Source organism: Thalassophryne amazonica, chromosome 2 (genome assembly GCF_902500255.1).
Source record: "Thalassophryne amazonica chromosome 2, fThaAma1.1, whole genome shotgun sequence".
Classification (NCBI taxonomy): Eukaryota; Metazoa; Chordata; class Actinopteri; order Batrachoidiformes; family Batrachoididae; genus Thalassophryne; species Thalassophryne amazonica.
Genome location: NC_047104.1, coordinates 85,334,090 through 85,605,499, shown reverse-complemented (window position 1 = coordinate 85,605,499; position 271,410 = coordinate 85,334,090). Strand labels below are relative to the sequence as shown.

The 271,410-nt window shown below is 40.9% G+C and overlaps 2 protein-coding genes across 4 annotated transcripts; one reads left to right on the top strand and one right to left on the bottom strand.

Moving 5' to 3' along the window:
• Positions 1-3,310: 3,310 nt before the first annotated feature.
• Positions 3,311-39,565, bottom strand: rnaset2 (ribonuclease T2). 3 transcript variants are annotated; one of them, XM_034188645.1, is made up of 10 exons: positions 39,488-39,565; positions 34,118-34,198; positions 33,935-33,989; positions 21,479-21,528; positions 17,367-17,424; positions 17,043-17,107; positions 13,635-13,748; positions 7,060-7,105; positions 3,900-3,974; positions 3,311-3,740 (listed from the first exon to the last, which is right to left on the bottom strand). In XM_034188645.1, the coding sequence occupies exons 2-10, from the start codon at positions 34,189-34,191 to the stop codon at positions 3,546-3,548; spliced, it is 732 nt and encodes a 243-aa protein (XP_034044536.1). In that variant the 5' UTR covers positions 34,192-34,198; positions 39,488-39,565; the 3' UTR covers positions 3,311-3,545. The 3 variants fall into 3 exon arrangements, with proteins under 3 accessions (XP_034044536.1, XP_034044541.1, XP_034044534.1); XM_034188650.1 differs by having other exon boundaries at positions 39,379-39,506; XM_034188643.1 differs by having other exon boundaries at positions 39,364-39,500.
• A 20,149-nt stretch (positions 39,566-59,714) lies between these two features.
• On the top strand, positions 59,715-179,007 carry myom2b (myomesin 2b). Its single transcript, XM_034188637.1, has 39 exons — positions 59,715-59,812; positions 79,043-79,147; positions 83,353-83,410; positions 83,559-83,713; positions 86,043-86,129; positions 91,753-91,841; positions 93,144-93,194; positions 93,808-93,972; positions 97,547-97,708; positions 97,940-98,081; positions 98,583-98,782; positions 99,084-99,137; positions 109,510-109,637; positions 109,816-109,999; positions 110,260-110,434; positions 111,821-111,942; positions 118,494-118,681; positions 118,774-118,900; positions 123,272-123,450; positions 125,583-125,697; positions 125,921-126,083; positions 126,181-126,287; positions 138,356-138,400; positions 138,788-138,924; positions 142,821-142,965; positions 143,260-143,322; positions 145,958-146,025; positions 151,094-151,207; positions 151,345-151,432; positions 154,981-155,019; positions 155,893-155,998; positions 158,588-158,654; positions 158,754-158,850; positions 163,284-163,320; positions 168,639-168,661; positions 168,796-168,851; positions 168,945-169,034; positions 178,179-178,304; positions 178,616-179,007. The coding sequence occupies exons 2-39, from the start codon at positions 79,065-79,067 to the stop codon at positions 178,823-178,825; spliced, it is 4,245 nt and encodes a 1,414-aa protein (XP_034044528.1). The 5' UTR covers positions 59,715-59,812; positions 79,043-79,064; the 3' UTR covers positions 178,826-179,007.
• The last annotated feature ends 92,403 nt before the right edge of the window (positions 179,008-271,410 follow it).

Here is a 271,410-nt window from a genome sequence, read left to right as displayed (position 1 = left end):
AATTGAAATCCACAGGAGTCACACTTGTGTGATCAGTATCGTGATGCATTAACCACTAGACCAGGGGTGGGCAATCATGTGCCATGAAGGGCCGAGACACTGCAGATTTTCCTTACAACCAATCACCTCAGCAGGTGATTTCATTAATGATCACTTGTCTCAGCAGGTGATTTCATTGACGATCAGGTGTTTATGTTCAGGGGAGAAGCTCATCAGCAATCCACCTGCTGAGGTGATTGGTTGCAAGGAAAACCTGTAGTGTCTCAGCCCTTGCTGCCCACCCCTGCACTAGACCATCACCTTCCAATGGCACTTTAATGGCACCTCACACTGACAGCTCTCTTATATCTCAGAGCTCACCACAGACATACATGTTGTGGGCAAGACGAACTTCGTCGTGGCCTGCCTCTCTCGAACTTTTGCAGCCACTGTCCACCTCGGGCTGGACTATATCCAGATGGCGGCTGATCAGACCACCATCCAGAAGTGCAGTCAGTCTGGTCTGCTGCCACTGGGACTGCAGTTGACAGAGGTCACTTGAAGTGAGAGCAGCACCCACGCTGCTCTGCGACATCTATACGGGACAGCAACAGCCCGTCATCCCCTGCCACATGGAAGCGATGTGTTTTTGAGGCAGCGCATGGCCTTTCTCAACCAGGTAAAAAAACCATCACAAAAGTTGTTGGCAGCCTGGCATGGGCTTTAGAGGGACTGTGGACTCTTGTGGAGAGTATCAACGCTCCAAGATCCACCGTCACTCCAAAGCTCCCCTAGCACAATTCCCCGTACCTGAGCAGAGATTCGACCACGTTAATGGACCTTGTGGGCCCCTACCCTCCTCCCTGGGTTTCACACACCTCCTTACAATGGTGGATCAGGCCATAAGGTAGGCTCTTCTGTTGACGGCTGCAACAACAGCTGAGATGGCCCAAGCATTCATCAGAACCCGGGTTACCCAATTTGGCACTCCATGTGACCTCTCTTCTGATAGGGGTTCGCAGTTTACGTCCGAGCTCTGGAATGCCATTCACACAGCCTGGTGTGAAGCTCCACTGGACCACTGCATATCACCCACAGGCTAATGGACTGTGTGAGCGCAATTTCCGCAATACATAAATATTACTAGCACATTGCTCATGGGGATCCACATGCACTAGCTGGGTATGTGTTTATAAAATAGTTAGTGACATTGTTCAACAGTGGTAATAATGGCATGTGAGTCCAGAATGTAATTATCAACATCCATTGTTCACTGTTATGTACTAGCTGTAGTTTCCTCAAAATATTAGTCCGATCAGCGCTCCCTTTTGTGGCGTTCATCCATTACCCAAAATAAGCATGCGAAACGGCAAATGTCAGCCTGTCCTATTTGTCTGTGATCAAAGCCTCCACACGCACTCATATATGTACACAGAGGCCAATCTAATATATAGATAAAATAAATCATGGATTTATTTGAGATTTATTTATTGACAAAAATGAATTAAAAAAATATTTAATTGATGTGACAATACAGGCATTTGTTCAGAGTTGTAATTCTCAAGGTCGGTATCCAGGCAGATTAACCTCGAAGGGCGGAGTTTCTCAGTGAAAACATCGGCAAATCAATACAAATACATGTAATCTGGTCACTTCTGAATGGGTCAGACTCGTCAATAAAGCCAATTTAATGTACAAACGGTTCATTTTAGGTCATCTTGGTGTATAAATCTCATTATTCCAGGCAATGATAGTTGTCAGGCCGTTAGAAGCAAGTTAGGCAAAAAAAAAAACCCGACTGATTTCAATAAAACAGCATACAGCTTGAGTCTGTTTTCACCGAGTGGCCAGTTACGGAAATGTGAATTCTCGCCTTAGTTCCGATTGTGACCTAGGCCCGACCTTGAGAGTTTTTTATTGAAATGTGTGGTTTGTAGATTTAAGTAATAATTTCCACAAAAACCCACAGCACTTCAATGCCAGCAACAAAAACTCAAATGTTTGCATCTCTGGTGAAAGGGGGGGGGGGGGGGTGTGAACATGACAAGGATGCTGAGGGGATTGTTGAGGTGGCTACAGCATCCCCTACTGGCAAGGGGTTGGAGTTCTAAGGCAGAAACTATATGAAACAAGCAAAAAACAACAAAACATTAATTTCCTACTATTTTGATTGTAGAACACAGAGGTAGTAGGCCTAACATTCACTCATTATTAATTTGCATTTGATTTCATTAGTGAACATTTCATGTATTTTCTGCAGTGCAAGTGACATGGACATGGGCACAAAATGAAAGGATCACAATCATCAGTGGTGTTTAGGTGGGAAAGATATGTCTCAGAAAAGACCATGAAATATTTTCAGTACGTTTCCTGTGGTCGTGCTGGGTCACAGTGGCCTTCACTACAATATTTATACTACGAACAAGTTTGCTGTACTATGCTGTTTTGCTATACAAGTTAGGTTCAAGTTTGCAGTCTTTTCTAGTGAGAAAAAAAAAAAGCAAACAAAAACAACCTGGTGTAAAATCTTGACCTATTCCAACAAATTACAAAAATCATTACTTTTGTGCTTCTGTGCGCATGTAATTACATTATTATAATCACAAGCTGCCACTTTCTGCCAGCCATGGCCCCCACCCCAAAAATTGTCTGACTTGCAGTGTCCCTCCATACTGATTTGGTACAGCTATTTGTTTGAATATATTTGGTGTGGGTCATGAAGCTGGCAAAACAAGCAATGACTGGACTCATAATTTATTCCATAAAGTACTGTGTGACGTAATCCCCTTTAAAATAAATGACGACAGTACATAAGGTACAGGTACATAACATCTGAAACAGATAAATTCACACCTTATCGCTGCATGGAGCATAATGTATACTCTTAAATGCCTTAATTACTTGGCAGACAAAGAAGGTAGTTAAAGTTGTACTCATATTACTCTGTAACTACAATGATTACTGCAATTGCTAAATAATTACTTTGCAGTCTGTTACCCTTTCAATTAAAAACAGCAGAGAAGGAAAAACTCCCCATAAAAAAAACTTCTAAAATTCCCAGAGCCAAGAACTCTTACTTTACCGACTAACTAATGCAAAACCCAAAGTATTTTAATTACGTTGATATAAATCAGACAAGCAGCAAATTGTCACTTTCATGGAGCTGTAACCCCAAGGGACCCCCTGAAACAGATAATATTTGACATGACTAATTAAAATTACTTAAGTTATCGGCAAAATTACTGTTGACTAACCTATTTACTAACTGCTACCTACATCTGTGATGTGTTGAAGGATGCAGACTATGTGTCATATGCTAAAGTAGTGTAATGGCTGTAAATATATTCCACAGGGACAAATACTGTCACCAAAATATGTCCAATATCCAAAATTTCTAGCAGTTATTTAAAAATGATAAACTTAAAATTTTGATTTTGTATTGCACAAAATAATTAGCACAAAGCAGCATTAGTTGCCATAAGTAGAACATTATAAATGTGTGTGCTCTTAATTCTAGTACCACTTGAATTTGTCCAAACAGAGCTGTGGTATGATTGAGAGTGCATTCATAACACAGGTGGATAGTAAACAGGCCTGTCCTCATCACACACGCTGAACCCAGACGGCACATCTGCAAACATGGAAAAATCCTGATCTCCCAGCAAAGCAGAGTTTTTGGATGAACGTTTCTCACAGTCAAGCATGGACAAGTCAATGTGGAAACAGATCTCGATCTGACCCAAAATCTGGACCTCAGCATTCTGTAAAAATACATCGCACAATGAAAATTCTTACAGACTATCACTCAACATATGACAAATATAAATGCAGCTCTGTGGCAGAAAACATGCAGCTACAACTTTCTGAAATACGCAGCCAAGAAAAGCATAATGGATTAACTATAGCACAGGATCTCATACCTTTGATGGATGGAAACACTGGATCTTAGGTTTGACATTATAGAAGTTCTCTATGACGGATTCAATGTCTGAGAACTACACACACACACACACACACACACACACACACACACACACACACACACGTAAATGATGAAATATAAAACGGCATCATTGTACAGGATTAACTGCTATGCAAAATTTGAAAAATGGTTTGGTGATTTTCAGAGTTATGCTAATAACTACAACCCCAACTCCAGTGAAGTTGGGACGTTGTGTAAAATATAAATAAAAACACAATACAATGATTTGCAAATCCTCTTCAACCTATATTCAATAGAATACATCACAAAGACAAGATATTAATGTTCAAACTGATAACTTTATTGTTTTTGTGCAAATATTTGCTCATTTTGAATGGATGCCTGCAGCATGTTTCAAAAAACTGGGACAGTGGGATGTTTACCATTGTGTTACATCACCTTTCCTTCTAACAACACTCAATAAGCTTTTGGGAACTGAGGACACTAATTGTTGACACTTTGTAGGTGGAATTCTTTCCCATCTTGCTTGATGTACGACTTCAGTTGTTCAACAGTCCGGGGTCTCCGTTGTCGTATTTTGCACTTCATAACGTGCCACACATTTTCAATGGGCAACAGGTTCTGGACTGCAGGCAGGCCAGTCTAGTACCCGCACTCTTTTACTACAAAGCCCACACTGTTGTAACACGTGCAGAATGTGGCTGGCATTGTCTTGCTGCAATAAGCAGGGACGTCCCTTAAAAAGACGTTGCTTGAATGGCAGCATGTGTTGCTCCAAAACCTGGATGTACCTTTCAGCATTGATGGTGCCATCACAGATGTGTAAGTTGCCCATGCCATGGGCACTAACACACCCCCCATACCCTCACAGATGTGTAAGCTGCCCATGCTAGCCTGCCCACTTTCACACCCCCGTACCATCACAGATGATGGCTTTTGAACTTTGCGCTGGTAACAATCTGGATGGTCTTTTTCCTCTTTTGTCCGGAGGACATGACGTCCATGATTTCCAAAAAACAGTTTGAAATGTGGACTCATCAGACCACAACACACTTTTCCCACTGTCATGTCGGGCGGCAGTCTGACCCCAGGAGCGGGTGACCCACAATACAAACTCCGAACCAGGCTTTGAGGTACAAGTCGTCATGTTTATTCGGGCAGAGGTTCGGTACACAGGTGTCAGAAAACGGAGCAGAGGCACAAGCAGGGTGAGGCAAAAGGCAGTCATCTCCAGGCAGGGTCTGATGCACGGGCAAACACTGGCATATAGGCTGAGGCAAAAAGGCAGCCAAAAACACAAAGCAAGGAACTGGTACACAGCAAGACTAATCAGGACAGAGAACAAAAGGCTGGAGAGTGTGCTGGAAGTGACAACAATCTGGCGAGGGACTGTGAGGGTTTATATGCATGTGGACAAATTAGGAACAGGTGGTGTTAACAAGATGCACATGAGAGGAGGGATCCAGAAATGGGGCATGGCTAATGAACAAAGATACTATGTTGTGCAAGACAGTGAGGGAAGAGAACACAAGGTGGAGAGAAGCAAAGACAAAGATGTGTGAACAGGTGTCAAGAATGTGACTAAATGAAAACACAAAGCAGACTGGGACAAAGTGTGAGAGGAGGGCACAGAACTAGTGGAGTGACATGACGTGACAACACAGACAGAGATGCCAGAGGGATGAAGACAAAAATCAGGTGCAGCTTGGAGTGAAACACAAAACTAAGAACAGAGCTACTATGGGATATAATATTACTATGAACAAAAGTAACAATGAAAACTTAGGGCCGAAAAACATAGCTAGGAACCAGGCATGACATAACTGATCAGGAGACATGAAACAGAATACTAAAGCAAAACTAAACAAGTGATAACATAATGAAAACACAACTGACTGAAGAATACCAAATGAAAACCAGATGACAAAATCAACAAGCCATGACACAAAAATACCAATACTAAAGATCAACAGAAATTAATAGCTGACAAATGAATGATAAACAATGAAACACAATCTGGCAGAACAAGAAAAGAACTAGACAATAGCTAAAGAATGCAAAGTAACAGAGAACCAAAGTAAAATAGAACAGGGAATAAATACATGATAAATAGCTAATAAACAGAACAGGAGCAGAAGTGGGTCAAAGAAAGGGGAAGCAAGTAGACCAAACCTGATCAGGGCCAAGCATGACATCCACTTTGCATCTGTCAATTTCAAATCAACTCGGGCCCAGAGAGGGCGGCGGCATTTCTGGATGTTGTTGATGTATGGTTTCTGCTTTACTTGGTAGAGTTTTAATTTGCACTTGTAGACGTAGCGACAAAGTATCCAACCTTTTTATTTTTTTCAAAAACCTGATGGATTTGAATCACGTGTGCTTGCATGAGCCAACCTTGAACCTTCGTGCGCATGCGTGAATTTTTTCACGCCTGTCGATTGCATCATTTCCTGGTAAGCAGCCTTTGTGTGAGGTGTGGGTCGTGCGCTCTGCGTTTTTTCATTCCAAGGAAAAAGACGGAACGACTGGAGCAGCGCGACTGCATCAGATTTTGCCAGAAACTGGGTGACAGCCAGGTGGAAACCATTTGGATTATTCAGACGGCTTTCGGTGACGATGCTATGGGCATCACACAGATTAAAGAGTGGTACAACCAGTTTAAAGACGGCCGCACAACGGTGGAGAGCAAGCATCGCTCCGGTCGGCCATCAACATGCTGAAATGACCAGATCATTTCCAAAGTGAACGCTGTGGTGATGTGGGACCGTCGTGTGACTATCCGAGAAATTGTGGAAGAGGTGGACATCAGCACTTTTTGTGTCACATTCCACTGTGACAGAAGATTTGGCCATGAAAAAGTTGCAGCAAAATTCATGCCGATGGCTTCGGCACGAAGCTGATGTATATATAGCTATATATAGCTAAATATCAACCCTGGCAATCATGTAATACAACAATACACCACCACCATTTCGTATTTCAATACCACTGCAGTAAAACAACACAAAAACTATTTTATATATATATATATATATATATATATATATATATATATATATATATATATATATATATATATATATATATATATATATATATAAATCTGTGTGTATGTATTTATAAAAAAATGGACCTACTGCATAGTATTTTTCTGATGGGATGATCCCAAACTTCTGCAGGATGCTACAGCAACAGAAACAGAATTACATTTGAGATACGGTGTCTTGGGTTGGATGTAAAGGAGATATGGTGATTCTATTATGTGATTTCTAGACCCTTGCACATGTGTGTTATTTTCAAAAGTACATTTGTGCATCACTGTTTTGCTGCATTCCTTAAAATTATCCTGGATCCTTCCACCCATGTATAGATGAGGAGTAACTACAATACATGATCAAACAGTACTAGTCCTGTACAATATACATGCATGAATGTATGGATACAGTTGTATGCAAATGTTTGGGCACCCCTGATAATTTTCATGATTGTCCTTTATAAATCATTGGTTGTCTGGATCAGAAATTTCAGTTAAATATATCATATAGCAGATGAACACACTGATATTGGAGAAGTGACATGAAGTTCTAGTATTTGCATAATAATAATTTTTAAACAAATTTGGGCAGGTGCATAATTTGGGCACCCTTATTTTATTAATTATTGGAAAACAAAATTTGTTTGGTAAGCTCAATGACCCTTGACCTCCTAATACAGGTGAATCCAATCATGAGAAAGGTTATTTAAGGTGGCCATTTGCAAATGTTCCCCCTCTTTGCATCTCTTCTAATGAGTGGCAACATGGGAGCCTCTAAACAACTCTCACATGACCTGAAAACAAAGACTGTTTAACAGTCAGCAGGCACAGTACGAGTTAAGGCCCGAAGTGGAAGGCCAAGATAAATCTCATAAGCTGAATCGAAGGATGGTGAGAACAGTCACAGTCAAGACCTGCTCCAAAGACCTACAACATGATCTTGCTGCAGATAGTGTCTCTGTGCATTGTTCAACTATACAGCGCACTTTGCACAAGGAGATGCTGTATGATGCTGTAATACAGAGGAAGCCTTTTCTGCGTACACGCCACAAACAGAGTCACCTGAGGTATGCTAAAGCACATTTGGACATGCCAGCTTCATTTTGGAATAACATGCTGTGGACTGATGAAACTAAAATTGAGTTATCTGGACCTAACAAAGGGTGGTATGCATGGCTGAAAAACAACACAGCATTCCAAGAAAAATGCTTGCTACCTGCAGTAAAATTTGGAGGTGGTTCCATGATGCTGTGTGGCCAGTGCAGGTACTGGGAATCTTGTTAAAGTTGAGGGTCACATGGATTCCAGTCAATATCAGCAAATTCTTGAGAACAATGTTCATGAATCAGTGACAAAGTTGATGTTGTGCCGGGGCTGGATCTTTCAACAAGACAACGACCCATTCAACTTGGCTTTCACTGAATTAAATATTTGTTCCACTGAAAGAATGTAAAAACATTCATTATTTGTTTTATATAATGGCTAAAATAGATCCTTGTCATTTGATATTTTATAAATGTATAAACAACAGAAAAGGGACTCATATTTTGGTGTTCCACTGCTGCTAAAGTCCAACTTGTGATGTGTTGTCCAGTAATGCTGTGCACTGACTTCGGACTTCCATTAAAAAAAAAAAATAAATACTTTGTGTAGTTCCTCAGTCCAGTCAAACATCACGTCAGCTTTTCAGCTGAACAGCTCTTGATGCATCCAGAAGACTTACAGCGGAGTAGAGTTTGTGTGTGCGTGTGTATGCTACAAGAATGAGCAGCGTCAGTTAGCTCGTTTTCCCTGGTGCATAACCGGGTTGGTGTTTGTGCGCGCATGTACTACAAAAAAAGACTGTGTACATCCTCAGTGCAGTGAAGAGAAAAAAAAAAAAAAAAAAAAAAAAAATCACATCAGAAATTAGTCCAGCTTTTCATTCTTTCTTCCTGCTAACAGCCTCCAGACAGCGAAGTGGATTTATTTTGTGTGCGTGTGGGTGCGTGTGTGTGCACGTGCATGTGTGCAGAGTGCAATGGTACCAAACGTATGGAACTAAATTTGCGCTCTAAATGGAACCAAACTGCACTCTAAATGCAATGCAACACAAATGGGACAAATTAATCCATGTCTGGTGACATACAAAGCACCAATCAAATGACAAGGATCCACTCAGCTGTTATATAATACAAAAGGCTTTAAACCAGAATCCACACTCTCATTTTAAGCTATAGGAATCATTCAGAGGCTGTTACTTCTGCAAAAGGAGGATCGACTAAAAACTGATGTATTTTTTTCTGTTGGGGTGCCCAAATTTATGCATCAGCCTAATTTTGTTTAAAGAATTATTGCACTTTCTGTAAACATTTTACTTCTGAAATATCACTGTGTTTGTCTGCTATATGATATATTTAACTGAAACTGCTGATCCAATCAACCAATGATTTATTTATTTATTATTATTATTTTTTATTAGAAGACAAAGACAACATGACAACATAAAACAAAACAGGCATTAACGAGCACTGGAAACAACGGTAATATAAAGAAATAAATGCATGAGGATAATAACCATATAACATAAAACAATACAGACATGATACACAAGGAGGTATATATACATATGCATACATACATACCCACACACACACATACATATATATACACATATGTACATGTATACATATACACATACATACATACATACCCACATGCACACAAGTCTACAAAACACATATCTGTGTATATTAATAGCAATAATCATAACATCAATCCATACCACAGCAACAACAATGATTAAACAACCTTTCAAAATAGTGTGACATTGATTAATGCGTTGTATCTGACCCATTCTTTTTTTTTTTTTTTGTCTGTGTGTGGGTCTCATCTTGTATGGTGCATTAAAAACATTGTGGAATGTAGTGCATTAAAAACACACAGACATAAATGTAGGGATAGAATGGACAGGATCCTTGAATGTGCAGTGTTTTATTTTTAATTATCTTTTATGTATATATATTAATTCAACCTGTCCTTGTGTTGTTGTCACTATTAGTATTTCATGCAGCCGTTAATCATATAAGAAATCATAAAATCTCATACATACAAATACACATACACACACATATGTCATATATCATATGAAAACAATTATTATAATAATATCAATCATTATTATATTACCATCAATAATGAATACATAAATAGCCAAAAAAAATTTATATATATATATATATATATATATATATATATATATATATATATACATCCAAACATATATACATATACACATACACACATATATCATGTCATATATCATATAAAAATTATTATAATAATATCAATAATAATTATATTATTATCAATAATGAATATATAAATAGCCTAAAAAAATTATATACATATGTATATACATACACACACACCGATACATATACACACACATACACATACAACTGGTGTGAGGTTATGAGAGAAAAGTTATTAATATTGACCAGATGCCAGCGGGCTCTGTGAGGGGGGTAGAGGCGAGTGTGCTGTCAAGAGTGACGTGGTTTTGATTTTTTTTTTTCCTCTCTCTCTCTCTTCCTTCCCCTCCCTTTTTTTTTTCCTTTTTCTTTTCCTTTCCCTTCCCCTCTCATTTCATTTCCTTCCCTTTCCCTTTCCTTTCTCCTTCTCCCTCGTTCCTTTTCTTTCTTCTTCCCTCCTCTCCGAAAGGAAACTAAAACAATACCAGGTCAGTTAATGTGAGCGGGAGGGTTGGGGTTCTGCTGAGTCATTGTAGGGAGGTGAAGAATATTGCATTGTGATGAAATCTGTGAGAAGATTTCTCCAATAATTGATGTTTATACGGTTTCGTGTTTTCCAGTTCATGAGGATAGTTTTCTTGGCGATGGTTAGAGCTATGAGAACCAGTTTGAAATCTATAGTTTTTTTGGTAATTACTGAAGTGTCCCCTAGCAAGCAGAGTGCGGGAGATAATGGGATGTGGCAGTTCAGCAAGGATGAAAGTGCCTGTGTAACCTGTTCCCAGAAGTGTCTGATGGGGGTGCAGTGCCTTGTCGCATGAATGTATGTGTCTGTGCAGTTCTCTGTGCAGTGCATGCAAATTTCTGATGTGAGTCCCATTTTTGATAACCTTTCCCCCGTGTAATGTGTTCTATGCAGTGTTTTGTATTGTATCAATTGTAAATTTGCATTATTAATCATAAAATAAATATTTTTACAGATTTGATTCCAAAAGTTGGCATCGTGAGAAATTGACAAGTCATTTTCCCATTTGGATGTCAGCAGAGATATTTCTTGAAGAGGTTTTAAAATAATTTTGTATATTTTGGAGAGTAATTTTTTGGATGAAGATAGATTAATTAATTGTGATATTACAGGTGATAGTTGTAGATTTGATGATCTGAAATGTATTTTTGTTTGTAGAATTGATTTTAATTGCAGGTATTTCAGGAACTGATTGCTCCCGATGCCAAACCTCTGGATCAGGAGTGGAAATTGTAAAAGTTCATTGGAATTGAAGATATGGTTAATGTGAGTGATACCCTTTTTAGCCCACGTGTTAAAGTTAAGTGATTTTTTTATTATTTACAATGTCCGGGTTATTCCACAGTGGAGTGAAGTTAGATGGGGCAAGAGTGGAATTAGTGATTTGGTGGAATTTCCACCAGGCTGTCATGGTGGAGGCTATTGTGAACGCGTTGAAACATGTATGGTGTTTAATGGACTTTGTAATAAAAGGAATGTCTGATATGTTTATGTCTTTGCACAGAGTTTGTTCCAAGTCTAGCCAGATGATATCAGATTGGGTAGGGTGTGTCCATTTATATATGTATTGTAGCTGGTTTGCCAGGGAGTATAATTGAAAGTTTGGTGCTTCTAGACCTCCTTGAAATTTATTTTTTTTGCAGAGTAGTTAGTTTTATTCTTGGTGGTCTGTTTTTCCAATAGAAATGGGAAATGATTGAATCTAATTTTTTGAACCAGGTGGGTTTGGGATGGATTGGAATCATTGAAAATAAATAGTTTAATTTAGGTAATATATTCATTTTTATGACTGCTATTCTGCCAATTATGGTAAGTGTTAAGTTATGCCAGCGGAGTAAGTCATCTTCTATTGTTGTCAGTAATGGTGTAAAGTTGAGAGCGCTCAGCTCTGACAGCCTGGAGGATATCCTCACTCCTAGATAAGTGATGTGATCTGTGCATAAGGGAATGGGTGACTGCTGGATTACCACATCCCGATAACTGTTAAGTGGGAGAATGGATGATTTATTCCAGTTTATTGCATAATCAGAGATTTGGGAAAATGACTTGCTATGGTGGAATGATTCTTGTCTCAGTCTATGAATAAGGAATAGATTTTGTTTGTTAATTATTTCATTTAGCAAAAGTTTATTTTTTCTGAGTTCTCGGTGTATAATTTCAGTTGGTTTTGTTGCATTAATTGTCTCCAATTCTTTAATTTTCATTTCTAGCTGTGTTTGTTTTTCCTTTTCTACTTTCTTTTTATAGGCAGAGAATGATATTATTTTACCTCACAGAACGGCTTTCCAAGTTTCCCAGAGTATTGTTGGTGAAGACTTTGGGGAGTCAATTATTTCAAGGAAGGATGTCCACTCTCTCATAAAGTAACTGTCAAACTTTGAGTCCTGTAAAAGAGATGTGTTAAAATGCCATCTGCTAGAGCATTTCTGAAAAGCAGGCAAGTTCCAAGTGAATGTTACAGGGGAATGGTCACTGATGGTGATTGGATATATTTGAGATTCGGAAATATTGGGTATGATTGAGTTGCTTGTTAAAAATAAATCAATACGAGAGTAAGATTGGTGAACTGATGAAAAAAATGTATATTCACGGGCATTTGGGTGTTGAAGCCTCCAACCATCACCAAGACCAAAATCACTCATGAACTGCTGTATGGTTATAGTAGACTGCTAAGGTTTATTTGAGGTTTTTGATCTGTCTATTGATGGGTTAATGACTGTATTGAAGTCACCTCCTACAATTACTGGGCAGTGAGAATAATTAGAAATAGATGAAAATAGATTATGAAAGAAGGAAGGATCATCGGAATTCGGACCATAAATGTTGACAATTGTGATTGGGTTATTGTTAATGGAAATGTTGATGATAATAAAACACCCTTCTGGATCTGTAATTGTTGTGTTAAGACTAAAATTATTTTTTTTTATTTAGTAAGATACATACTCCTCTTTGTTTTGAATTATATGGAGAAGAAAAGGAATTGGTAAATTGTGAGTTTTTTAAACTATGTTGATTTGAATGGGTGAGGTGTGTTTCTTGGAAGACACACACACACACACACACACATTGGTCTTGTAAGAGACACACACACACATTGGTCTCTTACAACCAATGATTTATAAAAGAAAATCATGGAAATCCTCAGGGGTCCCAAAATTTTTACATACAACTGTATGCCCACTTTATAACTGCCCCTAACCCTCCTAAGAAAAACAAAATATGTGGTCAGAATGCTCCTACTATGTACAATGACTTACTGTTCAGCCAATAACTGAATGACACCGAAGAATACAAATATGGGAGGTTACCAGTGAAATGAAAATGAAAAGAAAAAAAAAATGCCAAAAATGATGATAATAATTACAATAAATAATGATAATAATAAAAAGAAATGTTACTGGAGATGGTAATGATGTTTACCTGTCTAAATCTAATTTATGGTACAGTTCCAGTGTTTTGCTGAAGTACTTATGTTGACTGTTGAATTCATCAACTTCTGCTGCACAGGTGCCATGTTTATTCCACTCGTACTTCCTGTCAAAACAAATGGACAACGAACACATTTTCTATAATCATACTATACACACCATACACACCACAACAAGGACAGGTAATGTGTCATGAATTAATCGGTGGCACTCAGTTCTCCATACCTGCACTGTGCATACAAATTTTTGATGAATGTAAAAATGCTCTGCTTAAGTTGTAAACGTCACAGCAAGGTCAAACTCAGAGATTTTAATGTGGAAAATGCCCATGTGCTGTAGACCTTGTATATTTTGTGATAATCCAGCAGTGACAGAACATTAGATGGATGGTGCAAGCAATATCAAATCCCAAAGGGCTCAGGGTTTAAAAGAAAAAGAAGAAAAAAAAAAAAGAATAAAGTGTGTGTTCAATTCATTCTTACAAGGCTGGAATGGTTGTGTTTTTTTGGGGGGGGTGGGGGGGTAACGAAGCCAGAAAGCTCTGAACCATTTTTCATTTTGAAAAAGCCATTAAATAGTGCATATACACTGAACAAAAATATAAACGCAACACTTTTGTTTTTGCTCCTATTTTTCATGAGCGGAACTAAAAAAAAAAACAAACAAAAACAAAACATTTTGTATATACACAAAAGACCTATTTCTCTTAAATATTGTTCACAAATCTGTCTACATCTGTGTTAGTGAGCACTTCTCCTTTGCCAAGACAATCCATCACACCTCACAGGTGTTGCATATCAAGATGCTGATAAGACAGCATGATTATTGCACAGGTGTGCCTTAGACTGGCCACAATAAAGGCCACTCTAAAATGTTTGTTTTACCACACAATGCAATGCCACAGATAGCACAAGTTTTGAGTGAGCATGCAGTTGGCATACTGACTGCAGGAATGTCCACTAGAGCTGTTGCCCGTGAACTGAATGTTCATTTCTCTACCACAAGCCATCTCCAAAGGCATTTCATAGAATTTGGCAGTACATCCAACCGGCCTCACAATCGCAGAACACATGCAATCACACCAGCCCACGACCTCCAGATCCAGTATGCTCACCTCCAAAATCATCCGAGACCAGCCACCCGGACAGCTGCTGCAACAATCCATGTTCACAACCAAAGAATTTTTGCACAAACTGTCAGAAACCATCTCGGGGAAGCTCATCTGCATGCTTGTCATCCTCATCGGGGTCTCGACTGCAGTTTGCTGTCTTAACTGACTTGAGTGGGCAAATGCTCATGTTCTATGGCATCTGGCTGCTGGTCAACTTTATGCAAAGGAGATGTGTTGCACTGCATGAGGCAACTGGTGGTCACACCAGACAATGACTGCTTTTCTGACCCCCCCATAAAGCAAAACTGCACATTTCAGAGTGGCCTTGTATTGTGGCCAGCCTAAGGCACACCTGTGCAATAATCATGCTGTCTAATCAGCATCTTGATATGCCACTCCTGTGAGGTGGGATAGATGATCTCGGCAAAGGAGAAGTGCTCACTAACACAGATTTATACAGATTTGTGAACAATATTTGAGAGAAATAGGTTTTTTGCATATATAGAAAATGTTTTAGATCTTGACGTTCAACTCATAAAAATGGGAGCAAAAACAAAAGTGTTGCCTTTATATGTTTGTTCAGTGTCATACAGATTTTAGAAATTCAGCTTCTAATGAGCCACGACCGATCTGTTATTTGAGCCCCATCCAGCCTCAAATGACTCGTGTCACCGCATATGATCCATGTCAAGCTGCATATGATCCATGTAGCACCATGATAACATGACACTGGTGCATGTTTGGCATGGGTTTGGTCCAAACCTCCAGCCCACCCACACTTGGTCCCTTTAAGTGTGGTTTTCAATTCACAGCATCTATTCAAGATGTCACATTTTCACGCAGTCCAAAAATATACGCTCCAGTACAGTCCAGTGGGTGTACACTTCCATGAGCCAGGCTGCTGTTCACAAAGTCATTAAATGTACCAGACCGGCTAGAACCGAACCACGAGTTCCTGGACAGTCACCTCAGCGCTTCCTCTCGCTGCATTTATTTCTTCCATGACTTAACAGGCATTTTGACACCATGATCCAACTTTCAATGTCGCTCTTTTGCACACACATGCACGTTCTGCATTCTTGAGCGCTGTGAATACTTTCCAGATAAACGATGTGAGTGCGTATGTGGATATATACGAGGTCTGTTAGAAAAGTATCCGTCCTTTTTTTTGCAAAAACCTGATGGATTTGAACCTTCGTGTGCTTGCATGAGCCAATCTTGAACCTTCGTGTGCAAGCGTGAATTTTTTCACGCTTGTCGATTGCGCCATTTGCTGGCAAGCAGCATTTGTGTGAGGTCGTGTGTAGAACTCTCTGCAGTTTTTCATTGCAAGGAAAATGACGGAATGACTGGAGCAGCGCTACTGCATCAAATTTTGCCAGAAACTGGGCGACAGCCAGGTGGAAACCATTCGGAAGATTCAGACCGCTTTCGGTGACGATGCTATGGGCATCACACAGATTAAGGAGTGGTACAACTGGTTTAAAGACGTCCGCACAATGGTAGAGAGCGAGCCACGCTCCGGTCAGCCATCAACATGCTGAAATGACCAGGTCATGCCAAAGGAACGCTGTGGTGATGCGGGACCGTTGTGTGACTATCCGAAGAAATTGCGGAAGAGGTGGACATCAGCACTTTTTCTGCACAGTCCAGTGTGCAGAAGATTCGCCATGAAAAGAGTGGCGATGAACTATCGTGCCAAACTGCTGACGGTGGAGCCAAAGCAACTACCGTGTTGAAGGTCTCACGGACATGCTGGACCCCGAAAATGATGCCCACCTCTTCCACAATTTCTCGGATAGTCCACACACTGAAAAGCCACCGAAAGCCGTCTGAATCTTCCGAATGGTTTCACCTGGCTGTCGCCCAGTTTTTTTCCTGGCATATTGTGCAGTAGCGCTGCTCCAGTCGTTCCGTCATTTTCCTTGCAATGAAAATCCGCCAAACAGGAACACTAACCACTTGGCCATGACTCCTGTACTAATCCTTAAAAGTAGTTTCCTCCGGGTGCTCTGGTTCTTTTAAAGACATGCAGGTTAGGTGAACTGGAACCTTTATAATTGTCCAGGTCTTCCTTGCAAAAGAGGTGTCAATCTCAATGGGACTAACTTGGTTCAATAAAGGTTAAATTCAATAAAAAATAAATAGTTTAGCAATAAAAAAAATAAAGAAGAAAAAGAGCTTTAAAAAATGTGTTTAAACCTATGTTTGTGAGTTTAACTTTCATGACAACACCAACTAAATTACTGTTTCTGAAGAATTAGAGTGACATTTAAAAAAAAAAGATACCAGAATCCAACAGAGGAGTGGTTCATCAAATCAGGCCAGCTCTTCTCCAAGTCAGGAATCAGGTCCTGAAAAACACCCATTCACAAGCATTTATTTAATCTGGAATAACTTGAAAGTTCTATCTTTAAAGTGAAGTCTTTCACCTGACAGTTCTAAAAATGTTGTTTCTTCTTCAGTTGTTCTCTCATTAGTATGTTGTACTTTTTTTTTTAAAAGTTTAAGATGTATCTTAATAGTACTATTAGCTGAGAGAGGAAATGCTTCTTTTATGAATTCTAGACAAACATACAGTATACAGGTATGCACAGTTCTCAAGCATTATACCTCAATTAGAGAGGAGTTGAAATGCCAAGATGAATTACAGTCAATCCCTTTATCTGGCCTAAAAACAAAACAAAAAAAAAAAAAACACACACACACACACACACACACACAGACACGATTAATTTTTGTAAAATTAGCTCTCAATTACTTGGCAACTATTTTACTGATTCAATTCCTGTGAAAAAAAACCAAGCAGTTCAGGACAAATGGGCAAAAACATTAATTCATAGACCTGCATGTTCAACTCGAGGGTGCAGTAACTCTTTGTTGTACAACTGACAGCTGAGGGTGAAGGGCTTTATTATTATCACCAGAGGTGGAAAATCCCAGCCCTACCACATATTGGTTCACCCTTCCACTAAACCAGATGATTCTGATTAGTTCAATGCTTCAGGCAGGTTGATGAGCTAATCAGTGAAATCACCTGTTTTAGGCACACAATTTTTAGAACAATATTTAGTTGATCTTTAACTGACTGAAGCTGAGGTTTGCTTCTTCTGTTATCATTTTCACCTGGTTTGTCTGGTTATTTCATATGTTTAAATTTTGAGGAAATGCCATCCCTGTATAGCATCTAGCGGTGAATTCAGAATCAGGTCTTTTGTCTCATTATTTTTTTTTTTTGTTTTATCCTGACTTTAATGTATTTAACAATTTGACATGTTTGTACATCATTCCTCCCCCTTAAAGACAGAAAGATCAGATAGGGAATAAATTCAAAATTATACTGCTTTTATTTCTTAAGCCAGTTTCTCATTGCTGATTTTTGACTACCTGATGAAATTGTTTTTGTTACAAAACAAAAAAATGGATACCCAATTGGGGCATGAAAACATGTCATCTGTAGTAATAGTAGACTTGTAGAATGTTATGACCAATCCGAAAAGTTTTAAGTATGTGCAAAAAAACCCCAAACAAACAAAAACTGTGACTCCAGGGGCCTGTACTACGAAGCGGGGTTACTGGCTTATCAGGGTAACTTCGGGAGTAAGTTGATGACGTGTGGAGTAACTTCCCGGTTAACCTGTACTACGAAAGGTGGATAGGTTTTGATCGAGGTATGCTGCCATGGCAATTTACGCTGCGTGCCAAACCTGCTCCGAGCAGGTTATGTTCTAGTTTAGCTTGAGGTTTTCGCTTAACCACTCCCTTTATAAGTACCGCCCATCCACCTTCAATCACTCCGAAGACAATGCCGGCCTACCTGGATGATCCGTTTGATATTGGGGCACAAATTGTGAGGGGCTCTCTTCGCAGGGCCGCCAGAATCCGCTGACATACCCGGACAATATTCTCCATGAAAGATATAGATTCTCAGCCGAGGGAATTCGTTATCTTTGTCAACTGATCAGGCCAGACGTCTAACATCACCCATCGTAGCAATACCCTGACAATTGAGCAGATAATGTGCCTTGCGCTTAGATATTTTGCCAGTGGACAATTTATGTATTCCATCGGTGATGCTGAACATCTGAGCAAGAATACTGTATGTCGTATGATTCGCAAGGTAGTACTTGCTCTATCTAAACTGTTGGATGCATTTGTTGTTTCCCTGGCCATTTATCCACAATGCAAATCAAAGAAGGGTTTTATGCAATCGCGGGTAATTACTAATATCAAAATAGGTCTAATGCATGTCCACTAATTAGGCGAAGTGGGGCTTATCAATAACAATTTCTCCTAGGTTTCCCAAGAGTAATAGCAGCCATTGATTGCACGCAAATCCCAATCAGTGCACCCCTGGGAGAGCACGAGGGCGATTAAGTCAATCGCAAATCTTTTCACATTATCAACGTGCAGGTATAGCCGTTCTATTCGGCCTATTTCATATACCCATTATCGTGTAGTCCACTCTAAGCTCACCTTCTTTTCACTTATTTCAGCCACATAAGGGTTGCTTTGGTTTGGGTGATTTTTCTAAATATTCTAATATACAATTAATATAATTACATATTTCACATTCTTTTTCTCCCCACATGGGGCTGTCCTGTTGGATAACCTTCATGCCAAAGTGATATATATGTAATTATGTTAACAGAATGACCATTAATGGCTTTAAATCCTTAGATAGGTGGCGTATTTAGGAAACATTAAATTAACCTAACATCTATTAGTAGGCCTATGCCCACTTCTGAATCGTGTTGCATCTGGGCGTAATTAATGAAAGGTCATTATTTTACACATATCAGACATTCCACAGGTTAATCATCTGTAACAGATTTGGAGAACAACTGAATTGTACTTACGCATTTACCCGATCAGCAATACGTTGCCAACAAGCCTGTCTTGCTTTATTGGCAGACGATGTGTTCGATTTCCCCCTTAACGTTAATTTAAATTCTTCGTAGCTCCGCTTAATAATCGTGCATTCTTCTTCGGTAAAGTAAGGTGACCGCGCCATCATTGAAAAATGGTGACGTGCGCTGCAACCTGCCCCTTTTATATGAATGCACACAAACTCCAATTAGGTTAACACAGGTTCAACAAATCATCTTAATCAGCGTCGTAGTACCGATTAACATCACTTGAGAACACCAGGTTTTGTCAACCCCGGTTTAAGGAGGTAACCCTGGGTTACATCTGAGTAAGTTAACCCCGCTTCGTAGTACAGGCCCCAGGACACTGTGAGCTGCAAAACATGACTAATCAGATAATTTGTGCAGATGGGGGTAACTTTGTTTAATGTGCAAGACTCACAGGAAATAAAATATGCATCCATAATTACATGAAAAACACACTGCACTCTTCAGCAGAAGACATTTGTCGATGTTAACAAATACATTTTAGCTTTGTAGAAACATCTTGTTAGAACCACAGACGTTAGCATATAGACTGGAGACAGTTCCACTGTGAGCATGCCCAAAGGCTCCATTGTTACCTCCACCAAGGACATAATAAAGTCATTGCTGTTTATTTATTTGTTTGTCTGTCTGTCTGTTAGCAGGATTACATCAAAACTATTACACGGATTTTGACAAAATTTTCACCACAGATATATATTAGGCCATGGAAGAACCTATTAAATTTTCGAGGGGATCTGGCTCCAGATTCTAGATCAGGCTTCACTTTATATAGGCTTTGAAGGATTATGTCAAAAACTACTTCACGGATTCTCACCAAATTTGCACTAGAGATAGATATTAGGGCATGGAAGACTCCACTGGATTTTGTAGGTGATCTGGATCCAGATTTGGATTCTGGATCAAGATTTCCCTTTATGTAGCCTTTGAAGGATTTCTTCAAAACTATTTCACGGATTCTCACCAAATTTGCACCATAGACAAATATTAGGGCATGGAAGACTCCACTGAATTTTGGAGGTTAGGATTAGTCTGTCTGTCTGTCCACTGCAGATGTTTGGCTCCAGTTACCTTCCCAATTTCAAAAATGACCAGGCCACTGCTGATTAAAAATGATATTGGATGCACCATGTAACACGAGCAATCGGAGATTTCTGATGTCCACCAATGCACATCCGGATCACCTCCAAAATTCAGTGGAGTCTTCCATGCCCTATTATCTATTTATGGTGCAAATTTGGTTAGAATCTGTGAAGTCGTTTTGACATAATCCTTCAAAGCCTATATAAAGTGAAGTCTTGATCCAGAATCTGGATACGCATCACCTCCAAAATTTAATGAAGTCTTCCATGGCCTAATACCTATTTATGGTGAAACCTTCATCAAAATCTCTGCAGTAGTTTTGATGTAATTCCTAAAAGCCTACAAAGTGCAATCTTGAGCCAGGATCTGGATCCGGATCACCTCCAACATTCAGTGGAGTCTTCCATGCCCTAAAATATATCTCTGGAGCAATTTGTTGAGAATCAGTGAAGTAGTTTTGACATAATCCTTCAAGGCCTATATAAAGTGAAACTTAATCCAGGATCTGGATCATCTTCAAAATTGAATGGGTTCTTCCATGGCCTAATATGCATCTGTGATGAAAATCTCATCAAAATCCGTGCAGTAGTTTTGATGTAGTCCTTCAAAGCCTATATAAAGTGTAATCTTGATCCAGAATCTGGATCCGGATCATGTCCAAAAGTTTTTGGAGTCTTCCATGGCCTAATATCGATCTGTGGTGAAAATTTTGTCTTTATCCAGACTTACCACAGGCCATGTACTGTCCAGTAATTAATCCTGGAATGGCAGCCTTCCATCTGAAATTCATAAAATAAAATAAATAAACTTTCATTTGGACACACAAAATCAACCATTCATGCTGTTGCAAACAAATATATTTCTAATGTCCAAATATTACTATCTCATGTAAAACAAAAACAAAAATGTCACATTCTCAATGAATGTCACGTCAAGTCTGGGATCATCTAGCATACCAGATCCGCCTGTGGTTGTGGCAGACACGGCGCCAGACACAGATTTGTGGAGGGGCCTTGTATTACTGTTTGGGGGGGCACTTTTTTTGGCTAGAAATATAAAGTCCTAATCAATCGGGGGGTTTCTCCCAGGATATTTAAAAATTTGAACTGTTAAGCGGAGTGGTCCTTTATTAAAGAAATGCCGTATATCCATCTTTTAGTTCAGCATAGTTTCATTTCTCACTCTCTTTCACAGCTAAATCCAGCAGTCAACACTACACATATCATTTCCATTTCACATTTGTTTAACCCAGAACATTTCATGAACCAATCAAATCATTCACAATTACTTTAGTAAAAATAAGATAAGGCACAGTGGTTTATCAATATTATTATGACTCATTTATATTGGAAATTTGTACAAATTATAATCATCACAGTATGGTAAGCGCACTGCATTCACTGGATAAAATAAAACAATAAAAATTAGACACCTTTCTCTTAATTACGAGACATCACATCTCACTCCTCTTCACCGCTTATCCAAGATCGGGTCCAGGGGGCAACAGCTCTAGCAGGGGACCGCAGACTTCCCTTTCCCGGGCCACACTGACCACCTCTGACTGGGGGATCCCGAGGCATTCCCATGCCAGTGTGGAGATATAATCTCTCCACCTAGTCCTGGGTCTTCCCTGGGGTCTCCTCCCTGATGGATGTTGCCTGGCACACCTCCCTGGGAGGTGCCCAGGAGCAGCCTTACCAGATGCCCGAACCACCTCAGCTGGCTCCTTTCACTTGAAGGAGCAGCTGCTCCACTGCGAGCTCCCCACAGATTACTGAGTTTCTCACCCTAATTCCAAGGGAGACACCAGCCACCCTCCTAAGGAGCGTATTTCATGTCTCTTGTACCCATGATCTAGTTCTTTGGTCATGACCCAACCAACTAAGTTTTATATGTTTCTAAACTTTCAATACAATATTTTCTATGTAAAATGTGTACACTTCTTCTTACAGATTTGTTTACTGCTTTCCCGGCCTCTTTCCCCGAGCAGCCGGGAAAGCAGCCGACTGGGTGACTGTGAGGAGGAAGCGTAGTTCTAAACACGAAGCCCCGTGTACACCGCCAACCCGTTCACATCTCTAACCGTTTTTCCCACTCGGCGACACAACCCCCGAGGATCAAGACTCTGGTTATTGGCGACTCTGTTTGCGAAATGTGAAGTGAGCGACACCAGCACCATAGTCAATTGTCTTCCGGGGGCCAGAGCGGCGACATTGAAGGAAAATTTGAAACTGCTGGCTAAGGCTAGCGTAAATTTGTAAGATTGTATTCACGTCGGCAGTAATGACACCCGGTTACGCCAATCGGAGATCACTAAAAATTAACATTAAATCGGTGTGTAACTTTGCAAAAACAATGTCGGACTCTGTAGGTTTCCTCTGGGGCCCCTCCCCAATCAGACCGGGAGTGACATGTTAGCCGCATGTTCTCCTTGAATTGCTGGCTGTCTGAGTGGTGTCCAAAAAATGAGGTGGGCTTCATAGATAATTGGCAAAGCTTCTGGGGAAAAACCTGGTCTTGTTAGGAGAGACGGCATCCATCCCCACTTTGGATGGAGGCACTCTCATTTCTAGAAATCTGGCCAATTTCTTAAATCCTCCAAACCGTGACTATCCAGGGTTGGGAGCCAGGAAGCAGAGTTGTAGTCTTACACACCTCTCTGCAGCTTCTCATCCCCCTGCCATCCCCTCATTAACCCCATCCCCGTAAGACGGTGCCTGCTCCCCAGACTACCATAACCAGCAAAAACCATATTTAGCATAAAAAATTCAAAAAAGAAAAAATAATAGAGCACCTTCAACTGCCACCACAGACTAAAAACAGTTAAATGTGGTCTATTAACATTAGGTCCTCTCTCTTCTAAGTCCCTGTTGGTAAATGATATAATAATTGATCAACATATTGATTTATTCTGCCTTACAGAAACCTGGTTACAGCAGGATGAATATGTTAGTTTAAATGAGTCAACACCCCCGAGTCACACTAACTGTCAGAATGCTCGTAGCACAGGATAAGCAGCAATCTTCCATTCCAGCTTATTAATTAATCAAAACCCAGACAGAGCTTTAATTCATTTGAAAGCTTGACTCTTAGTCTTGTCCATCCAAATTGGAAGTCCCAAAAAACCAGTTTTATTTGTTAATTGTCTATCATCCACCTGGTCGTTACTGTGAGTTCTCTGTGAATTTCAGACCTGTTGTCTGACTTAGTGCTTAGCTCAGATAAGATAATTATAGTGGGGCGATTTTAACATCCACACAGATGCTGAGAATGACAGCCTCAACACTGCATTTAATCTATTATAGACTCTATTGGCTTTGCTCAAAAAGTAATGAGTCCCCCACCACTTTAATCATATCTTAGATCTTGTTCTGACTTATGGTATGGAAATAGAAGACCTTAACAGTATTCCCTGAAAACTCCCGTCTGTCTGATCATTTCTTAATACATTTACATTTACTCTGATGGACTACCCAGCAGTGGGGAATAAGTTTCATTACACTAGAAGTCTTTCAGACAGCGCTGTAACTAGGTTTAAGGATATGATTCCTTCTTTATGTTCTCTAATGCCATATACCAACACAGTGCAGAGTAGCTACCTAAACTCTGTAAGTGAGATAGAGTATCTCATCAATAGTTTTACATCCTCATTGAAGACAACTTTGGATGCGTAGCTCCTCTAAAAAAGGAGCTTTAAATCAGAAGTGCTGACTCCGTGTATAACTCACAAACTAGCGTAGCTTAAAGCAGATAACCCGTATGTTGAGAGGAAATGGCGTCTCACTAATTTAGAAGATCTTCACTTAGCCTGGAAAAAGAGTCTGTTGCTCTAAAAAAAGGCCCCCGTAAAGCTAGGACATCTTTCTACTCCATCACTAATTGAAGAAAATAAGAACAACCCCAGGTTTCTTTTCAGCACTGTAGCCAGGCTGACAAAGAGTCAGAGCTCTATTGAGCTCAGTATTCCATTAACTTTAACTAGTAATGACTTCATGACTTTCTTTGCTAATAAAATTTTAACTATTAGAGAAAAAATTACTCATAACCATCCCAAAGACGTATCGTTATCTTTGGCTGCTTTCAGTGATGCCGGTATTTGTTAGACTCTTTCTCTCCGATTGTTCTGTCTGAGTTATTTTCATTAGTTACTTCATCCAAACCATCAACATGTTTATTAGACCCCATTCCTACCAGGCTGCTCAAGGAAGCCCTACCATTATTTAATGCTTCGATCTTAAATATGATCAATCTATCTTTGTTAGCTGGCTATGTACCACAGCTTTAAGGTGGCAGTAATTAAACCATTACTTAAAAAGCCATCACTTGACCCAGCTATCTTAGCTAATTATAGGCCAATCTCCAACCTTCCTTTTCTCTCAAAAATTCTTGAAAGGGTAGTTTGTAAAAACAGCTAACTGATCATCTGCAGAGGAATGGTCCTAGTTGAAGAGTTTCAGTCAGGTTTTAGAATTCATCATAGTACAGAAACAGCATTAGTGAAGGTTACAAATGATCTTCTTATGGCCTCGGACAGTGGACTCATCTCTGTGCTTGTTCTGTTAGACCTCAGTGCTGCTGTTTGATACTGTTGACCATAAACATTTTATTACAGAGATTAGAGCATGCCATAGGTATTAAAGGCACTGCGCTGCGGTGGTTTGAATCATATTTGTCTAATAGATTACAATTTGTTCATGTAAATGGGGGAATCTTCTTCACAGACTAAAGTTAATTATGGAGTTCCACAAGGTTCTCTGCTAGGACCAATTTTATTCACTTTATACATGCTTCCCTTAGGCAGTATTATTAGACGGTTATTGCTTAAATTTTCATTGTTACGCAGATGATACCCAGCTTTATCTATCCATGAAGCCAGAGGACACACACCAATTAGCTAAACTGCAGGATTGTCTTACAGACATAAAGACATGGATGACCTCTAATTTCCTGCTTTTAAACTCAGATAAAACTGAAGTTATTGTACTTGGCCCCACAAATCTTAGAAACATGGTGTCTAACCAGATCCTTACTCTGGATGGCATTACCCTGACCTCTAGTAATACTGTGAGAAATCTTGGAGTCATTTTGATCAGGATATGTCATTCAAAGCGCATATTAAACAAATATGTAGGACTGCTTTTTTGCATTTACGCAATATCTCTAAAATCAGAAAGGTCTTGTCTCAGAGTGATGCTGAAAAACTAATTCATGCATTTATTTCCTCTAGGCTGGACTATTGTAATTCATTATTATCAGGTTGTCCTAAAAGTTCCCTAAAAAGCCTTCAGTTAATTCAAAATGCTGCAGCTAGAGTACTGACGGGGACTAGAAGGAGAGAGCATATCTCACCCATATTGGCCTCTCTTCATTGGCTTCCTGTTAATTCTAGAATAGAATTTAAAATTCTTCTTCTTACTTATAAGGTTTTGAATAATCAGGTCCCATCTTATCTTAGGGACCTCATAGTACCATATCACCCCAATAGAGCGCTTCGCTCTCAGACTGCAGGCTTACTTGTAGTTCCTAGGGTTTGTAAGAGTAGAATGGGAGGCAGAGCCTTCAGCTTTCAGGCTCCTCTCCTGTGGAACCAGCTCCCAATTCAGATCAGGGAGACAGACACCCTCTCTACTTTTAAGATTAGGCTTAAAACTTTCCTTTTTGCTAAAGCTTATAGTTAGGGCTGGATCAGGTGACCCTGAACCATCCCTTAGTTATGCTGCTATAGACGTAGACTGCTGGGGGGTTCCCATGATGCACTGTTTCTTTCTCTTTTTGCTCTGTATGCACCACTCGCATTTAATCATTAGTGATTGATCTCTGCTCCCCTCCACAGCATGTCTTTTTCCTGGTTCTCTCCCTCAGCCCCAACCAGTCCCAGCAGAAGACTGCCCCTCCCTGAGCCTGGTTCTGCTGGAGGTTTTCTTACTGTTAAAAGGGAGTTTTTCCTTCCCACTGTAGCCAAGTGCTTGCTCACAGGGGGATCGTTTGACCGTTGGGGTTTTACATAATTATTGTATGGCCTTGCCTTACAATATAAAGCGCCTTGGGGCAACTGTTTGTTGTGATTTGGCGCTATATAAAAAAATTGATTGATTGATTGATTACTTGTTATACAAGAAAGTAGGAATATTTTGATTTTCTACATAGTGTAGCAGTGGTAAATCTGCTGATGAGCATCTGACTGGCTGTGTTCATCAAAGCAGAGACTTTCAGCAGCTTTATGTCTGCGTGTCTGCAGAGAAAGTTCAGTTTGCCACTAAATAAACAGCTACAGCTCTTGATGAAAGAAAAGCATTTTTGGAGCTGTCACTGCTGTGAGATACTTAAAGAGGTCATATTTTATCATTTCAGCAAGTTAATATCCGTCAAATATCCAACTGTAACTCAAAGCTTTTTCAGGTTTTTTTCTTCATCACATTCCAACAAGAATGTGATCAAACTGCAATGTTTCAGCAGTCGGTGAAAACATATTGAAAAAGCTGTCACGTGATTAGAATGAATTTTTATGAGTGTGTACACACAACATTATTAAATAAGAAAATGAAATACTTAAGATATTTGTCAACTGTCGGTGTTAGATTCATTTGGATAAGACAGGGCAAATTCTCTATTGATTCGATTAGAGTCTCTCCCAAGGATTTCTCAGCTGTTTCTAGGGCATTTTTTTTCTCCGTAGAATTGATTAAAACCAGTGCCATTTTTGTATATTGCATATTTATTTGGCTAATTTGCATATTACACCTAATTGGCATACAATTAAAATACAGTTTTATGCAAAAGTTTGGGATCCCTGATATTTTTCATGATTTTCTTTAGAAATCATTGGTTGTCTGGATCAGAATTTCAGTTAAATATAACAGACAAACACAGTGGATACTTGAGAAGTGAAATGAAGTTTATAGGATGTACAGAAGTGTGCAATAATTCTTTAAACAAAATTAGGCAGGTGCATAAATTGGGCACCCCAACAGAAAAAAATACATCAATATTTAGTAGATCCTCCTTTTGCAGAAATAACAGCCTCTAAACACTTCCTATAGCTTCCAGTAAGAGTCTGGATTCTGGTTGAAGGTATTTTGGACAATTCTTCACAAAACATCTCAGGTTTGTTAGTTTCTGAGCATGGACAGCGCACTTAAAATCACACCACAGATTTTCAATAATATTCAGGTCTGGGGACTGAGATGGCCATTCCAGAATGTTGTACTTGTTCCTCTGCATGAATGTCTTAGTAGATTTTGAGCCTTGTTTACGGTCATTGTTTTGTTGAAAGATCCAGCCCTGGCGCAACATCAACTTTGTCACTGGTTCATGAACATTGTTCTCAAGAATCTGTTGATATTGACTGGAATCCATGTAACCCTCAACTTTAACAAGATTCCAGTACCTGCACTGGCCACACAGCATGATGGAACCTCCTCCAAATTTTACTGTAGTTAACAAGTGTGTTTCTTGGAAAGTTGTGTTCTTTTTCAGCCATGCATACTGCCCCTTGTTATGTCCAAATAACTCAATTTTAGTTTCATCAGGCCACAGCACCTTATTCCAAAATGAAGCTGGCTTGTCCAAATTTGCTTTAGCATATGTCAAGTGAAGTTTGTGGTGTGTATGCAGAAAAGGCTTCCTCTGCATTACAACATCATACAGCATCTCTTTGTGCCAAGTGTGCTGTATCGTTGAGCAATGGACAGAGACACTATCTGGAGCAAGATCATGTCTTTGGAGCAGGTCTGTGGGTTGACTATGACTGTTCTCACCATCCTTTGCTTCAACTTATCTGAGATTTTTCTTGGCCTGCCACTTCGGGCCTTAGCTAGTACTGTGGCTGCAGTCTTCCATTTTCTCACTATGTTCCTTACAGTGGAAACTGACAGTGAAATCTCTAAGATAGCTTTTTGTATCCTTCTCTTACACCATTATGTTGAACAATCTTTGTTTTCAGGTCATTTGAGAGGTGTTTAGAGGCTCCCATGTTGCCACTCATTAGAAGAGATGCAAAGAGGGGAAACATTTGCAAATGGCCACCTTAAATACCCCTTCTCATGATTGGACTCACCTGTGTAAGGAGGTCAAGGGTCAGTGAGCTTACCAAACCAATTCTGTGTTCCAATAATTAGTGCTACATGTATTCAAATCAATAAAATGACAAAGGGTGCCCAAATTTATGCTCCTGCCTAATTTTGTTTAAATAATTATTGCACACTTTCTATAAATTCTAGAAACTTCATTTCATTTATCAAATATCAGTGTGTTCATCTGCTATATGATATATTTAATTGAAATTTCTGATCCAGACAACCAATGATTTATAAAGGAAATTCATGAAAATTATTAGGGGCGCCCAAACTTTTGCATACAACTGTATCTTTGTTTCATCTGCCCAGACAGCAGATTTAACAAAAAACATGATCCACACTAAATTTAAATAATCTGAAATGTTACCACTGAGGTAATTTCCCAAATTGATGAATTGGCCGTCAATAGAACGGGGTTGACCTTGATCTCATTCTGACCCCAAACAATAAGATTTTACCTCAAAGTACTCAGAAAAGTCATTCTAGACACACTTCATGCCTGAAACGTTTTTGCAACTTACAGTAGACTCAGAATTTTCTCATTACTCTATTGGTGGCTGGTGGCCATCTTGAATATGCAAATTAGAGTATATTACATCATTCACAGAGCATTTAAAAGATATTTTTGACAACATAGTTAATTTACAATGAATATGTGGAATTGGGTCCAGCTCAAAAGAAAACATCAATATAAAAAGGTAAAATATCTTACAGTTTTGCTAATTAGGTGTAATATGCTGATTAGCTCATTAAATATAAAATATACAAAAATGGCTCTGGTTTTAATCAATTCTACAGAAAAAATTGCCCTAGAAACAGCAGAGAAATCCTTGGGAGAGTCTCTAATTGAATCGATAGAGAATTTGCCTTTGAGAATTTGTCTCAATTGGGCTGAGTGCAAAAAATGTCACTGGGAAATTAGGTTTTGCTTTGGATGCAGCATTTAATAAACACTGTTCTTGTTCTGCCACAGATCTGTTTTGTATTTAGCAAAACTTTCAACAGCGACATGGTGGACCCCCCCCCCCCCCCCCCCCCCCCCCCCAAAAAAAAAACAAAAACAAAACACAGTAACAAAAATGATTAAGCCTTTTTCCCCAATGGTGGCAAAACTAAAATGTCTTTGAGGTATCTATGTTTTCATGTGATATGTATCTCATTTTGGTGTTTAATTTCACATTTTTTTTATTGTTAGCTATCAGTAAACCGTAAAAAAAAATAAATGCACCTAACACCATCGGTTTGACATTACTGTCACAGCGGTGAAATAAAATACTGAACAAACATATCATACTTTCCAGAAATTAAGTTGAGGGTTGTTTATTTTTGTTCGTATTTTACTAGTTTGGTTAGGCGAGCAACTTAGGTAAAAAAAAAAAAAAAAAAATGGTGGCGTACTGGTTAACATATGACAACGAGTAATACTTTGATAAGTATTTTTAATTTTTACTTGAGTCTTTTTTTACTTGCATTTTTTGCAGCACTTGCAACCATCAACAGGAATTAAAGACCACAATGTCACTGAATCAAAACTGCACTCAAGACAAATCCAGATGAGGTGCAAAATCACATGACATGGAACAAAAAATAAAAACTGCACGGACAAAAAGCAACAAATGTGTGGTTTGTGTTCTAATCTGTGACTGGTTAGACTGCTAACTCTTGTGACTGAACAGAATGTTGCTTCATCAACCTTGGTTGCTGACACACACCCAGTCTCATGACTTGACCCACATGACATGAAGTTAAAGGTTAAATGCTTAGTCAGTAGTATGTACAAGACATTCTTAAGCAATTTAACAAGGTGAAATGTTCTTGAGATGTACTATTAAATAATGATATCTATTATAGAAGTGTCTGTCTATTAGGACTGGCTTGCATTCACTTCATCCCATCATAAAATGTACACATATACTTAAATCATGTAATTAAAAAATATTCAAAAATTCTACTTAGACACCACTGTTTATACAGATATTCAGCATTCGCTGCAATCAGTAATGCTTTAGGTAAAGCCCTATGTTGACCTTACTGGTAAATATATGGTCTTAACCAGGCAAAAAATACCCAAACATGCAGGAAAAACTGAACAATGCAGACTGATTTGACTCTGGATTTTTTAAATAATAAGCGGTAACTTACTTTGAAATAAATGAAACTCAGAACTGCAGCCTACTAATTTTGAAAAATAAAAATCAGCAGCTTGTATTTTTTATTCAGACCAGAGTTCATTTCCTCTTTTTTTTTCTACTCAGTCACGTTTTGTGCTTGAACATTAAACAACTACATTAAGCCCTCTAAAAAAAATATCGTTGTAAAATAACAGCCTGTTAAAGTTCAGAGTTCTTAGCTGTTTTATCTGATTTCTGCTTCTGAACATCACTGCAGAGTTTCTCAACATCAGCTTTTTTAAACACACGTGTGTGTGATTTTTATTCTGTTCATTCATATATTCTCATTTTAAGGAATTTTGACCAATTTATTTCATCTCATAATTTCAGTATAACTGTCACCAACACGTGCACACGGTGTGAGCAGGACGTACTGTCAGAACAGTCCAGACAGAAATAAAGGCAGCGCCACAGTTTAATTTGCGTTGTGTTTCACTCAGCGCTCAATGCACCTCCCTCCTCGCAGCCAGCCGATTCACGCGCGCGCACACACGCACACACACACACACCTGCAGCGATTGGACCCAGTCTTAATTATAGACGGCTTTTAAGTAAAGCCGCCCGCTATTTTTTCGGCGTCTTTTTCGAAAATTGACCGCTCAAATGACTGCAGGACGGCTCGCTGCCACTTGGCTCCCGCTCGCAGCCTCTACTATGAACGCACCCTCCATACAATGGTCTCGCGCACACATTGATATCATGTTTTCCGATTGTCCGCTGCGTGGAAAGTGGCGGGAATAAATAAGAAAACAAAAAGGCAGCGGTCAGGTATTTTGGTTCTGAGCGATGAAAATAAAGAATTTGAATGTTTTAAACCCAAAAAAAAATGCCACTTGTCCGGTCGGACAACGATTAGAGCATATTGCTTGTCCAATCACATTTTACACTTGTCCCAGACAATTGGACAAGCGTTAATGGCGATGCCTGTTAACTAAACATGGACAAATAGTTTGGCAAGTCCAAGGGACAGTACAGGGTTAAATGTTGACAAGACAATTAACTAAACCTAAATTGTTTACTGACTAAGAACTTTGACAAGCTGTGATTTTAACACTGTAAGAAGCCTCAGTTGTGCTCCAGGATATGACAACTTAACAGAATAGTCATAGCAGTTAAAGTGATGGTGACCTGTGCAGGCAAGCAGTGTGCGCACTATGAAGTGGCTTATGTCAGGCACATTTGAATGTTGCACTGTTTGGGCTGGGTGTAAGACATTTCACAGACACCCTCACTCTAATCCAATATAATTTAAGAGAAAGTGATGTGCAAGGCCGCTGGGGCAGTGATATATCCTCTTCTAATTACAGAAGCACCTTGCACGTTGACCAAACCCAACGTGCCGGCTTGGGGCAACTTGGTATTCAATTTTAGTGCTAAACAAAGAAGGAGTTACCCCAAGATACCAATGTCAAAAAGCTGAGTACAAGTTTACCCAGTTTTCACCAGGGTTAACCAGAGTAATGCTGAGCTGTACCAGGCCATCCCGAACCGAGTACTACCTGGGCAGAAGTGAGTGGGAGTCCAATTGAGTGTTGAAAAAGTACATCTTTTCCCAACTTTTGCCTAGTCGTGTGTCTGCTCAGGGGCTGTGTGCTGAACATGGCCACATAAAAGCTGTATGGGGAAACCAGCCAAGTGGTGCCAGAGTTTAACTCAGCCCATTAAGGTATGAAACGGCACTAAACTCAGCAAGGTGTGAGAGAAGCTTAACCCTCTGGGGTCTGAGGGCATTTTTTGGATAGTTCACTCGCCTGGCATAAATGTTTTATTATTGCTGTTAACAGCTCTCCCTGCATCCCACAATCAAGTTTTATGTCTCTCTTTTTTTCAGGACAACCTGTGCTTTCATAATATATATGCTTTTGTTGTATTTTACAAGTGTAATAAAGGTTTACAATCAAAAATAAGGAAGGAAAAAGTAAATCGGAAAATAATTTTCCACACGCATTTATTCAAAACACACAGCAAACAATAATAAACAACTGTTTGACACTTTACAAAGGTAATTTGATGTCTTGTGTGAAAGACTGTACAACAAAAAGGTTCAAACAATAAACACAAATGCACATTTTGAACAATATATACAAAATGGTCTATGCGTTTTTTTTGTCTTCATGGTAAAAGCAACAGAGTTGTCCAGTAACATTCACATGCAAACTAGTGGAGCAATCCTGATAGTTACACACTCTTTGTTTGAGCATGTGAGATTGTCATCAGAGGCTCTCTATCTGCTTTCAGTGATCGTTGTGCGTAATGGCGCAGGGCACATTTGGAGCCCAATAGTATGTACTCATTGGAGCACCCAGTGGGCTACTCAAACGGGCCAACTAGTAACATATCACTCCTGAAAACGATCTTTGGCTTTCCACGAGAGGTGAATCTGCCCTACGAATGGATTTTGGAAAACCATGTGACAGTGAACAAATTCCGATTGGACACTCACATTGTGCACGTCCTCACACAGCTTCTATGAGGAGTACAAAGATGGCCGATGGCTGGCTCGAAAGTCCGCGGAATGAACTTTTCAGCAAACAAAAGTAAGTTTCTATCTCATATCATTAAAAAGTTATTTATAATTTAGTAAACCTTGGTCTTAGCTGTCGTATACGACGGCGTCAGCCCCAGAGGGTTAACACAGATAATGCACGAGGCATAAACCTACTGAAAACTGATTTGTCGTAGTGTTTTGTGTTGAGCACCTCAGTGTGTTATTGGTTGCTAGAAATATCTAATCACAGGATGATGTGCGGGTGTCATTTTTAATGCAAAACAACTTAGAACTGAGATTTTGAACTGAGTCCTTGCTTTTCCTTGTGATTTGTAGAGATTAGCATTTTATGTATGTCTTTTTATAGCTTTGAGAAACTGGGAAACATAATTCCGAAAATGTGTGTGTCCAATTTGAGAAAAACTATAATAAAGACAGGGTAAAAACTTACGTGACAGAAAGTGGTGGGCCAGTGGTGAGTCAGGATAAGTTTTGTCCACATACCTCTGAAACACACACACACACAGTCTTATTTTAATATTTCAAGATGGGAAAGTGGAACTCATACTCAACTGTATGAAAACAACCTTTGAATGTAACTCATTCTATGTAAATATTATTTAACTGTACTTACGGAGATGACAACACAAATGCACATGGGGCCAGAGCTGCTGCCAGGCAGAACACAAATGGAGAGTAGAGCCTCATGTTTAACCTAGAAAAACATGCATATTTAACAGCTGGCTGCATGTAGTAAAATGTCAAATTTAACATTTTTAATAACATTCACATTACAGTGGCAAGCAAAATGCAATAAGCATAAATAATACTTTAGTGGTTCAAGCAAAACTCACTATAGTAACTGTAATCATGATAATTTATTTGTTCAGTGAATAATGGAACTGCTCAGTTGGCACAGTGGATCATCCACTAACCAAGACCATTAACAAAAGGGTCAAGGATCAAATGTATAGAAATTGCTCCTAGTGTGCAGATCGGCACTTTGCATGGAGGAGCCTGGCACTGGTGTCCAAATGTGATCATAATTGTAAGTCACTTTTGATAAAAGTGTATGCAAAATGCATGCATGTTAAATATATGAAAAATATTAAAACAAATGAATAAACAAGTCATTAGAATTTTTCCACAGATGATTCAAGCATCCCAGCTTGTCAAAAACTCACAAATACTAAATTTACAAAAATAAATATAACACAAGGTTAAAGTACCCTTGGTCATATGAGCATAACAACAGGAAACAGAATGTGACCCTTTGACCTCTTAAAATAGGTCAAGGTCAATCATCTTTGAACTTGTCCAAGGTCTGTGTCCCAAGAATGTTCCCTGTGAATTTGAAGACCGTGGCAGTAATAGGACTGGATTTATGCTGAGCACAGACAGACAGACAGACAGACAGACAGACAGACGAACGCAAGGCCTTCGCAATACCTGTACCCAATGGCCACATTTTGGCCTCAGATTAAAATAAAACAAACAGAAGACAATAAAATTCTCACAACTGAGATGCTGTAGCCAACTTAAATTTGCAACTTCCCTTGACAAATGAATTAAAATGATTTCATAGTTATCAATAAATTGTTTAATTTATGAGCTAACTGAGTGGTGCATAGTCAACTCGCCATTCTACCAACTCGCCCACTCCCAAATCGTCCTTTTTTTTTAATCTCGTCCGATGTAATTCTATGCTATATTTTTCAGTGCAATCGCCCACAAAGCTAGATCATTTGCCATAAATAAGTACAGTAGTGTTCAGAATAATAGTAGTGCTATGTGACTAAAAAGATTAATCCAGGTTTTGAGTATATTTCTTACTGTTACATGGGAAACAAGGTACCAGTAGATTCTCACAAATAATTAATGGTGACAGAAATTCATGTGAGTAATCAAATGCATTGTTTACGCTAGGATTGGATGAATTTGCTGGTTACTACAGCCGACCGCGAAGTCGCACACTCGCTTTGATTACTCACCAAAAAAATGACACATCATGAACTTATCATTGCATGAAGATCACTTTAATCATTCATTGACTGTCCTGGGTTATGAATATTGTGTTTGCATTTTTGAGCAGAAATCGGCAAAAGGTACGAGTGGGTATCGGACAAGATTAAAAAAAAGCCGATTTTGAGTGGGTGAGCTGGTAGAACGGTGAGATAACCCGGTGTCAGGGTCTCAGCACTCCCCTAGTCTGAGTGATACTCTACACTAGTCTGCTCATGCGCGAACCCAGTGTCACAGTCTGATTGGTTCCCCTGACGCACTGCGAATGTGTCATGTCAGAGCGTTAGCAGCGATGAACAGATTTTGGCCTTGTTTCTGCTTAAAACTGACTTGAGAATGATTTAAGAGGTTTTACTTTGTCATCTGATGGTTAATATGAGCAAAGCATCGCACAGTGGCGTGAAGCTGGCTCTATGGTAGACGAATGCACAAACTGGAAATGGCACAAAAATTCAGCCCCAGTGGAGAAAAAGCCACAAACTGATGGTAGATAAACATAGGCATTATAAAGAGGAGTAGACACCGCACTGGTTGCTGAGGCACAAGAAATGTGGCCGCCATTTTGGACCAGTAGCTGTAGTGATTCCATTACAAGGCACAGTGAAGGTTTGATTTTAAAATGTTATTATTATTATTTTTTTTATCTTTCTAACATAATACGAGTATGTGTGAAATGCCAAGTGTTCCAATATGGAAGGCACTGCATCCTAACCTTATAAAGAGTGCAAAATGAAGAGTGGTATTATTACTGTTTTGTTTCAGAATGTTTAATTGTCACTGTTGCTGCACTTTGTGTCAAATCATATTCATTGACAATATTGCCATATGATAATTTGGCCATATTGTAGACAAAAAAAAAAAGGGAAAAATGCTTAAAAAGGCAGGGGAAGCTGAAAGGTTTTAGCCATGCTCATGCTCCACTGAAGCATTTACTCAATAAAAAAAAAAAAAAAAAAGTCTTTTAGACTTAAATGACATGGTGAGACGCTGAAGAGCTTTGCTCGTCATAGGGAGATGGTGGCGTAATGGTCTGCACGTTGGACTGAGACGCCAGCAATCTGGGTTCGCTTCCCGATCGCAGCCATGCTCCCAACTGGCACTCTTAACAACAGTGCTGGGGAGGAGTGAGAGACAAGTGCCGTGGGCCCTTCTGGAAACAAGCTTCATGCTTTCGTTGGCTACCAACGTTAAATCTTCTTCTTCTTCTTCTCGTCATGTCCGCGACATATACAACCCCTGGCAAAAATTATGGAATCACCGGCCTCGGAGGATGTTCTTTCAGTTGTTTAATTTTGTGGAAAAAAAGCAGATCACAGACATGACACAAAACTAAAATCATTTCAAATGGCAACTTTCTGGCTTTAAGAAACACTATAAGAAATCAAGAAAAAAAGATTGTGACAGTCAGTAACGGTTACTTTTTTAGACCAAGCAGAGGAAAAAAATATGGAATCACTCAATTCTGAGGAATAAATTATGGAATCACCCTGTAAATTTCCATCCCCAAACTAAAACCTGCATCAAATCAGATCTGCTCGTTGACATTGACCCTATGCCATGACATTGATCCTATGTGTCTTTTTGCAAGGAACGTTTTCACAGTTTTTGCTCTATGGCAAGATGCATTATCATCTTGAAAAATGATTTCATCATCCCCAAACATCCTTTCAATTGTCCAAAATATCAACGTAAACTTGTGCATTTATTGATGATGTAATGACAGACATCTCCCCAGTGCCTTTACCTGACATGCAGCCCCATATCATCAATGACTGTGGAAATTTACATGTTCTCTTCAGGCAGTCATCTTTATAAATCTCATTGGAACGGCACCAAACAAAAGTTCCAGCATCATCACCTTGCCCAATGCAGATTTGAGATTCATCACTGAATATCACTTTCATCCAGTCATCCACAGTCCACGATTGCTTTTCCTTAGCCCATTGTAACCTTGTTTATTCTGTTTAGGTGTTAATGATGGCTTTCGTTTAGCTTTTCTGTATGTAAATCCCATTTCCTTTAGGCGGTTTCTTACAGTTCAGTCATAGACGTTGACTCCAGTTTCCTCCCATTCGTTCCTCATTTGTTTTGTTGTGCATTTTTGGATTTTTGAGACATATTGCTTTAAGTTTTCTGTCTTGACGCTTTGATGTCTTCCTTGGTCTACCAGTATGTTTGCCTTTAACAACCTTCCCATGTTTTTTGTATTTGGTCCTGAGTTTAGACACAGCTGACTGTGAACAACTAACATCTTTTGCAACATTGCATGATGATTTACTCTCTTTTAAGAGTTTGATAATCCTCTCCTTTGTTTCAACTGACATCTCTCGTGTTGGAGCCATGATTCATGTCAGTCCACTTGGTGCAACAGCTCTCCAAGGTGTGATCACTCCTTTTTAGATGCAGACTAATGAGCAGATCTGATATGATGCAGGTGTTAGTTTTGGGAATGAAAATTTACAGGGTGATTCCATAATTTTTTCCTCAGAATTGAGTGATTCCATATTTTTTTCCTCTGCTTGGTCTAAAAAAGTAACCGTTACTGACTGCCACCATCTTTTTTTCTGATTTCTTATAGTGTTTCTTAAAGCCAGAAAGTTGCCATTTGAAATGACTTTAGTTTTGTGTCATGTGTGTGATCTGCTTTTTTTCTACAAAATTAAACAACTGAATGAACATCCTCCGAGGCCGGTGATTCCATAATTTTTGCCAGGGGTTGTACATATGAATAACATTATTCCCTTGATCCGTAGAGAGTCAGACTCAGGGAGTCAGACTACGTGCTGGCGTTGTGCTCTGCGGTACCCTGTCTACGAGTATTTCGTATTATTATGAAATAATGCTGAATTTATGTGGAAATGATTGTTGTAAAAAAGCTTCAGACATCTGTTGCTGAGATAGATGATGACTGGAGTGCAATTTTAAGTAGAAGCTAGGCAATAATCAGTGAATCACCGCTGACGCTCTGAAATGACGCATGTGCAGTGAAGGCAGCGGACGGATCTGTAGTGGGGACTAGAGGTGGGCGGCTCAATCCTAATATCAATAATATCGACACCAACGCTGGTGTTGATACTGAACGATCCTCGTGTAAAAAGATCGATACTCAAGCTTTTTTTCCTCTCCCGCACACACTGACTGCTGCACGCGCAGATTCATCAAAGTGTACTCTGTAAGAGCAGCGCTGCGCTGTGTCACACAACACGGAACAGCGCACCCTTGTATTGTGGTTTGTCAGGCCTCTACCTCAGAAGATTTTGTTTTGTGTTGAGTGATATTTTTTTAAACAAAAATGTTGATTGTGATAATAAAGTATTTTGTTGTCATGTACAATGTTTGGCAAAATTCTATCCTAGCTCTTTTGGATCCTTTGGCTCTATGAAGCTTAAATATGAAAAAAGTATTGGTATCGGTATCGATATTGGCGATACTGGGCCTGTATTTACTTGGTATTGGACCAATACCAAAATTCCCGGTATCGCCCATCTCTAGTGGGGACCAGAACCAATTGATTCCAGCACGCTGACACAACTAACTGGAAAAGATGAGATGCAAAACATGTATCTAATACTTTAAGTATAGCAGTGCATGTGAAATGACACAAAATAAATTAAATAAATAACCCTACTTGTACACATGCATTACATCTAAATTTAGCCATAAAACAGTATCCCACACACTAATTATGTGTAAATCATGTAAAAACAATAAAGTATGTTAACGAAACGGTTATGAAAATGTTATTACAAATGCTAGATAACGCTCTATCACTTACTTAACTAGGCGTTGGTGTACAAACAAACAAACAGAGAAAACAAAGTGCTACAGGTATAAAAAAAAAACAAAAAACAACTTTACCGAGAGAGAAATTACCTACTGCGTTTACCGTGTTATTAAAGAGTTGGACAAATTAAACAAACCGCTACAGTGAAGAGAACGAGACAATAACAATGAAGTTGAGCTGAATTAGTTAAATATTTACCACACGTTGAAGAACAAACACACGGCGGAGCAGAATGATAATTGTTTCCTACAGAAGCTTATGTTCAACTGTCTGGCGGTTTAGCCAATCGGATTCGCTCTACAGGTCACGTGCTTGTACGTATTCACATATGGGTGGTTCGATTTGTGCTGCGTTCAGAACCTTCGGAAGTTCGGTAAGATCCGAAAAAAAAAATCCCTACTTCCGTAAAAAGTGCATTCGTGAGATTACCTCGCAGACAAATATGTATCAATTACTTAGTCTAACAACTAGTCTATCACAGTAGAACGAGGCTAACGTTATCTTTTGGACTAAATTAAATCGTGAAAGACGTTTTAGCTGATGTGTGGTGCACATAGAATGTGAATATATTACAATATAGCAGTAATGTCTTGTTAACATTTGATTTTAAGGAGGCATTTTAACTTTATTAACCAGTTGCAAACGCGCCTGCCTTGGCTGTGACGTCAGCTCGGATACCTCGGGTTGCTCAATTTTCAAGGCATTTTTTCCCAGAGGTAGAGACGGAATCACCGACCTTCCCATACTTTGGAACGCAACAGAGTACACCGCAGGGGACTTAACCACTAGAGTGGACATTCAGCTCGTTTCTGCGATAAATTTATCCGCCATCTTGGGAGAGGGATTTTCACGATTTTGTCACCTACTACTGTGCGTAAAACCGCATGTTCCATCAAGATGTTTGGCAGTGATTAAAGAACAAACTTAATGAGTTCAACATAATGGGAATTATTGATCTACTGTTGCGATCTCTAACAAGAGCATCAGGAAGAACAAAACTAAGAGCACCAGGAGAGGAAAAAAAACATTTCCACAAGAGAGATATGGTATTTAAGCGTAGATAGAAGAATGAAAGATTTTCGCTTTCAGGGCTGCAGTTTTCATTGAAGTAACGATAACATGGGTTTTTTTATACACTGTTCTTAATCCTCTCGACAGAAAGAATCACATGTGGTCATATTTTGAAATAAAATGAGTAACAATTATGTTACTAATAAACTTTGTAATTGGTCAAAATATCTGTATATTCCATATATCCTTACAATTGCAACTATCTATCTATCTATCTATCTATCTATCTATCTATCTATCTATCTATCTATCTATCTATCTATCTATCTATCTATCTATCTATCTGTCTGTCTGTCTGTCTGTCTGTCTGTCTGTCTGTCTGTCTGTCTATATTATATTCCTCATACAGTAAATGAGGCACAATGCATTTCCATGCAACATGTGTGATCAGGATAAATGAGCAGAGATCATAATCAAAAGCCAACAAAATGAAGTGATAATGGTCATCAGTCAGGATCATACATCAAATCAAAGTTTAGTGATCAAGATCAAAGGTTGAATACAAGATAAGAAAAAATGTATCACCAGGCCCGAAGACCAGGATCTCATTCATGTTGCAGCCTTATTCCAAAATGGAGTAAATGATGTGTGGGCTGCCGAAGAGGAGGTACTGCTGGCCCACCACCAGAGGGCGCCCTGCCTGTTGGTGGGTTTCAGGCACCAGAGGGCGCAGTGGCCTGGTTGGATCACCAGGTGCACCTGAGCTGTCTGCTGTTATCCATCACCTCATCATTCAATCCATAAAAGCCTGGGAGAGACACCATAACTCTGCCAAGTTATCAGCTTACCACGCAGGTAAACTCTCTCAGCCGTTTTGTGCCGTACGCACATGTTTTTGCTTCTGAACTCTTTGCAGTCGTAACCTTGTGTATACTTACAGCTTGGAGCTGGTTTTGTGGGAGTTTGGAGGAGCTGGCGTTTCCACTCCTCAATTTCCTAAGTATTACATTAGGCACTGCACGTACTCAGTTTTCCTGCTCTCTGGGAGTGGAGGATTTTCCCTCAGGAAGGAACTGTGTTTTTGCTGACTGTTTGCTGGGTGTACACACACCCACCTTAACCTGTGTTTGTTCCTGCCAGCAGTACCGGGTCTGACAGCTGGAGCGGTGGCCACCTGGGGATTCAGGACTTGGCGGCTCTGGTGTGTTGCAGGTCTCCGTTGGCGGTGGAACTTCGTGGGTCCCAGCTCTTCTCTGGATAGGCGTCTCCTACCCTCGGGCCTGCCCACGCGTCACCATTTTGGTTGTTAATTGGACTCAGCATTTTTGGTTTTGTGTTGCACTTTTGCATAATAAACTGTCATTTATTTGTAATCCTATTGACCGTTCATTTACGCCCCCTAGCGTGGGTCCGTGCATTTCACTTTCCCAACAGTAAATTCATGTTCTCTCAAAATTCCACTCATAATACTCCATAAGAACAACATGAAATCTTTCTTTGAATTTTTTTCAAATTTCTTAAAAAATAAAACAACTAAGAAATCATGTGTACTTAATGTATTCACAGCCTTTGCACAATACATTTTATAGCCTCAAGTCTTCTTGAATAACATATCATAACAAGCTTAGCACACTTATCTTTGGCCAGTTTTACCCATTCCTCACTGTAGCACCTTTCAAGCTCCATCAGGTTGGATGGAGAGCGGCGGTGCGCAGCCATTTTCAGATCTTTCCAGACATGTTGAATCGTATTCAGTTCTGGGCTCTGGCTGGACCACTCAGGGACCTTCACAGAGTTGTTTTGAAGTCACTCCTTTGATATCTTGGCTGTGTGCTTAGGGTCATTGTCCTTCTGAAAGATGAACCATCGCCCCAGTCTGAGGTCAGGAGCACTCCGGAGCAGGTTTTTATCCAGGTTGTCTCTGTACATTGCTGCATTCATCTTCCTCTCAATCCTCACTAGTCTCCAAGTTCCTTCCACTGAAGAACATCCCCACAGCATGATGCTGCCACCACCATGCTTCACTGTAGGGATGGTGCCTGATTTCTTCCAAACCTGAGACCTGCATCCAAGAGTTCAATTGTTGTCTCATCAGACCAGAAAATTTTCTTTCTCATGGTCTGAGAGTCCTTCAGGTGATTTTGGGCAAACTCCATGCAGGCTGCCATGTGCCTTTTAGTAAGGAGTGGCTTTCATCTGGCCACTCTACCCAACAGGCCTGATTAGTGGATTGCTGTAGAGATGGTTGTCCTTCTAAAAGGGTCTCCTCTCTTCAGAGAGGAGTGCTGGAGCTCTTACAAGGTGACCTTCGGGTTCTTGGTCACCTCCCTGACTAAGGCTCTTCTCTCTCGATCACTCAGTTTAGATGGGCGGCCAGCTCTAAGAAGAGTTCTAGTGGATCCCAACTCCTTCCATTTATGGATGATGGAGGCCACTGTGCTCATTGGGACCTTAAAAGCAGTAGAAATGTTCCTGTACCCTTTGACTTCATGCTTGGTTTGTGCTCTGACATGCACTGGCAACTGTGGGACCTTATATATAGACAGGTGTGTGTCTTTCCAAATCATGTCCAATCAACTGAATTTACCCGTTGTGGACTCCAATTAAGCTGTAGAAGCATCTCAAGGATGATCAGTGGAAACAGGATGCACCTGAGCTCAATTTTGAGCTTCATAGCAAAAGCTGTGAATACTTATATACGTGTGATTTCTTATTTATTTATTTTAAATAAATGTACCAAAATCTCAAAATAGCATTGTTCACATTGTCATTATGAGCTATTGTGTGTACAATTCTGAGGAAAAAAATTAATTTAATCAATTTTGGAATAAGGCTGTCGCAGAACAAAAAGTGCAGTGCTCTGAATACTTTCTGGATGCAGTCTACTACAGGTTTGCATGTGTCAAAACTGTTAAGAGACCAGACAGGTGAACTCTTTGCAGTGAACATACTCGGATCTTGAGAATAAAACAGTTTATTTGAGCAGAGCATAGCTAGGTAATGTGGAGCAACAGAGGACACTGCAAATATGAACAAATACACCTCTTGACAAAGCCACATTCAATGTAAGCAGCAGTGGGAACTGCAAAAGACCAACAAAAACTCTCCTACTGACAAAAGCAAGCTTGTTTAGAGGTAATGGAGGGCACTGTAAAAAGACAAAAATTCACTCCAGACAAAGACAGCATTTATTTTGGACAGCAATGGGCACTGCAGGGTAGAACCAAAAATCACCTCTGACAAGAAATCTGAAAGTACAGCACTCAACAAAATTGGGATATGAGTGAAGGGGTGGCACAATCCACACAAAAGCAGTTTAGCGCACGATGCATGATAAATAATAGACAAAAGACACAGCTACTGGTCTCACAAAGACTCCAATTCATGGGATTCAAAGCCAGAGGCAAAATAACAAAACAAAACAAAAAAAACATGGTTGGCAAGGCAGTCCAAAGTGGAACATGAAAGAGACTAAAACTCAGTAAGAAAACTCTCACAAGGAAGTGCTAGAAGATGTGTGGATCAGTGATGTTCAGACGAGGAACAAATGCAGAGAGTCATGTTATAAGAGATGCTGTAATTAGTGTGATGACGTACGACATGTTGACAGTGAGTTTGGATTGGGGCTGCATGACGAGGTTACCAAGTGTGTAAAACAAATCAGACAAGATGGAAAGGGAAACCATACCACTGCCTCCAGAAAGCACAATGGTAATGTGCACTTGCACACAAAAATGTGTGCATATACTACAGCACTACAAAGAAAACAAACAATCAAACAAATAAATATAAAATGTGCATTCTGATTTAGTAACAGAGGGCACTGAGGATTGCTTCTTTCAAATGTGCAAAACAGCATGTTAGTCATTTAGTTTGCCTTGGTGAATATTCAATTCGGCGTTTGTCCACCTGAGTGCACAAAATTGTGGGACAGAACATGTAGATGCAACATCATTTATTAAGGTCAAAGGAAATTCAGTGGGTGCTGACTGCTTCTGTATTTTGTTGCATTAACATTGTGCTTGACAGACTGCTGTTCCAGCAGCTGAGATGTGGCTGCTGTCTTGTACAGAGAATTAAAAAAAAAAAATTGTAAACATTGGGTATATGGAAACAGTTAACAGTTTACTTTGTACTTGTTCCTTAAATGTTTCCATGTGTAACAGGTGGACCAGAGCACTTTTTTGGTGCAACTCATGATCATTAATGCCATTGATGTCACACTGTTTGACACAAAGACACTGTGCTCTGTACACACAGTTGTCTGTGTGTGTGTGTGTGTGTGTGTGTGTTCCACCAGCAGAACACAGCATAATTATTCACTAGTTTGCTTAAATTCTGTGGATGGTACAATAATTAAATGTCTGAAACAGCAGATTTATTTATTTATTTAGGTTTGTGAATAACAAAGCACAAGGCCCATACCTGTGTATGCACATCGAGAACACAGGCTAACCAACGTATCTGTTGAAACAACCAAACCAATCTGTTGTTAGATTACAGTGTTAACAATCTGGATTGTTTGTTTTGAACAAGAACTTGATTGGACACATATCAAAACAGGGATTGGATATTTCAACCAATTTATTTGTAGAATGAATATTATTTGGGTGATCAATGTCAAAGTCTCAAAAAATACATGTCCCAAGAAACTTGACAGCAGATAGGAATAGAGATAAATTGGAAGAATTGTATCAACTGATAAATCATTTGTATTGTATTGTATTTGTATCATATTTTGTATTTTGTATTCAAATGTTGTGAGTGATGTCATGATAACATCACAGAGATATGATGAAATTATGTAATTACTACCCAAAAAACACATTTTTCTGGTAGACCTCCTCCACCAACAAGGATGAGGGAGGTTATTCTAAGCTTTTATCAATCAGCAAATTATTTGATTAATATTAAACACTAATATGAACTCATATGACCTCCTGTCTTTTTATCGCATGACCTTGGGTCTTTGAAAGATGCAACTCAAGGTCATAAGTTTGTAACTCACACAGTTTGTAGCCAATATGGATTAAATATGGTGGTGTACAAGTTGTGATGAATGAAGGAGACATTTTGGCAATGCAAGTGTGCGCCGTTTATTTCTCATGTTATTTCTACATGTTCATCGCTTTGTAGTAGTACTCGTGGTTGTATTTTACACAAGTCACAGATCTTATATACAGCTCGGCCGCACCCAGCAGGAAAACACCCACGGGGCTGAAACCCCTGTATGCATTCAGGAATACACAGGGAAACAGAGGCCTTTTTATGTGTTTTACACAAGTCAGTGTATTGCCCCATGTATCAAGCAATGCAGGTCATCCATGCAGGGGGAAAGATAGGAAACATCAATATGCTTCTTCTTTCCACTGTTCCCGTTAGGGGTCCCCACAGCAGATCAATCGTTTCCATCTCACCCTGTCCTCTGTATCTTCCTCTGTCACACCAACCACCTGCATGTCCTCTCTCACCACATCCATAAATCTCTTCTTTGCCCTCCCTCTTTTCCTCCTGCCTGGTGGCTCCATCCTCAGCATCCTTCTCCCTATATACCCTGGGTCCCTTCTCTGCACATGTTCAAACCAGTTTGTTGGTGACAGCTTTCCATTTGCATAGCTGGAAACAGAGACCTTTGTATGCATAGAACACACATTGCATGCCTCGGCATGTTCATACATACAGGCCATGGGACACATTGTTTGTGCTCTGCACATCTGGGCATGTACACAGATCAGAGAACAGATAAAGGAGCAGTCAGTATGGTGAATTCTGCCCGTCACATGTTGAGAGTCCCATCCATCCATCCATCCATCCATTTTCTTCCGCTTCATCCGAGGTCGGGTCGCGGGGGCAGCAGCTCAAGCAAAGCCGCCCACACCTCCCGATCCACACACACCTCCCCCAGCTCCTCTGGGGGAACCCCAAGGCGTTCCCAAGCCAGCTTCAAGACGTAGTCCCTCCAGAGTGTCCTGGGTCTTCACCAGGGCCTTCTCCAGATGGGATATGCCCGGAACACCTCTCTAGCGAGACGTCCAGGGGGCATCCGAAAAAGATCCCCAAGCCGCCTCAGCTGGCTCCTTTCGACGTGGAGGAGCAGCGGCTTGTCTCCGAGCTCCTCCTGAGTGACCGAGCTCCTCACCCTATCTCTAAGGGAGCGCCCAGCCACCCTGCGGAGGAAACTCATCTCGGCCGCTTGTACTTGCGATTTTGTTCTTTTGGTCATGAGCCAAATCTCATGACCATAGGTGAGGGTCAGAACGTAGATCAATCGGTAAATCGAGAGCTTTGCCCCCCTGCTCAGCTCTCTCTTCACCACGACGGTTCGATACAGCGACCGCATCACTGCAGATGTTGCACTGATCTGTCTGTCGATCTCACACTCCATCCGTCCCTCTCTCACGAACAAGACCCCGAGATACTTAAACTCCTCCACTTGAGGCAAGGACACTCCACCGACCTGAAGAGGGCAAGGCACCTTTTTCCAGTCGAGAACCATGGCCTCAGATTTGGAGGTGCTGATTTTCATCCCGGATGCTTCACACTCAGCTGCAAACCGCTCCAGTGCACGCTGAAGGTCCTGATTTGACGAAGCCAACAGAACCACATCTTCCGCAAGCAACAGAGACGAGATTCTGTGGTTCCCAAAATGGACCCCCTCTACACCCTGGCTGTGCCTAGAAATTCTGTCCATAAAGGTAATGAACAGAACCGGTGACAAAGGGCAGCCCTGGTGGAGATTCCCCTACAGTGAAAGGGTTTGGTGTTAGTCATAAATAAAGTGGATCAGTTTTGAACAGACATAATCAAATGTCAAGGCCATAGATTATGATAATGATTATGATTTATTTTTTTTTTAATCACAAAAAAATTAATTTGCTGAATTGGTCTCAATTTGGTATCTCTGAGTGCCCATTCTAGTAAAAAAAAATAAAAAAAAATAAAATAAATATATATATATATATATATATATATATATATATATATATATATATATATATATATATATATATATATATATATATACGAGGTCTGTTAGAAAAGTATCCGACCTTATTATTTTTTCAAAAACCATATGGATTTGAATCACGTGTGATTACATCAGACATGCTTGAACCCTCATGGGCATGCGAGAGTTTTTTCACGCCTGTCGGTTACGTCATTCGCCTGTGGGCAGTCTTTGAGTGAGGAGTCGCCCACCCTCTCGTTGATTGTTTCATTGTTTAGGAATGGCTCAGAGACTGCTGCTTTGTTTGATCAAAATTTTTTCAAAAACTGTAAGGCACAACTGAGTGGACACCATTCGATAAATTCAGCTGGTTTTCGGTAAAAAATTTTAACAGCTGATGAGAGATTTTGGTCTGTAAGTGTCGCTTTAAGGACGGCCCACAGCGCCTGACGCCGATCTGCGCTCTGAGGCGGCGGCGTCTCGCTGTTTCAAGCTGAAAACTTCCACATTTCAGGCTCTGTTCACCCAAGTCATCGTCAGAGAACAGAGAAGTTTCAGAAGAAGTCGGCATGAGGAGTTTATGCGGACATTCCACTGTTAAATGAGATTTTGTAATGAAAGAACGTGCGGGCAGATTTGCATGTCGGGCCGGACCCGACCGCTTGTCGTGACAGGAAAAACACCTCCATGTTGGAAACCTTAACGGACAAGTTGGAACATGCCCAAGCTGTTAAACAATTTCTCAGATACTCACTTGTTGAAAGCCATCAAAAGCCGCCTGAATTTTACAAATGGTTTTCAACACGGAGGTGTTTTTCCTGTCGCGGCGCAGACGGATTTGCGTCGTCGTCACGGAACCGACTCGGCGAATTTGCCCGCATGTTCTTTCATTACAAAATCTCCTTTAACAGTGGAATGTCCGCATAAACTCCTCATGCCGACTTCTTCTGAAACTTCTCTGTTCTCTGACGATGACTTGGGTGAACAGAGCCTGAAATGTGGACGTTTTCAGCTTGAAACAGCCAGACGGACGCCACCTCCGACCGCGCCACGCCGATCCGCTTTGTGAGCTGTCCTTAAAGCGAAAGAAACTCCACAATCTCTCATCAGCCGTTAAACTTTTCACCGAGAACCAGCTGAATTTCTCAAATAGTGTCCACTCGGATATCCCTCACAGGTCCTGAAAAAATTTTGATAAAGCAACGCGCGCCGTCTCCAGCAGCGTGTCAGACAAAGGATTTCAGCCGAGAGGGCTGGACCAGTGCTCACTCAAAGCCTGCCGACAGGCGACTGACGTCACCGACATGCGTGAAAAAACTCACGCATGCGCACGGGGGTTCAAGCATGTCTGGTGTAATTGCACGTGATTCAAATCCATATAGTTTTTTTTTATAAAACTGCCGGTTAGTTTTCTAATAGACCTTGTGTGTATATATACTCAACAAAAATATAAACGCAACACTTTTGGTTTTGCTCCCATTTTGTATGAGATGAACTCAAAGATCTAAAACCTTTTCCACATACACAATATCACCATTTCCCTTAAATATTGTTCACAAACCAGTCTAAATCTGTGATAGTGAGCACTTCTCCTTTGCTGAGATAATCCATCCCACCTCACAGGTGTGCCATATCAAGATGCTGATTAGACACCATGATTAGTGCACAGGTGTGCCTTAGACTGCCCACAATAAAAGGCCACTCTGAAAGGTGCAGTTTTATCACACAGCACAATGCCACAGATGTCGCAAGATTTGAGGGAGCCTGCAGTTGGCATGCTGACAGCAGGAATGTCAACCAGAGCTGTTGCTCGTGTATTGAATGTTTCTCTACCATAAGCCGTCTCCAAAGGCGTTTCAGAGAATTTGGCAGTACATCCAACCAGCCTCACAACCGCAGACCACGTGTAACCACACCAGCCCAGGACCTCCACATCCAGCATGTTCACCTCCAAGATCGTCTGAGACCAGCCACTCGGACAGCTGCTGAAACAATCAGTTTGCATAACCAAAGAATTTCCGCACAAACTGTCAGAAACCGTCTCAGGGAAGCTCATCTGCATGCTCGTCGTCCTCATCGGGGTCTCGACCTGACTCCAGTTCGTCGTCGCAACTTCGCACAGCCATTGAAGAGGAGTGGACCAACATTCCACAGGCCACAATTGACAACTTGATCAACTCTATGCGAAGGAGATGTGTTGCACTGCATGAGGCAAATGGTGGTCACACCAGATACTGACTGGTATCCCACCCAATAAAACAAAACTGCACCTTTCAGAGTGGCCTTTTATTGTGGACAGTCTAAGGCACACCTGTGCACTAATCATGGTGTCTAATCAGCATCTTGATATGGCACACCTGTGAGGTGGGATGGATTATCTCAGCAAAGGAGAAGTGCTCACTATCACAGATTTAGACTGGTTTGTGAACAATATTTGAGGGAAATGGTGATATTGTGTATGTGGAAAAAGTTTTAGATCTTTGAGTTCATCTCATACAAAATGGGAGCAAAACCAAAAGTGTTGCGTTTATATTTTTGTTGAGTGATAGACAAAACCCCTGGCAAAAATTATGGAATCACTGGCCTTGGAGGATGTTCATTCAGTTGTTTAATTATGTAGAAAAAAAGCAGATCACAGACATGACACAAAACTAAAGTCATTTCAAATGGCAACTTTCTGGCTTTAAGAAACACTATAAGAAATCAGGAAAAAAAATTGTGGCAGTCAGTAACGGTTACTTTTTTAGACCAAGCAGAGGGAAAAAAATATGGAATCACTCAGTTCTGAGGAAAAAATTATGGAATCATGAAAAACAAAAGAACGCTCCAACACATCACTAGTATTTTGTTGCACCACCTCTGGCTTTTATAACAGCTTGCAGTCTCTGAGGCATGGACTTAATGAGTGACAAACAGTACTCTTCATCAATCTGGCTCCAACTTTCTCTGATTGCTGTTGCCAGATCAGCTTTGCAGGTTGGAGCCTTGTCATGGACCATTTTCTTCGACCCTATGTGTCTTTTTGCAAGGAATGTTTTCACAGTTTTTGCTCTATGGCAAGATGCATTATCATCTTGAAAAATGATTTCATCATCCCCAAACATCCTTTTAATTGATGGGATAAGAAAAGTGTCCAAAATATCAACGTAAACTTGTGCATTTATTGATGATGTAATGACAGCCATCTCCCCAGTGCCTTTACCTGACATGCAGCCCCATATCATCAATGACTGTGGAAATTTACATGTTCTCTTCAGGCAGTCATCTTTATAAATCTCATTGGAACGGCACCAAACAAAAGTTCCAGCATCATCACCTTGCCCAATGCAGATTCGAGATTCATCTGTTATGTGTCGACGCGGGTTGAGGAGCGGACCTGCGTCTGACGGAACCCAGCGCTAAAATAACCAGAAAGCGGTTCCAATAACAAAACAATTTATTTCTTTCACCTCTGGTGCAAAAAAAAGTGTATAAACAAAAGATGCGTCAGTCTGGTGGAGTGAAGGCTGGCATGCTCTCCAGCGCCTAAAAGGATCGAAGCCCGGCGCTTGTGGACTCACTTTACCGCCAAACACCCCCCAGGTGGACACGACAGACCGACTCTCTGCGAAGGATAGAAGAGGTGAGGTAAGTCAGCAGTTACAAGCAATATCCTTCAAAAGGCACACACTATCAGCAACACATTCAGGTCTGTATTTAAGCTATATGTAAATGAGCAGCTTCTCACAACAGGTGGAGGATCAGTTGTCCGCACGCCACAGCAGTGAGAAGCGAGCTGCACAATTCTCATCACAATTCAAATCTACTGCGTAACAAAATACCAAGTTACTATCAACAAGTAGTCAAACAATTAATCACCTCTGATGTGTGCTGACAGCATGTGTCCCTCACCCTTCCTGCTTCACAGGCACGATGTGTCAAACCCAGGCGCGGTCCTCAGCGTCTCACAAACGAACATCACAAGGTCGAGTTCCCGGCAATTCTGCTTGAATCACACATGGCTTAAATGCAGAACGGCATCTAATTATCTGCTTCAGCTGAAATTCTTTAAGGTTGCATGTGAGCACCATCCACAGGTGCTGCACATAATGTTGATGAGGGTGAAGGACTCTTCAGCCAGCACCTTCTCCACAGACAAATCAGTTTTCATACCACGTGGAGAGCAAAGAAAAGAAAAGAACACCAAAATGTCCAGCCACACCCCCCAACACACAACAGTACCCCCCCTTTAACGGGAAGCCTCCCGGCGACCGAACAGACAAGGCCCGAGAACAGCACCTCCCTCCGGCGTCCTCGTCAGGAAGCAGACAGCACAACGCTCCCAAGGTCCACCACAGACAGCAGGACAGGGCACCGCAGCTGGAAGGCCGGCTGGCATCAACAAAAACCCCAAAACAGTCCCCAGTACAATCCAACACACAGGAAAAAACATAAAACCCACCCAAAACCTCCCCAGGGGACCGTCCCATCCAACCCCGGGAAGAAAAGAAAAACTCCCAAACGCAAAAACCCAACACAGCCCCACAAACACAATACAAACATAAATGCATAAAAGAAAAATAACAAACAACCCCCCCAGAACGACCTGCAGAGCCCAACCCCCCCCAGAAGGCCTTTACCGCCGGTTCCAGGAGGAATAGCCAGAACCGGAATCCCACAAAGGTCCCCAGGTATACATGGAGCAAACGGCGCCCCCCAGAGGACCGTACCATCAAACCCCAGGAGGCACCCTCCCCACAACCCCGGAACCCCAGACACGGCCACACCTGGCTAGTCGGCCCCACAAGCCAATTCCCCCCCAGAGGACCGTCCCATCAACCCTGGAGGTGGAACCCGGAAGGAAACAAAACAAACTCAAAGTCCAACCCCCGGAGGACTACCTTAAACAACCCCGGGGGCAAATAAAACAACCGTTAAACCCTGTTACCTTCCCACGGCACCCCGAAAGACCCCAGGTCCCTCCCAGAGCCCCTCGGCGGCTCAATTTTGGTGAACGGCTCAAAACATCAAGCCGGGGAAGGGAACAGGAAAAACTAACCCAGCCCCAACCCCAAGGCGCAGCGGAAAACCGGAAATACGTCCGGTGCCCCAACTCGACCATACCCCAGCCTCTCGGGAGGGGTGGAACTACCAAATGGCGAACGGCAACAGATCGGCCCACCCCTCCGACTGAGGTATGTTCCCGCTGCACCACACCCTAGCAACACCAATGACGAACGGTACAAAGGCTCACCGAGGCTGGAGTGGAACCGGGCCCTAACCAAACCAAGAAAAACGCCCCTAACAACCCCCCCCCTAGGTGCAGAGGTCTTCTGAGAATGCTCAGCGTGACCAACCTGCACCACCCCACAACCCACAAGACGAACGGTCTTGGGGCAAGTGAGGTTGGGGTTAGGGATATAGGGAAATAAAAAACAACAAAACAAAACGACCCCAAACCCCAAACAGAAAATACCTAAATACACATAAAAAATAACGATCAAGTGAGCCCAGACGGGCTTCTAACCGCCTAACGTTCACTCCACCAGACACGCCTCTGACTCCCCAAACAAATTATAACCCCTACAAGTTTTTTTTTTTTTTTTTTTTTTTGTGTGTGTTATTTCGCCTGGCCCAGAACACCTGGAGATACGTCACCATTATTTTTCTTGACGCTTATATGTCGGGGCAATACAGTGGTCTCTGCTCGTCCGAGCTGCATGGGCTCGTCTGCAAGAGGAGCCAGAGGTCCCGTCGGAGGAGCCTCAGTGGGGCGAAGAAGAGGCGGCCCAGATCTGTGTCGGGGAAAGCCCCGAGACGAAAAAACCCGCTCTGATGGCTGCCCTCTCTCGCGTCCACGCTCCTTCATCCGATCATCTAGACGAATCACCGATATTAGCTCATCTAAATCGTTTGGCTCGTCACGGACTGCCAGCTCGTCTTTTAATGACTCATTTAACCCATCTACAAACACTCCTCGTAAAGCTGCGGCGTTCCAACCTGACTGAGCAGAAAAAATCCGGAAGTCCATGGAATACTCCGCCGCACTCCGCCTCCCCTGTCTGAGATTCAGCAACCGTTGGGCAACGGTATTTATTTTCACCGGATGGTCAAAAACCAGTCGGAACTCGCGGGAGAAATCCTTAAAGGATCCTAACAATGGCGAGTTGTTACTCCACAACGCTGTGACCCAAGCTAAAGCGTCACCTCGGAGCAAATTTGTCACATATGAAACACGGCTCCCATCAGAAGAGAAGGAAGCCGGTCGCTGAGCAAAAACCAGAGAACATTGCATCAAAAACGAAGCACAGGCTTCAACGTCTCCCGCATAAGGCTCCGGATGACAAATAATCGGTTCGGACGCCGAATCTCTGGGTGACGGAGTTATCTGCACCGGTATCGATGGTGCTGCAGCTGGAGCAGCAGGAAGCGGAACGGCTTGCGCTGCAAGCTCCGTAACACGGGCGTCTGTTTGTTTAATTTGGTTTGCGAGATGCTGTAATTGCTCCCATATTTTCTCCAAGTGTTCTTGAACTTTTTCGGCGAAAGGAACCGCCTCTGCCGCTGGGTCCATTATGGAATGGCCGGGAACTACTGTTATGTGTCGACGCGGGTTGAGGAGTGGACCTGCGTCTGACGGAACCCAGCGCTAAAATAACCAGAAAGTGGTTCCAATAACAAAACAATTTATTTCTTTCACCTCTGGTGCAAAACAAAGTGTATAAACAAAAGATGCGTCAGTCTGGTGGAGTGAAGGCTGGCACGCTCTCCAGCGCCTAAAAGGATCGAAGCCCTGCGCTTCTGGACTCACTTTACCGCCAAACACCCCCCAGGTGGACACGACAAACCGACTCTCTGCGAAGGATAGAAGAGGTGAGGTAAGTCAGCAGTTACAAGCAATATCCTTCAAAAGGCACACACTATCAGCAACACATTCAGGTCTGTATTTAAGCTTTATGTAAATGAGCAGCTTCTCACAACAGGTGGAGGATCAGTTGTCCGCACGCCACAGCAGTGAGAAGCGAGCTGCACAATTCTCATCACAATTCAAATCTACTGCGTAACAAAATACCAAGTTACTATCAACAAGTAGTCAAACAATTAATCACCTCTGATGTGTGCTGACAGCATGTGTCCCTCACCCTTCCTGCTTCACAGGCACGATGTGTCAAACCCAGGCGCGGTCCTCAGCGTCTCACAAACGAACATCACAAGGTCGAGTTCCCGGCAATTCTGCTTGAATCACACATGGCTTAAATGCAGAACGGCATCTAATTATCTGCTTCAGCTGAAAGTCTTTAAGGTTGCATGTGAGCACCATCCACAGGTGCTGCACATAATGTTGATGAGGGTGAAGGACTCTTCAGCCAGCACCTTCTCCACAGACAAATCAGTTTTCATACCACCTGGAGAGCAAAGAAAAGAAAAGAACACCAAAATGTCCAGCCACACCCCCCCAACACACAACATCATCACTGAATATGACTTTCATCCAGTCATCCACAGTCCACGTTTGCTTTTCCTTAGCCCATTGTAACCTTGTTTTTTTCTGTTTAGGTGTTAATGATGGCTTTCGTTTAGCTTTTCTGTATGTAAATCCCATTTCCTTTAGGCGGTTTCTTACAGTTCAGTCACAGACATTGACTCCAGTTTCCTCCCATTCGTTCCTCATTTGTTTTGTTGTGCATTTTCGATTTTTGAGACATATTGCTTTAAGTTTTCTGTCTTGACGCTTTGATGTCTTCCTTGGTCTACCAGTATGTTTGCCTTTAACAATCTTCCCATGTTGTTTGTATTTGGTCCATAGTTTAGACACAGCTGTCTGTGAACAACCAACATCTTTTGCAACATTGCATGATGATTTACCCTCTTTTAAGAGTTTGATAATTCTCTCCTTTGTTTCAATTGACATGTCTCGTGTTGGAGCCATGATTCATGTCAGTCCACTTGGTGCAACAGCTCTCCAAGGTGTGATCATTCCTTTTTAGATGCAGACTAACGAGCAGATCTGATCTGATGCAGGTGTTAGTTTTGGGGATGAAAATTTACAGGGTGATTCCATAATTCTTTCCTCAGAATTGAGTGATTCCATATTTCTTTCCCTCTGCTTGGTCTAAAAAAGTAACCGTTACTGACTGCCACAATTTTTTTTCCCTGATTTCTTATAGTGTTTCTTAAAGCCAGAAAGTTGCCATTTGAAATGACTTTAGTTGTGTCATGTCTGTGATCTGCTTTTTTTCTACAAAATTAAACAACTGAATGAACATCCTCCAAGGCCGGTGATTCCATAATTTTTGCCAGGGGTTGTATATATGATTTTGACAGAGCCTCCAGATAAAATGTGGATTATTCTCACAGCATCTTGATGGAAACATTCATTTCTTTATCATATTTTTGGTGATATGTTTGTGTTAAATGTCCCAAATTAAGTGAACTAGACATAAGAAGAACTGGCTGAAAAGTCCAGTTTCAGAATCCAGATTAGGGTTCGATTTATTCTGCGTGCTGCATCCTTAATTTACCACAATACAAGTACACAATCAGTCAGCTCACTTTGCAGAAGAATCTGCAACCACACATCACAATTTAAATTCACTAGGACAGGCCTGACATATGAGTTTATAGTGTGCCCAGGGGTTTCTTTCAAGTAATGGCTCATAAAATAAATTATAAAATTAACCATGTCAAAAGAACAAAATGAAGGGAATTATCTTGCTTGTCCCCAGGCTTATAAATGGGCATGTCTCAAACAACTAAAATGTACAAAATGTGAATAAAAACAAAGAAGTATAGTTAAAACTATATAACAGCCATGCCTTTAAATTTAAGTAACGATTGAAGATGAGTGAATGTGAGTATTTTAGAAAGGTTCTATCTTGTTTCATTTTCTGCACATTGATCACTTGCAACTATATAGCCAGTAGAGGGCCTCATTTGATCACAAACAAAAGTGAAAGACAATTTCGGTAAATCCTACTGAAATTTTCTAAACAGGATTTTTAAAATCATTGGCAGTGTTGGAAAAAACTGCAAGAGGATGATGTCACACTGAAATGAATTTGTCATAAAGAAACTGGTCTGTTTTTATGTTTACTTTTGAAGTATTAGGATGCAACCATGTGCTTTATTTATTTCAAAGTGACCTCTTATTTTATTCATTTTCCAGAAATATAAGTAAGGATTCAAATAAGCTTGTGTTCTTCTGTTCTGTTTATTTCAATGCATGTCCGCAATTGCCAGTGTACTTTATCCTCTTTAGAAGTTTGATGTTTTCATTTGTTCTAACAACATAAAAAAAGTTCTGTAATGTCATAAATACAACATGTACAACCCCAAATACATAAAATGCAAATTTAAAAAGTTGCACCATTCCCAGTTTCTCCACTCACATCCACACAAGACTAATTCGTTCAGAGCTGTCTTGGGTGTCTTGGTGGCTTCCCTCACTCTCCTTCCAGCATGGTCACTCCATTTTTGAGAACTACCTACCTGACACAGATTTACCATTAGTTGTTTGAAATGAAGTCCAATCCATATCCAGTGACTTGGAAATGTTCATGTGTCCATCTACTGACTCCTCTCAAGAAAACTAGTTGTGAAAGTGATGATTTAATCCTGATAGAATTGTATTTTGAATAAACTGAGCCATCCCAGCTTTCTTTGGAATGTGTTGCAGGACTTAAAAGCAGGAATGAATGTATATTAACAAATGAAACAAAGTTTATTACACAAAATGTGAAATATCTTTGGTTCATACTGTCTACAGTGAAAGCGAAGTCAGGCAAAATGTATGGAAAACTGCATGGTTTTTCTACATCATATTGCATATCATCCCAACTTTTTCTGATTTGGGGTTGTAAACATACAAACAAACAAAAAAAAAACCTATAGTTTATATATGTAAAAACTTTCTAATCTGTGTTATCTTTATTTGTTTTAATACTTGTAGGTCAAATATGTTTTTCAGCTCCAGATGAGATTTATTTGGTGGGAGATGGGGCAAGAATGACAGTAAAGTTTGTGGCTTCCTATAAATATCTAGGAATCCTAAGTGACTTTAAATCCCATAGTAAAAACCTTTGTAAAGAAGCTGAAGCTAAAACTCTGTTTCTTCTTCAGGAACAAATTATGTTTTACGTTCAACACCAGTAAACGGCTTGTAGCTGCAACTTTCTCAGCAGTTCTTGATTATGGTGACATTGAATGCTTCTGCCGGCTCTCTACAGATGTTGGGCACTGTTTACCATGGAGCTTTAAGATGCAGCTGTAAACATCTCGCTCACCACTGTACTTTCTATTTTCTGGTCAATTGGTCATCACTATCCATATGTAGACTTTTGCATTGGTACAATTTCATTTACAAATCAATCCCTGGACTGTTGCCGTCGTATATCTCCTCCTACAGTGTCGTCTTAGCCTGCACTTCCAGGCCTTTATTGCTTTCAGTGTCCCGTCAGTATGTACAGAGCTTGCCAAAAAGGCTTTTTCTTACTCTGCCTGTTCACCCTGGAACACTTTACTACAGGATCTGAAGTTGTCCAGTTTGACTCCACTGGAGGATTTCAAACTTATTTTAAGGGCACTTGAAAAATACCTGGAAACTTGTTCCTGTTGTTAGTATTTTAATCTGTTCCATTTGGGGCTTTTATACCGACACTGCATATTATATCTCTGTCTGTAACTATTTGTTGTTTGTTTTATTATACATCTGACCGAACCAAGTCTCTCTTGAGAATGAGACTTCATATCTCAGTGAAACTATCTGTATAAATAATGGACAAATAAAAGGTTGCAGACCCCTTGTCTAGACCCAGCACATTAAATCTATAGTCCTGGTAAGAATTTTTGGCGCCCGTTAATTTTAAATTCAGAATTTAAAGTATGTTTAGAAATAAAGTGAAAATGGATTTTTTTTTTCTTTCATTTTTTTTGGTGAGGATAGGAAGCATGATTACTTAATATCTTAATATATTTATTTATCTTCATTATTAATTAATAATACTTTATTTATTCATTGTGAAGATGGGGGATGATTACTTAATATCAGAGCAGAAGAACTTGTACTAAATATGTAAATGCACAAAAATAAATTTAAATTTCCCATTACATATCTACCATCCACACTGATTCACACATACAGTCCACAACAGCTAAACCTAACTATCTGTTTAAAAATCATAAAACTGAAAATTAGTAAAATTTGAGGAAAACATACACCGTTAAGAACAAGTCAGCACAGAGGCTGGTCTCCTTTAGGTGGAGCTATTCTCCTTCACTCTCTGTGATTGCTGGACTGTTGTCCTCCTGTTTTTAATTTTACCAGGTTTTGATTTCTGGACAGAGTTTATTTGACAAGGACACTATCCATTTTTAATCACATTAATATAGTGACCAAAGTAGTGGGGCAGGGCAAAACACAAAACAAAAATGGTGCTAAATAGAACAAAAGTGGCTCTTTGGCTCGTAATCATTGGGGAACCACTTCTGATTTGGCACCAAAAGTAATCATAAGGGAACCACTTTTGATTTGGCACCAGAAGGGGTTCTTCTATGATTATGAGCCAAACAGCTACTCTTAGTGCAATGTAGCACCATTGTTGTTTTTGTGTGTACAGCCTTTTGAAACCCCAACAGAGCACCAACTACGTCATATATAAAGATTTATGTAGATGTCTTCCATCAAATACCATCTGTCACTTTTTGGACAATGTCCACAAGTTCACAGACTTTGGCTAAAAATAACCTCATCATATCCTTCTATTTTCTTCAGTCCTTTATTTTCTATTATTGCCAGTTTTTTCACCCTTCACAGTCTTCTATCATCGTCACACATCATATGATTCAATTTTTGTTCAGATGTAAAATGTGTTTCAGAGCTCCTCCAGTGCATCAGAAATAGTTGGAGCCGTAACTGTAGCTGGTTTTATAAATAGGCCCTGGCCAAAGATCAGCATGTAACACAGAGTCTCAAGACGTTCCAGAGTGCAGGAGAAACTGACTGTACTGTGTGATTTGAACATTTATTTGAGTACATGAATACATTTTAAAAGTTTGATGAACATACGCTGTGTAATACAATAGTGTTTTAGTTACAACTTAATATTACGGTATATATTAAGTAGCTATGCTATTGAAGCTAAAAAAATGAATAAGTCTACTAACCAGAGCCAATTATAAAGTGTGTTTTCAGGCACAAACTATTGCCTGCTATGCCCTCAGGCATAAATAATTATTTTGAATCCTGAGTTACACCCGTAGTGCCCTGTGACGTCACCACAGTCACAGTCTCAGCATTTTCAATGTTGACTTACAAATCATTTGCATAGGCTGCTAATGTATGCTAATATTCCAGCAACTAGCACTTAAACTGAAACTGGCAAACTTTGTTAATTGCTGGAGTGGCACTGAGTCTTGAAGGATCCTGGTTATATATAGGCAGTTCTCTGTCCTTTTAAGGCCTCAGGGAGAGGCAGGTGGGGGGGGTAGACTGAAGACGGGTGGTGGTTTTGCTAGCCTGGTCCTTGGTTTAAGCTGACTCCCTGTGGATTCAAGCTGACAACCAGACACGGCTAAGGAAATCTCAAGGGGTAAGAAAGAAACCCTTTTTTTAATTCAGTTGCTGATGGAGCTGTTTATATTTTAAATTGTATGTATATCTCCTATTAAAAATAACAAAACAACCCAACAGTTGGGATGGAGAACTAAAAAAAAGCTCACAGGATGCTGCATGACCCCTATAAAAAGAGCTGCAAATTCTAAAAATGAAGAATGATATGATAAATCAGTTTTGAATGATGTGTGGTAATTCAGGTAAAATATTTTGATGATATTGGCCACAATTACCACAGCTGAAGGCATGATATCTTAAGATCACCAACTCCAGTTTTGATCAAACCTGGCACGTCCATTGGCGCTATTGATAGGAAGAAATTATTTGATTTTGGTTGGATTAGTTGGTTTGGAGCACCCCCCCCCCCCCCCCCCCAAATTATCATATAGAACTGTAATTTGTTAAAATATCCCCCATTTCACCCATTATGCTGTTGTTGCACCAATGTCAAGGCTCTTTGGATTGTTGTTTTAGTTGACAAAATCAGCTCATTAGTACACAGATAAACTGTTATAATTATGTTTTATCACCGTTACCACACGGTGAGGACACAGCAGGTGTTTACTTCAAAAGTCAAATGTTAATGATCAAGGTGGTAGAATTTCAGAAGTTTGTACAGGTATAGTTGAGACTTTAAGGGGTTTACTGTTACCCGCTGAGAGGCTTGGGTATCATTTGGCAGGAATTTGCCCTGACGCAGGCACAGGATGTCTACAGGGACATAAGGCTGATGTAACTGTGGGTATATGTGCTGTCGAGTTCAGTTTTAGAGGAAAGTGGCTTTAGGTGTGTATGCAGTTAAACAAAACCACTGCACCAAGCCTCCAAAAGTAAGGCATGGTTCAGGAGAAAAACAAAACTTTTCAACTCATATAAAATGCTCCATTTGTGGAAATAATGAAAGTCTTGTTACTGAAATGTTGATACAAGGTTTGTAATATTTTGTTCATATTTTCCTTGCTGAAATTTTTTTTATTAATATACAACACATGGTTTTGCTCCAAACTTTCATGAGTTTTAGTAAAAGTTCCAAAACTTTTTCTATGTACTTCAGGTGTTCGTTTTCCTCAAATTTTGTTCACAAATTTGTTAAAATCCATTTTAGTGACTACTTTAGGATAGGTTAGATTAGGAAAGTGGGAGTGGACTATCAGCTCAGCAGAGCTTGGGCCACAAAAGGGCCCAAGGCTCCCCCCGAAATGAGCCTTCTTATTTAACCGTTTTGGTACCATTGATAAAGGATACCAGATTTCTTAACTTTAGTTTCCTAATCTGGTCAGGTCCCAAAATAAAGGAACCCCAAAACCTCTGCCTCAGTCTATCTAATGGTGGACACTGGCCCAAAAATTGGAGTGGTGTGTCAGGTTCCTCCCCACAAGCTGTACATGTACTAACCTGTTGGAGTCTTATTACCAGTCTATGTCTGTTCAAGAGGTTGTGACCTGTGAGAGTCCTAACTACTGTACTTATTATTCTAGGCAGGCCAATTAGCTCCCTCAAAAATCTTATGTTTGGTCCTTCCACGAGCTGTCTTGCCTGCCTGCAGTCACTCAAGTGTTGGCAATGTTTGTGGTGCTGCTTCATGATCCAGTTCTGGATGGCAATCTTCTGCACAGCAGTTGACACCCCTACAGTGGTCTCTGGACCCACAAATTTAGTTGAGCTCCCTGACTTTGTGAGCTAGTCCGCTCTCTCATTACCTGGAACGCCTGTTTGACCAGGTACCCACAATATAACTACATCATTAGTGTCTCCCAGTGTGTTAAATGCCTGGGCACATGTGTAGAGTGGCCCTTTAACGGCTCTTATACACACCTGACTATCTGAGTAAATAAAAACTCTTACCTCTAAAACTGAGGTTAATCAGCAGCTCCACACACTGAATGACAGCAAACACCTCAGCCTGAATCTGCCCAGTACAAAGGTGTTTTCCTGTGTCAGACTGTCATGTTGTATTAACACTCCAGTTCTGGCTTCCCCCTGATCAATGATCCGTCTCTAAAACAAGTGATTACAGGTGAGGTTGTGTTCAGAGCCGGGTCTGACCATGACTCTCCCCCTGTTATCATTGTACTAAGTTTATTCACAAAAGAATATATTTTTCCTACCCTATCTCATGGGAAAGTAATAAGCAGAAGATCCACTGATATTCTTTCCCTGACTAAGGTATGACTGGCATCTGCTCATCTTTGCCACTTGCCCAAGTGGTGCAGCCTTACTAACATAGAGATTGCCTCTTCAACAGTGTAGAGGTCCAGAGGGGCTAAGTTCAGAGGTACTTCTAAAGCTGCTGTTGGTGTTGTCCTGGGGGCACCTGTGATGCAAAGGCATGCCACTCTTTGAACATGAGTCAGCATAAACCTCACAGCTCCACTCTGATCCACCAAACGATCGCAACATAACTTAGTATGGGTCTTAACATTAAAGTGTAGATCCATCTCATTACATTGGGCCTAACACCCCATCTTCATCCAACAATACGACGGCACTGATGTAAATTGAGAATTGCCTTATGATATTTCTCAGTTACGTGTTTCTTACAGTTAAATTTGTTTTCTAAATAGACACCAAGGAACTTAACCGACTCAGACAGTCTTACCTCAGTACCAATCAATTTTGGTAGAACTAGACTGAATGGGGTTCTCTTAGTTGTGAAGAGGACATAACTGTTTTGTGTGGATTCACAGACAAACTGTTGGACACACACCACTTCTCTACTATCCTGAGGGATTCTGCATGAGTTCTGAAACGGTGCTCAAACAGTATCCCTCAAGAAAGCGAAATCATCTGCATACCCTTGGGTTTACAGATTATTTAAATCAGTGAAAAGGCTGTCCACAACAAGTAACCAGCAATGAGGAGAGATAACCCCTTCTTGAGGGCACCCACACGTCACTGCCATCATCACTGTACTGTCACCAAGGGAAGTCGTTGCCCTTCCACATTGAAGCATGGCAACAATCCATCTGGTTACAGTGCTGTTCATAGGTTAGGACTGCAGAGCTACCTTGATAGAATGAACCGATACATCATCAAATGCTCAGTGAATGTCGAGAAAACAACCTAATCTTGTTGGGAAAGTGTAGTGACACGGACCCACAACAGGGGGCGTAAATGAACGGACAATGGAAGGAGTCAAATTATAACACTTTACTGTTGTGAATGTCACAACCAAACACAGCAGATTCAGAATGTGCAACAGTCAATTAATAAAGGTGTCATGTGGGCAGGCTCGACGATAGGAGACGCCCGTCTGGAAACGAACCGGAACCACACGATTTCCACCGCCACCTGAACCTGAGCAATACTGGAGCCGCCAAGTCCCGGAGTCCCCAGGTGGCCACCTTCCCGGCGTGTCGGATCTGGTACTGCTGGCAGAAAGCAAAAGACAGTCAAAGGGTGGGTGTGTGAACACCCAGTAACAATGGTGGGAATGCCACCTCCACCTCTCACTCAACACGTTGCAGCGGTCTCAGATGAAAAGGAGCGCCGTCTTGCACAGCCTCCGCAAAAACGACCGGTTCTCCTGCAAACACTCACAATAACAGATTTATAAATCTCACAAAAAGGCTGAGAGTATTACCTCCAGATGAAGATGATATCTCGGCAGTTTGGTGGAGGTGTCTTCCTGCTTTTATACCAGATGTGATGATTAGTGACAGCTGTCACGGATGATGGGTGACAGCTGTCACCACGGCTTGTTCCTGAGGCGGCAGCGCCCTCTCGTGCCTGAAGCCCGCACTTCAGGCAGGGCGCCTTCTGGTGGTGGGCCAGCAGTACCTCCTCTTCAGCGGCCCACACAACAGGACCCCCCCCTCAACGGGCGCCTCCTGGCGCCCGACCAGGCTTGTCCGGGTGGCGACGATAGAAATCGGCCAGGAGGGCGGGGTCCAGGATGAAGCTCCTCTTCACCCAGGAGCGTTCTTCGGGTCCATACCCCTCCCAGTCCACCAAATACTGGAAACCCCGGCCCATTCGACGGACGTCCAAGAGCTGGCGAACTGTCCAAGCCGGCTCCCCGTCGATAATACGGGCAGGAGGCGGCGCTGGACCGGGTGCACAGAGGGGCGAGGTGTGATGCGGTTTTATCCTGGAGACATGAAAGACCGGATGGATCCGCAGTGAGGCCGGGAGTTGAAGCCTCACTGCGGTAGGACTGAGGACCTTGAGGATGGGGAAGGGTCCAATGAATCGGTCTTTCAACTTGGGGGACTCGACCTGGAGTGGAATGTCCTTGGTGGAAAGCCACACCTCCTGCCCGGGCTGGTAAGTGGGGGCCGGGGACCGTCGACGGTCTGCATGGGCTTTAGCCCTCGTCCGGGCCCTCAACAAGGCCGAACGGGCGGTGCGCCACACCCGACGGCATCTCCGCAGGTGGGCCTGGACCGAGGGCACACCGACCTCTCCCTCCACCAAAGGAAACAAAGGGGGCTGGTACCCAGACACACCTCGAACGGGGAGAGGCCAGTGGCAGAGGACACCTGGCTGTTATGAGCGTACTCGATCCAGGCCAGATGTTCACTCCAAGCCGTCGGGTGTGCGGAGGTCGTGCACCTGAGGGCCTGCTCCAACTCCTGGTTGGCCCGTTCGACCTGTCCGTTAGTCTGCGGGTGATACCCAGACGAGAGGCTTACAGTGGCCCCCAGTTCCCGGCAGAAACTTCTCCACACCTGCGAGGAGAACTGGGGACCGCGATCCGAAACGATGTCTGTTGGTATCCCATGCAGCCGGACAACATGGTGGACGAGGAGATCCGCCGTCTCCTGGGCCGATGGGAGCTTCGGGAGGGCCACGAAGTGGGCCGCCTTGGAGAAACGGTCCACTATCGTGAGTATGGTGGTGTGTCCCCGGGACGGCGGGAGGCCCGTGACAAAATCCAGACCGATGTGGGACCAGGGGCGGTGAGGCACAGGAAGTGGCTGTAGAAGTCCCTGTGCCTTCTGGTGGTCAGCCTTGCCCCTGGCGCAGGTGGTGCAGGCCTGGATGTAAGCCCGGACATCAGTCTCCAGGGACGCCCACCAGAAGCGCTGCCGGACTACTGCCACGGTCCTATGCACCCCTGGGTGGCAGGAGAGCTTGGACCCGTGACAGAAGTCCAGAACGGCAGCTCTGGCTTCTGGTGGGACGTATAGTCTGTTCTGCGGCCCTGTTCCGGGATCCGGGCTCCGTGCCAGGGCCTCCCGGACGGTCTTCTCCACGTCCCAGGTCAGAGCAGCCACGATAGTGGACTCCGGGAGAATGGGTTCCGGTGGATCCGACAGCTCGGTCTTGACTTTCTGTTCATGCACCCGGGACAGGGCATCCGATCTTTGGTTTTTGGTCCCCTTAATGAACCTCCTGTAGAAATTTGCGAAGCCAAGGAACTGTTGCAGCTTCCTACGGCTTGTAGGTTGGGGCCAGTCTCTCACCGCTGCGACCTTGGCCGGATCCGGGGCGACGGAGTTGGAGGAGATGATAAACCCCAGGAAGGACAAAGAAGTGTGGTGAAACTCACACTTCTTGCCTTTCACAAACAACCGGTTCTCCAACAACCGCTGCAGGACCTGACATACATGCCGTACATGGGTCTCAGGGTCCGGAGAAAAGATGAGTATATCATCCAGATATACGAAGACGAATCGGTGCAGGAAGTCCCGCAAGACGACATTAACCAAAGCTTGGAACGTCGCGGGGGCGTTAGTGAGGCCGAACGGCATGACCAGGTACTCAAAATGACCTAACGGGGTGTTAAATGCCGTCTTCCATTCGTCTCCCTTCCGGATCCGAACTAGGTGGTATGCGTTCCTAAGATCCAACTTTGTGAAGATTTTGGCTCCATGCAGGGGGGTGAACACTGAATCCAACAAAGGCAACGGGTATCGGTTGCGAACCGTGATCTCGTTCAGCCCCCGATAATCAATGCATGGACGAAGACCGCCATCTTTTTTTCCCACAAAAAAGAAACCTGCTCCCATCGGAGAGGTGGAGTTACGGATCAGCCTGGCAGCTAAGGAGTCCCGGATGTAGGTCTCCATCGATTTGCGCTCAGGTCGGGAGAGGTTGTACAGCCTGCTGGACGGGAACTCCACGCCTGGCAACAAATCGATGGCACAATCATATGGATGGTGCGGGGGAAGAGTGAGTGCCCGATCCTTGCTAAAAACCTCAGCAAGATCGTGGTACTCAACCGGCACCGCCGACAGATTGGGGGGAACTTGGACCTGCTCCTTAGCCTGGGAACCGGGAGGAACCAAGGATCCCAAACACATCCGATGGCAGGTTTCGCTCCACTGTACCACCACCCCGGACGGCCAATCAATCCGGGGATTGTGTTTCATCATCCAGGGGAACCCCAGAATCACACGGGAGGTAGAAGTAGTCACAAAAAACTCAATCTCCTCCCTATGATTCCCTGACACTACCAGAGTTACTGGTGGTGTCTTGTGTGTGATTAAAGGGAGTAGGGTGCCATCTAGTGCTCGCACCTGCAATGGTGTAGGTAGCGCCACCAGAGGGAGCCCTACCTCCCTGGCCCATCTGCTGTCTAACAGATTCCCTTCTGACCCTGTGTCTACCAGTGCTGGGGCCTGAAGGGTTAAATCCCCACTAAGGATTGTAACTGGGAGTCGTGCGGCAATATGTGTGTGTCCCACGTGAATTTTTTGGCCGACCCTAAGCCCAGTCTCTAGGGGCGGGCGTTGGTGTTTAACCGTTCGGGGCAATCGCTCAATTGATGCTCCACTGAGCCACAAACAAAACATGCCCCGCGTGGAAACCTCCTCTGTCTATTAGGTGGTCTAAATGTGGCCCTGCTCGTGTCCATAGCTTCGTCAGCAGGGGGAGCTGTCGCCCCACGGGACGTAGAGGCCAGGGAGCGTGGGAAGGGCGGACCTTTCTCGGACCCGGAAGGAAGAGGGACGGCGCGCGCCCGGCCACGTCCTTCGTCTCGTTCCCAACGGCGTTCCTCCAACCGATTGTCTAACCGTATAACGAGATCAATAAGCCCATCTAATTCCCGCGGTTCATCCTTGGCCACTAGGTGCTCCTTTAGGACTGACGACAGTCCGTTTACAAAGGCGGCGCGGAGCGCAGCGTTATTCCAGCCGGACCTCGCAGCCGCGATGCGGAAGTCGACTGCATAAGCGGCTGCGCTCCGGCGTCCCTGTCTCATCGACAGCAGCACGTCTCCACACAACCTCCGTACGGCTCAGGAGGGCTTATGTATGCTTCAGGGGATGGTGGGAGGGGTTGTTGAACCACCACTGGAACATTAATATCTAGCACAGGATCGACAGGAGGAGGAGCTGCAGCAGCGCCCTGAGCGCTCGCCGCCACTTGCGCGGAGAGAGCCTCCACCCTGCGGTTCAGGAGGATGTTTTACTCGGCTATTTGATCCATTCCAGCCGTAAAGGCGGTGAGAATATGCTGTAGCTCACCAATCACGCCTCCTGCAGATGCCTGCGCTTCCTGCTCTCCCATTGGTTGTTCAACAGCCTGGTGACGCCCCTCGGAGTCCATGACGCTGGCCGAGATATCCTGTTGGGAAAGTGTAGTGACACGGACCCACAACAGGGGGCGTAAATGAACGGACAATGGAAGGAGTCAAATTATAACACTTTACTGTTGTGAATGTCACAACCAAACACAGCAGATTCAGAATGTGCAACAGTCAATTAATAAAGGTGTCGTGTGGGCAGGCTCGACGATAGGAGACGCCCGTCTGGAAACGAACTGGAACCACACGATTTCCACCGCCACCTGAACCCGAGGAATACTGGAGCCGCCAAGTCCCGGAGTCCCCAGGTGGCCACCTTCCCAGCATGTCGGATCTGGTACTGCTGGCAGAAAGCAAAAGACAGTCAAAGGGTGGGTGTGTGAACACCCAGTAACAATGGTGGGAATGCCACCTCCACCTCTCACTCAACACGTTGCAGCGGTCTCAGATGAAAAGGAGCGCTGTCTTGCACAGCCTCCGCAAAAACGACTGGTTCTCCTGCAAACACTCACAATAACAGATTTATAAATCTCACAAAAAGGCTGAGAGTATTACCTCCAGATGAAGATGATATCTCGGCAGTTTGGTGGAGGTGTCTTCCTGCTTTTATACCAGATGTGATGATTAGTGACAGCTGTCACGGATGATGGGTGACAGCTGTCACCACGGCTTGTTCCTGAGGCGGCAGCGCCCTCTCGTGCCTGAAGCCCGCACTTCAGGCAGGGCGCATTCTGGTGGTGGGCCAGCAGTACCTCCTCTTCAGCGGCCCACACAACAAATCTGTACTGTCAATGGGCTAGGGTTCTCTCAATTCTCATAATAAGATTGTTAGATCATAATAAGAAGGTTTGCCTGGCTTGCGTAGAAAAATCACCCAGGCTAGTCTCTACGAATTGGGAACATAGCCATTAGCCAGACATGCCTGATACATCTTAGTTATAGTATCGATTAGCACATCCAATGCCTTCTGTAGAAGAGCAGGGACAATCCTATTAATGCCACTAATTGTGTATGAGCCAAATAAATTGATTGCCCATTCCACTCTAGTTTAATTTACTATCTTACCTGTTACAGTCCACCCTTCCACAGTGGGGACACAAGTTGGCTCATCCACTGGACACTCCTCAGCAGTGTACCTGGAGCAGATTCTTTAGGACATTCACCTGAGTGTTTGGAATGCCCTGTGGTGGACAAACAAACTGCAGGTGATTGACAGGATCCTTTCCCAAGATTCTGTACAGTTTGGAGGAGGCACTTTGTCCCTCCACCTCTCCACAGAAGGTTCTCCAGCAAAGTCCTTTGGCTTTCATAATGGCTGTGTTGTAACTGTTTCTAGTCCTAACATATTGCTTCCATCTTTTTCCAGATGTTTGAGCTCTATATCTGTGCCACTTGGCCCTGACTTCTTGCTGCAGTCCTGTTAGCTCTGGTGTTCACCATGATGGCTTCTTACCAGGCTCCTAGGTCTTCTGTGGACAAGCTGTCTCATAGGCCCTCAACAAAGTCCCCTGTAAACTGGAAACTTCAGTTTCTATATCTTGTACAGTCTTCCTTCTGACAATTCTACCCTGAGAAGGATGCCAGGGTCTTATGATAAAGATCCCAGTCTGTCCCCCTTGGGTTTCTGTAAGTTACTGGTTCTGTAATTCCTGTCTTCAATGTGAAGTGGAGTTGTTGATGGTCTGACATTGACTCCTCCTTGTAAACAGACCAGTTACTAACTCTGTCTATTAGGTCTATAGGACCTACTGTAATTTTAATGACCTCCTCTCTGTTAGAACCATAGAAAGTTGGTTCATTGCCTTGATTAAATACAAAGAGATCATTGGTTACCAGAAATTCTACTCAGGCTCTACCCAGCTGATGTGAGCTCCTCCAGCCTACGTGGTGAGCACTGGCATCACAAGCAAACAGGATAGGGAGATGTCTCTCTCTGCAATAGTTAACAATACTAACCATTTCCCTTTATGGTGGGGGATCTGATGAGTCAAATGGGAGGAAGACAGATGCAATGACCATAACGTTGTCCTCATCCTTCCAGTAGACATTTACTTGAACTGCAACTGTAACTAAAGATAACAGTTCTGCCAGTGCTATGACTCTTACTCCTTTTGTAAGTGCTATAGTGCTGTTGCTGCTCTGGGCTTCTCACTGCATGAATCATACAGGAGAGTACCCCCTGGGTAACCCAGACCTCTTATACGAACTCTGAAACCTAGGGTTCCTGGAGTAGGGCTATAGCTGTATGCATCCCACTGAAATGAGCACACGAAACAACACTCGCCTCCTTACAATGATGCAAATTAATCTGGATAACATTTATAACTGTCTCCGCCATTTTGGCAAGACCATCATATGAGTTATTTTATAATGTATTAACGGCTTTGCCGCTGACTTTGAAAGTCAGACAGCTCAGCTCAACGTAGGGTCTATTCTCCAGTCCCTCAAGACATGTCAGGGAATCGTCGTCCATCCTGAGCAAAACAACTGGCCCACCCTCTTGGGGTTGGGAGTGGAGGACTCGCCAGACCTCCGTGCGAAGGCCTGGATTCTGCCTCTGGAGTCTCCACAAAACAATCCCAGACTCCTGCAGGGCACAAGGAATGAATAAAGAAACTCTTCTGAGTGTTGAAATGTCTTGAACCCTCTTAGCTAGGAAAGGGTAGCTCTCCCACTCCAGAACTGGCGAAACAGGTCTCATGAGCCACACCAGTGAGGACTCATTAGTGCAGGTTACTTGAAACCCTGCATGAGTCCAGACTCACTAAACTGAGGTGCCTCCTCTTCAGGGGCACCCCATCCAGCAGGTTTACCAGCCCAGCCCTAATGTGTTGTGCCTCAATGAGAGGTCTTTGCTGGTCATCACTAGGATAGATAATAACCTGCAAGTCTCCTCCCACCACCAGAGACATGAGAGCTCTTGTTTGTTTCTTTGTGGGCTGCTGAGCACTCTCCAGCGTAGAGTCAACTTCCCACTTTCGCTTATGCTCAGTGGGTGTGACAGCTTTACCAGGGGCGCCATGTGTGGTACCAGGAGGTGGTGCAAGGTCAGCACCGACCTCCGAAGAGGCAGGTGCTGACATGCCATCCGTAGTCCCTTGACCTTTCTTTATCCTTCGCCTTTTGCATTTTTTTCTTTTTCTGCCACCCTAAGGAGGCGGCAAAACCTTTTGTCTGACTTAGTGCTTAGCTCAGATAAGATAATTATAGTGGGCGATTTTAACATCCACACAGATGCTGAGAATGACAGCCTCAACACTGCATTTAATCTATTATTAGACTCTATTGGCTTTGCTCAAAAAGTAAATGAGTCCACCCACCACTTTAATCATATCTTAGATCTTGTTCTGACTTATGGTATGGAAATAGAAGACTTAACAGTATTCCCTGAAAACTCCCTTCTGTCTGATCATTTCTTAATAACATTTACATTTACTCTGATGGACTACCCAGCAGTGGGGAATAAGTTCCATTACACTAGAAGTCTTTCAGAAAGCGCTGTAACTAGGTTTAAGGATATGATTCCTTCTTTATGTTCTCTAATGCCATATACCAACACAGTGCAGAGTAGCTACCTAAACTCTGTAAGGGAGATAGAGTATCTCGTCAATAGTTTTACATCCTCATTGAAGACAACTTTGGATGCTGTAGCTCCTCTGAAAAAGAGAGCTTTAAATCAGAAGTGTCTGACTCCGTGGTATAACTCACAAACTCGTAGCTTAAAGCAGATAACCCGTAAGTTGGAGAGGAAATGGCGTCTCACTAATTTAGAAGATCTTCACTTAGCCTGGAAAAAGAGTCTGTTGCTCTATAAAAAAGCCCTCCATAAAGCTAGGACATCTTTCTACTCATCACTAATTGAAGAAAATAAGAACAACCCCAGGTTTCTTTTCAGCACTGTAGCCAGGCTGACAAAGAGTCAGAGCTCTATTGAGCTGAGTATTCCATTAACTTTAACTAGTAATGACTTCATGACTTTCTTTGCTAACAAAATTTTAACTATTAGAGAAAAAATTACTCATAACCATCCCAAAGACGTATCGTTATCTTTGGCTGCTTTCAGTGATGCCGGTATTTGGTTAGACTCTTTCTCTCCGATTGTTCTGTCTGAGTTATTTTCATTAGTTACTTCATCCAAACCATCAACATGTTTATTAGACCCCATTCCTACCAGGCTGCTCAAGGAAGCCCTACCATTATTTAATGCTTCGATCTTAAATATGATCAATCTATCTTTGTTAGTTGGCTATGTACCACAGGCTTTTAAGGTGGCAGTAATTAAACCATTACTTAAAAAGCCATCACTTGACCCAGCTATCTTAGCTAATTATAGGCCAATCTCCAACCTTCCTTTTCTCTCAAAAATTCTTGAAAGGGTAGTTGTAAAACAGCTAACTGATCATCTGCAGAGGAATGGTCTATTTGAAGAGTTTCAGTCAGGTTTTAGAATTCATCATAGTACAGAAACAGCATTAGTGAAGGTTACAAATGATCTTCTTATGGCCTCGGACAGTGGACTCATCTCTGTGCTTGTTCTGTTAGACCTCAGTGCTGCTTTTGATACTGTTGACCATAAAATTTTATTACAGAGATTAGAGCATGCCATAGGTATTAAAGGCACTGCGCTGCGGTGGTTTGAATCATATTTGTCTAATAGATTACAATTTGTTCATGTAAATGGGGAATCTTCTTCACAGACTAAAGTTAATTATGGAGTTCCACAAGGTTCTCTGCTAGGACCAATTTTATTCACTTTATACATGCTTCCCTTAGGCAGTATTATTAGACGGTATTGCTTAAATTTTCATTGTTACGCAGATGATACCCAGCTTTATCTATCCATGAAGCCAGAGGACACACACCAATTAGCTAAACTGCAGGATTGTCTTACAGACATAAAGACATGGATGACCTCTAATTTCCTGCTTTTAAACTCAGATAAAACTGAAGTTATTGTACTTGGCCCCACAAATCTTAGAAACATGGTGTCTAACCAGATCCTTACTCTGGATGGCATTACCCTGACCTCTAGTAATACTGTGAGAAATCTTGGAGTCATTTTTGATCAGGATATGTCATTCAAGGCGAAAATTAAACAAATATGTAGGACTGCTTTTTTGCATTTACGCAATATCTCTAAAATCAGAAAGGTCTTGTCTCAGAGTGATGCTGAAAAACTAATTCATGCATTTATTTCCTCTAGGCTGGACTATTGTAATTCATTATTATCAGGTTGTCCTAAAAGTTCCCTAAAAAGCCTTCAGTTAATTCAAAATGCTGCAGCTAGAGTACTGACGGGGACTAGAAGGAGAGAGCATATCTCACCCATATTGGCCTCTCTTCATTGGCTTCCTGTTAATTCTAGAATAGAATTTAAAATTCTTCTTCTTACTTATAAGGTTTTGAATAATCAGGTCCCATCTTATCTTAGGGACCTCGTAGTACCATATCACCCCAATAGAGCGCTTCGCTCTCAGACTGCAGGCTTACTTGTAGTTCCTAGGGTTTGTAAGAGTAGAATGGGAGGCAGAGCCTTCAGCTTTCAGGCTCCTCTCCTGTGGAACCAGCTCCCAATTCAGATCAGGGAGACAGACACCCTCTCTACTTTTAAGATTAGGCTTAAAACTTTCCTTTTTGCTAAAGCTTATAGTTAGGGCTGGATCAGGTGACCCTGAACCATCCCTTAGTTATGCTGCTATAGACGTAGACTGCTGGGGGGTTCCCATGATGCACTGTTTCTTTCTCTTTTTGCTCTGTATGCACCACTCTGCATTTAATCATTAGTGATCGATCTCTGCTCCCCTCCACAGCATGTCTTTTTCCTGGTTCTCTCCCTCAGCCCCAACCAGTCCCAGCAGAAGACTGCCCCTCCCTGAGCCTGGTTCTGCTGGAGGTTTCTTCCTGTTAAAAGGGAGTTTTTCCTTCCCACTGTAGCCAAGTGCTTGCTCACAGGGGGTCGTTTTGACCGTTGGGGTTTTACATAATTATTGTATGGCCTTGCCTTACAATATAAAGCGCCTTGGAGCAACTGTTTGTTGTGATTTGGCGCTATATAAAAAAATTGATTGATTGATTGATTGAAGCCAAAGCCTCAGTCGCAGCACTCCCTTCCAGCTCTGAGTTCCCCACATGCGAGGCACGAGATGTTCCCATAGTATTACTGACAGACCCAGCTGGGTTCCCTAATGGACAAGTAAGGGGCTCAGATATGTGACCACACAGGGCGCCTTCTCCCTGCACACCCTGGGCTGGGTCTTCGGTGATTTTACAACCCTCATTGGCCTGGTACCGAGGACCGGTCTCTGAGTTACTGTCCATGGTTTCACTAGACAATTTGCTGCAGGCATTTTTAATGAATTTGCAAAAAATCTCAGAAACATTTTTCACATTGTCATTATGGGGTATTATGTGTAGAAGCTTCAGGAAAGAAATTCATTTTGTTCATTTTGTAATCAGGCTGTAACATAACAAAATGTGTAAATAGTGAAGCATTGTGAATACTTTCCAGATGCACGGTAAATTGAATGGGATGTAAATTGAATGGGATTTAACTTGAATGGGATGTAACTTGAATGGGATTTAACTTGCATTGGATGTAACTTGATTATTATTCTGATTTGATCAACAAAAACAAGCATAACTCAAAGTTCTTGTTTGACACAGTGGCAACACTTATTCATCCTTTTACAGCACAAGATTTCTCGGATTACTTCGAGAAGAAAATAGATGACATTAGGTTAAACATATCCCAGCCACTACACCCTGCTATTGAGTTGGGTGCCATCACTGAGGTTTTGCCTAGATTTACAGAATTTGATAGTATCTCACTAGGCGTGCTGACGAAACTCGCAACGTCTTACAAAAGCACAACCTGTCTATTTGATCCTATACCAACAAAACTGATTAAGGACCTGTGGCCCACTCTTGGGCCAACTCTGCTGGAAATTATTAATCTCTCATTAACTTTGGGATCTGTTCCTTAATGTTTCAAATCTGCAGTGATTAAACTGTTACTTAAGAAATCTAATCTTGACCCTAGTGTATTGAAAAACTATTAGTCCATGGGCCAAGCAGGTTTTCGGTACCACTTAAGGTGACTAAACAATACTTAGAATCCAGCCTCAGTGTATCATGGCCCTCACAAAAATGTATGATAGCATTCTCAGGGTGGTAGCTGTAGCCAGGTAGGGGTCAGTGAAGAATTACACAGAGATCAAACTTTAAAAATGCTCCAATCATGTTGAAAACTATATCACAGTACTTGTCTGGTCATAATGATTCCAAAAAGGTATAGTTTGGACTATCTGTGATGGAATGTTTTAGAGTTTTAGGGGGCAAAAACAGCAAAAATTGTGACAAAGGTCACTTTCAGTTTGTACAGGGGTCAAACGTTAAAGTTGCTCCAATTTCAGTACAGAATGATGGAAATTATTGGTTGAAATAAAAGGATTAAGAAATGGAATAGTTGTGACTGTGCTGAATGTTTGGTCTCCAAGGTAAAGGTCAAACAAGGTTAACATCTATTGGATTCTATGACATGTGACATATATTACCCTGTAACATGATAACTAAGCATGACGGATGGTGCAAACTATTCCTTATTAGAACCACATTAACCCAAACAAAAATGTGCATTTTTTTTTTACTGAATTTAAGCAACTTTAACTTTTGACCCCTGCACAAACTGAAATTGACCTTTGTCACCATTTTTGCTGTTTTTCCCCATAACCCCAGAACATTCCATCATAGATAGTACAAACTATACTTTTTTGGAATTGTTATGATCAGACAAATAATATGATATAATTTTCAATATGATTGGAGCATTTTAAAATTTTGACCTCTATGTAATTTTTCATTGACCCCAACCTGGCTACAGCTACCACCCTGGGATGGCTATCATACATTTTTGTGTAGGCCATGGTACATTGAGGCTGGATTCTGTGTCGTTTAGTCACCTTCAGTGGTACCAATTAGGTCAAAATTGATGACTGGCTCATGGACTATATAGGCGATATCAAATCTACCATTTTGTTCTAAAATTCTGGAAAAAAGTGGTTTCACAGCAGCTCATGGTCTACATTACCCAGAATAATCTTTCTGAGCCACTGCCGTCTGCTTTTAGAAAATATCATTCCACAGAGACAGCTCTCACTAAAGTGGTGAATGATCTTCTGCTTGCAATGGATTCGGACACCACTATGGTTCTGGTGCTGTGACATAAAATTTGGGGTTCCACAGGTGTCCGTCTTAGGCACCCTGCTTTTCTCCCTTTATATAGCACCCCTTGGGCACATATTGTGGCGTTTTGGGATTACCTTTCATTGCTTTGCTGATGATACCCAGTTATACATGCCGATAACTGTTGGTAATCGCATCCACATAAAATCCTTAGAAGATTGCCTTGCATCAGTGAAAAGCTGGATGTCTAGCAATTTCTTACTTTTGAATTCTGATAAGACAAAACTGATGGTTCTTGGTCCAGTGAGACATCGGCATCAATTTCACCAGCTAATGCTTAGCCTATGTTTGTGTGTCATACATCACACTGATAAAGTGAGGAACCTTGGGGTAATTTTTGATCCTACATTATCCTTTGACCTCCACATTAGAGATATTATGAGGACTGCTTTCTTCCACCTGCGAAATATAACGAAGATTTGTCCCATGCTGTCGATGCTGAGACCCTGATTCATGCATTTGTCTCTTCTAGATTGGACTACTGCAATGTTCTATTATCTGGTTTAACATAGTCCAGCATTAGGGGTCTCCAATTGGTTCAAAATGCTGCAGCCAGACTTTTGACAGGAAGCAGAAAGTTTGACCACATTACACCCATTTTGGCATCTCTTCACGGGCTTCCTGCCCCTATGAGATCAGATTTTAAGGTTCTGCCACTAACCTGTAAAACTGTTCACGGACTGGCACCTCCCTACTTAGCTGACTGAATTAAACCCTACGTACCAGCCCGTCTCTGCGTTCTCAAGGTGCAGGACTACTTTGTGTCCTTAGGCTGAATAAAAAGTCTGCGTGTCACAGAGCTTTCTCTTATCGTGTCCCTGTTCTGTGGAATGATCTTCCTGCATCGATAAAACAGTCAGATTCTGCAGAGACATTAAAGTCCACACACTTATTTTCCCTCTCATATATCTAGCATACTGACATAGTGTGTTACTATGCTTTTTATTCTATTAAATCCATTCTATTAGGAAACGGAGCAGGTCACGGCTTCAACTTTATTTAAAGTCTGGGTCTTTTAGTGAAGCTTAGGGATAGTGACCAGCAATCACCTTATGATTTCTTCTGTTTTTCTTATTGCTTAATGCTGACAAATTATACTATATTTGTTGTCTTTCTGCCACGTAATTCTGTTTTTTGCTCTCTATTTGAGGTGCGGCTCCATCCAGAGATGGGAGTGGGTGTTTTCTTCTGCAGGCCTCCCGTCTTGTGCACCAGCATGGACTCCCAAAATCTTACAAAATTTTGTGTATAATTTCCTGTATTGTCAATTGTGTCGGTAGCATGGCCCAAGCAGAGGGTCACCCCTTTGAGTCTGGTCTGCTTGAAGTTTCTTCCTCAAATCATCAGAGGGAGTTTTTCCTTACCACTGTCGCTTGTGTGTTTGTTCTAGAGGTTAGTAAGGTTAGACCTTACTTGTGTGAGGCGCCTTGAGGCAACTTTCTTGTGATTTGGCACTATATAAATGAAAATAAATAAATACAAAAAATAAAAAAATTTGACAAATTTGTATTTTTTTTTTTTTTGTACTTTCAGTTAGTAGTGAAGGTCTAGTGCTTTTGTTCAGCTCCATGATACTGATGCTGAACAGCTTTGCCATTTGAGAGTCAGAAAATTCCCCCCTGCCATTTGCAATGTCACTACAGAAATTGTGCTCTGGTGTTTTGCCATTGTACTTTTACCCATATGGGCCAAAATCCCAATTCATTCTTTCCAGACAAGGTGAATTTAGTTCATATTGCTGATCTAAGATTGTGAAACCTTTATTTGAGTAGTAAGGACTTAGAATGGTGCTGAAGAAAATCCTTTTCATGGTTTCAATAGTTAAAATAAAACAAAACAAAACAACAAAATGGACCACACCTTTAAGTAGGGGCACCTGAACAGTCTTTGGATTTTTGCACAGTATGTGTATGGTTCCCAGTCATGGAAAGATTTTCACAACTCAGTTTATCTACCTCATATGTGTCTGCGTTTCATTCCATTGCACATTGCTTTTGAATAGCTTTTCATTTTTGTCATATGTTTTTGGAATTGTATTACTAGTCTCATTTCTATTTTTCCTGTTGTCTTTAAAGTTGAAAATACAGTAACTGACAGTTCATTTGTGCCGATTTTATGGAATTTACAATTTAGAGCTTTGAAAAACCTTTTTAGTGGGTGTGATTTTGCTTTATTGGTACAAATCAGTTTAATAATCAAGCTGCCAGTAATAGATGAGGTCGACATTCTTTTCTGCTCATGCGCAAAATCCTTGCAAATAGCTTGACGGCAGGTTTTTGTGATAAATAGACGCCTTTACACATTGAGTAACTACTGTGGACTTATGGTTCAAGCATGTTTTATCTTGTATTACTTTGAGTGAAGCGATACTTTGCATTCACCTTCTTTGAGGACCACAATGTAAATAAGTCTTCTGACTTATGTTATCCTCTGTATTTATTTCATGTGTCAGTATTTTTGAATGCCAAATAAATCAAATCAAGTTGTGCACAAGTGCCTGGTTATCTGTTCCTGGCTAAATTCTGCAGCCAGCATCAACAACAAAGATAACTTGACGTAACATGCATGTGGAAAAACTAGCTTATGTCTGCGTGGGCTCCGTATTTTTCAATTCAATTTCAATTTATTTTCATTTATGTAGCACCAAATCACAACAGAGTTGCCTCAAAGCGCTTCACACAGGTAAGGTCTAACCTTACCAACCCCCAGAGCAACAAAACTCCCTCTGAGGAAGAAACCTCAAGCAGACCAGACTCAAAGGGGTGACCCTCTGCTTGGGCTATGCTACAAACATAAAGAACAATTCACAGAACAATTCACGGACGAATATACAAGAAATGCTATTGGCGCACAGGACAGGAGGATCGCCAACACGAATACAACTCCCATCTCTGGATGGAGCTGCACCTTAAACAGAGAGAAAAAAAACAAAACGGAATCAGGCATCAGAAAGACAAAAAAATACAGTATAATCCATATTGTGTGACACATTAGTGATTTCTCCCCGCTGACTGAAATCTGACTTATTAAAATAAATAAATAAATACATAAGTAAATAAAAATCTGCCTGTTAAAGGCCACTTAAAAATTCTTTGTGCTGTACCCAAACTGTGAATCAGGAAAGACACTTATTTCAGACTTAATTCCATTTTCACGTGCAGTGTATACACACAGGGAAAAGAAGCCAAACGTGTCATTATAACAGCTGTTTTCCATACAAATAAATGTGGGGAATCTGCGGATGTTTCGGTTTATCCCAATTTTACACACTGCTTTTTTGACAGCTAATGTCAATGTCCTCTATATTGTGTGTGTGTGTTTGACAGATGTGTCAGAATTTAAATGGTTGCCAGCAGTGGCCTGTTGTTTGTAGCCTCACTGTATGTGTATTGTTGTGTTGCTGTCACTGTGTCACTGGTCTGTCTTGTTGGTGATGATGTTTTTTGTTTTTTACAATGTCTGTCTGTGTGTCTGTTGGTGATCCAACTACAGGTCAGTATCTACACTTATCACAATGTCGATGTGGATCAGAAGGGGAAATTACAATCACGAATACCACCACAAAAAAAGCCAATATGTTGTTAAGGAGTACAGCAGGTACAGTCATGTATGCTAACACTAAGTTGAATAAAGTACACTTCGCTAACTGCTTACTAATAGTAGTATCTGTGACATTGGTATGCTTTCATTTCTTACGACTGAACCTGTAAATTCTGTCTGAGCAGGTACGTTTGGCTAACACAGCTAAGCTAATACTGACGTAGTCAAGGTAAAGTAGAAAAAATTTTAGAGTGATCACACATCACAGCTTTCTGGACACAGTCCCAGTTTTTGCTGGCCTGTCCCTGGCTGAAAGTGTCTTTTTAAACCTGCTCACTTTAAAACATTTGTGCTAGCTTATCCCTTTATGCAGTTCAGGGTTGTTTCATTGACATTTAAAGGTCAATCTACTCCAGTTGTCTGATGCAGTATGCGGTTCTCCACATATATGACTTTCCGGAAACACTCACAAACTATTACAATAACTTTTGAATTGGAACTGATCTTTGTAAGTTAGTGATCTGTTTAGGTAACAGTTTTAATGCATTTATGTTCAACCATTCAACAATAGTAGCACATGTAGAAAACTGTAAACTGAATGCACATGGCACATGGCAAAACTGTAATTCTTTAAAAAAATTACATTGATCATACATTGTACAAAGGGATATATTGTACACTTCCATCCAACCATTTCATATAGCTGCTTAGTCCAGTTAAGGTTTTTTGGGGGTAGGGGGTTATGACCTATCCCAGCGATCATTGGTGGGGTACAGCCTGGGGAGACTATTATGGCAATTAAATAAATTACAACAGTTTGAAGTAATGCTTTCCATTTGTTTTAATAGATTTGATAAAGTATAGGTGAGGGTTATATCTATGCATTATTTTAGTAACATTCACAAAGATTTCCAAGTATTTCCAAAGGTGGACATGGAAAATCCTAACAGAAAGTACAGTACCTTCTACATCCATTACTGGCAAAATGTAAAATTTGTCAGTATGCTGTATGCAGTATGATGTTATTTATGCTGACAGTTCATGTCAGTGAGCACAGCCATTCTGAGTTCACATTTTATGAACATGATTTTCATATTTTTAAAAATTCAACACAATTCAAGACAGTACACTGTTCAGTAAGGCAATTGTTATTCAGGCTACCTTCCATTGTTAAGGAGAGCAAAAATATTTGCAACAGGCAGTGTAATATCAGATTCATTTATTATTTGTGAATCTATGTAATGTAGGAATAATGGGATCCAAGCATGAGCAGTTTACTTAGTCATTTAGAGTGTGCTATACCATGGCAAATGTGTCTATTCTTCAATATATTTAAAAAAAAAAGTAAATTTTAATGCTCAAAGTTCTCAGTCACCCAAGCAAATATTCATACCAACTCAGTGATATATATATATATATATATATTTTAATGGATTTTTGCATTTCTGACAGAACAGAGGACAGAATGAGGAGTGGTACTGCCAACATGTCTCGCCAAAATGTGTTTTTGTAATGAATACTTGACAGTGACAAATCCTGGAGTGCTGTGTGCTAAAATGTTTGTGATTAAATTATGACTTCCTCCATCAGGAATGTGCTCTCACTTCATCTTTCACTAATGATAAGCTGTCATAATAGCAATCTTTTAATGCCTATGTGATTGGTAACTGTAGTTCATGTTTGCGTGTGTGTGTGAGAGAGATAATGTGCTTTTGTCAGTACATTTGTTGACATAGCAAGTCTGCTATGCAGACATAGAAAGTCTGCCCCGTGCAGTATACATTGGCCTATACTACTACTACTACTACTACTACTACTACTAATAATAATAATAATAACATTCTGTCAGGTTTACTTATGTAAGATGCAGTTAATAAGCAAGTTAGAGGGCCCTGTAATGACCCATTGTATAATAATGAACCATTTTGTAACATGTGCCCAAAATGTAATAATAAAGGGCACATTTTGTAATATTTGCATGGCCCAAAATGTTAGCTGGGCCCAAATTCAAATGACTGGAGGGCCATTTTGGAATAAAACATAGCAAAGACCATGGATATATCTGGAAATTGTGCATAATCCAGTTGTCGGGCGGGGCTACTGATTGAAAAATAACATTCTGATTAATTGTGGGTGGCTGTATGCACACTACAAAAACAATAAAAACAAACATTAAAAAAGGATCTATTTCAAACATTTAATTTGAACATGTAGAGACAACTGTGTGCTTAGTTCTTTGTGTGTTCCACCGGCAGAGCGCAAAATAATTATTCAGATCTTTTCTTACAGAAATTTAATTAATGTTCCATCCAATGTATGTTAGTATTTTTTTTTTCGTGTTTGTGTTTTTGTTGTAAAGCTTGCACACAAGAACATATTTAAATGCTGTGCATCTTGTGACACAGCCATGATGTCCTACACATGCTGCTCTAACAGTCTGCAAGGGGACGGTGGTAACCTAGGTTAAGGGCTGCAGAGAGAATGCACATCGCTGTGCACATCTGCATAGCACATACAGCCACCTGCAATTAATCAGAATGTTATTTTAATCTCTTGGCCCACCTGACACATGGATCGTCCTCAGTGTCTGAATATATCCATGTTTCGCACATCTCTGGTATGCATTATTACAAAATGGGCCTCATGTAATTTCAGTTTGGGCACATCTGACTCTATTACACAATGGCCATCTTGTTATTACATTTTGGGTACATGCATTTTTTTTTTCAAAATGGGTCTTTAATTTTGACATTCTGGGCACATATTACAAAACGGTCCCATTATTACAAAATGGGTTGTTACAGGGCCCGGTCCTACACCAGGCACAAAGTGCACAGCATAATGCAAGTGTCATTCCTAGTGTACAACTCATACTGTTGACATTTCACACCCAGCTCCCATGTCAACTAAATAGCAAATAGAATTACGCTCATCTGTGCACCCATGGGAGTGTTTGTCTTAAAATGAGGTGTGGTTAGACGGAGTGCTGGAATGCTATCGTGAGAAGGTAGAAAGCGATTATGCCATCAACACTTGGGACTAAATTGGAGTGTAGAGTTGTCCTGGTATTTGTATGACCTTTCATAATGTACTGTACTGTACACTTTACCTGTGTATACACCAAAACTGTATCAAATCAACCATTAAACAAAATAAAAGTCAACATGAATGGAACATACAAAGCATTAGCTTCAGGAATCTTTGGTGGCTGCTGCCCTGTGGCACACTGTGATGTGCTGGCACAGATTCATTTACACTACCAGTCAACAATTTGAATTGATTGGGAAAGTGTGTCCAAACTTTTGATTGACAGTGTACTTGCCAGAAAACCACTCACTTGAGTGCACTTTTTAACTAGTCGTACAGCAGCATAATGTTTATAGTACTGGTACACTCATTTAATGTTATGGTCAAAAGAAAGCCATGACTAATTCTCTGACTAAATGCAACCCCTTTGTGCACTGTGTTCTATTATGGGGTCAGATTTCCAGCTGCTTTTTAGTGCTTTTTAGAGCACAAATGAGTTGAACAAATGACAAATAATTTGAGTGCAACATTTGATGCTGAGGGCATGTGTTGGATTTATCCTTTTCAATAGATATGGTCATGATGAAACGGTTAAAAATACAAAAATACAAAACTGAGGTTTGCATTTTTTCTCATGGGGATTTACTTTTATTTTGCATAATGGTTGTTTTCAATTGAGTTTTGTTTGTGCATACAAACAGAGTATAAGTCTGACCTGAACACATTTACTGTATGTAGCACACGTTTGAGTGCTGTCTCTTTTCAATACTAGAAATGCGCTGCATTAGACTTTAGATGGGGTTTTTGCTGATCATATGGCATTCTGCCACCAGATGATTACATTCATCTGTATTACACCTGACCACATCTCATCATGACGCATCCATGGTTGCACAAATTAATGCAATTTTGCTAAATATTCAAAAGACGTGGAGCATGAACACCACAATACGGTCAGGTGGAAACTCCCAAAAAGGCTTGCAATGTGTTGCACACTCTTCTTGCCAGGTGGAACAAGGGGCCCATAGCGAAGCTCATTTAGATCTTTGTATTTTCATCAGGTAAATTTCACCTCATCATCAAGAGATTGGATTATTTGGAAATCAGAGATATTTAAATTATTTTAAGATTTTCATTCTAAATAATCAGCTATGGGCCTATGATTTCGTGAAAACAGGTTTGTATGAATCTCATTATTTAATTAATGACACTGTGAATTATTTTCTGATGTTTAGCTCTGAGGTGATGGAGGACAGATATGAGCACAAAACAAAAACTCGTATCCAGGAAGTGGTAAGAATATACTTTTCCCCTTCTCAACACTTCTTGTGATTTAATATTAGCAAAACACTGTGTCACTATATGTAGTTACTATATGTGCATGAACGTCTGACACAGTAATCATTTTAAGAATATGAAATTAGCATTTTTGTTTCTACAGGTAAAAACAAAGATGGCGGACAAATATGTCCATGAGGAGCCGATGATCAGGGGACCAAGTTTCGTGGTCCGACTCAGATCACACACTGTGTTTGAAAACACTCCAGTCAAACTATTCTGCACTGTTGAGGGCTTTCCTCTGCCGGTTGTAAAATGGTGAGTATACCATTTTAGTTTAATTTAGTAATTCCCTTTGGCTAGAACCATTTTAGTAAATGGGTAAATTACATGATCGCGGCTTATGGCCGGGGTTCCGGGGGCCCCCAGCAGGGGTCAAGGGGGCAAAGCCCCCTGAAGCTATAGGGTTTTATACCTCTAAAATGTTATTGGAAAGCCCTATTTGAACCAATTTGGAATGGTTTTAGATGCGTTGAAAGAAAGAATAATAGACAAAAAAAAAAAAAAATTACGTTGTAATATTTGCAATACCAAAGTTCTTTTTTAAATGTTTCTGTCAAAGTCTCAGTTAATAAAATAAACAATGTTGAAAAGGTTAAAAACACATTAATATTTGATGAGCATATAGCATTTGGTCTCTTCTTCAAAAATGGCACACTGTACCTTTTAACCTAGTGAAGCAAGCAGAGTTTTTCTGTTTTTTTCCCCAGCATTTTTGAGTGGGATAGCATTAGTTTTTTTTTTTTTTTTTTTTTTTTTGACTGATCCAAACTCAGAACAGTTTTGGAAAGACACCAGATTGTTTTGTTTGAACAAGAGCTGAATCTGGTCTCATTTGATTATCAGTTTTTCACTTTACTGATTCGCTGAGCTCCCCCCCCACTCTCGCTCCTCTCTCCCATCAATGCAAACCATCAATGCAGTTTCAAGCTTTTTGAAAATGTGAGCCTTTAAACTGTAAAATAAACTGTACATTTCTGAGTGTATCAGCATCTACGGACACAGAAGCAACTCTGGGTTATTTAATGAAACTTTTAAATGGAGTTTTTTTCCTTTAAGTCAGAGCAGAAAGAGAGGCACAGTGTCTCTGCTTTGATCTGCTTTCAGCATTCTGTGGCTTCACAGAACGCTGAAAGCAGCTGACTGCTGATCTCTGCTATTTGTGGCAGAGATATGAAGAAAATGAGAAATATATTTCTTATTTATTTAATTATTTAGTTGAAATGCCAAAATAAAACAAAAGTATGACACTATAAGCTTGAGATACGATCAAATTGTACATTTCTTTCAGGACCATTTCAGTTCATTTTTTGGAAAATCTGTGCTGGGCGGGACAGCCAATTTGAACTGAGAGCCGGGTGGAAATTTACAGTACTGGGTGGTACTGCCCGGCGCCACCCACTGTAGCTAGAACCCTGATACATTTTATATATATATATATATATATATATATACACACACACTGTATATAAAATGTAAAATGTTGGGTTTACTTGAAACAATTCAGGATACTACTTCACTTTGGATGAAAAATTGACATTAATTGAATATACTTCATTGTAGATGAATTCATTTGGGAAGGAAAAGTGAGAGAATCTTCCCAGCTTTTCTGAGGTAGCTTCTGAGGTAGCTTGTTAACATAAGGTTCCGCATCACAATAGCAATCGTTGTATGGCAGCAAATCCAAGCTTCACAATCTTAAACCTTGACAATATGATGTCACATTGATAGGTTTATCAGCACATACAGTGCTGATAATTTGTATTATTCAAAATAAGTCCTTAAGAGGATGCACTGACTGAACATCAATAACGCTATGAAGAAGCAAGACCACCAAAATGGAATCTAATGAAAAGGACATGGGGTAATGATGTCATGAGCAATTTCTTTATAATACTAGAGTTACATATATCATGCTATCTGGTGCTCCCACCTGGTGGTCCTTTGGTGGTGAAATGACCTGTAAATGACCTTGTGATGTGTCAAGTCCAGTATGAGTTTTAGGAAAAACCAAGACTCAACTGGCCCATGAACACCTTTAGGTACCCACAAAACTCCCCTAAAATCTGCATCATGTGCTGCAAAAATTCCAGACATTCCAAACATCCATCCATCCATCCATTTTGTTCCGCTTTATCCAGAGTTGGGTCGCGGGGGCAGCAGCTCAAGCAAAGCCGCCCAGACCTCCCGATCCACACACACCTCCCCCAGCTCCTCTGGGGGAACCCCAAGGCATTCCCAAGCCAGCCGAGAGATGTAGTCCCTCCAGCGTGTCCTGGGTCTTCCCCGGGGCCTCCTCCCAGTGGGACGTGCCCGGAACACCTCTCCAGCGAGGCGTCCAGGGGGCATCCAGAAACATTCCACTGCAAAATATATTTCTGTTGTACGCTTGCTGTTGTCTTTACAAAACTGTTCTGCTGAGTTTGGATCGCATTAACTCTCCATCATCAAATCTCGAATTCTAAATAAATGTCGTAATATAGTTTATGTATCTTCCAGATCGTTCCACTTTGATTCTGTAATATGAAACCGACCGTTGTTGCTTCCTTTCTTGTTGTGGTGATTTCATGTGTTTTTACTCCTTTAGGTATAAAGATGGTGTGATCCTAAACATGTCCTCCGGAAGATACTTGGTTGAATCCATAGCAGGAATCCATTCATTGGAGATCCCCAGGTACAGTAAGTCCAAACACACCTTCTAAATTACTTAAGCATTAGTGGTTGGCTGATAGGGGTTTTTCAATGACTGGTGCTGATGCTGTTTTTTCTCGAACAAGGTGGCTGATGGCCAAAATATAATGCACACAGTGGTATTGTGATACAAAACAACCATTACCTCTACTTAAATGAACATTTAGTGATACTGTTTGCATAGTCTGTGTTCAAGTCTTACTGTTTTCTCTCAGGTAATGTTACATCCAGCTTTAGCTTGTTTCTTTTTTTGTAATTAGCCTCATGAGCACAGACATCAGCTAAGGCCAATTATCTCAATCTGGATTTGATTGGCCAAATTAATTACCTGATTAATCAGTGTACCACTGTTAAGGAATGCATTGTGCGTGCCAAATGAGTTCTCCTTGTTTGTACTTCACTTTCTAATGACATGATGTTGTACACATCATGTCATGCGAGCTGGTGGTACTTGGTGGCAGAAATGTACTAAAATCAGAAGCCACACACTGTCAATGAACAATGGTGATTTCATAACACTGCAAAGAAATGTTGAATTGTGGCAGGACTCACAAAGGACATTTGTTCAAAATGTTATGTTTCCAATGAAGGCAGCCAAAAGCCACAGAGCCATTGGAAAACTGAAACCTATCATTGCTAATTATCTTTATTATCATAACAAAACAATTCATCCTTTTACATTAAAAAATATAATGCAATGCTGTATGGGCATTTACCTTTTAAGGGTGTCTGCAGGGGGGCCTGTGTGTGTGCATACATGAGCTTTTGAAAAGACCGGAAGTTACCTTTAACCGTGTGTGATACACTTGCACGCTGATGTCCACGAGATGTCTTGTAAATCACTCCGGAGATGTTATTAGGTTACGTTTTCAGTTTTCGAAGTGTTTATTTCTCGCAGCGGTTTCTGCCATGTTGAATTAGCAGCCAAGGAGAGACTAGCCAGTGATGTCACGATGCCTCTGTACTCTGACTGGCTGTCACCCCCCCCCCCCCAAAAAAAGCAGATTTGCATGATTCATAGCATTAAAAAGCAAAGAGAATGTGACTTTTTGACCTCTTACAATAGGTCAAGGTTAGCCATCTTTGAACTTGTCCAAGGTCCATGTTCCAAGAATGTTCCCTGTGAATTTGAAGACCCTAGACTGGACTTATGCTGAGTACAGACAGACAGACAGATGGACGGGCAGGCGGAAAGCCGTAGCAAGACCCAATGACCTCGGGTAAAAAATGATAAAAGTTGCTAAGGTTTGAGATTGTTGTGCTAGCCACCATGACTGAGTCTTTGTTGATGACAACTGTATTTATAGTATGTCCTTTGGGTACTTACTATGGTCTTGTGAGGTTCTGAGGAAATAACGTAATATTCTGTGGAAACGTCCTTCTTTAATCCCCTAGAAGGGCATTGGTATGACATGTTTTTTTGTTGTTTTTTTTTGTTTTTGTTTTGTTTTTCAGTCTTGGAGATACACACAGCTACGGACACAAGTTTGCATACACCATGACTAAATACTTTGAAACTCAATTTTACATTTCATAGTTTTTAATGAAGGTGCATATAAACCTAAGTCTGCTAATAAAAAAAATAGTTCATTTTGCTGAGTAACACTGAATACGAGGGCTGTCCATAAAGTATAGGGCCTTTTTATTTTTTTCAAAAACTATATGGATTTCATTCATATGTTTTTACGTCAGACATGCTTGAACCCTCGTGCGCATGCGTGAGTTTTTCCACGCCTGTCGGTTACGTCATTCGCCTGTGAGCACTTCTTGTGGGAGGAGTCGTCCAGCCCCTCGTCGGAATTCCTTTGTCTGAGAAGTTGCTGAGAGACTGGCGCTTTGTTTGATCAAAATTTTTTCTAAACCTGTGAGACACATCGAAGTGGACACGGTTTGAAAAATTAAGCTGGTTTTCGGTGAAAATTTTAACGGCTGATGAGAGATTTTGAGGTGATACTGTTGCTTTAAGGACTTCCCACAGAGCGAGACGTCGTGCAGCACTCCCAGGCGCCGTCGTCAGCCTGTTTCAAGCTGAAAACCTCCACATTTCAGGCTCTATTGATCCAAGACGTCGTGAGAGAACAGAGAAGTTTCAGAAGAAGTCGGTTTCAGCATTTTATCCGGATATTCCACTGTTAAAGGAGATTTTTTTAATGAAAGACATGCGGACGGGTCCGCGCGTCTGGACGCAGCCGGCGCGGTGCGGCGGCGCAGGAAAAACACCTCCGTGTTGATAACCATTTGTAAAATCCAGGCGGCTTTTGATGGCTTTCAGTGGAGTGAGTATATGAGAAATTGTTTAACAGCTGGACATGTTCCAACTTGTCCTTAAGGCTTCCAAAGTGCAGTCAACGAGTGAGCAAACTCTTACCCTGTTGGGAAGGTGTAGTGACACAGACCCACAACAGGGGGCATTAATGAACGGACAATGGATAAGCCAAAAAGTAACAATTTAATGTTGTGAATTGCACAACGGAATACAGACAATAACAATAGAGGAGTACAGTCAATCATATACAAGGTGACGTGTGGGCAGGCTCGAGGATAGAAGACGTCTGTCCAGAGAAGAGCCGGATCCCACACGGCTTCCACCGTCAGCGGATCTGAAGAACACCGGAGCCGCCACGTCCCGAGTCCCAGGTGGCCACCATCTCCAGCTGTCAGACCAGGTACTGCTGGCAGAAACAGAAACAGTTAATGGTGGGTGTGTGAAGACACACCCAGTAATCTTCCCTTGATCAGTTCCTCTGGGAGGGAGAACCTCCACCTCCAGAAACAGAGTCACCCATGCAGCTCCTGTCAGTCACTTCCCTGGAAGGAGTGAGACGCGAACACGTCGCGCTCACACTTTCCGCCAATCCAGCTTCCGACTGTAGCCACAGGAAAACTCTGCACACAGAACAACGTTTAGTCACAGATAATTACCGCAGAAGAAGTTACCTCGAGTGGTAGCTGATTTCTCGGCAAGGAGGTGGAGTTGCAGTCCGGCCTTTATGGTGATGAGTTGGATGAGTGACAGCTGGTGCTGATAAGTGACAGCTGTCACTCCCAGTGGCTCCGATGCCCTCTCGTGCTTGAAGCCCGCACTCCAAGCAGGGCGCCATCTGGTGGTGGTGGGCCAGCAGTACCTCCTCTTCAGCGGCCCACACAACATACCCGTTAGTAAAGCTGGTAAGCTGACAATAATGTAACACTCCATGTCGGTTTTTAAACCCTTCTTAAAAAGCCCAAGAGAAGAAACATCAAGAACAAGTGTTTCTAAAACCTGAGCTCAGAGGAAACAAATCATGGTTCCTACAGAGTTAAACATTCTTAACTGATGCTGCCAACTGTTATGTAACTTACTCATTTGATTAGCAAATTGTGTCTTTAAAAATAAGTGACTTTGTTCCACTGTTTTTGGAATATATTGACAAATATCCATCGTTAGAATAATTATTTATTACTCCTTATTTATTAAACATTATGGACCTAAACAAAATGTTAAATGGTATTCTGCATGACTAAAGTACTTGTTACAACATACATCATCAGTGGAGTCCTAATAGGTCATTCCAATAATGCAAGTCAAATGTGCATAGTATATTTTTTTGTCATTGTTTTGTAAATTGTTTTGTCAGTTGTAACATGGCCCAAGCAGAGGGTCGCCCCTTTGAGTCTGGTCTGCTTGAGGTTTCTTCCTCAATATCATCTGAGGGAGTTTTTCCTCACCACTGTCGCCTGTGTGCTTGCTCTAGGGGTTGGTAAGGTTAGACATAGTTCATGAGCCAAGCAGGTTTTCGGTACCACTTAAGGGGAATAAACAACACTTTGAATCCAGCCTCAGTGTATCATGGCCTAAACAAAAATGTGTGATAGCCATCCCATGGTGGTAGCTGTAGCCAGGTAGGGGTCAGTGAAGAATTACACAGAGGTCAAACTTTAAAAATGCTCCAATCATGTTGAAAACTATATCACATTATGTGTCTGGTAATAACAATTCCAAAAAGGTATAGTTTGGACTATCTGTGATGGAATGTTTTGGAGCTATGGGGTAAAAACAGCAAAAATGGTAACAAAGATTAGTTTCAGTTTGTACAAGGTCAAAAGTTAAAGTAGTTACAATTTCATTACAAAATGTTGCAAATTATTGGTTGAAATAAAAGGATTAATAAATGGAATAGTTTTGACTGTACTGAATGTTTTGTCTCCAAGGTAAAGGTCAAACAAGTTTAACATCTATTGGATTCTATGACATGTGACATATATTGCCCTGTAACATGATAAATAAGCATGACAGATGGTGCAAACTATTCCTTATTACAACCCTATTAACCCAAACAATAATTTGCATTTTTTTTTTTTACTGAATTTTAGCAACTTTAACTTTTGACCCCTATACAAACTGAAATTTACCTTTGTCACCATTTTTGCTGTTTTTACCCCATAACTCCAGACCATTCCATCACAGATAGTCCAAACTACACCTTTTTGGAATTGTTATGATCAGACAAATAATGTGATATAGTGTTCAGCATGATTGGAGCATTTTTAAAGTTTGACCTCTGTGTAATTCTTCATTGATCCCTACCTGGCTACAGCTACCACCCTGGGATGGCTATCATGCATTTTTGTGTAGGCCATGATACACTGAGGCTGGATTCAAAGTGTTGTTTATTCCCCTTAAATGGTACCGATTTGGTCAAAATTGATGAGTGGCTCATGGACTATTACTTGTGTGAAGCACCTTGATGCAACTTTAAATGAAAATAAATTGAAATTGAAATAAACTGTAGGATTACAGACACGGGACAACCATACTCGTATGTGCGGTTGCTCATTCCATCCAGGAAGTGCAGCTGTTCAAGTGCTGACCTCAGTGTTACATGATCCACCAGGATTCTTTCAGTCATCACTCTGTGCTTGGAACCACTGTAGTGCCTTCATTCTGTCTCTCAAAGTTCAGCCAACAGATAAATTCTCTCCATTACCGCTTGTACAAAAATACTCTGTGTCTTAAGACTCAGCCTGAAAGACTATTCTTTCAGCCACAAACTGGTGTAAAGTTGCTTTGGACACACAGAGTACCCTGAGAGATTACTATGTTGTTTTCAAGTCAGATGATACTCATGTAATAAGAAGTTGCAGAAAAGTTGGACACAGTGTCAAGGCAAGAGAGATGCTGATAGTAACAGAGTAAAAGACAGAGGATAAAGAAAGAAGGCTTTGAGATGTACAGTAGACTGCTAATAAACATGTACACCGTACCCCTTTCAACTACACTGTACATATGTAAAACAAATGAATATGGTCACTGGCATCTTGCTCTATCAGCATAAATAGAAACCTATGCAAGAGCTATGTGTGTATTTTCATCAGATCATACCATCCCTGGTTCTCAAGACCAGGTACCTAAGTGGCTCTACTCTACTCTTTTCTATTCTCCTATTTTACTCTTCCTTTTTAGATGTTTAGATATACCTTTGTATACTGGCATAGTTCCACCTTAGAATTGGAATATAATATATAAGATATACCTTACTGAATTTTCATGTGGTTTCACTGTAATCTGTAGCCATCTTGTTGATGAATGCCATATTTTCCATATTAATCAGTACATTTTTTTTAAGGTGTTCAATTGATGATACAGCTCAGTACACTGTTGTGGCAGGAAACTTACATGGGCAGGTCTCCAGTCAGGCTTCCATTATTGTTAAGAGTAAGTACTTTACCAAGATTTTTTTTTACATCACATTTTACATGATTTTAAAAATAATTCAGTCCAGTGTTGTAGTGACTTGATGTTCGGCCTTGGCTAACACCCCTTGGCCTTGCTGTTAGATGGCTTGGCCTTCGCTTTCAGGGTTCAAAGTATTGGGCATCTCATCAAAATTTAAGGCATTCTCAAAGCATAAGGAATTTTGCCCATTTAAAACACAGTTTTGGTACCTAACAAACTGTACAATACAGATTACTACTTTTAGTAGACACAACTGCTGTTCTTTAAGTTACTTTCATAATATATGCAGTTTTAATATAAACGCCCACATTCTTCAGCTGTTGCTGTGTGAACCTCTGTCTTTGTATGATCCATTTTTATTTATTCATGTATTTTAAATATGACCTCTGCCTTGAGGTTGCAAGCCTTTGCTTTGACCTTGAGGAACCAATGCCTTGGCTTTGAGAGTTTGAGTCTTCATTCTAATACTGATTCAGTCCCACCAGGACGTGACGATTTTCCATGGTTTAATACTTCAGATATGTATAAACTGCAAATAGTTATGTGTTGTTCTAATGACTTGAAATATCAAAATTTGCATAACTCATTGATCTTCTCTCAATGTCATATATCTATCATCCATCCATTTTCTATACCGCTTACTCCAAAAAAGAGTCATAGGGGTGCTGGAGCCTATCCCAGCAGCCATAGGGCGTGAGGTGGGGTACACCTTGGGTAGGACACCAGTCTGTCTTCTAGGACAGTTTAAAGTGTCCAATCTATCTAACCTCCCACATCCAAAGACCTGCAGGTTAGGTAAATTAGAAACTTTATAATTATGCAGGTCTCCCTTGTAAAAGATATTGCCATCTCAATTGGACTAACCTGGTTAAATAAAGGTAAAAAAAACAAACCTTCTTGCTGTGACGCAACAGTGCAAACCACTAAGCCACTGTGCTGCATCACATAGCTAATATTTTTTTATTTAACTGACAATTCTTAATACAGAACAAAAATGCAAGAAAAATACAGAAAAAAATGTTTTGTAAAATGCATTCCAACTGTTTTACTAAGGCCAAGGCAATAGCATTACAATAGCATTTTTGCATTAAACAAATCTGACATTTTACTAGTAAATAACACACACAAATAGCCATAAAAAATAAATATAATAAAAATAAAAATGAATAAAAAGAAAAAGCACATTCAGTCTGTAACTGTGCATTGTAAATGCTAAATTGAACGTTACTTCTCTATTACTATTTGTATGATTTGACTTTTGTTTTGCTTTTCATTACATAGGGTACAGACAGGAGGATGAGTCTTGTCCTTATGCATGGTTACCTTTCACAGGTAAGCATCAGATTTAAATGAAAATTGTAATGAAACTTGAAAATTCAAATGTTTTATGAAATTATAAACCAAATTTGCCAAATGAAAGTATTGAGGCTGAATGACCATTTCGGGCAGCTCAGTGACAATAGTCCTTTCTGTTTTTTAAACACAGATTTTATCTAAACCCCAAATTCATTCAGTCATTCATTTTCTATACTCACTTACTTCAATCAAAGGTCACAGGGGGCTGGAGCATATCCCAGCAGTCATAGGGTGAGGGGTGGTGTACAACCTGGAGAGGATGTCAATCTATCTCAAGGCCACTAAACACCAAATGATGCAACACTTCAGTAAAGCCTCAGAGAATAGAGTATATTAAACACACCAAAGAAATTATTGTGGTGGTGGGGCACACCTGAATATTTGAATGCATATTTTATTTTCCCCTTTAATTTGTCATGTCTTCATGAAAGAAGAAAGAAAAGAAAGAAATTATGAAATCATGATAAATAATAGTTACAATTTATAGAAAATCTGAATACAGTGCCCAAAACCCAGGACATAAAATGCCTTTTTAAAAGTATTCAGTCTTTTCCCCTCCCTTTTTCTCTTTCCTCCCTGTGTCTCTCAGCTGCCATGCTTCCTGAAATCCATTACACAAAAATCCACATCAGTTTTGTGGAGACATTTGGCCCAGTGTTTGCTACTGAGGGAGACTCTGCCACACTGAGGGCTACCATGACCATTCATCCCAACTTGGCCAACCTGCAGCCTGAGGCACAGTGGTACAGAGATGGTAATTATTTGAAAATAGCATTATATGACAAGGTTATTGCATTTCATTTTTCTCTTTTTTTGTAAAATACAACAATACAGTCATAGCCATAGCTATTAAAAAGTATTTAAATTATAGATCTATAGGATGTTTTTCCAGTGTAAGGTGCTATCAATAATTTATAAATTATAAACATTGCATATTGTATGTTTCTACAACCCCAACTCCAATGAAGTTGGGAGGTTGTGTGAAATGTAAATAAAAACAAAATACAATGATTTGCAAATCCTCTTCAACCTATATTCAATTGAATACAGCACAAAGACAAGAAATTTAATGTTCAAACTGATAGACTTTTTTGTTTTTGTGCAAATATTTGCTCATTTTGAAATGAATGCCTGCAACACATTTCTAAAAAGTTGGGACAGTGGCAACAAAAGACTGGGAAAGTTGAGGAATGCTCAAAGAACACCTAACTGGAAACAAGTGAGTGTCATGATTAGGTATAAAAGGAGCATCCCCAAAAGGCTCCTTTTATAGCCAAAAGGTGGTGATCCTCACCCTAAGCAAAGATGGGGTGAGGATCACCACTCTGTGAACAACTGCGTGAAGAAATACTCCAACAGTTTAAGAACAATGTTTCTCAACGTTCAATTGCAAGGAATTTAGGGATTCCATCATCTCCAGTCCATAATATAATCAGAAGATTCAGAGAATCTGGAGAACTTCCTACACGTAAGCAGCAAGGCCGCAAACCAACACTGAATGCCCGTGACCTTTGTTCCCTCAGGCGGCACTGTATTAAAAACTGACATCAATGTGTAAAGGATCTTACCGCGTGGGCTCAGGAACACTTCCAAAAACCATTGTCAGTTAACACAGTTCGCCGCTACAGCTACAAGTGCAAGATAAAGCTCTACCATGCAAAGCGAAAGCCATACATCAACAACATCCAGAAACGTCGCCGCCTTCTCTGGGCCCGAGTTGATTTGAAATGGACAGACGCAAAGTGGAAAAGTGTGCTGTTGTCTGATGAGTCCACATTTCAAACTGTTTTTGGAAATCATGGATGTCGTGTCCTCCGGACAAAAGAGGAAAAATACCACCCAGATTGTTACCAGCGCAAAGTTCAAAAGCCATCATCTGTGATGGTATGGGGGGTGTGTTTGTGCCCATGGCATGGGCATCTTACACATCTGTGATGGCACCATCAATGCTGAAAGGGACATCCAGGTTTTGGAGCAACACATGCTGCCATTCAAGCAATGTCTTTTTCAGGGACATTCCTGCTTATTTCAGCAAGACAATGCCAAGCCACATTCTGCATGTGTTAGAACAGCGTGGCTTCATAGTAAAAGAGTGCGGGCACTAGACTGGCCTGCCTGCTGTCCAGACCTGTCGCCCATTGAAAATGTGTGGCACATTGTGAAGCGCAAAATGCAACAATGGAGACCTGAAGTCAACTGAAGTCGTGCATCAAGCAAGAATGGGAAAGAGTTCCACCTACAAAGCTTCAACAATTAGTGTGCTCAGTTCCCAACCACTTACTGAGTGTTGTTGGAAGGAAAGGTGATGTAAAACAGTGGTAAACATACCACTGTTACAGCTTTTTTGAAACATGTTGCAGGCTTCCATTTCAAAATGAGCAAATATTTGCACAAAAACAATAAAGTTTATCAGTTTGAACATTAAATATCTTGTCTTTGTGGTGTATTCAATTGAATATACAGTGGGGCAAAAAAGTATTTTGTCAGTCCCTAATTGTTCAAGTTCTCCTACTGAGAAAGATGAGAGATTTTCATCATAGGTACACTTCAACTATGAGAGACAAAATGACAAAAAAAAAAAATCCAGGAATATTGTAGGATTTTTAAAGAATGTATTTGTAAATTATGGTGGAAAATAAGTATTTGGTCAACAACAAAAGTTCAACTCAATGCTTTGTAACATATCTTTGTTGGCAATGACAGAGGTCAATCATTTCCTGTAAGTCTTCACCAGGTTTGCACACACTGTAGCTGGTATTTTGGCCCATTCCTCCATGCAGATCTCTTCTAGAGCATGATGTTTTGGGGCTGTCGTTGGGCAACATGGACTTTCAACTTCCTCCCCAAATTTTCTATGGGGTTGAGGTCTGGAGACTGGAGAGGTCTGGAGACTGGCCACTCCAGGACCTTGAAATGCTTTTTATGGAGCCACTCCTTTGTTGCCCGAGCGGTGTGTTTGGGATCATTGTCATGCTGGAAGACCCAGCCACATTGCATCTTCAATGCTCTCACTGATGGCAGGAGGTTTTGGCTTAAAATCTCACGATACATGGCCCCGTTCATTCTTCCCTTAACACGGATCAGTTGTCCTGTCCCCTTTGCAGAAAAATAGCCCCAAAGCATGATGATTCTGCCCCTATGCTTCACAGTAGGTATGGTGTTCTTGGAATGCAACTTCTTCCTCCAAACACGACGAGTTCTATTTTGGTTTCATCTGACCACATGATATTCTCCCAATCCTCTTTTGGATCATCCATATGCTCTCTGGCAAACTTCAGACAGGCCTGGACATGTACTGGCTTAAGCAGGGGAAAACGCCTGGCACTGCAGGATTTGAGTCCCTCTCTGTGTAGTGTGTAGCCTGTTACTTTGGTCCCAGCTCTCTGCAGGTCATTCATCGGGTACCTCTGTGTGGTTCTGGGATTTTTGCTCACCGTTCTCATGATCATTTTGACCCCACGGGATGACATCTTGCATGGAGCCCCAGATCGAGGGAGATTATCAATGGTTTTGTATGTCTTCCATTTTCTTACAATTGCTCCCACAGTTGATTTATTCACACCAACCAGCTTGACTATTGTAGATTCACTCTTCCCAGCCTGGTGCACATTTACAGTTTTATTTCCTGGTGTCCTTTGACAGCTTTTTGGTCTTGGCCATGGTTGAGTTTGGAGTCTGACTGTTTGAGGCTATGGATAGGTGTCTTTTATACAGATAATGAGTTCCAACAGGTGCCATTAATACAGGTAACAGGTGGAGGTCAGAAGAGCTTCTTAAAGAAGAAGTTACAGGTCTGTGAGAGCCAGAAATCTTTCTTGTTTGTGGGTGACCAAATACTTATTTTCCACCATAATTTACAAATAAATTCTTTAAAAATCCTATAATGTGATTTCCTGGATTTTCTTTTCACATTTTGTCTCTCATAGCTGAAGTGTACCTATGATGAAAATTACAGACCTCTCTCATCTTTCTAAGTAGGAGAACTTGTACAATCAGGGGCTGACTAAATACTTTTTTACCCCACTGTAGGTTGAAGAGGATTTGCAATTCATTGTATTCTGTTTTTATTTACATTTTACACAGCTCCTCAACTTCTTTGGAATTGGGGTTGTAGCTCTAACAGTTCAGCTAAAAAAGAAAAAAAAATATTCCTGACTTACAGTATAAACTTAAGCACTAATTGTCATTGTTAAAACTGAAGCCTGATGTTGACTCTCACCACAGTTGGATGGATATATGATACAGACACACCCCAAAGATCAGATGAAGATGTTTAAAGAATAATGTGATATTAATTTCACCATGTTGTTACAATTTCTCCCTTCCAGACATTCGGCTGTTTGATTCAAAATGGGTGAAGATTGAGACTGGCAGAGGAGTCACCACCTTGACACTTCCTCAACTCTATAAAGATGATGAGGGCCTGTACACATTACGCATGGTGACAAGAGGAGGCACTGCAGAACACAGTGCATTTGTCTCTGTTGCAGGTAAAATGTGACAAATAGGTGGAGGATGGAGTACCAGTGGCCCATGACCTCCAGTTTAACAAATCACTGTTACTGGGACAATGAATATACAGAGATGCAAGATATATGTTTGTTTGTGTTGCATTCTTCATTGACTTAACTTATTTCTTTTGTGAAATCATTAAAATATGCATGGAATGCTTTTGTAATTACAGCATGATAATACAATCTTACCATAACACTTCTTGTTAGATGGTCCTCCACCAGTCCCTTCTGCCCCTGGTGCTCCAATGGACATCAATATCCATGATGCCAACAGAGATTATGTAATTGTGTCATGGAAACCACCTAATACCACCACTGAGGGTCCAATCCTGGGATACTTTGTGGACAAGTATGACAAAACCATAAACAAACATACATTTAAAATATGTATCTTATGTCTGCATCCTTTAATGTTGCCATAGTTTGCTTGTTAAACCAACCATGGTAGAGTTGATTCTAAGCTGTTTTAAGAATTTCTAACGTTAGGTAACTTTCTCATTTCACTTTCCTAACATTTGGAGGGCATTTTCCTACAAAGAAATATGTTGTTTTTCCTACAACAAAATTACTTTTCAATATTAAACTGTATAAAAAACGTGATGAATAGATCAATATTTATTACGACAATCATCTAATTGAGTTGACTTTTTCAGGTGTTGGCTGGTGAATTTTGGTAATTGTAACTAGAATATCTTGGATGGTATAGTCTTTCCCCCCAATCTTTTCAAATAAAACTTGAAATACCTCAAGTTATTTAAAATTAGATTTAAAATAAACTAACCTAACATCAATTTCCCTGCTTTATTTTCCTTATATTCTCTTTTTTTTGTCTTTTGATTTTTATTTTTAGATGTGAGGTTGGCACAGAAAACTGGAGCCAATGCAATGACCACCCAATAAAGATTTGTAAATACCCAGTATCTGGACTGTTTGAAGGACACTCCTATTACTTCAGAGTCAGAGCTGTCAACTCCCACGGAATCAGTAAACCATCACGTATGTCAGAGCCAATTGCTGCACTGGACCCGACTGAGTTTGAGAGGCTTCATGGTAGGTTAGAAACTTTTTACAAGAGAAATATGTCCTATTGTTGAAGATTTTTTAAGAGAATTATATAATATAGGACTTTATATGGACTTTTAAGATGTATTCATGGCACTGTCATTGATTATAAAGCCGCAAACTATGTTCTAGTACCATTTATAAGCGCACTTGTATATTGTTATTGCATTGATTTGAAGCACTGTTAACTACATTTATCTATGTCTGTCGTTGGAATGTCTTTAAGAAAGTAGTTTAATTTAGTTAACTTTTATTATCTACTACAAAATGATATTTCATTTTTCTGTAGCCAAAAAACTTGGAGGAAAACTGGATGTTGTGTCATACTATGATGAAGTTGAAGGTAAGTGTTTAATGATATATATGAATTGCATTTATGTTTTAGTATATACACAAGAAATGTGAGCAATGACCACATAAGGCATTTTTATTGATTTAAGATTTCTTTACATAAACTGAATTTGTGTTCATATAAATATACACACACTTAAAAAAATGACTCAATGGATGAACTCAATTCAGTTATGAGCAGGATTTCCATCTAATAAATATATGTATGATCGGTTGGGTGGTGGGTCAGTGATTGTCCGGGGAGGCATCTTCCTGCAAGGACACACAGACCTCTACAGGCTAGACAACGGTACACTACCTGCCATTTGGCATTGGGATGAAATTCTTGGACCCATTGTCAGACCATATGCTGGTGAAGTGTGTCCTGGGTTCCTCCTGGTGCACAAGAATGCCTGGCCTAATGTGGCCAAATACAGGCAATTCCTGGAGAATGAAGGAATTGATAACATTAACTGCCCCCCCCCCCCACGCTCGCCTGACCTAAATTGAATAGAGCACCTCTAGGGCATTATGTTTTAGTCCATCTGATGCCGCAGGTTGCATCTCAGACTGTCCAGGAGCTAAGTGATGCCCTGGTCCAGATGTGTACCAGAGTACCATTTTGAGTTGCTGCAATGAAATGTTTGGCAAAATGGGCAAGCCTGTTGCCTTATTGTTTTGCTTTGATTTTCAGGGTGTCTTTGAATTCAGCCGTCTGTAGGTTGACAGTTTTCATTTCCATCAAATGATGTGGTATCCTTTCATTCCTAACACATTACCCAGTCCATATCAGGAAAGATAACCAGCATGACTTCTCCCCCATTCCCAGGGGCATTCCCAGGTGACTACAGGCTGCAGATCTGGCTCGTTTTGCCAGCAAGACCAAACAATGGTTCTGTCTGTCCATAGAAGTTGGTTCAGACTGATCCAAGGATGAAGGTTTAGGTGTTTGTTCTCAAAAATGTTCTGGTGGCTTCAAAACATTTGGAAGACCAGTTTGAAGATCAATTTGAAGTTTAAGGCTTGGTAAAGAAAGTTGTGAAGGAAAATTAAGGTTAACAAAAACAGTTTTGGCATTGAGTGAAAAAAAAAAAATTAAGAATTTAGAGCAGGGGTCTCCAACCCTGTTCCTGGAGGGCACCTATCCTGCATGTTTTCTAACTCTATCTTTTCCACTCCCAGACAATTAACACTATCAGGTGTGCTCAGCCAATCAAGAGTTGGAAAACACCACTTTTAAAAAATCAGGTGTGACTTGTTTCGGTAGATGTGGAAAACATACATGACAGGTGCCCTCCAGGAACACGGTTGGTGACCCCTGACTTAGAGACTCACAAATTCACTCTTAATTTGAAAAAACTCTGCAAGGAAGTTGTTTGCAGAGAACTTGAGTCATGCCTTAAAAGTTATTAAAAAACTGGTGCGTCAAGCAACAAAAGTTATGGAACAAAAAGAAATAATGAAACAATGAACAAAAGCCACAAGGTTAGGGTGGACCAGAGTCCAAAAAAGAGAGAAGAGAGCACATGAAGTGCATAAGAGGTTGTCGGAAGAGGAGGAAAAAGAGGAAGAGAGAGCACATGGTCATAAGCTCCATCCACTTGGCGTTAGGTTTCTTTCCAAAAGAACATTATTTGGATGCATGCATGGATGGATTGACGAGATTTATTGTCATTGTCTTACAAGTGCAACAACAATGAGATTACGTCCACACTCACATTTCCACAGACAAACAGCAATTAATACACAATTACTTGTTTACCGTAATAATGGCACACATCAGCATTAAGACAACACATATACAGTGCATTTGACATTGTTTATGTGCACTAAACTTGAAACAGTCCGTTTTCCAAATTGAGGCGATGTGAGTGTGTGGTAGCCGCTGCAACTGGAGTCGTGCCGCTGCTAGCTTGGGGGGAACGGGGACCAGCTGCAGGTAAACTGCGCCACCCCTGCTGAAGGGAAGGGATGACGTGAGCAGAAGCTGGAATAGGGGGTGTGTGATGGGGGTAGGAGGGGGGTGGGGAGAGGGAGTGGAGCATGCTTCAGTCAGTTCAGTTTATTGTCTTTGTGAGTTAAGAAAACAGCCGAATGTTCACCAAGGCCAAAGACATTCCTCTGGAGGAAAACAGCAGGGCAATTTGTCCTTCAGGCTGAATAAGCCTGCTGTGTTGTGGTTTGAGCAGTGAAAAACACTTTTTACAGCTTCACTTGAACAACCAAATCCCAATTATGAATTTAGAATATTCCCAATTTAAATTAAGAATATTCCCCGGCCTCCGAAATCATTCATCTTCATCTATCAATCTTGGAGTCATTTTTGATCAGGATATGTCATTCAAAGCGCATATTAAACAAATATGTAGGACTGCTTTTTTGCATTTACGCAATATCTCTAAAATTAGAAAGGTCTTGTCTCAGAGTGATGCTGAAAAACTAATTCATGCATTTATTTCCTCTAGGCTGGACTCAGCCCCAACCAGTCCCAGCAGGCGACTGCCCCTCCCTGAGCCTGGTTCTGCTGGAGGTTTCTTCCTGTTAAAAGGGAGTTTTTCCTTCCCACTGTAGCCAAGTGCTTGCTCACAGGGGGTCGTTTTGACCGTTGGGGTTTTACATAATTATTGTATGGCCTTGCCTTACAATATAAAGCGCCTTGGGGCAACTGTTTGTTGTGAGTTGGCGCTATATAAAAAAAATTGATTGATTGATTGATTGATTATTATCAGGTTGTCCTAAAAGTTCCCTGAAAAGCCTTCAGTTAATTCAAAATGCTGCAGCTAGAGTACTAACGGGGACTAGAAGGAGAGAGCATATCTCACCCATATTGGCCTCTCTTCATTGGCTTCCTGTTAATTCTAGAATAGAATTTAAAATTCTTCTTCTTACTTATAAGGTTTTGAATAATCAGGTCCCATCTTATCTTAGGGACCTCATAGTACCATATCACCCCAATAGAGCGCTTCGCTCTCAGACTGCAGGCTTACTTGTAGTTCCTAGGGTTTGTAAGAGTAGAATGGGAGGCAGAGCCTTCAGCTTTCAGGCTCCTCTCCTGTGGAACCAGCTCCCAATTCAGATCAGGGAGACAGACACCCTCTCTACTTTTAAGATTAGGCTTAAAACTTTCCTTTTTGCTAAAGCTTATAGTTAGGGCTGGATCAGGTGACCCTGAACCATCCCTTAGTTATGCTGCTATAGACTTAGACTGCTGGGGGGTTCCCATGATGCACTGAGTGTTTCTTTCTCTTTTTGCTCTGTATGCACCACTCTGCATTTAATCATTAGTGATTGATCTCTGCTCCCCTCCACAGCATGTCTTTTTCCTGGTTCTCTCCCTCAGCCCCAACCAGTCCCAGCAGGCGACTGCCCCTCCCTGAGCCTGGTTCTGCTGGAGGTTTCTTCCTGTTAAAAGGGAGTTTTTCCTTCCCACTGTCGCCAAGTGCTTGCTCACAGGGGGTCGTTTTGACCGTTGGGGTTTTTACGTAATTATTGTATGGCCTTGCCTTACAATATAAAGCGCCTTGGGGCAACTGTTTGTTGTGATTTGGCGCTATATAAATAAAATTGATTGATTGAATTGATTCATCTGCAAGGCACGCATCTGCTCCAAGATGTCATCCAATTTGCGTCTGAGTTCAAGAGTCATTGCAGTCTGAGAATGCCCTGCCTTGCCCACCTCGTTAATCATGACAGACAAGCGAGGGGTCATGGTTTCTGATGCCGCCGTCTTGCCAATTTTCTGGTAGATCACGGCAGCACATAAGCCAGAAAGTACCAGCCCTGATACCATAAGGCCAAATATGAATAAATCCTTGACATCCTCAACAGAGAAAGGCACAAAGCATACAACACGCCACGACCCCCAGGAGTCGAGAACATAGCCCGCAGGATACGTTCCATCTGGGCAGGTAGGATCCCGCGGTCCTGACCTGGTGGTGATGGTGTTAATAGCATTCAGAGACCAGCTGATGAATTCCATGGTTAATCCAATAGTAGTATCCAATATAATTTGAGGAATTCACAGTCTGGTGAAGTAGGGACTTGAAGGTTAAAGCAGAGATAAGGGAGAGTGGAGGAGATGCAACCGTCCTCGTCGGAGTCCCAAGCCAAACACATATCAGATCCATCCATCCATCCATCCATCCATCCATCCATCCATCCATCCATCCATCCATCCATCCATCCATCCATCCATCCATCCATCCATCCATCCATTTTCTTCCGCTTCATCTGAGGTCAGCTCATGGGGGCAGCCCACAAATGGTTGCAGATGATACTATATCGCCGAGAGATGGCAGCAGGTCACACAATTGTTCAGCAAATTAAAATGGCTTGGAAGATGTCCTACGACTGTTCCTGTTTCTGTTCTCGTTATTGATGTGCGTCCGAGGAGAAAGATTAAAATGAAAATTGGTTTTAACTATTTTTCTGCCCGTATGGACTAATGTTGCTTAATCACTGGAGTTTTCACACACACTTTCAGCGGATCTTCACCGAAAACGATGGTTAATCGGTTATGCACGTAAGTGTTAGCAAACGCTAGGCTAAAGCTGCATTGGCTAACTGTTATCATACCAAATCTAACTGCTTAACGTATTCTAAGGTTGAAAATCATCAAGCGGACACTTTGTTTCCGTCCAAGAGGCTATCTGCTTGAGCAATGTGAATTTATATCGTTGGACATAGTTATTTAATACCAGTTAGCCGATTAGCCGCTATTGCTTAGCGGTTAATGGCAACCCGTTCTGAACCCACATTTAAGGCGCTTTTCTACTACAAAGCTCCAGCACTACTCAGCTCTACTCTACTCAGCTCTACTCAGTTTGGTTCCAGGCGCATCCTTTTCTACTGCAAATAGTACCTATCAGTTAGCAACTAATGGTGACGCAATTACTCACAAATCGACACCACCTCCTAACTGAACATCACTTTAACCTTTTATGATGAATGAACCCGCACTCGGTTCGATTTTAGCGGTTACCCGGGAACCCGTGGCACCCTACTTTGAGGGCGGGCACACAACTCTTTAGACTTGCATTCCCGACTGGAATCCACCTTTTTTATTTCATAACTGTACAGAAATCTATCACATTTGGACAAAATTTGCGCAGAATTTGACTTTCTGAGACCGACACATACACAAAACGTCATCAAAAAATGTTCTTCTCCTCTGTTTGTAATGCCGCATTTTATTATACACAGATCAAATGGAGCGTTTTTGAGGGAAGAGCGAACAGCAGCCAGCGGAGAGTCAGCTGGACATTTCAAGACAGCCATTTTGCTACGTGCGCGTGCAAGCAAATCATCCGTGAAGATTATTTTATTTATTAACTACACAGATGTATAATAAAAGCAAATGGTGACTGGTTTATAAACACAATTATGACAGAGTTTTTGAGGGAAGAGCTGCCTTAGATTCTGAGCTTAATTCTGATTCTGAGGAAGAACACCTTGAAGTGCTGCAGAGAATGGCAGATGACCATGATGACTGCTAATAGATTTTCTGTAATCACAACAAGTGTAATCAACACTCATGGCAGCCATGATTGTTAATGGGCTGGATGTTTAATAAAACATCAGCAGCTGAGATGACCCCATGCCAGTCTGCCTGTGCATATTGGCATGGGGTCATCTCAGCTTCTGACAAGGTTAGAAAATTTCGAAATTTCAGAAAATATTACTCCAAAAACACAAAAATTCCCTTCCATAATTTCATCCTGTCTGATGAAGGGCGAGGCCCGAAACGTCACCTTTGGTGTGTTATTAAAGGCTTGTTTGGGAGCTAACTGGCTGTGCGGATCGCTTTCGTTTTTTGTTCTTCCATAGTTTCACCCCAGATCTGCCCCAGATATCACCAGAATGCACAATTTGCATCCTTTTATATCAAAATTTTGTGGGGGGTATGCCTCCAGACCCCCCTAGTTGCTTTGCCGCTATGCTGCGTAGCGGTAGGTTTGGTACCGAACTTTTCTGAGGGGCACCAAACTTTTCAGATTTTGGTGCCCTTAAGGCACACAACTATTTATTCTAAAAGGTAAACCCTGCCCGCACTCCTTGTCTAATACCACCGTACCAATTCCTCAAAACAAAATATGCATTGATAAGTATTTATGAATGGATATATAAAAGGGAATTGGTCAACTGTTGGTGACTCTGCTTAACGCATATAAATAAGATCTACATATGAGTTATAATGCAAATTTAACCATCACACCAAATACTTTACTAACAGCTTGTAAAGGCTTTATAATAGTATTTTTAAGTTTACTAACGCATTGATAAGCATTTATAAATGGATATATAAAAGTGAATTGGTCAACTGTTTGAGATTGTGATTAAAATATATAGTAAGCATATACAAATGAGTTATAAAACAAATTTAACCATCACTTTAGTTAAGCTCACACCAAATGCTTTACATCCTTTCCAGCTCTGTCCTTTTGTCTGGCCAATCTGTAGACCTCCGAGACAGGATCATCTTGAGGCACAAATATGGGTGAAGAAACATTTATGGTACTTTGAAGGTCCCAATGAGCACAGTAGCCTGCATCATCTATAAATGGAAGAAGTTCGTATCCACCAGGACTCTTGCTGGAGCTGGCCGCACGTCTAAACTGAGCAATCAAGGGAAAGGGGCCTTATTTTAATTTCATTTCATTTTTATAGTGCCAAATCACAACAAAGTTGCCTCAAGGCGCTTCACACAAGTAAGGTCTAACCTTACCAAACACTAGAGCAAGCACACAGGCAACAGTGCTAAGGGAAAAACTCCCTCCGATGATTTCAGGAAGAAACCTCAAGCAGACCAGACTTAAATGGGTGACCCTCTGCTTGGGCCATGCTACTGACACAATTGACAAAACCAATATACAGGAAATTTTGGGCCTTAGTCAGCGAGGTGACCAAGAACCAGATGGTCACTCTGTCAGAGCTCCAGCATTCCTCTGTGCAGGGAGGAGAACCTTCCAATAGCACAACAACCATCTCTGCAGGAATCCACCAATCAGGCTGAATGGCAGAGTGGCCAGGCAGAAGATACTCCTCAGTAAAAGGCACATGGCAGCCCACCTGGCATTTGCCAAAAGGCACCTGAAGGACTCTCAGATGGCAGCATCATTCTGTGGGTGTATTTCAGCAGCAGGAACTGGGGGACCAGTCAGGTTGAGGGAAAGATGAATGCAGCAATGTACAGAGACATCCTGGATGAAAACCTGCTCCAAAGCACTCTTGACTTCAGACTGAGGTGAGGGTTCATCTTTCAGTAGGATGGTGACCCTAAGCACACAGCCAAGATATCAAAGGAGTGGTTTCAGGACAATCTGTGAATGTCCTTGAGTGGCCCAGGCAGAGCCCAGACCTAAATCTGATTGAATAACTCTGGAGACATCTGAAAATGGCTGTGCACTGATGCTCCTCATCCTACTTGATGGCGCTTGAGAGGTGCTGCAAAGAGGAATGGGCAGACTGTCTTAAGATAGGTGCACCAAGCTTGTGGCATCATATTCAAGAAGACTTTAGGCTGTAACTGCTGCTGAAGGTGCATCAACAAAGTATTGAGCAAAGGGTGTGAATACTTACTTACATGTGATTTCTTAGTTTTTGATTTTTAATAAATTTCCAAAAAAAAAAAAAAAAACTTTTTTTATGTCATTATGGGGTGTTGTGAGTAGAATTTTGAGGAAAAATTAATTTGCTCCATTTTGAAATAAGGCTGTAACATAAAACACACACACACACACACACACACACACACACACACACACACACACTATATATATATATATATATACGTATATATATATATATATATATATATATATATATATATATATATATATATATATATATATATATATATATATATATATATATATATATATATACATATATATATATATATATATAGAGAGAGAGAGAGAGAGAGAGAGAGAGAGAGTATGGACATGATGCATGAAAAAGTTTACAAAGCATGCACACAGTTTGTGAACTAAATGCCTGTAATAATTTGTTGAGTGCAGGCTCATGTTTACACTATAAATATTTATATAGAGGAATTTTCTGAAATTACTGGATTTTTTATCTTAATATTATCAGTAAAGGAGCATGAAGAGTTGTTTTCAAGGTCCACTGTTCCCCATGTCCCATGTTTCCAGGGCCTTTGATCCCAGGATCCTCGGTTTCCAGGGTCCTGTGATTCCCCAGCTCTACATGAGAAATAATGGAAACATGAAAAAGATACTCCCCAGTTCTCTATTCACATGGGCTATTGCAGGCTCTCGTCAAAGAGGGTTTTTTTTTTTTTTTTTCACAGCTCTGCTGTATGGTCTTCAATATACAAAAATAATTCAACACTTGAGGGAATTTATCACATTGTTAGTGGAGAAAAGCACACACACTAGGTGTCTCTAAAGGGAATTCAACAGAAAGGAAGCTGGAATATGGCTGTATGAATAAAGTAAAGTTGAAATAAACAACATCATCTTGATATGGATTACTTATTTTAAGTGACCTCAAATTCATGTTTCTCTCACAGACACTGGGAGCATAGATAAGCTACTGAGTCAAGATAGCAAGCTTGTTAACATAGCTGCTAGCAAGATTCAAAAATAAGAAAAATATAAAATGTATTCAGCTCACAATACTGATCTGTTTTTAGAACAGTTTATACTTTGATTGAGCAAAATGTTATTAAATTGGGTTACAATGCATGACCTACTAATTTGATAGCTGCTGTCATTATGGATAGAATTAATTACTTCTTGCAGGCTGATACCAGTTCCCTTTTGTCTTGTCAATCTTTGGTGCACGTTGGAAAGGAATAGTATTATACTACACTGCTGAGAACCTCACAGAAAACAAGCCAGGCACATAGGAACAGCTGCCATTGGATGGTGATGTGGACACATAAAGGAACCCCAGTGGAGGTTTTAGCTTTGGGGACTAATCCTATAATATCAGTTATCTCATACTGAAGCTCAAGGAAGTCATGCACTGCAGATATGACATCATTATCAAGATTATAATGAGTTCTGGCAAGATGCCTTTTCATGTTTGGAAACAGATAGAAGTCCAAAGGAGCTAAATCAGGGGAACAAGGTGGGTGAGGAACAAGTTCAAAGTCACATTCATGAATGACAGCCAATGCTATGACCGATGCGTGGACCGGAGCATTGTCCTGGTGAAACAGAACACCTCGTTAGAACATTCCATGCCACTTCTGCTTTATTTTTCTCTCACAGTTGTCACAAAAGAGAAGTATAATAGGCCCCATTGATGGTCTGTCCCTTCTGGAGATTGTCCACCATTATGATGCCCTCAGCATCCCAAAACACAGGGGTTGGGGAGAACCCACATTTCCATTGCTTTGGCTGTTGTTTGGACTCTGGTTTGAAGTGATAGACACAGGTTTTGTCGGTGGTCACAAATTGTCGCATGAAGTTATCCGGATATGCCTCAGAAAGCCAAAGATTCTCCCTGGACATGTGGAACTTTGTGCATTTGTGATTGGTCGGGAGTAGCCTTGGGACTGAAAGTTTTATCATTCCCAGTTATTCCTTCAGTACTGAATGAACTCTCTCCTGGGAAATGCCTGCAGTATTGGCTATGTCACGTTCACTTACTCTTCTGTCCGTGACCATATCATGGATCTTCAGGATCATATCAGTTGATGAGGTGGAAATTCGGGGTCTTCCTGATCTTGCTTCATCTTTGACACTTGTTGTGACCCTCTTGAATTTGGCTACCCAGTGTTTTACTGTGGCATAAGATGGGACATCCTCCCCTAATATCATTACCATGTCCTCATGGATCTCCTTCAAAGACATTCTCTTTTTCATGAGATACCGAATCACAGTGGGTCCACCAGGTTTGTCCATTTTGCTAATGTGACATACCCCTACTCCAGTGAAATATTGTGTCTACAGCATTGCACCCCGTGAGTCAAAATTTCACACATTCTGAAGAGAAATGTTGCTTTCTCAGAATGAAAAATATGGAGAACCATGCCCTAGTTTTTTCCTGGGTCAGGCTCAAAACTTTTCAATCACCTCTTTTACATGTATCCTCAAGTGGGTATGACAGTAAAATGATTAAAAGGTCAAGGTCAGGTATTTTGTGTAGGGTATTAAGCTGAATTGGTCTCAGCAAGTGACACAAAGAGACAAATAATTAAATAGTGCAATGGTGAAAATGGCTGATAAGACAATGTTTTAGTTGTAACTATATTTTTGCTTAGTTGTCATTGGAACCGTTATTTTTTAAAACTATATTTTTAATTATCTGTTTATTTTTAAAAAAGTAGTTTGCTTAAATGCATTTGTCAAGATTTATGTGAATACATGTGCACTTTTGTAAGTGTATTTATTTATCTTTTTTTGTGTTTATAGCTGATGGAAAGCCCCCAGGAGCTCCATCGGGAATTTACGCTTCAGAAACAGACAGGACATATATTGTTCTGAGCTGGAAAGCACCAGCATACTCCGGCAAAGCTCCCATGTGGTACTACATAGAAAAGGTAACTAAATGTTTTGGGTTTTGTCAACCCCAAAGCTGAAGTAGTACTGAAGTGCCTTCTACCACATAAATGACCACAATTTCCATAAGCTGGGGTAATATCGCAGATTGGTACATCATGAAAAGAGTCATATTAATTAACTATCCAAGTATAATTTCCTATGTTTTTGTTCCTTCAGTGCCTGGTCGATAGTGCTGCTTGGCAACGTGTCAGTACTCAGGTTCCTATTCGATCACCCCGTTATGCTGTTTTTGACCTGGCAGAGGGAAAACAGTATATATTCAGAGTTTTTTCTGCTAATATCCATGGAACCAGTGAACCTTCTAAGCCGAGTGAACCTATTGAGACACAGGAACTTAAAGGTTTGCTTTTGTCCTTTTATTTCATCAACGTACAGCCTAATTAAATTTGAGCAAAGACAGAAGGATTGTATGAAGCATTTCTATGATTATTTAACTGAAAAACACCTCTTGGATCTGAGTTTACAACAAGATGTAAATGTTCTCATTTTGAAACAAAAAAGTAATGGTTTATACTTGAACAATTATGCAGTCAGTTTTTCATCTTGAAACTAGTATTTGTTGTTTTCATTGTTGTATTATTTTTTGTGTGACGTCTTTAGGCGTTCCATCAGCTCCCGGTCAGGTGGTTGCTACGACAGAAACAGACACCTCTGTCCTCATCCAATGGGCACCTCCCAAAGAACCCAACAATCTCATTGGCTACTACATTGATCAGTGTGTCAGCGGGTCCAATAACTGGACTTCAGCCAACCACAAACCTCACAAAAACACAAAGTATATTTTCAACCAAACATGACAGGCTTCATATATACTGCTCAAAACAATTAGAGGAACACAGTGTTTCTCAAATTATTTTGACCAGTATCTATATATTAATAGCCAAGTGGCCGCATGGCTAAGTGCATGCATGTCTGTGTGCGTGCGTGTGTATGGCTTCGATCACAGAGAAACTGGGGAGAGGTGACATTTGCCATTTGGTATGCTTATGTACTTTGGGTCAAGGATGAATGCTGTGAAAATGGAAAGTTGATAGGACTCATATTTTTAGAGAAATTGGGGATATTAGCTAACAACAATGAACAATGGACACTGACTATTAAATTCTGCATTCACACAACTTCCAGCAGGGGGCAGTAAATCACCTATATATTAAAAGCCAAGTGGCCTCTGTGTATGTGCATGGGTGCGTGTGTGCGTGCATGCGTATAACTTCAATCAGGGTCAAACTGGGGAATGCTGACATTTGCCATTTGGTATTCTTATGTATTTTGGGTCAAGGATGAACGCCGCCAAAACAGAACATTGATAGAACTAATATTTTTGGAGAAACTACAGATATTAGCTAACAACACTTCCAGCACGGGGCGGTAAATCATCTGTTTGAAGCATCTGTGTGTGTTTATGCATGCATCTCTGTGTGTGTGTGATTTTATTTAGTAAGTTCAATGCAAGTACATAATATAATTGTAAATACTTTCTTGTGTAAGAAAGTGAAAACACTTATTTCCATTGTGGTCCATTTAAAAATCAAATGACAAAATAGAAGTAATAATAATAATAATAATAATAATAATAATAATAATAAGAAGAAGAAGAATATTGTGTATATGATAACAAGAACCTAAAGAATTTATCAATACATTAAGACAGTAAATTAACATTAAAAAATTATGTAATTAACAGGGAATAAAACTGTTCAGGTCTAAAAAAAAATCTGGACTATCTATCTATCTATCTATCTATCTATCTATCTATCTATCTATCTATCTATCTATCTATCTCTCTCTCTCTCTCTCTCTCTCTCTCTCTCTCTCTCTCTCTCTCTCTCTCTCTCTCTCTCTCTATCTATCTATCTATCTATCTATCTATCTATCTATCTATCTATCTATCTATCTATCTATCTATCTATCTATCCTAATCCAAATAATTAGGGAAACACAGTGTTCCTCTAATTGTTTTGAGCAGTATATTTTATATGCAGGGATCCACAATGGGTGGCGATGGTGCATTGTTATTTAAACACTGTCAGGCAGTAGAGAGATTGTGATGTTTGATTTGACTAACACAGGTTGCTCCATCATAACATATCTTTGATTGTGGGATATAGCATAGCTTCTGTAAAAAATATAATTGTGTTTGTTCATGTCATTCTCTCTTCAGGTTTGTGGTGAGTGGTCTGACCACAGGAGAAACCTACGTGTTCCGCGTTCAAGCTATTAATGAGCTCGGTCTGAGTGACGAATCTCAGGAGTCTGCGCCACTGACAGTCAGAGCTGCACTCGGTCAGTCATTGTCCTGTTTAACTACACTGTAAAAAAGTTCCTAACATGCCATTATTTTTACTGAAAAACAAACACACAAAAAACAGCAACTGTGTTTGCCAGAATAAGTCTGCAAAAGAATATGTAAATACCTTGACAGAAAATACTGAACATTTTATAGCATAAACAGTTATAATTTCCTATAAACAAACAAACAAACAAGCAAACAAATAAATCAATAAAAATAAATTTAAAAAGAGTAATAGGAGAATGGGTATAGGCAACTCTGAACTGGGGATGGTGTTTGAGAAGTAAGCCATCATCCTGTCACATGGAGTTTGTCACAACTCTTCATATTAACGTAATTTCTGTAAATACAGTCAAAATATGGCAATATGATAAACATCCATGTCATATTTTACATGTGCCTCTGGAGGTGGGATCACCACGCAGCAGTGCACATATGCTAGTGTCGCAGACCAAACGGTCCTCCCTAAAAAATGATCTGCCCTGCCTTCACTGCGCATGCGTCATTTTGGCCTCAGCACGTCTGAGACAAACTCTCTACACCCAAAGCGATCAAAGGGATTAATGTGATTATTAACCATCAGATGACAAGGTAAAACCTTTTAAATCATTCTAAAGTCAGTTTTAAGCAGAAACAAGGCCATTGTAAGGAGAAAACGAGACGATAACTGGCGAGTCATTATTGAAGCTCTAAAATGACGTAGGCACCGCAGCAGCTGCTGTGCGTTCTGATCGGTCCCCCATCTTTTATTGTGAAATAATGCTGAATTTATGTGGAAATGCTGAATTTATGTGGAAAGCTTCAGATATCTGTCGCTGAGATAGATGATGACTGGAGTGCAGGTTTAAGCAGAAATGAGGTGATAAACAGTGAATTGGTTGTGGTGCTCAGAAATGATGCTGTTGAGCTCTGAAATGATGCATGCACAGTGAAGGCAGGGCAAACTGATTTTTAGGGGGACCGTTCGGTCTCTGACATCTGCACTACAAAGTTACAAATAAAACACGCTCGGTCCATAGCCACCGTGGCCATTGAGCGGACAGCCACATGACGTGGTGCAACGTGGGGCTTTGAGTGACGATGAGCCCAAGGTGGTGTGTTGCTCAGATCATGTCAGCGAAGGCTCACCGACGCTGTCAGATAACACACACGTTGTCAGGCGAGTGTGAGTGACAGCGAGGTGTTCAATTAAAAGAAACATCAGTAAATAAAAAAATACAAGCAATGAGAACAACAGCCTGAGCTCATTCATGTGTGATGGCTTTGTATCGCTCTGCATATATGGGGGCGTGTCCAGCTCAGACTCAGTCTTGCAGCTAACACTGATAGGGTGAACACAACGTGTTAAATTACAATGAAGAACAATAAATAATTCTAATAAAACAATGATCACCATGTCATGAGAGCCCACCACACATGTGCATTGCTGCGGCATGTTATGAGTTGATGTCAGATATGTGTTCTGCCATGATGACTTGCACGGAACAGTTGTTCAGCAGTGCCAGTTGTTGCTATTGAGATCTGTGAACCTGCAAGTCACAGCTGGACAACACATACCGTGCCACGAAGGATCTGACCTGACAACAGTCCACTGTGAGACATGTACCTGGGGATTCTGTCCTCACATAGAATACATAAAAACACATATCGCCTTTGCAACGGGCAGGAGCGACTGCATCAGTGCACACATCGCGGTATCGTTCACACCCGTCCGACCGTGTGTCCCTCCCGACAGCAGGTGGAATATTTAGTGGTTCCCAGTTTCGTTTGTTTTTTTTGCAGTTTTTCAGCCGGTACCTGCTTCTTTCGCCCAAATTCGTGTTATGTGTGAAGGGGCCATTAGCCTTAGCACTGTGGACATCTTGTCTTGTGTTGTTCTGTGTGTTTACAAAACAAGATGACTCACTCACTGTAAAACAAATTTATCCAAGGGTACAATAAATCTGAATCTGATTCTTCTTATATAGTTGTGCTGTGTTAGAAAAGAAAAACAGATCAACATGTGGATCCTATGCCAAACTTTCTGTGTTCATCCTAAGTAAAATGGGAACAACACAACGAAATCTCATTGACAATGTTTACATGGACAGCAGTAATCTGATTAATGACGTTACTCTGAATAAAACCATATTTAGATAATGATGTTGACATGAGAATACTCCATTCATATAGTCCGTGAGCCCGGTTGCCTGAATACCCCAGCTAGGAATAATGGAATAGGACTCCGGTTCTATTTTGTAGGTTTTCTTTCTCTGAACTGGCGCCATGATTAAGAGGGATGGCCGGGGGCATTTATATTTTGCTGCTATAGAGGTGAAATTCTTGGACCTGCACAAGCCAGACAAAAGTGAAAGCATTTCAATTTCAATTTATTTCCTTTATATAGCGCCAAATCACAACAGAGTTGCCTCAAGGTGCTTCACACAGGTAAGGTCTAACCTTGCCAACCCCCAGAGCAACAGTGGTAAGGAAAAACTCCCTCTGAGGAAGAAACCTCAAGCAGACCAGACTCAAAGGGGTGACCCTCTGCTTGGGCCATGCTACAAACATAAATTACAGAACAATTCACAGAACAATTCACGGACGAATATACAAGAATTGCTGTTGGTGCACAGGACAGGAGGATCGCCAACACAAACACAACTCCCATCTCTGGATGGAGCTGCACCTTAAACAGAGAAAAAACAGAATCAGGCATCAGAAAGACAAAAAATACTGTATAATTTGCCAGCATTAATCAACAAGAAAAACAGAAGAAATACTAAGGTGATCGCCGGCCGCTAGCCCTAAGCTTCACTAAAAGACCCAGAATTTAGGTGAAGTTGAGGCGGCGGCCCACTTCAATTACTAATAACATGAATTAAAAGAGTAAAAAGCGTAAAACAAAACTGCACCAGTATGCTAGCCATATGAAAGGGAAAATAAGTGCGTCTTAAATCTGGACTTGAAAGTCTCCACAGAATCTGATTGTTTTATTGACGCAGGGAGATCATTCCACAGAACAGGGGCACGATAAGAGAAAGCTCTGTGACCCGCAGACTTCTTATTCACCTTAGGGACACAAAGTAGTCCTGCACTCTGAGAACTTAAAGCCCGGGCCTGTACGTAAGGTTTAATTAGGTCAGCTAGGTAGGGAGGTGCCAGTCCATGAATAATTTTATAGGTTAGTAGCAGAACCTTAAAATCTGATCTCACTGGGACAGGAAGCCAGTGAAGAGACGCCAAAATGGGTGTAATGTGGTCAAACTTTCTGCTTCGTGTCAAAAGCATTTGCCAAGAATGTTTTCATTAATCAAGAACGAAAGTTGGAGGTTCGAAGACGATCAGATACCGTTGTAGTTCCGACCATAAACAATGCCAACTAGGGATGTGGTGGCATTATTCCCATGACCCACCAGGCAGTATCAGGAAACCAAAGTCTTTGGGTTCTGGGGGGAATATGGTTGCAAAGCTGAAACTTAAAGGAAGTGACAGAAGGACACCACCAGGAGTGGAGCCTGTGGCTTAATTTGACTCAACACGGGAAACCTCACCCGGCCCGGACACAGAAAGAATTGACGGATTGATAGCTCTTTCTCGATTCTGTGGGTGGTGGTGCATGACCATTCTTAGTTGGTGGAGCGATTTGTCTGGTTAATTCCAATAACGAAAGAGACTCCGGCATGCTAAGTAGTTACGCAGCCCCATGCAATCGGCATCAATGTCTTACAGGAACAAGTGGCGTTCAGCCACACAAGATTGAGCAATAACAGGCCTGTGATGCCCTTAGATGTCTGGGACTGCACGTGCGCCACACTGATCGGATCAGCGTGTGCTTACCCTTCGCTGAGAGGCGCGGGTAACCTGATGAACCTCACTCATTGGGCATTGCAATTATTTCCCATGAACAAGGAATTCCCAGTAAGCACAGGTCATAAGCTCACATTGATTAAGTCCCTGCCCTTTGTACACACCGCCCGTCGCTACTACCGATAGGATGGTTTAGTGAGGTCCTCGGATCGGCCCCACCGGGGTAGGAACACGGCCCTGGCAGAGTGCTGAGAAGACAATCGTACTTGACTATCTAGAGGAAGCAAAAGTCGTAACAAGGTTTCCGTAGGTGAACCTGCGGAAGGATCATTAACGGTCTTTGGAACAAAACAGTGACGGCGGTGAGCACACCAGCCCACGGACGGAGGCAGGCTCTCCTGCCGATTGAGCTGAGGGACGGTGCCCACAGTGACCATACCCTACCCAAAAATGTATGATAGCCATCCCAGGGTGGTAGCTATAGCCAGGGAGGAGTCAAGGAAGGGTTACAGAGGTCAAAATTTAAAAATGCTCCTATCATCTTAAATATACCACATTATTTATTTGATCATAATGATTCCAAAAAGGTATAGTTTGGATTAACTATGACTGAATGCTATAGTTATGGGGTAAAAAAGGGCAAAAACTGTGACAAAGGTCAGTTTCTTTATACAGGTGTCAAAAGTTAAAGCTGCTCTAATTTCAGTAAAAAACAAACAAACAAAAAAAACAACTAAATTATTGGTTGAAATAAATGGATTAATAAATGGAATAGTTCTGTCCATGTTGAATGCTTGGTCTTCAAAGTAAAGGTCAAAAATGGTTGACATACAATGGATTCTATGACATTTGATATATGTTACCTCATAACGTGATAACTAAGCATGACAAATGTTGGAAACTATTTTTTAAAAACCCTATTAACTCAACCAATAATTTGCATCACTTCCTACCAAAACAACAAGAAGAAAAAAGAAAGTTGCTTAAGCGACAACCTGAAATTAAAATAAACTACATGGAATACTATTGTGTCTGCTTCTGACTGCCTGTTTGTGCCTTTTTCTCATGGTTTGTGTTCTGTCCTGTTTGTTTCCCACACCCCTTTGGTGTTCAGTGTCTGTATGGGTGTGTCCTCCTTTGCCTGTTGTTTCTGTACATAGTGTGTGTGTATGTATGTCTGCCCTGTCTGTGTCTTTATGTTTATATTCAGTCTTCGTCTTCTGTCCCGGTCTTTGTGGGTTCTGTCATTATGTGTGGGTATACTGTGGGTTATCAAGAATTGTTCCTAGGTTTAACACTGTGTTCACTTTGTAGTTCCATGTTGGTTTTCTGATTTTATTTCTTGAGGTAGTTTTTGTTTAGTCTAATATTGTTGCCTCTTTATTTATGCTCAGCCTGGTGGTCAGTTTTTTTTTCCACTGATGCGTCTTGTTCTCATTTTGAGTTTTATGTTTATTTTTGTATTATGTCGTTTTGGATCTGTCTTGTCTTTGTGATGTTTCTTCTTCTTGGTTATGTTTTTGGTTATAGTCATATTTTGTTTCTACTTCACTTTCGATGTCTGAAGTTTTTGATCACCTTTTGTTGTGAGTTTGTCACCTAAGCTTTGACCCTGTCACACACCTGTCTTCCATTTGTTCTTCATTTTGAGTTTGTTTTTAAGTAGCATCTGGTTCTCTGTTCCATTGCTGGTTCCTTACGTTTGTCTCTCTGCTCACGTTGTTTATACTGCTCCTGGTTTTTGTACCCTTGTTTGTTACCTCCTAGTGGCTGTAGATAGTTTTGTGTTGACTCCTGTTTGGACCACCTTGTCATGTTTTGCTTGGAGGCGGTTTTTTACGTCATCTGTTTGGACTCATTATCACTTTGGGAACATTAAAACATTGTGTTTTTACAACTACCTCTCTTGTCTATATTTGCTGCTCGCAAATTGGGTTTATTTTTGAGTCTTCTAAAACCATAACAGAAGGAACCAGCCCTAAGCATGAACCCAGCAGGCCTCAAGTTTGTTTTTTTCCAAGTATCACAGGTGCTACACCCTGAATGAGCAATTGGACTTCAGGAAACAAACTAGGGACTTGTTGGTAAAAAAAAAAATTTTTGGATGTTGGACTAGTTCTCGAAATTATTTTCTCTGGAAGGACTGTTTGACATGTGTACGCTCCCCGACTGGGTGCATCACCCCGAGGAGCATTTGCGGTCCCGTGACCATAACTATGAGTTTGTTCCAGACAATCATACCCCCCAGGATAGGGAGAGCATACCCCACAGTCTCCCCCCCCCCCCCCCCCGTTTCTAAGTCTCCCAATCCACACACAACCACCACACACAGCCTAGAGCCGTCAACCGGCATGCCAGACATGGCAGCCATATCCTCCATGACAGACTCAACTGTCCTGCAACTCTCTTCGCATGGAGACCCCTGGGCCCTCCGATGGAAGAATACATGATAATGTTAATTTACCACCCAAAAATGCTACTGAATTTACAGGTTTAAAACTATTTTTTTCTTTGCAAATTACAGTAACTTTATACAGTAAAGTTTAGAGATTGTTCTGTAAATGTATTTATATTTATTTTACTGTATTTTTACAAAATTATTCTGGCAAATACAGTTGCTATTTTGTTTTTTTTACTGTAAGAATGATGATGATGAATGATGAAAGATGATCATCACAATGATGATCATCTTTTTGCAAATTATAGCAGCTTTGATGCACTTGAAGTTTTGTTGATTTCAGTGCTCCATTTTTAGCCACCCCCTCTGCTCCCTATCATGTTGCACTGCTGAACTGTGATGGCCATTCGATGGTTCTTCACTGGAAGAAACCTCTTCACTCTGGAGGAGCAAAGATTAAGGACTATTATGTGGACAAGAGACGCAGTGGAACAACCATGTGGAGGGAGGTTCATATCCCACCACTCAAAGAAACGCTTTACAGGGTAGCTATTTTTTGTTTGTTTGTATGTTTAACTTTACTATTCATTTTTCATCCACAGTTGTTTTTTATCTGTGGTCATATTTCATTGGACAGGTGGAGGGTTTGACAGAAGGAGCAGTTTATCAGTTCCAGGTTTATGCAGCTAACATTGCTGGCCTCGGACCAGCCTCTAAGCATTCACCGGACTTTACCTGTGAAGCCTGGACAATGCCTGAGCCTGGTTAGTAATTGTTTGTTTGGGTCATTATGATCAGCCATCTCCCACCTAACAAGCCTAAAACCTAGTGATGTATGAGAGAAATCCCTTTTCCCACAAACAGCTGAAAAGTGGGCATCAGTGTGGCTTGTCGTAGAGTTCCAAATGAACTCAAAACTTTCCAAACCTTAAAACTGTCTAATTTAGTGACGGATGCTTTCTTCCATTTTATGATTACTTCCAAAATACAGTAGTGTTCAGAATAATAGTAGTGCTATGTGACTAAAAAGATTAATCCAGGTTTTGAGTATATTTCTTATTGTTACATGGGAAACAAGGTACCAGTAGATTCAGTAGATTCTCACAAATCCAACAAGACCAAGCATTCATGATATGCACACTCTTAAGGCTATGAAATTTGGCTATTAGTAAAAAAAAAGTAGAAAAGGGGGTGTTCACAATAATAGTAGCATCTGCTGTTGACGCTACAAACTCAAAACTATTATGTTCAAACTGCTTTTTTAGCAATCCTGTGAATCACTAAACTAGTATTTAGTTGTATAACCACAGTTTTTCATGATTTCTTCACATCTGCAAGGCATTAATTTTGTTGGTTTGGAACCAAGATTTTGCTCGTTTACTAGTGTGCTTGGGGTCATTGTCTTGTTGAAACACCCATTTAAAGGGCATGTCCTCTTCAGCATAAGGCAACATGACCTCTTCAAGTATTTTGACATATCCAAACTGATCACTGTCTTCACTGTGAACTGTGGCTTGAATTCAGAGTTTGGGGGTCGTCTCACAAACTGTCTGCGGCCCTTGGACCCAAAAAGAACAATTTTACTCTCATCAGTCCACAAAATATTCCTCCATTTCTCTTTAGGCCAGTTGATGTTCTTTGGCAAATTGTAACCTCTTCTGCACGTCTTTTATTTAACAGAGGGACTTTGCGGGGGATTCTTGTCTTTGATCATCCTGGAGCTGATCAATGGGTGAGGCTTTGCCATTCTGGTTATTCTTCTATCCATTTTGATGGTTATTTTCCATTTTCTTCCACGCGTCTCTGGTTTTTTTTTGTCCATTTTAAAGCAATGGAGATCATTGTAGATGAACAGCCTATAATTTTTTGCACCTGCGTATAAGTTTTCCCCTCTCCAATCATCTTTTTAATCAAACTACGCTGTTCTTCTGAACAATGTCTTGAACGTCCCATTTTCCTCAGGCTTTCAAACAGCAAAGCATGTTCAACAGGTGCTGGCTTCATCCTTAAATAGGGGACACCTGATTCATACCTGTTTGTTCCACAAAATTGACGAACTCACTGACTGAATGCCACAGTACTATTATTGTGAACACCCCCTTTTCTACTTTTTTTTTACTAATAGCCCAATTTCATAACCTTAAGAGTGTGCATATCATGAATGCTTGGTATTGTTGGATTTGTGAGAATCTACTGAATCTACTGGTACCTTGTTTCCCATGTAACAATAAGAAATATACTCAAAACCTGGATTAATCTTTTTAGTCACATAGCATTTCTATTATTCTGAACACTACTGGACATATTACTGGTGATATTATGAAATTTCTATCAGGACTATTTACGCAGTAATGATACTATTAACTTCTGATGAAGACAACATTTGTCCTTTTTATTAATTGTTCAATAAAATTAAAAGTATGTTACCTGGTTTTTATGATGATAAACATCTGTTACTTCTTAATAAAGAGGCACACAATGTATTTCATGATGTAGCTGTGTTATTTATATTGCCTATTCTATTACGGTACCAAGTGTGCAATATGTTATTAATTATAAGAATGGCATTTTAGCCCTCAGCCTTCCAGTCTGTCTGTCCCGTAACTCTGTCCTTTCTTGGCAATAACTGAACAACTGCTGTAGGTACTGATCTGGAACTTCTGGGTCTGGGTTGGGTAGAGGAAGACACCTATCAAAAATTCAGACCCTTCACTCAATCAAGATGGCTGCCATGGCAGAGGATAACTAAAGAACAGCTAGAGAAATTGGTCTGAATTTTCTGTAGTAGGTCTTTGGTGGATAGAAGACAACCTTAATTGAACACCAGGGCCATCGCTCCATCACCAAGCTAGCTGCTGATGGCCATTTTAAATTTCATATTCCATAAATTAACTCAAAAATGTCATCACAGGTCATCACCACTTTTGTTGTGGATGGGGCTGAGAGGTGCTGCTCGCAACAGTGAGGCTACTTTTTTAAGGAGTTGCAAGACAAGATCCATACACAGCAGTTAAAAAAAAGTCAGCTAACTTCTAATGCTGCATTCACATGCTGATGGTAGAAAAAACCCCACTCATATTGGTTGTTACAGCAGAATTACTGTTGTCTGCAGTGATAGATGGAAGATGATGACATGAAGCTTTGTTATTTTTCTGAAACAGACAATCATTTACTTATTTGAACGATGCAAATGAGTTATCGCATTTTGCACAGCATTATATCAATGCAGGAAGCATTCGCTCTGATGGGTGCTTAATGAATCAGTCTGTAGTGATGCTGCAGTATCACGTCTCTCCTTAGCATAATGCAAATTATTCATGTTAACCTGATATAAAACCAGGCCCAGTTTCATAAAGCAGTCTAATCTTTTAGTCTAACCCTAACCCTAAACATACTTAGACGGATATTATAGCTATTAGACGGATAATGTTAGGTGACTAACCGTAGCCAAGGTTAGTCACCCAACATTATCCATTTAATCTGGCTAAACTTGTAGATTAGCTGTTTTATGTTAGTTGACGATTTTCACGGGCATAATGGCCTCGTGAGTGCCGTTACCAAGAAAGGCCTCCAATGCACGAGAATTTTGTTTACTTCCGTGTTGGTCATTGTCATGAACTATCCAGCCTTTGTTTTTGTTAACTGACTTCATTAACATTTGTGGACACTTATGAACTGCAGAATGACTGCTTAGCTCTTAGCCTAGCAGTTATTCTTCTATACACTTACAGCACTTCCATCAAGCCTTTTTGTGCACACAACACTGCTCAGCATAACAACAACACCTGGTGGCTAATGTGAGAACTGTCACAAACACATCACATGACAATTGTCTGCTACAAGCATAGCCAAAAGCAGAGGAAGGTCTCCATTAGGAGGAATATGAGCGACGTAGGGGTGCTCTTGAGGGTTCCATCAAGTGGTGGTACATCATAGCTGCTGTTTTTTGAGATAAGACACTGACGTTTTGTAGCCTAAAATAAGATTAGCCTCCTCTGTACCAGCCTAAAAACTTTAGTTGGTTAATGCAAAACTTTAGCCGACTAAGTGCTTTGTGCAATGACTAACGTCAAAAAATTAGTCAACTAAGTGAGTTTATTCGACTAAACGATTAGACTGCTTTATGAAACTGGACCAATGAGACTCTGTACTAAAATAGTCCATCTTTCCCTGCCTGTTTTCCCCCATCTTTCATGTCAGTTTATCCTTATTGTTGCAACAAGCTCAAAAAGGTGAAATTTTTCGACTTCTGATGGCAAGCACTGTTGCAGTGCAGGAATGGCAGGCTCAGAGTCAGCAGTGTGGGGTTAGTTTCTGTTGTCCTCTCATTGAACAAAACAGACCATCCAGCTAACAGTTGGTCTGCTGCTGACAGCCAACATGTAACCAACACTGGTGTCGGCTTCATGCACCTAGCCGGCCAGACTTGAACCTTTAATCCATTAAAACCAGAGAGGCATAGGGATGTTCAGGTGTAATAGAGTAGAGTAATTTTAAATTTAGGTTTGTCATTTGGATGGAAATTGCACAAAAACCCCACAGGTCATTAGAGGTTTAACATAACAACAGTAACTAAGTAGGTTGCTTGTCATTTTGTTGCAACGCTGAAAGGACAGTGGATTTCTCTAACTTCCCTGATGGCTTCTCTGTTCACTCTAGGGGAGGTGATGGTCTAGTGGTTAAGAGTTAAGGGCTTGAGACCAGAGGAACCTTGGTTCAAATCCCAGCCTGACCAGAAAATCACTAAGGGCCCTTGGGCAAGGTCCTTAATCCCCTAGTTGCTTCCGGTGTGTAGTGAGCATCTTGTATGGCAGCACATTGGGGTGAATGTGAGGCATTATTGTAAAGCACTTTGAGTATCTGATGCAGACGGAAAAGCGGTATATAAATGCAGTCCATTTACCATTTACTCTCATTTCTTTAACATAAAATCATTTTTCAACAAAGGGTTTATTGTGTACAGTACTCAGAGGCTTGACTGATAATGTTTTAATATGACAAGGGTTGTAAAAAACTGAACTTATCTTTTAATTTTAAACTGAGGATGTGGAAACTGTGAAGGTAATGAATGTGGTCACAAATGTCAACACAAGCATGAATATTAATGTGAATTTGTTTCCCTTCCTCTCCTTCAGGCCCAGCATATGACCTGACGTGCTGTGAAATCAGAGATGATTCAGTTGTGGTTGAGTGGAAGAAGCCTATTTATACTGGTTCTGGACTAATCACAGGTTATCATGTGGAGTATGCAAAGAAGGACATCTCCGAATGGACTACAGCCAATGAGAAGCCTGTCAATCACCGTTACTATAAGGTGACATGCCTTTATAATTTGTCTCAGAATTTTACATTAAAAAATATGGTGAAATATTTGCTTAAAAAGAAGACCTGAAAGTTCAGCTACAATTTGCCAGAAGGTACATCTGAGATGCAAACCTATATTTAATGTTTTGGTGAAAGAAAATCCTCCTCTATAACACTTTATCATGAAGCTGTATAACTGGAGATACAAAATGCAAAACACGCACTGTGCACAATTTCTCCAATCACAGCCACATAAGCCTATAAGTTCTTCTGGGTTGTCTGGGTGTCTTAGTGGCTTTCCTCTCTCTTCCTCTTGCACAGTAACACAGTTTAGAGAACTGTCTACTCCATGCAGATTTACCATAGAGTGCCATACTGTTTGTATTTCTTCATAACTGATGTAAATAAAGTTCAAGACATATTCAGTGATTTGAAAATGTTCATGTATCCATCCCCTGACTTGTCTGAAGAAAACTGGCAATTAAACTGATTATTTACAGGTATTATACCAAAGCGGGTGATTACTTATGCAACCCATCATCTTGGGTTTCATATTTTTAATTAACTTATATCAGGTTGTAGAAATTTACTTTCAGTTTGAGTCTAAGGAAAATAATTTTAGAAATTTTTATATTGAAAAGTCTGATTTACTTTTTGTACTTGAAATTCCATAAACAAATTAAAATCTGTAAAATACCAAGAGGCTGAATACTTTTGCAAAGCACTGTATATTTATTCATATATTCTTAGAATGCTGCTTTTGGTTACAAATCTAGGAGTTTATTTAAAAGGCAGGCAAATTCTTGTCTTGGTCTTCTGCTCATTAGTGTGCCTTCTTCGGGGTCATATAAACTGCTTAATTCCTCTGATAACTAAAGAGTTATTCAGGTGTGCAATAGAAAATTTCTCAACCTTGTTCCTTTCAAGGCATCCTATCCTTCATCTAAGAAAGTCTGAGTGCCCCCCCCCCCCCAAAAGAATAATGTGATTCATTCCTTTTTTCAGGGGCGGAGGGGGGGACAAAAATTAACATTAATTATAAACTTCTATCTTTTCCCTTTCGGTCATGCAAAAGGGGAAAAAGTATTTTAAATTAGTTTTGATTATCCAGTAAGCATGTTATTATGACTTATCATTATGTGCACTTCTAATTTTGACAATTTTGTGTGGAGTAGCCAAAGCCTCGTGCACCCCTTCTTATCTTTTGGGCTCCCCTAGGACCCCAGGCTGAGAGGTAGGGCAACAGAAGAGGTTTGTGTTGCTAACGTTTTATTGCCCCAGTGTGGGTCGCTGGCTGTGGTCAACTTTGTGAAGTGGTCTTGGTGGTTGTTCTCTTGTTAGTGTGAAGTGCTTCATTAAAACACCATGCAGTCTTTTTAATTTAATTTTACAATGCACACCAGTCTTTTCTGTGTACGCCTGATCCCACTTGACCTCAGAACCTATGTATGGTGGGTCCTGGCTTGTATGTGGAAGGGAGACCTTTTAGGAACCCCAGGGGCTCTGACAGTGTCTGAGCTGGATCCGCGGTAACCAGGTGAAAGACAAGTTTTGCACTGCAACAGCAGATATATTAAACTGTTTAACAGTGACATCTAGTGGATGAAGGATTGGATTTTTCATAATTTGAATTATTCATGTGCTGTGACTGAATCATAGTAATTGTTTTTAAATGTAAGATATGATATAAAATAAAGCACAACTGGCCCAGAAAGGAACTTGCAGTGAAAATAAACTAACTGCTTATAATAATAAAACATAACGCAAACCCATCTTTAGAATTCTCCCAGTCTTGATTCTCATTGTGTTTGGGGTTCAGTATCTGCAGCCAAGTGGTGCTGGTGGACCTTGAAATCACCGTTGCATTATTTCATTTGCCAAACTTATTACCATAAGATTTTCCACCATCTGCCATCTTGCCACAAGGCATTCCAACAACAGTTGGAAAATGTTTTCCTAGTTAGGTTTAGATTTGTAGCAAATTCACATACGTGTTGAGTATTGGGTGTTTTCCTTGAAAATAAAGTGAAATTAATTAAAATCTTGTTTCAGATTTAACCCAAGTAAGAGTAAAACCATTTGACCACGAGAATATCTTTGCTTACCTGCTGTAGGCAGTTTACATCTGTTCTTTCCTGACAGGTAAAAGGCCTGGATGTTGGCTCCACCTACTTTTTCCGGGTGCGTGCTGTGAATGATGCAGGAGTGGGTGTGGCCTCGCTGCCCTCTGACCCTGTAGTGACAAAGGCAGTGCCAGGTAACGTTAACATTTCTCAAAATGTAGAAGTTTGCACATTTTTCTGAAGTTCAGCATCTTTATTTTCACAACACAAATGCAAGTTTCTGCTTAGTTTGTGTTCGTAGCAACACATTTCACAATGTGACGGAAAACATTTCACATGGACAATTCCTTTGTCAGTTTCTGAAGATTTATTTAGTTGACGCACACCTTAAAATGAGTTCAACTTTGTGAATTAAAGGGTCCCAGGATGTGTCCTGTGTGGTGGATCCAAAATCAGGCAACATCGTTCTGTCATTTGAGTCCTGCCAGATGAACATGGGCTCTCAGTTCATCTGGAAGAAAGACTATAAAGAAATCACTGATTTCTCCAAAGGAATCATTATTCAGACTGAAGGCAACACGTAAGAACACACATACACAGAGCTGATGTTTACACTGGAGCACTATTAAAAATATGTATTTTGAAATATCTGTCTCTTCTTATTTTTCTGACTGTAGTTCGAAGCTAATCTTTAAGAACCCAGACAAAGAAGACTTTGGCACATATTGTGTTTCTGTGACCAATACAGAGGGAGTGTCATCCAGCTATGCAATCTCTCCTGAAGGTAGGACAGCCCATGAGACTATGGTTTTTAACTAAGCCCAGACCTTGTGTCATAATCAACAGAACTCTATGACTGAAAACAAAATAAAATGGTTTACCCAAAGCAGACAAACATACCATATTACAAATTTGAGACGGCCCCCTTTTTTGAACACATATTTTGGAAATAAGCTTTTTGAAAACCTTTTTTTAAATACCAAGTTAAATTACACTGGTCAACATGATTTTTCTTGCATGGACTTTTTCAATGGATTTTGGGTAATTTAGGGGCACTGAATCTGAATCTGGTCTTAGTTTTTACCAATCACATCATGTTTTTGAGATATGAAAACATATTTTCCGTATCAAGTATTGAAGTATTCAATGATATTATGGCTCTTCACATTTTGCAAACCTGGTTTAAAACCTATGCTTTTGAAGCTGCTTTTGTGCATGATTAGTGGCATCAAACTCGTGAGTGAATGAGCAATGTTTGTATAATCCATCAATACGGAACATGCAGACTGCAAAAAACCATGATGTGATAGAGGAAATCTGAGCTCAGATTTGGATTCAGCACCCCATTACCCTAAATCAGTTCTCAAAGTCCATGCAAGAAAAAAAAAATGCTGACCAGTGTTATTTATAAAAAAAAAAAAAAAAAATGCAAATAAAAGCACATTTTATGGGCAGCTAATCATTTTTTTTCAACCACGTGCTGACACACTCGTCTGTCATTCACTCTTTGAAGCACTACTTATAGGAACACAATAAGCTATTACAACCATTAGCATTCACAAGGTTTTTGTTCTCACCACCTTTAACACCATTATTACATGGCTGCGTAAGAGTTGTTTGATCACTCTGTTGCATTAATCACCATGAGTAAAAAGTTTGCATTGTAACTTTTCAGTTACACAGGCTCCGTTTTTATATATTTGGACCTGGAAAAGTGCTTGGCACTGTGGCATGCTTCATCCTAGTGTCTTTATATAAAATAGCACTGCACATGGGTTTTGGCTCTATTGCACCAGTAAGCAACTAATGACAAGCTTATAATGCTTATAATGATACTGTATACAGTGATTAAAAACACAACATCATCAATATTTAGACTCCATCCAAGGGCTTCCATTGAAAATTATAGGGGAGGGTCTCAAGTTCTGTGGGGCACACTTGTTTCATGGGTATTTGGTGTCCCCAAATGTTGTGGATGTATTGATATGTAAATGTCAACAGCCTGAATATAAGATGACCCCATGTTTTCCAGATGTATTTCCAATTGAGAAAAAAAAAAAAACAGACTGTTTTATATATGGAACATTACTCATTTTAATGCAGTTTATACTGAATTTCAAGAATCTATTTATGCTAACAATAAAATGCTGTTCATGTTTTGATCATTAAAATTTAAACAGCTATATAGCAGCTTAAAGTTGGACAGGTACATCATATATATGGAATTTAAAAAATACACAAAATATGTAAGGCAGTGAAAGCATGTAATAAAGTGTACATAAAATAATTCACTAGCATGTACTCTGGCAACTCTGGACAGTGTTTATTTGTTAACATCAAATGTTCTTTTCTTTGTTTCTTCGTTAAAATTTTTCCAAATTTACGTGTGTGTGATGGTTTCGCTTTCTCTTCCTGAAATCATAGTTTATTTGATTTTGATACCAGGAACAATTCTGGGCTTAGTGTGTTAAATCAATCAACATTTATTTCTATAGCCCTTTACAGCGGCCAGACAGCATCCAAAGTGTTTTACAGTACAGTAAAATCAAAGAACAAGAATTCACAAAAATAAAACAAACATATAATTGTGATAAAGATGCACATAAAAAAAAACATGTCACAGCACCATGAGGTATTAAAAGCCAGTTTACATGAATAAGTACTGAGCTTTGATTTAAAAAGTGCTGGGTCAGAAATAGTTGGTAAATCAGGAGGCAGTGGTGGGCACAGCTAACCAAAACGTTAGCTTTGATAACTGGTAATCAGCTAACTGAAAAGTTATCTTTTTTAACGCTAAACCAATAAACTGTCTAAAAACTTATCAGAAGCTACAGATAATGGATAACTTTCAATTTTGCCTCAGATATGCTCTCAGCTACTAAGAAGCTGATTTTGAGTTTAAACACTGCCAAAATTTCTAATAGAATCAAAGGCGATCACAAACCCAAACAGCCAACGAGCCAGCGCTTCTGTCTTTGTGTGCTCTGCCCCCTGCTGTAGGAAAGCATCATTTGCCTGGACATGATACAGTGGTCCAGCGATGAGGCAGAGGTCTTGAAATGGACAGCAGGTTTGAATTACGGTTTGCTTTAAAAATAAAATTATTCCGGATAGAATAACTACATTAATGTAAACTCTTAAAATGTACAACGTGACATATAACACACAGTGTTGCCACAGTTACTTTGAAAAAGTAATCCAATTACTGATTACTGATTACTCCTTGAAAAAGTAACTTAGTTACTTTCCTGATTACTCAATTGTAAAAGTAACTAAGTTAGATTACTAGTTACTTTTTTAGTTACTTTCCCCAGCTGCCGACAACAACCCTCTGCCACCTCAACATGACAATGATACCTGTTTTGCCAAAACTCACTTTATAGTCACCCTTTCTTGACTTCAATGAAAATAAATACTTGTTTTATAAAAAAGTAAAATAAAGACCTCTCTCTTGACCTCATATTTAACTGTTGACAGCACTGTAACAGTAAAACTTGCAATTTCGAACCTACATTGTTTATAAATGTAGAGATAATTAAAGATAATTATAGTGGGCGATTTTAACATCCACACAGATGCTGAGAATGACAGCCTCAACACTGCATTTAATCTATTATTAGACTCTATTGGCTTTGCTCAAAAAGTAAATGAGTCCACCCACCACTTTAATCATATCTTAGATCTTGTTCTGACTTATGGTATGGAAATAGAAGACTTAACAGTATTCCCTGAAAACTCCCTTCTGTCTGATCATTTCTTAATAACATTTACATTTACTCTGATGGACTACCCAGCAGTGGGGAATAAGTTTCATTACACTAGAAGTCTTTCAGAAAGTGCTGTAACTAGGTTTAAGGATATGATTCCTTCTTTATGTTCTCTAATGCCATATACCAACACAGTGCAGAGTAGCTACCTAAACTCTGTAAGTGAGATAGAGTATCTCATCAATAGTTTTACATCCTCATTGAAGACAACTTTGGATGCTGTAGCTCCTCTAAAAAAGAGAGCTTTAAATCAGAAGTGCCTGACTCCGTGGTATAACTCACAAACTCGTAGCTTAAAGCAGATAACCCGTAAGTTGGAGAGGAAATGGCGTCTCACTAATTTAGAAGATCTTCACTTAGCCTGGAAAAAGAGTCTGTTGCTCTATAAAAAAGCCCTCCGTAAAGCTAGGACATCTTTCTACTCATCACTAATTGAAGAAAATAAGAACAACCCCAGGTTTCTTTTCAGCACTGTAGCCAGGCTGACAAAGAGTCAGAGCTCTATTGAGCTCAGTATTCCATTAACTTTAACTAGTAATGACTTCATGACTTTCTTTGCTAACAAAATTTTAACTATTAGAGAAAAAATTACTCATAACCATCCCAAATACGTATCGTTATCTTTGGCTGCTTTCAGTGATGCCGGTATTTGGTTAGACTCTTTCTCTCCGATTGTTCTGTCTGAGTTATTTTCATTAGTTACTTCATCCAAACCATCAACATGTTTATTAGACCCCATTCCTACCAGGCTGCTCAAGGAAGCCCTACCATTATTTAATGCTTCGATCTTAAATATGATCAATCTATCTTTGTTAGTTGGCTATGTACCACAGGCTTTTAAGGTGGCAGTAATTAAACCATTACTTAAAAAGCCATCACTTGACCCAGCTATCTTAGCTAATTATAGGCCAATCTCCACCTTCCTTTTCTCTCAAAAATTCTTGAAAGGGTAGTTGTAAAACAGCTAACTGATCATCTGCAGAGGAATGGTCTATTTGAAGAGTTTCAGTCAGGTTTTAGAATTCATCATAGTACAGAAACAGCATTAGTGAAGGTTACAATGATCTTCTTATGGCCTCGGACAGTGGACTCATCTCTGTGCTTGTTCTGTTAGACCTCAGTGCTGCTTTTGATACTGTTGACCATAAAATTTTATTACAGAGATTAGAGCATGCCATAGGTATTAAAGGCACTGCGCTGCAGTGGTTTGAATCATATTTGTCTAATAGATTACAGTTTGTTCATGTAAATGGGGAATCTTCTTCACAGACTAAAGTTAATTATGGAGTTCCACAAGGTTCTGTGCTAGGACCAATTTTATTCACTTTATACATGCTTCCCTTAGGCAGTATTATTAGACAGTATTGCTTAAATTTTCATTGTTACGCAGATGATACCCAGCTTTATCTATCCATGAAGCCAGAGGACACACACCAATTAGCTAAACTGCAGGATTGTCTTACAGACATAAAGACATGGATGACCTCTAATTTCCTGCTTTTAAACTCAGATAAAACTGAAGTTATTGTACTTGGCCCCACAAATCTTAGAAACATGGTGTCTAACCAGATCCTTACTCTGGATGGCATTACCCTGACCTCTAGTAATACTGTGAGAAATCTTGGAGTCATTTTTGATCAGGATAGGTCATTCAAAGCGCATATTAAACAAATATGTAGGACTGCTTTTTTGCATTTACGCAATATCTCTAAAATCAGAAAGGTCTTGTCTCAGAGTGATGCTGAAAAACTAATTCATGCATTTATTTCCTCTAGGCTGGACTATTGTAATTCATTATTATCAGGTTGTCCTAAAAGTTCCCTAAAAAGCCTTCAGTTAATTCAAAATGCTGCAGCTAGAGTACTGACGGGGACTAGAAGGAGAGAGCATATCTCACCCATATTGGCCTCTCTTCATTGGCTTCCTGTTAATTCTAGAAGATAATTTAAAATTCTTCTTCTTACTTATAAGGTTTTGAATAATCAGGTCCCATCTTATCTCAGGGACCTCGTAGTACCATATCACCCTAATAGAGCGCTTCGCTCTCAGACTGCAGGCTTACTTGTAGTTCCTAGGGTTTGTAAGAGTAGAATGGGAGGCAGAGCCTTCAGCTTTCAGGCTCCTCTCCTGTGGAACCAGCTCCCAATTCAGATCAGGGAGACAGACACCCTCTCTACTTTTAAGATTAGGCTTAAAACTTTCCTTTTTGCTAAAGCTTATAGTTAGGGCTGGATCAGGTGACCCTGAACCATCCCTTAGTTATGCTTAGTTTATATACATTTGGCGCTATATAAAAAATTGATTGATTGAATTGATTGATTGATAAATGTAACTATTAAATTCTAACATTTTTCTAACATTTAAATTCTCTCTAAACATTTTACTTGTCGAAATTATTATTATTTTAAGCAATATTAGTAGTTGTAATAAAAAAAGGCTTCAAAACTGGACCTTTAATCTAGGGGTGTTGTGGGGGAGGGGGCACATCCCTGCCCCACGTCCCCATTCCATCTGGATTCGCCCCTGCTTTGGCGTTTGAGCACAAAGAATAGATAACATTTATTTATGCAGGAAAACAGGACCAGATTTACAGGTAAGAAAGTTTTATTGCGTTTTCACATCATGTGGTCCTCAGAAAGAGAGTTTAGGTGCATTTAAGTGGAAAATAGTGTTAGTTGTTGACGCGTCGCGGAGGATCAGCTGTTTTTAACGACCAGATACAGAGCGGCTCAGCTCAGAATTCTAAATAAAGGAGGAAAAAAGTATAAAAATGTCTTTGTAAAGCTCAGTGCAGGTGTGCTGATCACCGCGCTTAAGAGGTGAGGACGAGCTGCTACAGAAAACCGTGGATGAAAAGCTCACAGCTCTGCTTAAAGTGGGCAGTTCAGTTGAACCCCGGCCTCCTGCCCACGGACCAAGTTTAATGCTGCTATCGACCCACAATGCAAAAATAATAGTAACGCACAGTGACTTGGAGAAGTAACTTTAATCTGATTATTGATTTGGAAAGATTAACGCGTTAGATTACTCGTTACTGAAAAAAGTGGTCAGATTAGAGTAACGCGTTACTAATTAACGCGTTACCGGCATCACTGATAACACATATCTGTTAATTTTAAAATAATGCACTAATTCTGAAGATTTGAACATTAACACATCAAAGGGATTATGGGTAAACTAAGCCTCCGCTCATACTGATTGGTTGATTCATTCATTCTATGTAAAAACCAACACAAGTAAATCAATGTAACATGTGTTGGTGTTTACAAATAAATGTGCTTTTTTAAAATATGTCATTTTTCTAATTTGTATAAAACAAAGAAAGAAATTTTCAAGATCCTGCTAGACAGCGCCTAAGCGCATGCGTGATGACATCACAACTCTATCTGGTTAGGCAGACAAGGTTTCTTTCAATAACAAGAACTGTCAAAAAACTTTCTCGTGTGTGGTTGCTGGAGTTGTGTGGTGATAGGAATTGCCGTTTGGATGCTTGAATAACAATGTCAGTCACACAAAGAACTCAAATAATAGTGAAAACATGTTCGGTGCAGTGTCATAACGCATCAATCAGTCGCTCCGTGAGGCGTCATAACATCCGATCGGTTAGCGGCTCGGTGCGGTGTTATAACAGATAAGTCAGTCGCTCCGTGAGACGTCATAACATCCGATCGGTTAGCGGCTCGGTGCGGTGTTATAACAGATCAGTCTCTCGCTCCGTGAGGCATCATAACATCAAGCGTGGTTCACATGGCAAGATAATTAGGCCGATATCGGACCCGATCTTCCCCTTCCGACAATCTTAAGGACGCCCCGACAATCGTGATGACGCTAAATATAATCTTATCAGATATTCCTGCCATGTGTGGTGTGTTAAGAAGGACATGCGGAGCTAAATGTGACATGCAGCCAATCAGAAAGCAAGGTGTTTGACCTGGGAATGTTTGTGTGTGAAATCTGTTTGTGTGTGTTGTTTTTACCGTGTGGCTGACACCACACACTGTACAACTAAACCTGTCAGATTTATGATTTTTTTTTTTTTCATCTCCATGTGTGTGGTCTCTCAGGTTTTGGAAACCTACAGATAATTTTAAAATCCTGCGGCCGACAACACTGTGATATAACCGGTCGCCATTAGATGGCAGTGTTCCATGTATTTTGATGCCGGTTATATCACACGGCTGAATCACAATTTAACAGACTTTTCAGCTTTTGCAGAAGCAATCTGGGCTTCTTCTGCCATTTTTATATAAAACAAACACAATAACAACATCTAGAAACCTAGAGAATATATTCACAAGAGTTTTAGGCACAGTACAAAGACTTTAATGCTGTTGTCCCTGTGGAGCCTGATCAGAGCATCTCAAATGCATTTCTTCTGTTGTGAATACCCATAATGCACCTGGACACAGCATGTCCAATGTTCAAAATTAGTGCATTACTTTAAAACTAAAACATATATCTGATATTTTCACTTTATAAAACTTCAGATGTGACGTTAATTTAAATAACTTGTCTGAAATTAGTTTGGTTAAAATTTTAACCATAAGTTAATACTGTATGCCTCTGGATGACTTGGGTGCTATTGCCAGTGTATTAGTATGGGGTCAAAATGAGCTTTTTTCGTTTCTGTGACTAGTTCTCCTCTGCCTGCAGAGGATAGAGCAGTTTTTTCTGCAATCAGCTCTTCGCTGTTTGTAGAAGACAGAACTGTGCATCTACTGCAAAAAGCTACATGTGCAAAAATGTTAGCATCTAAAAATTATCGAACTAAAACTTGCTGTAAGATAAGTGGTCTGGTGATGGTTTTCCAAGTTATCGGAAAAGATAATCCGATAATGAAAACATTATCTTCGATAATTAGCGATTAGCAGATTAGCGGAATTGTGCCCACCACTGTCAGGAGGTAACTTGTTCCACAGTCTGGGGACAGCTACTGCAAAAACACGATCGCCCCAGAATTTATATTTTGATTTTGGCACATCTAAGTAAAGTTGACCAGATGCCCATAATGTCCTACTGTAAGTGAGGAAAGTTACATTTCAGACAAGAAGGAAGGTGCAATTAATAGCATTAAAAACGAGCATTAAAATTTTAAAATGAATTCTAAAATGAACTGGAAGCCAGTGGAGTGAGTACAGTACATACATAATAATGTTCACTATGGAAGTGTTCAGTAAAAGATGAACAGCAGCATTTTGCACAAGTTGGAGGTGTGCAAGAGACTACTGGTTCACGCCAGTATAAAAGGCATTTCAGTAATCAAGTCTGGAGCTGATGATTGCATGAACGGTCATCTCAGGATCATGTCTACTGAGAAAAGCTTTACTTTAGTCAGAAGACAATAACAGAGTTTATCTGTTGATTGAACCTCAAACAGTTGTCAAATATCATCTTGACAGCTGGTTTTAAATAATTAGTCAGAACATCAACACCAAACAATTGGCATGCCAGAATGTCCAAACACAATGGTCTCGGTTTTATCATCATTCAGATAAATATTTGAGACCATCACTGCTTTACATAATGAGTACCATTAAATAATGAAGTCACTGTATCACTTCCATTAGTCCTCATTTGCCCTATTGAGATATCCCATAATCCCTTGCGTGCCAGAGAATCACTGCAGACAAAACAGCATAGAGAATCCACATGACGGCAATTGTAAATGAACATTATGCTACCAAAATGTAATTTTTTTATGCTTTTTATCATGTGCTGCATGAGATCCTGAAATCTTGCAAAAACAAATATTCCAAATAATCCCTTTCTGCTACGTTTAACCTGCGTGGAATTTAATAAACGCAGACCGAATTTCAGACATCTTATATATATTACTCTGGAACAAACTGGACAAACAGTGTTGTAAAGGGCAATAAGCAGGACGTTAAAGAGCAAACTTCACTTTCCCCCAGAACGACATGAGCAGGAAGCGATCGCAGCTCATAGCAATTCCCATTGAAAATAACAGAGAAACAACCTGAGCTTCTCGCATGTTTACATAAAACAAACAGAATGACATCTAAAAACCCAGATAACATATTTACAAGAGTTTTGGGCACAATATACAAAGAGTTTTATGTTGCGACGTTAATGCTATTGTCCATGTGCAGCGTTATCAGAGCGTCTCAACGCATTTCTCAATGTTAATGACATCTTGCAGAGCGGCGAACTCTGAATTTTTGTGAGATTTTCTGGGATTTGAAACCTCAATAAGGCAACTAGGCAGATAGATTTGCAGATCATCTGCATAACATTGAAAGGACAGGTTGTGCTTATGATTGACCCTAAAGGCAACATGTACAATGAATAGACCGCTGAGGCACTCCAAAACAAAGAGGAGCAGCTGATGAGGAGAGATCACCAATCATAATGGAAAAGCTCCTCTCAGCCAATTTATATCACTTGAGTACACTGCCATGAATGCCAACATGATGTTCTAACTGGGAAACAAGTACTGTGTGGTCCACAGTGTCAAAGTCTGCTGTGAGATCCAACAGAACAGCACAGCAGGATTCCCTGCATCCACAGACAATGATGCCATACATGCTGTGTCATGATCAAAATCCAGACTGGATTTTTTAGTTTTAAAGAGGTTTAAAAGCTGCTGGAACAGACCCTGAACTAAGACAAGAGTTGATAAAATTTAGGAGACCTGACAATATTAAAAACCTCTTTCAGCACCTTAGTTGGAACAAAATCTAAAAAACAACAAATAGAATTGTAAAAAGGAATACTTTGCACCATGTTTCCTGCTTAGTTATTATATTACAAGGTCACATATGTTATACGAGGTGTGTCCAAAAAGTAACGGACTGTGTTGGAAGGCTCACAGGACATGCTGTGGCATGTCCAGCTGTTACACAATTTCTCGGATACTCACTCGACTGAAAAGCCATCGAAAGCCGTCTGAATCTTCTGAATGGTTTCCAACACGGAGGTGTTTTTTTTGTTGCACGCCATGAGCGGCTCTGTGCCGACGCGCGAAATCCTCCGCATATCTTTCATTACAAAATCTCCTGTAACAGTGGAATGTGCCGCAAAAGTGCTATGTCCAGCTCTCTTGCCATTTCTGTGGTAGTCACACGACATCCCGGATCAACACAGCATTCAGTTTGGAAATGATCTGGTCGTTCCAGCCTGTCGATGGCCGCTCGGCGCGCCCCGCGCCCTCCGCTGCTGTGGGCCATCTTTAAAAAGGTTTTAACACTCCTTAATCCGTGTGACGCCGATAGAATCTTCACCGAAATCCATCTGAATCTTTCGAATGGTTTCCAACTGGCTGTCTCTAACAGTTTCTGAAAAATATTTCATGGAGCAAAGCGGCAGTCGCTCTGCCATTTCCCTGACAATAAAAATCCGACTAGGGGGCTGGACCAGTGCTCACTCAAAGCCTGCCCACAGGCGAATGACGCAACCAACAGGCGTGAAAAAACTCACGCATGCTCACGAAGGTTCAAGCTTGGCTGATGCAGTCACACGTGATTCAAATCCATATAGTTTTTGAAAAAAAATAAAAAGGTCCGATACTTTTTGGACAGACCTCGTATGCCATTGAATCCAGTGGATGTCGACATTTTCTGACCTTTACTGTGGATACCAAACATTCAACATGGTCAAAACTATACTATTTATTAATCCTATTAGCTCAACCAATAATTTGCATCACTTTTTTTTTTTTTTTACCAAAATTGGATTAACTTTAACTTTTGACCCCTGTACAAACTGAAATTGACCTTTGTCACCATTGTTGATATTTTTACCCCATAAGTCCATGTAATTCAGTCATAGATAGTCCAAACTATACCTTTTTGGAATCATTATGATCCAAAAATAATGTGATGTAGTTTTGGAGCATTTTAAAATTTTGACCCCTGTGTAATTCTTCATTTGACTCCTACCTGGCTGCCTGTTGGAAATTCAAGTGGGCACCCTGCCTTTTCAAAAGAGTAATATCCAGAATATCCTGAAGAAAAAATCATTCAAATTGCATCACCATTTGAATGATTTTTTCTTCAGTTATCTGCTGCACTATAAGGAATGAAGGAAAAACAGGTTCAAACTGCTCAAACACAGCAGAATGTGCACGAGTAACAGACAGTCCATATACATTTGTGATCAGCATTCTGTCTGACTAATGACACTTTGTCAATGAAGAACTGAAGAATCCACTCACAGGTCATGGTTGTAGCATCCATCAAAACGGGTACATGGGTTTACACCTGAGTTTATAGTCTAAAATAACACTCTGGAACTATGACAGCTGCTGGAAATAATATGAGCTAAATATTGAGATTTAGCCTATTGTTGTCAATAGGGCTTTGATAGACCACAAACAGTCAGGGATTAAACGAGCAATCTTTTCATGAATGAAAAATACTGGCTACCTGAGCTACAGTTATTTGTGATTCTGTGTTAACTTCAAGGACTTACAGTAAAATATTCTCTGCTGCAAAATTTTATTACATTGTCTTTTCCTCAAACTAAACATTTAGCATCCTGTACATTGTCCAGACATTTTGCAGAGCCATGCAGCCCAGTGGACAGGAGTTGGGCTGCCTATAGGGTTCAGTGTCCTTGCATGAGACACTTATCTGCATTTTCTCAGTCCAACCACCTGTACTGTAAATGGGAACTGGCATTGGCTGGGTAAGTAATCTATGATGGACCAGCATTCCATCCTGCAGGAGTTGTAGACTGTCATCTGCTTCACGCTCCGGAATCCGGAGCACCAATGGATTTACTTCTTCTACATTATCCCAGTTAGTCTAAATGTATCTTTCAGTTTATCTCACTCTTAGGGTAGCTTTCTGGAGGAGTTTAAGAATAGTTATTTGGGTCAATTTCTTGTCTTATCTATTTTTATTTTGCTTCATTTTATTTCTTTATACTCTTTCGATTTTCAACAACTAAGATCACACTTTGTTTGGTACCATTAATAAGAATATTGATTGGAATCTCAAAGTAACTAAAGAGCACAATTAAAAAAAAAAAAAAAAAAGAATCAAGTGTGTGAGGAAAATGACATTTCTGTGTGATAATCTGTATTTCTTTAAGGTAAGGACTGAATTAATTTTCTCTGTTTCAGAGATGGCAAAGATGGTGGGACGCAGCTATGAAATCCGGCACCCAAGTAGGTACTTCTCCCTGACTCATTCCATCTCATAAAATCAATCTTGTGCCTTTTTAATCTTTAAACCTCTATTCTCTCACATGTTTCATCTTTATTTGGCCTAACGCAATTTTCTCTCTTACCCACAGTTTGTTTCCATCTTTCACAGCATCATTTTCCTTTGTTCTTTCTCTCTTTGAACTCTTTAGAGTTCTCTTTTTATTTGATCCAAAATGTCTTACCTGCTTTTGCATCACCTGAATAAACACTATTCATCTTTCTTTTGCCTCCTGTCTGACTACTCTCATGTCCTGTTGCCAACACCGTAACACATGTTTTGGTTGTTAATAAACAAACAAACAAATTCATGTTTTTGAAGTAATACATGGTTTTTTCTCTTCTCTTTAGTCATCCCTCTAAAGTCAGAGTTGGCCTACAAGATTTTGGAGAGAGGCAGAATGAGGTTCTGGCTGCAGGCTGAAGAGATTTCTCCCAATGTCACCTACAAGTTCTTTGCCAATGACAAGGAACTTTCTGGAGCGAGTGTAAGATGTTTGAATTTTAGATATATTTTAGATATGGTTGTAGGTTCAGCAGATGTGAAAAAAAGAACACTGAATGTATAAATAAATAACCTGAGGCAGCATGGTGGCTGAGTGGTAAGCACCGTTGACTCACAGCAAGAAAGTTGTGGGCTCAATTCCCACCTGTGGCCTTTCTTTGTGATGCTTGCTTGTTGGCATTTCCCTTGTGTGGATTCCCTCTGGGTGCTCCAGCTTTCTCCCACATCCAAAAACATGCATGTTAGGTTAACTGGAACCCTAAATAGTCTGTAGGTGTGCATGTGGGTGTGAATGTGTTTGTTTGTCTGTATGTGGCCCTGCAGTAGGCTAGCATCCTGTCCAGGGTGCACCTCGCCTCACACCCTGTGACTGCTGGCATAGGCTCCAACCCCCTATGACCTCATTGGAATAAGTAGGTATAGAACAATGGATAGAATAATAACTTGCACTCTAATGTAATGGTTTATTTATTTAATCTAGTTATGTCAACTGGCCAAAATTTGGTTGGGTAAGTGAGAAACATAATATACAATTAACTGCAACAATTTGTTTCAATTTGCCTTTCTCACTGAGACAAACACGTTTTGTAGGTCTGGTTGAAATAACTAGGTTAACAACATACGAGGTCTGTGAGAAAAGTATCCGACCTTTTTATTTTTTTCAAAAACCATATGGATTTGAATCACGTGTGATTGCATCAGCCAAGCTTGGACCTTCGTGCGCATGCGTGAGTTTTTTCACGCCTGTTGGTTGCGTCATTCGCCTGTGAGCAGGCTTTGTATGAGCACTGGTCCACCCCTCTCATCGTTTTTTTATTGCGAATAAATGTCTGAACGATTTGGAGCTTTGCTGCATCAATTTTTTCCAGAAACTGTGAAAGACCTCCAGGTGGACACATTCGGAAAATGAGTATGGCTTTCAGGGATGATTTTATGGGGATCACACAGATTAAGGAGTGATCCAGACGGTTTAAAGATCGCCCACAACTGCTGAGAGCGCGCCGTGCTCCGAGCGCCGATCGACAGGCTCAAACCCGGCTGAAACACCCAGATCATTTCCAACGTGAAGGCTTTGTTGATCCGGGACGTCGTCTGACTTTCACAAAAAGGCAGAAGGCGTGGACATCAGCACTTTTTCGGCACATTCCACTGTTACAGGAGTTTTTTTTCATGGAAAGAAAAGTGGAGGACGCGCCACGGAGCCGTTCATTACCCAGCACAAAACCACGTCTGTGTTGTCTCACAGGACGGCTTTCAGGTGGATTTCAGTCGTGTGATTATCAGAGAAATTGAGCATGAGCTGGACATGCCCCACCATGTCCTGTGAGGCTTCATCACGGCGCGTGGAACACCTCCGCATGTCTGTCTCAATGTGCCGAAAAAGTGCTGATGTCCACGTCTTTTCACAATTCCTGTGCTAGTCAGACGACATACCAGATCAAGACAGCGTCCAGTATAGAAATGAACAGCACATTCCACTGTTACAGGAGTTTTTGTCATGGAAGAGGAGTGGAGTTCCACACGTCGCAGTGGGAGCCGCATGGCGCAAAGCAACGCCGTGATGAAGCCTCACAGGACATGTTGGGGCATGTCCAGCTCATGCTCAATTTCTCGGATAATCACACGACTGAAAAGCAACCCACAGCCGTCTGAAATCCACCTGAATGCCGTCCTGTGAGACCAACACGGAGGTGGTTTTGTGCCGCGTAATGAACGGCTCCGTGGCGCGTCCCTCCGCTTTTCTTTCCATGAAAAAAACTCCTGTAACAGTGGAATGTGCCGAAAAAGTGCTGATATCCATGCCTTCTGCCTTTCTGTGAAAGTCAGACGACGTCCCAGATCAACAACGCCTTCACGTTGGAAATGATCTGCTTGTTTCAGCGGGGTTTGAGCCTGTCGATCGGCGCTCGGAGCATGGCGCGCTCTCAGCAGTTGTGGGCGGTCTTTAAACCATCTGGATCACTCCTTAATCTGTGGAATCCCCATAAAATCGTCCCTGAAAGCCATATTAATTTTCCGAACGGTGTCCACCTGGAGGTCTCTCACAGTTTCTGGAAAAAAATTGATGCAGCAAAGCTCCAAATCGTTCAGACATTTATTCGCAATAAAAAAACGACGAGAGGGGTGGACCAGTGCTCACACAAAGCCTGCTCTCAGGCGAATGATGCAACCGACAGGCGTGAAAAAACTCACGCATGCGCACAAAGGTTCAAGCTTGGCTGATGCAATCACATGTGATTCAAATCCATATGGTTTTTGAAAAAAATAAAAAGGTCGGATACTTTTCTAACAGACCTCGTATACCATTTCATTTAGTGTGTGTCATTCATTGAGCTGTCCATAAAGGAAGGGTTGTTATTTTCACCCTGGCTACATTTTTGGGAAATTTGTACTTTTACAAGACGACAAACCACAAATTGCTCTTAGCTCGCAGGCTAGCATGCCTTGCAGTGCTGTAGCTTCTGTGAGTTTGTGCATGGGAGAGTGTGGGAGTTAATTTCAAAACCAAGTTCTGTATGACATCTGCAAAATGCATAAATATAATGCAATGCTAAAATACCCTCGGTCCTATTTGCATTGTCTTCTCTATAATTTGCAGTTGTTTCATTGGTATCCCAGTGCAAAGTGTATATATAATATATATATATATATATATATATAATATATATATATTATACATTTGTTATTTACATTAATTATTAAGATCCTATTGTCTTACTTACAATTTGTACATGTTCAGTAAAGCCCCGCTATCTATCTATCAAACAATCATAAACAGTATTTACGTTATAAGCTTTTGATAAGAGCGGAAGTTAGCTTTGAGTTAGCGGAAGTAGCGTGCAAGCTGATATCCATTGAATGTCATTTAAATCACTCTTGAGGTGTTATCAGTTACAGAAACAGTGTTTTCAGTTTTTAGAAGTGTTTATTTCTCACTAGGTTTTACATAATAGAGGTTATATTTACACACGAATGAAACAAAGTTTGCAGGTAGCTAGACCAGACTGTGATATCACCAAGCTAACATCCCCTAAATGTCTTGTAAATGACTTCAGATGTATTACTAGGTTAAAAAAGACCAACATTTTCAGTTTTAGAAGTCTTTATTTCTCACTAGCTTTTTCAGAATACACGAGAAACATGTTATATAAACACACAAATGAAGTGTTTTTAGAGAGCCCTGCTACTGATGTCGCGGCGCCGCTGTACTCTGATTGGCAGTCACCTCCACCACTCAAAAGAAAAATGGAACAGATTTAAACAGAATGTGACAGTTAACCTCTTAAAATAGGTCAAGGGTAGCCACCTTTGAACTTGTCTGTGTTCCAAGAATGTTCCCTGTGAATCTGAAGACTCTGGCAGTAATAGCACTGGACTTATGTTGAGTACGGACAGACGGACAGACGCAAAGTCTTCGCAATACCTGATGGCCATATTTGATGGTCTCGGGTAAAAATGATATTTTTATGGTTTGCAATGTCACATCAATAACAGTTGAATTTTCCCTATTTATACATCTTCTCAGAATTTTTAATTTGTACAACATTTCCTGTAGATATAAAGTAGTGAGTGAGATCTCTGTGTTACGCTAAATGAAAACAACACAATTTGATTGTGACGTCAAACACACAAATAGTGCAATAATGAAAACAATAAGACAAAGCAAGAATTAAAACATGTCTCGTACTTCTCAGTGGAGAGCTGAGTTGAAGTAAGCCTTTCTAATCATTTTTGGGAAGTTGATCAATGCATGTACAACTCAGCTGTCAGCACAGTAACTCCCGTTGACAGCACATGATGAATCATTGCTTGGTTCAGCGCTAAATCTTATAATTCACCTTTACGTTAGCCTGTCCACCTCTCTCTCTCTGTTTGCAGCCGAACAAGATGGGTCATGATGTCTCCACAGGTGTCATTGAGTTCATCATGGATCATTTCACGAGTGAAAATGAAGGAACATTTACCTGTCAGATCACAGATGGAGGAGGCAAAGCACAGAGCTCACTGGTTCTAATTGGAAATGGTAAGACCTTCTATGATCAGACATGGCAGCTAATCTTCTTCATCTTCATTCTTTCCCTTCACTAAAGAAATCAAGGATGCTGCTGCTGCATGTCATGCATGCATAATGTAGAACAAACAAACCATGGATGTGACAAATGCAAAGTGGGTTTATACTGTATCACTGATGTGTTATTAATATTCCAAAATGTATGCATTGTTTTGTTTGATAAATTATGATACAAGAAACAAAATACAATGAAAGAATCTATAGGATGCATCTTTTAATGCTGTTTTTATGTGTACCTGCACGCAGCTTTCAAAGCAGCACTGGCGGAGGCTGAGTTCCAAAGGAGAGAGTATATCAGAGTCAAGGAGGGTAAGACACATAAAACATCGTACATTTTCAAGGCTGGAAGACCTTGAGTTTATATACCATGAGGCCATCAACCACAATATTGCCTTGGAGATGACAAATCTAATAATACACATCAACTGGACCAATGAGAGCACTACAAAATAACTCAAAATGGTACATTTTTTTGTGACTCGTGAAATGGCAATAAAAGAGTGCTAAATACTAAAGTTCTATGTCATTTTGGAGGTAACAGAGCTCCAAAGTGAATACAACACAGCCTGTTGACAACCGCTTGGCTGGTTGTCCACAAACGGTTCCTTTGGGAACAAATGAATGCCATCACGATAGTCTCATTAGTGTCCTGCTTTTTTGATAACCAAAAATAACAGCAGCGAAAATCACAAGTCTGATCATGTGGGAAGTCGTAATTACAGTGTTTTCTGGAGTATAAGTTGCACCTGTCAAAAATGCCTCTTGAAGAGAAGCAAACCATATAAGTATTAGTCCCACCAGAGGATAAGTCACACTGGAGTATAAGTCGGTGTTATGTATTATCAGCTCTTTATTTTGGGATTTTTGTGCATTGTTGTTGTGTACTTTTATTATTGACATTTATTCTTTTGTTACTGTAGTTTATTTTGTCTATTACTTTGATGCGTGAGAAAGCCCCATGTAATTAGTATTACTATTATTATTAGTAGTAATGAATACATGATTTTTTTGGAATATAAATCACACTGGGGTATAAGTGGCAGGACCTCCCAAATTAGTACAGGTGCAGTGTAAGGAATTCTTTGAGTTAGCATGAAAGAAAGATGGTACAGAATTGTGGTGAATTTTGATGTTCTCCATTACAGTATGTTGTGTCATTGAAGGTGCTGAAGTCATATTTGTGTTTTGAGTGAAATCTAAAAACGGAAATTACAACTATGTGAAGGTTGTGGCGTTGGTCTGCATCTGACGAATCTCACAAATATTTTTAGATTTTAATTTATGATCTGTAATTCATAAATTTAACAACTTCATCTAGACTGTTTCAGTCCACCCAGCTGTGAATGGTTACCGGTGTCGTAGACCAAACGGCCTGCTCTAAAATTGGTTGGCCCTGCCTTTACTGTGCATGCATCATCAGCTGCAGTTCAACGTTTATCACCTTGTTTCTGCTTCAAACTGCACTCCAGTCATTATCTATCTCAGTGACAGATATCTGAAGCTTTTGTACAACAATCATTTCCACATAAATTCAGCATTATTTCACTATAAAAGATGGAGGAAGCGATCAGAGCGACGCAGCTACACAAGCTGCTAGCTGATGCATTCATTGCGCATCCGTCTTTTCAAAGCCTCACCGAATATTGCCTCGTTTCTACTTAAAACTGACTTCAGAATGATTTAAGAGGTTTTACCTTATCATCTGATGGTTAATAATCCCATTAATCTATTTGATCGCTTTGGGTGAAGAGACTCCATCTCTGTTGACTCTCCGAAATGACACGTGGGCAGTGGAGGCAGGGCAGACCAATTTTTAGGGGAGGACCGTTTGGCCTGTGACACCGGCTTTGGCTGGGGAAGTAAAATACGTCAGACTCCGTAGCTAAGCAACGGCACCAATGGACCTTAGGACCTCTATAGGACTTACTTCTAAAATCAAGCCTGATCAGCAAGTAGACTGATCAAGTAGTAAAAGTGCCCACAGAGACCACCTGAGTATTGGGCATAACTGCGTGGTAAGACTGACATAACCCAATGTAAAATCAGCGTAAACCTGTGTTGAATCCATCACCGCTGTACACAATGATGAAAAATGTCCACACTACATTCAGACTTGTCTTCAAATATTCAAAAAGCCATTTTGGAAGGATAGTGCTGAACCACGTCGAGCCTTGCCATGAATATCTCGGCTGTCTCGGCTTTCAGTGCTTACCAGTCGAATGAGTATAAGAGAAATTGTGGAGAGCTGGGCTTGTCCCAACTTGTCCTCTAACACGCCGAAACAGAGGTGTTCCTTTGTCTCGCTTCATCAGCGAATTGGTCGTGACGCGCGAAGCCTCCGCGTGGTTTTCGATGACAGAATCTCTTGTTAAAAGTGAAATCTGCCGGAAAATGGCTGATGTCCAGCTCTTGTGATAACCAGAGACATTGCACACGACGGTCCCGGCTCCACACAGCGATCCGTTTAGAAATGATGTGGTGGTTTCTGCCTCTCGATGGCGGCTCGGAGTGCAGCGAGCCGTGTGCCATTGTGGGCCGTCCTTAAAGCTGTAGTAACACTCCTTATTCTCTGTGAAGCCCATAAAATTTTCACCGAAAGCCAGATAAAGTTTTCGAATGGTTTCCAGCTGCCTGTCTCTAACAGTTTCTGAAAAAATTCTGATGAAAAAAAAGCCCAAATCATTCCACCATTTCCTTGCAATGAAACAATGACGAGAGGGGTGGAGCAGTGCTCACTCAAAGCCTGCCCACAGGTGAATGACGCAACCGACAGGCGTGGAAAAACTCACGCATGCGCATGAAGGTTCAAGCTTGGCTGACGTAAAAACATATGAATCAAATCCATATAGTTTTGAAAAAATAAAAAGGTACGATACTTTTCTAACAGACCTCGTAAGTCTTAAAATCTGCATTATGGTTGTTTTTCTCACTCCATCTACATCAGGTCCCCACTTCAGTGAATTCCTGTCACTTCAGATTGGAGATGACTGCTCTGTCACGCTCATCTGCAAGGTACGCAAAGACACATTCAGTAATTATTGAATATTTACCTTTTCAGCAAAATGGTAGTCTGACTAATTACACAATCAATAGAGTTTGTCAGAATACAGCAATGTAATTATAAAAAAAAATGCCTGATTGAAAATAACTGCAATTATAGTGTCAGGTTTTCAGATGAAGCTATAAGATGGAGCACACAAGACAGTTTAAGCACTGATTAAAAGAACTGAAGTTATTCAGTCAATCAATGGGGTAATGTTGCAAGCGACTGTATGCAACAATCATAAGCTTCAGTCATTTTGCAAAAAGTCTTCATTTGCAATTTGCATGAATGAACTGATGTATCTGCAGATCAATCACTGATTTATGTCTTGTAATAAAATATAAAATCTGGAGGTATGCTATTAGCATAGGACTCAATTTTTACTGCCCATGCTGTCTTAGTGCTGTTATTGGCTATATAACTGCCAGTTGCCAATTCGCATCACCACACCTCCTGCCTTGAGTCTCTTTCGTCCTGCAGCTATGAACAGCTCTCAGCAACAATCAAATTATGGATGCTGTTTTAAAGGCTGAATCTCACCCTTAGCTTCTTATCACTACCTTCTTTCCAATCCATACTCGCTGCTCAGAAAAATCCCATGTCTATTGTCTCCATGGGCAGCACTTTGTGGTTAGCACTGTTGCATCGCTGTGAGAAGGTCCTTAGATTGAGTCGCGCCTGGTCCGGCACCTTTCTGTGTGGAGTTTGCATGTTTTCTCAGTGATCACATGGGCTCCCTCTGAGTGATCTGGCTTCCTCCTACTTCCAAATTTATGTAGGTTAGTTGAAATGGAAACTTAAAATTGACCATAGGTGTTAGTGAGAGGGTAGACCTTGTCTAGATTCTACCCTGTCTCTCGCCCAATGACTACTGGGAGAGGCCCCAGCTCCCCGTGACCCTTAATTGGAATAGAAATTGGCATAGAAAATGAATTGATATTATCACCAGGCTCAGGTTGGTCATTTAAGATCTTCTGTTTATGTTGAGGTATTTTCTGACCAATTTTTCTCCATCAGTCACTACACACTGGCCAGGACTATGACCCAGGACATGCTTTGAGTTTCCTAATTTTAATTGTGTGCAGATTATATTTTTCTTAATGTAAGAACTCCTCACAGATTTTACAACCCCGATTCCTATTGAGGCTTTTCAGGTTTCAAATCCTGCAAAACCTCGGAGAGGTCGCCACGCTGCGAGATCTCAGTAACATTGAGAACTGCATTGATACACTCTGATCACGCTTCACTTTAACCGCTGTACACGGACAACACAATTAACATCGCAACATAAAACTATTTTTATATTGTGCCTAAAACTCTTGTGAATATATTCTCTAGGTTTGTAGATGTTGTTACTGTGTTTGTTTTATGTAAACATGCGAGAATCACAGGCTGTCTCTCCGTTATTTTCAATGGGAGCTGCTGTGAGCTACGCTCGCTTCCTGTTCGTCGTTCTGGGGGAAAGTGAAGTTTGCTCTTTAACGTCTTGATTATTGTTCTTTACAACACTGTTTGTCCTCTTTGTTCCAGACTAATATATATAATATGTCTGAAATTTGGTTTGCGCTTATTAAATTCCAATGCAGATTAAATGTAGCAGACACAGATTTTTTGTTATAATTGTTTTAGCAAGTTTTCAGGGTATCATGCAGCAGTCTCTTATTAACGTGATGAAAAGCATAAAAAATGACATTTTTGTAGTATAATATTCATTTACAATTGTCATCGTGTGGATTCTCTATGTTGTTTTGACTGCAACGACTCTCTGGCACGCAAGGGATTATGGGATACGTGAAAACCCTGAATGAAGTTGTGTGAAATTTAAATTAAAAACAGAATACAATGATTTGCAAATCCTCTTCAACCTATATTCAGTTGATAAACCACAAAGACAAGATATTTAATGTTCAAACTGATAGATGTTTTTGTTTTTGGGCAAATATTTGCTCATTTTGAAATGGATGCCTCTGACACATTTCAAAAAAGCTGGGACAGTGGAAACAAAAGACTGGGAAAGTTGATGAATGCTCAAAGAACACCTGTTTGGAACATTCCACAGGTGAACAGGTTAATTGGAAACAGGTGAGTGTCATGATTGGGTGTAAAAGGAGCATCCCCAAAAGGCAAAAGATGGGGTGAGGATCATCACTTTGTCAACAACTGCGTGAAAAAAATAGTCCAACAGTTTAAGAACAATGTTTCTCAATTTTCAATTACAAGGAATTTAGGGATTCCATCATCTACAGTCCATAATATAATCAGAAGATTCAGAGAATCTGGAGAACTTTCTACACGTAAGCGGCAAGGCCGAAAACCAACACTGAATGCCCCTGACCTTTGATCCCTCAGGCGGCACTGCTTTAAAAACCGACATCATTGTGTAAAGGATATTACCGCATGGGCTCAGGAACACTTCAGAAAACCATTGTCAGTTAACACAGTTTGTCTCTACATCTACAAATGCAAGTTAAAACTTTACCATGCAAAGGGAAAGCCATACATCAACAGCATCCAGAAATGCTGAGCTCATTTGAAATGGACAGACACAAAGTGGAAAAGTGTGCTGTGGTCTGATGAGTTTACATTTCAAACTGTTTTTGGAAATCATGGACTTTGTGTCCTTTGGACAAAAGAAGAAAAAGACCATCCAGATTGTTACCAGTGCAAAGTTCAAAAGCCAGCATCTGTGATGGCATTGGGGTGTGTTTGTGCCCATGGCATGGGCAACTTACACATCTGTGATGGCGCCATCAATGCTGAAAGGTACATCCAGGTTTTGGAGCCACACATGCTGTCATCCAAGCAACGTCTTTTTCAGGGACGTTCCTGCTTATTTCAGCAAGACAATGCCAAGCCACATTCTGCACGTGTTACAACAGCGTGGTTTCGTAGTAAAAGAGTGCGGGTACTAGACTGGCCTGCCTGCAGTCCAGACCTGTCACCCATTGAAAATGTGTGGTGCATTATGAAGTGCAAAATACAACAATGGCGACCCTGGACTGTTAAACAACTGAAGTCATACATCAAGCAAGAATGGGAAAGAATTCCATCTACAAAGCTTCAACAATTAGTGTCCTCAGTTCCCAAATGCTTATTGAGTGTTGTTAGAAGGAAAGGCGATGTAACACAGTGGTAAACATACCACTGTCCCAGCTTTTTTGAAACGTGTTGTAGGCATCCATTTCAAAATGACCAAATATTTGCACAAAAACAATAAATTTGATCAGTTTGAACATTAAATATCTTGTCTTTGTGGTGTTTTCAATTTAATATAGGTTGAAGAGGATTTGCAAATCATTGTATTCTGTTTTTATATACATTTTACACAATGTCCCAACTTCATTGGAACTGGGGTTGTAATGCGTTTTGTGACCGAAATCTACCGAAAATACAGATATATACTGAAATCTGTGAGCCACGGAGCTGGCTCTTTGTGTCATAGCACCCTACCTCCATCAACTGTATTTCTCATCCCTGCTTCTGATTCAAGCACATTTTAAAGTGATGACCAGGTCTTGAACTGTTATACATCAGAGGTCCAAGTCTTGTCCCTCAGGCTGTCATGCTCCTTGTCTGTGTCTGCCCTTATCCTCTGCCACCCTCTTGTAACTGTTCCTGGTGTTCCTTTGGAGTTCCCTGTAGTTTTTCATGTGTGTGTCTGTCTGTCCTTTTCGTCCCACTTGTGTCCATCCTGGGTTTGGTTTTATTATTTATTGCAGTTTTGTTCCTTTATGTGTATAATTTACAAACTATTTCCCCTGTGGCCACTCAACTACTTATTTGCTTTGCCTTTATGTATTTTATTACTTCCAGTGTCTTTGGCTTACTTCCTGTATTATTTTGACACCCTCGTTTCTATTGTATATTTGTGGCTTTCTTCCTGCATCTCTTCAACCAGCTGCCTGTCATTCATCTAATTGCCCTCACCCACCTCTTGTTTGCAATCACCCCCCATGTCCCTCCTGTGCATTACCTGAATGTTGTGTGCCTTTGCCCCCTTTCTTGCGCTTTCTTTTAGTGGTTTCCTGTGTATGACTTCTCCTTGCTGAACCTTGTTTTGTCCAGTGAGTGTTTGTGAATTTTGTCTGCTGTTATGGACACTTCTGTTGTGATTGCTTCTTGTGTTTTTGGATGTTTCCCTGCCTCTTTGACCATTCTCCTGCCTGTCCTCTCATGGATACTGTCACTAAATTTGGACTGCTCACCTGTGTTTTTACCTTTGACCTCTTCAGTCAAAGTGATAAATAAAGACAGTGTTTTGCATTTTCTTTCTTTCTCTCAGCCTGTGATGTCACCACGCTAACATTTGCAAAATGTCTTGTAAATCACTCCAGAAGTGTTATCAGGTTACAAAAACAGCATTTTCAGTTTTTGAAGTCTTTATTTCTTGCTAACTTTTACTTAATATATGACAAAGAGATTATATTTATACACAAACAAAATGGAGTTTGCAGCTAACTAGACCAGCCACTGGCGTCACGGTGCCGCTCTACTCTGATTGGCTGTCAACCCTGCCCCTCAGAATGTGACTTTTTAACCTCTTAAAATAGGACAAGGTTAGCCATCTTTGAATTTGTCCAAGGTCTGTGTCCTAAGAATGTTCCCTGTGAATTTGGCGACTGGCAGTAATAGGAATATGCTGAACACAGACAGACGGACACAAAGTCTTCACAATACCTGTTGGCCATATTTGATGGCAATTAGGTAAAAATCATTTATGCAGGTTGTGCGGTGATGTGAACCACTTCCACTGTGATGAAACTCGACACACCGGGGAAGCCAACATGAAGTATTTAATTTTCTACAAAGATGAAGTGCAGTGCACCTTAAGTGGGGACTAATAACTGACATTTAAAGGTGGATTATTATAAATAAAGCAAAAATGTATTTAGTGTCTATGAGGCACTGAAGGCATCAGCGCTGTTAGGATTTGATTGCTATTTATTGGTAGCATGCATCTTCTCAGAAAGTAGAATCTCTTAATTATAATTACTTTAAACAACTTAATGATAGAGTTCACCTTGTTTTTCATTACAGGTTGCAAACTTGAAGAAGGAATCTGTGTTCCACTGGTTCAAAGAAGACACCGAGATTATCCCTGACCTGAAGCCTGACCTGGCATCAGGAGTCTGTAAACTGCCCATTAAACTGGTAATTACACTTCAGAAGTGTACATTAAAGAATATAACTATCACACACCAGAGGGTGTCTTTTTTTTAGGATATAATATTCAGCAGAACTGCATGATATCTGCTTCATGGGAAACTTCTATTTTCTTTCTTCATCAGTTTTCATTGAAGACTGCAGGAATTTATAAGGCCACTATCAGTGATGACAGAGGAAAAGACATGAGCCAAATTGACATCTCTGGAAAGGGTAAATATATCATTGTCAATTTGTCATAAACATCTTTCTGATTAATTAGGGCAGTAGTTGATAAAAATCTGTTCACACCTACAAAAACTGCTAATCCGCTAACCGCTAATTATCAAAACTAATGTTTTCATTATCAGACAAGCTTTTCAGATAACTTTGAAAACCATCATTGGACCAATTATCTTCAGATAAATTTTGGTCAGATAATTTTTAGATCACTAACATGTTTTTGCAGGTGAAGTGAATAAAGCTTTAACAGTTAAAAACCTTTGTTAAGTCTAATATCAAAGATTTTAGCGCTTACCTGTTAAATGTTTTGTAGCAGATAAACAGCTCTATTCTCTGAGCTTTATAAAAGATAACTTTTCAGATAGCTGATTAGCTGTTATTGAAGCTAACATTTTGGTTAGCTATGCCCACAACTGTGTGTGTGTATATATATATATATATATATATATATATTTTTTTTTTTTTTTTTTTTTTTTTTCAAGTGAAACACCCTTGTAAATTATCTTTATGGTTCAAGAATAACTATGTCCTCATTTGGATGGCAGCATATTAAAATTAATGAAAATGATATACACATGGTCATTGTTATTTGAAATAAGTGCAGTATTTGCCATCATTTTATTCAGTTATTAAGCTGAGCACAAGGAAACACTAAGGTGCTCATTACAACCCTTCATCCCATCAATTTTTTATTATTGTGATACAAAATGATACAATGTGATCACTGATCCTGAAAACACACACAAACGCAGCTTGGAAGTCAGCGGTGAAGGTCAGTAGTCTGTCTGTTTTGCTCATTCTCTTCAATTAATAATAAAATGAAAGGAGTCAGAGGGTTGATACGCACTCTGTTTTGCTCTACACATCACTGTATAAATGTGCAAGTAAATATACTGTACATATGTCTGTAATGGTGTTTTTGAATATGTATGACTTCGTCATATCACTTTTGTGTGACTTCATTATGAGGTCATTCATACAAATCGATCATAAATATTTTGCTGATCAATATATGCTTTATTGTTCATCTAGGTTTCTTGATTGTTGAAATATACCAAAAAATGTTTGGACCATGTTTCCTTGCCCTTTAAACAAAGTACTCTAAAATCTAATTAATTCGAAATGGCTATCTACCCAAGTAATATGCCCACCAAGTTTGAAAGAAATCCTTCAAGCCGTTTTCGAGTTATCTTGTCCACAGCCATACAGAGACACACCAGCGAAAACAAAACTCTGCTATCACTGCTTTGCCGATCCACTGGGTAATGAAAGCATGATAGAAAGAAGATAACCACTTGCTTTTATATGTGTGTTTTGAGAGGTTTCTTCAAATACGAGGTGTATTAGATAAGAAACCCACACTTTTATTTTTTATTTAACTATATCGATTTGAATGACGTGCGATTACACCAATCATGCTTGAACCCTCGTGCGCATGCGTGAGTTTTTTCACGCGTCGGTGATGTCATTTCACTGTGGGCAGGCCTTGAGTGAGATGTGGTCCCGCCCTCTCGGCTGAATTCCTTTGTTTCACACGCTGATCGAGACGGCACGGTTGCTTTATCAAAATGTTTTCTGGACCTGTGAGGGATATCCGAGTGGACACTATTCGAGAAATTTAGCTGGTTTTCTGGTGAAAAATTTAACGACTGATGAGAGATTATGGGGTGTTTCTGTCGCTGTAAGGACTTCCCATGGAGTGGGACGTCGTGCAGCGCTTCCAGGCGCCGTTGTCGGCCTGTTTCGACCTGAAAACATCCTAATTTAAGCTTAATTCACCAGGACGTCATGAGAGAACTGAGAAGATTCAGAAGAGGCGGCATGAGGACTTTATGCGGACATTCCACTGTTTAGGACATTTTGTAATGAAAGACGTGCGCGCAAATTCGCCCGAGTCGTTTCCGTGACGACTCGGTGAATCTGTGTGAGCCGCGACAGGAAAACACCTCCGTGTTGAAAACCATTTGTAAATTCAGGCGGCTTTTGATGGCTTTCAACAAGTGAGTAACTGAGAAAGTGTTTAACAGTCTTGGGGATGTTCCAACTTGCCCGTTAAGGTTTCCAACGGAGGTGTTTTCCTGTCGCGACCCCCCCGCGGTCGGGTCCGGCCCGACATGCGACTCTGCCCGCACGTCTTTCATTACAAAATGTCAATTTAACAATGGAATGCGGAATAAACTCTCATGCCGACTTCTTCTGAAAAGTTCTCTGTTCTCTGACGACTTCCTGGGTCAACAGAGCCTGAAATGTGGAAGTTTTCAACTTGAAACGGCGAGCTGCTGCCGCCTCGAAGCGCAGATCGCCGTCAGGCACCGTGGGCCGTCCTTAAAGCGACACTACCAGACCAAAATCTCTCATCAGCCGTTAAAATTTTTACTGAAAACCAGCTGAATTTATCGAATGCTGTCCACTCAGTTGTGCCTTACAGTTTTGAAAAAATTTTGATCAAACAAAGCAGCAGTCTCTGAGCCATTCCTAAACAATGAATAAATCGACGAGAGGGTGGGCCACTCCTCACTCAAAGACTGCCCACAGGCGAATGACGTAACCGACAGGCGTGAAAAAACTCTCGCATGCCCACGAGGGTTCAAGCATGTCTGATGTAATCACACGTGATTCAAATCCATATGGTTTTTGAAAAAAATAATAAGGTCGGATACAAAATAATTAACAGCTACTTGACTTAAAAATTGCAATGGGATGATAAATCAAAAGGCATAAAAACAAGGTGTCATTTGTAATACTTATTTGACATTGATTTATCCAAATTATTTCTTTGTATTTCATTGCTGCCACAATATTTGGTTCTGTGTGGCCATGTCATTTGAACAAGTGCTAAACAGTTATGACTTTGAGTTTGAGTTCTTCGGATCAACCAAACGTCATGTGAGAGGAAGAGAGGTTACACAAATACTTTACTACAAAACCCATGTGTGGCAAATTGCAGGACAATTAAACACATCTCCAATTGGGCAGCGCAGTCTCGTTTGAACCTTGCATGATATTAAGGGATTTGACCACTTATGGGGACAGCCGCCCCCGCTGTGCAATTTATACATAGCATAACTTCACGTGGAAAAATGGTGTACTGTTTTATTTTGGGCTGCAATCACCAAAGCAGTCGGTGTTTTTTCTTCAGTTCCCAGTGGAGAAGGGAAGACGAGGCAAATGGGAGATGTCATGTCGGCAAGTGTTAGCCTACACAGCTAACCAGAGTAGCTACGTTCTCTCACCTGCAAAACCGCCTCGACACGTTTGAGCTCCGGGTCACAAGCAAACTGTAACACGTTGACTTTCCCACTGCATCGTCACTTTTTCTTTGCATTTTCACTTGTTTACGTGTAATTTACCCAAAACCCCACAGAAAATGCCATGTTTTTTCCCCAGAAGTAGAGAAATTACATCATATGTGTCATATTTTACCCCTTTAGTGCCTGCGCTCAAATGAGACTGCTCTGCCCAATAAATCTGTTTTTACTGAGATTTGAGTGCAGCCACCAATCGGCAGTGTTATGTCCCTCACTCTCTGTCTCTTCCAGTCTTTGAAGAAGCCATAAACAAACTCAGCCAACTAGCTGGTATGTACCTAACACACACACCACACACACACACACACACACACACACCAACACACACACACACACACACACACACACACACACACACACACACACACACAACACACACACACACACACACACACACACACACACACACACAGATCATATTCGAGAGCAGATATACAGATAAACATTAACATTATCCAATCATTATTCCTCTGAAGGGATTAATTTAACATGGCACAATCATGCCACAGTGTTAGAAGGCTTTGTTTGAGCAGACTGATACATTTAATTAAGGAAACCCACTTCTGTGCACACGCAAATGCTATTTTTGCATGGAAGAAGTTGTCATCCTGGAAGCATTTGGCTACTGTAACATCATGTGTTGACATCAGTTTAAAATTCCACTGCACTCTCACCGTGACAGTGTGGAGGAGCGCTTTAGTCTATTTTAAGCAACAGTCACTTGACAACTCTGCAAGTGCTCCTGTGTAACCACTACTGAAGGGGAGAGGGTTCATTACTGTGATAATAGGATACCATGGTGACGTGACCAGGTGGATGACACACTCGTACACTTGTAATGTGCAGCAAGAAAAGTCACTCGCACAGAAATGGTATAAAACTCTTTTAGGCACTTTATTGAAACAATTACACAATTTCTGATAGATGGGATTTTATCCAGCAGGACGTGCACTGCAAACATGGAGTGAAATATCCGTTGATATTTGTACAAGTTTGAGCTTGACACTGATTTAAGAAAAAAGCAAGCCACAGACTTGAAGCAGGCTGCAGCGGTATATTTGATTGTGTTAATTCTTTGCAAAACTTTTATAGCTCTTATCTATCTAATTCTGATTCCACCTGGCCTCTCTTTTAACTTTTCAGGAGCCAGTGCAGCTGAGCTGGAAATTAGGGGCACAGCGACAGGCATTCAACTGCAGTGCCACATGCTGTATTACACCTCAGAGATGAACATCGTCTGGTACCGTGGGTAAGGTGTACATTTACAAGAATATTGATGCTAAAAACACAATTACCAATAGCAAAGAACCTAGGGTTTGGAAAAGCCAAGCGTACAAAGCCACTGAGTGAGTAGATAGATAAATGAGCCCATCCCCTCCAATTTTTTTTAAACACAACAACTCAAAAAACAATAAATGTTATGATCATCTTACTCTCTACATGAAAATATCCTTTCAAATCCAGTGAACTTTGTTTTGCCAATGTAATATCTCATAGACATGTCTGCCACCTGCTGGATGGTTAGTGGATGCTGGAATGGATTAGAAACAGGTTATCAGTAAAGAGAGAGAGATTGGGATCTGGGAAGAAATGGATGAAATACACCATTTTATTATATGGATGCAATGCTATGCACACTCTGATTGGCTGATTTCCGGTCTGATACTTCCCCATATCAGACCGGTTACCATGACAATTGGTCCGGAACGCATATCACATTTGTTACAAACCAGTAAGCTAAAATACGATTAGAAAACCAAGTCAGACATGAACATACTCCATAAATATCTAACACTGGAAAAACACGCAGACTCAAAATTTACCAGCTAACGACCGGGACCATCTATTAGTAAGTTCTTCATGAAGGTGAAGCGAACAGGTCTGACTATGAGCTGCAGCAGCTTTTCATATTTGGGCGATACTATAAGTTTGCATGTTATATAGTAGCCATATAGTAAAGAAATTATTAACCTTACCAGACGCTTGCTCGGACTGTACAGGAATATCAGACATCCTGTGTTTTTTGCACTTGCACCTCAGTCTGATATTTTCCCCTACAGACCTCGTGCCTCAGTTAATAATCTTTAATATTCTGATTCAGTATTCATTTCAATTTCAATTTACTTTCATTTATATAGCGCCAAATCACAACAAAGTTGCCTCAAGGCGCTTCACACAAGTAAGATCTAACCTTACCAACCCCCAGAGCAAGCACACAGGTGACAGTGGTAAAGAAAAACTCCCTCTGGTGATTTGAGGAAGAAACCTCATGCAGACCAGACTCAAAGGGGTGACCCTCTGCTTGGGCCATGATACAGACACAATTTACAAAACAATTCACAAAACGAATATACAGGAAATGTTGCAGGACAGGAGGGTTACAGAAACAGACACCACAGCCGTCTCTAGATGGAGCTGCACCTCAAAAAAAAAATCAGAATCAGGCATCAGAAAGACAACAAACACCGTATATTTTGTCAGCATTAAGCAAAAGAAGAACAAAAGAAATACTATTTCACAATGGTTATATTCTGAAACATAAATAGTGAGATTATGTCTCCACACAACCCTACAGGTATGATTTTGTATTAATTTTGCCACTAAAAGAAAGGAAGCAATGGAGAATAGATGACCAAGGTAAGCATTCACTGCATACCTTGGTCATCCATATAACATGATCACAAGTCCACACAACACACTGGGAAGGACTTTGTTAGAACGTAGCTGAAGCAGACACTTCTGTCTTCCCTCTCTTTGACAATCTCAACCAGGATTGCGCAATTTGGAGCCCACCAACCATGTTTGGCATGCAGTCCTGTTTTGGTCTGACTGCAAATGAATAGATTACTCTAAAGCATATTGAAAAATGATGTGTTGTGTGTATTATTGTTTTGAATTTTTATTTTAGATTCAGAATGTTAATCCCCCATGCATTTACTTGTAATTAAATTGTATGCATGTAATTCACACAACTTCAACATTTTACTTTGGCCTATATGGTGCTCCATTTAGATTCATTTATGGCCCTTCAAAGGAAATAATTTGGACACCTCTCAACATATGTGAAGTTTTGAAGTTATTTGTAGCTTCATATGAGTTTGTCTACCAACTTCTTTCATTTCCAAAGCCTCGTTCTCACGACTTCCCTGGCCACTGCTGCTTCTTACAAACTCCAGTAATTATTATTATTATTACTTTTCCCCAGACACGCTGACCACAAATATATTATTTTATGTTTTTGTTTACTTAAAATGACAGGAATGGGAATAACAATAAGCTGCTTAAAAAAATTCTTGTGATGGCTGTTGGCAAATGTTTTCATTTTCTTAGGTATTGCACAACAAAACAGCAATGTTTGGGGCAAAATGCACTCCAATTACTTTGTGTAAGCAGTGAGGTTCTTTTGCACTTAAAAGTACTACAGTTTACCCCTGAGAATAGAAAAGGATGAGGGAAAGAAAGACTGTAGGCAGAATCTGCTGAAAAAAAATAAAGACAAAGAAATAACTGATGATGATGCATTGTAGAAACCATTCTGATATTCAATTATTCAGAAAAAAAAAATTATGGAGATTACATTTTTAACCTCCACTACAAATTTCTGCAAATGCAAGTGAGTGACAGCCAGCAGGAGAGACCAAATTGTTGTTCTTTGGCGTAACATTAGATGAACATGTAAACATGATTTTTCCATTAGCTCTGAAAAGCACACACACACACACACACACACACACACACACACACACACACACACACACACACACACACACACACACACACACACACACACACACACACACACACACACACACTAACATCTCCTCACTGTTCTCCACAGCGAGTCAAAACTCTCCCACAGTGACAAGTTTGTGATTGGAGGAACCCCTGCCATGGCAACACTGGAGGTATTCCATTGTTGTGTACATTACTCATACAAATGTTGGTCCCGAGTGTTTATTGTCGGCAAACAATTATAAGCAATGATTGCAATAATTGACTGACAGGTGATTGAGCCAACAGAGAAAGACAGAGGGAGGTATACCATTGTGATCACTGATCCTGAAAACACACACAAACGCAGCTTGGAAGTCAGCGGTGAAGGTCAGTAGTCTGTCTGTTTTGCTCATTCTCTTCAATTAATAATAAAATGAAAGGAGTCAGAGGGTTGATACACACTCTGTTTTGCTCTACACATCACTGTATAAATGTGCAAGTAAATATACTGTACATATGTCTGTAATGGTGTTTTTGAATATGTATGACTTCGTCATATCACTTTTGTGTGACTTCATTATGAGGTCTGAGGGGGAAATTTAATTTAAAGCATCAGTGGGCACGAACAACATTAAAAGGTTTCTGTATTTCTGTCTGTGGGGTGAGGATGTGGAACAGATTGGGAGTGGGGCTCAAGCAATGTCCAAGCATGAACCAGTTCAAACAGCGGTACAAAAATATGTTTTTTTCTGGGTATAGGGAGGAGGAAGGGTAATGAGGGTTAGGGTGTTTTTGTTTTTTGCTTCGGCTTGTAAATATATAGTATTTGTATGTAAGTAGGTATGTGTAGGTGTATATTTATGTTTGTGTATATATATGTGTATATATGTATATGTGTATGTATGTTGATGTGTATATGTATGTGTATGTGTATATATATGTATATATATATATATATATATTGATATCGGTTTAGGTGTGTAGGAATTTATGTGTATATGTGGCAAAGGGTATTACTGGTTGTGGGGAAGAAGGGGTAGGGATAAATAAGCTGATGCTTCACCCTACCCCTTTTCGGACATGTTGGGTACACAGTAGGAACTTTTTTGTTGTTGTCTTACTGATCTATCTTGTAATTGTTGTTGTATCAAATGTTCGAAATAAACAGTTTTCATTCATTCATTCATTCATTCATTCATACAAATCGATCATAAATATTTTGCTGATCAATATATGCTTTATTGTTCATCTAGGTTTCTTGATTGTTGAAATATATCAAAAAATGTTTGGACCATGTTTCCTTGCCCTTTAACCAAAGTACTCTAAAATCTAATTAATTCTAAATGGCTATCTACCCAAGTAATATGCCCACCAAGTTTGAAAGAAATCCTTCAAGCCGTTTTCGAGTTATCTTGTCCACAGCCATACAGAGACACACCAGCGAAAACAAAACTCTGCTATCACTGCTTTGCCGATCCACTGGGTAATGAAAGCATGATAGAAAGAAGATAACCGCTTGCTTTTATATGTGTGTTTTGAGAGGTTTCTTCAAATACGAGGTGTATTAGATAAGAAACCCACACTTTTATTTTTTTTTTTAACTATATCGATTTGAATGACGTGCGATTACACCAATCATGCTTGAACCCTCGTGCGCATGCGTGAGTTTTTTCACGCGTGTCGGTGACGTCATTTCACTGTGGGCAGGCCTTGAGTGAGATGTGGTTCAGCCCTCTCGGCTGAATTCCTTTGTTTCACACGCTGATCGAGACGGCGCGGTTGCTTTATCAAAATTTTTTCTGGACCTGTGAGGGATATCCGAGTGGACACTATTCGAGAAATTTAGCTGGTTTTCGGTGAAAAGTTTAACGACTGTTGAGAGATTATGGGGTGTTTCTGTCGCTGTAAGGACTTCCCATGGAGTGGGATGTCGCGCAGCGCTTCCAGGCGCCGTCGTCGGCCTGTTTCGACCTGAAAACATCCTAATTTAAGGCTTAATTCACCCAGGACGTCGTGAGAGAACTGAGAAGATTCAGAAGAGGCCGGCATGAGGACTTTATGCGGACATTCCACTGTTTAAGGACATTTTGTAATGAAAGACGTGCGCGCAAATTTGCCGAGTCGTTTCCGTGACGACTCGGTGAATCTGTGTGCGCCGCGACAGGAAAAACACCTCCGTGTTGAAAACCATTTGTAAAATTCAGGCGGCTTTTGATGGCTTTCAACAAGTGAGTAACTGAGAAATTGTGTAACAGCTCGGGCATGTTCCAACTTGCCCGTTAAGGTTTCCAACGGAGGTGTTTTTCCTGTTGTGACCCCGCGCGGTCGGGTCCGGCCCGACATGCGACTCTGCCCGCACGTTCTTTCATTACAAAATGTCTGTTAACAATGGAATGTCCGAATAAACTCCTCATGCCGACTTCTTCTGAAAGTTCTCTGTTCTCTGATGACTTCCTGGGTCAACAGAGCCTGAAATGTGGAAGTTTCAACTTGAAACGGCGAGACGCTGCCGCCTCGAAGCGCAGATCGCCGTCAGGCGCCGTGGGCCGTCCTTAAAGCGACACTACCAGACCAAAATCTCTCATCAGCCATTAAAATTTTTACCGAAAACCAGCTGAATTTATCGAATGCTGTCCACACAGTTGTGCCTTACAGTTTTGAAAAAATTTTGATCAAACAAAGCAGCAGTCTCTGAGCCATTCCTAAACAATGAAAAAATCGACGAGAGGGTGGGCCACTCCTCACTCAAAGACTGCCCACAGGCGAATGACGTAACCGACAGGCATGAAAAAACTCTCGCATGTCCACGAGGGTTCAAGCATGTCTGATGTAATCACACGTGATTCAAATCCATATGGTTTTTGAAAAAAATAATAAGGTCGGATACTTTTCTAACAGATCTCGTACGACTGGGCTGCTTTTTTAGTCTTCAGGATCTTTTGTCACTCATCCAACTGACTTCTTCAGTTTTCAGAAAGAAAGCTTCCAGAAGTCATTTTGACAAAACATCCTAGTCAATTTGCCTTTGTTTAAATGTTTAGATACAACCCCTGGCAAAAATTATGGAATCACCGGCCTCGGACGATGTTCATTCAGTTGTTTAATTTTGTAGAAAAAAAGCAGATCACAGACATGACACAAAACTAAAGTCATTTCAAATGGAAACTTTCTGGCTTTAAGAAACACTATAAGAAATCAAGAAAAAAAGATTGTGGCAGTCAGTAACGGTTACTTTTTTAGACCAAGCAGAGGAAAAAATATGGAATCACTCAATTCTGAGGAATAAATTATGGAATCACCCTGTAAATTTTCATCCCCAAAACTAACACCTGCATCATATCAGATCTTCTCGTTAGTCTGCATCTAAAAAGGAGTGAACACACCTTGGAGAGCTGTTGCACCAAGTGGACTGACATGAATCATGGCTCTAACACGAGAGATGTCAATTGAAACAAAGGAGAGGATTATCAAACTCTTAAAAGAGAGTAAATCATCATGCAATGTTGCAAAAGATGTTGGTTGTTCACAGTCAGCTGTGTCTAAACTCTGGACCAAATACAAACAACATGGGAAGGATGTTAAAGGCAAACATACTGGTAGACCAAGGAAGACATCAAAGCGTCAAGACAGAAAACTTAAAGCAATATGTCTCAAAAATCGAAAAATGTACAACAAAACAAATGAGGAACGAATGGGAGGAAACTGGAGTCAACGTCTGTGACTGAACTGTAAGAAACTGCCTAAAGGAAATGGGATTTACATACAGAAAAGCTAAACGAAAAGGCATCATTAACACCTAAACAGAAAAAAACAAGGTTACAATGGGCTAAGGAAAAGCAATTGTGGACTGTGGATGACTGGATGAAAGTCATATTCAGTGATGAATCTCGAATCTGCATTGGGCAAGGTGATGATGCTGGAACTTTTGTTTGGTGCCTTTCCAATGAGATTTATAAAGATGACTGCCTGAAGAGAACATGTAAATTTCCACAGTCATTGATGATATGGGGCTGCATGTCAGGTAAAGGCACTGGGGAGATGGCTGTCATTACATCCTCAATAAATGCACAAGTTTATGTTGATATTTTGGACAATTGAAAGGATGTTTGGGGATGATGAAATCATTTTTCAAGATGATAATGCATCTTGTCATAGAGCAAAAACTGCAAAAACATTCCTTGCAAAAAGACACATAGGGTCAGTGTCAATGAGCAGATCTGATTTGATGCAGGTGTTAATTTGGGGGATGAAAATTTACAGGGTGATTCCATAATTTTTTCCTCAGAATTGAGTGATTCCATATTTTTTTCCTCTGCTTGGTCTAAAAAAGTAACAGTTACTGACTGCCACAATCTTTTTTTCTTGATTTCTTACAGTGTTTCTTAAAGCCAGAAAGTTGCCATTTGAAATGACTTTAGTTTTGTGTCATGTCTGTGATCTGCTTTTTTTCTACAAAATTAATCAACTGAATGAACATCCTCTGAGGCCGGTGATTACATAATTTTTGCCAGGGGTTGTATAAAGTACATTTATAAAGAGCCTGAAACCTTCAAATATAAATACACTTTGAGAAAATCGCTGTTTTTCTCCTTGAGTGATGAACCTGTGATACACATACAGCAGTGAAGCTTTACTTCAAAGAAACTAACTTCTGTCAGATATGTTTGGTTAACTGACATGATTTCAAGCTGCAGTTTGCCATAAAGGAGCAAATGAAAATACACTTTATATAAGCCTTTCAAGTGTATGGCAGGACTGGGATGCTGAGTACGTTTGGCAGTGTGAACACTGAGTGAAATTCAGTTTCTTGCTTTTTACAGTATATGAGAAGGCCTACGCTGAGTTCCAGAAACTCAAGTAAGACCACACTCAAATCAGTTTCTTTAGCTGCCGTTCATTTTGAAGAAAGGCACCTCTAAAGGCTCATTTATGCTCCATTTGCATACATAAATCTATCCGTGCATTTCAAACGGTGCAACCGCCACTGCCCACATACCTTCATACCTTTACATTGACATAGATGTTAAGGAAAAACATCCAGTTGGGGGCATTGGAGGCTCACTTGAAAATCTGTGGCAACATCCTACATGGCGACATTGAAGAAGAACATTACGCCACTGTTGATGTTCTTTTGTCTATGGTTGCATCTCACCTGAACTTTGGCAATGCTGCCCCCAAGGTTTTCTGCTGTTTCATCTAGCCCAGTCTCACATTTTTTTTTTGTGCTCCCAGCATGAAAGTGCCCCATTTTCATGACAGTTTTTTCATTTTGCTATTTATAATCCTCCCCTTCTCTTAACTCTAACCATAACTGTAGCATGTGTCCCCTCCACTAAACCTAACCATACCCCTTTCATACCCCGTCACCGCTCCCGTGAGTAAAAGCGCCCCGTTTTTGTGACACGGTATTTTCATTTTGCTATTTATAATCTGCCCCCTTCTCTTAACTCTAACCATAACTGTAGCATGTGTCCCCTCCACTAAACCTAATCATAACCCCTTCATACCCCCCGTCACCCCACATTTAGTGCACCTGTCACGAAATGAAATCATGCTCCCTTCAAGAAAAACTCCCCGTTTTCGTGACACTGTTTACTCATTTTGCTATTTGTAATCCTTCCCCTTCTCTTAACTCTAACCATAACTGTAGCGTGTGTCCCCTCACCTAAACCTAACTGTAACCCTTTCATACCCCCATTACCCGACATTTCGTGCCACTGTCACAAAATGAAATCGTGCTCCTGTGACGAAAAGCACCCCGTTTGTGTGACACGGTATTTTCGTTTTGCTATTTATAATCCTCCCCCTTCTCTTAACTCTAACCATAACTGTAGCATGTGTCCCCTCCACTAAACCTAATCATAACCCCTTCATACCCCCATCACCCCACATTTAGTGCCCCTGTCACGAAATGAAATCATGCTCCCTTCAAGAAAAGCGCCCCGTTTTCGTGACACTGTTTACTCATTTTGCTATTTATAATCCTTCCCCTTCTCTTAACTCTAACCATAACTGTAGCGTGTGTCCCCTCACCTAAACCTAACCATAACCCTTTCATACCCCCGTCACCCGACATTTCATGCCGCTGTCACAAAATGAAATCGTGCTCCCGTGACGAAAAGCACCCCGTTTTTGTGACACGGTATTTTCATTTTGCTATTTATAATCCTCCTCCTTCTCTTAACTCTAACCATAACTGTAGCCTGTGTCCCCTCCACTAAACCTAATCATAACCCTTTCATACCCCACGTCACCCCACATTTAGTTCCCCTCTCACGAAATGAAATCGTGCTCCCTTCAAGAAAAGCGTCCCGTTTTCGTGACACTGTTTACTCATTTTGCTATTTATAATCCTCCCCCCTTCTCTTAACTCTAACCATAACTGTAGCCTGTGTCCCCTCCACTAAACCTAATCATAACCCCTTCATACCCCCCTCACCCCACATTTAGTGCCCCTCTCATGAAATGAAATCGTGCTCCTTTCAAGAAAAGCGCCCCGTTTTTGTGACACTGTTTACTCATTTTGCTATTTATAATCCTTCCCCTTCTCTTAACTCTAACCATAACTGTAGCATGTGTCCCCTCCCCTAAACCTAACCATAACCCTTTCATACCCCCACGTCACCCCACATTTAGTGGCCCTGTCACAAAATGAAATTGTGCTCTCGTCACAAAAAGCACCCCGTTTTTGTGCCCTCACCACATAGATGTTATGCTCATTGCATCTGTAGATCCTACACATCCTTCACTATGGGATCTGAAACGTGTTTTCAGTTATCATATTTTCCAGAGTATAAGTCATGGTTTTCTTAATAGTTTTGGAGGTTCTGCGATTTATGCTGCAAGTGCGACTTATAACAAAAATGATACAGGGCTTTCTCATAATCAAAATACAAAACAAAATAAATAAAATAATCAATGCTAAAAATATAAGCACACTACAACAAAGCACAAAAATCCCAAATTAAAGAGCTGATAGTACAGAAAAAAGTGACTTATAGCATTTTTTTTTGATGGGTGTGACATACTCTGGTTCAACTTATATTCCAAAAAATATGGTAAATGTTACAAAACCTATAAAACCCATGACAAATATAAAAGTACAAGTAGCCATACTGCAGATATCTGCCAGTATAGTTTGGCTAATTTGGTCAAAGCAAACCCATGCACAGGACATAGTGAATCTATTTAGGACCAAATGAAACTTCAAACACTGAACACTGCAGGCACAGTGGAAATCATCCAATTCCCCTTTCTAATTAACATTCAAAGACAGACATCTAAGCAAGATTTTGCCAGCACATGGAAACAAGTAACACCCTGTTGCCTTTTTGATTGAGTAGCAACATGCCAAGAGGAGAGCAGAGTTCTTCGGGCCATCTGGTCCTGGGGTTGACCTCTGGTCCTCTCTTGCTGCTCCTACAGCGTCCACCAACTTATTACACAGCAACATCATTTTTCCTGTGTAGAATCCTCTAATGCCCCACAGTAAACAACTTTATAATGCGGATCGCTCTAACCCCTGAATTTGCTACAGCAGAGTGCCTGGAAGCAGTTAACGACTCACAAAATGGAAAGGAAAGAGAACAGTGGAGGTGCTGGAACTGGACAATCAGCAAACCCGGCTCTGATAAAACAACACATAATTCTATTTTATAATACAAGTCCATACTCTTAGGTTTATTAAGGATCTCTAAATATCTGATTTTCAAAGAAACATTTTTCATGTCTCTTCTGAAAAATGCGCAAGTATCACATGGCAAATAAAGCTTTTAAAAAAATTGTTTTTAGAATTATGTGCCACAAACCCACCTTTTGTTTCTTTGAAAATGTTAAGTTATATGAGTTACATCTTAACATATTTTATAGCCATTTTGGCTTATATTATAAAGTGGTGATGACATGCAGCAAATCTCCTGCAGAAATTCAACCTAAGAATGCTGCAGTTCATCATTTCCACTCCTTTTTTTGCAACCTACAGACGGAACACTAAAAAGAACAGGTGAAGTCACGGACAAAATATAAGCTAGAGAATGAGCCATCTCCAAATGGATAGGACCCATTAACTTTCAAGTTGTCAAATCAAATCACTTCCAACATGGAATCTCATAGAAATAACTTGTTTTGCATCATAATACGTGACTGTGCAGAAACAAACAAATCATCAAGCAAATATGCTGGAAAATAATGAAAAGTTCATAAAAGCCTTACAATTTACAACAAAGAGAACAGAATTTACAACAGACCATGGAGGACTCAACAAAACAAGTTCTTTGTGTGAATAAACATTACCTTTAAACTGGGTTACTTCAGATAAATTATCCCACGGGTTGTTTTGACAAAAACATGATGTTGAACTTTGTAGAATCATGCATCAGGCCAATAATCATGCAACATAATTATGTTTGTTCATGTAAAAAAATATCAAGTACTTTCTTTAAAGCCACAGAGTGTGTGTTTTACAGAAAAAATGGAAATTAGCAAAAAATGGAATACAGCATTCATAACCATCTTTTCACTGATGTCTGCCACAATGAATCAGTGTGTTTTCATAAGCTTAGAATGAGCAATCCATGGCGGCCTCATGAAGGCCCATGTTATGACACGTTAGACCAAAAACAATATAAAACCCCAATTCCAATGAAGTTGTGTAAAATGTAAATAAAAACAGAATACAATGATTTACAAATCCTCTTCAACCGATATTCAATTGAAAACACCACAAAGACAAGATATTTAATGTTCAAACTGATAGACTTTATTGTTTTTGTGCAAATATTTGCTCATTTTGAAATGGATGCCTGCAACATGTTTCAAAAAAGCTGGGACAGTGGTATGTTTACCACTGTGTTACATCACCTTTCCTTCTAACAACACTCAATAAGTGTTTGGGAACTGAGGACACTAATTGTTGAAGCTTTGTAGGTGGAATTCTTTCCCATTCTTGCTTGATGTACGACTTCAGTTGTTCAACAGTCCGGGGTCTCCATTGTCGTATTTTGCACTTCATAATGCACCACACATTTTCAATGGGTGACAGGTCTGGACTGCAGGCAGGCCAGTCTAGTACCCGCACTCTTTTACTACGAAGCCATGCTGTTGTAACACGTGCAGAATGTGGCTTGGCATTGTCTTGCTGAAATAAGCAAGGGCTTCCCTGAAAAAGACGTTGCTTGGATGGCAGCATGTGTTGCTCCAAAACCTGGATGTACCTTTCAGCATTGATGTGCCACCACAGATGAGTATGTTGCCCATGTCATGGGTACTAACACCCCCCCCCCCCCCCAATACCATCACAGATGCTGACTTTTGAACTTTGCGCTGGTAACAAAATGGTCTTTTCCCTCTTTTGTCCGGAGGACACAACGTCCATGATTTCCAAAAACAATTTGAAATGTGGACTCATCAGACCACAGCACACTACAGGAAAGGTGATGTAACACAGTGGTAAACATTCCACTGTCCCAGCTTTTTTGAAACATGTTGCAGGGATCCATTCCAAAATGAGCAAATATTTACACATAAACAATAAAGATTATCAGTTTGAACATTAAATATCTTGTCTTTGTGGTGTATTCAGTTGAATATAGGTTGAAGAGGATTTGCAAATCATTGTATTCTGTTTTTATTTACATTTCACATAACGTCCCAACTTCACTGGAATTGGGGTTGCATCTTCTTGGCATTTCAGATTTTGCTGCACTGCAAGAAATCTGGAAAAACATGGCGGCAAATCAGTTGCTAACATACTATACGCTGTCTACTTGTTGCTAGTGCAGTCTAACAAGTTAGAGAACCTTCATTTTTGTTAATATAATGTGACATATTCTTTATCACTGGAGAAGACAAGGGGGTAATAATCCCCGTCTTGAAAAAAGCAAAAATGAATCGAAACAAAATCATGACCAGTGAGGGCATAATGTAGTTGGCAACATCATTACTAAAAGACAACAAATCATACATAGTATAGCTTTAAAAAACACTTTTGATGTATTTATGCTTTTGGGACTTTCTATTACTGAAGCCAGATATGCGCCGACATCCATTCTCACTGTGGTTTTAAAGGTGATTGTTTATTGGGAGGTACATTATTGATTAGTAGCCTTGATGTGTGTCCTGCTACTTTGCTGGCAGGCTTGGACTGAGAGGTCGTTAGCTTTTGTGCTGTTTTTCAGGGCTGAGGCCTTCGCTGAAAAGAGTGAGTGCATATTTTATTCCCATCAAAATTTATTTATAGATAAAAATTTTGATTTCAGTTTATTACAATGCACACATCATCCTAAACATTTAGAATGTATCTAGCAGCTTGCTAATAACAATGGTTTGTTTTAGACCGCGGTAAGGTGGTGGGAGGACTCCCTGATGTGGTCACCATCATGGAGAAGAAGGTAACATCTAAGTACTATGTGTGGATGTTTTGCGTTTGACTTTGAAAATGCATATACGGTTGTGTAAGAAGTCATATGTTTTTTCACTTGTAGACCCTGAGTTTAACATGTACAGTGTGTGGGGACCCCAAACCTCAGGTGTCATGGTTGAAAAATGGGGCGGAGGTGGAACCTGATGATCAGGTAAATACTTCAACAACAATAACAGAGAATGGGCCTTATACAGTAGTGTTCAGAATAATAGTAGTGCTATGTGACTAAAAAGATTAATCCAGGTTTTGAGTGTATTTCCTATTGTTACATGGGAAACAAGGTACCAGTAGATTCAGTAGATTCTCACAAATCCAACAAGACCAAGCATTCATGATATGCACACTCTTAAGGCTATGAAATTGGGCTATTAGTAAAAAAACAGTAGAAAAGGGGGTGTTCACAATAATAGTAGCATCTGCTGTTGACGCTACAAACTCAAAACTGTTATGTTCAAACTGCTTTTTTAGCAATCCTATGAATCACTAAACTAGTATTTAGTTGTATAACCACAGTTTTTCATGATTTCTTCACATCTGTGAGGCATTAATTTTGTTGGTTTGGAACCAAGATTTTGCTTGTTTACTAGTGTGCTTGGGGTCATTGTCTTGTTGAAACACCCATTTCAAGGGCATGTCCTCTTCAGCATAAGGCAACATGACCTCTTCAAGTATTTTGACATATCCAAAATGATCCATGATACCTGGTATGCGATATATAGGCCCAACACCATAGTAGGAGAAACATGCCCATATCATGATGCTTGCACCACCATGCTTCACTGTCTTCACTGTGAACTGTGGCTTGAATTCAGAGTTTGGGGGTCATCTCACAAACTGCCTGTGGCCCTTGGACCCAAAAAGAACAATTTTACTGTCAACAGTCCACAAAATATTCCTCCATTTCTCTTTAGGCCAGTTGATGTGTTCTTTGGCAAATTGTAACCTCTTCTGCACATGTCTTTTATTTAACAGAGGGACTTTGCGGGGATTCTTGCAAATAAATTAGCTTCACACAGGCATCTTCTAACTGTCACAGCACTTACAGGTAACTCCAGACTGTCTTTGATCATCCTGGAGCTGATCAATGGGTGAGCCTTTGCCATTCTGGTTATTCTTCTATCCATTTTGATGGTTGTTTTCTGTTTTCTTCCACATGTTTTTTTTTGTCCATTTTAAAGCATTGGAGATCATTGTAGATGAACAGCCTATAATTTTTTGCACCTGTGTATAAGTTTCCCCCTCTCCAGTCAACTTTTTAATCAAACTACACTGTTCTTCTGAAAAACGTCCCATTTTCCTCAGGCTTTCAAAGAGAAAAGCATGTTCAACAGGTGCTGGCTTCATCCTTAAATAGGGGACACCTGATTCACACCTGTTTGTTCCACAAAATTGACGAACTCACTGACTGAATGTCACACTACTATTATTGTGAACACCCCCTTTTCTACTTTTTTTTTTACTACTAGCCCAATTTCATAGCCTTAAGAGTGTGCATATCATGAATGCTTGGTCTTGTTGGATTTGTGAGAATCTACTGGTACCTTGTTTCCCATGTAACAATAAGAAATATACTCAAAACCTGGATTAATCTTTTTAGTCACATAGCACTACTATTATTCTGAACACTACTGTACACGAGGTCTGTCAATAAAGTATAGGTCCTTTTAATTTTTTTCAAAAACTATATGGATTTCATTCATTTGTTTTTACGTCAGACATGCTTGAACCCTCGTGCGCATGCGTGAGTTTTTCCACGCCTGTCGGTGACGTCATTCGCCTGTGAGAACTCCTTGTGGGAGGAGTCATCCAGCTCCTCGTTGGAATTCCTTTGTCTTAGAAGTTGCTGAGAGACTGGCGCTTTGTTTGATCAAAATTTTTTCTAAACCTGTGAGGCACATCGAAGTGGACACGGTTCGAAAAATTAAGCTGGTTTTCGGTGAAAATTTTAACGGCTGATGAGAGATTTTGAGGTGATACTGTTGCTTTAAGGACTTCCCATGGTGCGAGACGTCACGCTGCGCTCTCAGGCGCCGTCGTCAGCCTGTTTCAAGCTGAAAACCTCCACATTTCAGGCTCTATTGATCCAGGACGTCGTGAGAGAACAGAGAAGTTTCAGAAGTCGGTTTTAGCCTCCTTCACAGGTACGATGTGTCAAACCCAGGCGCGGTCCTCAGCGTCCCACAAACGAACACCACAAGGTCGAGCTCCCGGCAACTCCGCTTGAATCACACATGGCTTAAATGCAGAACGCCATCCCATTATCTGCCTCAGCCGAAAATCCTCAAGGTTGCACGTGAGCATCATCCACAGGCGCTGCATATCACGTTGATGAGGGTGAAGGACTCCTCTGCCAGCACCCTCTCCACAGACAATAAATCAGCCCGCATACCACCTGGAGAGCAAAGAAAAGAAAAGAACACCAAAACGTCCAGCCAAACCCCCCCAACACACAACAGGAAGTCCTTAAAGCGACAGTATCACCTCAAAATCTCTCATCAGCCGTTAAAAGTTTCACCGAAAAGCAGCTTAATTTTTCGAACCGTGTCCACTTCGATGTGCCTCACAGGTTTAGAAAAAATTTTGATCAAACAAAGCGCCAGTCTCTCAGCAACTTCTCAGACAAAGGAATTCCGACGACGGGCTGGACGACTCCTCCCACAAGGAGTGCTCACAGGTGAATGACGTCACCGACAGGCGTGGAAAAACTCACGCATGCACACGAGGGTTCAAGCATGTCTGACGTAAAAACATATGAATGAAATCCATATAGTTTTTGAAAAAAATAAAAAGGACCTATACTTTTTTGACAGACCTCGTATGAGCAGGAATCCATTTCAAATATACTTAATCCACTTGAAGTTTGCACATAAATATTTTATTCACCACTTTTTTGTTTAAACCGGATGTACACCAAATAGTGATCTCTCCACACTGCTGCCAGTACTTGCAGCCATTTTCTTCCTGTTCCATGTTTAATATACAGCATTTATTAATTAACCATGAAACAGGATTAAAGGAAAAACAAAAAGTTCACCTGTTTTCTGTTACAATCTCTTAGTACAAAGAGTTGTACTGTAGGTGTGGTCAGTAATACAGCACATTGCTGAGTTGGTGATGCAAGTGATCTTACTCTCACAACTCCTTGACCTACTTGCCAAGCAGCGCAAAGTCTACAGTCCGTCCCCAGTCAGTGGAGGCTCTTTCAACTGCACCAGCATCCTGCGGCTCCTACCTTGCTTTGAAGATTTTAGCTTGAGAAGACTCAATCCAAGGGGAATTTGTGTTTAGGTTTGCCCTCCTCTTTATTCATTCCCTCACCTAATCTGTCTAACATAAGAACTGACGTCCTTGGTGATCTGCGTTACACACCTCGGGAGGCAGAAACTGCAGAAACTGTTGAAGATCTGAAGAGAAAAGCAAAAACAGAATTATATACAGATCTAGAAAAATATTGCAGGAAAATGCAGAAGAGCAAAGATTCAGTAAGTAGAATATTGAGGTGTAAGTGGAGTGGCTTAAAAAAGTGATGCTTTGAATGTGCTGTTGGGTAACAATACAGTCCAACAGTGTAAACGTTCAGCGTGGCATCAGCAAGGATTGGATTCTGTAAGGAATTACATTTGCTCAAAAACTGATTTGATTAGTTATTAAGGTATAGGAGCATGTGCAAGTGCCGTGACACATGCACCACCTGACAGAACTGCTTTGAGCAACAAGGCACACTCCTGCTGGATCATACTTGGGGAAAGGTGACATGACTGCAGTGTCATAATGGACATTCCCTCACAATGCATGTTGGTTAATACGTAATTACTCGTTTGACTCAAAGCCATTTTATCGATACACAAATATTATATTATTAAAAACACCAAATGCTAAAGATATGCAGTTGTCATTTTAAGTCACTGGCTAGCACCCAAGTTAAAAAAAAAACACACCGTAAAAAAAAGAAGCAGGAAGACACTAAAAACTCAGGTCTTTGTTATCCTGCAAAGGTACAGTATCATCATTGCAATGCACACGTGTCCAGCAAGTGCATGGCCCAGCAAAGCTTTCTCTAATGTCTTTAAACCACAATGGCAATGCTGATTTGCTAATTTTGGATCCATATCATACCATACCAACTATATTTATAAAGCACTTTATCACAGCCATGTGCTGACCAGTGATGTCGGTAACGTGTTACTTAGTAACGCGTTACTCTAATCTGACCACTTTTTTTTAGTAACGAGTAATCTAACGCGTTAATCTTTCCAAATCAGTAATCAGATTAAAGTTACTTCTCCAAGTCACTGTGCGTTACTATTATTTTTACATTGTGGGTCGATAGCAGCATTAAACTTGGTCCGTGGGCAGGAGGTTGGAGTTCAACTGAACACTGCCCACTTTAAGTGAGCTGTGAGCTTTTCATCCACGGTTTTCTGTAGCAGCTCGTCCTCACCTCTTAAAGGGCGGTGATCAGCACACCTGCACTGAGCTTTACAAAGACATTTTTATACTTTTTTTCCTCCTTTATTTAGAATTCTGAGCTGAGCTGCTCCGTATCGTCTCGTTAAAAACAGCTGATCCTCCGCGACGCGTCAACAACTAACACTATTTTCCACTCAAATGCACCTAAACTCTCTTTCTGAGGACCACATGATGTGAAAACGCAATGAAACTTTCTTACCTGTAAATCTGGTCCTGTTTTCCTGCATAATTAAATGTTATCCATTCTTTGTGCTCAAACGCCAAAGCAGGGGCGAATCCAGATGGAAAGGGGTCATGGGGCAGGGATGTGCCCCCCCCACAACACCCCTAGATTAAAGGTCCAGTTTTGAAGCCGTTTTTTATTACAACTACTAATATTGCTTAAAATAATAATAATTTCGACAAGTAAAATAGAGAGAATTTAAATGTTAGAAAAATGTTAGAATTTAATAGTTACCTTTATAAACAATGTAGGTTCGAAATTGCAAGTTTTACTGTTACAGTGCTGTCAACAGTTAAATATGAGGTCAAGAGAGATGTCTTTATTTTACTTTTTTATAAAACAAGTATTTATTTTCATTGAAGTCAAGAAAGGGTGACTATAAAGTGAGTTTTGGCAAAACAGGTATCATTGTCATGTTGAGGTGGCAGAGGGTTGTTGTCGGCAGCTGGGGAAAGTAACTAAAAAAGTAACTAGTAATCTAACTTAGTTACTTTTACAATTGAGTAATCAGGAAAGTAACTAAGTTACTTTTTCAAGAAGTAATCAGTAATCAGTAATTGGATTACTTTTTCAAAGTAACTGTGGCAACACTGGTGCTGACACAAAGTGCTGTACACTAAAAAAATAGGTTTTTAAGCGAACTTTAAAAATGGGCAGTGAAGGGCCTCTCTCACAGACAAAGGCAAGCCGTTCCATAGTTTAGGAGAAGCAAAAGAGAAGGCCCTGTCCCCTCTGAGCTTCCTTCTGGAACTCGGTACTTCCAGGAGCAGCTGGTCAGCTGACCTAAGAGACTGACATGGTACATAAGGATGAAGAAGCTCAGAGAGGTAAGGCGGGGCAATACTGTGAAGAGATTTAAAAATGAACATAAGAATTTTTAAATGTACCCTAAAACATACAGGCAATATTTATATTACAATAATCCAGCCAAGATGAAATAAAAGCATGGATCAATGTCTCAAAGTGCTGTCTGGACAAAAAGTTTTCACAGCTGCTAACCGCTATAAATGATAAAAACTGGACTAAACCACAACTTTAATTTGGCTGTCCAGTTTAAAATCACTGTCCACTGTTATGGATAAGATGCAGATTGAGGAGCGGTCCAGTATCTGACTGAACCCAGCATGGAATAATCAGAAGCAGTTCCAAAAAGAAAACATTTATTTTTCTCCCTTTGTGCTATACATGAAATACTAAATAATTTAAGTTCTGGTGAGGTGAAAAGGCGGCGCGCTCTCTCAGCGTCTCAACAGTCGGAGTCCGAACGTTCAGGACTCAGGAGTTCCGCCAACACCCCCCCCCCCCCCCCCCCCCCAGGTGACTTTCCCAGACTGTACTCTGCGAAGGAGGAACAGAGATGAGATTATTCAACACTTATTACTACGAAATATTGTTTAGAGGCAAACTTATCAGCTACACATTTAGGTCTGGTTTCAAAACTTAGTTCAAAGAGGATGCTGCTCACAGCTAGTGGAGGATCATTAATCTGCAAGCCACTGCCGTGAGGAGCACGCCAAACAATTTTCACCAATAATTACTTATAGCTGCGTATAAACACCAATTTACATTCACGGATAAACTTTTCAGAAGATTCACCTCTGTCGTGTGCTGACAACGTTTGCCTCTCACCCTCGTCCTCCTTCACAGGCGCGATGTCAGACTCTGAAACGGCCCTCAGCGTCCCCACACGGTCGTCACAAGGTCGTATTCTCCGGCAATCTTATCCAACTCACTGCTGGTTTAAATGTAGTTCTTCATCACTACATTGGTACCAGCTGGAAGTCCTCAGATCTGCACGTGAACATCACAGGTGTCGTGGATTGTCCTGATAGAGAGCCGCACGAGAATGCAACAGGTGCAGCCAATCATCGTAACAGAGGAGAGAGACTCTTCTGCAGCACATTTTCCTCAGAGAACAGCCCCAAATCACCTGGGAAGGAAAATAAACACAAAACAACCCAACCTTGTCCAGCCAACCCCCCCCCCCCCCCCCCCAACACACAACAGTCCACCTTAAAACCAAGATTGTTAATAACAGGTCTAAAATAAACCTCCAAAGGTCCTAAGGCAAAGAAGGAGGACTCACAGGGGCCAGTGGGGCCAAACACCATCACCTCTGTTTACTTTTCATTATAATTTAAAAAGTTCAAGGCCAGCCAAGCTTTAATGTCCTCTAGGCAAGTCAAGAGCTGTTTTATGGAAGTGGAAGTGACATCCTTCTGCCCTAAGGGGATATAAATTTGGCAACATCAGCATAACAGTGAAATGAAATCCCATGCCGTCGAAGGATGGAACCCAGAGGCAGCAAATACAAACGAAAAGAAGCAATGGCCCCAGAATTCAACCCTGTGGGACTCCACATAACACTGAAGCTGCAGATGATTCCGAACCATGAATATGCACAGAAAAGGTTCTGTCTATTAAGTAAGACCTGAACCATTCAAGTGCTATGCCACCGATACCCACTAAATGATATAATCAAGATAATAAAATGTTGTGGTCTCTTTGAAGGTCTCCTTCAAAGAGAGCTTGTGTGTGTGTGTGTCTATATATATATATATATATATATATAATCTACTAGGAATGCAGATTACACTGGTCCAAAAAAAAAAAAAAAAAAAAATCTTACATGGAGAACTGATATAGGGTCATTTTGGGGTGCTGAATCCAAATATGAGCTCAGATTTCCTCGATCACATCACATTTTTTTGCAATTTGACATGTTGCCCAGTGGTACTAATTTTGGAATCAGGTCAGAAAGCAATTTGGGCTTTTAGGCCCTTCTACTTTGGCCCCTGTTTACAGAAATTGGGCTTTTGAATCATCTAGAACTCATCCAGTATTCCGGGTCTGGCAAGATAAGGAGATAAATTCTATTAATGATTTATACACAGACAGTGTATTTTCTTCGGTGTATTTAACTTTGTTAAAAAATTGTTTCCTCATTTTCCGAATCGCCCTCCAGAAACTTTACTAGTTACTCTTCTTTTGGTGGACCCTGTAGTTAAGGGATGTATTTCATTTATAGGTCTATTTGGCTGTCATCTTCAACATCACTGTAATGAAGAATGTAGGGGAGAAAAGCCTAAATGTTATCTTTACAGAACAACAATGGAATTCTGCTTTATGTCTTGTTCATGTGTCATCTATCTGTGCTCATCACAGACTGATTCATTGTAAGGTTCTTTTTAGGATCCACTATACCAAGGCTAGATTTGCAAAAATTTCCCATTTGAGTGATGCCTGCAAAGCAAGTAATTTGTCACCATCAAATCATGTACATATGTTTTGGCTGTCCCAAACTAGGGTCTTTCCGGGAATACATTTTTGATGTTTTGAGTAGAACTTATCACTGCTATCGTTCTGAATTCCTTATCTGCAATTTTTGGTATTCCTCCTGTTGCAGGTCTGCCAAAAGCATTTAAATGGGCCTTGGTGTTCAGCACCTTGCTGGCCCTGTAGGCTGATTTTGTTAAATTGGAAGCTTCCCCATCCACCTTCACATGTCCCATGGGTTTGAGAGGTGCTGTGTAATCTAAAGCTAGAAAAATTAAAGCTTTCGCATTATGGCTCAGAAAAGTTGTTTCATGGCACATGATATGGATGCTGATTATATTATATATTTTTTCTTCTTTTTTCCTTGCCTTTGAATTTCCATATTGTTATTACTGTTATACTACATTTTGTTTGTGGGAGCGTGTATGTGTATTTGTTTGGCCTTTGGCTTTGGGAGGTGGTTGGGGTGGTTGTTGACATGCAGTTGGAACATGACGAATCTGGACTAAATGTATAAGCTATCAGCTATTTTGCTTTACTGCACATCAGGTGTTGTTTGTTAAAAGAAGGAAATTCAATAAATAAAAAAGACAGGAAACTTCAGCTACAGTTTGCCAGAAGGCACATGGGAGAATTGAGCCTTGAGTTGATCTTTTCCTGTATGAAAAACCTTCTCTGTCATACTCCACCATCAAGCTGTGACTAGTGATGCAACAGGCAAAACTTGTGCTATCCCCATTTTCATCAGTCACATACACAGAAACCTATAACTATTTCAGAGTTATTATGGGTGTCTCGGTGGCTTCCCTCACTAGTCAGCTTCATAAATCGTCACTTTCTACTCCAGAAAAATGTATTATACAGGACCTTACTGTTTGGATTGGTCAATGATTGTAGTAAATGTAGACAAAGATATTCATTACCTTGGAAATGTTCATGTATCCATCCACTGATTTAACAACAATACTTATCTTTAGTTAATTTATTTTTGGCCTCTGACAGTGGGGTGACTGCATAGAAAATGCATAGAAAATGGTTGTAATTACATAAAAGAATAAAGTGACATTTTTGTTCAACCCTTTGAAAACTGAAAGTCTCCACTACATGCACATACTGATTATGTACAGAGACAAACACAAAAATTGTGTCACTGTCCAACTATGGACTTGACTGCACAATTGGCTGCAGGCTGCCACTTTTATTTGAATGGTGCTAAACTCAATATTTACAGAAAACTTGAACGTGACAAGTGCTGTGGATGATGAACTCCCTGTGCTGCTGTTCTCACTCAGTCACTTAAAAAAAGTTTAATCTTTCTTATTTCAGTACGTGGTCTCCCTGGATCAAGGGAGGTTTGCCAGTCTGACGATCAAAGGTGTTTCCATGGAGGATTCTGGCAGATATAGCATGATTGTCCAGAACAAATATGGAGGGGAATCTGTGGACATAGTGGTGAGTGTCTCTGCTTCACAAAACACTGGAATTACTAAGACTCGAGAAATCCTATTTTCCAATCATCTGTGATACAAATCTTGTCTCACTAAAGTTGTTTTTTAGTCACTTGGCTTTTATCTCTTACTGAACGTACGTTTGACTTTCTGCTTTTTTTGCTTCATCATTCAAAAAGTTTTAATATCCACATGGAAAGTGTTTGTGCTTTGACTCAAAATGATGTTATCTGTGAAAAGTGTTGGTTCGAAACTCTCATTTGTTTGTGGAAATATTTCCATATATTAGAGCGGATTGTGTCTCTCTGTCTCCAGGTCAGTATTTACCGCCAAGGAGAGAAAATTCCTGAGGCAAAACCAACTCTGACCCCAAAAGTAATCATCCCTCCCAAACTCCCCATTGAGATCCCTCAGCCCAAAACGCAGCCTGCCCCCAGCTCCGCCCCATCCGCTGCCAGCTCTGCCCCTCCCAAGGCAGCCGCAGGGAGAGGAGCAAAGAGTCCCATCTCTTCTCGGAGGAAGTAGGATGAGCTAAACGTTGGAGACATAAATTGGCAGATATAAACATCATTTAGATGGAAACCTTTAGCTCAGCACACAATGACATTGATTTAACTGAGGTTAAATTAAATTACACAAAGATAAAAATGCCCGTATGCTAACACTACTCTACAGTGATGGAAGTCAAGTAAATAAAAAATTGTGATGAAATTGTGTATGAAAGTACTCACATATTGAAAATTAACATATCATTAGTTCATATGTGTCAACTGGATTAAAACAATTTGGTGAAACAGAAACAACTGCGTGCTTATGGATCTTTATTTTAAGAAAGTCTACATAGGTCCTTATGTCCATTGACGTCAGTGCTTATGCTACGTTCATGATGATGGTAAAGGAAAAACCCAAGTTGGGAATTTCCAGTTGTCAAAGAGCATGTTCACTTGATGAACTCGGAAATCAGTATGGATGCATGCGATAAGATATTCAAGCTTTGTTGTTATTTGTTTTTTAAGGAACACATAAGCAAGTTATTACAGTTGTGTGGGTGAAGAAGACAGAAAATGCCTCAAATAAGAATGTTTCCATTTGTCGTCTGTAACGCTGGCAACTTCCCTAATATATAAAGAATGCAAGCAGGTCACACAAAAGTAAATGATTTAGTAAAACTATTTAAAAAGCATTTGTAATATTAATCAACTTTCAACTCAACCAACTTTTTTTTTTATATAGCGCCAAATCACAACAAACAGTTGCCCCAAGGCGCTTTATATTGTAAGGCAAGGCCATACAACAATCATGAAAAACCCCAACGGTCAAAACGACCCCCTGTGAGCAAGCACTTGGCAACAGTGGGAAGGAAAAACTCCCTCTTAACAGGAAGAAACCTCCAGCAGAACCAGGCTCAGGGAGGGGCAGTCTTCTGCTGAGACTGGTTGGGGCTGAGGGAAAGAACCAGGAAAAAGACATGCTGTGGAGGGGGGCAGAGATCGATCACTAATGATTAAATGCGGAGTGATGCATACAGAGCAAAAAGAGAAAGAAACAGTGCATCATGGGAACCCCCCCACAGTCTACGTCTAAAGCAGCATAACCAAGGGATAGTCCAGGGTCACCCGATCCAGCCCTAACTATAAGCCTTAGCGAAAAGGAAAGTTTTAAGCCTAATCTTAAAAGTAGAGAGGGTATCTGTCTCCCTGATCTGAATTGGGAGCTGGTTCCACAGGAGAGGAGCCTGAAAGCTGAAGGCTCTGCCTCCCATTCTACTCTTACAAACCCTAGGAACTACAAGTAAGCCTGCAGTCTGAGAGCGAAGCGCTCTATTAGGGTGATATGGTACTACGAGGTCCCTGAGATAAGATGGGACCTGATTATTCAAAACCTTATAAGTAAGAAGAAGAATTTTAAATTCTATTCTAGAATTAACAGGAAGCCAATGAAGAGAGGCCAACACGGGTGAGATATGCTCTCTCCTGCTAGTCCCCGTCAGTACTCTAGCTGCAGCATTTTGAATTAACTGAAGGCTTTTTAGGGAACTTTTAGGACAACCTGATAATAAAGAATTACAATAGTCCAGCCTAGAGGAAATAAATGCATGAATTAGTTTTTCAGCATCACTCTGAGACAAGACCTTTCTGATTTTAGAGATATTGCGTAAATGCAAAAAGGCAGTCCTACATATTTGTTTAATATGCGCTTTGAATGACATATCCTGATCAAAAATGACTCCAAGATTTCTCACAGTATTACTAGAGGTCAGGGAAATGCCATCCAGAGTAAAGATCTGGTTAGACACCATGCTTCTAAGATTTGTGGGGCCAAGTACAATAACTTCAGTTTTATCTGAGTTTAAAAGCAGGAAATTAGAGGTCATCCATGTCTTTATGTCTGTAAGACAATCCTGCAGTTTAGCTAATTGGTGTGTGTCCTCTGGCTTCATGGATAGATAAAGCTGGGTATCATCTGCGTAACAATGAAAATTTAAGCAATACCGTCTAATAATACTGCCTAAGGGAAGCATGTATAAAGTGAATAAAATTGGTCCTAGCACAGAACCTTGTGGAACTCCATAATTAACTTTAGTCTGTGAAGAAGATTACCCATTTACATGAACAAACTGTAATCTATTAGACAAATATGATTCAAACCACCGCAGCGCAGTGCCTTTAATACCTATGACATGCTCTAATCTCTGTAATAAAATTTTATGGTCAACAGTATCAAAAGCAGCACTGAGGTCCAACAGAACAAGCACAGAGATAAGTCCACTGTCCGAAGCCATAAGAAGATCATTTGTAACCTTCACTAATGCTGTTTCTGTACTATGATGAATTCTAAAACCTGACTGAACCTCTTCAAATAGACCATTCCTCTGCAGGTGATCAGTTAGCTGTTATAACAGCTGTTAGCTGTTATATTACGGTCACAAGTTATTATGTTTGGAGCACTGAATTTCTTTCCAAGTTTACAAGCAAAAAAATCCAGTCAGACCATATGTTCATATACTTTTATCGAAGTTGGAACTTGTAATTTTGAATTTTACCATATACCATGAATGTGGCATTATTTCTAAATACTGTAGCGTGACTCCCCTTGGATGGGATGCCAGTCCATTAGAAGTTACTTCCCTAGCCAAGGCCAGAACCCATTTACAACTGGATGGACTGGGACAATGCAGATGAAGTATCTTTTCCAAGAACACAGACAGGCAGCATGACCAGGAATCAAACCCAGGTCTACATATTGGCAACCCAGAGCCTTGCCCACCCAAGCTATCTGCTCTACAGACAATTTTAAGACAGCCTTGGGTACAAAAATCCACCAAAAACAATCACAAAAAAAAAATATAATAATAATAATAATAATAATAATCTACAATTAAATAATTTTAAAGATAACATGAATGCATGAAACTTAAATAGGCATGGTCACTGGCAGAAACTGATGCTCTTCTTCCAAGAAATCATCCTTATGGAAGAACACCTTCCTATTTTTCCGATTGTTTTATGTTATTTTATATGAATTACTTTTGTGGCATTTGCACCAAAATGATTGTATTTCTCCAAAACGTCTTTGTGTTGGTGATACTTACACCAGCCTCAGCTGTATCTGTTTCCATCCATCCATCCATCCATCCATCCATCCATCCATCCATCCATCCATCCATCCATCCATCCATCCATCCATCCATCCATCCATCCATCCATTTTCTTCCGCTTTATCCGGAGTCGGGTCACGGGGGCAGCAGCTCAAGCAAAGCCGCCCAGACCTCTCAATCCACACACACCTCCCCCAGCTCCTCCGGGGGAACCCCAAGGCGTTCCCAAGCCAGCCGAGAGATATAATCCTTCCAGCGTGTCCTGGGTCTTCCCCGGGGCCTCCTCCCAATGGGACGTGCCCGGAACACCTCTCCAGCGAGGCGTCCAGGGGGCATCCCGAAAAGATGCCCGAGCCACCTCAACTGACTCCTTTCGACGTGGAGGAGCAGCGGCTCGACTCCGAGCTCCTCCCGAGTGACCGAGCTCCCCACCCTATCTCTAAGGGAGCGCCCAGCCACCCTGCGGGGAAACTCATCTCGGCCGCTTGTACCCGCAATCTCGTTCTTTCGGTCATAAGCCAAATCTCATGACCATAGGTGAGGATCGGAACGTAGATCGATCGGTAAATCGAGAGCTTTGCCCCCCTACTCAGCTCTCTCTTCACCACGACGGTCCGATACAGCGACCACATCACTGCAGACGCTGCACCGATCCATCTATCGATCTCACGCTCCATCCGTCCCTCACACGTGAATAAGACCCCGAGATACTTAAACTCCTCCACTTGAGGCAAGGACACTCCACCGACCTAAAGAGGGCAAAGCACCTTTTTCCGGTCGAGAACCATGGCCTCGGATTTGGAGGTGCTGATTTTCATCCCTGACGCAACCTCTACTAGCACTGGCTGCGAGCCACTGTGGACTTGACTGGGTTTGTTGTTTTCGCATTTTTCACGAGAAATATCTGCGATAATGCTTGCTGTGCAGTTAACTGTTATAATGGACCATCTTTAAAAACAGTTTGCCAGAATTTCTGTTGAATGCAATATTTGTATTATTTAAGTTGCATGTTGGTGCCATTAGCATGAATGAACAGATATCAGTCTCTTGGTGATATAAGCAGCGGTGGTGACCAAGTGGTTAATGCACTTGGTTTCAGTTCAGAAGGTTCCGGGTTCAAATCCCACCCCTGCCACATTTCTCCATGTAATGTGGAGTTGCGTCAGGAAGGGCATCCAGCGTAAAACCTGTGCCAATTCAACATGCAGATCCACCTTGGATTTGCTGTGGCGACCCCGAGTGCAAACAAGGGAGCAGCCGAAGGGACTTACTTTTAGTCTCTTGGTGATATAACCTTGCCTGAAAAAAGCACTAATAAATAACCCAAGATTTGCCTTAGCTTGTTTGTTAACTCAAAGATGGCTGCGTGTTTGGGCTTCATTCATCTTGCCCAAATTACTTGCCCACACTCCACATCTTTACCCTTTCTTGAGTTGGATGGAAATCAGGCACTGCCAAGATGGGGACATCTGTAAGTGCCCCATTAAGCTTCAAATCCACTCTTCACACCACCTATGGGTGACATCATGGGTAGTTTTACAATCTGTACTTTACAGCATGTACAGAGGGAAAATATAAATTGTGCCACTCGTCAAGTACTTATGGACCTGACATCACAGCGTCCACTGTCAGCACCCTTGCAAAATGTTATGCCTTCCTGACCACTTCAAAAGAATGTCAAATAAACGGCTGCACCACGACCAATAAGAATTCTGAATTCTCCAATGCTCCACTGAAGACAGTGCCAGGCCTGACATGTAAGACATGTGGTCGTGTGGACAGATGGGGCCTTTTCTGCCAACATGGGGAGAAGCCTCCATTTGTGATCAGTAGTTTGGCTTCGTCTCACAGTTGAAAATGTGTCAAAACATCTATTGTTCCTGGAGGATGTCGATTTCATTTTTTTCTCCACTTTATGGAACAATTAGGCTCATTATTATGGCTCCTAGTCACTGCTACCCCCACTGACATACACACATCAGAAGACAAGTGTTTATGTAACACTGACCCTGGTATACTGTATATACCAGGGTCAGTGTTAAAGTAAAGTACACTGACCCTGGTATATATACCAGGGTCATCGTTAGGTTCGACTACTAGAGCAGTAATTGTGTAAGATACCTAAATGACCACAAACCAGAGAATAAGTTTAAATTGCTGGGTTATTATTTACAGATAAAGATAAAAGGAACAAAAAATTGATGTACAGCTGACATAAAGGACTCCATACATCCCTTTCAGAGAATTGAAATATTGTTCCCATTCTGTTCAAGTGAATCAATTCATCAGTCCCTTTTTGAGATTTAAACCTTGTATTTGGCTTTAAAAGGATATTATTTTCAACCTAGGCAATTGTTTGTTTTAGTCTGTTTCTCCTTTCACTCTATTTGAGTTAACTCAAAATTGGTTTTGAAGAAAGTCAAGTTCCTTATTTTGAAGGTTATTTTTTGTTTGCTTGTTTAAACCATACAAAAATCATTACAATTCAAATAATATTGTTACAGCACCAACATACGTATATGGTTGACCAAAATAAATGTGACAAAATTATTCAGCAGAAGACTGAATAACCTTATATATAGCAAATAAAAGTCTTTTTCTCTTTAAGTGTGAATCTTTGGATGGTCCTGAATAGTCAATCCTGTTTCTAAGAGTCCACTGCAGGTCGCTGAGAATAAATCCTACCACTTTCTGATGAAACAGAAAGTGAATGTGACCTGAATGTTCTGAATGTGACCTTTCAAAAGGTCACATTCAGGGCTTAATTTGAGGGGGAGCAAGCCGGAGCGCGCTCCGGAACCTCTGACATTGACTCCACCAGCTATTTATCCCTTTATCTACGGTGATGGTGCCCACGCCATATTTTCCATATGCGTATTTGTTTTACCGTAACTCCGCCATAGTTTGTCCAATCCAAATGATTCAAAGGGCATTGTAAAGCTAACACCAAGGGCTTTCCAATGATATATGGTGTATTGCGGTAAACATAGCCTGTGATGTCATAACGCAGAGGAAAATCACAGAAGTTTCACACTAGTGCGCCGCTGATTCTCATTACCGTAAGTTCTCATTTAAGCCCTCAATCTGAAAAATTTCAACACTGACAGCAAGCCAAGAACCCGTGCTCTCCAACAGTATGCTATATGTTGCATATATTACGGTAAAGTGCGTTCGGTGACTTTTGAAACGAGAGAAAAGTATGAAAAAGAATGCAAAAGTGGCAGAAAAGTACAGAGACAGACAGCAAACATAAATGTAGTAATTTTTGAGGAAAAGGCAGGGTGTTAGTGTCATTTGTGAAGGTGTGTGTGAGTGTTTGTGTGGGTGTGCAGTTTATTTTAAGTGTGACGCACAGCATTGTTCGCAAGCCCCCCCCCCGCCCTTCTTTTTATTCCTGCACCAGAGCCACCCATCCTCTGCGCTCCGGGACCTCCCACTTTACAAATTAAGCACTAGTGTGCCGCGGCCTCAACTTTACCTAAATTCTGGGTCTTTTAGTGAAGATTAGGGCTAGTGGCCGGCGATCACCTTAGTATTTCCTGTTTTTCTTGTTGTTTAATGCTGACAAATTGTATTTCTTGTCTTTCTGATGCCTGATTCTGTTTTTTCTCTCTGTTTAAGGTGCAGCTCCATCCAGAGAAGGATGTGGTATTTGTGCTGGAGACCCTGCTGTCCTCTGCACCAACAGCATTTCCTGTATATTCGTTTTGTGAATTGTTCTGTACTTTATGTCTGGAGCATGGCCCAAGCAGAGGGTCACCTCTTTGAGTCTGGTCTGTTTGAGGTTTCTTCCTCAGAGGGAGGTTTTCCTTAACACTGCTGCTGCTGCTGTGTGAAGCACCTTGAGGCAACTCTGTTGTGATTTGACGCTATATAAATGAAAATAAATTAAATTGAAAATTCAAAATAACAGGCTAAACACATTTTTAAGCCATTTTAAATAAGAAATAGAGAAATAAAATAACAGAAATTTACACATTTTTGACCATTTAACATGGTTTTAAACCCAAATTAAGTCTTATATCACGAATTATAGCAATTAATCATGTTGACCTATTTGTCTTTCATTTGTAATGTATTTTATGGCTGTTTTTATGAACAGGCCTTTATTTAATGAAGTCTTTCTAAACCGGTGTCGCCGCTAAAAATCGGTCCGCCTTTTGCATCTGATCTGCGCATGCATCATTAACGGCAGTTCACAGATTAACACTTTGTTTCTGCTTCAAACTGCACTCCAGTCATCATCTATCTCAGTGACAGATATCTGAAGCTTTTGTACAACAATCATTTCCACATTAATTCAGCATTATTTCATCATAAAAGGCGGCAGAAGTGATCAGAAGTGTGGCTAAACGAGCTGCTAGCTGATGCGTTCACTGTGCGTTGGTCTTTTCAAAGTGTCATGGAATTTTGCAGAGTTTCTGCTTAAAACGGACATGTTTCTGCTTAAAACTGACTTTAGAATGATTTAAGAGGGTTTACCTTTATCATTACCTTTATCATCTGATAGCAGGGGTGGTGGCCAAGTGGTTAATGTGCTTGGTTTCAGTGCAGAAGGTTCCGGGTTCAAATCCCACCCCTGCCAAATTTCTCCATGTAATGTAGAGTTGCGTCAGGAAGGGCATCCGGCGTAAAACCTGTGCCAATTCAACATGCAGATCCACCTTGGATTTGCTGCGGTGACCCCGAGTGCAACCAAGGGAGCAGCCGAAGGGACTTACTTTACTACCTTAATCATCTGATGGTTAATAATCCCATTAAACCATTTGATTTCTTTGGGTGAAGAGACTCTGTCTCAGACGTGCTGCTGTGGTCCAAAATGATGCATGCACAGATGCAAAAGGCTGACCAATTTTTAGCGGCGGACTGTTCGGTCTGCAACGCTGGCATTACATTTACATCATATACACAAAGAAGAAGTACACTGACAAATAGATCAGGCTGCACAAAGACACCATTATACTGCCACCTCGTCTTCGCGAACATCACCTTGGTGAGATGCTGCTGAAGATCAGCTGGCAGTCAGTTGCCTATTAGTGTGCTATGAGCGTGGCGCTGCACCACCGTGCTGCCACTGAAAATTCTCATTGCCACTATCTGTTCATCACTTGAATGACTGTTGGCTTGACAAAAAAAAAAATCAGGACACATCTGTAGGTGTTCCTTATTGCCACCGATCAATAATCTACTTTCCTTCTGGTCATCAGACAAAGCACAGACAGACAGCACAAGTTTACAGGTTTAAAGGCTTGTGGCCAAGCGTGGGAAGCCGCGACGGCAGAGCCGATGAGAAAGATGGCTGATGAGATTTGTGGCTCATTAAAGCTAATGAGGAGAGACGAGGCGGCGCGGAGGAGGAGGAGGGTGAATTCTTTGTTTCTCTTTTTGCTGTTGCTAATTAAAGAATGAGATTACACCTTTCCAATCTTGTTTATTCATCCTGTCAGACAGAAAACTATGGATTGTGAAAGTAATGTGGAGAGTGTATGACTGAGCGTTTGGTGTTACTTTATTTTGCGTCTGCTCCATCACTTGGGTGTTGTTTTCACACCAGCTGACAAGTTTTCAATGAACTCAGCTGAAGGAGTGACTCAAGACACAGTGAGAGAAAAAAATGTTTCCGTTTGTGTGTTGGTTCCAATTAGAAGTGCAACAAAAAATTAGTTTTGTAATCAATTGATATAGATTATTTTTTCAACTAACTGATTAATCAAGGGATTATCCTTTGTAAAACGACAGATTATTTTCAGTTATTTTAGTTAATTATCTTGTGGTTACATCATAAACATAAATTGAACCAATAACTATCAACCTTGCATTCAAATATTGTGTCATAAAAAGCATAGATTTTACTGTTTTTGAAAATCCCACCATATCAAAGAAATAAAGTGACAAAAATGAAAAATGGCAGCTTTGCCTCTTCCTGAAACAAAAAGGAGATAATATATTTCATAGGTCTGCAACAAACTGTTCGTGTGTGTGTGTGTGTCTTCCGCTTCATCTGAAGTCAGGTCGCGGGAGCAGCAGCTCAAGCAAAGCTGCCCAGACCTCCCGATCCACACACCTCCCCCAGCTCCTCCGGGGGAACCCTGAGGCGTTCCCAAGCCAGCTGAGAGACGTAGTCCCTCCAGCGTGTCCTGGGTCTTCCCCGGGGCCTCCTCCTGATGGGACGTGCCCGGAGCACCTCTCCAGCGAGGCGTCCAAGGGGCATCCGGAAAAGATGCCCGAGTCACCTCAGCTGGCTCCTTTCGACGTGGAGGAGCAGTGGCTCGACTTCGAGCTTCTCACCCTATCTCTAAGGGAGCGCCCAGCCACCCTGCAGAGGAAACTCATCTCGACCGCTTGTGCTCGCGATCTTGTTCTTTCGGTTATGAGCCAAATCTCATGAAGGTCGGAACATAAATTGATCCGTAAATCGAGAGCTTTGCCCCTTGCTCAGCTCTCTCTTCACCACGATGGTCTGATACAGCGACCGCATCACTGCATATGCTGCACCGATCCGTCTGTCAATCTCATGCTCCATCTGTCCCTCACTCGTGAACAAGACCCTGAGATACTTAACCTCCTCCATTTGAGGCAAGGACACTCCACCGACCTGAAGAGGGCAAGGCACCTTTTTCTGATGGAGAACCATGGCCTCAGATTTGGAGGTGCTAATTTTCATCCCGGACGCTTCACACTCAGCTGCAAACCGCTCCAGTGCACGCTGAAGGTCCTGATTTGACGAAGCCAACAGAACCACATCATCCGCAAACAGCAGAGATGAGATTCTGTGGTTCCCAAACCAAACCCCCTCTACACCCTGGCTGCACCTAGAAATTCTGTCCATAAAGGTAATGAACAGAACTGGTGACAAAGGGCAGCCCTGGCGAAGGCCAACGTGCACTGGAAACAGGTTTGACTTACTACCGACAATGCAAACCAAGCTCCTGCTGTGGTCGTACAGGGACCGGATAGCCCTTAGCAAAGGACCCCGTACTCCCGGAGCACCCCACACAAAGGGTGCCCTGAGGGACACGGTTGAACGGCTTCTCCAGATCCACAAAACACATGCGGACTAGTTGGACGAACTCCCATGAACCCTCGAGCAACGTCGAGCTGGTCCAGTGTGCCGCAACCAGGACGAAAACCACGCTGCTCCTGAATCCGAGGTTCGACTATCGGTCGAATTCTCCTCTCCAGTACTCTGGAATCGACCTTACCGGGGAGGCTGAGGAGTGTGATCCCCCTGTAGTTGGAACACACCCTCCGGTCCCCCTGACAACATTTATCTGCCACAGCCAGCTGAAAAGTGAGTATTGCTGTGGCTTTCCCCAGCCACTGGGGTCCCCAACACTCAGGCACCTATATGTTGGACACAATGAAATGTGCCACATGGTCTAAATTTCAAAACTGACCCCCAGTCACAATGCAAGTGACACTCCTCACCTAACTCCCCCTAAAAAAAGTCAGCTTCGTGGATTAGTGGTTAGCTTTGTTGCCTGACAGCAAAGAAGATCCTGAAATCACTTCTTAGCTCGTCCTTTCTGTGTGGAGTTTGTATGTTCTCTCTGCATGGGTTCCTTCCACTATTGAAAACATGCTCACTTAGGGTCTCCTCCTTTCTCTGCCCCTGACCAAGGCAGCATTCCTCAACCCAGTCTCACAAGTTTTTTTTCGTGCTCTCATCACAAAATGAGTCAAATTTTTGTGACAGGATTTTTTATTTTATTTACTAATACTAACACTCCCCCTACCCCTAACCATAACCCCCCAGACCCCCGCATCACTTTCATTTTGTGCAGCTGTCACATAATGTATTAGAATATATTTGTACCCCCGTTATGAAAATTTTGCACTTTTCATGACAATGTCACAAACCAATAGATTAATGTATATTTCGTGATGCTGAATTATGACATGCTGTGAGATATGGCACATATAGAGCTGCTCCCCAAGTACCAGACAGTGGCTGTCCACTGCTCATAGTGGTTGGACTGTGCCTAACTGTAATTCAGATGGGTTAAATGCAGAGGACACAACTGGTTGTGTGTAAAAATTACATCAAAGGCATTTCAAGAAACTGCTCATTTGACTTTATGTCTCTCGATGGCAATGGTGAAGGATCCAGGATGTCTCTACAGGTTCAACTTTTTCACTACAATCAGATACACATCTTATGAGTCCAGGAAGTCATTAAAAACCTGGGTCTTCATCTTCACCCAGTACATTCATAAATCTAGACACTCTGACTTTTCCCTCAGCATCTCAAGTTGCAATCAGGGTATCCATTAATTCTGCAAAGATCACAGGACCATGTGTGAATTCAAAGTCAGCAAACCTTTCTTCAATCAATCAATCAATCAATCAATCAATTTTATTTATATAGCGCCAAATCACAACAAACAGTTGCCCCAAGGCGCTTTATATTGTAAGGCAAGGCCATACAATAATTACGTAAAAACCCCAACGGTCAAAACGACCCCCTGTGAGCAAGCACTTGGTGACAGTGGGAAGGAAAAACTCCCTTTTAACAGGAAGAAACCTCCAGCAGAACCAGGCTCAGGGAGGGGCAGTCTTCTGCTAGGACTGGTTGGGGCTGAGGGAGAGAACCAGGAAAAAGACATGCTGTGGAGGGGAGCAGAGATCAATCACTAATGATTAAATGCAGAGTGGTGCATACAGAGCAAAAAGAGAAAGAAACACTCAGTGCATCATGGGAACCCCCCAGCAGTCTAAGTCTATAGCAGCATAACTAAGGGATGGTTCAGGGTCACCTGATCCAGCCCTAACTATAAGCTTTAGCAAAAAGGAAAGTTTTAAGCCTAATCTTAAAAGTAGAGAGGGTGTCTGTCTCCCTGATCTGAATTGGGAGCTGGTTCCACAGGAGAGGAGCCTGAAAGCTGAAGGCTCTGCCTCCCATTCTACTCTTACAAACCGTAGGAACTACAAGTAAGCCTGCAGTCTGAGAGTGAAGCGCTCTATTGAGGTGATATGGTACTATGAGGTCCCTAAGATAAGATGGGACCTGATTATTCAAAACCTTATAAGTAAGAAGAAGAATTTTAAATTCTATTCTAGAATTAACAGGAAGCCAATGAAGAGAGGCCAATGTGGGTGAGATATGCTCTCTCCTTCTAGTCCCCGTTAGTACTCTAGCTGCAGCATTTTGAATTAACTGAAGGCTTTTCAGGGAACGTTTAGGACAACCTGATAATAATGAATTACAATAGTCCAGCCTAGAGGAAATAAATGCATGAATTAGTTTTTCAGCATCACTCTGAGACAAGACCTTTCTAATTTTAGAGATATTGCGTAAATGCAAAAAAGCAGTCCTACATATTTGTTTAATATGCGCTTTGAATGACATATCCTGATCAAAAATGACTCCAAGATTGATAGATGAAGATGAATGATTTCGGAGGCCAGGGAATATTCTTAATTTAAATTGGGAATATTCTAAATTCATAATTGGGATTTGGTTGTTCAAGTGAAGCTGTAAAAAGTGTTTTTCACTGCTCAAACCACAACACAGCAGGCTTATTCAGCCTGAAGGACAAATTGCCCTGCTGTTTTCCTCCAGAGGAATGTCTTTGGCCTTGGTGAACATTCGGCTGTTTTCTTAACTCACAAAGACAATAAACTGAACTGACTGAAGCATGCTCCACTCCCTCTCCCCACCCCCCTCCTGCCCCCATCACACACCCCCTATTCCAGCTTCTGCTCACGTCATCCCTTCCCTTCAGCAGGGGTGGCGCAGTTTTACCTGCAGCTGGTCCCCGTTCCCCCCAAGCTAGCAGCGGCACGACTCCAGTTGCAGCGGCTACCACACACTCACATCGCCTCAATTTGGAAAACGGACTGTTTCAAGTTTAGTGCACATAAACAATGTCAAATGCACTGTATATGTGTTGTCTTAATGCTGATGTGTGCCATTATTACGGTAAACAAGTAATTGTGTATTAATTGCTGTTTGTCTGTGGAAATGTGAGTGTGGACGTAATCTCATTGTTGTTGCACTTGTAAGACAATGACAATAAATCTCGTCAATCCATCCATGCATGCATCCAAATAATGTTCTTTTGGAAAGAAACCTAACGCCAAGTGGATGGAGCTTATGACCATGTGCTCTCTCTTCCTCTTTTTCCTCCTCTTCCGACAACCTCTTATGCACTTCATGTGCTCTCTTCTCTCTTTTTTGGACTCTGGTCCACCCTAACCTTGTGGCTTTTGTTCATTGTTTCATTATTTATTTTTGTTCCATAACTTTTGTTGCTTGCGCACCAGTTTTTTAATAACTTTTAAGGCATGACTCAAGTTCTCTGCAAACAACTTCCTTGCAGAGTTTTTTCAAATTAAGAGTGAATTTGTGAGTCTCTAAGTCAGGGGTCACCAACCGTGTTCCTGGAGGGCACCTGTCATGTATGTTTTCCACATCTACCGAAACAAGTCACACCTGATTTTTTAAAAGTGGTGTTTTCCAACTCTTGATTGGCTGAGCACACCTGATAGTGTTAATTGTCTGGGAGTGGAAAAGATAGAGTTAGAAAACATGCAGGATAGGTGCCCTCCAGGAACAGGATATATATATACATATCCTGATCAAAAATGACTCCAAGATTTCTCACAGTATTACTAGAGGTCAGGGTAATGCCATCCAGAGTAAGGATCTGGTTAGACACCATGTTTCTAAGATTTGTGGGGCCAAGTACAATAACTTCAGTTTTATCTGAGTTTAAAAGCAGGAAATTAGAGGTCATCCATGTCTTTATGTCTGTAAGACAATCCTGCAGTTTAGCTAATTGGTGTGTGTCCTCTGGCTTCATGGATAGATAAAGCTGGGTATCATCTGCGTAACAATGAAAATTTAAGCAATGCCGTGTAATAATACTGCCTAAGGGAAGCATGTATAAAGTGAATAAAATTGGTCCTATCACAGAACCTTGTGGAACTCCATAATTAACCTTAGTCTGTGAAGAAGACTCCCCATTTACATGAACAAATTGTAATCTATTAGATAAATATGATTCAAACCACAGCAGCGCAGTGCCTTTAATACCTATGGCATGCTCTAATCTCTGTAATAAAATTTTATGGTCAACAGTATCAAAAGCAGCACTGAGGTCTAACAGAACAAGCACAGAGATGAGTCCACTGTCTGAGGCCATAAGAAGATCATTTGTAACCTTCACTAATGCTGTTTCTGTACTATGATGAATTCTAAAACCTGACTGAAACTCTTCAAATAGACCATTCCTCTGCAGATGATCAGTTAGCTGTTTTACAACTACCCTTTCAAGAATTTTTGAGAGAAAAGGAAGGTTGGAGATTGGCCTATAATTAGCTAAGATAGCTGGGTCAAGTGATGGCTTTTTAAGTAATGGTTTAATTACTGCCACCTTAAAAGCCTGTGGTACATAGCCAACTAATAAAGATAGATTGATCATATTTAAGATCGAAGCATTAAATAATGGTAGGGCTTCCTTGAGCAGCCTGGTAGGAATGGGGTCTAATAGACATGTTGATGGTTTTGATGAAGTAACTAATGAAAATAACTCAGACAGAACAATCGGAGAGAAAGAGTCTAACCAAATACTGGCATCACTGAAAGCAGCCAAAAATAACGATACATCTTTGGGATGGTTATGAGTAATTTTTTCTCTAATAGTTAAAATTTTATTTGCCAAGAAAGTCACGCACGGGGGTACGCACATGAGTAATTAGACGCGTTTCTCGGGTGCTCCTCTGACAAATCGAGTTTTTCTTTTTAAAACACCTTTATGATAAAGGCACTCACTGTAAAACACTGTCTATGAGTGTAGCTGGTGATTGTCATTGAAAAATGTCTCCGAAGAAACAAGGTTTAACGAAGAAAATCACCGAAGCGACCGCGGAGGAAATGAGCGAGAGCGACATGCTAGGTGAGCTAGCTGTTAGCACCTCGGCGGATACCGTGGTTGTCCTCAAAGCAATACGAGAAATGAGCCAAAAAATGGACGAGAGATTCAACTCTTTGCAGTCGGATTTGAAAGAAAGCCAGGTCACTCTCAAAGAGCACGACGAGCGTCTGTGTGCTGTGGAAGAGGCAACGAATGATCATGATTGCAGGTTAGCCACGCTGGAGCAACAAGCTAGGCGGCTAGAGGAGGCTAATAAGACTTTGTTAGAGAAAGTGGTCGACTTAGAAGCCCGTTCCAGGCGTCAAAATATAAAATTTGTGAATCTGCCGGAGGGTGTGGAGTCCGGGAGGCCAGCTGATTTTGTGTCCGACCTGCTGCCCACTTTATTTGGGCGTGACCACTTCCCACGACCTGTTGAAGTGGACAGAGCGCACAGGCTAGGTGGTCAGCCGGCTAAGGATGCTAACAGGCCTCGTATAATGTTAGCAAGGATCCATAATTGCCGCGTCAAAGAGTTAATTATGAGACTGGCAATCGAGCAGTCTCCCCTGATGTACCAAGGTCGACATATCCATATTTTTCCGGACTTTCCTGTGGAGATTGTGAGGCGTCGTCAGTTGTTTGAAGATTCAAGGAAGAAGCTGAAAGCTGAGGGCTACCGCACAGGTTTCATTTACCCAACTCGCTTGCGGGTTACCCATGACAATGTAACATCTACGTTCAACACACCGGAGGAGGCGAAGAGTTTCGTGGATGGCCTGGTGACTGGTGAACAATATTGAAGAGAACTTTGGTATGGGTTACTGTTGGTTTGATTTAGTCCCTATTTGGCTCTCGCACACTTAGTACTTTTATGGCTAAATTGAATGGACATTTGAGGTAATTTAATATTTCATTTATACAAGGTATGTTTTGAATTTAAGTATGACAGGATGAACCTCTTTAGCAGTGTTAATTTATGTTGTAGTGCCTTAAAATAAGCTTAAGTTAAATAAGGTGTTTTAATTTAAATGATATGTTTTTGAGAGGGGTACACTTAAGGAAGTGGTTGTTTTTGTGTTTTAACAGCTTAGTAGGTTTCATTACTGAGTACTGTTAGAAGTACCCCCTTAGATTGATGTTAGGTTGGGGTTTTTTGCCCTGCTTTGTTTGGGGTAGTGGGGTAGGGGGGAGGGAAGGGGTCTATGTATTTTTTGTTTTTTCGTATATTTCTTGTATGGAGCATTAAACTTGTTCACTTATCAGAGAATAATTACCACAGTCTTTGATGACAATGGTTAATAGGAAGGATAGAGGGGTTAATATGGTTAGTTGGAATGTGAGAGGTTTGGGTAATTGTATTAAGAGGGCTAAGGTTTTTGCACACTTAAAATCTCTGTGTTCTGATGTCTCCTTTCTACAGGAAACCCATATCAGACCATGTGATCAGGCACGTTTAAGATGCAGTTGGGCAGGACAAATATTTCAGTCAACTTTTTCTAGTAAGGCACGAGGAGTAGCTATTATAATAAAGAAAAACATTCCTTTTGAACATATTAGTACAATTAGTGATGTTAATGGTAGATTTTTGATTGTAATCGGTAGACTTTATTCCATGCATGTTACTTTAGTGAACATTTATGGCCCAAACATGGATGATGCGGGTTTTTTTCGGAGAATCTTTAACAAAATTGCTGATTTTGCAAATACTAATTTGATAATGGCAGGGGATTACAATGTGGTTCTTGACTGGCACCTAGACCGATCCTCTAGAAAACAATCCACACCATCAAACGCTTCAAAAGCTTTAAAGAGTTTGATCTCCTCAACTAACTTAGTGGATATCTGGCGTTTACAGCACCCCACAGACCGGGACTACTCTTTTTTTTCAAAATTACATAATTCTTACTCCCGTATCGACCTGTTTTTACTTGATTCTAAACTCCTACCGAATGTTATTGACAGTAAATATCAAAATATTCTGATTTCAGACCACGCACCTACTTGTATTGTTTTTGATTTTAACATACCGGAATGAGGCTTAACATGGAGGTTACAACCATATTTATTCAATGATGCAATTTTTTGTAAATATCTGTCAGGTAAAATTGATGAATTTTTGCTCACTAATGATAGTCTGGACATTTCAGATTCTATTCTATGGGAGACCTTTAAGGTGGTTTTGAGGGTATATATAATTTCATATGAGTGCTTGCAAAGGAAAATGAGAAATTTACGATTGAGGGAAATTGATGAAAAAATATCAGCATTGGAAATATTTTATAGACAAAATAATAACAATCATACATTACAAGAAATGCTTAATCTTAAATATGAATATAATACAATTTTAACAAGACAAGTAAGTGATCAGATGTCTCATCTACGGGTGCGCTATTTTGAGCTTGGTGATAAGCCTCACACTTTATTAGCTCGTCAACTTCGAGGCCAACAAAATAGTAGAGCAATACATAGGATTAAATTGACCAAGGGAGATAATATTACACTTCCAAAGTCAATAAATAAATGTTTTGCAGATTTTTACAAGGAGCTGTATAGATCAAAATCATGTGGGAATGAGGAATCCTGGCTTAAGGATGTTCCCATTCCAAAACTGGATGATGTTTCGCGTGAGGCTTTAAACCAACCACTGTCTATAGGGGAGGTTTCTGACTCCATAAAATTATTTTCTACAGCAAAGGCACCCGGACCCGATGGGTTTGGGGCAGAATTTTATAAAAAATTCACTGGACAGATATCACCACTCCTGCTTAGAATGTTCTCTCATTCTGTGCAGACAAGGGCACTTCCTCCTACTTTATATAACGCAAATATAGCCCTTATACTCAAGCCTGATAGAGATGAGACTAATCTAGCCTCTTACCGTCCGATATCAATGCTCAACTTGGATTGTAAGATTTTCACTAAAATACTTGCTAGTAGATTAAAATTATGTATAGAATCTCTCGTACATAAGAATCAAACTGGGTTAATCCCTAATAGATATTCATTTTTTAATACCAGAAGGGTTTTAAATATTACATATTATAAGTACCCACCTAAATCAAAACAAGCAATTTTATATTTGGATGCGGAAAAGGCATTTGACCAGGTGGAGTGGGGATTGTTGTGTGGGCCGCTGAAGAGGAGGTACTGCTGGCCCACCACCACCAGTCGGCGCCCTGCTTGGAGTGCGGGCTTCAAGCATGAGAGGGCGCCGAGACAGAGAGTGACAGCTGTCACTCGTTTACACCAGCTGTCACCAATCACCACCAGCTCTACAAAAGCCGGATCATTACTCCACCTCCTCGCCGAGAAATCAACTACCGTTGAAGGTAATCTTCTCTGCTGTGATAATTGTGGATCTAACATTGTTCTGTGTGCAGCCGCATTCCTGTAGATTGAGTCTGAAGCTGGATTGGCGGATAGTGGGAGTGCGACGTTCTTCGCCTCTTACTCCATCCAGGGAGGAGACTAGCAGGAGCTGCACGGGTGAAATTGTGTCTGGGGGTGGAGGTTTTCCCTCCTTGAAGACCTGCAGAAAAAGGATTACTGGGTGTGTGGATACACACTCACCATAACTGTTTTGTCATGTTCTGCCAGCAGTACCAGTGTCTGCAACCGAAGACGGTGACCACCTGGGGACTCAGAACTTGGCAGCTCCGGTGTTCTTCAGGCCGTTGGTGGTGGAAGCTGTGTGGGTCCCGGCTCTCCGATCGCCAGAGGTCTCCTATCTTCGAGCCTGCCCGCACGTCACCTTGTGTACAATTGGCATTATCTGTGTCTGTATTTAGTTGTGCGATTCACAACATTAAATTGTTGCTCTTTGTCTTATCCATTGTCCGTTCATTTGCGCCCCCTGTTGCGGGTCCGTGTTACGACCCTTTCCCAACAGGGATATCTGTTTAGGGTACTTGAGAGATTTGGGCTGGGGGAATCTTTTGTTTCCTGGGTTCAATTAGTTTATCTACACCCCGCTGCGTCAGTTATCACTAATCAAGATAGATCAAAAGTGTTTTTATTGGAAAGAGGTACGCGTCAGGGGTGCCCACTTTCACCCTTATTATTTGCTTTGGCCATTGAGCCTCTGGCCATTAGCATCAGAGAAAACCTAGACATCAGACCCATAACAATTGGTGGAATTGATCATAAAATATCGCTCTATGCTGAAAGACTAAGTTCTTTAAAAGAGAATATAGAAAAATGGAGAACATTACCTTTGTCATTGATTGGTCGGATAAATACAATGAAAATGGTCTCCTTGCCAAGATTCCTTTACTTATTTCATAATATTCCAGTTTATATTCCAAAATCTTATTTTAAATTAATTGACTCTGTTATTATGCCTTTTATTTGGGGATACAAACAACATAGAATATCAAAACGACATCTCCAATTGCCTAAGGAAAGCGGGGGTTTAGGCCTACCATGCTTCCATCATTATTATTGGGACGCAAATATTATATTACATATTCAGAAAATTTGGTCACAGATCCGAAAATTTTGTAAACTTCCAAACATGTCTATACATGCTCCAATATGGCATAACCATGCATTCTCCCCCTCATTTACTGATGCTGTTTTCAAGGAATGGAGTTGTAGAGGCATAGTATCAATTAAGGACTTGTATATTAATAAAAAATTTTGTTCATTTGAACAATTACAAGCCAAATGCAATTTACCAAAAAGTCACTTTTTTAGGTACTTACAGCTAAGGAATTATGTCAAACAAAATATTCCAACATTCAACTCCCTCCCTTCTGAAAACGCTCTATTTAAGATTTTACTGGGGCCTCCTGAGTCTAAGAGTTTAATTTCATTACTGATAAAATTTCTCCAGAGTAATTCTGTTTGCCCTACCATGTTAATTAAACAAAAATGGGAAGAAGATCTCAATATTGGAATCAAGGATGATAATTGGAAAAAGATCTTGAGGGAAATTCATCACTGTTCTATCAATTCTAGACTTCAGGTAATACAGTATAAAGTAATTTACAGGTTACACTATTCAAAAGTTAAGTTGAATAAAATCTTCTCACAAACCTCTCCTCAATGTGATAGATGTAAGACCACTGATGGTACATTGGCACACCAATTTTGGCTTTGTCCAAAGATCCAAGGTTTCTGGTGCTCAATATTTAATTGGTATTCCTGTGTACTCAAAAAAAAAGATTGTTCCTGATCCCAAAATTGCTCTTTTTGGTTTCTCTGACACTCTTCAATCATTGGGTCATATTGTGATGTCAGTGGTCACTTACGGCATGGTGATAGCAAAAAGATGTATTTTAAAATTATGGAAATCTGATGCACCGCCTCAGTTTGAATCTTGGCTCACAGAAGTAATAGGAGTGTTGCACATAGAAAGAATGAGATATGATGTATTAGGTCGTCCTCAAAAGTTTTATAATGTATGGAAACCAGTCTTGGAGTATTTAAAGATATAGCTAACCCCATTAATAAAGTTTTTTTTATTTTGTTGTCGTATGATATATCAGTGGACTCCTGTGTAATGTAATGTAGTGCTCCATATAATTTATCAACATTTTCTATTTATTTTACCTTTTTTTTTCTTTCTGTGTATTTTTTTGTTTTTGTATGTGTACCATGATCAGGGTTGCTCACATTTGAAGGGAGGAGGTACGAACAAAAATATAAACGCAACACTTTTGGTTTTGCTCCCATTTTGTATGAGATGAACTCAAAGATCTAAAACTTTTTCCACATACACAATATCACCATTTCCCTCAAATATTGTTCACAAACCAGTCTAAATCTGTGATAGTGAGCACGTCTCCTTTGCTGAGATAATCCATCCCACCTCACAGGTGTGCCATACCAAGATGCTGATTAGACACCATGATTAGTGCACATGTGTGCCTTAGACTGCCCACAATAAAAGGCCACTCTGAAAGGTGCAGTTTTATCACACAGCACAATGCCACAGATGTCGCAAGATTTGAGGGAGCGTGCAATTGGCATGCTGACAGCAGGAATGTCAACCAGAGCTGTTGCTCGTGTATTGAATGTTCATGTCTCTACCATAAGCTGTCTCCAAAGGCGTTTCAGAGAATTTGGCAGTACATCCAACCAGCCTCACAACCGCAGACCACGTGTAACCACACCAGCCCAGGACCTCCACATCCAGCATGTTCACCTCCAAGATCGTCTGAGACCAGCCACTCGGACAGCTGCTGGAACAATCGGTTTGCATAACCAAAGAATTTCTGCACAAACTGTCAGAAACCGTCTCAGGGAAGCTCATCTGCATGCTCGTCGTCCTCATCGGGGTCTCGACCTGACTCCAGTTCATCGTCGTAACCGACTTGAGTGGGCAAATGCTCACATTCGCTGGCGTTTGGCACGTTGGAGAGGTGTTCTCTTCACGGATGATGTGAAGGAGATGTGTTGCACTGCATGAGGCAAATGGTGGTCCCACCAGATACTGCTGGTATCCCCCCCCCAGTAAAACAAAACTGCACCTTTCAGAGTGGCCTTTTATTGTGGACAGTCTAAGGCACACCTGTGCACTAATCATGGTGTCTAATCAGCATCTTGGTATGGCACACCTGTGAGGTGGGATGGATTATCTCAGCAAAGGAGAAGTGCTCACTATCACAGATTTCAACTGGTTTGTGAACAATATTTGAGGGAAATGGTGATATTGTGTATGTGGAAAAAGTTTTAGATCTTTGAGTTCATCTCATACAAAATGGGAGCAAAACCAAAAGTGTTGCGTTTATATTTTTGTTGAGTATATATATTCTCTCTTTTGATTTGATTTGGTGTATTTTTTTTTTTTTTTTTGCTTTTGGGTGTCTGTGTGTATCTTAATATCTTTGTTTAGGTGGAGTGATATAGTTAATTTGACAAGAGCTGTTTTTTTGTTGTTGGTTATTGTTTTGTTTGGTATGTTTTGTAAAGCTGGAAAAATTATAAATAAACATGGAAAAAAAATAGTTAAAATTTTATTAGCAAAGAAAGTCATGAAGTCATTACTAGTTAAAGTTAAAGGAATACTCGGCTCAATAGAGCTCTGACTCTTTGTCAGCCTGGCTACAGTGCTGAAAAGAAACCTGGGGTTGTTCTTATTTTCTTCAATTAGTGATGAGTAGTAAGATGTCCTAGCTTTATGGAGGGCTTTTTTATAGAGCAACAGACTCTTTTTCCAGGCTAAGTGAAGATCTTCTAAATTAGTGAGATGCCATTTCCTCTCCAACTTACAGGTTATCTGCTTTAAGCTGCGAGTTTGTGAGTTATACCACGGAGTCAGGCACTTCTGATTTAAGGCTCTCTTTTTCAGAGGAGCTACAGCATCCAAAGTTGTCTTCAATGAGGATGTAAATCTACTGACGAAATACTCTATCTCACTTACAGGGTTTAGGTAGCTACTCTGCACTGTGTTGGTATATGGCATTAGAGAACATAAAGAAGGAATCATATCCTTAAACCTAGTTACAGTGCTTTCTGAAAGACTTCTAGTGTAATGAAACTTATTCCCCACTGCTGGGTAGTCCATCAGAGTAAATGTAAATGTTATTAAGAAATGATCAGACAGAAGGGAGTTTTCAGGGAATACTGTTAAGTCTTCAATTTCCATACCATAAGTCAGAACAAGATCTAAGATATGATTAAAGTGGTGGGTGGACTCATTTACATTTTGAGCAAAGCCAATTGAGTCTAATAATAGATTAAATGCAGTGTTGAGGCTGTCATTCTCAGCATCTGTGTGGATGTTAAAATCGCCTACTATAATTATCTTATCTGAGCTAAGCACTAAGTCAGACAAAAGGTCTGAAAATTCACAGAGAAACTCACAGTAACGACCAGGTGGACGATAGATAATAACAAATAAAACTGGTTTTTGGGACTTCCAATTTGGATGGACAAGACTAAGAGTCAAGCTTTCAAATGAATTAAAGCTCTGTCTGGGTTTTTGATTAATTAATAAGCTGGAATGGAAGATTGCTGCTAATCCTTCGCCTCGGCCCGTGCTACGAGCATTCTGGCAGTTAGTGTGAGTCGGGGGTGTTGACTCATTTAAACTAACATATTCATCCTTCTGTAACCAGGTTTCTGTAAGGCAGAATAAATCAGTATGTTGATCAATTATTATATCATTTACTAACAGGGACTTAGAAGAGAGAGACCTAATGTTTAATAGACCACATTTAACTGTTTTAGTCTGTGGTGCAGTTGAAGGTGCTATATTATTTTTTCTTTTTGAATTTTTATGCTTAAATAGATTTTTACTGGTTATTGGTGGTCTGGGAGCAGGCACCATCTCTACGGGGATGGGGTAATGAGGGGATGGCAGGGGGAGAGTAGCTGCAGAGAGGTGTGTAAGACTACAACTCTGCTTCCTGGTCCCAACCCTGGATAGTCACGGTTTGGAGGACTTAAGAAAATTGGCCAGATTTCTAGAAATGAGAGCTGCTCCATCCAAAGTGGGATGGATGCCGTCTCTCCTAACAAGACCAGGTTTTCCCCAGAAGCTTTGCTTCCAGACTGCGTTGCTGGTTTCCACCGTCCTACCCAACACGCAGTCCATGCAAGAACTGAACAGTGTAGCAGCCAGAACACATCCTGGGGAGAGTCAGATGAGGAGCATCATTTACGTTGTGAGGGAACGTGAGCGATGACATTTTGGCATGTTTCTTTGCATAATCCAGCACGCAGGTGCCTCAGAGCTGAGGACCACCCAGCAGCTTTAGAAGGCTAAGAGGACACCGGTGTTTTACCTGCTGTGGCAGACAAATGGTCACTTTCAAAAGGTAGGGATTTACTGGTTGTAACCTGGGATAATGCCATCCAAGACCTAAAGCTGTTCCCTAGTCAGGTGGATGTGGTAACGCACGGCACCATCACATGTTCCCAGACCGACCTGACTAAGCTGCTCACACTAGTTTGATCACATTAGCATATACAAGTATATATATATTTGTACTTGCAGATTACAATGAAGCACAGGTACAATTCCACAGTTTGGCCGTCTGAGCATGTATGAATTTCACTGCTGCTGAAAAGGTTTTAAATACGACACCTTGAACAGGAAAAGAGCTCTTATTCCTGATCATGTGCATGTGTGAGATTGAGAAACAAACCAAAGCGTGAGATCATACTGATGAAGTGCAACAGAAAAGAAGGGGACACGATACACGTGCATGAGCATCTGAAGTCTGAATCATTTTGATGTTTCACTGATCATCTGCTGCTAGATCACTTTTCAGATTTTGCAATTCATTCTCACATTTTTAATCAGCATAATTGCCCAGACTCCATGACAACTCACTTTTTCACTTCAGCAAACTTGGAAAATGCTTCATATTCATCTCTGCAAAGCGTGCACATTCAGCATGTTGACAGGCTCACAAATAGATGCGTACATACAGACACAGCCACGTGCACGGACGCATATAGGCGGCTTCGATCTGAATGGAACCGCTAGCCAGCAGTGATAGCATGAAATTATGTTTCCAAATATAACACTGTGTCATCGGAGTGTGTGTGTGCATGTGTGTGTGCTGAGAAACAACACAAAAATATATACTCTTGCACATTCCTCCACATGGGGGCACTATGGCAGCAGGAATTCACACTCATAAAGCAGCACTGTTCAAACAATGAGATAAACTAGGAGCAAAGACAATTTGTATATATGTGTGTGTGTGTGTGGGGTGACACGCAACCAAATTTAAAATACTACCACTCGTGCACGTACTCACAGTTTTAATATGCAACTTGCATTGCGAGGGTATAAATGCTGACAATTTTCCTGATGATCATATTCATGACTGGTGACTTGTGCCTAAAGAAGAGACGAGTGAGGAGCACGAGAGGAGGTGAAAACAGGGCAGGAGGAGAAGAGCAAATAAAGGATGGAGAAAATGAGAAACCAGGTGCATGTTCTGCTGCAAGCTTGTCTTATGATTTAAGCACAGAAATTATTTGTTTTCTGAGGATAAGGAACAAAAAGTTGAAAAAGAAAGAAGGAGAGCTTGAAAAGAAGTGGAGAGCAGGAGAAAGAGGAGAAGAGCTAGAGGTGTGACTTCGGGAATGATTTTTCCCAGCGCTTTGCATTGGAACCACAATATTGGAATTTAACTTCTTTTTTTTCCAGACAAGCATGAGGCGTCACACACTGAAAATAAACCTGCCTCTTTCCTGACTATACAGGATAATGTGGCACCTTTGCGACACCACATTTTGGAAAAGCTCCTCGACTGCTCACTGCAAAATTTGATGTGTGAATCACATTTGTGTCTGAGCATATTCTGCAATGCCTTATTGTACTGCTGTAGGCCAAAGCAAGGAATTTATAGTCTGTGCAAAAGTGGATTTAGGCACAGGAAACCCGTCATAAACATAAACACACGGTTACGACAAAAAGCGGCAGTATGGCTGAACAGATTCAAAATGATCTTGGGCTGACAGGCAGGTCAAGCAGGTCCAGAACTCCACAAACACAAGAAGAAGACAGTGTCACAACAGTGAAGTCACAGTGGGGAGCAGGTGTAATGCCTGTGTGGGACGAGCGCTGGTGGTTGTTTGTGTGCTGCTGAGTTTGTGTGCAATGAACTGTAAAGGTCAGCGCATATTTCATCTGCACAAGATTGTATGAACACTTTCTGACCAGAATGGGAAAGCTTCCACAGCTATAGTTTTTAATCTGTGGTTGAATGAAAGCGTCTGATGTCATATCAAAGAAATACACAACTATTGACATGCATGGAAAGGTTGATATAATGTAGGGATACTGACAAATAAGTTCAGAAAGTTTGTCATCATTGTGATCATTTTGTCACTGTTGTCCCTCATTGACAGATGAAAAATAGAGCGAATAAAGGTCAGCACAAGCTTGTGTACAAGTCCTATCGAAGCCATTACGCTGTAATGAATAGAAAAATGAATGAATATATTGTTTTTATGGTAAAACCAACAAACAGACACAATAAACCCCAAATAAAAAACAAAACAAAACTGGCAGTTGTCATAATATTCTGTAAAAATACAGTAAAAACAAGTAAATACCTTCACACATCAAAGTACAAATTATATAATATGAAGTTGTTGCACTTTGCAAAAAGTTTACCTTTTAAACAAGTAAATATACAATTTTTTATACAAAAATTATAAAGTTTTTTTTTTGCAGTGTAATTGGGGCGTGTTTGATTCAGATATAATGTAAAATATATGACCTATGACCTTGAAAATTGAATCAGTTTTTGCCTATCAGGATATGAATCTTATAGCCCGTGGGCCAACATAGGCTACCGTGCACCCCCCCGGGACCCAGCGCCACTACATTTTTCTGATACTTTAGGATCTCTAGATTAAGAAAATTAAATGTTGCCATGAATAAACTCGATCCCGTTAGCATTTAAGCAGCCTTATTTAAGGCCACCCCTTAAAATTGTGCTAATTTCAACAATATCCCAGCATTGACTTTATGAACCTTCATATTAAAAAATAAATTGCTTCTTGTTATTAGGAACCATGTAACATTGCATAACAGAACTAAATTTAATGTGATTTTAAAAATAAGTAAGGTATTTGAGCCAAAAATGGTAAAAAAAAAATTACAAAAAATTGGTGTTTTGAAAAATTAAAACCTGTTTTTTACTCACAGTTGCAAGAAAGGCTTTATTATCTGCACAAAACATATACCAATGGCCTCCAAAATTACCCTGCTATGCAATGCAATAATTTTTGTGTAAATTTGGCTTGTTATATTTCAACTAGAAACATAAATGTTACCCCTACCCCCTAATTATCTACAAAGTTGCCAGGTGGTAGGCTGCTGGTAGGGTTCAACCATAAACCTTCAAATCAAACAATAATAGTTTCTGTGTATAAGAAAACATTTTATACCTAACAGCAGAACAATCTAAATACAAAACTACACAAAATTTGAGGTCTTGTGGGTCTTTATTACTGAATAAATAACAAAAAAGTTGTCATTTTGATATTTCAAATGCTTATTTTACTGTCTGTTCACAAGACATGTTAAGGCCAGGCACAAAACAAATACCCAATGCCACCTTAATGACCCTGCAATGCAATGCAGTAAAGAGTAGTGTGGATTTGGCTAGTTATATTTAAATCCAAAGCATTATTGTTACCCCTACCCCCTTAATTACTTGTAGGTAAGGCGCTAGTATTTTTCCTTATTAACCTCAAGGAAGTGATTGCTTTTAAAGGGTCTATCCCATATATATAGGTGCCTATAATATACAATTGTAAGACAATTCTTGGCAAAACAAACTTAAATTTCAATTTTTATTATACATCTGAAACACCAATATTATTAGAACTAACAATACAACTTACATGTATCAGTACAATAAACAGCTTTGGCATAAACACTGTATAGACTCCTTACTTAAATATTTTATAATTGTTCTTCAGATAATAGTACAACAAATGATGCTAGAAAATGAGAATCTTTGAAACAACAATAAGAGTTTCATTCAAGACATAGGAAATATAAAAGTTAAACTTGTATACTGTTTTGTTTTGTGAATTTCAAACACACTTTAAAATAAGCTTTGTTTAAACACACAGATATCAGCAATCAGACTTTAGTAGGCAGTCAGTTCATTGTTCATCATCACTGTCTGTAAAATCATAGTCATCTTGTGTTGCTGTTTCATCCTCAGATTCTTCACTCTCACCTTCCATCAGTTCCACAATGTCTATGAGTGAAGGTGGAAGTATATCCCTCTTGGTCCATAAGGGTTCCAGTGAACTACCTGAAAAATAAATTGATTCTAGGTTACAAATTTTGGACTCAATTAATTTTACAGTGCTGACTCAGAAAAAGAGTATATGCTATCAGATTACATTTTAAGTAGACACATTTACCTCTCATTGTCCAGCCATTTCTGTCAGTGGGTGAAGGGACCTCCGGGTAGCACTCATGAGCCCTTTTCCAGATCCCAACTTGGTAATTCACACACCGAATGTGCTGCTCAAGAGTACTCTTGCAAGGAGGAAGGCAGGCCATGTCAATGTTTTTGGAGGCATCCAGCTTGTGTTGTGTGGGCCGCTGAAGAGGAGGTACTGCTGGCCCACCACCACCAGAGGGCGCCCTGCCTGGAGTGCGGGCTCCAGGCACCAGAGGGCGCTACCGCCTCACGAGAGCAGCCAGGGTGACAGCTGTCACCCATCACTGGACACAGCTGTTCCACTCAGCACGGAGGTATATCAGCAGGACGGCGTCTCCACCTCAGTGCCGAGATATCGCCTTGAGATAGAGGTAACCTTCTCTGCAGCATATTCTGTGTTAACTGATAATACTTGTTAAACCTTTCAGGACAGCTGACTACCGAAAGCCGATTGCTTGGATAAGTACTCACCTTCCTGCTTTATTGTGACGAGAGGTGGAGGCGGCTTCTCCCCTCTCCGTGTTACTGGGTGCAGCCGCATCCACACCTGTGTGTTGTTGCTCTCTCTTGCCAGCAGTACCGGATCCGACGAGCGGAGGCAGTGGCCACCTGGGAATTCGGGACTTGGTGGTTCCAGTACTTCCAGGGTTCGGTGGCAGAGGAGATCTGGGTGGTTCCGGTTCGACTTGGACGGACGTCTCCTACCTTCGAGCCTGCCCACACGACACCAGCAGAATTCGGCTTAACCCCAAATTGTTGATTGTTGTATTGGTTGTGCTCGTTTCACAACAGTAAAACTTGTTATTTACCTTCTCCATTGTCCGTTCATTTGCGCCCCCTGTTGTGGGTCCGTGTTCCTACACTTTCACAACAGCTTGTCCTGGTTTGCACCACACTTTATCTTCACCATTTGGAACCTTAGATCATTGACACTGGTGATTGGTCTGCCATAAAGCACACAAGTGAACTTTTCCATTTCATCCAGCACCCAGTCTGGAACATCCCAGCTGTCACCCAGGAGTGACAGAACACTGCAGTACTTTGGACACTTTTGTAGAGCCTTGATATGTTTCACTTTGCCAAGCCTTTTGAAAGCAGATGTACAGTCTGCCCCAGTGAATGCATGTAGAGCTAACAGAGCAGTACAGTATTCAGAAGTCTTGATGCCATAATTATTGTTCATTTGCTGAAAGCAGAAAGGTAAAAGCGAGTCTTGCCTTGTGGGTGTCTAAGTTCTAATTTGATGATCACAGTTATTTTGTTACGAGGTTCACTTGCAAGTTGTTTGTGACTTTCAGTTTGCTCGTTCTGCCCTGCCCTCATGTAATCATCACATGTGTTCAATTAGTGAACAGGTATTTAAGTTGCCTTTTTATTTGTGCTGGTCGGTTTGTTCTGATTCCTTGTGTCTCCTATTAACTCTGCCTCTGGATCTTCTAGCAAGTGAAGCCCTGTTGTGTGAGTTTTGTACTGTAGATTTTTATTATCCTACCTTTTGTCCGAATTAAGATGTTTTGCACTATTATTGGATTATTGGACTTTGACCTCTGAGCCATTTTGGTTTATCACTACTGCTTTTGAATTTTGGATCATTAACACCTGTATTTTTGTCCCTTACCTCTTGTGTCCACTGCCTTGCATTCTGGGTCCATATCGTCCCGTTGTTAGTGTTTGCCCACAACAAACAGAGAGCTATTCTGTGCTACCTGTACTACTGTTGGGTTGTGGCTATTTGCAATTTTGCAACTTTCTGTATGTTTTGTATTGAACTGATGCAGGTGTTTTTTTTTTGTTTTTTTTTTGTATTTATTCACATTTTCTGTAGTGTTGTCTTAGTTTGGATGTGTTGTGGCCTGTCTCAGCGACCATAGTCCATCTATCTTCATGTGAACAGGGAGCCAGTGAAGGGAGGCCATCACCATAGTAATATAAATGAATTTCCTTTATCTGGTCAAAACTCCACCAGCCACATTTTCCAGGGCTTTTATTTATATTCATGTTCAATTTACAAGGTGTATTAGAAAAATAACCGGCAGTTTTATAAAAAAAAACCTATATGGATTTGAATCACTTGCGATTACACCAGACATGCTTGAACCCTCGTGCGCATGCGTGAGTTTTTTCACGCGTCGGTGACATCATTCGCCTGTGGGCAGGCTTTGAGTGAGCACTGGTCCAGCTCTCTCAGCTGAAATCCTTTGTCTGAGACACTGCTGGAGACGGCGCGTGTTGCTTTATCAAAATTTTTTCAGGACCTGTGAGGGATATCCGAGTGGACACTATTCGAGAAATTCTGCTGGTTTTCGGTGAAAAGTTTAACGGCTGATGAGAGGTTGTGGAGTTTCTTTCGCTTTAAGGACAGCTCACAAAGCGGATTGGCATGGCGCGGTCGGAGGTGGCGTCTGTCTGGCTGTTTCGAGCTGAAAACATCCTAATTTAAGGCTCTGTTCACCCAGGACGTCATCAGAGAACAGAGAAGTTCCAGAAGAAGTCGGCATTTGTAAAATTCAGGTGGCTTTTGATGGCTTTCAACAAGTGAGTATCTGAGAAATTGTTTAACAGCTGGGCATGTTCCAACTTGTCCGTTAAGGTTTCCAATGGAGGTGTTTTTCCTGTCGCGACCCCCTGCGGTCGGGTCCGGCCCGACATACGAATCTGCCCGCACGTTCTTTCATTACAAAATCTCCTTTAACAGTGGAATGTCCACATAAACTCCTCATGCCGACCTCTTCTGAAACTTCTCTGTTCTCTGACGACAACCTGGGTGAACAGAGCCTGAAATGTGGAAGTTTTCAGCTTGAAACAGCGAGACGCCGCCGCCTCGGAGCGCAGATCGCCGTCAGGCGCCGTGGGCCGTCCTTAAAGTGACACTTACACACCAAAATCTCTCATCAGCCGTTAAAATTTTCACCGAAAACCAGCTGAATTTATCGAATGGTGTCCACTCAGTTGTGCCTTACAGTTTTTGAAAAAATTTTGATCAAACAAAGCAACAGTCTCTGAGCCATTCCTAAACAATGAAAAAATCGACGAGAGGGTGGGCGACTCCTCACTCAAAGACTGCCCATAGGCGAATGACGCAACCGACAGGCGTGAAAAAACTCTTGCATGCCCACGAGGGTTCAAGCATGTCTGATGTAATCACACGTGATTCAAATCCATATGGTTTTTGAAAAAAATAATAAGGTCGGATACTTTTCTAACAGACCTCGTATTGTCATTTCACTGAGTACCCTTACTCAGAAAAATGAGATTGTTTCTCACTAGTTCATAGTTCAGTGGGCCAATGTGTACCGTGCGCAGTCGACACCCCCGATATACATGTACACGTAAATATACATAGTCTGTAATGGTGTTTTCACTATATCTGAGTTTCATACGAATTAATCACAAATATTTTGCTGATCAATATGTGCTTTAGATCATTCATCTTGGCTTCTTGGTTGCTGAGAGAGAAATCTGAATTTCAGGTCAAATATTCCTTGATCTTTGACCTCTTACCAAACGACTTAAAAAAAAAAAAAAAATCTAAACTCCCCTATATATCTATTCAAATATTCCAACCAGGTTTGATCCATCTGGGCTTCTTGATTGTTGAGATATACAAATGGAAAAAAGTGTGTTCGGACCATGTTTTCCTTCACCTTTGACCAAACTACTCCAAAATCTAATCCTGATATCTATCCAGGTAATATTCCCACCAGGTTTTGTTGGAAATCCTTTCAGTAGTTTTTGAGTTATCTTGCCCACAAACACACACCAGTGAAAACAATAACCTTCTATCATCACGTCACTGATCCACAGAATAATGAAAACGTAATAGATAAACCCATAACCCTCAAAACACATTCAGTACCATGTTAATACAAAGTATGTGGGGGGGGAGTGGACACAGGCCATTTATACTCCTGACTGCATATGGGGAGAAAACTGTTAAGCAGCCTCCTGGATCTGGAGCAGATGCTCCCGTACCTCTTCCATATGGCATGAGGGAAAACAGGCTATGGGAAGGATGACGAGAGTCCTTGATGATTGTCCCTGGTTTCTTATAAAAGGTGGTAACACAGAGAAAAGTATATTGCACTTATCAATTCTAGAAGACACAAATGCACGAATCAGGGTCCCGGGATCAGTCAGACCAAATTAGCTCAACCATATATGTCTAACAGGTTTTATAACAATCATTTCAGTCTTCTCTGAGCTCAGAATAATAATAAAAAAAAGATGTCAAATATTTCAACGCAACAACACACACTTCCACTTTTGCAATATGCAACATATTACCTCCAAAATGGGCAGATCCAGCTGCATATCATTATCATAACACTGAAAATTAATCAGTGGCTACATATACTCTGACCATTAGGTGCTACATGAACAGAGCAATAACAGTGGGCCTAGAACTGACCCGAGGTACCCCGTGCATCACTGTAGAGAATTCAGATATTAATATTGCTTCAAAAAATACCTTGCCATCGATAAGAATGGTAATAATAATACAATAACATGCTTTTGGAGGATGGTATGCATTTTCTGAGTCTCGATGTCCATGCCCAGTCACCCAAAATGACAGCTATTTGCCTGAGTTAGACGAGGGCGAATAGCTGTAATTTTGGGTGACTGGGCATGGACATCGAGACTCAGAAAATGCATACCGCACGACAACAGCATGTTATTTGCATTATTATCACTTACTGAGATACACAACACGTGGAATCACATTAACAATATTTAATGTCATTTCAAAACGCACAACACCGAGCAAACGCATACATAAAGAGTTGGCTCACTTTAACTTTTGTCGTGTTGGCTGGTGTGTGCTGCTCTCCAAATTTGCCAGGGCGTCCTCATCAAGCTGACTGCTTTGGCTGCTGTTCATTGTCGTACTATCCATGAGAAAATCATCCGGAATATCCATATTGGGACCAACACACACTTCTCGCCTTTTCATCTTTTCCTCTGCGAACAGTTCTTGGGCTGCATGCACTATGACGTAATCAGTTTATGCACAGTAGCGGGCGGGTATTGGGATACCCGCCCTCTATTGCGGGCAGGTATAGCCAGGTAGTGTAATTGTAAATCTATGCTACCGGCCCAGCAACGCCTCAGTAAGTGATAATAATGCAAGATCTCAGCCATGTAAGCATTGTTCCAGAAATGCCAAAATATATTTCAATACTTTCCAGCAAAATAAGGTGATCCATTGTATCAAATGCAGCACACAGGTCTAACAGCAGCTAGGAGCACTAAAGTAATATGATACAGAGTAGATAAGAGACAGAGATTGCGCCTGTGACCTTGACTGTGTGTCTGTGTCCAGTACGACGGATACACTCTCCTGCAGATGCATTTCCAGTAACTGTGGACTGTTCAGTGGCCTCACTGCTGCATTGGTTTTGGATTTTACCTCTGTTTTTTCCCTCCCTAAAGGGATCAGAGCAGATATGATAGAAATGACTTCGAAGCAATCTTCACTCTGGCCAACCTGTCATCTCTCATGTGTTCTGTGATCCTGAGGAATGTCCAAAAAGTACATCTTGCAGGCATCTGCTTGAGAAGATCTGGTGAACTTTATGAGCATGGAAAACATGAGAGAAGCTGTAAACACTGGCAATTACCAAATAATAAAATCTGCTGTGCACCAAGACACCAGCTACACACCAGCTACACAAATGAACACAGAAACACTCCTTGGTTTCAAATGTTTAGAATATCAAAAGTTCCATGAATAATTTTACAATTTTGAAGTAGAATCTGGAAAAGAGAAAAAAAAAACTTGATGAGTTTCTACAACTGTAGATACCAAAACATCTTCGAACTGCAATGGGACACTTTTCGGATGGGGGCCGAATCGTCATTCTGACGCCATTCGGCCTCATTCTGGCTATGTGTGATGGGGGTATGAGTGCTACCGTCTCTAAGCTGTAGAGCAGGGGTGGGCAATCATGTGCCATGAAGGGCCGAGACACTGCAGATTTTCCTTACAACCAGTCACCTCAGCAGGTGATTTCATTAATGATCACTTGTCTCAGCAGGTGATTTCATTGACGATCAGGTGTTTATGTTCAGGGGAGAAGCTCATCAGCAATCCACCTGCTGAGGTGATTGGTTGCAAGGAAAACCTGCAGTGTCTCGGCCCTCGCTGCCCACCCCTGCTGTAGAGCATAGCTCATCTCACTACTTTCTTAAGGCCCAGTCACACAGTACTAATGAAGGACAATGAAGCCCAAAAGAAACAAGAAATCTGGACTTTTGCTGACTTTCGTTGTTATCAACAGACAGAGCTTTAATTCATTTGAAAGCTTGACTCTTAGTCTTGTCCATCCAAATTGGAAGTCCCAAAAATCAGTTATATTTGTTATTATTTATCATCCACCTGGTTGTTACTGTGAGTTTCTCTGTGAATTTTCAGACCTTTTGTCTGACTTAGTGCTTAGCTCAGATAAGATAATTATAGTGGGCGATTTTAACATCCACACAGATGCTGAGAATGACAGCCTCAACACTGCATTTAATCTATTATTAGACTCAATTGGCTTTGCTCAAAATGTAAATGAGTCCACCCACCACTTTAATCATATCTTAGATCTTGTTCTGACTTATGGTATGGAAATTGAAGACTTAACAGTATTCCCTGAAAACTCCCTTCTGTCTGATCATTTCTTAATAACATTTACATTTACTCTGATGGACTACCCAGCAGTGGGGAATAAGTTTCATTACACTAGAAGTCTTTCAGAAAGCGCTGTAACTAGGTTTAAGGATATGATTCCTTCTTTATGTTCTCTAATGCCATATACCAACACAGTGCAGAGTAGCTACCTAAACTCTGTAAGTGAGATAGAGTATCTCGTCAATAGTTTTACATCCTCATTGAAGACAACTTTGGATGCTGTAGCTCCTCTGAAAAAGACAGCTTTAAATCAGAAGTGCCTGACTCCGTGGTATAACTCACAAACTCGCAGCTTAAAGCAGATAACCCGTAAGTTGGAGAGGAAATGGCGTCTCACTAATTTAGAAGATCTTCACTTAGCCTGGAAAAAGAGTCTGTTGCTCTATAAAAAAAAGCCCTCCGTAAAGCTAGGACATCTTTCTACTCATCACTAATTGAAGAAAATAAGAACAATCCCAGGTTTCTTTTCAGCACTGTAGCCAGGCTGACAAAGAGTCAGAGCTCTATTGAGCTGAGTATTCCATTAACTTTAACTAGTAATGACTTCATGACTTTCTTTGCTAACAAAATTTTAACTATTAGAGAAAAAATTACTCATAACCATCCCAAAGATGTATCGTTATCTTTGGCTGCTTTCAGTGATGCCGGTATTTGGTTAGAGTCTTTCTCTCAGATTGTTCTGTCTGAGTTATTTTCATTAGTTACTTCATCCAAACCATCAACATGTCTATTAGACCCCATTCCTACCAGGCTGCTCAAGGAAGCCCTACCATTATTTAATGCTTTGATCTTAAATATGATCAATCTATCTTTGTTAGTTGGCTATGTACCACAGGCTTTTAAGGTGCAGTAATTAAACCATTACTTAAAAAGCCATCACTTGACCCAGCTATCTTAGCTAATTATAGGCCAATCTCCAACCTTCCTTTTCACTCAAAAATTCTTGAAAGGGTAGTTGTAAAACAGCTAACTGATCATCTGCAGAGGAATGATCTATTTGAAGAGTTTCAGTCAGGTTTTAGAATTCATCATAGTACAGAAACAGCATTAGTGAAGGTTACAAATGATCTTCTTATGGCCTCGGACAGTGGACTCATCTCTGTGCTTGTTCTGTTAGACCTCAGTGCTGCTTTTGATACTGTTGACCATAAAATTTTATTACAGAGATTAGAGCATGCCATAGGTATTAAAGGCACTGCGCTGCGGTGGTTTGAATCATATTTGTCTAATAGATTACAATTTGTTCATGTAAATGGGGAATCTTCTTCACAGACTAAAGTTAATTATGGAGTTCCACAAGGTTCTGTGCTAGGACCAATTTTATTCACTTTATACATGCTTCCCTTAGGCAGTATTATTAGACGGTATTGCTTAAATTTTCATTGTTACGCAGATGATACCCAGCTTTATCTATCCATGATGCCAGAGGACACACACCAATTAGCTAAACTGCAGGATTGTCTTACAGACATAAAGACATGGATGACCTCTAATTTCCTGCTTTTAAACTCAGATAAAACTGAAGTTATTGTACTTGGTCCCACAAATCTTAGAAACATGGTGTCTAACCAGATCCTTACTCTGGATGGCATTACCCTGACCTCTAGTAATACTGTGAGAAATCTTGGAGTCATTTTTGATCAGGATATGTCATTCAATGCGCATATTAAACAAATATGTAGGACTGCTTTTTTGCATTTACGCAATATCTCTAAAATTAGAAAGGTCTTGTCTCAGAGTGATGCTAAAAAACTAATTCATGCATTTATTTCCTCTAGGCTGGACTATTGTAATTCATTATTATCAGGTCGTCCTAAAAGTTCCCTAAAAAGCCTTCAGTTAATTCAAAATGCTGCAGCTAGAGTACTAACGGGGACTAGAAGGAGAGAGCATATCTCACCCATATTGGCCTCTCTTCATTGGCTTCCTGTTAATTCTAGAATAGAATTTAAAATTCTTCTTCTTACTTATAAGGTTTTGAATAATCAGGTCCCATCTTATCTTAGGGACCTCGTAGTACCATATCACCCCAATAGAGCGCTTCGCTCTCAGACTGCAGGCTTACTTGTAGTTCCTAGGGTTTGTAAGAGTAGAATGGGAGGCAGAGCCTTCAGCTTTCAGGCTCCTCTCCTGTGGAACCAGTTCCCAATTCAGATCAGGGAGACAGACACCCTCTCTACTTTTAAGATTAGGCTTAAAACTTTCCTTTTTGCTAAAGCTTATAGTTAGGGCTGGATCGGGTGACCCTGAACCATCCCTTAGTTATGCTGCTATAGACGTAGGCTGCTGGGGGGTTCCCATGATGCACTGTTTCTTTCTCTTTTTGCTCTGTATGCACCGCTCTGCATTTAATCATTAGTGATCGATCTCTGCTCCCCTGATTGATTGCCTTACAATATAAAGCGCCTTGGGGCAACTGTTTGTTGTGATTTGGCGCTATATAAAAAAAATTGATTGATTGAATTGATTGATTGATTGATTATCATTTAACCTTCGTGCGGCTTTGTCAGGATTTTTAAACTGTCAAAAAATTTGAACGAATGCTGCCGAAAACCTCAATTCGTCCGTATTTCATTTTGCTGTCGATGGTTTCTTATCATTTGCTTAATTTTTGTAACATTAGCGTTTAGATAGACTTTGTTTGAATGTTTTCATACAATGCAGAAGCTGGTTTGTGATGTACTGCTGTGGAGGAGAGATAAAGCTCCTCCATGGGCGAGGCTGGTGTGTGGTGTTGGACTTCTGCCACTGCATGTGATGGGGCGAGTGCAGCTGCTGTGATGCTGGCCAGCCAGGAAGAATTTGTTGGCCTTCTACACCAGCGCACAGCAGTCTGTGATTGTGGTGTTAGCCAGCGCTGCAAGCACCTGAGGAGAGAGCTGCTGCACAAAACTTCCAGCCAGTGTCCTCTCAGGAGCTGCAGCATTTTGTCCATGAACTCTGAAGGGCTTGCTGTCCTCCAGCCTGTGCAGAGGGAAGAGCCTGCTGGCCCTTTCTGCGTCTGACAGTTCAAAGGTTTTGAGGAGGTGATCCTTGATGGGCTGCATATTTGTTCGCAGTGGGGGGGGAGGGGGGGGCTTTTCAGGAGTGCAATCAGCCTCGTTGCCGTAGAGCTGATGAGGTCTGACACAATCCTCAATGGCTGTGTATTTGTTCGCAGCAGGGGGACTTTGCAGGAGCGCGATCAGCCTCGTTGCAGTGGAGCTGCTGAGGGCCGACACAACGTAATATTTCATGTCATCTGCGGTGATCTCTCAAAGCGAATTGTGCCTCAGTTTGTGCAAACCAGGTGGCAGTTTACAGAAGCATGACTTTGAGCATCAAGTGTGAAAACATTCCAGCAGCAGCGGACATTTGCATGTGAACAGCTTTGATCCACAGAGGTGTGACATATGAAAACAGAAAACCCAATGTGATTGCAAATGGTTGCATTGTTTTCTGAACGACATTTCAGTCGCTGAATTATGCACGAGACAGTCCTTATGTGTGTGTGTGTACTTGCGTGTGCACTACAACACATCCAAATACTGAATGCATTCATCCAGAGTGAATCAGCTGGAGAGAAGGTGAAGTGTGTGTGTGTTTGTGTGTGTGTGTGTCTGATCCATGTACGCAGGGCCTGTGGGTACGTGATCAGAACTGGTAATCAAACCCATGCACATGATTGACTGCATGATCGCACAGCCACAGCACCCGGTGATCAGAAACACCAGGGTTTTGAAAAAAAGGCAATATTTTCTACTTTTTTGGGGGGGACACAGAAGGACTCTGAACTCTGCAACCTGATGTACCCAGCACTGACAAGGAAACAGTATGTCCCGCTGTACATGATCTGGAAATGTGAGTGCCGTTTTCTTTACCGTTTTGAGAACGGAGCGCATTTCTACACTGCAAAAAAAAAAAAAAAATTGGCGTGTTTGGATTGTGTATTATTCTGGTGGAGTATTTAGTGTGTGTGGTTAATGTGGTTGTGTTTTTTTTTTTTTTTGTTTTGTTTTGTATAAATGAGGAATGTTGAGCAAGCGCTTCAGTTTTTTTTTTTAATTGGAGCAAGATGGAGGGCGCAGCGCATCATCAGAGTCTGAACCTGACAGTGAGGATTCTGATGATGGAGATGATCCCTCTTTTGTTCTGAACGAGCAACCAGAGCAGGTGGATCCAGCAATGTGCGCACAGATCTCCACAGTGGGTTGGATCGTGTGCTTCTCTTTGCAGCTTCTCCAGGACTCAGGTGCTACAGAGCTCCGTCCCAGTGCCGAGTCCTGGAATGCAGAGCAGGATGCAGACACACACTGCTCCAGCAGTGGCTCCAGGCACGTTTCGTTTAAAGCGTCAAGAGCAACGTTAGCTTCAGTTTTGTTTTGTTCCTCTTTCTTTCCTTTTGCTCTCTTGATTTGCAGGCTATTTGATGATGGGAAAAGTAGAAAGCTCATTCATCCACCTTTTCTCGATGACTTGTGACTTTTTTACTTTTTTCCTTCATTCAGGAATCATCGTATGCCGTGTGACCGGGCCATTAGACTCTCCTGTTTTCTAGAAAACAAATAATGATATATATAAAAATAAAAACAGTCAGGTGGGTGAGAGATCTGTGGTCTCAGAGGCGCGCAGCAACTTGTAGGCTCTGAGATGCACTGACATGCCAAAATATTAAAAACATTTTTTCTTTTCTATCTGCCTGTCCATTCATCTATTCATCCCTCTCTTCTGCCACCCAGTCACAGTATCAACACTGAGCTCATTCAGGAAAGAAACAGAACACAGTGAAACCTGCATTTTCTCTTTGCTTCATCGTTCTCATCATGTCTGAGTAAAGGCGTCACTGTGAAAGGGGTTTAGGAGAAATAAAATGCTTAGCTGGGATTTTTCTGTGCCATTTGTGAGAACTCCCATTTCTAAGATTCATTGTGAACATGGCCCCTCGTTTCAGATCAGTTCAGCAAACCTCTGGTGAGCTTCTAGCTGTTCTCTTGCTGCTTTTTGTTCCGTGCAGCCCAAATGAAATTATAAAGATGATATAAAGTCCAACTGATCAGAAACATTGTCCTTTCAGTCTCTTGTTACTGGATGCCCAAGGAGCAATATGCTCAATAAAATGGTGCTCTAATTTTCCCATCCATGAAAAACCTGTCAACTCAGCATGGCATTTGGGGGTTTATTGTACATTCGCCATCCAGTTCAGAAGCACTGTTTGTGTCAAAAAGCTTCACAACATAAAATTTGTAAGAGACCAAGACAAATAAGAACAGATGTTATGTGTAATAAAATGGAATGACACAGGGAAAAAGTAGTGAACCCGCTTGCTGCAATTTAATACTTCCTACATAAGCCTTTCTTGGTAATGATGGCTTCAAGACACCTCCTGTATGGAAAAACTAGTCACACACAATAAAACAAAATAAAAGACAACGTAAAATAAAGAGTAAAACATATTAGGAAATAGAGATGTAATGACTGATTACATCTCAAAGGATCTCAAAAGACAAAGGATCCAGGCTTTTATTGACTTCCTGGACATAGCCATCAAAAATGTATCCATATGAAGGGAAAGTGTGGACATGATAGAGATATTTAATTATCTCAGCAGTGACTTTTATCAATGCCTTTGAGCTCAAGAGATGCCTGAGTACAGAACATGAAGGCAGGAGGTTGCTGGACAGAGATGTTTGGTGATATTGATAGGCAGGAGAAAGAAGGTCCAAATCTTTTGGTACCTCATCCTTCCAATCTTACTGTATTGTTGTGGGACATGGACTCTAACCACTGATTTAAGGCAATGACTGTGTCAAATGGTTACTGAAATCAGATGAGGAGTAACGGGTGCATTGTGACAGAATATCAGCTACAACATTTTGGCCATATGGGGTGTTTCTCGGAATGATCCAGCCTTCAGGTACCTCAGTGTTGAGTATGCCAGCAACAGCAGAAGGCCAGAGGAACATTCATTTTTCACCTGGTTTGTGTCAAGTACTCAACAAAAATATAAACGCAACACTTTTGGTTTTGCTCCCATTTTGTATGAGATGAACTCAAAGATCTAAAACTTTTTCCACATACACAATATCACCATTTCCCTCAAATATTGTTCACAAACCAGTCTAAATCTGTGATAGTGAGCACTTCTCCTTTGCTGAGATAATCCATCCCATCTCACAGGTGTGCCATATCAAGATGCTGATTAGACACCATGATTAGTGCACAGGTGTGCCTTAGACTGCCCACAATAAAAGGCCACTCTGAAAGGTGCAGTTTTATCACACAGCACAATGCCACAGATGTTGCAAGATTTGAGGGAGCGTGCAATTGGCATGCTGACAGCAGGAATGTCAACCAGAGCTGTTGCTCATGTATTCATTGTTCATTTCTCTACCATAAGCCGTCTCCAAAGGCGTTTCAGAGAATTTGGCAGTACATCCAACCAGCCTCACAACCGCAGACCACGTGTAACCACACCAGCCCAGGACCTCCACATCCAGCATGTTCACCTCCAAGATCGTCTGAGACCAGCCACTCGGACAGCTGCTGAAACAATCAGTTTGCATAACCAAAGAATTTCTGCACAGACTGTCAGAAACCGTCTCAGGGAAGCTCATCTGCATGCTCGTCGTCCTCATCGGGGTCTCGACCTGACTCCAGTTCTTCGTCGTAACCGACTTGAGTGGGCAAATGCTCACATTCGCTGGCATTTGGCACGTTGGAGAGGTGTTCTCTTCATGGATGAATCCCGGTTCACACTGTCCAGGGCAGATGGCAGACAGCGTGTGTGGCATCGTGTGGGTGAGCGGTTTTCTGATGTCAATGTTGTGGATCGAGTGGCCCATGGTGGCGGTGCGGTTATGGTATGGGCAGGCGTCTGTTATGGATGAAAAACACAGGTGCATTTTATTGATGGCATTTTGAATGCACAGAGATACCGTGACGAGATCCTGAGGCCCATTGTTGTGCCATACATCCAAGAACATCACCTCATGTTGCAGCAGGATAATGCACGGCCCCATGTTGCAAGGATCTGTACACAATTCTTGGAAGCTGAAAATGTCCCAGTTCTTGCATGGCCGGCATACTCACCATTGAGCATGTTTGGGATGCTCTGGACCGGCATATACGACAGCGTGTACCAGTTCCTGCCAATATCCAGCAACTTCGCACAGCCATTGAAGAGGAGTGGACCAACATTCCACAGGGCACAATTGACAATTGACAACATGATCAACTCTATGCGAAGGAGATGTGTTGCACTGCATTAGGCAAATGGTGGTCACACCAGATACTGACTGGTATCCCCCCCCCCCAATAAAACAAAACTGCACCTTTTAGAGTGGCCTTTTATTGTGGACAGTCTAAGGCACACCTGTGCACTAATCATGGTGTCTAATCAGCATCTTGATATGGCACAACTGTGAGGTGGGATGGATTATCTCAGCAAAGGAGAAGTGCTCACTATCACAGATTTAGACTGGTTTGTGAACAATATGTGAGGGAAATGGTGATATTGTGTATATGGAAAAAGTTTTAGATCTTTGAGTTCATCTCATACAAAATGGGAGCAAAACCAAAAGTGTTGCATTTATATTTTTGTTGAGTATATATATGTGTGTGTGTGTGTGTGTGTGTGTGTATCTGAAATTTAGTTTGTGTTTATTAAATTCCACGCATATTAAACGTAGCAGACACAGATTATTTGGAATATTTATTTTGGCAAGTTTTCACGGTCTGTACAGCCATCTACTGGCCAGTAGTGTTCATGGCAGTATTAGCCCTAGGTATTGAGATATTCCATAATCCTTTGCGCACCAGAGAGTTGCTGCAGCTGATGAAAAGAAATAAAAATGTACATTTTGGTTGTATAATGTTCATTTACAATTATCATCATGTGTTTTCTTTCTGTGCTGTTTAAACCGCAGCAACTGTCTTGTGCGCAAAGGATTATTTGTTACGGTCTGAGCATCTGGGCGCCAGTAGATGGCAGTGTTCTATGCATTTTTACCTTGGTTATATCAGACGGTTGTCTAATCACAACTTGACTTTTGGCTTTTGCAAATTGCTTTTTTTTTACATATAAAAAAATGGCATATTTTATAAAAGCACTTTTATATGTAAACACCAAGACACACATTAGCGTGTTTGTTTTTACATAGAATAAACGAGTCAACCAATCAGTGTTAGCGGAGGCTCATTTTACCCATAATCCCTTTGGCATCTGTGTGTTTGTTACAAAACTTCAGAATTAGTGCATTATTTAAAATGAAAAGATATGTGTTATATTTTAACTTTGTACAAATGACAAAATTGTCATTAATGTAGTTATTCTATCCAGAATAATTGCTTAATTTGATTTATAAATCAATACCATAAGTCAAAACTGCGTTATTTTCCAAGACCTCTGCCTCATTGTGGAACTGCTGTATGCGGTTAAAGAATAATGACTTGTGTGACAACATGGTGGTCAGGCTCCTTTTGCTGTGGTAGAGTAAAATACATAGTAAACAGGAGCTTCCAGCAGGGGGCACAGCGCGCAAAGACAGAAGTGGTGAATCATTGTTTGGGTTTGTGATCGTGGAGTTAAAGCTCAGTTTTGAAAGTTATCGGTTAGCTGTAGCTTCCGATCAATTTTTGGGTGGTTTATCGGTTTAGATTGATAAAAGATAACTTTTCAGTTAGCTGATTAGCTGTCATCAAAACTAAATTTTTGGTTAGTTGTGCCCACCACTGTGCGTGCTTGCAGGTTGCAACGTCCCTGAGGACTCCTGATGCCTCTGCCCCAAATAATCACATTCTTGATCAGCGGCCAAGAATGTATACTTCGTGGCGTTCGTGACTTGTCATTGTTATGTGTAAACGCAGCATTAAAGTTGTCAATTCTGGACTAGATTATCTTAGACAGGATAAAGATTATTTAAAACAGGATTTGATATTTGTGAAAGCTTTGTTCTATTTGTGAAAATGCAAGAAGGGGACATTTCAGTGTTTTGTTTTTTTTTCTCCTCATGTATGTACTGCACTAGACAGGTTCTATATCGAAAACCACTGTCAAATTTGGACTAGATTATCACAGAAATGCTAAGGTTTCTTTAAAACATGATTTCAGATTTGTGAAAATGTACGAAAGAGACATTTCACTTTTTACCCCATCTCAACTGCATTGGACTGGATTTCTGGCTCATTTAATGAGTCACTAATACTTTTTCTGCTTGCATGTGCTTCTTCAGTACCACACTGCAGTGTGCCTTGCATCATCTAGTTTAAAGGGAAGAAGTAGTGCCACTCTGGTTGGTTATCATGTTTGGACGATAAAAAGACTTAAAACCCAATTTTGCAGCCAGCGCCCGGCTTTGCACTGGTATCTCCCTCAGCTTAAATTACATTGTGCTCTTGGACACATTGGCAATCAAAATAGAGCCTGCCCACACAGAGGTAAAACAAAAGTTCAAAATTTCATTACTATGACAATCAAATTACAAATGAAGCCCCCTAAGAGCAATCTGGGGATCAAAATAAATATGTATGCCAAATTTGTTGTCAAAATCTTCAACAGCTTTGAAGGAGATAGGATTCATATAAAAGAATGAATAAACCCGCACACATCCTTCGCCAAACTGTCGTAAGATTCTGAAAATTTCACCATGTGCGCCTTCTACATAGATTCACTCTCAATTGATTGTGTTATTATTCAGATCCTTGTGTTTTTGAAAAATAAAAATGCAGAAATGTCCAATTATATTTGTTACTTTTGTCCAGTACTGTAGCTGCCTACACACTGGGGAATTGCTGATTCGCATACATTCTTTAAAAATAAATAAATAATCCAAAACATCACAATCAGTAAATCTGAAGAAGTCTGAGCTTTCAGGGATGAGAATCACAAGGCAGCTGCATCTTCGCTTGTGTTTTTAACACGAGAGAAGGTGAGACATGGTTTGCTAAACAGCATTACTTCGTCATGTTTTTCTCTCTTTCTGCACTGTTTGACAGCCGTCTGAGGTTTTTTTCCCCACTCATGGTCGTGATTCATGAGGTGAAAGCAGCAGGTTGCTACCAACACAGGCATTGTCATCTGATACAGTTCACTGACTTGAATTCAGTATTTCAAGATGTGTCCTGGAGTCAAGCTGAAATAAGTGAACAGTAAAAATGTTTTTCTAAGCATCAGGGATTCATTTTAACTTGAAGGGGATGCTCACGGGATCAGACAGGGTAACAAATCACACTGATACCATGGGGATTAAGGAAGCTTGAGTGCAAATCCGTTTTCTCTCGCATCATCTGCAAGATTAAACAAACTGATGTGATTCTATGTGACATCTCACAGCAAGATGTTTGATATAACTGAGCCACTGATCTCAGGAAATGCATATAATCAGAATATGAAATATGTTAACCTGTTTTGGGGTTTAAAAATATAGTATTTGGACAAATTACAAACAGAAACTTAAATCACAAGACAGAGCATGCATGTAATCATGTCCTATTCCTGGATTTTTCTGTTGAATGAGAAAGGGTTCAGTTTGTTTCAGATCGAAAGTAGTTACCTCTCGTATTACATGAGGGATGCCCAGGACAACTCATTTAAGTTGTCTTATACTTATCATTACTGTTATTCTAATTATTATTGTTATTGTCACTAAACCTAACCCTAATCTGAACCATGACCTAAGGGGCATTTCTGAATGGTCAATGTGATATCCTATAAAACGTGTCATTCATGAAAAAATGTTACCAATGCTTATGCTTTACAAATGAATAGCTCTGGAATACAGTCACAAAAGAAAACTTAAATCCAAGCCACCGTGCCGCTCATGGCGCGGCACAAAACCACCTCCGTGTTGTTCTCACAGGACGGCTTTCAGTTGCTTTTCAGTCATGTGAATATCTGAGAAACTGTGCATGAGCTGGACATGCCCCAACATGTCCTGTGAGGCTTCATCACGGCATTGCTTTGCACCATGCGGAAACGTCCCGACGCGTGGAATTCCTCCACGCATCTGTCTCAATGTGCCAAAAAAGTGCTAATGTCCACATCTTCCACAATTTCTGTGCTAGTCAGACGACGTCCCGGATCAACACAGCGTCCAGTTTAGAAATGAACGGCACATTCCACTGTTACAGGAGTTTTTTTCATGGAAAGAGCAGCGGAGGAATTCCGCGCGTCGCGGTGGAGAGCTGCATGAGTGTGTCTTTAATGGGTGAACACGCACGGCGGAGTTCTGTGGCACGGGTCGCTGTGCTTCCTGTTGTTACAGTTGTAGCCCCGTGTCCCCGGGTGAAGATAGCTACAGCGTCTGTTGTGTCAGCTCCGGCGTAATTTAGTTGAAACACATTTTGGTTGTGTGTTACACGTAGCTGCGCACAGGGAGAGCAGCGTGAGTTGTTATCTCGGTTACCAAAGGGGTTTTTTATTTTTAGCACTTTGGCTCCCCCTGTTGGTGACTGAGTCACATTACCGTTATAGCTCTTAAGGTGGAACAGGTGTGTTCCATTTGTTTGAGCTTAAGTCACTTATTAGTTTTGTGTTGGTTCATTTTTTTGTGGGGGTTTTTTGAGTTGGTTTTTGTGTGGGATGTTCTGCACTATTAGTGTTCTGGGGTCGTGACCGTGCAGGCTGTCTGGAGCATAGAAAGGACCCAGGTAACTTTATGTTAGTCTGTTAGTCTTTCTTTTTATTTCTTTTGGTTTCACCTCCCAGGGTTTGATGGGACGGTCCTCTGGGGGGTGATGGGGGGGGGGTAATTGGGTTGTTTTTTCTTTTTTCTTTGCTTTTTTTTGTTTTTGTTGTGCCCTCTCTTCTCCTCTGGCTCCAGCAGTGTGAGCCGTAGGTTGTCGGCGTTGCTGGAGTGGTGCAGTTTGGTTATGCTGGGCGTTTCCCAGGTAACCTCTGCACCCGGGGGGGGGGGGGGGGGGTTCGGGGTGTTTTTTTTTTTTTGTTGATTCCCTGTTCCACCTCCGGCTTCAGTGCGCCTTTGAGCCATATGCCATTGGCGTAGCTGAGGTTTGGGGCAGTGGAATATACCCGCAGCTGGTGGCTGGTTTGGAAGTCGGAGGGGTGGCGCCGTTTTGTGCCGTCTGCCATTACCGCTGTTCCACTCCTCCCGGTTGACTTCTGGGGTATAGTCGTGGTTGGTGACACTGGACGTACTTCCAGTTTCCACTGCGCCGAGGGGGTGGGGTTGGGGCTGTTTTGTTTGTATGTTTTTTTTTTTCTTTTGTTTTTCCCCCCAGTTTCCGCCCTCAGGGTGTGACTGTGGTGTCCTCTGGGGGGGAAAGGGCTGTGGGTCCATCTAGCCATAGACGGCCGGGGCTGGGTCTGTTAGTCATGAGGGGGGGCGTCTCCTGGGGTTTGATGGAACGGTCCTCTGGGAGGCGCTGGGAGTCCCCGTGGGTGACTTTGGATCCCAGAGGGACCTCGGCTGTGGTTATTACTCCTGGAGCTGGCGGGATGTCCTCTGGGGGGTGTTGGTCCCTACATGTCGTCCGGGGGGGGTGTTAGCGTTTTTTGTTTGCAAACTTAAGTTTGGGTTGTGTTTTTCTTTTCTCCTCTTCCCGGGGTTTGATGGGACAGTCCTCTGGGGGGGGGGGGGGTGGTTTGGTTGTTTGTGTTTGTCTTTTTTGTTTTATGACTAAACAGACTTTAAACATGGTCGGACAAAGGCTGACCGCACAGGTTCAAGAACTGCTGGCCACACCTGTGCAAAATGACTGACAGAAACAAAGGCAAAGATGCAGTCAGAGGTGAAGACGTCAACAGTTCTGTTAAATGAAGATTCAGTTGGAAGATGAATGCAGATACTGTTTCCAGCCATGGTCCCTGGAGGGGGGTGTTTTTCCTGGGCCAGGTTTGTGTGGTCGCCAGGAGGCTTCCCGTGAGGGTGGGGTGCTGTTGTGGCTATGGGGGCCTGGCTGGCTTTTGTTTCTGTCTTCTGTTTTCTGTCTTTTGTTTTTCCTTCCAGGTGGCATGCATTCAGGACTGAGTGGCTGTGTGGCTGAGTTATTGGGACCTCACCCTGATCACCTGAGGCTGGTCATGTGCAGCTCGTCAGGACTCACAGCTGTGGTGCATCTATATGGATTGGGGCATGGTTGCATTTAAGTCTGGAGTACACAGTGTGTATTGGCCAGAGACTCGACCTTGTGACCAGACGGGTGAGATCGACGTTTAGAGAACCATCTCATCATCATGGACGCAGAGACCGTACCAGGTTTGATGCCATGGTCTGTGAAAGAGGAGGGGGTGAGGTCTCATGCTCGTCAGCACACTTCCTGAGGTATTTTAGGTTTTGTGACTAACATGAGTACAGTCAGTAAATGTGGTGTCCCTCACACCTTATTATATTGAGCTGTTATGTTAGCCATTTAATCAGCTTCCACTGCAGTGGAGAATTGAACTGGGTGTTCCATGCCTGCAGGGTGGGAAGCTGATTGGTGATTAAGCCAGGAAGTGTTTGCTGTTTATGTACACCTTTGAGTGGTCTCTCTGTGTGTGGAGTGGTGGACTCACATGATGGTTTCTTCTTTCACAGACTCGGTTGGTCGCGGCCACCTGGGGGTGTCGGCGGGGTCCTTGGGTCCGAACTGTTCTGGCTCCGGACCGTTTGTGCTGCTGGGAGCGCACCGTTCTTCCACCTCGCCAGACCGCACACTTATTTGTTATTAATTAGCACTCACTGTTATGTCATTAAATTCTGTTATCCTTTGAACCATGCTCTGTTTCCTTTATGCTGGGTCCTACTTCAAACGCTGGTCGGTACTCCGACTGTGTCCGACACATAACAATATATATATATATATATATATATATATATATATATATATATATATATATATATATATATATATATATATATATATATGAGGTCTGTGATAAAAGTAACTGACCTTATTTTTTTCAAAAACCATATGGATTTGAATCACATGTGATTACATCAGACATGCTTGAACCCTCGTGGGCATGCGAGAGTTTTTTCACGCCTGTCGGTTACGTCATTCGCCTGTGGGCAGTCTTTGAGTGAGGAGTCGCCCACCCTCTCGTCGTTTTTTCATTGTTTAGGAATGGCTCAGAGACTGCTGCTTTGTTTGATAAAATTTTTTTCAAAAACTGTAAGGCACAACTGAGTGGACACCATTTCATAAATTCAGCTGGTTTTCGGTAAAAATTTTAACGGCTGATGAGAGATTTTGGTCTGGTAGTGTCGCTTTAAGGACGGCCCACGGCACCTGACGGCAATCTGTGCTTCGAGGCGGCAGCATCTTGCCGTTTCAAGTTGAAAACTTCCACATTTCAGGCTCTGTTGACCCAGTAAGTCGTCAGAGAACAGAGAACTTTCAGAAGAAGTCAGCATGAGGAGTTTATTCAGACATTCCATTGTTAGCGGACATTTTGTAATGAAAGAACGTGCGGACAGAGTCGCATGTCGGGCCGGACCTGACCGCGGGGGGTCGCGACAGGAAAAACACCTCCGTTGGAAACCTTAACGGGCAAGTTGGAACATGCCCAAGCTGTTAAACAATTTCTCAGTTACTCACTTGTTGAAAGCCATCAAAAGCCGCCTGAATTTTACAAATGGTTTTCAACACGGAGGTGTTTTTCCTGTCGCGGCGCACACAGATTCACCGAGTCGTCACGGAAACGACTTGGCGAATTTGCGCGCACGTCTTTCATTACAAAATGTCCTTAAACAGTGGAATGTCCGCATAAAGTCCTCATGCCGGCCTCTTCTGAATCTTCTCTGTTCTCTCACGACGTCCTGGGTGAATTAAGCCTTAAATTAGAATGTTTTCAGGTCGAAACAGGCCGACGACGGTGCCTGGAAGCGCTGTGCGACGTCCCGCTCCGTGGGAAGTCCTTACAGCGACAGAAACACCCCATAATCTCTCATCAGCCGTTAAACTTTTCACTGAAAACCAGCTTAATTTCTTGAATAGTGTCCACTCGGATATCCTTCACAGGTCCAGAAAAAATGTTGATAAAGCAACACGCGCCGTCCGCAGCGGTTATTCAGACAAAAAGATTCCGACGGGCGGGGTGGAGCACTCCTCACTCAAGGCCTGCCCACAGGCGAATGACGTCACCGACACGCGTGAAAAAACTCACGCATGCGCACAAGGGTTCAAGCTTGTCTGACGTAAAAACATATGAATCAAATCCATTTATTTTTTTGAAAAAAATAAAAAGGACCGCTTTTTTTATCACAGACCTCGTATATACACAGTGAGGAAAATAAGTATTTGAACACCCTGCGATTTTGCAAGTTCTCCCACTTAGAAATCATGGAGGGGTCTGAAATTTTCATCTTTGGTACATGTCCACTGTGAGAGACATAATCTAAAAAAAAAAAAAAAATCTGGAAATCACAATGTATGATTTTTTTAATACTTTATTTGTATGTTACTGCTGCAAATAAGTATTTCAACACCTGTGAAAATCAGTGTAAATATTTGGTACAGTAGCCTTTGTTTGCAATTACAGAGGTCAAACATTTCCTGTAGTTTTTCACCAGGTTTGCACACACTGCAGCAGAGATTTTGGTCCACTCCTCCACACAGATCTTCTCTAGATCAACCAGGTTACTGGGCTGTCACTGAGAAACATGGAGTTTGAGCTCCCTCCAAAGATTTTCTATTGGGTTTAGGTCTGGAGACTGGCTAGGCCACTCCAAAACCTTGATATGCTTCTTATGGAGCCACTCCTTGGTTATCCTGGCTGTGTGCTTCGGGTCATTGTCATGTTGGAAGACCCATCCATGACCCATCTTTAATGCTCTAACTGAGGGAAGGAGGTTGTTCCCCAAAATCTCACAATACATGACCCCGGTCATCTTCTCCTTAATACAGTGCAGTCGTCCTGTCCCATGTGCAGAAAAACGCCCCCAAAGCATGACACTTCCATGCTTCACAGTAGGGACGGTGTTTTGGGGATGGTACTCAGCATTCTTCTTCCTTCAAACACAGCGAGTGGAATTAAGATCAAAAAGTTCTATTTTGGTCTCATCTGACCACATAACTTTCTCCCATGACTCCTCTGGATCATCCAAATGGTCATAGGCAAACTTAAGACGGGCCTGGATGTGTTGATTTAAACATGAGAACCTTCCGTGCCATGTGTGATTTTAACCCATGACGTCTTAGTGTATTACCCACAGTAACCTTTGAAACAGTGGTGCCAGCTCTCTTCAGGTCATTGACCAGCTCCTCCCGTGCAGTTCTGGGCTGATTCCTCACCTTTCTTAGGATCATTGATATGCCACAAGGTGGGATCTTGCATGGAGCCCCAGTTCGAGGGAGATTGACAGTCATGTTTAGCTTCTTCCATTTTCTAATAATTGCTCCAACAGTTGATCTTTCTTCACCAAGCTGCTTGGCAATTGCCCCGTAGCTCTTTCCAGCCTTCTGGAGGTCTACAATTTTGTCTCTGGTGTCTTTGGACAGCTCTTTGGTCTTAGCCATGTTAGTAGCTGGAGTCTTACTGATTGTGTGGGTTGGACAGGTGTCTTTATGCAGCTAACAACCTCAAATAGGTGCTTCTAATTTGGAATAATAAATGGAGTGGAAGTGGGCTTTTTATAGGCGGACTAACAGGTCTTTGAGGGCCAGAATATCTGCTGATTGGCAGGTGTTTAAATACTTATTTGCAGCAGTAACATGCAAATAAATTATTGAAAAATCATACATTGTGATTTCCAGATTTTTTTTTTTTTTTTGGATTATGTCTCTCACAGTGGAGATGCACCTAAGATGCACCTAAGATGAAAATTTCAGACCCTTCCATGATTTCTAACTGGGAGAACTTGCAAAATCGCAGGGTGTTTAAATACTTATTTTCCTCACTGTATTATATATATATATATATATATATATATATATATATATATATATATATATCTTAATTATATATATATATATATATAATATATATATATATATATATATATATATATATATATATATATATATATATATATATATATATATAAATTTAAGAAAATCTAAAAAAAAAAAAATCACTGTCATTATGGGGTTTGTGTGTAGTGCACTAACTGTCACATTTTAATATGAAATTAAGAATTTGATATTTTCCTTTTCATGCAGACTCTGGAACAATGTTCAAAACATGGGTGTTTCAATGCTTTGCAGAGTTTCAGTGGAATGTTTCGAGTTTGCCATCAGTAATTTGTGGTACAGACAAAGGGTTTTGGTATCATCCACATTAACCCATTTTGTCCATTGTTTTATTTCAGTTAAAAATTCTTGTTTTGTTTTGTCCTGTATTTGGCACCAAATGAGTCATCATGTCTCTCCCCACTGTCACGTGTTTAATTTGTTAGCTCACATAACGGTTGCCACCACTTCCAGCAGGTGACAGATATGAGCAATTACACAGACTAAACAGAGCTACTTTTTCAATTATCAAAGTTTACAAGACTTTCATCACTTAATCCATGTTAAATGCCTTTTCTCTGTGCATGATCGAGCACACAGGTGTCTCAGTGATGAAGACACCAGCAGCTGGAGAAGGCCAAGGAGATGCCCACGTTTCACATGGCTGGTTACTTTTTTCTGGTCAAAAACCTACAGTAGCTTGTGTATTCATTTTAACTGAGGTGTGGTGAATGTGAAGGCCACATTTTTGGAGTTACATAATCTTTTTATTTATCAAACCTATCAGATCCTGCTGAAACAGACCACACCCATCAGGACAGAAATGCTTCATGGGATAAATGACTCAGCCTGCATAACTTTGTATTGATTTGTGGTAGACCTGGTAAATTGATTGATAAGTCTGTCTTCACAAAATGAATAGTCAACTATTTTTGATCTTGGTGTGTTACTGTTTCAATGACAACTCAGAAGTGACATTTTTTTGACAGAGAAAAAGGTACTTTGCGCAAAATGTCAAAGCGCACAATTGGATCATTTACTGGAGCAGCCACCAGAGCTCCCTGAGGTGAAGCAGTTTTGTGCCTCATTCTTATAACAGTGCATCACCCTCCATCTCTATCCACCCTCCACTTGAGCTATCATGTGCCTGAGCACAAATCACTGAAGTCCAAAAATTCTCCCTTTCACACAACCTGAAATTCTGCAACAAATGCATTATTTTATTCTTACTTTGCTTGAGGTGTTTGGCAAAATGATTCCTTTGCAAGAGAACAATCTTTAGAGTTTAGGGCCCGTATTCACAAAGAATCTCAGAGTCCTCTCAGAGAGCTCCCAACCTGGCCTAAAGATTCCTAGAAAGGACTTTTAACTTAAGAGTGATCCAGGAAGTGCCTGAGAGCAACTCTGATCATTGAGTGGACAGAAACTTTTATGTTTGTGAGGAAGCGGGGTTGACCCCGTTGCTAGGTATAATGCAGTATTCTAAGAGCTGTGATTGGCTGTCATAAAAAGGGAAAGAGAAAAAACAAATGTGCTCCGTGGTCCTAGTTATAAATGGACAGTAAAATCAACCGATCATATAACCTGAATTGCATTAAGAAATGTGAAATCGTGAAACTAATTTAATGTCATGATGATGAAGCTCTGCAAAATTAAACAAATTGTTAGACAGCTTGTTTGAAAGTCCCTCATTCACATGCCGATTATTATATTGATTACCTTATTGTTATGTTTACTCTCCATGCTGGTAATTGCGCACAAGCAACAAGTGTCAAAATCACTGATACGTGCTGTAATCCAAAGCAAGAGCAGAGATTGCAGCGCACAAGTGAAGTTCTTCTCAAACAGGTGAGTGTTGTAGGCTGCTATGCCTACTGACATTGCCAGTTTCCCGTAGCCAGGTATCGCAGTGTTGTGATGACCTTCATCTCAGGCATTATTACATTATGACACTGGGTGGGAAAAGTAAGTTCATTCCTGATGAAGTCAATTACAAACATTATCCCTGCACCACCAAGTCGGTAGCGCGTTACTGAATCACTGCCATTTAACATACAGAGAATGTATAGATTAAGACACTCTTAGTCTTCTTAAACATCCTTCTCCCTCCTCTTTAGAGTTTTCCCCTTTGGACCTCTCTTCAGGATATCTTAACCAAGGGAAAATTCTAAGAAGTGTCTTAGAATTCTAAGATTTTTCCTAGAATGAATTCACTAAAGCTGCTTTTATCCTGAGGATGCTTTGTGAATATTGTGTGGCAAATATTTAACATAATTGCTATATCAGAAACATGGATAAATGAAGATAAAGGAATGGATTTTGAACTGGATGGATATGAATTTAATTGTGTAAACAGAAAGAATAAGAGTGGAGGAGGAGTGGCTGTGTATGTGGATAAGAACATGGATTATAAAATAGTAGACAATATGACAACTGTGATTGATAACTTATTAGAATGTATAACTATTGAAATATGTGAAGAAAAAAGCAAAAATGTATTAGTCAGCTGTATATATAGAGCACCAGGATCTAGTATTGAAACATTCACTGACTGTATGGGAAAAATGTTCTCAAAAACTAATCAAAAAACTGTGTTCATTTGTGGTGACTTAAATATTGATCTGCTCAATCCAAATAAGCATAAAATAACAGATGAATTTATCAGTATAATGTACAGTATGAGTTTATATCCAAAAATCACCAGGCCAAGCAGAATTACATCCCATAGTGCTTGTTGTGAAAGTGTTGGAACACGGACCCACAACAGGGGGCGCAATGAACGGACAATGGAGAAAGTAAATAACAAGATTTACTACTGAACAAGCAAGAGTAATATAACAAACACAATTTAGGGTCGAATCCGCTGGTGTCGTGTGGGCAGGCTCGAAGGTAGGAGACGTCCGTCTCAGTCGAACCGGAACCACCCAGATCTCCTCTGCCACCGAACCCTGGAAATACTGGAACCGCCAAGTCCCGACTTCCCAGGTGGCCACTGCCTCCGCTCGTCGGATCCGGTACTGCTGGCAGGAGAGAGCAACAACACACAGGAGTGGATGAACGCACCCAGTTACAGAGAGGGGAGAAGCCGCCTCCACCTCTTGACAAAGTTCAGCAGGAAGGTGAGTACTTATCCAAGGAATAAGGTTCTTAGTAGTCACCAGTCCTGAAAAACGGTTTTGACAGTCTTAGTGAATAATGCAAAGTATACCTGCAGAGAATACTACCTTGGTCTTAGGTGATATCTCGGCACTGAGGTGGAGACGCCGTCCTCCTGATATACCTCGGTGCTGAGTGGAAACAGCTGTGTTTGGTGATGGGTGACAGCTGTCACCCAGATTACTCCCATGATGCGGCAGCGCCCTCTGGTGCCTGGAGCCCGCACTCCAGGCAGGGCGCCCTCTGGTGGTGGTGGGCCAGCAGTACCTCCTCTTCAGCGGCCCACACAACAGTGCTACCTTAATTGATAATATATTCAGCAATGATATTGAGAATAACATTGTGAGTGGATTATTAATCAATGACATTAGTGATCATCTACCAGTTTTCATCGTTTATAATAGAAACCATCAGCGGAATCAGCCAGAGGAGAAAATAAAATACAGGCAAGTGCGGACAGAGGAAAACATGAACACACTAAAGAAGGATTTACAGGAGCAAAACTGGGAAAAGGTATACAGTGAAAGTGATGTTGATAGTGCATATGAAACTTTTTTTTTACAAATATTTACATCATTATATGATAAAAATTGTCCAATTAAACAAGACTACAGAAAACAAAAAATCCAAGCTTGACCATGGATGACGAAAGGGTTACGAAATGCATGTAATAAGAAAAATACACTGTATAGAGAATTCATAAAACTAAAGACTAAAGAGGCAGAAAATAGATATAAGAAATACAAAAATAGATTAACTAATATTATACGGGTATGTAGGAAGGAATATTATAGTAACATATTATATAATAACAAAAACAATATTAAAGGAATATGGGATATATTAAATAGCATTATCAAAAATGGTAATAAAAAACAGAGTTACCCTCAGTATTTCATTGATAATAATGTCAAGAAGGAAATAAGGATGAGGTAGTCAACGGTTTTAATAATTTTTTTGTAAATATTGGACCAAGCTTGGCAGAAAAAATTCCCAATTCCCAACCTGAGGATTGGGATAATAATCTCATAGAAAGAAATCCCTGTTCAATGTTACTCACAGCAGTGGATGGAAAAGAAATTATAGACATTGTGAATAATTGTAAATATAAAACATCTACCGATTTAAATGAAATTGATATGGTGGTGGTAAAACAGGTCATTGAATGGATTGTAGAACCATTAACATACATCTGTAACTTATCATTTCAAACCGGTAAATTTCCCAATCAAATGAAAATAGCTAAGGTTGTGCCGCTGTATAAGACTGGGGATAGACACCACTTCATAAATTATAGACCTGTTTCTTTGCTTCCACAATTCTCCAAATTATTAGAAAAGGTATTCAATAATAGATTAGACAAATTCATAAATAAACATAAATTACTTACTGATAGTCAATATGGATTCAGAGCACATAGTTCAACATCACTTGCATTAATAGAATCAGTTGAGGAGATTACAAACGCCATAGACCACAAATTACATTCAGTTGGAATATTTATAGACCTTAAAAAGGCTTTTGATACAATCAATCATGACATATTAATCAGTAAACTTGAACAGTATGGGATTAGGGGGTTGGTGTTGCACTGGGTGAGAAGCTACTTAAGTAACAGAAAACAGTTTGTGAAGTTGGGGGAATATACATCATCATGCTTGGACAATGCTTGTGGCGTCCCACAGGGGTCAGTATTGGGTCCAAAACTGTTTCTAATTTATATAAATGATATTGTCAATGTTTCCAAAATATTAAAATTAGTATTATTTGCAGATGACACAAGCATTTTTTGTTCAGGGGGGGATTTGCAGGAGTTACTGAGGAGGATCAGTATAGAAATGGGAAAATTGAAAATATGGTTTGACAGAAACAAATTATCATTAAACTTAAGTAAAACAAAATACATGTTATTTGGCTATTGTAATACAGACATACAGGTTCAGTTACAAGTCGAGGGGGTAGATATTGAAAGGGTACATGAAAATAAGTTTCTGGGGGTGATAATAGATGATAAGATAAACTGGAAGACTCATATAAAACATATACAAAGTAAACTGTCAAGAAGCATTTCAGTTCTAAACAAAGTGAAACATATTCTGGACCACAACTCACTCCGCATTCTTTACTGCTCACTGGTTTTACCATATTTACAGTACTGTGCAGAGGTATGGGGTAATACTTATAAAGGTACAACACAATCACTATCAGTAATGCAGAAAAGAGCTATAAGTATTATTCATAATACTGGCTATAGAGATCATACAAATCCACTATTTTTACAATCCAAATTCTTAAAATTCACAGACTTGGTTCATTTTCAAACAGTACAAATCGTGTATAAAGCAATAAACAGTTTACTTCCAGCAAATATTAAAAATATGTTTTTTAACAGATCAGGGGATTGCAGTCTGAGGGGGAAATTTAATTTAAAGCATCAGTGGGCACGAACAACATTAAAAGGTTTCTGTATTTCTGTCTGTGGGGTGAGGATGTGGAACAGATTGGGAGTGGGGCTCAAGCAATGTCCAAGCATGAACCAGTTCAAACAGCGGTACAAAAATATGTTTTTTTCTAGGTATAGGGAGGAGGAAGGGTAATGAGGGTTAGGGTGTTTTTGTTTTTTGCTTCGGCTTGTAAATATATAGTATTTTGTATGTAAGTAGGTATGTGTAGGTGTATATTTATGTTTGTGTATATATGTATATATATGTATGTGTATGTATATGTGTGTATATATGTATATATATGTGTGTGTATGTTGATATATATGTATGTGTGTGTATATATATATATATATATATACATATATATATATATATATATATATTGATATCAGTTTAGGTGTGTAGGAATCTATGTGTATATGTGGCAAAGGGTATTACTGGTTGTGGGGAAGAAGGGGTAGGGATAAATAAGCTGATGCTTCACCCTACCCCTTTTCGGACATGTTGGGTACACAGTAGGAACTTTTTTGTTATTGTCTTTACTGATCTATCTTGTAATTGTTGTTGTATCAAATGTTCGAAATAAACAGTTTTTCATTCATTCGTTTTTCATTCATTCATTCATTCATTCATTCATGAATACAGGCCCTGGTGTTTCCGTCTTAATGTATGGCTCCATGACTTGGACGCTAACCAGTCTCCTAAGGTGACAACTATATGTCTTTGGTACTAGGATTCTCTTGAGGATGTATGTGTACCACTGGAATGACTTTGTGTCAAACAAGCTGTTATTTAGGGAGTCTCAAATAAGGTGCATCACTTGAATTGTGAACATCAGCTGCAACATTTTGGCCAGGTGGTGAATTTCTTGATGCATTTTATTTTTGATACATGATCCATCATGTACATAACAACGGTATCACAGCTACTGGGGTCTGTGACAATGACCCCAGTGGCTGGAAAAAACCAAGGGTACTCCCATGTATCACATGCCTGTGGCAGACAGATGGTTACTTTGGAGAGGTGGGAATGGACCAGTTGTCTGTTTGTGTGGTTTTCATCCAGCAGTCAAAGCCGTTACATAGTGTGACAGATGTCGCAAGAGTCCATTCTACCAGACCGAACCTGGGTTGTCTTAAGCACATTGAAAATGAGATTGTGATTTTAAGTGGTCAAATTTAACATCCATCCATTCATCTATCCATCTTCTATACCCGCTTACTCCAATTAAAGGTCATAGGGGGCTGGAGACTATCCCAGCAGTCTGTCGTAGGGCCACATATGGAGAAATACACACATTCACACCTGCATGCACACTTTAAAGTTTCCACTTCACCTAACCTGCATGTCTTTGGATGTGGGAGAAAGCCAGAGCACCTGGAGGGAACCCACACAAACACAAGGAGAAGATGCAAGCTTCACACAGAAAGGCCCCAGGTGGGAATCAATCCCATGACCTTCTTGCCGTGAGGCAACAGCAATAACCACTAAGCCACTGTGCTTCCCAAACTTAATATCACTTTGCATAAACTTCTTCTCTTATGCTGATACAAATAATGTCCTTAAGTAAGATAAGATATCCCTCCCTTTGTTTGGCCCACATGGGGAAATCTGTAAAACTTTACAAATTCGGCAAACTCAAAATGTTTATGCAACTGGTTGCGAGAAATTTTTCCTTTTTTTCTGCTTTTTACAGTGCACATTAATTGATTTTCACATTATTTATGTATTTATTTTGACATTTAATGTTTGCTAAAAAACAGACGTGCATTTATAAGGCTGTTACATTATTTAGCCAGAACAATAAATGCAAGCCGCACTTGCCCTGAATGCCCACTAGCCTCCCTATGTCTAATCATTATCCACATGAAACACAATTTTCCAGTGTTGGTTTTATCATGGACCTGTCAAACACAGCTACAGAGTACTGCAACCATAGCACCAGTTTGAAAATGAACATGCTCCACTGGAGTAAGCAATGTACCTAAGAGAGCACAGTGTTGCATGAGCAGCTCCAAAATCCTCCCTTTAAGCTCACCAAATATTATCAATCCAGTATCCCAGTGCACCAAGAAATTTTTGTCAGACTCAGAGAGACACTGAGAGGAAAATAGAAATGAACCGATAACAAAGGGGATAAGGACTGTTTCTGCATTTTGGTATTTTCACACCATTTTCAGCCATTGTGTTCCAAAATCTTTCGCCTTAAACTATGGCACAGCTGAGTTGGAATAGTATGCCAAATATTTAAATAACTGTCAGTCCACTCGGCTGACAGATGACCAATTCTTTCTCCCCAGCATGAATATCCCAGCCGAACACATTGCATTGTAGATGCTTTTATGTTCTCTGCGTGAATGATCTTTCCCAGAGTTTTTGGTTTTCTCCCATGTCTTCAAGACAAGCAGATTAGCCTGATTGTTGACTTTATCCATAGGTATGGCCGTGGTAGTGAATTATTTCCTGTCTGTATGTGTTAGGGTGCTGATGGATTGGTGATCTGTCTAATGTGTGTCTTGAATCCAACCACTGTAAACTGAGACAGGCTTCAGTGCTCCTCTGGTCCCCTAAAGTGATAAGCAGAAGAAATGAAACACTCTTCTACAGGGTATGCGCCTCACTGCCCAGGATATTGAGGCTAGGCCCACTGAGAATTTAAACAGCTTATATAAAGCCACTACAAAGTTGATATCTGCCATTTAAAATCTTATGAATTTACCTGCATTTGACATTTTCAAAAATATTCAGTACTATAGCACCTCCTGTTTCCACAACGTGTGTGCAGTATTGTCAGTACGATGCACAATGATCAACTGAGCAACTTAACTCCACTCACATCCCACAAGAAAGATGATTAGTAATTGCTTTGGAATGCAGCAATAAATTGTTTTCTTGTCAAATAACATCATCCGTGGGTCATGTCAGGTCTAGGAGCAACTGCTGGTGCCGTGTGTCATAGTATCAACTCCAATTTGGAAGTATCATGGGTCCTGGAAGGCAACCACCCAAGCAGACAACCAGTCTGTCCCCAGTTATCAAAAGTAACCACCTATCTGCCACAGTTAGGTGAAACATGGGCATCCCCTTGGTCTTCTCCATCTGCTGGCATCCTCAACACTGAGCCATACGCATGCTAGATCATGCCCAGAGAAACATGCAACATGGTGAAAATATCATAGCTGATGTTCCCTCACACTGCAAGTAGTACTTCTCATCTGAGTCTCCCGAAGCAACATTTCAGATTCTAGTGGAACTCAAAGGTCTTGTAAAAAGATGGAGTACCAAAGACATCAAGTTTGTCACCTTAGGCCAATAGATACCATCCAGCTGTAACAACCACAGACAGACAGGAAGCATCAGGACCCTGAAGACTTGGACCTGACTTCTCCTGCAAAGATACCAACATCATCAAACACCTCTGTCCAGCAACCTCCTGACTTCAAAAACTCTGTCCAGGTGTCTATTTATCTCATAAACCAAGGACCCAAAGACATGAATTTCTTTGGTGAAATATGTGAATCTACAAGTATGACACTTTCACTGAATGCAAACACATTTCTGATGCCTGAGTTCTGGAAGGACAGGACAGGATATTGAGGTATAGTCGGGGGAAGGAGGGTTTCCAGTTTTGTGGGCTCAGGGTCTCATCACTGCTTTTTGCAGATGATATGGTCCTGTTGGCTTCATCAGCTTGTGACCTCCAACACTCACTGGATCGGTTCACAGCCAAGTGTGAAGCAGCTGGGATGAGGATCAGCACCTCTAAATCTGAGGCCATGGTAACCAATGCAATAACCAAGCAGGAAACCAATGGATTGCCTACTCTGTTACTTGCCCCAAGTGAAGAAGTTCAAGTACCTCGGGGTCTTGTTCACGAGTGAGGGGACAATGGAGCGTGAGACTGGCCGAAGAATCGGTGCAGCAGGGGTGGTATTGCATTCACTCTACCGTACTGTTGTGATGAAAAGGGAGCCAAGCCAAAAGGTGATCAATCTTCATTCCTACTCTCACCTATGGTCATGAGGGTTGGGTCATGACTGAAAGAACTAGATAATGGGTACAAGTGGCTGAAATGGGCTTCCTTAGGAGGGTGGCTGGTGTCTCCCTTAGAGATAAAGTGAAAAGCTTGGTCATTCACGTGGAGCTCGGAGTAGAGTTGCTGCTCCTTTGTGTTGAAAGGAGCCAGCTGAGGTGGTTCGGGCATCTGGTGAGGATGCCCCCTGGGCATCTGCCTAGGGAGGTGTTCCAGGCAAGTCCATCTGGGAGGAGACCCCGGGGAAAACCCAGGACTAAGTGGAGAGATTATATCTCCACACTGGCCTGGGAATCCCTCAGGATCCCCCAATCAGAGGTGGTCAATGTGGCCCGGGAAGGGAAGTCTGGGGTCCTCTGCTAGAGCTGTTGCCCCCGTGACCCAATCCTGGACAAGAGGTTGAAGATGAATGAGATGAGTAATGAGTTCTGGAAGTCATTTAAAATCTGGATCCTATCCTATAGTCCAATTAGCAACAAATGAGGGTGATAAGCAGTTAGCATTTGTACCTTGACCGGCATTCCCAGTGCATGGAAAGCTAATGGCTACTTGAGGTTGGTGTGCACAATGTTTAATAAAAGATTATAATGGACAGAAAAACCTAACACTGTCACTCTATGCTTGGCTGCTTAACAGAACCAAACTTTACTTGATTTGTTTCAGTCCCATGTCTTTCACAGTGACATTCCTGTAACATTATTTGGTATGCTGACATCTCCTTCAGATGTCTTGTAAATCACCAAAAAAACAACAGTGTTTTTAGATTTAGAAGTGTTTTTGGCAAAGATTTAAAGTCTTTATTTCATAGATTACAAAATCTATGGCAAAAAATCACAAACATATTAGACTGATACAGAAATACAGCTGTTTGGGAACATGTTTCAACATCTTGGATTATTTTATTTGAGTGAGGAACCATCTGATATCACACTGCCTTCATTTGGATTAGCAATTACCATGTCCTCCCTCAGCTTCTCCTTTGCTGCAATCAGGGTATCCATTGATTCCGCAAACAGGAATCAGTAACTGGTAAAAATTAGATCCTGAGAATTACAGTCTAGCATGCAAAAGAGTGATAGAGAAAAATGCCACCAACAGAAGAGGAGCCTCTTTCCCAATTGTATGAGGTGGCTGCCATCACTAGATTTACCAAATTTGATATTATTTCACAGAATCATTAAGGTTTGCTTCTGCCCACACCCTTTTGGACTCATAGGCTTTGTTTATATAATATTCATGTTATTTGCATGTTTTTGTTCTTTCGGATTTGTGTGTGTGTGCCGAATAAATTCATTCATTCATTCATTCTGTGAATGAATATATCGCAGCATTCCAAAGCAACAAAACTGTTTAAGGACCTGTGGCCCACTCTTGGCCCTACTGTGTTGGAAATTGTTAATCTGTCACTAACCTCGGGATCTGTTCCTAAATATTTCAGATCTGCAGTGATTAAACCATTACTTAACAAATCTAATCTTGGGCCCTAGACTATTGAAAAATTATAGGCCAATAGCAAACCTATCATTTTCTTCCAAAATTCTGGAAAAAGTGGCTTCACAGCAGCTCATGGACCACCTTAGAATAATCTCTTTGGACCACTGCAGTCTACATTTGGAACACCATTCCACAGAGAAATCTCTCACTAAAGTGGAAAATTATCTTCTGCTTGCAATGGATTCAGACACCACTACTGTGTGTTTCGGGTCATTGTCATGCTGGAAGACCCAGCCATGACCCATCTTCAATACTCTTACTGAGATAAAGAGGCTGTTTGCCAAAATCTTGTGATACATCACGCCATCCATCCTCTCTTCAATACGGTGCAGTCGACCTGTCCCCTTTGCAGAGAAGCACCTCCAAAGTATGTAATCAGCCCCATGCTTCATGATTTGGACAGTGTTCTTGGGGTTGTTCTCATCCTTCTTCTTCCTCCAAACACAGCGAGTGGAGTTGATACCAAAAAGCTCTATTTTGGTCTCATCCGACTACATGACCTTCTCCCATGCCTCCTGTGGCTCATTCAGATGGTCAGTGGTGAACTTCAAACGGGCCTGGACATGTGCTGGCTTGAGCAGGGGAACCTTGTTGCCCTGCAGGATTTTAAACCATGACAGCATAGTGAGTTACCAACGTAATTTTTGTGACTGTGGTCCCAGCTCTCTCCAGGTCATTGACCAGGTCCTCCCGTGTAGTTCTGGGCTGACTACTGATCTTTATCAGAATCATCTTTACCCCACAAGGCAAGATCTTGCATGGAGCCCCAGACCGAGGAAGATTGACAGTCATCTTGTGGGTCCATTTTCTAATAATTGCACAAACAGTTTTGCCTTCTCGCCAACCTGCTTGCCTGTTGTCCTGTAGCCCATCCCAGCCTTGTACAGGTCTATAATTTTGTCCCTGGTGTCCTTAGACAGCTCTTTGATCTTGGCCATGGGGGATTGGTTGGCATGTGATTGAGTGTGTGGACATGTGTCCTTTATGCAGGTAAGAAGTTCAAACAGGTGCAATTAATAAAGTTTGGTAGGTGATCAAATACTTATTTTGTGCAATAAAATACAAGTTACTTAAAAATCATACAATGTGATTTTCTGGATTTTTCTTTTGATTCTGTCTCTCACATTTGAAGTGTACCTACTATAAAAAATACAGACCTCTCCATTCTTTGTAGGTGGGAAAACTTGCAAAACAGACAGTGTATCAAATACTTACAGTGGGGGAAATAAGTATTTGATCCACTGTCGATTTTGCAGGTTTTCCCACCTACAAAGAATGGAGAGGTCTGTATTTTTTATCGTAGGTACACTTCAAATGTGAGAGACAGAATCCTAAAAAAATCCAGAAAATCATATTGTATGATTTTTAAATAATTAATTTGCATTTTATTGCATAAAATAAGTATTTGACCCCCTACCAACCAGCAGGAATTCTGGCTCACACAGACCTGTTAGTTTTTCTTTAAGAAGCCCTTCTATTCTGCACTCTTTACTTGTATTAATTGCACCTGTTTGAACTTGTTACCTGTATCAAAGACACCTGTCCACACACTAAATCAATCACACTCCAACCTGTCCACCATGGCCAAGACCAAAGAGCTGTCTAAGGACATCAATGACAAAACTGTAGACCTGCACAAGGCTGGGATGGACTACAGGACAATAGGCAAGCAGCTTGGTGAGAAAACAAAAACTGTTATGATTATTTATTAGAAAGTGGAAGAAACACAAGATGACTGTCAATCTCCCTCGGTCTGGGATTCCATGCAAGATCTGACTTCATGGGGTAAGGATGATTCTGAGAGAGCTCAGAACTACACAGGAGGAACTGGTCAATGACCCGAAGAGAGCTTGGACCACAGTCACAAAGATTACATTAGTAACACACTCCACCGTAATGGTTTAAAATCATGCAGGGAAGCAAGGAGCCCCTGCTCAAGTCAGCACATGTCCAGGCCCATTTGAGGTTCACCAGTGACCATCTGGATGATCCAGAGGAGGCATGGGAGAAGGTCATGTGGTCAGATGAGACCAAAAGAGAGCTTTTGAATCAACTCCACTTGTCCATGTTAGAGGATGAGAACAACCCCAAGAACACTGTCCCACCGTGAAGCATGGGGGTGAAACATCATACTCTGGTGGTGCTCTTCTGCAAAGGGGACAGGACGACTGCACTGGATTGAGGGAGGATGGATGGGGTTCATTATTGCGAGATTTTGGCAAACAACCTCCTTCCCTCAGTAAGAGCATTGAAGATGGGTCATGGCTGGGTCTTCCAGCATGACAATGACCCCAAACACACAGCCAGGGCAACTAAGGAGGGGCTCCGTAAGAAGCATTTCAAGGTCCTGGATGGGCCTGGCCAGTCTCCAGACCTGAACGCATAGAAAATCTTTGGAGGGAGCTGAAACTCTAAAGCTGAAAGATCTGGAGATCTGTAATGGAGGAGTGACCAAAATCCCTGTTGCGTGTGTGAAAACTTCATCAAGAATTACAGGAAACATCTGACCTCTGTATGGCAAACAAATGTTTCTGTACCAATTGTTAAGGTCTGTTTTTCTATGGGATCAAATACTTATTTCATGCAATAAAATGCAAATTAATTATTTTAAAATCATACAATGTGTTTTTCTGGATTTTTTTTTTTTTTTTTAGATTCTGTCTCTCACAGTTGAAGTGTACCTACAATAAAAATTACAGACCTCTCCATTGTTTGTAGGTGGGAAAATCTGCAAAATTGACAGCGGATCAAATATTTATTTCCATCACTGTATTTTCCCCACTGTATGTCGTCATCATAGCTGTAACACCATGTGCAACTGCACAGCACTGCGGTGCTGGTCCATAGTGAGTCATAGCGTTTAAGAGGCTCTGTGGCATGCCATGCACAGCTGACTGCGGTGTCACAGCTGTGAAACACATATCGAACATGTACACCATCCTCTGTACAAGCCACAAAGATGCACCTCCGTCAGCAAGCCATCAGGACATAAATAAAAACAAAAATTAATCTTTAGAACACCTCCAGCTGTGTCTCATGGCACAACACCAGCCAGGCTGTGCCCTGTGATAAAATCCATGGCATCCTGTGATCAGCCAACTGGCGACGGCAAATGCCACATCCACCATGCAACATATATCCCATTTGATGTCCTGCAGCGCAATGCGCACCATCCAGCCAGACAGCGGGACACTCAGCTCCTCCAGTAGCCTGGAATCATCAGGTCACCCTGTGGCTGCGGTGCAGCTCATGAAGTTCGATCACACAGTGCAGGTCGTGTGGGACACACATGTTCATTGTGATGGCACAGTATCCTGCTGACCGGTCAGTGCATGCAAGGGAGGGAGGGAGTGAGACAGTGAGTGCATGGGTGGGGCAGCAATTGACATATAACACGTTCATATAACATGTTTCCATTCCCTACATGAGATATATTTTAACATCCAGTATCGACAGGTCTTGTGAAAAGAGCAGACACAGCGCTGGCTCACATTTTCCTCTCCCCGTGATTGGCGTCCAGACTTTTTGACATTGGGTGGAAATTGAACCTCACTTGTCCGGCACTCGGTGTGCATTATGTACAGTTGTAGTGGATCCTACTTAGCTGTACTGTGTACCAATAATGTTTGACCAGCAATTGTATGCATACACAAGGTTGTGCATGACTCAGTTGAGGCGCAATCCACCCACATTCTAAGTGGTCGTACAGCATTCGTACACGGCTGTTCGAATGTCTGTCCCTCCTGACTGCGCCCCGAAGTTTGGCTTTTTTTTTTTCCTCCTTCTGGCTGGTTTGGCTTGCCTCGTGCTCATTTGTGCTCAGTGTGATGGAGCCCTTACCATTGTTACTTGCATGCTTGCTCTAGAGGTTGGTAAGGTTTGACGTTACTAGTGTGAAGCGCCTTGAAGCAGCTTTGTTGTGATTTGGCATGCACTATATAAATTAAAAAAAATAAATAAATTGAATTGAATTGTGTGAAGTTTGTAGTCATCTGTTACTCTATATGTTTTTCACATTTTCCATATTGTGTGAAACCTGGCACTGAAACTTTGTGCAATGACCCAAAATGACTTTCTGATCCATCAAAATTAAATATGAAGTTTTGCACCAGCAAACAGGTTGTTTGTGACTCACCTAAAGGACAAGCCAGATGACCTTTTGTTTGGATCAGGAGACATATCTGCCAGAGAAGAGAACTCTGCCAAGGGCTATATTATTGTGTTGAAAACACAAATTTCGAACTGTGAATCTGGACGAGTTGCATTATCTTTCTCTCCTCTAAACAGGTCAAGTTCACACCACAATGGAACACTGGGCAAATATTAAAAATCAATTTGCACACACCCAAGGCCAGACTTGAGGTTACGAGCACATTAGACAGAAGCTACAGGAGGTCATAGCTCAATAAGCATTTTGCTTGATTAATGTCTGACATTTAAGACAACACATTCTCTATAACAGTCTTATGAGATGAGACTCAACCAAAATAGCTGTTGTAATATGAAATGCAGAGTGCAGACACACAACCAGCACTTGTTGAAAAAAACATGAACGCACACACATACACACACATACACACACACACACACACACACACACACACTGGGCTACTTCTATATTATTATGTAAGTGCTCCACATGCTAGCTCAGGCATTGATAGAGAACTAGGGCAAACATATTTACACAAACCAGATGCTCATGCAGCCCAGTTTCTTGAAACCCTTTCGATTATCCAGTATGATTTTTTTTTGGACAATTGTTCATCTACATATAGATATTGCATTAGATTGTAAGTCTGTCACCTCTCCTGAGTCTGTGCACTGCTGCACAATTTTGGTAACCATGAAAAATGAATGAAATTGAACTATGAACAGTATTCAGTGTGCTATATTCTGCACAATGCACCTGGGCTATTTACCATGGTTTCACCTGTACATGTTCTCTCACAGTCTTTGCAGTTATGTGCAGGAGTTGCTGCCAAATGCAGCAACAATAGTGGAGCCGCAATAAGCTGAGGTAAAGAGTTTTTCTCCTGACCAGTTTCTACCTAATAAGGTCAGGAGTGCAGTCTATTTGCTGAATGTTTGCACAGAGCAGTTTGCTCTGCCCTCCTGTGTCACTCTACACCACATTTGATGTGGGGCCATAAAGATTTGGCAAAGAAGCTGAACAATAATTATTTAATATTATTGGCCATTTATGCAGTAATTACCTTGGCACAGTGCGTCTGTGGCACACAATTCCTCCCTTATCCCTGTGATGATGATGATGATGAACAATAAGGTGATGATTTTGAATACATTACTATCACACATACAAGGTCATCAGTCAGCATGACACTGAGTGTTATGTTTGTGTGATGGCACTGTATTTCTGCTGTGAGAGTAGAGGATTAATCATATGAAAATATGTAATTGTGGTTTCAATTATGATTATGTTCTATAATAGGGAGTCTGTAATGTAGGTATGGGGAATGAGTGTGAAATAATCTACAACTCTCATCTATAATTGCACACAGTAAAATTAAGCATGTGATTTCTTTGAGGTTTTCCCATAAAAAAGTCAGTTTGAAAGTAGTTGTAGCTAGAATGTCATGTAATTCTTTTACTTTTTATAGATTCTTAAGTGTTCATTTCAGCACCTAGTTTTAGTATGTATTGCTAATACTGCTACTATTAGTAGTAGCAGTATTAGGTCCTATGACAGACTGGCATCCTATATCTTATCCCAATTAAAATCACACATCTTTTGTGATACACGTTTTATTGAAAAAAAAAATCAAATACAAATTGTGATTTCACTGAAAAAAAATTGTCAGGGTTTTGATTCTTGAATTGTGTCATGTTTGTTCTGTTATGTTTAGTTATTTTTGTTTGATTGTTTTGTTGCATGTGAGTTGTCTTGCTGGTCTTTTTCCTGTTTGGTTTCTTCTGTCCCTATCTCTCTTGTCTGTCTTTTGGTGCTTGGTAATGAGCGTTGCACTCTGTCTGGCCACACCCTTGCTCTGGTGCTTTCCACACACCTGTTCCTAAACTTGTGGACTGCCTTCACATGTACTGACCCCAGCTAAGTCATCCAGTAAACCGTTTTAAACTCAAAGTCCTGCATTTGTGTCCAGCCATTCCAGACCATCGAGCCTGATAAAATTAGCAATTGCACAACCCTTAAAGCAACTGTCTAGCTACGTACAAAAAAAAACCAAAACATTTCCAGTGTTGAAAACGCTGTTACAGGATGCCAGTGAAATCAGCTTTTAATATCCTAACCTTTGATTGAATTAAAATATAAAAATATTTTGATGCCTTATTTGTTAAACAATGGTTTGTTTTTTTTCTGGAATGGAATGTTGCTCTCAGGGCTGCTCAGCTGCCTCCTGTGAGGTACATAACAGCTCCTTGCAGTCTAATATTTCCAGCATTGATAAGGGCTCCTTCACACATCGTGTGAATTTGGTCGATTTGCATGCGACAGGTGTCGGACAAATTTCAGCTGACACACATGAACATCCAACACTGCTCACATGGCACTTAGAAAATGTGTGGCCATTCACACTATCAACATGACAGTCAGCAGACGATCACTGTCATGCTGGCAGTGAAATTTGTCTAAGTGCCCCATGAGTGTGGCTTTGGTGTGTGCGCTAACTAACAGGAGGTGTGGCCGCGGACAGAAGCGGCTGTGGAGATCTGTTGATCTGGACATCCCAGCTGGACAACAAGTACTGTGTTTGAATGGACATGGACTAACAACTGCCCACTGTGACACGCACGTGTCTTCCTGCTGTCATCACGTGGACATAATTAAAAACATATATCACTTGGCAACGGGACATGGACCGGAAATGGACCGTCAGATCAGAACACACAGCAGGCGATCTGACTGTCACACCACCCACGTGAGCTCTGTTCCACATGAAGCGGTGTCAGTCCTGTGGCGCAGTGTACACAAGACATGTGTGTTTGGCAAAACATGAGCGCGTGGCCAGCTGGACGCACCAGACCAGTAGATGTGGACATGAGAAGAGCGAACTGCTTCATCATTCATGTCATTTCATGACTGTATGTCTGTGACCATGGGTCATCTATGGAGGAACAGACGAATCATATTTGTATTACCCGCTGGATAAGAGGGACTGAATAAAATATGGTGTTTTTATACGATGTGCATTTTTTTAAATACGTCCATGTCCTTCCTGATATGAGGCAGTTTTCCACAGCTTTTACAGGACAGCAATCATAGCTTAGTGGTAAAGTTTCTGACTGGTAATCAGAGCTTTTTGAATGGTTCGATTCCCATGGGTGGCATGTAATTTTTATTTTCACAGCAGCTGCTGTGAAAAGCTGCTGTGTTCCCGCATGCATGAAACCATCGCAGCATGTATTTTAATTTTTTTTTTCACAACCACATCGCACAGCTGGTGGCACTGTGTTCCTCCATGCACGAACTGTCGCACCGGCATCGTGCACACCTGCCCATCATCAAGACGTTTCGTGGTTCGCTCATACAAGCTGCTCCGAAGGGTGTCACCCTGAGTTGTACATATTCACACTATGTGTGAAGGGGCCCTAATGTTGTTACAGAATACCAGTCAAATAAGATTGTGACTTGAGGAAAATGGTCCCTGTCACATTAACAGCAAATGCTGCCTCAGAGTTGCTGTGCTGCAGAAATGTAAAATGATCAAAACCAGTGGTGTCTGGCCCATAGGGGGTGCTTGGGCGCCACCCTCCTAGATATAGAGGGGAAAAATTATAAAATATATTTTAAAAAAATATTCCCAATGTCAGTTAGTTTTACTTAATGGTATGTGCCTACATGTAATCTGAAATATTAAAAACAACATTCCATCAACAGAATGTATCATTTCTCTTTTGGGCGATCACTCAAAGAGCCCCTTGAAGTGCAATCAAAACTATCACCTTTTTAAACCTAAAGTTGAATGGCTGTTGGTGTGCAGGAACAAAACATACCATTCACACAAGTCCACAACAAATCGAAATGATGTTCTGAATCAGTGAAAAAAAAAAGCAGCTTACTGCCACAGCTGAAATGTCTGAACACAGTCAAGGATTTGCTGTAAACAATTTTGTTCCAGCTTGGTAATGTCCTCCCCCCTGCCATGTGCGTATGAAAGCAGAAAAGGTATGGGTGACTGCATTGCTGACCCTGATATTACTAGGGAGTGCAAGAAAATATGTGCATGGAGAAGTTGTGGGCTTTTTGACAATGATTGTGTGTGACAGCACCGGCTCCCAGAAGCAAAATCATCCTCTACAAAAAGAAGTTCCACCACATTTTCACTAAAGATTGTCTTTTAACACATTTTTAAAATATATATTTTAACATTCAGCATTAAAAATGAAACTCAAAGATCGAAATTTTAATTTCAAAGAGTTTTAATTTCAAAAAGTTTTTTTTAAGTGCAGGGGTGGTGGCCAAGTGGTTAATGCACTTGGTTCCAGTGCAGAAGGTTCTGGGTTCAAATCCCACCCTTGCCACATTTCTCCATGTAATGTGGAGTTGCGTCAGGAAGGGCATCCGGCGTAAAACCTGTGCCCATTCAACATGCAGATCCACCTTGGATTTGCTGTGGCGACCCCGAGTGCAAACAAGGGAGCAGCCGAAGGGACTTACTTTTACAATTAAGAATTTTAAGTGTATTAAATATTCAAGTTTGGCCTTTTAAGATTTTTATGATTAAAATTTCATATTTCTGCTATCTGATTCTATATATTGTTGTTTAGTCTGGATCTCAATCTTGATCTTGTTTTCCTTCTTTATTAGTTTTTTTTTATTATTTATTTACTGTTCAGTGATTTGTTCTCAAATGTCCAAATACATTTTATCTTGTAGGACCCTAAATTACACAAAGTAGTGCCCACTGTAGCACAGAAAGCCTTCAGCAAGACAAGAGTGTGAGTGTTGCTGTTTGCAACAGATACAGCTTCCATTATCACTCCAAGTATCTATGCTTCTCTTAACAGCAAGTGTACTTGCGTTCATTTGTGTAGTGCCCCATAGGCGCCTGTGTGTGTGTAAATATATTTTATACAACCCCAGTTCCAGTGAAGTTGGCATGTTGTGTGAAATGTAAATAAAAACAGAATACAATGATTTGCAAATCCTCGTCAACCTATATTCAACTGAATACACCACAAAGACAAGATATTTAAATTTCAAACTGATAGACTTTTTTGTTTTTGTGCAAATATTTGTGCATTTTGAATGGATGCCTGCAAACACATATCAAAAAGCTTGGACAGTGGCAACAAAAAGATTGGGAAAGTGGATGAATGCTCAAAGAACACTTGCAACATTTCACAGGTAAACAGGTTAATTGGAAACAGGTGAGTGTCATGATTGGGTATAACAGGAGCATCCCCAAAAGGCTCAGCCATTCGCAAGCAAAGATGGGGTGAGGATCACCACTTTGTGAACAACTGCGTGAAAAAAAAAATAGTCCAACAGTTTAAGAATAATGTTTCTCAACATTCAAGTGCAAGGAATTTAGGGATTCCATCATCTACAGTCCATAATATAATCAGAAGATTCCAAGAATCTGGAGAACTTTCTACACGTAAGCGGCAAGGCTGAAAACCAACACTGAATGCCCGTGACCTTCAATCCCTCAGGTGGTGCTGCATTAAAAACCAACATCATTGTGTAAAGGATCTTACCGCGTGGGCTCAGGAGCACTTCAGAAAACCACTGTCAGTTAACACAGTCTCTCGCTACATCTACAAGTGCAAGTTAAAACTCTAACATGCAAAGTGAAAGCCATACATCAACAACATCCACAAATGCCGCTGCCTTCTCTGGGCCTGAGCTCATTTGAAATGGACAGATGCAAAGTGGAAAAGTGTGCTGTGGTCTGATGAGTCCACATTACAAATTGTTTTTGGAAATCATGGATATCGTGTCCTCCGGACAAAAGAGGAACAAGATCATCCAGATTGTTTCCAGTGCAAAGCTCAAAAACCAGCATCTGTCATGGTATGGGGGTGTGTTAGTGCCAGTGGGATGGGCAACTTACACATCTGTGATGGCACCATTAATGCTGAAAGGTACATCCAGGTTTTGGAGCAACACATGCTGCCATCCAAGCAACATCTTTTTCAGGGACGTCCCTGCTTATTTTAGCAAGACAATGCCAAGCCACATTCTTCACGTGTTACAGCAGCGTGGCTTTGTAGTAAAAGAGTGCAGGTACTAGACTGGCCTGCCTGCAGTCCAGACCTGACGCACATGAAAATGTGTGGCGCATTATGAAGCGCAAAATACAACAACGGAGATCCCGGACTGTTGAACAACTGAAGTCGTACATCAAGCAAGAATGGGAAAGAATTCCACCTACAAAGCTTCAACAATTAGTGTCCTCAGTTCCGAAATGCTTATTGAGTGTTGGTAGAAGGAAATGTGATGTAACACAGTGGTAAACATACCACTGTCCCAACTTTTTTGAAACATGTTGCAGTCATCCATTTCAAAATGAGCAAATATTTGCACAAAAACAATAAAGTTTATCAGTTTGAACATGAAATATCTTGTCTTTGTGGTGTATTTAACTGAATATAGGTTGAAGAGGATTTGCAAATCATTGTATTCTGTTTTATATATATATATATATATATATATATATATATATATATATATATATATATATATACACACACACACACACACACACACACACACACACACACACACACACACACACACACACACACACACATACAGAGAGGGAGAGAGCACTGTTGTTGCCTCACAGAGAGAAGGTCATGGGATCGATTCCCACCTGTGGCCTTTCTGTGTGGAGTTTGCATGTTCTCCCCTTGTTTGTGTGGGTTCCCTCCAGGTGCTCCAGCTTCAGTTTCCTCCCACATCTAAAGACATGCGGGATAGGTGGATTGGGAAATTTAAATTGTCCGTAGTTGTGCATGTGGGTATGAATGTGTCTGTGTGTGACCCTGTGACAAACCCTGTATTGTAAGCGGAATACACAGTCAATTTTGCAGAGTAAAATTTACTCTGCTGGGATAACATCTGGTCCCAGTCCACATAGAGTTAAATCTGCTCTAAGAGTTAAACACTTGATTTGACATTTATATCGCGCCAAATCATAACAAAGGTCAAGGTCAAGTTTATTTATAAAGAACATTTACAAACAGTCAACACTGCCCCAAAGTGCTGTACAATAAAAGGAATTAAAATACAAGAACAAAATAAATCAACAAGACAATAAAAGATGTGGCAGTATTCAGCTCATCTTGTGTTAAAAGCCAGAGAAAAACGTGTCTTTAAAAGAGTCTTAAAAGAGTCAATTGAAGGAGCCAGTCAGACATTCAATGGCAGAGAGTTCCAGAGCTTGGGCCCCACAACAGCAAAGGCTCTGTCTCCCCTGGTCTTCAGCTTAGACCTGGGACAGACCAGTAAACTCTGGTCCGCGGAGCGCAGAGCTCTTCCTGGAGTGTGCAATGACAGCATATCAGATAAACAGAATGGGGCTTGACCGTGAATTGATTTAAAAACAAGCAACAAAATCTTAAAATCAATTCTAAAAGCAACAGGTAACCAGTGCAGTGAAGATAAAACAGGAGAAATGTGTTGGTGCCGTTTGGCTCCAGTGAGCAGACGCGCAGCTGCATTTTGCACCATCTGGAGGCGATGCAGAGACGACTGATTAAGACCAACATACAGAGAATTGCAGTAGTCTAAACTAGATGTGATCAAGGTGTGCACAACCTGTTCCAGCTGTTTTGGGGGCAGGTAACGCTTGATTTTACTTAAAAGTCTAAGCTGGAAGAAGCTTGTTTTGACCACTGTGTTGATCTGCTTCTCGAATTTAAAAGAGCTGTCTATAAAAACACCAAGGGTCTTAGCAGATGAACGACAGTAGGAGGCGAGTGAACCAAGGGCAGAAAGGTCAAGGTCACCAAGGACCACAATCTCTGTTTTGCTTTCATTTAGATTCAAAAAGTTTAAAGACATCCAGTCTTTGACTTCTTGAAAGCAAGTGTGTAGGATGGCAGATGAGTTTGTTTTAAGGTTCAGAGGTAGATAAATCTGCACATCATCAGCAAAGCAGTGAAACTGAATGTTATATTTCTTAAAAAATGATCCTAAAGGAAGCAAATAGAGTGAAAATAGAATTGGCCCTAAAATTGAACCTTGAGGTGCTCCACAAGTCAAAGGGGCTTTCTGTGATGCAAAGGGACCAATGTTTACAGAAAAGCACTGACCAGTCAAATAAGGACTTGAACCATTTGCACACTGTGCCATTTAATCCAATGCATGATTCAAGGCGAGATAATAAGATTTGGTGGTCAACAGTGTCAAAGGCTGCAGTTAAATCTAAAAGCACAAGCACAGCTGAGCTGCCAGAGTCCATGATTAAAAGATCATTTAAAAACTTTTAAAAGAGCAGTTTCAGTGCTGTGCAAAGGTTTAAAACCAGACTGGAATTTTTCAGTTATGTCAAATGCAGTAAGGTGCGACTGTTATTGAGTATAGACCACCTTTTCAAGTATTTTAGATAAAAATGGCATCTTAGAAATGGGTCTATAATTAGAAAAAATAGCAGGGTCCAAATTACGTTTTTTTTAAGAGGGGCTGTATTATGGCCTGTTTAAAGGAACGAGGAACGACACCTGAAGTCAGAGAGGCATTAATCAACTGTAAAATACAAGGGCCAACTGAATCAAGGACTTCTTTCAAAAGCTTAGCAGGAAGGAAATCCAGTGCACAGTCTGAAGGCCTTAAACTTTGAACAGTTTTAGATAGTTCACACAGAGAAATAGGCTCAAATTGACTAAAAACAGCTGTGCATTCAGGAATGATGCAGGGGTTAGTGATGACAGTTGGTAAAGAGATTTTGTCACTGAAAAATTGACAAAATTTGTCACACAAAGAAACAGAGGGAACAGCACCAGTTGAATCAATAGGGTTAACAATTTTGTTCAAAACATTAAAAAGAACCTGGGGTTTGTGAAGATTTGTAGACACAATATTTGCCATATACTCTGATTTTGCAGTCTTAACAGCATGTTGATAATTCGTAAGTGAAAGTTGCCTCAATGCACTTCACACAAGTCAGGTCTAAACTTACTAACCCCCAGAGCAAGCACAGTCGTAAGGAAAAACTCCCTCTGATGATTTGAGGAAGAAACCTCAAGCAGACCAGACTCAAAGGGGTGACCCTCTGCTTGGGCCATGCTAGTGACACAACAGGCAAAACAACTTACAAAACGAATATACGAGGTCTGTTAGAAAAGTATCCGACCTTATTATTTTTTTCAAAAACCATATGGATTTGAATCACGTGTGATTACATCAGACATGCTTGAACCCTCGTGGGCATGCAAGAGTTTTTTCACGCCTGTCGGTTACGTCATTCGCCTGTGGGCAGTCTTTGAGTGAGGTGTGGCCCACCCTCTCGTCGATTTTTCATTGTTTAGGAATGGCTCAGAGACTGCTGCTTTGTTTGATAAAATTATTTTTCAAAAGCTGTAAGGCACAACTGAGTGGACACCATTCGATAAATTCAGCTGGTTTTCGGTAAAAATTTTAACGGCTGATGAGAGATTTTGGTCTGGTAGTGTTGCTTTAAGGACGGCCCACGGCGCCTGATGGCGATCTGTGCTTCGAGGCGGCAGCGTCTCGCCGTTTCAAGTTGAAAACTTCCACATTTCAGGCTCTGTTGACCCAGTAAGTTGTCAGAGAACAGAGAACTTTCAGAAGAAGTCGGCATGAGGAGTTTATTCGGACATTCCATTGTTAACGGACATTTTGTAATGAAAGAACGTGCGGGCAGAGTTGCATGTCGGGCCGGACCTGACCGCGGGGGATCGCGACAGGAAAAACACCTCCGTTGGAAACCTTAACGGGCAAGTTGGAACATGCCCAAGCTGTTAAACAATTTCTCAGTTACTCACTTGTTGAAAGCCATCAAAAGCCGCCTGAATTTTACAAATGGTTTTCAACACGGAGGTGTTTTTCCTGTCGCGGCGCACACAGATTCACGAGTCGTCACGGAAACGACTCGGCGAATTTGCACGCACGTCTTTCATTACAAAATGTCCTTAAATAGTGGAATGTCCGCATAAAGTCCTCATGCCAGCCTCTTCTGAATCTTCTCTGTTCTCTCACGACATCCTGGGTGAATTAAGCCTTAAATTAGGATGTTTTCAGCTCGAAACAGGCCGACGACGGCGCCTGGAAGCGCTGCGCGACGTCCCGCTCCGTGGGAAGTCCTTACAGCGACAGAAACACCCCATAATCTCTCATCAGCCGTTAAACGTTTCACCGAAAACCAGCTAAATTTCTCGAATAGTGTCCACTCGGATATTCCTCACAGGTCCAGAAAAAAATTTGATAAAGCAACGCGCGCCGTCTCGAGCAGCGTGTGAAACAAAGGAATTCAGCCGAGAGGGCGGGACCACATCTCACTCAAGGCCTGCCCACAGGGAAATGACGTCACCGACACGCATGAAAAAACTCACGCATGCGCACGAGGGTTCAAGCATGATTGGTGTAATCGCACGTCATTCAAATCCATATAGTTAAAAAAAATAAAATAAAAGTGTCGGTTTCTTATCTAATACACCTCATACAGGAAATTTTGCCGCTGCACAGGACGGGAGGGTTACAGAAACAGACTCCACACCATCTCTGGATGGAGCTGCACATCAAAGAGAGAGAGAAAAAAAAAAACAGAATCAGGCATCAGAAAGACAACAAATACAGTGTAATTAGTCAGCATTAAGCAACAAGAAAAACAAAAGAAGTTTTAAGGTGATTGCTGGCCACGAGCCCTAACCTTCACTAAAAGACCCAGACTTTAGATAAAGCTGAGGCCGTGGCCCGCTTCATTTCCTAATAAAATAAATTTTAAAAAGTAAAAAGCAAAAAGCATAGGAACATACAATGCCAGTATGCTAGTCATATGAAAGGGAAAATAAGTGCATCATAAGTCTGGACTTGAAAGTTTCTACAGAATCTGACTGTTTTATTGTTGCAGGGAGATCATTCCACAGAACAGGGCAAGATAAGAGAAAGCTCTGTGACCCGCAGAACTTTTATTCGCCATAGGGACACAAAGTAGTCCTGCACCCTGAGAATGCAGAGCCCAGGCAGGTACATAGGGTTTACTTAGTCAGCTAGTTAGGGAGGTGCCAGTCCGTGAACAACTTCATAGGTTAGTAGCAGAACTTTAAAATCTGATCTCACAGTGAGAGGACGTCAGTGAAGAGATGCCAAAATGGGTGTGATATGTTAAAACCTCTGCTTCGTCTCTAAAGTCTGACAGCAGTGTTCTGAACCAGCTGAAGACCCCTAATGCTGGACTGCGGTAACCCTGAAAATACGACATTACAATAACCTAAGCTAGAACAAACAAAAGCATGAATCAGGGTCTCAGCATCAGCCATAGACAGGATGGGACAAATCTTCGCTATATTTCGCAGGTGGAGGAAAGCAGTCCTCGTAATATCTCTAATGTGGAAGTCAAAGGACAATGTAGGATCAAAAATTACCCCAAGATCCCTCATTTTGTCAGTGTGATGTATGACACATGAGCCTAGGCTTAGCGTTAGCTGGTCAGATTGATGCAGATGTCTCACTGGACCAAGAACCATCATTTCAGTCTTATCAGTGTTTAAAAGTAGGAAGTTTCTAGACATCCACCTTTTCACTGATGCAAGGCAATCTTCTAAAGATTTTATGTGGATGAGATTACCAGCAGTTATCGGCATGTATAACTGAGTATCATTGGCATAGCAGTGAAAGCTAATCCCAAAACGCTGCAAAATGTGCCCAAGGGGTGCTATATAAAGGGAGAAAAGCAGGGTGCCTAAGATGGACCCCTGTGGAACCCCAAATTTCATGTCAGTGAGGAGTGTTATTGTACAAAACATAGTGAGAATGACTGGTCAGGTATGATGTCAATCATACAAGGGCACTCCCAGTAATCCCAAAATGATCCTCCAGCCTATCAAGTAGAATATGATAATCCATGGTATCAAACACAGCACTAACATCTAACAGCACCAGCACCGTAGTGGTGTCCAAATCCATTGCAAGCAGAAGATCATTCACCAATTTAGTGAGAGCTGTCTCTGTGGAATGATATTTTCTAAAAGCAGACTGCAGAGGCTCAAAAAGATTATTCTCAGTAAGGTGGTACACGACCTGCCGTGAAACCATTTTTTCCAGAATTTTAGAGCAAAATGATAGATTTGATATCGGCCGATAGTTTTTCAATACACTCAGGTCAAGATTTGATTTCTTAAGTAATGGTTTAATCATTGCAGATTTGAAACATTTAGGAACAGATCCAGAGGACCTTAAACAGTTTTGTTTGTATAGGACCAAATAAGCAGGTAGTGCTTTGTGCAGAAGTTATGAGTTTTGTCAGCATGCCTAGTGAGATACTATCAAATTCTGTAAGTCTAGATAATATCTCAGTAATGGCACCCACCTCAATAGCAGGGTGTAGTGGCTGGGTTAAGGCAAGCTGCGATATGTTTAACCTAATGTCATTTATTTTCTTCTCAAAGTAAACCAAGAAATCTTCTGCTGTGAAAGAAGAGCGACTTACAGGTCGTTGTCCATGAATAAGTGTTGCCACCATGTCGAACAAGAACTTTGAGTTATGCTTGTTTATGCTGATCAACTCAGAGTAATAGGTCCGCTTTGTAGCCAGTGGTGCATGCTTATAGTCGAAGATAGCATCACACCACGCATGGTGGAATACTTCTAATTTTGAACTGCGCCATTTCTGTTCTAGACCTCTAGCCTTATGCTCGAGGTCACGCAAGTAATCACTGAACCAAGGTGACTGTGCTTTGGGGGGGCTTGGTTTTAATATAAATGGCGCAATCAGGCTGAGTGTAGTTTTGAGCCCTGAGTTTAAACGATCCACTGATTGGGCATTTTCCAAATGTGAAGCTAAGATATCAGGAAGTCTAGCATCAAGTTCAGTCATAGTTGAGGAGTTGATGCATCGTCACAGTGATAAATAAGGTTGTCTCACTAAACGGCAGCGAAACTGTAAACCTAATAAATGAGTGATCAGAGACCACCGATGCAAGAGGCATGATGTCAATATTTGTGACAGCAATACCACGTGCGAGAACCAAATCCAGGGTATCTCCACTAATGTGTGTCAAATACTGAATGCATTGCTGAAATCCTAATGCATCTACAATTTCCATAAATGATTTGCAGAGGGGAACAGAAGGCTTATTTATATGAATGTTAAAGTCACCAATCAGGATGTTATTTACACTGGATGACAAGTTAGAAATGAATGCACCAAATTCATCTAAGAATTCAGAGTATGGGCCAGGGGGCCTAAATAAATTGACAAAGTAATATGACTGATTTTTATTCTTCTGACCTTGGCAATACGTAGCATTGTGGGCAGAGCGGAGAATCAGATGTTCAAATGAGGTATATTTGTGACCCCCAACAGATAATAAACTAAACCTAGATTCAGTGGTGGGCACACTTCCGATAACAGATAATTATCGAAGACAATGTTTTCATTATCGGATTATCTTTTTAGATAAATTTAAAAACCATCATCGGACTAATTATCTTCCGATGAATTGCCATCCGATAACTTTTAGACCGATAATGTAGTAAGCCAAGCTGAACAGTGAAAAACATTTTTAAAACTTTAAAGCAGTTGAGACCTACCTGTTAAAAGTTTCCTAACAGGTATATTGTTCTACCTTCTGCAAACAGAAGAGAGGTGTTTTCATAAGAAACCACTCTATCCTCTGTAAGCAAAGGAGAACTGGTGACAAAAAAAATAAAAAAGTCATTTCCTTTAACACCATACTGATATAATCGCAAAATCACCTAACTCATCCAGAGGCATACATTTTTAACTAATGGTTCAAATTTTAACCTACTCATTTTGGGCAAGTTATTTAAAATTACTGTCATGTTTGAGTTTTATAAAGTGAAAATATCAGATATATGTTTTCGTTTTAAAGTAATGTGCTAATTTTTAAGGTTTTGTGAGCACATGCTGTGCCAGGCAGCAATGCATTATTTTATTTATTTATTTATTTATTCATTCAATGTTTTACCAGGTAAGTCAATTGAGAACACTTTCTCATTTACAATGATGACCTGGACAAGAGGCAACACAACAGCAGGAGAACAGTGAAAAACATACAGTAAAACAACTGCAGAAACAACAACAATAAAACAGAAAATGTTAAGAATTAGGATATACATTATTAAAAACATGAGGCAATGGTCCTGTAAAATGTTAGAAATTGAGTTTTTAAAAGTAGATAGGGGTAAAAACAAACTAAGCTTTAGAGAGTGTTGTAAGTTATTCCAGTCAGTTGCTGCAGAAAACTGGAAAGAGGAGCGACCAAAGACTGTGCGAACTTTTGTGACCACCAGACTGATGTAAGTGCTGGAGCAGAGAGCGCGACTGGAAGTATGGAATTATTGGTAGCATAGGGTAATCCCAGACGTTCACGACAGGATAAATGCATTTTCAGACCTTCTGTTCAAACTCTAGTGCCTAAAACCCTCATGAATATATTCTCTGGGTTTATAGACGTTAATGTATTTGCGTTTGTTAAATTCCATGCATCTTAAATGTAGCAGACACGGATTATCTTGAATTTTGTTTGGCAAGTTTTCAAGGCCGCTACTGCCATCTACTGGCCAGTAGTGTTCATGGCAGTATTCGCCCCAAGTACTAAGCGTCTGGGTACCAGTAGATGGCAGTGTTCTGGTGGTCAAATCAACTTTTTGGCTTTGCAAATGGCTTTTTTTTTTTTTTTTTTTTTACAAATTAACTTTAAAAACAAAACAACAACAACAAAACATTACAAGACAGCTCTGCGGTTGGATGCTTGTAGCTTTTAGCAGCAGGAGGTGGTCGTGAGATGTTAAAGCTTATTACTTCACTACATGATGCAGGACACCTGAAACTCGGTCCAAAAAATCATCTGAAAAATGACCAAAACACGCACAGTGTAAAGCCAACATTTATGTGTCAAGATAAGGCTTTTCAGAACTGACCAATTGTTAACCTTGTCCTTTGTTTTATCTGTTTTTATTATTTATTATTGTAGAGGTCTATTAGGTAATAAACCGACCCTTTTATTTTTTTTTTTAACTATATGGATTTGAATGACATGCGATTACACCAATCAAGCTTGAACCCTCGTGCGCATGCATGAGTTTTTTCACGCATGTCGGTGACATCATTTCCCTGTGGGCAGGCCTTGAGTGAGATGTGGTCCTGCCCTCTCGGCGGAATTTCTTTGTTTCACACGCTGCTCAAGACGACGCGCGTTGCTTTATCAAAATTTTTTCTGGACCTGTGAGGAATATCCGAGTGGACACTATTCGAGAAATTAAGCTGGTTTTCGGTGAAAAGTTTAACGGCTGATGAGAGATTATGGGGTGTTTCTGTCGGTGTAAGGACTTCCCACGGAGCAGGACGTCGTGCAGCGCTTCCAGGCGCCGTCGTCGGTCTGTTTCGACCTGAAAACATCCTAATTTAAGGCTTAATTCACCCAGGACGTCGTGAGAGAACAGAGAAGATTCAGAAGAGGCCGGCATGAGGACTTTATGCGGACATTCCACTGTTTAAGGACATTTTGTAATGAAAGACGTGCGCGCAAATTTGCCGAGTCGTTTCCGTGACGACACGGCGAATCTGTGTGCGCCGCGACAGGAAAAACACCTCCGTGTTGAAAACCATTTGTAAAATTCAGGCGGCTTTTGATGGCTTTCAACAAGTGAGTAACTGAGAAATTGTTTAACAGCTTGGGCATGTTCCAACTTGCCCATTAAGATTTCCAACATGGAGGTGTTTTTCCTGTCGCGACCCCCCGCAGTCGGGTCCGGCCCGACATGCGACTCTGCCTGCATGTTCTTTCATTACAAAATGTCCGTTAACAATGGAATGTCTGAATAAACTCCTCATGCCAACTTCTGAAAGTTCTCTGTTCTCTGACGACTTACTGGGTCAACAGAGCCTGAAATGTGGAAGTTTTCAACTTGAAACGGCGAGACGCTGCTGCCTCGAAGCGCAGATCGCCGTCAGGCGTCGTGGACCGTCCTTAAAGCGACACTTACAGACCAAAATCTCTCATCAGCTGTTAAAATTTTTACCGAAAACCAGCTGAATTTATCGAATGGTGTCCACTCAGTTGTGCCTTACAGTTTTGAAAAAATTTTGATCAAACAAAGCAGCAGTCTCTGAGCCATTCCTAAACAATGAAAAAATCGACGAGAGGGTGGGCGACTCCTCACTCAAAGACTGCCCACAGGCGAATGACGTAACCGACAGGCGTGAAAAACTCTCGCATGCCCACGAGGATTCAAGCATGTCTGATGTAATCACACGTGATTCAAATCCATATGGTTTTTGAAAAAAATGCAACACATGCACACATCATCAAACGTGCGCACGACATTAATAAAACATGCCCACATTCTCTCCACATGCAAAACATTTTGCGATGACACTTCCAGGGCTCCGTAAAAATGCCTGTTTTTACAAATAAAAATGGAATATTTTACAAAAGCACATTTATCTTTAAACCAACACATGACACACGTCACATTAACATGTTGGTTTGCATAATGAATGACTGAACCGATCAGTGTTTAGCAGAGGTACTTTTACCCAGAATGCTTTGCGGTCTGTGTTTGTTACAAAACCTCAGAATTAGTGCATTATTCAACATTAAAAGATATATGTTATATTTTAACTTTGTACAAATGACAGAATTGACATTAATGGAGTTATTCTATCAGTATTTTCACAAAACCATAAGTTAGTATGACTTTATTTTTCAAGACCTCTGCCTGACTGGAGCATTATGATTAACCAAGAGCTGTTTTTGTGGGTGCTCTCAAAATTCATCTGTGCAGCTTCCTACATGGGACAGCATGGTCCAACATAAAAATATTGACTCATTCTTTGGGTCTTTTGTCGCTTTTGATGTTTTCAAAAGCGATCGTATTAAAAATCAATTTCAGCTTCTTAGTAATTGCAAATGTACCAGAGACAACATCGGAATTTATCGGTTATCGATTATCTGTAACTTCCGATACATTTTTGGGTGGTTTATCTTTATCAAAGATAACTTTTCAGTTGTCTTATTATCTGTTATCGAAGTTAATTTTTTGGTTATCTGTGCCCACCACTGCCTAGATTTATAAATAAGAGCAACACCCCTGTCTTCACATCACGAGGGGTGTTATTAAATGTGTATGCCGGTGGGCAGGCCTCATTTAAGGGGAAGACAGCTGTAGGTTTAAGCCAGGTTTCACATAACCCATACATATCTAAGTGATGATCCATCATTAGATCATTAATCAACAATGATTTGGAGGACAGTGATCTTATGTTAATGAGACCCAGGCTATGGACCTCAGTCGGGTTGACAGTTGACTGTCTGGATTTAGGGGTGGTTCCGGAGTAGCATATATAAGATGCCTGGAAGTAGGTAAGTATTTGATATTGCTGGAACAGCCAATGGGCCATCCTCAATTTCAATGTCATCCAATGTAGTAATGGTATTAAGTTTGCAAAGCATATCCCTCTATGATTGTTATGGCACATCTTCAGAAACAGGCTACAGTCTCAACTTGACGAATTTCCCTCCCTGCCACATCAACTGTACTATCAACATAGTGGAATTTCTGCACTAATTTCCCCACTAAGCTAATGGATTCCACACCTACATTTGTCATAAGCCTTGCAGAGTCGCTAATCACCTGTTACGTGGCCTGCTGTAAAGTTCTAATGTTACCGTCCCTGCAGAGCTCTATGTTCACAGATGGTGGCGCCTTCCCAGGAGGGTGAAGGCCGTCTGGCATGCGCAAGCCATGGTGCTCCAGAACGAAGGCCAGTTATCAATAAAACTAAAGCCTTACTGTCTACAAAACTGAGTTAGCCACCTATTTAATGATGTCAGCCTGCTAAATGCCTCATTCTTACCCCGGGAGGGGAAGGGACCAGAGACTATTAATTGACCTCAGAGTGCTTTATCCTGACATCATTGGTGCCAACGTGAATAACAGTGTGACTGTACCTAGTGTCAAGTTCCTTTGTCTGTCTCCCCTTCTGCAGCATCAACACCCTAAGATGGGAGGCAATGTCGGGAGCTCTGGCCCCAGGAATACATTTAATGTCAGCCAGTGTCTGTAACCTGACTTTACGGGTGATAGAATCCCCTGTCATTAAAGCCCGGCATTTCGGCCTGGAGATAGGAGTGGAAGTCACCCGTGGGCTCAAACAACTCACAACAGACATATCCAAGGGAGACAACCAGTTCACAGTGACGAGTGTGTTCGGGGTACCGCAACCGGGCACCAAGCCTTATGTGACTTCCTCCGCCTAACCACGGTCCGAAAGCCATCATCCACAGTCGGCATTCCTAGGCTAATGCTAATGGACATGGTAGCCAGCCCAACACTCACCTCGGATGGAGTGCCCATAATATCTAACTCCGCTGAGCTAAGAAGCTGTTCTATCTTATAGACATGGCTCTCTAGAAAAGCCACCGTATCTGCCAGCATCACACAGAATTTATGTAAAGGGTAGTGTAATTTATGCACCAGAAAATTCAAGCTAGTGTGAGCTAACAGCTAACAAAAATGCTAACCACTCCTAAGATTCACAAAGGAGTAAAATAATGAGCTCACAGCAGTTACACTGAAAAACTATCAGTAGTATTAGACTAGTAGACACAGTAATAACAGAAATAGGGAACAGGAAATAAAAGCTAACCTAGCTAAGGCAAGCTAACCGCTAGCGAAACACTAACCACTCCTAAGATTTACAACAGGAGAAATTTAGTTAAATAAGACTCACAAAAGATGTACTTAAAAACAAGTGGTACAAGCGGAAGCTAACATGCTAAGCTAGGTTTGTCTGTTTTATTAACACAGTTAAGACAGAGCTTTAATTCATTTGAAAGCTTACCCTTAGTCTTGTCCATCCAAATTGGAAGTCTCAAAAACCAGTTTTATTTGTTATCTATCGTTCACCTGGTCGTTACTGTGAGTTTCTTTGTGATTTCTCAGACCTTTTGTCTGACTTAGTGCTTAGCTCAGATAAGATAATTATAGTGGGTGATTTTAACATCCACATAGATGCTGAGAATGACAGTCCCAGCACTGCATTTAATCTATTATTAGACTCAGTTGGCTTCGCTCAAAATGTAAATGAGCCCACCCACCACTTTAACCACACTGTAGATCTTGTTCTGACATATGGCATAGAAATTGAAGATTAGAGATTAGAAGATTAGAGCATGTCATAGGTATTAAAGGCACTGCGCTGCAGTGGTTTGAATCATATTTATCTAATAGATTACAATTTGTTCATGTAAATGGGGAGTCTTCTTCACGGACTAAGGTTAATTATGGAGTTCCACAAGGTTCTGTGCTAGGACTGATTTTATTCACTTTATACATGCTTCTCTTAGGCAGTATTATTAGAAAGCATTGCTTAAATTTTCATTGTTACGCAGATGATACCCAGCTTTATCTATCCATGAAGCCAGAGGACACACACCAATTAGTTAAACTGCAGGAATGTCTTTCAGACATAAAGACACGGATGACCTCTAATTTCCTGCTTTTAAATTCAGATAAAACTGAAGTTATTGTACTTGGCCCCACAAATCTTAGAAACATGGTGTCTCACCAGATCCTTACTCTGGATGGCATTACCCTGACCCCCAGTAATCTTGTGAGAAATCTTGGAGTCATTTTTGATCAGGATATGTCCTTCAATGCGCATATTAAGCAAATATGTCGGACTGCTTTTTTGCATTTGCGCAATATCTCTAAAATTAGAAAGGTTTTGTCTCAGAGTGCTGCTGAAAAGCTAATTCATGCATTTATTTCTTCTAGTCTGGACTATTGTAATTCATTATTTTCAGGTTGTCCTAAAAGTTCCCTGAAAAGCCTTCAGTTAATTCAAAATGCTGCAGCTAGAGTACTGACAGGGACTAGAAGGAGAGAGCATATTTCGCCCATATTGGCTTCTCTTCATTGGCTCCCTTTTAATTCCAGAATAGAATTTAAAATTCTTCTTCTTACTTATAAGGTTTTGAATAATCAGGTCCCATCTTATCTTAGGGACCTCATAGTACCATATCACCCCAATAGAGCGCTTCGCTCTCAGACTGCAGGCTTACTTGTTGTTCCTAGGGTTTGTAAGAGTAGAATGGGAGGCAGAGCCTTCAGTTTTCAGGCTCCTCTCCTGTAGAACCAGCTCCCAATTCGGATTAGGGAGACAGACACCCTCTCTACTTTTAAGATTAAGCTTAAAACTTTCCTTTTTGCTAAAGCTTATAGTTAGGGCTGGATCAGGTGACCCTGAACCATCCCTTAGTTATGCTGCTATAGACTTAGAATGCTGGGGGGTTCCCATGATGCACTGAGTGTTTCTTTTTATTCACCTCTTTTTGCTCTGTATGCACCACTCTGCATTTAATCATTAGTGACTGATCTCTGCTCTCTTCCACAGCATGTCTTTTTCCTGATTCTCTCCCCTCAGCCCAACTAGTCCCAGCAGAAGACTGCCCCTCCCTGAGCCTGGTTCTGCTGGAGGTTTCTTCCTGTTAAAACGGAGTTTTTCCTTCCCACTGTCGCCAAGTGCTTGCTTATAGGGGGTCATTTTGATCGTTGGGGTTTTTCTGTAATTATTGTATGGCTTTTGCCTTACAATATAAAGCACCTTGGGGCAACTGTTTGTTGTGATTTGGCGCTATATAAATAAAATTGATTTGATTTGATTCTATTTTCTGGTTTACCACAGTCCAGCATTAGGGTTCTCCAACTGGTTCAAAATGCTGCAGCTAGACCTTTGACATGAAGCAGAAAGTTCAACCACATTACACCCATTTTGGCATCCCTTCACTGGCTTCCTGTCCCAGTGAGATCAGATTTTGAGGTTCTGCTACTAGTCTATAAAACTGTTCATGGACTGGCACCTCCCTACCTAGCTGACCTAATTAAACCTTATGTTTGCGTTCTCAGGGTGCAGGACTACTTTGTGTCCTTTGGGTGAATAAGAAGTCTGCGGGTCACAGAGCTTTCTCTTATCGTGCCCCTGTTCTGTGGAATGATCTCACTTCATCAATAAAACCGTCAGATTCTGTGGAGACTTTCAAGTCCAGACTTAAGACGCGCTTATTTTCCCTTTCGTATGGCTAGCATACTGGCATAGTATAGTTCTGCACTTTTTACTCTTTTAATTCATTTTTTATTAGGAAACTGAGCATGCCGCAGCCTCAACTTTACTTAAATTCTGGGTCTTTTAGTGAAGCTTAGGGCTAGTGGGTAGCGATCACCTTGTATTTCCTGTTTTTCTTGTTGTTTAATGCTGACAAATTATACTGTATTTCTTGTTTTTCTGATGCCTGATCCTTTTTTTTCTCTCTGTTTAAGGTGCAGCTCCATCCAGAGATGGTTGTAGTATTTGTGCTGGTGACCCTCCTGTCCTGTGCACTAACAGCATTTCTTGTATATTCGTTTTGTGAATTGTTCTGTAATTTGTGTCTGTAGTATGGCCCAAGCAGAGGATCAATTTGGTTGATTTGTGCATAAAGTGTGCATGAAGCAGGAATTGTGTGCAAAAAGGTGTAAAATTGTGGCTGCCATGTACACTTGTTTCTACAACTATTTGCGCACACCAGCGGCTAAAAGACAGACTGTGTGCTGTGCGAGCCCATCAAACCCTCTTGCGGCAAGTGTCGGCGAAATTTCACGTGACACACACAAACATCTAACACCACTTGTTTGGCACTTAGAAAATGTTTGGCCATTTGTGCTATTAACACGACAACAGTCAGCAGACAATCCTTGTCGAGCTGGCAGTGGAATTTGTCTAAGTGCAACGTGACTGTGAAGTTGCCGAGTGCACATGTGGTGTGCCAGAGTGTTGGCTCCCCCCATAACACATGTGCCTGTGTTTTGCGCACTCCCCCCTCCAACACGTGTATGTGTCGTTCACGCAGCCCCCCTCCTCGGCAGGCGAGGCATCTCTCATCTGATCACAGAGTGACATCTTGGTCTGTGCGCTGAAATGACAGGGGGCGTGGCTGGCTGCCCACAGCTGTTGAGACATCACCAGTTCTGGACATCATAGCTGCAGCACACGTCCGGTGTTTTGACGGACACACGCATGTGTGGAAATACATAAAAAACAGACTGTCAGTTCATGTGAACATGCAGCAGGCGATCTGAATATCATGTCTTGCAGGACACGCATGTTGGGCTGTGAGGCTGTGAGAAATGCACTGCAGGACCAGAACACCCAACAGTATAACAAATACGCCACTTTCAGTCACGTATCAGCAGAAAAACGCAATATCAAACACTGTTTGCTCAGTTATCACAGCGCTCTTTTTTTAAGAAAATACTTTATCTGCTTGTTGATTTGAGCCATTTCATGCTCCTGTGACAAGACAGTGATTGTAGCACAGTGGTAAAGTTTCCATCTGGTAATCAGAGTGTGTGGGTTCAAATACTGTGAGTGGCATTTTTTTTTTTATTTAACCGCGGGGTTCTGTACTGCATCCCCTTATATGTATTATTTATATCAACCCAGTGATATTCACCAATTATACAGCTGTTTTTATTTTATTTTCCTCCACATCAGCGGCGCGATGTGGTGCACCTCGTCCCATGGAACACAGTGCGAGCAGCTGCAGCTGCTCGAAAGACACTGTCATGTGCATGAACGATGTTTCGTGGTGCGGTCATACGAGCTCTTCCGCCGTGAGTCACCCTGAGTTGTACGTATTCGCACTATGTTTGAAGAGGCCCTTATCAATAAATAATAAACCACTGTTCATTTTTTGCAATAGCAACTGATTGGTCAGATGAATTTCATTTGCCATTGCATTAGCCTGTGGTAACCTATAGTATAACAACTGCTTCATAAGGAACTTCATTCACAAAAATCATGGCAAACAGCCCTAATCATGAGTTCATTCAGTGCCTGTTGACCAACCACGGCATTGTGTGTGCATTCTTTGTGTTGTCTGTGCATCTGTGTTCCTTCTACATTTGTTTTGAACATGCTCAAAAATTCACAGCAACCATGGCATCCTGTATGCTTCTGTGTATGTCCTAGGTATGCACTGTGCATTCCTTCAACATCCTGTGGTGTCCATCCCAATTTTCGGGTTATCACAAGACTTATATCACATGGCATTGAATTTATCCCAGTGTCCTGTAGTGGCCATAAACCATTACTGTACAAGATAATGTATTACTTGAATGGAACATTTATGGGCAAAATAAGATTTTAAAAACTACACAGCTGAAAATCTAATTGGTCAGTGATTATAAGAAACAGTCTCAAAACATCAGATTTTCAACAGCAAATACCAAATAATATTCTGTTGAGATTATAAATGGTAAAACCACTGGGGATGCTGCAGCCCGATTAAGCCCTATCCTAGAGTTGTTTATGGGCCTAGTTATTTGATTTTTCTTTTTCCATTCAGTGTTGGCAATACAGTGAAATTTAACAGACATGTTTCAAAATCAAATTAAAAGGGTTCAAAGCACATTTATCTCTGTTGTGAAAGTGTAGTGACACGGACCCACAACAGGGGGCGCAAATGAACGGTCAATAGATGAGCCAAAAAGTAACAATTTAATGTTGTGAAGGTGCACAACGAATACACAGACAATCTCAGAATATGATTACAGTCAATCCACAAAGGTGACGTGTGGGCAGGCTTGAGGATAGAAGACGTCTGTCCTGAGAAGAGCCGGAACCACACGATTTCCGCCGCCACCGAACCTGGTGAATACTGGAGCCGCCAAGTCCCGAATTCCCAGGTGATCACCGTCCCCGACTGTCGGATCTGGTACTGCTGGCGAAGAACAAAGACAGTCAAGTGTGGGTGTGTGTACACCCCGTAACAACAACGGTGGGAATGCCACCTCCACCTCTAACACACACTCGTGCAGCGTCTGTTTAACCACTTATCTGACGGACGTAGGACGAAACAGTCGCGACCCACGCCGGTCCTCTGGTTGACAGCTGCAAAACAATAGCTCTTAGAATCAATTAATATAGGCAGAGAAAGTTACCTCCAAAGAAGTACGATATCTCGGCGATGAGGTGGAGATGACGTCTGGGTTTTATGGAGTGAGATGATGAAGAATGGGTGACAGCTGTCAGGAATTAATGAGTGACAGCTGTCACTCCCGGCTGTGTCCGTGGCGGCAGCGCCCTCTCGTGCCTGACGCCCGCACTTCAGGCAGGGCGCCCTCTGGTGGTGGGCCAGCAGTACCTCCTCTTCTGGTGGTCCACACAACAATCTCCCCATTTCACCCTTTAATAAACTCATCTGCAAGTATTGAATTTCAGTGGCAGCCACTTAATACTAAACAAAAATCAAAGGGTGACATCATCACACACCTCCGCCAAGGAACCAAATCATCTGGTAAAATAATGTACTATAAGAAACATTTTCAGTTTTCCTGGACTCTTTTTGCAGATTAGTCCATGGATGTATTGGTTCTCTAGGCATCCGTCAATCTCGTAAGATAATGGTAGCACCACAGTAGGTCAGTCAGTCCTGTTGGGAACAGCGTCTTAAATGACTCTGCAGACCAATCCTTGCATGACAGTCTTTTCCGCACAGATCACAAGTAAACTCGGAGGGCGGGGTTGGGGTTTTTCCCTCTGTCTCTGCTTTCTAGGCTGTCTTTTTTTCCTCTGACTGTTGGTTAAGCTTTTCCTCGCCCCTTTTGAGGCCTTTGTAAATGGTATGATGCCAGCAAGTGCAGTTTTCGGCAAGTGATTTCCAGCTATCTAGATCAATTTTTGTGAGTTTCATGTTGCATTCGCAGACATCTTTAAAGCGCAGTGCTGGGTGACCTACTGGACAGCGTCCTGACTCCAACTCTCCATAGATGATGTCCTTTGGGATGCGGCTATCCTGCATACAGTACACGTGCCCCAGCCAACGTAAGCGCTGCTGGCTGAGGAGGAGATGCATACTGAGGGAATCAGCTTGCTTCAGCACAGTAGTGTTGGAAATTGTGACACCAAGAATCCGATGCAGACAGCGAAGGTGGAAGCTTTCAAGACGGCTCTCCTGTCTGGCATACGTAGCATAGGTAGCTCAGGTTTCGCTGCCGTAGAGCAGCGTACTTAGAATACACGCCTGGTAAACCTTGAGTTTGGTGTTTAAGGATAGCTGGTTGCTTTCCCACACTCTTACTCAGTCTAGCCAACACTCCTGCAGCTTTTGCAATGCGTTTATCAATTTCTCTATTGAGGGACACATTACGGGTGATAATAGAGACCAGGTAGGTGAAGTGGTCAGTAACTTCAAGCACCTTATTATCAATTTTGATCATTGGAGGTGCAAAGACATTCTGCCCCATGACATTGGTCTTCTTTATGCTGATGGTTAGCCCAAACTGAGTGCACGCATGAGAAAACTGGTTAACCAGGACTTGGAGACCCTCTTCTGTGTGTGAGATCAGGGCAGCATCGCCAGCAAACAACAATTCTCTGATGAGCACTCTGCACACTTTTGTCTTTGCCCTCAGTCGAGCCAAGTTGAATAGCCTACCATCGCTTCTAGTAAGTAGACAGACTCCCTGTGATGAATGTCTGAATCAAAAGTCGAGCACTTCGGCAAGGACTTGGAGATGCGTCAAAATTACTCGAGCAGAGACTTTAGCAACTATGCTTAGTAAGGAGATACCACAATAGTTGTTGCAGTCATTGCGGTCACCCTTGTTCTTATACAGGGTGACTATTTTTGCATTACGCATGTCTTGAGGTACCTTGCCTTCATTCCAACAGAGATGCAAGAGCTCGTAAAGTGGTTCCAGTAAGACTGATTTTCCACTTTTGATAATCTCAGGAGATATGCCATCCATGCCCCGTGTTTTTCCTCTTGGTAGGGCATCAATAGCCTTGCTGAGTTCCTCAACTGTGGGAACAAAGTCCAGTTCTTCCAAGATAAGAAGGTCCACAAAGCTGTTGAGCGCTTCCTGAGAGACTGAGCTTTCATTGGAGTAAAGAGCGAGGTAGTATTCGGCCCACTGGTCCATGTGC

Bases quoted from the DNA above. Each gene is read 5' to 3' on its own strand.
- myom2b (XM_034188637.1), top strand. From the start codon at position 79,065: ATGTCGATGTGGATCAGAAGGGGAAATTACAATCACGAATACCACCAC. The intron at 110,000-110,259 runs GTTTGCTTTTGT...TGACGTCTTTAG, and splicing joins TGAGACACAGGAACTTAAAG to GCGTTCCATCAGCTCCCGGT. The intron at 158,851-163,283 runs GTCAGTAGTCTG...TGCTTTTTACAG, and splicing joins CTTGGAAGTCAGCGGTGAAG to TATATGAGAAGGCCTACGCT.
- rnaset2 (XM_034188645.1), bottom strand. From the start codon at position 34,191: ATGAGGCTCTACTCTCCATTTGTGTTCTGCCTGGCAGCAGCTCTGGCC. The intron at 17,425-21,478 runs GTAAGTCTGGAT...TTTTGTTTTTAG, and splicing joins TGGACAGTACATGGCCTGTG to GCCAGATAAAGGGATTGACT. The intron at 7,106-13,634 runs GTAAACATCATT...CTGTTGCTGTAG, and splicing joins CATAAATTAGATTTAGACAG to CATCCTGCAGAAGTTTGGGA.